General features: G+C 39.9%; 2 protein-coding genes across 14 annotated transcripts; both read left to right on the top strand.

Annotated features, from left to right (window-relative positions):
- The first annotated feature begins 4,206 nt into the window (after nt 1–4,206).
- PLEKHA5 (pleckstrin homology domain containing A5) lies at nt 4,207–170,277 on the top strand. Of its 12 annotated transcripts, XM_059848024.1 has the most exons (30): nt 4,249–4,408; nt 4,551–4,627; nt 7,436–7,493; nt 102,852–102,935; nt 103,888–104,008; nt 110,324–110,428; nt 113,412–113,484; nt 117,538–117,638; nt 118,956–119,071; nt 124,063–124,530; nt 130,567–131,029; nt 134,381–134,464; nt 137,074–137,193; nt 137,905–137,958; nt 141,973–142,053; nt 148,268–148,330; nt 148,900–148,980; nt 149,115–149,264; nt 150,676–150,777; nt 152,524–152,635; nt 152,872–152,918; nt 153,705–153,893; nt 154,413–154,530; nt 156,833–156,948; nt 159,158–159,367; nt 162,731–162,889; nt 164,202–164,323; nt 165,108–165,253; nt 166,352–166,436; nt 169,390–170,277. In XM_059848024.1, exons 1-30 carry the CDS (start codon nt 4,320–4,322, stop codon nt 169,406–169,408), a joined length of 3,813 nt encoding a protein of 1,270 aa, XP_059704007.1. In that variant the 5' UTR covers nt 4,249–4,319; the 3' UTR covers nt 169,409–170,277. The 12 variants fall into 12 exon arrangements, with proteins under 12 accessions (XP_059704006.1, XP_059704007.1, XP_059704008.1 ...); XM_059848025.1 differs by lacking the exon at nt 153,705–153,893; XM_059848015.1 differs by lacking the exons at nt 137,905–137,958; nt 141,973–142,053; nt 153,705–153,893.
- An 18,135-nt stretch (nt 170,278–188,412) lies between these two features.
- On the top strand, nt 188,413–231,086 carry AEBP2 (AE binding protein 2). 2 transcript variants are annotated; one of them, XM_059848012.1, is made up of 9 exons: nt 188,413–189,093; nt 206,181–206,388; nt 209,411–209,518; nt 216,927–217,113; nt 222,024–222,148; nt 224,921–224,988; nt 227,204–227,317; nt 227,576–227,642; nt 228,929–231,086. In XM_059848012.1, exons 1-8 carry the CDS (start codon nt 188,444–188,446, stop codon nt 227,628–227,630), a joined length of 1,515 nt encoding a protein of 504 aa, XP_059703995.1. In that variant the 5' UTR covers nt 188,413–188,443; the 3' UTR covers nt 227,631–227,642; nt 228,929–231,086. The 2 variants fall into 2 exon arrangements, with proteins under 2 accessions (XP_059703995.1, XP_059703996.1); XM_059848013.1 differs by lacking the exon at nt 227,576–227,642.
- The last annotated feature ends 12,707 nt before the right edge of the window (nt 231,087–243,793 follow it).

The following is a 243,793-nucleotide window of genomic DNA, read 5'->3' as shown; positions in this document are numbered from 1 at the left end:
ACTTAAGGCATCATTTCCCCCTTTAGAGGCTTGGAAAGGCCTTGTTGAGCCTCTATTCTAACCATCTACTAATAACAGGTATTCAATAACAGATAAGTATCTAAAAATAGCAAATAACTAACAATAGCAAACATCTAACAACAGATAAATATTGAACAGTAAATAAATACCTACCAATAGATAACTGGAGAGCAGTGCTGTGGAAAGGGACCTGGGGGTGCTGTGGAGGGCAAGTTGGACATGAGGCAGCAGTGCCCTGGCAGCCAGGAGAGACATCCCTGACCTGGGGGCACCAGGCACAGCCTCACCAGGCAAGGGAGGGGATTGTCCCCTCTGCTTGGGGCTGGGGCAGCCTCACCTTGAGTGCTGGGGGCAGTTCTGGGTGTCACAGTGTAAAGAAGACATTGAGCTGGTAGAGAGTGTCCAAAGGAGGGCACGAGGAGGGTGAAGGGCATCCAGGGGAACTGTCTGAGAAGCAGCTGAGGGCACTGGTTCTGTTCAGCCTGGAGGAGACTGAGGGGAGACCCCACTGCAGTCACAACATCTTCATGAGGAAGAGGAGGCTCAGGCACTGATCTCTTCACTCCATGACCAGTGGCAGGACCCAAGGGAATGGCCTGCAGTTGCACCAGGGGAAGGTTAGGCTGGGTATCAGGAAAAGGTGTTCCACCCACAGGGTGGCTGGGCACTGGAACAGGCTCCCCAGAGAAGTGGCCATGGCACCAAGCCTGACAGAGCTTAAGAAAGGTTTGGAAAAGTCCCTCAGGCTTTCTGTGCAAGGCCAGGAGTTGGGCTTTGATGATTCTTGTGGTGTCTTCCAGCTCAGGATGTTGTGTGATTCTCTGACTGCAGTCCACTCCCTGCTCCAGAGGCTTTGTCAGATGCTATGCTTAGAGTCCAGCCCTTTTTTACTGGCTCATCATGTTTGTTGTCACCTCATACCTGTTGGGAGAGGTGTGGATGGAATTCTCTGACTCCTATTCAATGCCTGCTCTCTCAACGCTGTTTTTAATTAATCTCATTTAAAGGGACTCATTGTTTTGTGGGCAGGGTTCCTTTGCCCCAGGAATTTTAAGTATTTTGACTATGAATACATTATTGAGCCAAAATTATTTTCTTAAAACATCAATAGTCTTACTTCTCCCTTGGTACTCCCTGGCCCTGAGGGAGTTGCTAGGAAAGGTTTTGTCATGTGGAGGTGAAAGAGGAAGGGAAGAAGCTTGGGTCAGTATGGAGAAACTGATTTTTCCCATGAAAAACCTCAGTGGAGCTGGGTTTTTACTTCATCCCAAGCTCCCAGTGCTGGGGGGCCAATGTCCTGATGGGAGGGCTCTGTCTCTCAGATTAACATCCTGCCCCACACCCTCTTCCCATCAGTGACAGGAGCAGCAGATAAATAAGGCCATACATGCAGAGAGCAGAGAGCAGCTCTGCCAATGGTGGCCACCACTCCAACAGTCTGCCTTCAACTCTTCTGGGGGGAAAAAAAAAAATTAAAAAATCATTGGCCAGATGGGAGCACTGTGATGGGTTTCTCTGAGCTTTATAAATCACACTGACCAGTTTCACATTTGGAATCATTAGTTCATTTTTATAGTAAAAAAAGAATGATGTGAAAGGTACAACATGCAGTGTTTTGAATTATGCAAGTGGTTTTTATGGTGATATAAACTCCTTTCAAAGAAGAGTTTTACTCCCCTTAGTGATAAACCTTTTTTTTCCCTAAATGTTGTTCCTGAGTCCCTCTTTTAAGAGCATTCATGCACTTATCTGACTGTAGAAAATATGTACCATTACTGAACCTTGCAAAACACTCCAGGTGTGATTTGATCAAACTTTTAGACCAACTCTGAAGCAAAAGTTTTAACCGTGGAACACAGAGCAGCCTGCAGAAAGAAAATCTGCCAGCACCATCCTGCACAAATGATGCAGATGTGGTTTCCCTTTATTCCAAAAAATGGTAAAACTTTGGGTCCCCAGAAATCACTGGGAGTTCAGGGTGCATAGCACCTGGCAGGGTGAGCATCTAAATATACATTTTATTTGATGGCAACTTAACATGAAGCACCTGAGTCCCTGAACTCAATGTCCCTGAGTGAAGTAGAACCAAGGTCTTCCATCACTCCCTGCCTGAGCTTCCTGTTCATGAGCCCAGCAAGTCATGCCACCACCCTGCAGCCCAAAAATTATATTTCCAAATTAATGTGAGGGGGAGGAGGAGCACCTTCAGCATCCTCATGGAATAGTCTCAGCTTCAGAACAGCTCATGGCTCGGAGCAAAAAGCATTTTCCTGGGAAGAGAGTGGCATGGTTTTGAACACCCTTCATCCTTGAGGCTGAACGTGTTCCCTGTAGTGCTTGTAGTGACTCTGCTGCCAGCCTGTTTGCTGGGAGTTATTCAGAAACAAAACCTGTAAGCCTTTCTTAGGTGTGGTCTGAACTATCCAGCCTCCGTGGCATTTGGGGCAATAATGCCTTGCCTGAGAATTCAGCCAGGTTTGGGCATATTTTAAGTACCATGATGCTGATTTTACCAAGATGACAGCAATTCTAAGCACAAGCAAAGCAGAAAAAGGCTGCAAAGCAAGGGACTGGCAGAACTTAGTTGCCTAAGGAAACCATTTGGCAAAGCACATGCTGGGATTGGGCAGGATTTATGCACCTAAGTTCTACCTAAACACCTAATTTATGGATCTAGGCCAATGTAAGTCTGCATGCACTTCTCTGCTAGGGAAAAAAAAAATGATTCTGCATGGTGGAAGGTATCCAGTGTTCTGGGGATTAAGAGCACTTGCTCTGTGCTTTACTTAGGCTGGGTGGGGAAATATTAGGACATGACCACTCCCACCTCAGGAGCCCAAAATGCACACGATTCCCCCCTTGCTGTTGCCAGGCAGCTTTCCACAGCCCCCCAGAGGAAGAGCCATTACTCACTTTACTCATCATCGAAGGGCTCTTGCTCTTAGGAGAGAAGGGAACTGTTTACAGAAAGGCTTGTGTGTTTTCCCCAGAGTGCTGTTCCTCTGGTAGTCCATAAATTCCAGGTGCTGTCAGTGCTGAGTGGAAATGAAAGGTATTGCTGGACAGGGAGGAATTCTTATCTTGCATCCAGTTACTTAAAGGGAACTCCAGATCTTCTCACATTCACTGCTCTTAGTGTCTGGAATATCTTGTGTGGGACAACAGGGACTTGAAGTTTTGACCACATGGCACCATGGGGACCAAGCTACAAAACATTTTGTCTGTCGAATTTTATTTTTCCTGAGGTGTTCAGAATGGGAGAGGGGACAAAGCTGCCTGTCAGCTGTGAATTACAAACGTTTTGTGGACACGGGAATGCTGCGAGACTTCCCAGCTCCGGTGCTTACTCAGAAAGTGGTTTTGCAAGGCAAGGCTCTCTTAGAAATATCATGGCCACGGCACAGCTTTAGTAATTGACATTTGTCATGTGTAACTTAAATCGAAGGGGTGGATGGCTGTGCATAAATGCACACGCAATCGGATTGCTCACGTGAATTAAACTATACACACTGGCACAGAGAGTCATTTCTGCAGCCGGCGATTCTACCTGGATTACTGCCACCCCCCTGAACACTGAAACACGCATCCATGCCACATCCCAGACCTCGGGAACAGGGGCACAAAGCACGGACAGCCCGCTTTGCACGAAGGGGAATAACACGTCATCCCTTTATACTTTGAGGACTAAGATAAGAAATCACAAAGAAATCACAAATTTCTTTTACACAACCAATTTCAAAAACGCCCGAAGCGGAGGGTGTGAGAAGAGCGCGTTCACCGGGGGAGGAAACAGGACAAAACTTTCAATTTCCTTTGTCCTTACGGGCGCGATCAGGGGCTGCCAGCGGCAGAACCGAGCATTTGGGAGCTCGCAGCGCTGCGGGGCGAACGATCGCGGGGCCGGGGCGAGCGAGCGGGGCCGGGGGAGCGATCGCTGGGCCGGGCCGAGCGATCTCGGAGCCGCGCTCCGACCGGGTACGGCCGCCGCGCTCGGTCCGTTCCTCCCTACCCGCAGCACGGTCGCTGCACATCGGATCCCGCCCCCGTCCCCGCGGGACGGCCCCGGCCGCCTCACGGCGCTCCCTCCATCCCCGCCCGCCGGAACCCGCCCCCGCCGGCCGGGCGCGCCCCCGCGGCCCGCGCGCCCCCGCGGCGGGGCGGGGCGGGCGCTGCGCCCTCCCCTCCCCAAGGTGTTGGCGGCGGCGGCGGGGACGCGCTCGCCGCTCGTGCCCGCGCCGCCCCCCCGCCCGCGCTCCCCTCGGCTCTGCCCGGCTCTCCCCGGCTGCGGCGGCTCGGCCATGGCGGAGCTGAGCGCCGAGCGGCTGCGGGCGCTGCCCGGCAGCTGGAGTTACGGGATCAGCCAGGGCGGCCGCGTCTTCTTCATCAAGTGAGCGCGGGGCCGGCCAGGAGGGGAGCGGGGCCGGCCGGGAGGGGCGTGCGGGGAAGGGAAGGAGAGGAGAGGAGGGGGGGGGAGCAGGGGGCGGCGGGGCTGCGCCTGCCTGACTCGGTCCGTCTGTCCGTCCCCGCAGCGAAGAGGCGAAGAGCACGACCTGGCTGCACCCGCTCACCGGCGAGGCCGTGATCACCGGGCACCGCCGCAGCGCAGGTAGGACCCTGCCCGGAGCCCTGTCCGGAGCCCCCGGCTCGGCCGCCCGCCCCTGCCCCTGCCCCGGGCGGGCTCAGCCCGGGGTCCCCGCGGAGCCCCGCAGCCCCCCGGGACAGGTCCCGGTCGCGCTTTGCCCGCACTTCGCGCAGTTGTTCCCCCCGGGGTGAGCAGCGCTGCGGTCGCCGTGCAGCCCTGCATGCCCAGCCTGCTGGCCGGCTTCTTCAGGCGCCTTCTCTCTCCCCCTGCCCCCGAGTTGTGCCTGTGTAATGTATCTGTCTCCGCTTTCTCTCCGTTGCCTTGTATCACCCCTGCGAGCCTGTGTAGTTACCATTAGAGACCGCCTCGTTCCTCTCGTGCTCCTCGCTGGCTACCCCGGTTATCCACCTGCATAGCATCCTTCCCCGGTTTAGCACGAAACCACTCATCGTATTTCTATTTCCAGCAGTGCCTAGATTTAACCACGATAGGTGTACTAGAAATGTAGGGGCTGATTTCGCTAGTCACCTAGAAACCCTTTTTTCTCCCTGCGCTTCCATCTAGGCTGAGAGTCTGTGTGGTTTCCAAGTGACTGAGAGAGGTGGAATAGGTAGGAGGAAAAGGGGCTTGAAACATTAGAAATAACTTGGAAGGGAGGAGGGTGGAATCAAGTCTTTGCTTCTGCTGTTTGTTCCACTCTGGAGAAGTATCAGCAGGAGGTGCTGGAGGAGGAGGATTTACAGCAGACACTCCGGAGACCCGGAGCCAAACTCCTGACTGCTGGAGCTGCACGCAGGCTGCATATGCCGCTGGGAGGTGGTGGAGTGTAGTAATACGTGCAGTTGTTTTTATGTGTATAAGCACTTGGATAATCACAGGGAAATAATCTGCAAGTGAATTGGTCTGTATCAGATTATTTGCTTTTTATGTTTGGTTAATACTTATGCATTAAGGAATCAGAGCCTTTTAGAAAACTGTGGGCAGCCTTTTTTTTCTTTTTTTTTTTTTTTGTTTTGTTTTCGAGTTGGGAATAGTTTAAAAACCACAGGTTGCTGGCTATTAGAACCCTGCAGTTTGATTTGCAGCGAAGGTTCTGTTGTTTGTAAGAAGTCATTTAATGCTGGGAAATGGAACTACTGATTGCTATCAGGCTCCTCTTGCTCCTGCTCTCAGTGCTCAGATTGAGAAAGTGGCCTTCATCTACAGCAGCATGCATGGGGGCAGATCTGTGTGAAGTGCTTCTCTTGTTCAACACCGGCATTAGCTGAGTATTAATTCTTTTTTTAAACTATTCCCACTGTCCCTGTTAACTGATGATGATTTCCCAGTAATTTTCCAAGTGTCTCATTTGTTTCTGCTGTTAAGTGCCTTCCAAAGGAAATGCAGTTTGCTTTTGAGTGTCTGGAGTGTTGTGTGTAACAGAGCAGAGTTATCATCAGGTAAATTAAACTTGCTTCTGAACACCAGGCTGTGGCATGACCTTGGATACACCGACCATAGTTCATCAATCAGATACCAGAGTGTCTGAAACCAAAATCTGTTCCTGGACTTTTCCTCATTCATGTGTATGTTAATAAATCTCTCCATACACAGATACAATCAAACAATTATTCTGGGGTTTATCTCTTCCTTTACTCTGACCATTGTTCTGGAACCTAGTCAAAATACATTCAGAATACATCTTCTCTTAAGAAACAGTTTTTGAGTGAATGGCACTTCTTTTGCAGATGTATATTATTGTAAAGCTCTCTGTTAAATAATTCTGTGAGGCATGTTCTAGACGATGAGGAGAGCTTTGCCCTCCATTATGGATTGAAGTGCTTTTTATTTTTTGAGCTATTCAGCACTGGAAGGGTATTTTTTGCAAAGTTCCTAGAGCAGCCATAAATCCTTCTGCTGGAGAGACTTCCTGTTTGCTGTACTTTGCCCTGTGCTGTTATCGAAAGACACCTTGATTTTTTTTGTTCTGTAGAAAGATGGGAGTGAAGGAAAAAAAGCAGCCAGAGCAAATAAGTAATGAGGAGGATAAAAACCACCACATAACTCAGCCTGATTTTTTTTTTTTTCCTTTAGGAAATGCGTTCTTGTTTTTATAATTCAATGAGAGAGTGCTACAGATCAATTATTAATTTTATCGATGGGGGCAAACTTTTAAGGTGCCAAACATCTCCAGAGCTTTCCATCACACCAGGAAACTGAAATTTTGACCATTAGTGGTATGGGGTTTTTTAAAATCTGGACTCCTGACTTTTAGGAGTGGCAATAGAAATGAAGAGATGCACCCACATCCTCCACTAGATTTACATGGAAAACGATTTTCATGTAAAATGCAATGGAGTTGTAAACACTGCAGGAGCACTTGTTAGTCACAACAGAGGTGGAATTATGCTGATACAATGCTGATGCTCTGGGGTGCAGTTGATATCGTGCCTCTTAAGGAGCTTGTGCTTGCATGTAGCTCAGTTAGATGGGTTTTTGTTCAGATCTCTGCCTGCCAGGTGAGCTGATGCTGCTGAAGTTCCAGGCAGGGAGATGTGGGGATGACCCTGAGTTCTGGGCAAAGGAAGGAGTGTTAAACCATCCTTGTTACTATTTAAGAACCAGAAACCCCAGTCAGGTTTTCAGGTGTGCAGCTTCTCTTGGCTTACAGAATTCACACTGAGGCAGTCTGGTGAGTCAGTTCTGAAATCCTTGTTTCTGGGACTGAAGGTTTCAACATGAGGAATCAGACACAGTGTTTTAACTGCCTTGGTGGTAGGGAGTAGACCAGGATGGCTAGAATCATTTCTCATTTCAGAAAGTAATTGGAATGTTTTGCTGCTTGTTTTCCAGACTTACCCACAGGTTGGGAGGAAGCCTATACTTTTGAAGGTGCAAGATATTATGTAAAGTAAGTTGAATGTTTGTCACAATACTAGAATTTTCAATGAGTTTGTCTAAACGTTGCTGTAATTCTGAACGCTTTCCATACTGAACTTCAGTGTTGTGCTATAAATCCAAAAGGAGCATTTAAATTTGTCATAGGGTATGTAGTCCTTTGTTTACTCAATTCTGCACAGCTAAAACAATTTCTTGAGTGTTTGTGCTAATTAAAGCTGTTTGAGGATGCAGTTTCTGCTGTGAATGTGACCATCTAGCAACAAATATCCTTGCAAGCCAAGAAAACCTTGAATTTGTCTGTTTGCTTGACATTTGTGTGTGTACCCTCTTGTGCCATTAATGCTTTCACAAAGGCAAGATCTTACTTCATCACTGGGAGAAGAGTCTTGATTTCAGCCCTGTTCTCTAATTACATGGTTTAAAGCCACACTGAAGGTTTAATTTGGCCATTTTCTTTGCAGACCTCCTGCTTCTAGTATTGATTTCCTTTTTTTGTTTTGTTTTGTTCTGGTTTTAGTATGTTTTGAGGAGCACGTTCACTGTGGCAGCCTTGCTGTGTGTATTGTCTTTTTGGATGAGAAACATGAAAATCAAGTTCTTGTATAGCAGTCCAGAGGGTTGGATCTGTACAAACTTCTTACAAGCTTTTCCTCTCCTGATAGACTGTCCTCACCTGGAAATTTTTTAAGTGGCACCTATGTATATTTGGTTAATTTGCATCTTTTTCCTCTGTTTAACAATTCACAGGCTTTTCTCAATTCATTCAGGAGTTTTTGCTCACTGCTCTGTGTGTTTGGTTGCTGGCTTTAAATTAAAAATGTCATTAGTGTGATAACTTTTATGAGTGAAGGTTAGAGACAGAGTTTATAGGCTGCAGGTAGGTTTTTTCTGTGTTGTGTTGAGCACAAGGTTGCTGCTCTGTGTAAGATGCATTGTAGACACTGTAAGGTGGATGTTATGTGTGTGCTTCACGGTTTATTTTATATGAATGTGTTTGATTTGGTCCTAAACAAAATTTAAAAACATATTGAAGCGTAATGCTCCCAAAAATCTGACCAGAGTAGGTGCTTGTGGTGTCTAGGAGGGCAGATTGTTTGTTGGTAAGCAACATGTTTGTTTTTCTGTTCTATTCTGCCTTCTTGCAGTGGACATTGCAGGAGTGCTGAGTAGAAATTGACAAGAAATACACCAGGCTGAGGACAGGGATCCATTGAGAATTCTACCTCTGGAGTTCTTGCAGATTGTTAAATGAAGACAAGTGAGAATTAAAGAAAGCTGTGTTTGTGTGTGTGTACAATGTGAAAAAAAATCTTCCAGACTTTGAGATGGAACCTTTTCTTGTAGAATAAGCTTATGAACAGTGTGTTGGCCAGCTGTAGTAACTGGAAAATAGCAACTTGAGTGGTCCTGGAATACACAAGTGTGTGAACAGCTGTTGTAGAGCTCTTCTGGACAGACTTACTGAGTGCTAGGTTGTTTGTGTACCCTTGTCCTTCCAAGATCTTGTGTTCAAGGTGTTACCATAACTGTGAGGATGCCCATGGAGCTGATTGTTTTGCTGATAGCCAGCACCAAATAGCTCAGTTTGTGTTTGGAAGTTGTGCTGTCTTTGAAAACACGTTGCACAAACACTTCTCTGGGATTTGACAGATGTAGGAGGATAGCAGGGCTGGTGCTGTCAGGCCTGCTGAAAGGTTCACGTGGTCTGACCAGTTTGGCATCCTTAGTTAAATACTGGTTTGTTGTGTAGAGTCTCAGGCTGAATTTGAATTCCTGCCCAGTGATAGCTTCTCCTTTTAAAGCTGTCTCACATTCAGCCTTGCTGGTGCTGGAGAGGATGTGAGAGCTAACGTAGACAACATTATAATCACTGTCTTATAATCCTAGGCACTGCAGCTCGGGGTGATGTGTTGATTACAATAATTCTGGTTGTCTGAGTTTTAACTACTGTGGGGCTTCTGCATGAGGGGCAAACAGCACGGGCTGTTGTGACCTCCTGCCATGCAAACACCCCCACGAGTGGATTTTTAACCATAACCTGCTCGTTTGTGTGCACTGATTTGCTGAATATTAGCATTTGTTATGTCAATTACAGGGTAATAAAACCATGGCAAAACTGTAAATATTGAAAGCTTGTTTGTGGTTAGGTCTGAAAGAAACATCCTGCTTTATGTTCCATATGAGGTACAAGGAAGTGAATGTTAATGTCATGCTTTTGGTGCTTCAGCCTCTGAAACCTGTCTGTTGGATTCCTGTGTCCAGTCAGAGTTAGACAAGAAGGGCAGTCAAGTTTCCTGATCACATAAATAATTTGACCTAACTTCTGAGGCACAGCTTCAAATATGTGGGTTGAATAGAAATGTTTAACAACCTTCCTTTATGGTAAGATCTTATGCTAGACTGTGTTTGAAAATAAAAACCTTTTGAAAATTATTCTTCTGGTTCTTTAATAATAGGTCTTCAGTGTTCCAAGTGGGTGTGTTGCTGAATCTATTACTGTGCTTTTTTTTGGCTTTGATGTAGTAAACACTGTATAATCAAATTGGGATAATGTCGAGGAGATAATCGTCAGCTAAATCTTAACATTCCTTGCACTGGCATTTCAAACAAATGACTCAGTATGCAGACTGCACTGAAATGTGATTCTTTTTAAAGGACACTGTATTTTTCTTGGGATGTGTGCACTCAGTTGCAGAATAAGTAAATACCAACAGTGCCTTTTTCCACATTTTTTTTCTCTCCCGTGGCATTGAATTTGTTCTAGTTTTAAAGTGGAAAGATACACTAAAACAGGGGCAGATAAGGAGTTGTTCCCATTGCATACTGTGGTTTTCTGCTGGTGTAGGGTTGTCAGAGTAAGTTGATGCTAGCTAGGACTTTGACCTTTTGGGCATGTTATTTTTCTGGGGGTTTTGAGCAGTAGAATATTTGCTAATTTCAGAATAATTTCCCCACATCCTCCTCACCTCTGATAAACCTGAATCACAAAAGGTGTCATTTGCTATTTGGAGTTAAAGAATGTGCAATGCCAGGATACCTTGTGTGTTCTCAGGAGAGTGGTTACATCGTTTGGGGCTTTTGTCTCTTTCAGGGTGAGAAATCTGGATTTATTTACTTTACATCCCTTCATTGGCACTTGGTGAGAATTCTAGCAGTAAACCTTGCTGAAATAATGCTTGGCTTGGTATTTATACAACTAAACTTGTACCCAGAATATAGGGCCCTTGACTGTAGGACTGATAACGTTCAATTACAACATTTGTTACTTTCAGTTAAGCATTGAATCTTCTGTATTATGAAGCAAAACTCCTGAGGCTTGAAAATAGCAGCAAACTTGATATTTTTATTTTGTCCTGCTTAGGGTCCTTCACTGGACTGGTTCCTTGTGCTGAGTGCATTGTGCACTCTGAAAAGTTAAGGGCTTTCTCCCCAAAACACATTTAAGCTGGGCACTAGTATGGGAAGCTTCAGTTATTTCTGTTATTTGGAAGTGCCTGAGGAAAAGGACCCCACAGGAAAATCCCATGATGACATTTCTCAGTAGAGAAAATACACCTGCTCACGGGCCTCAGACTCCTCATCTGCTAAGATCATTGAGAATTCCCAGCTTGATGTTTTTAGGACTTTGTGATGGCTTCATAATCTTTGGGCACCAAAGCTCTGGGTTTGAGGACCATAAAATCACATGAATGTGTGTGTGCATTTATGGATGTGTTTGAGAAACCCTTATCCTTTTTTAGAATGACCCAGTGATCTAAACTCAGGCATTTGCTTACTTCTCTTGCATTTTTGGTTCTCACTGCAGTAGTTCTAAATATATGTTCAATTTTTAAAATATTGTTTTTCTTTGCAAGTAAGGGGTATATTACTTAAATTACTAATTTATCAAATAAGGTTGATCTAAAAATCAATCCAAAGATGATATTTGTGCAATTTTGCATCGCTCTGCCTAGGCTGGTTTCTACAGAAGTCCTATTAGATAAGCTGTCTGCGTGGTAGAATTTGATTTTTCTTAACTTTGCTGTAAGACTGACACTTTTTGGGCAGTACAAAAGCTGAATGCAAAAGTTCTTAAAAACTCAAAGAATTAAGAGGGTTGAAGTTTCATTTTTGGGATTTTCTCTTGAAGTTTACCCTTTTCTGTGCTCATCAGAACAGTTTTTGCCTATTGCTGGCTGAATCAAGGCATTGGCAAAGCCTGGCCAAAGCCAAGGTGAGTTCACTGTTGCATCAAATAGAGGTTTTGTGTGATGATTTTATAGAGACTTTTTTGTCAGTGCAGGTTTGTTTATTTTAGACATGTAGCTTGAAAATTGGGAAGGCAAGAAAAATTTATTAAGTGATTAAAAGGGATAAGATCTCATTCGGCTCCGAGTTTGTATTGTTTACTAAAATAAACCTGTGCTCATTGAGAATTCAGCTTTCGTTTGAACCTTTGTCTTTTATGTGCATTCTAAAGATCCTTTCCCATTCAGCTGAGACTTTCTCCAGAAAAATCAAAGAACAGCCAGTGGTGTTTGCAGAAAAGCCCTTTCTTGAAAGGAAAAATGCAATTTGAGAAAAATACGAAGAGATCAAACTGTTTTTCTCCAAGACTAACAACTGCAGTATTCCTCCCAGATATTCAGGTTTTTTCTTATTACTTCTAACCTTTATTTTACTAAAATGAAGAATAAACTGAATTCTGTTTCTCACATGGTGAGACCTGTAGGTCAAATAATGGTGTATGGGTAAACTGGGACTTAGCTACCAGCTACCCTGTGCCTTTTGTAGTGAGCAAAGCTGTTCAGATAAGGAGAACCTTTTCTGGGGAATGCCTGCACATTTATTATCTGTTGGAACATTTGCTTCTTTCTTCCACTGAAATATTCCAAGAACCAAAAATACCTCAGAGCTGAAGCTGGGTGTGGAGGTGGAAGGATTCTAGGCACAGGAAGAAATGGGTGTGGGTCAGAGCAGAGGTGGGACTGCATCCAAAAAGCATCTTCTGATGGGTTGGATGGGGAAGGGCAGGGCTGTAGGTAGTGCTGGGCTGCAGGAGAAGGCTAAAAGGATGGGAGCAGTTGCAGGAGGAGTGGAGAGACAACCAGGCAGAGAGGAGCAGTCAGGAAAAGGAGTGGGAGCTGATTTCCTAGGAGCAAACTTAATGGGATTTCTCCCAGAGGGAAGGGTGGCAAAAGTTCACCCTGCACAAACAAGCTGTCTGACTCGTGTGCAGGTCTGGGAGGGCCCATTAGCCCTGGCTTAGGAGTCTGTTTTAGAGTGAGTCTGGGAGGTGGAATATCAAATGTGAGTGTTAGGAATTGCTGTGCTTCCAAAGGCTCTTTTTGCCTGTGACGTCTGTGGTTGATATTTTGAGCTGTCTCTTTCCTGAAGTGTGTTTCTAAATTGGGCAATACCTTAAATGCTTCAGTTTCACTGAGAAAGACTTAAAAGCGTGAGGGAGCTGACTGATTTTTTTTTCTTTTAATCATTACCAAGTTTTTCAAGACTTGTAAGAATTAATGAATAATTATTTACAACCACAAAAATACCTATACATAAGTAGTTACATGAAATATTGATGTCCATGAGAAAAATATTGAAGACACTCAAACTTTTTTGATATTTGTGACCAAATTAGTAAATGGGCCTCCAGCTTTAGAACCTTGTTTGTGAAGTGGAAAGATCTTTTCCCTAGCTTTGGTCTCTTTTGGTGATTAAGTACTAATAGCACATAAAGTGGATATGCTCTACATTTACTACAGTGAAGTAAATTCTTACATGCTCTTTCATTTTTGGTATTCACCACGTGTGAAGGATGGCAAAAAGCAAAGGAAATACTCATCAATCCAAACTTTCATGTAGGTGGTTGCTGCAATGTTTAATAAATACAGTGCTACATTTTTTTCCCCAAACCCTCTCCCCTTTGCAAAAAAAATAAAAATTGATGTGCCTTCTTAAGAATGGTTTTGGGGCTGTTTCATCTTCCTGTTGTTTCTGGGTGCTTCCCTGGTTCTTTTTCTTCTCCCCATCTTGGTACCCATGTCCTGCAGCACCTGGAGCTGAGGGACACTTCCAAAACCACCTCTATACAATACACCTGTATTTGTTAGAACTTTCACAGGTCCAAATTCCACCTGGTGCCTTTTATGTCCTGCTTTTGCTTTAAAGGAGTTGCACCCACCTTTTTTTTTTTTTAATCCCTGTGGTCTGACAGAGTTTTGGTGTGCTGATCAAACCTGGTGTGTGCTGTGGTGTTGCACCAAGCCTGTTTTTCCTGCACATGTTTATGTTACCCCAGCTCCTATTCTAATGAATTACCCTTGCATTAAAGCTGAGATACACTGGGGCTGGCAGTGCAGAGCACTCCTCACTTTGCTCCTGTGAGAGGGAGAGAAGGCTCCTGTGGAGCTCCAGGCAAAGAAATCCTTGCTGGAAGCAAAGCTCCACAGCCCTGACTGCTGGGATTTCTGCCAGCAGTGGTGCCTGCATGTGTTCTTTTCTGTGTTTCAGTAAGTAAATACCTAAATTTAAACTCTTTCCCCTCCTCTCCCTCCCTCCTCCCTTGCCTTCTTGCTTTGGGATGTGTGAGATAACCATGGCTTGCAGCTCTCTTGCATTTGGTTGAGGGGAAGGGGTTCTCTGACAGTGATGGTGAGGAGGGAAGAAGCTGCATGAGGAGCCACCATCAGGAGTGGAAATTGGGGATGGGAACTGGACAGCAGAGGCTCTCCAGTGAAACTCTGCTTTCCAGGACAGGAAGGTCTGGTTGCTTGTGAAGTTGCATCTTTCTGCTCCAGACCTACAAAACTCGAACTGAATACTTGTTTGAAATTGTGGGGTGGGGGAAAAAAGGCTTTTAAGACAGTATTTTGAATGCCTGTGTGGCCTGTGATTGTGTTGAAGCTTCATATAAACAATTTAAAAGATTTCTGCTTATTCAGGAGGCTCCACAAACTTAGTTCTTCATGGCTTTCTCCACTGTGATTTAGTAAGAACAATTATTTGTAAGGAAAGGTAAATTGCCAAGCAACCTAACCTTTGAAATTGGCTCCTGGCTTCTTCTTCTTCCAGAATCTATTAGAAATCATGTTTAATAGAAACAAGTGCTTTAAAAACAAATTTTGTGCTTTATTAACTGGAAATGTTTCAGTGGGCAAGAGAGGTCCTAGTAAGAAAAGGTGTTTGAAAGCAAAATGCTTGGTGAAAGTTCCAATTTCAAATGCCATCTTTCCATTCCAGTATTTCCTGGAAGCTTTTATCATGTTTACTACTCACTGAATAAGCAGGATGCTGTAATTGCACAAATCCTGCAAAAATACAGCTTTGGATTTTGTTCTGAGCTGTACTACTAGCAAAATTCTGTCATTCTGGATTTTTTTTATTCCATATTTTTTATTAAATCCTGCAGATTATGCAGCTGCTGACCAATGCCTGTAACATTTATAATTTCTGAGGATCTATTTTTGAGATGAGTAAAAACATGTGATGTATAATCTTTTAAATTTTTTCAATGAACTTGGCTTATAAAAAGGACAGGAATCTCTTTGCAGTAAAATTTTGTGAGCAACAAGAATAAACACATGGTGCTCTGAAATGCTTATGGTGAAGAAGAAAACCTTTTAATCTGACTTACTAAGTGCCTAAAAGGGGAACTTTGTTTCCTCATGGCTAAGACTGTGGTGGGGGAAAGTTTTGTTGTGGATTTTAGATGTTGTTCACACCATTTCTTGGGGTTACTTTTGTATTTTTTGATGAACAAGGAAAATCCTCTAGATGAATATAAAACTCTGAGGTTGAAATCTTTTGTAAGGTTTGATGCAAAGGTTGAAAAAGAAAGTTGCAAACAACAATGAATGTTTGAGCTATGAGTGTCGTAAGAGCAAGTGTTCATTTTAATGATGAATTTTAATCAGAAGAATGATGCAAGCTAAACCTCATTAGATATTCATATCATCTGTTCTGATCTGAAATCTCTCTTGTGGTACAAACTCAGATCTTCTCTGCTTGATGTGGGTATCAGTTGCTTACCTGGTCTGAAACATTGAAATATTTTCAGTTGTTAAAGCACACAAATGTTAACTTTTTTTTTTTCCAATTAATAACATTTCAGCTTCTGATTGATCCATCTCCTTTGTTCTATCAGCAGAGTGAAAATAAGTAGGCTTCTGAACCAATAAATTTTGAGCTAGTTTGATTGAAACCTTAAAATATCCCTGTTAGAGTGAATTTTGGAGGAGTGGGTCACTAAAGGTGCCCCAGGTCAGACAGGAGGTGCTGATGAACATTGTCCTACAATGGATGGCCAGCAGGAGCAGGGAGTCATTCTGTCCCTGGGGAGGGCACACCTGGAGTGCTGTGTCCAGCTCTGGCCCCTGAGTTTGGGAAGGATGTTGAGATCCTTGAGTCCATCCAGAGGAGGCAACGAGGCTGGAGAGGGGCTGGGAGCACAAACCCTGAGAGGAACCCCTGAGGGAGCTGGGGGTGCTCAGCCTGGAGAAAAGGAGACTCAGGGGTGACCTTATTACATGACTTACACCTTTCAACTCCCTCTGCAAGGTGCCTGTGCTCAGCTGGGGCTGGGCTCTTGTCTCCAGGCAGCACTGACAGAACAGAGGACAAGGTCTTGAGCTGCACCAAGGGAAATTCAGGGTGGATATCAGGAAAAAGTTTTTTACAGAAAGAGTGATAAAGTTCTGGAATGGCTGCCCAGGGAGGTGGTGGAGTCACCATCCCTGGGTGTGTTTAACAAAGCCTGGATGTGGCACTGGGGGCCAGGGTTTGGTTGAGGTGTTTGGGTTGGGTTGGACTCAATGATCTTGGAAGTCTCTTCCAACCTGGTCATTCTGTGAATTTCTGTGAATTTCTGTGAATTTCTGTGAATTTCTGTGAATTTCTGTGAACTGGAAGAGTTCGGGAACCTAAATATTTACATTCAGCAATGGGAGTCCTGGGCTATGTGTTTGGAGTTTATGGTCTGTAAAAAGCCCTGGCTTGGGGTTTCTTACCTGGCTCCACAGCCATCCCTGGGCGCTGCAGGGATGTCCTGATCCCTGCCAGGCAGCCTTGGCTCCTGCCTGTGCCCCTCCTTTTGCTCAGCTCCAGGTAGAAATGAGCTGACAGTCCTGCAATCTTGCAAGGTCTCTTCATCAACCTTGCCTTGGAGTGCTGTGGAAGGAAGCAGGGTGTGAACTGTGCCAACACTGCTGCCAAAGGTGTTTTATTTCCTCTGTTCTGAGCCTTGTATTTCTTTATCTGCAGCTCCTGTCTGTCTGACGATGCAATAACTAAATGAAAGGGTTTTTTTCCTGTAAACTGAATTTAAGAGTTTCCCAGATTCAGACTTTCTCTGTAGTGATTGCCACAAAGAGGAGGATTTAAGGAACGTTTTTTGTTCTTAAGAGCAGATAAACTGACAACAAAACCATTAAATTTGCCTACTTTTCTAGCTGAATATGTTGCATAGTACATAGTACAGAGCATAAAAGGTGACATTTTAGAATTACTTAGATGAGTGATGACTGGTAGTATGGTAAAGTGATATCTGTTTAAATGCAAATTTAATGAAAGGTTATTCTTTTGGTCTTCCTGTTACCACTAGTGTTTATTTCTTACATATATATATATACACTCACATACATATACAGAGCACATTGTTCTTCATGCCTCTTCTGCAGACCACCCACTCCCAAGTTTGCTACCTGGAATATTTGCATTTCACTTCACTTTCAGAATACAGTAAAAATCTGCCCCTTTTCCTGAAGTGCTCCTTATTCCTGCATTCTGAGCTAGACACTTTGCTCTGTGCTTCAGAGTTGAGCTTACCCTGTGGTTTTCATCCAGCTTCAGGTGAGAGTGCCAAACCTGTCTAACCAGAAATTCGGGATTTCTGGTGCCTCTGATTGCTCATTTTGCGGTTCAAAACAACAAAAAGTGCTATCAAATTCAGCAATTCAAATGCCAGTGTTTTATCCTGTTCATTAGAATCTTTTGTTTGGGTGCCTGCTGCCTCAAAACACTTTGGAGTTCAGATATGTAAGTTCCTTGAAAATCTTGCTATTTAGTTGCTGAAAAAGAAGTGAGACATAAGTAGAAAAGAGTCTGGTGATTAAAGTGCTGCTGTCCTATTAGGCTCTAAGTGGGTTTTGCTGTGTTGCACAGCCCTCGATGATTTAAGCAAAGATTGCATCAGGCTGAGGAGTTGGAATTATCAGGTCTTAAAGAAGAGGGGGAGGAAGTCTTTTGCTCGGTAATGGAGTTGTTTTTTCTTTCTGACTTTCAGTGATGCTGTTTTTAAGTCATTAGTGCAGACAGAGACTTCTCAAACTTTTAATGAGGATTGAAGGCACCATCGTTATTGTCAGGTATTGCAATCATTAGCTTAGACAAGAGTTCTTGCTTTTATTATTTTCCTTGAAAAATCGCCTTGCACAATTGTAAACAGGGTTTTCTTCTGGTAACTTAAGGCTTTTATTTATTTTTTCAAGGGGGTGAAGAAATGAGTCTGGCACTGTTTCAGAACCTGTGTGTCTCATACACTTTCACCAGGCCTGGAATACAGGAGATTATGTTGCTGGCAGAGTGAATCTGTAAAGAACAAACAAAATGTTTCACTCGTTTGAAGATGGGTCTAAGAAAAATTGGAGTAGAATTTGTGGAAAATTGGCTCTTGTATTCCTACCTAATTTCTTTGCAGCAGTGGGGACCTGAATTGTAATGAATGGAGGTGAATAGGATTTGGATTTGATTTAACAGCTGGATTCACCAAGTGTCTCTATTGGGAGTGTAGAGGGAATGGTCAAAGCAGAGTTTGTGGAGGATTTTATGGTTTGGGGTTTTTTCTGTCCAAATTTGACATAGATATGTCAACCACAACAAAAAATCAAATGCAATGCAGACAAAGCTGCAGTTGGCAGCTGTTAATTTGTTTTGATCAGAGGCAAATATTTCAAGTCTTCTGATCAGTTTCTTTTCCTTGAGCTGAAGTAATTTGGTTTTTTAGTAGTCTAAAAGCCTCTCTGCACCACTGGCTTGGAAAAAAAAAGAATAGGGATTTATTTATATCAGAAAAACAACTGTCTCCAACTCTTTGTCTCTTCAGTTCTTCTCTTCTGCTGCTGTTTGACCTTCTCTTTCTCTTCCTTTTTATTTTATTTCTGTATGCATGCCCTTATTGTTCACCCTACTATTTTCAGTGTTACTCTGCTTGCTTCTAGCACTGGTAGCTCAAGGAGTGTTAGACATGATCTTCCCCAGTTGGACTGCATGCCAGATTTTCCTAAGGGGAATGTAAATACTGCGAGGTCAGTGCAGTATCAAATGCCTGCAGCCTGAAATGAACCCAGCAGGATTTGCTGCTATTCAGTCAAAATTAAAACCTGCTCAGGATACACTGCTAAATGTTGAAAAGTCAAGACTTTGAATTATACATTAAGCTTTACAGATTTTGTAATTTTTTTTTTTTGCTTTAATTAAGCTTACTTTTTTCCCCCCTAACGTGAAAGAATGTGCACTAGGGACTACTCACTAGCATTGTGGTAATTATTTCTAAATAATGTTATTTCTAAATAATATTAGTAGAAATCATTTCTAAACAGATATCTTTAGAAACCTCTCTCTGTACAGTGATGGATTAGATTACTTGGTTTATTTCTGTAAATGAGGAAGAGGTGAATTTCTGTAGATTACTTGGTTTATTTCTGTAAATGAGGAAGAGGTGAATCTGTGTGCATGCTCACCTGCAACGTGTTTAATACAGTGACACTCAAACGTTCCACTAATGTGCTGTAAATAGCAAATAAAATCTTCAGCCCATCTCTTCCTCCATGTTTCCCCTCACCTCCTTCACTCGTCCCTTTCTTCCTGACAGAGGATGGGCTGGGGTAAACTCACATGGCACAGCAAAGACAAATTGCTCTTGATGACTTTCTCCTGTGCTTCAAACAACCTGCTGGCCGTGCTTTTGAGGGAGAATTGCTCCCTGTGATCCCTTCAGCTCAGTGATGCTCTTTAATTTACCATGTGATGGTTTGAATTGCTTGCATCTGTGTGCTGCTAGGGACCAGAAGTTCTCGTTTTACCGGGAGGGGAAGCAGAGATTAACAACTGGACTCCAGGGGGTTTTGCTGTGTAGGGCTGCTGTCAGTAAATTGAAATATTTTAGCTCTATATGTCTTTCAGACTGTTGTCTCTGAAAGGTTGGCTGCTGTTAGTTTGGGGAAGAATCCATCTAATTGATGAAATTAGAAGAAAATAACCTCTGAATGTTCATAGGCAAGCCAGGAGTTGAGCTGTTCTTTGGTATTTTCTGGTGGCCACGCCATGGCAAGACCAATTCTTTCTCTGGTTCTCTTAAGATGTCATGGTAATGTCACTGTGAAATGACAACAGAAAAATACAGCTTGTGGTCAGGGAATGTTTGCTTTCTTTAAAAATCAAAGCTGTTTTAGTTTTGTGAGGAGATAAATAGTGTTGTGGTCCTTAGATAAGTCGCTACTGCTTCACAATGTTTTTGTTATGTTCTTGGTGAAGTTTCATGGTTTTGTCTTGAGACTTCGTGGTGCTCAGATGAAGGAATATTTGGTTATTGAATGCTACACTTTGATTTTCTCAGTGGATTAAAGTGGGTATTGAAAATAACTATTAGAGGTATTGATGACAAACTCCAGTGCTGAACAGAGAATAAAACAGATTTTAAAATGAACAGCATTAGTAGCTGTCATGTAAGCAAAGTAATGTTAAGTTCAAATGAATACATTATGAAATAATCATTCTGAAGCAAAGATGAATGTGTTGTGGAGTGTAAAACTCTATTTCAAGAATAGCACTAAAATGCATTCCTTGAACAGCTTTATTAATACTTAGTTTTGTGCTATTGGACAGCATTTTTTACTAGCAATAATTCACTTGAGAGATGAACATTTCATACCTTTATGCTTTTCATTTTTATAGAGAAAACACCTGTGTGCTGGTAAGCCATTCCTTAAAATATTCAAGTAAAAAACTCGGGCTGTGAAGGAGTAGGAACAGCTCATCCATCAGTTCTATTCTTTTAAAATAAAATGCAATTTTTTTTACTTAATAACAGAATGTATGTGGGGGGTTTTTGTTGTTGTTTATGTCATGGTGTAATAGTAATTCCCAAAGTCCATTTGAAAATGGTGGGAATTTCATCAGCAGGATTGCAGTAAGTCTGGCATGTGACTAGCTGTGATTTGTGAGGTCTCACTGTTTTTTACAACACTTTGCAGCAATGCTGTTGAATTTCTAAAGTCAGGGATTAAGGGTGTTTTAAACACCACTAAGTGCCTCAGGTCAGCCTCTGGATTGGTCTGGTTTGGGTTCTGGAGCTGCCTGAGTGAAGGACACAATGTCCATTGACTCACCATGGCATCACTGATTTTCCTGCTCCAGTTCTGTAACCCCAGCGTTTATTTTGGGAAAGATCCAATATTTCTGGCTGAGATGTCTACAAGGGAGTGTAGGGTTTGTTTGGGTTTCTTTTTTTCAATCCAGTAGAACACTGGTCTTTTTTAGAAGCTTTTTTTGAGGTGTTTGATGATTCCTGCTCATGAGGTGTGATGATTAAACATAGCATCCCCGGGCATCAGTAAGACTTGGAAAAAAGTGCTGATATTTGGTTTTTATTTCAGTAGGAAAGGGTGGTTGCATCTGCTGTCTTTGGCACAGCTCTGTGCCCTGTAAGACACTTTCATCCCATTGCTGAGTGCAAATAAACCACTCTGAGAACAGCAGAGGTTTCCTCAGCGTGCCCCAAGTCACCAAGTCACCTGGGGGTGGTTTTGGAGTGTCACCTGTGAAAAATGCCAATCGCTTGTTTTTAAAATTCTAAAAGTTTAATAGTAATAAAATGGTTATAAAAATAGTAATATAATTAGAGTAGTAATAATTTGGACAATTTGAATTAGGACAATATGAGACAATAGAAACAAAGAGCTATGGACAGTCTGGGTACCTTTTCTGGGCAGCATAAGCCTGAAAAAGGACACACTTAACAGAGGATTAACCTTAAAAGCAACAGCCTGTTGCATATTCATGTATCTCATCCATGATGCATCAGTTCCATTCAAACACAGGATTCTGTCTGGGCAGTGTCAGCTTCTTCCTCTGAATCCTGCCTGAGCGAGGTGGGAAGAAGTTCCTTTCTCCTGATAGTGAAGCAATAAATTCTCTTTCTCTGAAAGATTCAGGTGTCCTGTGGCTGCTATCTGGTGCGAGTCCTTTCTTTACAAAAAAGTTTCCTACATAGCACAGTTTCTATTTTAACATTTTGTTATAACCTAAAACTATATTTAACACACTGCTTAAGAGAATTAATGCAGCATCACTTTCTAACACAACACATTTAATATTCATTTGAATATTTGCCAAAAGCCAATCATAAAATAGGCATTTTTCACATCACCCCTGCAGTGTTGCAGCTCTGACATCTGCATTTCAGCATTTCCCTGCACCCCTTTTCTGGGCATTAAGCTTTTCCTAGTCACTGAAGATGGATTCTGAGTTGTGGGAGTAAGTTCTCATCTGCAGGAAGGCAGCTGCAGCACCTCTGCTCCAGGTGCACTTACAGGTGGCATCTGTTAGATTTTGTCACCTTAAATAATTCAATCCAAAAGCAGAGGAATTTGTTAGCAGCCCTAAAATTATGTTTGGAGCTTATTGGCAGCTACTCTTTCTTCATACACAGTTTTTTAATAACTATAAATCTTTTTTTTTTTTTTGATGGGGGAGATTAAACTGAACAGAGATAATTGTTTCAAATCCTGATCACACTGTAGACAGTAAAATCTTATGTCTGAGCAACCACTGGAATATAATCATGTAAAAATTAAAGTTACAGGAAATTATGTTGCTGTGGAAAAAATAATTTGCTTTATTCCCACAGGCACTAATTATCAGGGCTCTAAACTGAAACTTGTACTTTTCTGTAAAGGATCCTTGTAAGGAAAACATAATCAAGAGCCACTAAAATCTCTGGTCTTATTTTTAGAGATAAATTGTGCTGTTTCACTGGTTGCTTTCCAAGTTATGTATTGAAATGGTAAGACCAAAAAAAAATTTGCTTGACTAAATTCCACATAATGGTACATTCTTAGCACTCCAATAAAAGAGGTGGGAATGGAGAAGAATGTAATTTCATAATACATTTCCATCATTTAGCAGCTTGGGTTGGCTGTGTTTTTAAATGATTTTTTTTTTTTTTTAATTTGTGTACAAAACCACTGCTCATGTTTGTTCACTTTTCAAAGCATCTCAGCTTTTCATGCTCTTTAGACCATGTTTTGCACAAAATACCATGGAAATGTTAGCTCTAGAGCTCTGTGGTGATACTCTTTGATCTATTTCTGATTGCTGTCTGGTGATTCTTTTGACCACCAAAAAATTATATAAGACCATTGCTAGTTCGTAAGCTATGCTTGGGTATTTAATAAATATATATTTACTTGCTCAAGGCATAGTAAAGAAGAATATATAAATATTGTGTGTGAAATGGTCTTTGAAGCTGAGATTTTGTTTTCAGTAATTTGCTGTACTCCCCTTCCAGTGTTCCTGCTTTGTGATTCACCTGGTGTGGTAATGGCCAGGGTAATAATTTGGGGAAAATGACTCATGAAAAGCTGAGGAGGTGCAGTCCCAAAAGAAGATAATGGTACAGAGGAAGGGCTGATGTGCATCAGCAGCTGTGGGGATGTAAATGTTCTGTGAGTTACAGCAGTAAGTGGGGAGCTCTGTGTCCATCCCTCTGAATGGACACACCTCTTCAAAATAAAACTTCTAATGGAGGAAAGAAAATATTTGCAAGAAGGATTGTTCCTCCAAATGCTGCAGGATTGATGTGCAGTCCTGGCAGCTGAGGAGAGAGTGATGAATGAGAACTTCAGTGAAATTAGGACAGGAATTTCCATACAGGAGCTGCTTCCTTTGAGCTGAGGACAGCAGCAGTGTTTTCAAGATATGACCTGTCTTGGCAGCAGATGAACTGAGGAGTGTGAATTCATCAAGAGTTGATGTATCTTTGGAACCTGTTTGGAGGCAGCTGAAGTGGTTCATGTTAAATATTTCACATGGCTCAGCTCTCCCTTTTAAAGGATTTTTTTATATCTAACCAAAATTAACCATCTGCTTGTCAGAGATCATTTTGGCACAAAAACAGATTAAAGGTTTTCTTTGTGGTGCAAGATGAATAGGTGGAAGTATATGAAGTTAGAGGTCAATTAAAATATTTTCTTGGTTACCCTGTATAGGTAGTCAGCATTAAAAAAAAAAATTATGAGATGTGTAATGGCATTCTATAGAGAATTTCTTTTGGTAAATGTTTTTTCCTCTTTATATACTTGCTCATTTTGAGTGCTTAATTCATTTTCTTTTTTTTTTTTTTTTTTTTTTTGCCTGGGGAGAGGGACTTTTCACAATGAAACTAATAACCAAAAAAAGCACATCTGTGTAGTGTTAATACTGGTTCAAGGTTTTCCTCTTTTCAGCTGACATGGAGTGTTCATTCTTTAGGTACCAACTGGAACATTAAAATCCCTTTGCTTGCAGATTTTACCGCTGGTTTCTTTAAATAATAAATTAAAAAAAACCAAAACAATCTGTTTCTTATTTAAGATAACCAGGAAGAAAACTGCCCTCTCACTTTAAGTGTGTCAAGGTGAATTCTGAATTCAGCAGTAACACCCAGTACAGAGGAGTACAAGCTCCACCTTCTTTCAGACTTTCAAAAGATTTTCAAATATCTCCCAACTCTTGTGAATTGTGGTACAGATTTTTGTGAAGTGGGCACTAAAATTAAATTTTAACTTGGAGTTAAATAGCAGCTTGCTTTTTGGGGTGTTTTTGGGGTTTTTTTGTTTGTTTATTTTTGAGTTTTTGGGGGGTATTTTTGGGTTGTTGTTGTTCCCTGATGAGATTTGAACCTCTACAAAGGCAATCTGCAGATAATAGATGCTATTTTATCACTTCAGCTTATGGAGCCACCAGCTCCTAAATTTTAGTGATGACTTTCCAAAGCTGAATAAGTTGTTTATTTGGTTTTTTTTTTTCCTCTTTATGTCTCCTTTTGAGCAGTATCTTAATTGAATCTTTTATTTCCACTTTGCTAAAATAAACTTGGAGCAAATGTTGCTTTTTGAATGGATATTCTTGTGGTTTGAGCAAGGAAACTCTGCATGCATTTAAAAAAAAACCCACTTTACATGCAGCTATATCAATTTATTGCCTTATTGGTATTTCTAGTGCTTAGAGAGTCCTAAGCTGTTTGGGAGAGGGGGGTTTTAATAATTTCATTTGGAAAGTATAAAGGAGATAATTCTTTTTGATTTTTAGGTGTGCTCTTTTTTGTCACAACACCACTGCTTTTCACTGACCTTTTCATGGATTTCTGCCTCTTTTTACCAAGATTTCCTTTTCCTTTTTGAAAGGCAGCACTTCTTGCTCAAATTCGATTGATATCTTCATGATGCTAAGCTTATGAATTGACAGAATTGCATGCCCTCAGGGGAGGAAAAAAATGTAATCTATTGATATTTGGATTATATTTTATCACTTTTATTTAGGAGAAAGAAGCAGAAGCTGTGGCCTTTGTCCACAGTGCGGAGAAAACAGACTTCTTAAAATCAAATTGCAGCTGGAAAAGTGGAATTTTTAAAGGCCTGACATCTGAAATAATATTGTTCCAGTTCAGCATGTCTAGAAATAGGAGCAGAGTTCTGTGCTGAAGGGGAACTGGTTTAACAGGAAAGTGATGGAGCTGGAGCCATGGAGGGGTTTGACAGGGGTGCTCAAAGATGGAAGAGCTTCATTTGGGGAATGCCTGGAATACCTCACTGGGGGCTGGGAGTGCAAGTCTCCAAAGTCAGGAATGGTAGAAAGACAAGTGAGGGACAGATTTATATTCCAATAAGAGAACTCCCAGGAGGAATCACAAATCAAGGAGAGCTGGCCCTTGTGGCTCTTGTTCCAAAGGTCTGAAAGAAATGCCTGTCACTCAGGAAGGTGGCTGAAAACACCTGGAAAGTGTGTCCACATGCAGCCATGGCAGCCTGTGCTCACTCCTTTCGTTTGGTAAGATTCCACTTGTGAATCTTGTAATGGCCAAAGCAAGGCTGTCACTGTCATAGTTTCTGGAAAAATCTCTTTGCCCAGGATTTTCTCCTGGGAAGCTGAGAAGCCTCAGAGAAAAATGAAAACAATAATCTGATTTGTTTCACCTGTGTTTTGCTGCTTTAGAATGCATTTGGAAATTGTTTATCCCACATGGGAATTGTTTTAACTTAATGACCAATCCCAGTCAAGCTGTGTTGGACTCTAGAAAACAGTCATGAGTTTTTCATTGTTATCTTTTAGCCCTCTGTCTGTATCATTGCTCTGTTCTTTAGTATAGTTTTAGTTTAGCTTTCTATAATATAATAATATATCAACCCTCTAAGAACATGGAGTCAAATTCATCATTTCCTCCTCTGTCCTAGAAACCCACACAAGGCATCCCTGTGCATCCCACCTGTGCCAGGTGTTTGCTGCTGATCCCAGCCCTGCTGTGTGGCTCCAGCAGCTCTGGAGAGCAGCATTCATCACCAGGGAATACATTTTAATTGGCCAGGAGTCAATGGGAGGAATGTTCTTTTAATTATTTGACTCTTGCAGAGTATCTCTGACTGTATCTTATCACTGAAGCTTTGATGGGTGCTGTGTGTGCACAAAGCATGGCTGCATGGCAAGACTTAACAGTTGGCTTATAGTGGTGTTTGGGCTTTGGTTTGTTTTGAAAATAAACTATATAAACATGAAAATCTTACTGATCTTCCTACTGAAGCTTTACTAGGCACAGAGATTTAATGAGAGAAACATAAAAGTTATGAAATCATTAGATGCTGTCTGCTGGCTGAGTATTGATTCAGACTGGTGTAATTGGCTTTTTGCACAAAGGGCTTTGGGTGAGTGAGTTGGAACCTGGCAAAGAGATTTGAAAGCTGAATTGTTTTTCAGATTATAAATGGATTTGAAGTATTAAACTTGTACCTGCTTTCAGAAATCCCATGAGATCATTTTAGAGATAGTAGGAGATTAATTTAGGTGATACAAGCTTAGGGAGGGTAGAGTAAGATGCTTACAACAGTCTAAATGATGAAATATTTACTTACTTGAAAAGAAAATCTCTTTCTTTCTCCCTTTTTCCCCAAAAGATCTGTTCTGTCAAAGCACATGGGCATATGAGGAATCATTTTTCTTCAGCTCTAGATCAGGACTTGGATTATTGGGCAGTAACTACCTTTTCTGTGTTATTCTCTCAAGAAATGAATTCTTTGGAAAATGTAACAAGTGGGATACAAATGTAGTAGAGGTTCAATCATAATTTAGACAACGTTTTTCTCTAAAGTGATGAGGATTTGGGGTTTTTTTCCCTTTTAACTAGTGAAGCTATGAATTTATTTGAGTAATGAATCCAGAAGCTTTTTTACATATGGATCTCAATGTTGATCAACTCTGATCATGAATTTCTGTTTTTCAAAGACAGTGTCAGGATATTCATAAAATCTGAAAGCCAAATACTTACCTGAGTATTGCTAATAGCAAATCCCTGTAGGTTGTATAAACACAACTCCAAAAGAGATTGGAGGACAAGAACTCTCTATTAGAAGGTTTTGTGAAAGGTTTGGTGTTTTGGGCTCAGTATTATCTCGTGCTATCAAACAAAACAGAAAACTGTGATGTTGTTCGTTTTTAGATGTTTGGAGGAGTGGAAATACAGATTATTGCTCTGACACAAATAATGGGTTTTGCTGTTAAACTGCATTTGTGGGGATGGAGTTGTACACTCAAAGGATGGGAATCAATTCCTAAATTTGCTGGATGTGCCACTGGAATATCTTTAAAATATGAAGAAAATGCTATAAAGAGAATTTAGCTGGTGAAAGCAGCTTAGTGTAGCAGCAGCTGGATTCCTGCTGTAGGATTTAAGTGCTTTTAATGATTTAGAAATGAGGAGGAAGATCAGAAATAAGTTATATAATAGCACTGGAAACCTGGGTTCTCATGTGATCTAGTAAACAAGGGGGAACTGAGTAACAACAGTATTGGAAGCTAACACTTTTTAAATCAAGTTTGTTCATTTCAGTTGTTCATCACCAGAAATTAGGTTGTGAAGCTTCTGGCACCAACAGTGCCAGAATTAAAATCCTACCAGGTATTCTGCAAAGCTTTTAAAGGCATTTGGTGGCTTTTTTTTTTGCATGGTTATCCATTTCTGAAGAGAGAACAAGGAAATAAAACTAAAGAATAAGCTGAGTGAGTTTCCAGATCCTGATAAAGATCTTGCCATGCTTTCCCAATTTTCAGGCTCTTTAATTTGGACTGGTTTGTGACTACTCCTTTATCCAAAAAGAAGTCAGTTTAAATCCTGAGAAACAATAGAAGAATTGTTTGGCAGAGAAGTCAGCAACCAGTGTCTTGGCACTGCCTTCTGCTTTTTAAGCCAGGTTGCTGACAGCAAGAGCACGAACAGAACTTTGAAAAAAAAAAAAAAAGAAAAATCTCCAGTCTTCCAGAAGCAAGTCTAAATGGAAAATGGAGCCCACTCTAGAGGGACTACAACAGCTTTCTATGCACTTACTTTAAAATTTTGCTGCCTACAATAATGACACTTGAAATTTATTTTTACCTAAAAATAGTTTTTGTTTTCTGTGCAAGCTTGTTAGCTCACATGATTGCTTGCACCTAATCTAATGCAGTGGCATGTCCACATCAACAATTATTGGGGTGCAGCTTTCTGATTTTCATTCTCTACAGAAAACTCTTGGGACCTAATTCTTGGAGAGCTCTTTGTAATAGCTGAAGAAATTGGAATCCAGGAAACAAGATGAGGAATTTGACATAACTTCAAAGTTATGTCCAAGGCTGCATTTATCAAAGCAGCATTTGCTCTCTGCCAGTGTTTGATGTGCAATTTTTGAGCAGGCTGGAAGCAGTGGTGGATGGAGGCTGCTTTAGGGGCTGACAGGAAAGATGACAATGGATCTTCTTCAGGCTCTGCTGTAAATTTTGTATTGTAGAATGGCTTGGCTTGGGGGGACCTTAAAGATCATCCATGGCAGGGACACCTTCCACTGTCCAGGCTGCTCAGGGCCCCATCTAACCTGGCCTTGGACATTCCCAGAGATGGGGCAGCCACAGGACAACCTGTGCCAGGGCCTCACCAACCTCACAATGAAGAATTTCTTCCTAATACCCAATCTAAACCTACCCTCTGTCAGTTTGAAGTCCCTCCAGTCCCTGCAGACCATTAGAAATAATCCCTCTCCATCATTCCTCCCTTCATGCCCTGGAAGGACACAGGTGACACCTGAGCCTGCTCTTCTCCAGGCTGAACAATCCCAGCTGCAGAGAGAATTACACAGAGTGGGTGTGGGTTTGCCAAGCTCAAACATCACATTAATAAAATAGGGGAAAAGACCTTTCATTTAGCTGACTTGGTTGTAAGCACTGGTTTTTCTCCATGGATTGTTTGATGTGTCTGCTGGGTTTGAAGGCAGAAAACATTTTCTGTATTTGATCCACCTGGTTTCACAGCATAGCAGTAAATAGATGGACTCTGTGCCTTGAAAGAGAGGGAGTATTTCTGACTGAACAGCCAGAGTTTTGTCAGTTTTGGGAAGATGGCTTCAGGAAATGGTTGTGCTTTGAAAACATGCTGTCAGAAGCTCCAAGTGCATGGCACACTCCAAGGAGAAGAGTGTTCAGGGGTTTTTATTTGCTCGTGTTTTCATGGTACCTTTGGAGCACTTTGCCAGGGTTGGATCATCTTAGATTGGCTTGGAACTGTAAAAATTATCAGTGCCACAGATCCCTTTTCCTGTGGTCATGAAGTCTTTCCTCTCTTACCATAATTTTTGCAGCCATGCAGCCACAGGGCAAGTCTCATCAAACTGAAGATGTGTCCATTGTAGGAGTAATGCTCAGTGAGATATGAGCTGATGTGAACCTGTGCCACTTTGCAGAAGAGCTGCTGCAAATAGCAGCTCCTCAGACAGCTTCAGCTATTCAGGGAAAAGACTTTTGTGCTGCCATGGGCTCCATCTGCCTTAAGAGGGTTTGTTAATGCTGAAATGTTTCTCACTAAATATCACATTGCCTGGTACTGCTATATGGGGGGGAAAAATCTGACATGTAGATTTGCTTTTAGTTTTTATACAGTGTTTTTATGTGCATACTTAAGTAATGCCAGCTCAGTATTTCCCTGCAGTTCACTTGTGTTTCTATTTATACCTAAAGCTTTCTTTGATTAACTAAAACAGTAAGTAGGTGCTATTTCTAGCATAAGAGGCATATTGAAATAAAGATTTCAATAAAAGATGTGAAGATATTCTTTGAAGTCTGCTTTTATGGCTGCCTCCAAAATCAGCAGAAACTTTAGAACCCAGCAAAACTGAATATTGTTGATGGAGTTGAACAACTTGCCTGTCTGTTCACAGAAGTTGGAAAAATAATGTTGGGTATAGCTGAAATGGGAGATGAGTCAGGTTAAAGAGTAACTGTACTCCCAGGAATTCATCAGAACTGTGGAATTACCTGCTCTGGTTTAGCAGTGATCTTAAATAACTAGAACTCTCTGAAATGAGTGTAGAACCTGTGGACTACACTTGTAGGTACAAGTCTAGACTTTTAGGAACCTTTTAAAGTGACTTTGGGACTGGGGGAAGGCTACTGCCAAACAGTTTGCTTTTGGCTGTCACATGTGTTTGTATGCATTTGAAACAAACCTCTGATAATTAGTGTGGTTTTTTTCTGCCAGTTTCAATATCAGAAATTCAGGTCCTCTCTTGGACTTCTAGATCATATCTAGAGACTAAACTATTGAAGTTAACATAAGAAAATGAGTGCCAAGCTGAGCAGGTAAAGGTTTGTTTTTCAGTCAAGGAGGGAAGCACCAAATAGAAAATAATGGCAAAAGGAATGTTTACCTTGGCTACAAGTTCCTGGGGGAATTTGAATCTTTAGGTTGTCTTTGGCTTGTTACTATAATTGATTAAAACTAAACAAAACAAAAAGCCCAAACAAAAGAAGTTGAGTTCAGGAGTGATTTAGCAAGTCATTCATCACATTAATAAAATGAGGGAAAAGTGATTAATTTAGTTGATTTGGTTGTAAGCACTGGTTTTTCTCCATGGATTGTTTGATGTGTGTGCTGGGTTTGAAGGCAGAAAACATTTTCTGTATTTGATCCACCTGGTATCACAGCATAGCAGTAAATAGATGGACCTCTGTGCCTTGAAAGAGAGGGAGTATTTCTGATTGAACAGCCAGAGTTTGTCAGTTTTGGCAAGATGACTTCAGGGAGTGGCTGTGCTTTGAAAAATAGTCAGAAACAGTTTTCAGTGCAGGAACTCTGTTATTGGGAATTGACAGCTGCTGCTGCTGTTGCTGCTAACTCTTCCAGGGCTGTTTGACACAGCAAATATCATTTTGTCAGCTATGGCAGGGGCTTTTGCTAGCTCTTGATGATAAAGAAATGTAATTATCCTTGAGAGGAGCATAATCTGTGACCTGCTTCGTCTCAGCTCTTGACCAGAAAGGCCGTGGGGTCTCTGTCTTTGAAGATTGTTGGAAGTTGACTGCACAAGGTTCTAATTAACCTGAGCTAGGTTTGAGGCTGTTCCTGCTTGGAGCACGGGGTCAGAATAAATCAGCTCCAGAGGTGTCTCCCAGCCTAAATCATGGGGTGATGTTTTGTCACTGAAGCAGTGTCTCTTGATAAGATGATAATATTACCTTTTTTTTTTTTTTTTTCCCCATGGATATTATGATATCAGTATGGGGCTGAGGTGTGGAAGGATGAGCACTAAGCAAAAATGTAGCTGCAAACACAGATCTCTGTGCTGAGAGGTCAGTGATATCAGGGGGAGAGGAAGTTGGGTTTTTTGGGTGCTTTTGTGCTTGCCAATACACTTGTAGGTTACAGAGGGTTGGAAATGTCTCTGAAATTGAAGTTTGCTCAGTAATGATGAGAACTGGGCACCTCTGTGGATGCCAGTACCACTGAAAGGTGATGTTCAGTTTAGTCCTCCTGAACTAAAAAAAAAATCAAGACCCACCTTGAATGTAAACTTAAAAATCTTGGCTGTGTGTCCCTGGGAGGGAACTGAAGCTCAGACTGAGGTGCTTGACTCAAAGTTAGTTCAGAGCTGACTCTGGATTGGGATGAATACTGGGAGCAAACCCAGGCTCCTCACAAAAGCTGCAGCTTGACTTTATTTGCAGTTCTGGAGTTTGCTGGGATGTTAAGAGAATGCTTCAAGACCCCATTTAAAAAAAAAAAAAAAAATATATATATATATATAGATCTATAGATATCTGAGTGGATATCATGAAAGATCAGTATTTGAAATGCAGAATACAAGTTCATAGAAGTGGGTTAAGGCACCAGCTTGTCCTGAATGTGGTGAACTGTGAAGGAGAAATTTACAATGCTTTTACTTTGTTTATTGTTTTTAGTGGGGTTTATTATGCTTACAGATTTTATTTAGATAAAATATGTTATTTATGTTTCATTTTTATTATTTATGTTACTTTATTTATGTTTATAGATTTTATTTATACTTTTTGTAGCAAGGATTATTTTTACCTCCTGTTAGTTTGTATATTTTGGTTGTGTGCTAAGTGCTACTATTACTATAAAGGGAAATCTTCTCTATAATACATTGAATTTGGAATGTAGCACTTTGCAATTTATTTTTAAAAAGGTGAAATAAGTCTTAGTAATCAAATTATCTCTTCTTTTAGGATGCAGATCTGTCTAGGACAGGCATTTTTCCTGAGCCTGTGCTTTACTGACATCTCAGGAATAAATAGAACAGCAGAGGGAGCTTGCTAGTGTCTTTAAATTGTCTAAAACCAGCAGCAGCCAACCAAAACAATCCAACACTTGTGCACCTTCCTGGGAGAGCTTTGTGGTGCACAAATACAAATACTCAGTGAGGCTGCAGAGCAGTGCTGTAAGCTGTCTCATTCCTGGTTTGGTCCACTGAAATTTTTACTCTGTAAGATAAAGGAAATTCAAATCTCTTTTGCTGTTTTTTTTTCAATCCCATGGATGATGATGAGATTGTGTTTCTCTTGGGTTCATGTTGTTTTTTTCCTTGTGGACAGCAAAAGAACTCAAAGTTTGTTCTTTTGTGTTTTGGGTTTTTTCAAACTTGTAATGTGTTTTTGTTCTTTTATATGTGCTTGTCCATGAGGTATTTGATATTAAATCATTTAAAATTAAATTGGAGGATAATTGGGTGTGGCAGCTTTTCTGGGTGTTACCACACAAATTAAGTTTGGTTTGATAAAGCATAAATCCAATAAGTTGTTTGATTTTTGTTGTTATTGTTGTTCTTGTTTGGTTGTTGTTTTTTGTTCTGTTTTGAACAGAACAGTGGCAGTTGAATATTTACTTACAATTGTTATAGGCACAGTGCTTGCCTAGATGTTTCTGGTTTGCTGTGTGTGTAAAATAAATTGAATTAAGCAATGATAATAAGAGTAGGGCTCCAAGCACTCTTAACAGTGCAGATCTAATCTACCATTATATAATTATTATTTGAATTGACTGTTTGTTGATGCAGTACCTTCAAACAAACTGTAGGTAATGAAATCTTAGGTGTGTATAGGTTTTTAGGTACTAAACCTCTCTCCATAACATGATTTTATTTTAATTTTTTTTTTATGTGATACATAGGTGCTTCTATTTTTCTTTTCTTTCTTCTCTTTTGAAAAGACCTAGAAGTCTAGAAACCAGTACAGTCTTATTTTTTGCATTTAGTTTTAATTGATGTAGTGTAGCTGTGACTGTTTCCTGTAAATATGGTAAAAAGAGGCAGAACTTCCTTAAATTTGGGGAGCCTGGTGTTGGTACTTGCACTACTGAGGGTGTTTTTGGTGGTTTGAGTCTGTTGCAGTGTGTGTTAGAAGTAATCCTAGTTGAATTTATGCTTCAAATCTAGTTCAAAAATTTAACAGTTCCCTCTGCTAAGTGGCAATCCAAAATGGGAAGAGGAGCATGTACTTCTGTAGAAAATGTGTGCTGATGGACTCATCTTTTTTTTCTGTTTGTACTAGAGCATCTTTTATGGAATCTTGATAACAAATGCACTTATTTGGGGAGTTTAGGTTTTTTCCATTTTTACTGTCTTTCTTTTCATGCTAGTAGATGAATTTCCTGATCTCATTCCATAAGTACAAGAAATAACTGTGGGGAGAAGCTTTGGGCTTGTGGCTGTGGTCACACACAGGCTTGTAACTCAGGTGAGGTCACTTTTTTGGATTGACTGGGTTCAATTAGTAGAACTTTCCTTGGGCAAATGCAGATCACCTCAGAGAAAACCAGCTTTTCCTCTTTATGTGGGAGAAAAGCAACAAATGTGGGTACAGCTACCCCGGGGCACCTTGGTTGTCTCATTGCCTCTGTTTCCCTTGTGCATCTTCCCTCTTGCCCCACTGTATTTAAAACCTCAGTTTCTCTTGTAGCTGTTGTCACCTGTGTCAGCTTGAGAGCACTGTGAGATTCCCACTGGAGGAATGTTGATTTAGGTGGTGCTGTCCTCAGCTTTGGTTTTCAGCCCCCAGGAAGCCCAGCTCACAGGCACAGGGCTCCAATGAAGGGATGAATTTGTTACATGTTTATAATGGCATTTATCTGCTCTAAGTCATTTCAAACGTGCCTGCTGTGGGTTAGAGCTCAAACATGATTAATCCCTACAAGGTTTTGTGTAAACAGATAGAAGCATTTATTCTGTGTGGGAAAAAATATTATGGAGAAGTTGAGAAGTTAATTTCTGTGTGATACGCTAGAGAATCCACTACTTAATCAAGAAATCTTTCCTGACTGAATTTTCTGGAGCATGAAAAGGTTTTCAGATTGTTTGTTTTTCATCTCTGGCATGCTTCTGTGCTAGCTCCAGAGCAAAGCAGCATTGCTGCATAGTTCTGTGTTGTGTGCAAGTATTTCCAGTTTGATGGCTGTCAGAGATTTCCACTGTGCTTTCACATCTTTAACGTGTCCTGAATTTCTGCCATTCCCTGGCAGAGCAGAGAGAAGGCTGCCTAACCAGATGCTTTCCAAAATGTGGAGTTTTCCAGCCTCCAGAAAATAGAGCAAGCATGAACTTTGGGCACCTCCTTGAGCGAGTCTGTGTTGGTGAGCTCATCGCTGCAGTTAATTTTAGTTCATGTGTCTGGAAAAAAATGTGGAAGCAGAAGAAGAAGTGGTACAATGAGGAATAGACTGGAGGAAGTTCTGATTTTTAGGGTGCATGGCCAACTTCAGCTGCCTGCCCCATCATGGCAGTAACTGCTGTGAATAATGTAGGGGGAAATAAGTCTAAAAAGACCCTGGGAAAATTCAATTGGACTGCCATGGTTTCATCTGGACAAGACAAAACTGTTTGCAGGAGTAACAATGACGCTGTAAGCAGCTCGTTTAGGGAGCAGGATATTGAGAACACCCTACATGCTGAGTCTGCAGCTTCTTCACTTAGTCAAACCTGTTTCTTTCAGAAACAGAAGGACTGTGAGTCATGGCTGCAGTTGTGTCACCTTCCAGGAGAAGCTTTGATCTTTTATCTAGCTCATGCTAATTTCTCTGACAGTGGTTTTGGAAGTAAAATCAGTGGACATTTGTTGTGGGGCTTAGGGGTGGCTGTTCCTTTTGGTGGGTTATTTTTGGGCATTCAAGTAGTGCTGTTCTGTTAGAAATGTTATTTAGGGAGAAAACTGCAGGAGTTGAGCACAGGACAAGGAACCACTGACACTGTAAATGATGCAGGGCTGTTGAGGCTTAATGGGCTGAGAGCCTTCCTTCTAGATACAGAGACTGTAAAATGAGATTGTTCCACCTGTTCCTGGTGGGAACGCTGTCCCTGCCCTAAAGGAGTGATCCAGTTCTGACTGCATTGGTTTGGGTTTGCTTAAGTAGAGAGTACTCCTAACTTTGCAGCTTGGCTGCTTAAGGAGGGTACTAATTGCCAGGACAGGAGTTCAGAACTCTGAGCAAGAGTAATTGGGGAATTTAGGACAGGGATGGTTTTTTTGACTCATAGAAGCAGAAGACAAACAGACCTCAAGCTTCTTGTTGAAGTGACCCAGATGTTAAACTGTAGCCCTCACCTTTTCTCTCATAAGGCAGACAGGTTGAAATGAAGTGGAATAAACACCTGTATTTTAGACTAATAATATGCTTCAAAGCATAAAGCAAGACTTTTCATCCATGGCAGAAGCAGTCCTGTTATTATGTCTGTTGTGGCAGCGTGTGAAAGTGCCTAATTTTTTTGAGCTTCAGAGATCTATCTTGTAATATTTTCCTCTCTCTGTTTTTTATGGCATCTGGATGTTTAATCAGATGTTTAAAAGATCCACCAAATATTTTTCTTAGACCCCTCTCAAAACTGAGCAATCCTGTGTCCAGAACTCCAGTACCTTTCTCATCTGACATCATGAAAAGACAAGTGCCTGTAAAACTTCTTCCCCAGGTGCTCAGCATCCCTTTTGGTGAGCATTTGCTAAACGTGAAAACCTCCTCTTTGGGAGCATGAAAAGCACTCAGTTGCTTTTTTTGTGGATCCTTTTTACCAGCACCACGTGGAACAGTGGAGGACATTGATCAGCAAAGTTCATTTATTGCTCTCAGGCTATCAGAGATGACCCAATGAAGCTGTGCTGAACGTGGGGTTGAGATTTGTATTAAATTTATTAAGTGTATTGCACAACGTGGTCCATGTGATTGGAGCTCTCCTGGCTGGTGGTGCAGGTGATGAACTTAGAGTTTACAACAATTTACAACCAGTTTAGGACCTTGTCTTTCAAGTGTAGTCAAACAGGTAACAGCAATAAAATGCTGGCTTAGCTGTTTGTGTTCTTTGATTTAAACACAATGTCTCCTAAGCTTTTCACTGTTTTGTTCCACTTCTTGCTTAAAACATGAGTAATGCTGGGGTGGAGGAGCCTTGGCAATTAATTATCTTACCTTGATTATAAGTGAGCAAGGTCTAGCACAGAAGGAAAAGGTAAACATCCTTTCTGTACACCACTGCTTAATTGGAGTGTGTTTTCCCTGCTAAACTCTGAACTTTATGGTTGGTGTGGTCAACAAGAAAAACTTGTTTTAGGCCCCAGGGTGACTGCTGTGAAGTTCTTAGGGATTTTCTTTTCTTTTTTTTTTTATATTTTTTTTCTCTCTTTTAAAATAATTTAGGATTACACAAACTTTAATGCTGGTGAGGAGTTTTTTGCTTTGTTGAGAAACTGTTATGCCATTGTGAAAGAAGGAGCAAGTGAGAACTGTAGGACTGCATAAACACAGCTTTGTGTAACTGAGATTTCTAATTTTCAGACCAAAATATTTAAATAAATTTGGCTTAGAGAGATTAAAGTTTAATCTTTTAGGAAGAAGATTCAACACTAAGGCAGAACAAAAAATCCCTCAAGGCAGGAAGTACTTTCATTAATGTGAGTGTGTGTTGATTTTTAACATGGAAAATGGTGTATCACATTGGTACCCACCAAAAAATAAGTTGAATTTATTGCATGACAACTCATAAATTAAAATAAAAGAGCAAAACTAAGAAAAGAAAAGAGCAAGAGCAGAAGGAATGACTCAATACAGTGCTAATAAGTTGTTCAGCACTAAGCATTTTGAGATTTTGGATTTGTTGCCTGGGCAGAGTCAAGCATCTTCCAAGAGTTTTGGTGCTTAGAATTCACCAGCAGCAATGATAAGAACATCAGAACTTCTGAAATAATGAAGTTGAGTAGCTGTCAAGAGTGGAAGGTAGTTCAGAGCTATTTTGACTCATTTTTCTGGGTGAGGAGATGCTTCAGGTGGCAGAGGTGCATCCTTGAACTTTTCTGAAGGGAGTCTGCAATCTGAATATGGCCAAAAATGGACTGCACTGTATGTGTTACATAAATCAGTGTAAAGAACCAATGCAGGGGAATAATGACTGGAAACTTGCAAGATATGGGAGCTGAGCTGGTCCCTTAATGAGTCTCCTTTCAGACAGACTGGAGCTTTTTACAGTGGTTTAAGAGGTTTCCTTGCTTAGAAGTTGAGAGGCTCCTTTACTTCTCCACTTCCAGCAAAGGTATTTTTGTGTCATTCTCTTAGGAAATAAAATGCAGCAAGAGATGCTCCTGTTCTTTATAGCACATCATAAAGAGAATCTGTAGCTTGCAGTTCACAAATTAGCAGATATTTTAATGTGCCTTAGTTCTTGTGTTGCCAGAGTGCATCCCTGAGCTGTCAGTTATCAATTTCTAGATATTCTGGGGGGAGGGGATGCACAGAAGTGTCTTTGGAAGTCTTCTCATAACCTCAAGTGACCTGATAAAACTAATATTTCCATTTTTTTTTCCCAAAGTAGACAGGCATGAATTGTGCATATAATATATGAGAGCATTTGGCTCATTTGTATTTTATCTGTAGTAGATATCAACTGGCATCTTAATCAATTAGTTACAGATCCTTATCAGCCCTTAATTCAAGTAGCTCTTACATGTGAAAATACTGAAGTGTCTCGCTTTTTTCTTCTGAGAAATGTTAGGAACATAATTTTGCCTTCTGCAAGAATTTCAAGGGCTAAAAATACAAAATCCTGGTAATTTTGAGGCTGGTAGCTGCAATATGCATGCATGCTATGGATATGATTAACAGCCACCTTCTTATCTTCCCATCTACTTTAAAGAGAATCTCTTGGAAGCCTTCTGTCAGTCAAAAAGTAATTTATAAATGAAGCCAGAACACCGAGGTCTGCATTTGAATTTTACTGCACCTTGGGGGCAAGAGGAAGAGCCCTTTTAATTTCAATCCACATCAAAGGCTTCTTTCACAAACTGTCCGGAGTCAGGATGGTCACAGCTTGACATTCACACTTGTGACAAGGAATAATTCGCTATCGTGCTTTCTTATGCAATTACAGAAAAGGAGAAGATTTAGCAGTGCTCTGGATTTTTAGCAGCTTTTAAACCCCGGGGTGGGGAGGGGGGGGGGGGAATCTTGTAAACTTTCTTTTCTGCTTTTTTTGTGTTTTTTTTTTCTTTTTTTTTTTTGGTGTTTTGGTTTTTTTTGTTTGTTTTTTGGGGGTTTTTTGTGGGTTTTTTTTTTTTTTTTTTTTTTTTTTTTTTGGTGTTTTTTTTGGTCTTGCAGTCATGGTTACACCTGAAGAATCCCTTTTAATAAAGCCTAGTTTTCAGATTATTGCAGTCATTGTCAGCTGATTTGCAGCTGCCCACTGGGCTATCAGGGTGCCTCCTCTGATGGTCTGTTCATGACCTGTAAGCAGCCTATTAAATGGAAAAGATTCCAGATTTTTTTTTTTTTAAGTAATCATATTCAGCTGAAATGCCTCAAATAAAACTAAACATCTTGCTACTTATTTGTCTTAAGATATTCTGGATTTTTTTGTTTTGCTTGTTTGTTTGTTGTTTGTTTGGTTGAGGTTTTTTTGTGGGTTTTTTTTAAGAAATAATGTGACATTTTCCCCATTTTTATATAGCCTGGCTGCTGACATGTTTAAATTCTGCTTCCTGCAGAGGTGAGAATAAGTTATTCCATGTGGTTGGTTTCCCTCTGAGTTTTATTTTGAGACTCTCAAGACTACCGTGCAAGTCTGGCCAGCTCCCTCTGTTGGAAACTGGGGAGATTTCTGTGCTGAGCATCTCTGAGCTTCCACAGACCATTCCTCCAGAAAATGTGGAACTACAGCTCAACTCTGTCAGCCAAGAGAGCCAGTGAAGCAGGAATAGTAGCTGAAATTTTCCTTTTCAGGGGATCACCTTTGGCAGTAATCTGTGGCTCCTCTTTGAAAACAGAACCAAACCTGAAATGTGTCACGTGCTTGGCACCAAAGGTTTTGCTTTTAAAGTTCTTTTCCCGTTTCTTCTACTTGGTTCTGTGGTCCATTACTGTAAAATGTGCTCGTTTTGATCTTTTAATTGCTCTCAGGGTTTTAAAAGAGGCTGTTGCTTATTTATCAGCAGGAAATAGACAATGGTCGAAATAATGGAATCAGTTTTTGATGTATTTCCCTGCTTGTTTCCCCAGCTGTTCAAAAGTTTTCATGGATTGTGACTGCTCAGGATTTTAAATGTTTTGTGAATCTTTTAATTGACACTTCTTTCCTTTACAACAATCTGATAGCCCTTGGATTTGTAGAATGCCTTCCATGATGTAATCCTTGTGCTGCTTTCTGCTCAGAAATCTCCTAGCTTGGAAATGCCAATTAGAGCAGCAGAGTAAAAATTCTTAATTTTCTGAGATATTCACCTTGCAGACCATTAGAAATTTTCATGAAGGTCTACTTTTCATCCCTTTCCTGTTGTAGTGGATCCTGGGGCCTTTTCAGCAAAGATGGTCACTCACACAGGGTGCACTGCAGTTACACAATTATTGCATTAAACACTTAATATCCATAATGTATAAATTTTACACAACCTCTTGCTGGATGTATTTGCTTTATTTGAATATTTCATATAGAAATGGAAAAGTAATCTACTATCTATCTTTTATTTAAGTGCATAAAGAGTGCCAACATTAGTTTTAACTGCAACTTCAATAGCAAAAGTTACTATTATAGCACAGTCAGCTGCAGAAATACAGAACAAAAATATGAAATATTTCTTATTTTTCTCATTTCAATTTGAAGCAGTTTGCTGAAATATATAATGCTGAAATAGGTAATTAATAGAGAATTATATAGAAAAATATATATATAAAATATGTTGTTCATGGTATAGTCCATAATATCTATGAACCGTTTCCACAAAGCAAAATATTTCATATAGAAATGGAAAAGTAATCCATTATCTTTTATTTAAGTGCATAAAGAGTGCCAGCATTAGTTTTAACTGCAACTTCAATAGCAAAAGTTACTATTATAGCACAGTCAGCTGTAAAAATACAGAACAAAAATATGAAATATTTAATATTTTTCTCATTTTATTATGAAGCAAATTGCTGAGATATATAATTCTGAAATAGATAATTAATATAGAATTATATAGAAATATATATATAAGAATATGTTGTTCATGGTATAGTCCATAATATCTATGAACCGTTTTCACAAAGCAAAATATTTCATATAGAAATGGAAAAGTAATCCACTATCTGTCTTTTATTTAAGTGCATAAAGAGTGCCAGCATTAGTTTTAACTGCAACTTCAATAGCAGAAGTTACTATTATAACACAGTCAGCTGCAAAAATACAGAACAAAAATATGAAATCTCAAATTTTTTCTCATTTCAATTTGAAGCAATTTGCTGAAATATATAATTAATACAGAATTACATATAAAAATAATATTATATATATATAATACTATATGAGGTTAATAGTATGGTCTGTAATATCTATGAACTGTTTTCACAGAGCAGACTATTTCATATAGAAATGGAAAAGTAATCCACTATCTGTCTTTTATTTAAGTGCATAAAGAGTGCCAGCATTAGTTTTAACTGCAACTTCAATAGCAAAAGTTACTATTATGGCACAGTCAGCTGCAAAAATACAGAACAAAAATAAGAAATATCTCATCTTTTTTCTCATTTTATTATGAAGCAAACTGCTGAAATATATAATGCTGAAATAGATTATTAATATAGAGTTATATAAAAATATATAGTATTATATATATAAAAATATATTATATTCATAGTATATATAGTCCATAATATCTATGGACTTCTGCTGTGCTTCACAGTAGAAAATATTTATTTAAGCCTTTCAATTTTGTAAATGAGAAAAAGGTTCTGTGTTGGAGTTTTAAATGTTGAGAAATTTAAACTTTTAATGCAAATTTTAGCTCTTTAAAGAGCATTATATTTAACTTGAAGCTATGGAATGGATTTCTAAAATTAGCTAATAACACTAAAATTACGAGTGTATAGTTAGAAGTGTATAACATTACAAAGTAAAAACTTTGAGTTTAAAGTTTTAGGATATAGTAATAATTATGAAACAAAATAGAAGTTTTAAGGTAGAAATAAGTTATTTTTATTTACTAACTTTTTCTCTTTTTTTTCCATAAGTTTAAGTAATATTTTGTAATTAAATAAAGTCTGCAGTGTGGTCTTTGAAAAATTAGTTGTTAAATTAAAAGTGAAAATAACTTAAGTATAATTTCTTAATTAAATAGTTTAGCTTTAAAAAAAAAAAACTTCTAACAAAAAATTAGTTCTGGTTTCGACCTTCTCAGTACAGGAGCTGGACTGAAATAAATCCAGAAGGAAACCTCTACATTTTAGCCCAAATACTGCATTTCCACCAAAGCTTTGCTTGTCCTGTGTGCTTGGCAATTCCTCTGTGTTTAAGTTTTCCCTGTAAACATTTGGATTCAGTGGCTCTTCTGATAGGAGCAGTATTTTGATCTCATCAGAAGCCCAAAACATAGGAAAGCTTAAAAATAACAATTCTTTTAGAAAAAAACAACCAAAAAACCTCTTTTGCTGAAGATGTAGTTTAGACACACAATCCTAAGAGCTGAATCTAAGCTGCATTGTTATTGGGGATATTTTTCTTTTTTTTGTTCTGCACAGGAATTAGAACAGGTCTGGAAGTGCTTAAATGTGAAGAGTTTGTTGAGAAAGGTGCTAACTCGTTGAGATCTCTTCTTGCCTGAAGCATGCAGGAAACTGATCACTGTGGATTCTGTGACTTTTAGAAATTTACTATTTTCCCCAAAAAATTGTTCCCTCTTAAAAAAAAAAAAAAGGCACCTTAGTTTGTGTTTCTGATGTTCATCTTGAGATGTATTGCATGTGCAGATTTGAACACTTCAGACTTGGAAGGTAGTTGGAAATGGAAATGTGAAGACATTCTGCAACCACATGGTGAATACTTTAATTTTTTTTTAAAGCTTGGATGCTCCTGCCAGGTGTTCATCTCTATTTTTTATCCTCAGTTGTCCTGCTATGGCTTCCCATCCTCATTCTAAGCATTTCTCACATTTCCTTACCTCATATGAGCCCATTCCCTCCCTGTGACCCCTTCCTCTCCACGTGAAGAGACTTGCAAGAATGTTATTAGTTGTTAAAGCAGTAAGCAATTTATGAGGGTCACCCCATCCCTCATTATTTCAGTATTTATTCTTGCCAGGAAAACACTTTTTATTCACTTTTTTCCCTGTTTTGTTTGTTGACTGCTGGAGAATCACACTTGAACATGTCCTTGTTTGGAGGGTTGGGCTGTCAGTGTTTGGGTGTTGAACAACTCTGGTTTGTTATAAATGGAAATTCAAAAAAGTGATAAACTTAAAATGCATAGCAACTTGGAGTTGCCATGGTGCTGCAACTTGAAGTCGTTTTCTTGGATATTAAAATGCTTTTGGGGTATTGCCTTTGCTTTTAAGTAATCACTATTTAAGAAGGAAATGGCTCTGGGGAGAAGCAATGAGGAATTATTTTGGAATATTCAATGTGACAACCAATGAAGAAGTGCCAAGAAAATTCCTCAGTGTTCTGGAATGTTTGGGGCCTGGCTGTTTTGGCCTCTTGGAGGTTTTTGTGACACAATTTCACGACACTAAAGACTGCCCCCAGTTAGGGGGGCCATGAGTCAAGGAAGAAATTCAGGGAAGAAATGTGAAGTTGGGTTTGTCAGGGATGGGGTCAGTCCCCACTTGTCCTGTCCCTTGGTGGGTGCTCATCCTCCTCCTCCCTTCCATCCTCTCTGTTTGCATGCCTTTAATTCTTACTCCTACCATGATCTAAAAGGTGATTTCTCTGGATGTGCCACTTTGGGAAGACTTTAAACACCTCCCAGAGCTGTGATGTCTCGGTGATTTTCGGTGCCAGAGCTGTTGAAGTGTTAGCCTTGGGTCCCCCGTGTGGACCTGAGCTGCACTACGGCTCCCTCCCTGCATTTACTTTTCCTTTTTCCTGCCTCTCTTCCTTTCAAATGAGCACCTTCCATATGTTCTTCTTGCATGAGACCCTTGATTTTCTAACAAGATAAAAATAATGAAGGATTCTGTGGGTTACTAATCATTTTATCTTGTTTTTGCAAGCAGCAAAGGCTTGCAGAAGCCTCCAAAGTGGTGCATGACTTTGATACATAAGTAGTAATAATCCCAAACTGGCAGTGTAGAAACTGGCTGTAAATGAATTTGTATTGAATTTCATTTAGAGAGTTCCAGTACTGAGCATTTCTCTCTGACTCTTTATCTTCGTTGCATATAAAAAAATCAGTAAAATGTGTCTCAGCAAATAACTGCAGGAAGTTGTTGGTTTTCATCTTTTTTTTTTTTTCCCATAAGAATACTTTCTATTTTAAAGGCATAACATTTTATTTTTAAAAAATAGAGTTGAAATCTGCTCCTTTGCTGTAGTCACACAAAGATTGCAGCTGGTGGAATCTTCCTGTACAGTGAACAAGCCAATTAATACAAATTGCATAATGTAAACTTCAGATTGCAGCACTGGCTTCTTTAAAGAGCTTGCATCATGTTTATTCAAATGATCACTGCTGTGTGAACCAAACATGTCAGTTAACTCAACATGGCCATGTTCAGAGTTAATTTGTGTTTTGACTGCTGCTGTATAGCTCAGAAATTCAAGGTATCTGCAGAAAAAACCACTGCAGCTTGTAGGTTAAAAGTCTTTATTTTGGGTTCATTCTGATTCTTAGGGAACCGTCAGCAGAGAAGTAAAATAACTTGTTTTTCTAGGAGTAAAAAAAGGTTGCCTTGGGTGGTTTTTGGATTATTTTGGGTTTTGGTTGGGGTTTTTTTGGCTTGTAAGCAACAAGCATCTTTCTTTTCTAATTAGTCACTGAAAACATAACAAACTAAATATAAACAGAAACAAACTAAATATAGCATATAGATGTTGTGAATGCCATTTCAGACTGAGGCATAACAGGACAGTGATCTTCTTAACACTAAAAGATGACCTCTTCAAAGCAGCATTCTGCAACTGTTCAAAGCTACCTGATGGGCAGGGCTGAAATTCAGCTGCAGCTCTGTCCCTGCTCCAGGACAGCAGGGCAGTGCATGGTTGTTTACTCTTGCTAGAAAGCTCTGGGCATTCCAGCAAGGTTTTGCACAATTTCCTCTCAAGAACAGGCCATAAAAGTTGGCATATTTTACATCCCCACGTTGGGGAGCAGGCAGAAAAGCACTAGTGGAAGCTGGCTTGTGAAGAATGCCTTTCTGAGCCTGTCACATCCCTACAGTGGGCTGTGATGAGAACCAGAGTGTTCACCTTCTGCTGCTCAGCTCAGGAACTCTGTCCTGGTTTTCAGAGTCAGGAATAAATCACATCACTTCAGACAGCAGGTCAGTTTTTGAAATGTGCCTTCAGATTAGTCTTTCTGTCTGTCAGCAGTCAGCACAGGTTAAGTTGCTTTTTGCTCAGTTAAGGTGATGTAAGCCAGCAGTGTGGTGGACATGACTGAGCAGTGGGATCAGCTTGAGGTGATTTGCCTGCCAGCAAATCCTGCTGGAACCTCCACATCAACAACACTCCAGTTGTTATTGGAAATGGGATAGTGTTTGGACTCAGAATTCCTAAGGGATTTAATCTTGTAGACATTATTTCAGAAGGGATGCCTGTGTTGATGCTTACACTGTGGTGTAGTGATTCCTGGGCTGACTTTTTAAAGGCTTTGCTTACACACCAAACGTGGTTAAATCTGAGAGAAAGATGGAACTTGACATGTTTTTGAAGCTTTCTTCCCACTGTCTCTGCTCTGCTTTCACCTCAAAATTCCCTCTGCAGTTCCTCACTGGTAATTCCTGCATTTTCATAGTTTAATGTGTGTTACCTCTATTGTGCCAGATTTTAGGCAAGGGAGTGCAAGGCTCTTCTGTGCTGCTGCTGTTCTGGTGAAGCTCAGAGTTATAAGAACTTTTATCAGCTCCTTCATTACAATCTGAAATTGTGTATTCTGTCCTGCTCAATTCTAAATGCTTCTGTAGCTTTTAGCAAGATTGCTTTGTGTCTTGCACAGTAAAACTGTAAATGAAATCATCTCTTTCATGTAGCTTCACTAGTCAAATACCAGGCTCTTCCAAAAGGTGCTGTTACTCAAAGAGCTTGCTTACAATGAGCATTTTTCAGTTTGTCTCTTGTTCCTCCTCACCAGCAGGTATCAGTGATGAAACATAACCTACAACTTGGAGATTTTGAGTTGCTACCAGACTGACACCACCTTAAAGCAGCAGATTTTGCCTAAAGAAATGCCAGCTAGGATGTTAAATCCCATGAGCTGGAGAGTGGCTCTCACTGTCCTAACAGCTGAGTGTGTAACACCCTCATGATTGGATATTCTTCCCCAAAACAATCTGCAGTGTTTAGTGCAGTTTGTGGTTGTGTTGCTGCTTTAAAATCATGCAGAATTTTCAGAGCAGGAGGTGAGGGATCTCTTCACATCAGAATCACCATCAGCTCCAGGTTTTCATCTGCTCTTTGGACCCCTGTGGCCCTCCTGTGTAACTTAGTGTAGAGAAGAGCCTGTTCCCACATTTCCTAACTCTGTTCAAACTGGCTTTTGAAATAAAAATGATGCCTGGAGGAAGCTGCTACCAAGATGTCACCTCAGATTCATTCCATGTGAAGTAAGACCTTGTACCTGGCTTAGGTTGATTTTTATTTGTTGGTTTTGAGGTCCCACCTTAGTGTCAGGAAGGGGGTGGGGGATGGTGTTTATGGAAGGAGTTCCATTTCTCAGGTCAGTAGTAATCATGATCTCTCATGAAGAGTGTGAGGAGTAATAGTCCTTGATCTGTGTGAAATGAGAGGCAGTTCTGGATGTACTCCAAGGAAGAGGCTTTAAAATGTAGTATTTAATTCTAACCTTTCTTTCCTTTGCAAGGAACCTGTAGAGGTTGTTTGGATTCTGAATTTTTTATATTCGAGTGGTATCAAGAGGACTGAACCTGCTCTAAAAGGAAGTGAAATAAGAAGAGGCAAATTAATGCAAGAGTTTGTCTGACACAAAAAAAAGGGATTCCTTAACTTGGGGAAGTTAAAATTAAGTTGTGGAGATCTGCAATGAAAAGTGAGAATTCAGAATATAAGAAGAAAAAGTGGAGAAAACCAGAATGGAAATGGGAATACATGTTATTTTGTTCAGGTGACTCTTACAGGAGATATATATATATTTATAAAACAAGTATTTAATATCTGATGGAGTATTGGTCGGGGAAACCTGGACAAGGAAGTCTCTAAATCTGGGAAAAGTCTTTGAAGGATGAAATAATTGGTTAGTTTGGCTAGGGTAGCCCCAAAGTGTTCTGACAGTCTAATGCAGTCTGAACTAATTGGGAGCTTGTGAGCTTGATCTTTGTTCCAGTTGAGAGGAAGGACTGGCATTGAGTGAATTGTCTTTGGTAGTGCTTTGAACTGCTTCTATGGCTTGCTGGAGCTCTTCCAAGTTTCCTCCAGCTTATTTCTTTTTAAATACTGGATCATTTTTTCATACTTGATCTCCTCCTCTGAGACTCTATGCATTCTTGTTATGAGATTTGGTGCCTCAGCTTGGAATTAGTGGCAAGGCCAGGTTTGCAACTCGTGCAGTCTGGCACAAAACCCATTCCTCTCCTTTTATACTCACTTTATTCTTCTCTTGCTCTCCCTGCCTGGCATGTCAGGCAGGAGAAGGGCACAAAAGCTTTCAGATTGTTTAAACTCCAGCAGGGCCATGCTGTTGTCCTTTTGGAAGGCTTCTCAGTCTGCTTCCTTGCTGAAGCTGCTCCTCTGCCATTCTTAGGAACATCCTGGAAATTGACTTCTCTGGTCAACCTTGGTTACTGTAGAAGCTGGTATCCAGTCAATTGATATTCCAGTCCCATTAAAACCAGTCCTGTCTGAAGAGCTTTTGGCAGCAAAGGCTCTCTGAGGGCTCCAGGGGTTGGTACTGAAGATTTCCATGTCTAATTTTGCCCTGTATTCTGGGATTATGAAGCACTCACATAAATATGCAAGTATACATAGATAAGCTGTAAAATATTGCAGTAAAGAGGAAGTAACTCATCATTTAAGGAAATTGCATTATTATGTTGTTAATAATTTATTCATTAATGTGTAAATTGATGCTATATTATTACTCTCTCCATGGGCAAACTGCTCTCTTCTTTTTTTGTTCCAAATTTTTTTTTTCCCCATACTGATGCATTAGTAAAATGTACAAGTTGGATCAGTACCCCTGTTGCTCTTTTCCAAAAATACAAATTAATATTGGAAAAGCTTGATTTATTTAGTGCTCATTACAGTTGCTTAGTCTGGGATTGACAGTAGTTATATGGGGGAAATTATTTGGTATTAAAATCTGTAATCAATTTAAGTTCCTATTAAAAAGATACAGAGGATGAGTAAAGAAATAAATATAATTAGATATTCAATCCAATTAATGTTTTTGATGCCACAGTTATGAAACAATACTTCTGTATGGAAGTTGGGAGCCCATTTGGGTGTGGATCATTCCCAGTCCATCCTGTGCACAATCATCATGGTGGCTCATTTGCAGTTCTGCTCCTGCTGCATGTTTCTTCTTTCTCAGAAATCAGCAAGGAGGGAACCTCAAAAAACACCCTGTTTGCCTCATCAGGGGAAGAATTGGAGCTGTGACTTAAGTGGTGCAGCTGAAGAGACTCTTTTGAATGTTCATATGCAATGATTGTTGCTTTGGAAGGAAACTGAGGCAGATTTTTGGGGCTTGTAGTAGAGTAAGCATTTCTGTACAAAAGGCAAGTGGATTCCCAAGGTGTAAATACTGTAGTGACATGTTTGCTTTGTGTGTTGGTGTTATCCTAAGATCAACTCTGTAAAACTCTGCCCAGTAAGATTTCCTTGCTGCAAGATCACTTTCAAGGCCACATGTAATTAACTGGCTTACAAAAGCATTTTGATTTCCCTGTCAGCAATGCAGTCGTTTTATTATAAGAATTTGCTAATTCTTCTGTCCTTGCTGGAGGACAATCTTGTTCTTGTATTCTCACACCAAGATTTGGTCATCCTGGATGGAACTGGTAACTGGATCTTGCTCTGCAATTGATTTGTTTTATTGTGAGAGTGCTGCACAGGGGCATCCTCAGCCATAGAGATGAACCAAAAATACCCCAAATCCTTCAATATTGAAGATATGAAGTGTGCCTGTTGAGGATGGGCAGTGCTGGTGGTTTCATCCATGCTAGGAATCTTGGGTTGGGAAATCCAGGTGACCCCAGCTGTTTTTGTTAGAGTGGAAACCTGGTTAGGGTGAATGAGGCCCCTGTTAAAGGCAGTAGAGGATTGCAGAATATACACATTTCCACCTTCTTCAACAGTCACATCAAATATTCTGTAGAAAATAGGGAAGGGGTTGTAAGTCTATGGGTGCCCTGTGTTTAGGCACTAATCTGGTGAAATCACACCCAGCAAGTGCAAACTGAAATAACCAAAACCAGGGAAACACAACCTGTAAGGAGAGATTATGTATCCTGCAGGGGAAGAGGCTGGAAGGGAATGGACCTCCAGAAATACACAACAGCTACAGCAAAGTGAGAGCAGTTGGTTTTCTCTGTCTGGTAGGTGGGACAAGTACTAAAGCTCTGAAGCTGGAGCTGGGAAATAAAAGGGTGTAAAGGGGAGAATGCTCCTGATAGCTTCAAAAGCCTTGGTGGGACAGATTACAATTGCAGTCTGTGTTTGTAGTCATGGTGTTAACACATATTCAGATGGTTGTTTTGTTTATTAAACATGTGATGAAAGCATTCAAATATCTAGCTGTAGCCTAGAATTATTGGCTAAGAATGTGCTGTGCATGAGGATTTTTGTTTTTATTCTGAAATTATGATGTCACTTTGGGCATGTGTTAAACTTTCACACTGATTTTTGAATTGGTGTTTGTTCAGCCTTGGGATGTTTTTTTTTTAATTTCATTTTTTTGGGGGTTTTTTTGATGCTGCATTCTGAAAGACTTTACAAATGCATATTATTTCAGGATGGATTTGTTAGCTTTGCAGTAGTAATTCATCAGGTACATCCTGTTGCATATTGTCTGCATTTTTGGCCTGCTTTTCCCCTCTACGAATGCAAATCTCTTTGAAGTAAGAGGTTTTATTTTATGCTTATATGGCTGGTAAGGTCCTAGTCCTTGACTGAGTTTTCCTGTATCATGTGTAGTGCACAAATCAAAACACCACTTGGTTTCTGGGCCCAGAAAGGGATTTTCTCAGTTAAAACTGAGGCAGCTGCTGGCCTGTGTGTGTGTGCAGTGGTGTCAGGGCAGCTGTGTTGTGTGGTGTCTATTCAGTGGTTATTAAAGGCTGGAACCAGTAGAATGTAATTTACTGTCACCTTTAGGAATCTGCCTCGCTTGGTGTGCTAAACCAAGGGTTTTCTTCGGGGAGCCAAATTTTTTTATTTTCATTTGTTCATCTGGTTACCAAGGTTTTACGAGTAAGTGCTCCTGCAGTGGAATTAATTTTGTCTTTTGGGAGTTAATGGTGTGTTTCTTAAAAATACAGGTGTAGCAATGGCTGAACAGGCTGCCTGGAAAACAAATAATGAGCCTTTTCTTGCTTTAGCACTCAAGAGTTTTTCTGTGATTGCTGGCAAAATTCTTGAAGGAAGGTGAAGTCAGTTCACCTGAGTTACAGTGTTAACCTTGCTGTGATGTAGGGATAAAAGGGTTAGGCTTGAAATTTGGTATGATGCCTGAAGTGCCATTAGTAATTAAATTTGTGATGGAGTGTGAAAATATTCTTGTTGGGAGTAATAGATTTTTTTATTTGTTAATAAACCAGTTAACTGGGAGTGCAGGTTCTGTGCTCTGACATTAATATTGATTAAAGATATTATTTTTTAATAAGTGGAGGGGAGAAAAGCCCCACAAGCATCAGTTTGTTCTCATAAAGGATTATATACTAGTTTCAAAACAATTCCAGTGCATTCCCTAAGTGCATATTCAGGGTAGGATTTTATTATAATCTTAAGTGTTTTATTTTATTATTACACTGATGCCAATGTTCCTATGGAAAAAAAAACAACATTAAGGCTGCCTTTGGGACATTTTGTCCAAATGGTTGAATTTTATAGCTCAATTTTAATTGTCTAGTAAATGGAGGGTTGCTTTTGTTTTTTGATTTAATCAGTGGTCATCTGGAGGATAACCTCAAAAGGGTTGTGCTAGGCAGACAGACCAAAGAGACCTGTGTGAGATCAATGTGGAGACCTTTAGGAAGGAATATATAAAACCAGGGTATCCATTGGGTCTGTGGGTGTAACTAAAAATAATGCACCAAAGCATGGGGTGGTATTTTAGTACTTTCATTCTGCATATGCATGTGTTTGGTTTTTTTTTTTTTTCTCTCCAGAATACTTTGTGATGGGAGAGAAAGAATTTGTTCCATTTATTTCTTTTGATGAACAGAACTTGCTTTTCAGTGAAGCCACTATTCCCACTCCCAGTCCTTCCCCTGGAGAAATGATGAGTGCTTCCTGTGCAGGAGGAGTTTCAGTATCACTTCCCAGTACTGCTCCACCTTGGCTCTCTGCTTTGGCTGCCCCATTTCCCATTCTCTGAGCTCCAGCCCAGCTGAACCACCCAGGCTCCTGGAGGCTCTCCTGGTTCCCTGCTGTCCCTGCAGGAGCTGGAGTAGGGGCACAAGGCTGGATCTCCATGGCCCTGGAGTTCCATGGGGAGGGCTGGCTGCTGTTCCACGTTTTTCTTGGTTTTTTTTTATTTTTTTTCTTCCTCTGGGCTGATGCTTTTTGAAATTTGAAGAGTTCCAGCCCTTTTCTGAGAGGCAGCACCTCATCCAAGCCTGATCTTTGGCTGCACTTCTGTTTCCTGTAAGAATCCTTTTCAATTAATGCACCCCCTTTCAGTTTCTATCTTGTATCTCAGGCACAGGCTATTGTGGCTTTTCTCAGCAGAAATCCCTCTTCAATCAAATTTCCCTGTCCTGAATAATTTTCTATCAAGTGCAAGTTATTCCTATGCCCTTCACTTGCTTTTCCAGAGAGCTTATGAATATCTTGAGTATAATGGGTCTCATATTCTGCATATTCCTACCCATACATACACAGGGCTCAGGTTTTGTTTCATTAATGAATAAAGAACTTTTTTAAAAAAATCACATTTTTACAGATAACCATGTGGCTCTGATTAATATGATTCCATTACAATCAATGTGCAAGGTGAGGCTTTCCCCTACAGAGGTGATACCAATTTTTTCACAGTATACTCTGTGCATTAAAATTTCTATTAATTATGTTCTTCTCTGAATACCTGATGATAATGATGTTATTCTTAACACCTGATAACCACCCAATGCAGAGGCTGAATTTGGAAAAGAGTGGAGAAGTGAAGAGCAGACAGGATCACCACATTCTTCTGATAAAAATGTCAGTTTATATGCAAAGTGCAGCCATTATGTCATAGTACTAATCTTTTTCCTTATTTCCTTAGAATAATTAAATAGATTCTTTAGAATAATTAAATAAATATTAACCAGGTGATTTTATTGCAGTTCACTTAGTACTTCTCTAAAATAAAACTTCTGGAGTGACATTGCTGTGGGACACTTTATAACTCTTGTGCCTTAAAGAAACTCTTCAGTGCTTCCAAGGGAAACTTGGTTTTTCCAGTGACAAACATGTGGCTGGGAATTTTACTGTGGTTTTGCCTGTCTTGAGTGCTCTTTCTGCCTTTTCAGATCAAACCTCTCCTTAAGATTCTAAGAGAATTTTTCTGTTTGGAGCAAGCCTGTGTTCAATTTTTGTGCCATGTGCCAGAGGCAGTTTTTCTTGGCCTGCTGAATTGTGGCTTTACATTTTTGCTTTCCATACTTGGACTGGGTTCCACTTTCTGAAAGGTCTTCTTCCTTGTGGGTTTTATTTAGTGGCTTTTATGTTTGAAAGATGATGACTGGTTAAGAGCTGGCTGCTGTGTTTACCCAGCAGCTCCCCTGCTTTCCTACTGCCAGCTGCAATAGAAAAATCCTGAATTTCTGGTAGATGGCAGCATTTACTGCCTGTTCTCCTGCCCATCCCAGGAGGAGCTGGATTCATTTGATTTGTGGTCAAGGGAGGGAGATTTCTGTCAGCTTTCTCCCAGACTTGGAGCAAACACTGCAGAACCTTTTGGGACGTGGTTTATGCAGGGCACCTTGGCTCAGGAGTGGATTTTCTTTTTCTTTTTCCTGATGATGTGGAGTTTCTCAGAGGAGATTGAGTAGCTCAGCCTCTTGAGTAAGAGGTGATGCTTCTCTGTTGTGCAAATCTAAATACTGGATGCAGTATGCACAGACTGTAAATACAGGGTACATCTGTAGCACACTGCATTAAAGACTAATTGTAGTGCATTAAAGATTAATTAAATTGAATGTGAACATAAAGACTAGGATTATTCTAGGAAAAAAATCTTGTCTTGCCTCAATAGCAGAGATGATTCAGGTGGTATTTTCAGGCTTTCTTTCAAGCTCTCAGTATTTCTTCCTCTTTGCAAACTTGCTACAAGTGCACAGCTGATGTCAGGTCTAACATTTTACTTTGACCTAAGCTTAGAAGTGGACTGAGAGGACAAAAAAGCAGTGTTGGGGTAGGATGTGGAATACCACAAAGTAGGTATGTTAAGAGTAAAGAAAATTGCAGTATTTGGTGTTTTCATCCTTCCTTTGGGGTGGGAAAAAAAGCGTGCTTGGCTTCATTGGGTAACTGTGCTTTCAACCAGTTAGTGTATATATATCTAAAGGGGAGGGAAGTGTCAAAATATTTTTAAGTGTTGCTTTTTATGTCCTTGAAATGATTGAATGTTGGGGAGGGAATGGAAATAGTTCATTGCATTATGGAAGTGTTGACTTTTGTGTCCAAACCAATTCAAGGAACATATTGAAAATGCAGTTAAAATCTGTTTGTTGTGTTCTTCCTGTTAACAAAAACATTTGCATATTTTTTTGCCAATCATATTAGACACTTAAAGATCATCAGAATATAGATGGAAAATCTCCTAAAGAATATCTAATTCACTGACTGGTAAAGACATTAGCCTTTATGGAGGAACTTCATCATAACTGTGCTGTGAATGTTAAATAATGTGGCACTTTTCTAGTGAAATCTCTCACTCACTGCATTTTTGGGCTGGAAATCTACTGGGACTGACCAAATCCTTGTGTGTCTTGAAGGCACTGGTGGGTTACAAGTATATCAGTGTGATTAAAACAATCATTGGTTCAGAGGAACAAAGTGTGACTTTTGTAATGATAAAAGATTTTAAAGGTAGATTTCAAAGTAATTCTGTTACTGCTGGGAGCAGAAATTTGTGATTCTTTAATCCATTCTTGCTCTCTTTCCCTCTCCCTCCTTTCTGTCCCAGTCCTGAGTAGATAGCCCAGAGGTAAAAAAGAAGTATTTTTCTCCAGGAAAATTATTCTTTATATTTTCCATGCTCTGAAGGTGAATTCTGCTCTTTGTATAAAAATTTATATCAAGGGTTTAGGGGGATAAACCACAGCAGTCCTTTCTCAGCAGCTTTGAAACTTGAGATGAAGTCTAAAACAAACAAACTAATGTGAGACTGTTTGGGACAAACAAACAAATGTAACACTGTTTGGGGTTTTTTTCAGAAGAAATTTACCTTTTACCTGAAGAAAATTACCTTTTACTACTTAAAAGGCTTTTGCCTAGGGTAAGACCCATTTCTGTGGAAACCTTCCTGCTCTTGCTGTTCAAGCCAAATTTTTTTTTTTTTTTGAAAGAATATTTGAGGCTCATTTTAATAAATGTAGACTCTCTTACATTATGAGCTTCATTTTTTTCGGGACAGGCTAAATATTTGGATGGGATTTAGTTTTTATTTGCTGGGGTATTGTTAATTTTTTTTTTAAAGTTGCATTTATATATTAGCTTACAGTGCAGATCAAGTTACTCCTTTCACATGCTTCTGTGAATAAGCTATGTGTGTTCCACATTAAAATATTAATGCAGGATATATTTGACTCCTTGGCACAAGAATAAGATTTTCCAGGTGAAGTGACTTGAGGTTGCAAAAACCATGCCAAGTACTGCAGTGCCAAAGAGGAGAGGTCTAGTTTATGTGTAATTATTCTCAGATGTACTTCATCCAATTAATAATTGCATTGTACTTACCATCATGAATAAAACCTGTTTTTCCAACTGTTTAGGTTATGCATGTCTGAATCACTTAAATATGGCTTGTTCTGGGATACTGGTATGAATTCTGGGGAAGGAAGTTGGCATCTAAGTAGAATTTCTTAATGTTTTCAAGAGTGAAAGGGAGTTGGGAAATGATTTTTAGGATGGACCTTGTTGCCTGTTGTGCTCATCCTAGAACAAGCATAAATATTCTGTATATAGCTCAAAAGCAGAAAGCTGCTTTTGTGAGAGGGTACCAGGGTGTAGTAGTGAGCTCATCTTTCTAAAGTTGCTTCCAAACTTTAAAACTTGGATAAAATATGAGGGTTAATGCTGTTTTTGAGTTGATAAAATCAGAAGCTTTGGAGGAAATGCATGTTACAGGCAGGCACAAATGCTGACACTTCATGTTTGAGGAGCTTTAAACAAGGCTTAAAAAAGCAGAAATTGCTCAATATTGTCTTTAAAATAAAAATAGAGGGTTTAAAATTCATATCCAGAAGGAATAAATGTGATAATCATCAAAGGTAAGTTCTGGCTTCACACTCAACAGGAAATTCAAATGCCTGTCAGTCAACTTGCACAAGTCATTTCTCAAGCACACAAAAATCTGAAGCAGTTTGCCTAAAGAGATTAAAAAGAAAAGGAAAAAAGTACCATGCCACAGTGTGACACTAAAGAATCCAAATACCCCTGTAAGAAAGAAAAACAAGGCAGTTAGAAGTCCTTTAGTGCATTCTTTTTAGTGCACTTGGGACATTCTTTATCACCTTTGAAATGGGAAGTGGTGGTGGAATTTTGATTGATCACACACTAATGGCACTGAAATACCTGGATGTGTGCAATTCAGGTACTGCTGTTTCTAACAAGCTTTTGGGAGCATTTTTTATCTGAATGTGCTCTTTGGATGATTCTTAGTTACATGGCTTGGCAGTGGAGTGCTCGATTATTGCTTGTGGAGATTGATCTTTATTTTTTTTGTTTTTACACCTCCCATTATAAACCTAAAGGAAATTACAATTCTAAAATCTGGGAGCAGTTAAGTAAAGGATTTCTCTGAATATTAACCAGCTATTAAAAAAAACCAAAAAAACCAGGAAACCAAGTAACAAAAACTTTCAAACAAACCCTGCGACTCCTGCATTTAACAGAAATTATTGAGTAATACACTGAATAATACTAGCCAGAACAAAAAGTTACTTTCAGAATATGGGAGTATTTTACCCTAAATACATTTAATAGGAACAGTTGTTTTAAAACTTAGAGCAGAAGTAAGTTTTTTAATACTGCTCTTAGATTATTTTGATGTTTTGGTGCAATAAGAACACTGTATGTATCTTATTTAGGCAGATTTAATCTTAAAAAAATAACACAAGTCTGGACAAACCTTTTATCAGAGGGATTAGGGTTTTGGCACATTAATTAGAAGTTTTTGGAAAAGCACTTTTGTCTTTCTATCAGACTTCAGTTCTGAACAAATGAATTTCAGCCCCTGAGTGGGAAGTGTTTGAGTGGGGAGTTCTGAACAGGGGTTGTGTTTTGTTTGTTTGCTTCACACACATTAATGAATTATTCCCAAGAGGGAAAGATGTCAGTGAATCTTCAAGCCCTGCTGTGCAACCCTGTAAATCCTGATGGGCTGTGGTGTGACTTCCTTGGAGCTGGAAGCTGCAGGTGTGTGCCTCAGGAGCTGCCCTGGTGTAGGTGGACAAATAAAAAACCCATTAATACTCAATTAATAATCCTCAGTTAATAGCTGGGGGTTGGTTCACACTGCTGTCTCATTAGCCCTTGCAAGTGCAGGATTTGGCAGGTGTCAACACCTGTAAGACACCCTTTGCTAAGGAAATAAAACAAATTCTTCTTTTTCTCCAGGGGCAGGATGCTGCCAGCCTGTTTCAGCTCTGTTGGCATGGCTCTAGCTGAGAGCACAATGATTCATTTTGCTAATATTGTAATATCAGCATTATAGTCTTAACAGCTAAGGATTTACCAGGAAAGAGTATTAATCCATAATTAATGCTCTTTCATAGTTATTCTGCAATACTCCATGTTTATATACAGAGTAAATGAGATTATTGTTTCAAGGCTTTTCAGATATCACTTGATATGTTTGAAGTGCAGCATAGGATATTGCATGGGGATCTGTAGCTCTACATAAATTGTTTAAAAGCACTTAAAACAACAGAGTTTTTGTTGTTTGTTTTTTTTTTTAGATGAATGAATTAATGTGATAAAAATGTTAAACTTTTATTTTTGTGGAGATGGTTGCCTGAGAATTTTGCAGCAGCACATGACAGAAAGATGGTCCAGGAGGGTTTGCTGTGTGCAAGGTTGAATTCTGCAGGTTAAACAAACAGGGGGACTTCTGTCTCTGAAATCAGTGACTAAAACTGCACATTGCAAACTTCTTTGTGTATTTGTGTGTTGCAGACTTCACTGCAGTAGACAGAGCTGCTGTTGGGCAGAGGAACTTGCAGACAAGTTGGAACAACCACATTTCCAGGTTGTGTCCATTTCTGCTGTTTGCACACTCGTGGTGTGCCTGAACTTGCACTGTACGAGCTTCTGTTTCTCAGACTGTTCCTGAAAGTAATTCAAAAACATATTTTCTTACTTTATTTGCATTTAGGCAATTGTTCAAGGTTTTTTTTGTGCGTTTCAAGCAGTTGGCTTTGAAATCTTGGGTCACAAATGGCTTAAAAGGTGCAGAATCAGCAGCAGTTTGGAAACACAAGCAAATTTTGATTTTTTTCTTCTCATCTCCTCAGCAGGGGATTAAAGTAATCATGTTCTCATATAATAATCAGTGTAGAATAAAGCATTTGATCCTTCTTTTATTTTTATGGTTTTCAAGTAGGATGTCCAAACTTTTTTTTTTTTAATTTTCACTTTCAGTGCTGCTTTGTGACTGTTTGTATTTCAGTTTGTGAGTGTATATTTCTAAGTAATACCTTAGCCTTAAGAAAAACCCATCAGAGGCTGCTTGAAAGAAGTGAAGCTGTGAATGAATTGCCTCTGACTTGCATTGAAGGAAAACATTTTGGCTATCTTGCTCATTAATTTTTTTCTTTTCTTTTTGGACTAACTGGGTTTGGTTCCAGCATGTTATATACCATGCACTTTACCTCTCAAATTTCCCTTGGTTTTTCTTTTTCAAGTTCTTGGGATGATAATGAATCTTTTACTTGCAGGAAGTCAAAGCTCCACTATTTATTTTTCTGTTCTTAAAGGTACTGTAAATATCCATGCCTGCATGCCAGTAGTAGTAATTTTAAAGATGAGAATTCTGAGAAAATATAATCACCTTGAAAAATGTTCTTAGTGTATACTACCTTAAAAATTTTCTACTGAAGGATTCAAAACTGAAGAGACTTTTGTTAGTCATGTAAATCCAATGGAATTGCAGCTTTTCATGTGGTTTTGTTTTTAGTTTATTTCCTGTGAATCATGTTAGAATGGTATCCTGAGAATAAATTGTGTACTTCTTGAACGACATAAAATATTGGAGTGCTAATGAAACTTTATCCCTGGGCTGTTATCCTGAAAACAAAAGTCAATTAAAAAAGCATTTCAAGTGTTGCTCCCTCCAGTTCTTATTGATGTATGAAGGCTTTTTCCTATTGAGAAGAGTGTAAAGCTCATTACATCAGTTAAATCTATTTTAACCAAAGGGAAAGCCAGAATATGATGATTTTCATCTGTGTTGGTTTTATTTGAGCTGTCACTGTGATTAGATTTGCTTTCAGCAGCTTTAGGAGGTTGCTGTCTGACGTGGACTTCTTGGGGAGGGCAGTGCTGAGCTGGTGGCAGCTTGGACAGAAGGAAAGCCTGAGCTCTTAGGGGCTAATCCACTCTGCTGGATCCAGCTGACAACAAAATTAAACAGCTACACCGTGGCTGGTGAATTTTGTTGTCCAAGTGTAATAAACAGTGTGCCTGTTTCAGGCACCTGCCTGTGAAAACCTCCTGACAAGGACTCATATCAATCATCTGATGGAAATTTATAATTACAGACCTGTGTTGTGTAGGGAAGTTCAACTGCAAATTAGCTGTGGATTGTTCAGAGTTTAATTATCCTGTTCACTGGTTTCATAATCTTTCAGTGTCTGTGGCTTGAGAATTACTCTGCTCTCCCTCCCACAATCCATGCTGCATCAAATTCCAGGGAAATAGGGAACAGTGGGGAAAGCTCTGGCCTGCTGGAGGGAGATGTTCTTATTTGGCAAGCTTGTGCAATTTGAAGTGAAAATCAACTCTGTGCCACAGGTGGGTGGATCAGGCCCTTCCTTGTTGAAAAGGTGAAGAAGCCAGGGGAATAGAAAAAATTGTTAGAAGTTACCTTTAAATTTGAAAAGACAAGACCCTAGTTTCTAATAAATTGATGCTGTACCATCATTCCTACTGGGCTTCACTTTAGCTGAGAAAAACACCAAAGGTGGGAGGAATGGTCTGCAGCAGTTGGACATGTGCTCTCTTGATGGTTTCTTGAGCTGTGCATTCCCTGGGGTTTGCTGCATTTGCCAGAGGTGGGGATTTGTTTCAGAGGTTTTTTTGAAGAACCTCCACAAGAATTCCTGGCCACCAGCTGTCTGTGGTGCAGTGACTTCTGGTGACTTGAGTGGCTTCCTATCTTTGTATTTAACTGCACCTGGTGGGTGGCTGTATTCACCCCTTGTGATGGTGCTCACAGGGGTCCCAGGATGAGGGAAGAGATGAGAAAGTTGACTCCATGTCTCAGAAGGCTGATTTATTATTTTATGATATATAGTATATTAAAACTGTACTAAAAGAGAGGATTTCATCAAAAGGCTGGCTAAGAATAGAAAAGGAATGAATAACAAAGGTTTGTCTGTGACTGAGACAGTCTGGACAGCTGGACTGGGATTGGCCATTGGTTAGAAACAACCAGGTGAGACCAATCCCAGATCCACCTGGTGCATTCCACAGCAGCAGATAATCATTGCTTACATTTGTTCCTGAGGCCTCTCAGCTTCTCAGGAGAAAAAATGCTAAGGAAAGGATTTTTCAGGAAATATCATGGCTACAACCCCTGACCCCACACCAACTCTCCACGAGCTGTTTCAAGAGCTAACCAAAGCTCTGTGGTGTTCCATGGGTGCACACAAAACGTGCTGTGAGTTCTCTGGGATGGCCAGGCTGTCAAACTGTATCTATTTTAATGCTAAGGTTGTGTTCCATGCTAGAAAATGTCATGTCAAAGCCCTGTGAGAATTGTGGAATCATGGAATGGTTTGGGTTGGAAGGGGCTTTAATGATCATCTTGACACTTTCCACACTGTCACTGTAGGACACAGAATAACACAACATGGACATGCAGCTCTTCTAAAAAAGAGCAAAAAGAGAATTTTTTATTTCTGACTCCAACATTTATAGATTTCTAAAAGTGACAGGGGATTGGAGGGTGACAGTGCCACCTCTCCAATGACACCGGACAAACCATCAGTCCATTAAATTTTTCTTCTTCTATAAAAGAATATAAAAATAAGTTAAGAACTCAATAAGTTATTTACGTGAAGTGTGTGAAAAAGTTCATTTCAAGAATGTAAACATCAAAAAGCTTAGAAAAACTTCAAAAATCAGGGTGACACCACACGACCAGGTTGTTCAAAGCCCTGTCCAACCTGCCCTTGAACACTTCCAGGGATGGAATGTCCAAAGCTTCTCTTGGCTAACTTGTCCCAGTGTCTCACCACCCTGTAGTGAAGAATTCTTTCCAATCTCTCATGTAACTCCACACTCTTCCAGCTGGCAGCCATTCCCATTCCCTCTTGTGCTGTCCCTGCCTGCTCTTGTGTCAAATACAGAAAATGCAGAGGTGGTTTTTTCACTTGTACCATGTGACACTGCCACTGTTAAGTGCCATTTGCTATTTTACTGCCTCTGTTTCTAATCCTGTGGAGCTCCTTCAACTTGGCTCTTCTTGTGAATGGCACCCTTGGGCCTGGGATTGTGATAAAGTTTAACTTGTGTGTTCACTCCCTCTTTGAGATCAGGGTGAAGTTTGTGAGCTCAGCTCCCTGCAGGTTTATTAATTGGTGTCCTTTCACTGCTGTGAGCCCACTGCCATCCCATAACCTCTGGCACCTTAGTTTCTTTCAGGAGCTTTAACAAGGGACCTTATAAGGTACTTTCAGGAAAACCAGATTTTCTTGAGCTGAGAGGTCTGTTAGATTCTTTTTTTTTTTTTTTTTTTTGGGACTTTTGCTCATTTGCTTGTTCACTTGTTTGGTTTATGGGGTTTTTTGTTGTTGTTTTACCTGATAGTTCTCTAAACTATAGCATTCATTTTCCAAAGCTGTCGTGAATGTTATTTATTTTTTAATTTTTTTTTTTCGTTGAAAAGTTTTCTGATTCTGAAGTTTGAAAGATGAGCTGTATTAGGTTTGAGATATGAGCCTGTCTCTCCTTTTTGCTCTCTACTCTTTTGCAAGTGACTCCTCACAGCCTGCAATATATTTATTTTTCCTATTCCTTTTTCCATTTGAGCACTTTGAGAATTTTTCTTTAAGTAAACTTCTCTTACTTTGCTATTTAGTGATGCTGATCTGTATTTTGCTTTAATTAATGTTGAGTGTTATTCACATTTCCCTTGCAGTACATTACATTTTCTCTAATGCAGAAGGGTTTTTCCTCCACTCTTTCACTGCAAGCATTTAATCAACTTAATTTTTGCATATTGAGAGACTTGGGAGATGAGGCAGAGATCTTGTGCTTGTTCAGATTGGTTCATGGTTGTAATTCTCTCTCTACACAGTCAGCAAGTTGTCAGAATAGCAAGTTCTTCTAAGGAGTTAATTTTAAATTCATTCTGTTTGTTTTTATAAACTGGTAACTCTACAAAAGGGTATTTTTACTACAGTTCCTGCCATTAATAGAAAGAAGCAGCTTAATGAGCACATATGTAGCTGCAATTCAGAATGAGTTTGAGGATGTTGCAAAGAGCTTTGGCTGACTGGAAAGTTACTCTGAGAGAACTGAGATATTTTCCAGATGGGATCTCAGCAGTTTTAACTCTGAATTTATCAGTTAATAAAAGGGATTTGTGCTTTGTGACAATTATTGAATAAGGATTTGAAAATGTGTGTAGGTCTTGCAGCACAAAAGAGCTGCTGAGCTTTAATGTTTCTTACACAGAAACTTGTATTTCATGGGTTGAAACTTGGATTTTTTTTGGATGAAACTTGATTTGAAGTGTTGTTTCACTTCTGTGTGGCATCAAACACTGGAAAATGTTTTATGCTGCTTTGGTTGATGTCAGCTAGAGCAGAAGGATGTGTTCTCAGCTGACCAGCTCAATGGTGATGGTGCCCTAAAACATTTTCTTTGACTTGTGCAACTCTTGCAGTAGCGACGTTTTGTAGAAAAATTAATTGCACTGGGCATGAGGAAGGATTCAGACTGGATTCCTGAGGTCATCAGTCTTGCAGCAAAAGTAAACTTATTCGTATATGGATTTTTTTACTAGATTTCTTTTTAGCAATTCTGGGAATCAACAAAAAGGAATGTCACTAACAGATTGAATTTTAGAAACAGCAACAATTTTACCTTAGCAAGTGCAGTTCCATTATCAGGGACTGTTGTTCTCTTCCCCACACTGAATGTGTTTCTTAATCTAATGACTATTTTTAGTCATTTTAGATTATTTTAAAAAAAACAAGCAAATGTATTAAGAGAATGGTGGGTGAAGGGGAATTGTCTCTGAGGATAGGCAGATGTTTGGCTGGGTAGTTGGAGCTTGTCTTTGGGATAGGCACAGCTGGAGCTTGGATTTATTGGAAGGTGCTCAGTTCAGACCTGGTCTTAGTCTCAGACACTCTATAATATAAATATATATATTTAAACTTAGGAACCAGCACTAACAGTGTGGGCAGCAGTGGCAGTTTTATATCTTCTGGCACATTGTCTGATAGAATTTTCCAGATGAATCATTATGGTCATTTATTCAAGACCAACAGGCAGCCTGCTTTTATAAGCTGTGAACAGCAAATATAAACCTTGTTTTTCCATTTTACTTCTTCAAGAGCATGAGCACAAAGTGTTGGATCTGGAGCACAAACCTATCTTTAGAAATGAAATGACAACAGAAATGGGAATGCTCAATTCAGTTGACAATTCAGTCTAATTGTGGGCATTTGGAGAGTGAAAGGCTGTAAAGAATCAGACTTATCAGGACATTGCAATAATTTAAGGAATAAAATCCAAGGCACTTATCAGCTGGTGTCCTAAATGTACATGTACTCTGTGAGTCCTTTGGATCTGTTTGCCCCATGAGAGAGTCAATATCTATTTCATTTTTCTCAGGATTGAAGACATCAGGCCATGGGTTAACAGGGAAAATATGAGGAAAGAAAGTTAAAGAAGGCAAAAATGACTTGGGATGGAAAGAAAAGCTGTAAACCACAAAAGTATTTTCAGTTAAGGTGCAAAAATAATTAGAAAATAACCAAAAAGGGGGGAATATACCTTACACAACAAACACTAAAAAAATGTAGCACAATCAAAACTATGAATAGAAACAAGAATGTAAATTATATTATAGAAATGGGGAAAAATTACTCATCTTTTGAACTCAGCACATGTAATTTTCCCCCTGTGGTTGTCTAGACACAGATATATCCCTTTACTTCATTTTGTTTGAAAAATGTTCTTTCCACTTGAACAGGTCAGCTGATAGATAAGATATAATAACATAATGGCAAACAGATTTCCAATTGCTACACATTTCTGGGGAATGTAGCTTTATATAGAAATGGAAGAGTTCTTAACAGATCTGTGATGTAGTGTTTGAGAGAGACACCTTGAGGTATTGCTGCTAGTGACCAAACTCAGGGAAGCTGCTTGTGACATCATGCCAAGGCTGAGAGGAGAGCTGAAAGAGCTCCTGTGTAAGAGACATCCTTGTGGAATTCTTTTTAGGATGCCAGAAAATCTCATGAAACTCAGCTGCATGTAATTTACTGAAGAATTTATCATGTTTAGTTAAAAAAGTCAATTCCAGAAGTCAAGGCTCTTAATAAAATCCATAGAAAGCCTGGTTATAACCCTAAAAGTGCATCATATTTCATTGTGAAAGAGTGGTGAGTTGGATACTGAGACTGAAAATTAACTTTAATATACTACTGAGCACCCATCTTATTAAAATGAGCTGCTCTGCTGTCAGAGCAGGGGATCAGGGCTGTTTGGGGGTGAACTTTTGTGAAGCTGTTGCTGAGAAAGATGTTTCAAGTATTTACCTCCTGATTTCTTGTTAAATACATTAAAAGAGAGGAAAATCCACCACCACATTTTTCAGTCATTAGGTGTTTTCCAGCTTACCTTGTTCCTGTCTGCAGAGCTGACTGAATGAATTGTGTTCCTGCAGCTCTCTGGGGCTCCCTGGCTCTGTAACACAGTGGTCTGGCATGATTTTAGTGTTCTCTGTGGTTTGCTTTGGATATCAGTGCAGAAACTCTAGAAAAATGTTTCAGCTTCCAGGGCTGTTTGATTTTAATCCCAGCTTTGTCACGTTCAGAAGAATTATTTTCTTAGTAGTCCTGTGTAAAGGCTGCATTTAACAACTTATGCATTAATTCAGTTATTTTTTTTCTTTCTAGACATGTTTATTAGATGGCAAATTGGCAAATTTACTCTCACTTACTATAAAACTTCTTATCAAGATCTTGAAACTCAAATTTATGTCCTTGTAAAGGAACCCTTTCAAGGTCAGCAAGAGTGCTTTGCAACTGTTCTGCATTAGTTGTGAAATCAAATTATTTTGGCTTTATATGCTACTCATAACCCCCTTGCATTTCATTCTTGTGGCTGCAATTTGTAGGCCATTAAAACAATAAAATAAAGATTCATCAACAGAAAAAAAAATCTCCTAAAATTTCCTTATGCTTCTGTAAAGTTGGGCACTTGTCCAGGAAGTGCAGAGGGTTTTGGTTTGGTTTTTTTCCCATGAAAATTTGTCTTTTGGGGAAGAATATACCCACAGAAATTTAACTTCAGAGCAGACCTTCTGAACTTGTAAACTGTTGTTTAGCTCAAAGAAAATTCTTGTAACTTGTGCTCAGCTTGATGGGATTTTGGGAAGAGAAGGGGAATGAACTTGAAACAAGGGAACAATGTTTATTTCAATTTTAATGGGATTTATTAGCAGCTTCTTTTTCCCCTTCCTCATCTTCTAGGTGTAGAAACTGCAGGCTACTGGTTAGGTAGCTGTGGATTTGTACAAGTAATATTTTCTTCAGTAGCATTTATTTATTTATTTTATTTTCTGGACTAAGCTAGAGCAAGCCTGGATGAAAACGTTTCTCATTCAGGAGGCAGCTCCTATGTCCATGGCACCTTGCATTTTAAAAATAAAATTTTAAAATAAAAATAAACATTTTTTTAAAAATAAAATTTTGATTTACCAGTCTGAATCTGCATGGAAGTTCAGAGAGCAATAACAAAGCAAATGATGAAAAAAAAGATGATGAAAGAATAAAAACTTCAGTAAAAATGTGAAATATGATTTAGTACTTGTTTCTTTAAAGTGCCCACTAGCTGGCAAATAAATAGTAAAATTCTAATCAAGCAAATGGCTTTTCATCATTTAATGGTAGAATGCAGAATTCATCTGAGTTTTGCAGTGTGGACAAGTATTGTAGCAAGGATTCTTTTTGTGTGTTTTGGTGTAAGAAAATTAACTGCCAAGGTATTATGTGATATGTGACTATAAATAAACTACTTTTTCTAGTGTTTCTGGAATATGGGCTGGGATGTTTGGGTGTGTTTCTGAAATCAGGCTCAGCTGTGCCACAGCTCTGTTGTGCACCTTGACTTCTGGGTTTATGGCTGGAAGGAATTGCTGAAGTGGAAATACTTCTCTCATTTTGTGTGAATTCAAAGGAAAGGGGCAAGGATTAATGTTCAAATAATTACCTTAGCAAAGAGGATTTTTAAGGCATTGGAGTGCAGAGTGAGTGTCTTGGACTTCTAAACTCTGTGTGGGAAGTTGCAGATCCTCACAGTAAATCTAAGCATTTTTGGATAGATGGGAAAATCCAATTTTTAAATTATTGTAGACATTAGTGAAGCTTAAGAGTAATGTCCTGCTTCTCTACCAACCATTGTATTCACCCACATCCACCATCCTGGAAGTGGAGGATTTGATGGTAGAGTTTATTCCAAATCTTTTTCTATGCTCAGGTACAGACCAGGAGCAGGGCTGTGCTGCTCTTTTGTACAGCATCCTTTAAAATGCAGCATTTATAAAGCAGCCTGCCTGGCTCTGCTTTCAGCTTGAATGATAAATAGGAAAGCATTTTAAAAAACCAGAAGTGCCTGGGGCACAGCTTTTTTCTTCTCACAAGAGGAGGAAAACTTGGTGTATTCATTTGAGAAAATGAATATACAATAAATATGGAAAGAGGATTGTGAGATAGAGGAAACCAAAACACGGAAGGCTTCTGTTCCACTTGTCTGTGGGTGTATTTAAAGGTGTTCATCTCCTGAGGGGAAAAGGTTTGAATATCTGCTTCACAGGATTTTTGCATGTGAATAACCTGTCTTCTGATATCCAAATAAATTGTTTCATTAAGAAGCTAAGTGGTTCCTTTATGTATAAAGAGACTTTAAGTGGAGGTAAATGCCTCTGGATCATAAATCATTTGCTAGACTGTTCTCAAGCAGCCACTTGTTAGACAGTTCCCAAGCCTTTTGTCTTGCCTCCCTCACCCTAAAAAAAAAAAAAAAAAATTAATAAATAACTTAAAAATCTGCCTAGAAATCAGCAGGTAGGCTAATTCCTAAATCAATATGGACACTATTCAGCAGAGCTGTTGTCTTTGGCTGATTTATGAATTGTGCTGCTGAGTGTTCAAACCTTATCCTGTCCTGAAAAAGGTTTCAGTCTATTGCAGTGGCATCATGTAATTACATGAAGCACATGATGACAGTGTTTAAGCCTCAGGATGCCCTTCAGGGAAGTAGTGCTAATAATTATCTGTGCATCAGCCCAGATTTAAAACAAAAAAGAGAAGGGGGGGTTGAAAAAAAATCAATGCTGCTTGGTGGCCGAGTTTTGCGTATTCCAATTAACGATTTCAGATTTGACTTAAAGTTCTGAAATTGTTTGGAAGTAGGCCATCTCCTGCTGAGATGAAGCATCAGGCCATTTTAAATTAGGCACTGAGCATGCTCTCTCAGGTCCCCACTGTTTGAGATTTTGCAGCGTGTGTCTGGGCTGCCTGTGAGAAGAGCTGTCACTCAAGGGGGGTGGAGGAGAGCGCAGCATGCCCTTTTGTCATCCTTCTATCAGTGCACATGTGATTCCTCTTGGAACTGGCAAGTGGAGATGTGAGACAAGCCTTGCTGCTTTTGGTGAGTTGATATTCATCTCTTTTCCTTTCTGATGCCTTTAGATAGCTCGGATAAAACTCAGCTTCACACTTGGCTCTCTGCTCTGATAATGGGATCTGTTTGAAATGGCTCTGCCGTGCTTCACTTCAGTGAAATAATATGGGTATTAATTTCTTTGCTGCAGAAGAATTGCTTTTTGAACAGGAATGCTGGGCTGGGCAGAAAAATGGGCATAATTCTTTTTTTCCTCTGACTTCAAATTAGCTAACTATTCTAAATATAGCAACAGTTCTTCAACCATCACTTCTCAGTCATTTTTCATTATGCTCTTTTAAACCAATTTTGGTTTAAAACCTGGATTATTTTGTACATCTCATATTTTAGAGGGAGCTTGAGTAGTCTTGCAAAAGAGGATTATTTAAGACAATGCTGAAAGATATTGACAGTACTTGATTTCAAGACAAATTCAACAGGGTAAGTTAGGTGTTGTCATGTTAGTTTTGCTGCATGTATTTCCTTCTTTAACCAACTAAGGAATAGGAAAAGGTATCTCCTGGTTTTTTTTTACAGCTGAGATTTGGCACCTTGGTGAGATATAGTAGCAATTTCTGAACAAATTTACAGTCTTTGTAGTAGTTAAGGTGAATGCTTGATAGGGCTTAGGATTTAATTAACTTCTAATTAACTGTGGGGAAGGCAGGATTTATGATTCAGAGTATTATCAGGGCTTACTTCTTGCACTTGATTTAAAATCTTGTTTTCCTCCAAGAACATCTGCAAATTATAACTTTTAAATTCTTTAATGCAAGGCATTTAACCTCCAGCAAAAAAAAAACAGTTGACAATATATTTTTAAAACCTCTAAATTGGGGTTGTAAGAAGCAGGGTGTGAATTGATAAACTGACACCACCCACTTCCATTGCCAAAAAAAAAAAAGTTGTTTCCTGATTTCACTTACCTGTGGGTGAATAAAGATGATTTAATATTCTGGCTGAACTTCATGTGAGTTTTAAGGTTTTGGTGTGACACAGCTGATCACTGGAATGAGATTGGAGCTCTTGATACTGACACACTGACAAATATTTAGTGGTTGGGAGGGGAGCTTGTTTTTCCAAGTGGATAGTCCTTATCAAACTGTTGTGATTGTGGATATACACTTCAGTCTTTTGGAGAAAAGATTTGAATTACAAAGGGAAGAGCTCTCATCAGTGAATTTGCTGAGTCTGACAAAGAGGCTCTTGCCAAACACAGCCCTGTTATGATTCCAGCTGACCTGATTTATAGGAGCAGAATCAATAAGCCCTTAAGCTTCATCACCACTCTGACACTCCTGGTTGGAAGAGGGAGGGGAGGGAGGGTGATCTGTGAATCTTCAGCACTTGAACATGAGTTTGCTTGACCCCCTAATGTGGGGTTTCCGGGGAAAATGATCTAAATGGGTGCAGGAGTTAAGATTTTTGTTAAAGCCTGAGGATAATGCATTTAATTGAGGCCTCATGGTGGCAGAGGGCTGTCATAACCCATCAGAAAAGCTGTGCCTGGGCTGCCAGGATGGGATTCTGGATTGCTGCTCTGACAGATGATGAGAGAGAGGCAGCCAGGGGGGAACTGCAGACCTGTGCTGAACAAAATCCTTCTCTGCTGCTGCTGCAGCCCTGGGTGCTGAGATTTTAGACCTTGAGACTCTGACCCCTAAGAGAGCACTGCACTTGACCTCAGGCCGTGGAGAAACCTTCCAAAATTAATTGATAACCCCAAGATAAAGAGGATCTGCTTTGATTAGAAGTGTGTAATGGAGAAACCTTCCAAAATTAATTGATAACCCTAAGATAAAGAGGATCTGCTTTGATTAGAACTGTGTAATAGAGAAACCTTCCAAAATTAATTGATAACCCCAAGATAAAGAGGATCTGCTTTGATTAGAAGTGTGTAATGTCACACAGTAAAAATCTTAGAGTTTGGGGTTTTAGAATGTAGTAATATATAAAAAACAAGATAAAAGTTTTGAAGCAGAAGCTAGTCCTTCTTCTTCACCTGCTTCTTCATGAGTTTAAGTAGTATTTTATAATTAAACAGAAAGTCCACATTGCCAACTTCAAGAGTTTAGTTAATAAGTTAGGAACAAAAATAATTTAAGTGTCATATCTTAATTAGATGGTTTAGCCCTGAAAGTCCTTATAAAAAAAGGTGGTTAACCATTTTGTAACTTGTTAGTAAAATACTACAAAACCCACTGCTTGTGAGACTGTAACATAGATTTAAAAATAAACATTTAAGTCTAAACACAAAATATCATCTCAAAACTTTCAATCCTGACCTCAAAAAAAAAAAGAACCAACATTCACTTATTACATTAACTCATTGCCTTCAAAGCATTATTAGATATTTCTAATATGAGTTATTCTTTCTAATTATTAGTTATTTCTAATATTAGTTGTTATTATTTCTAATTATTAGTTATTTCTGATATTAGTTATTATTTCTAATTATAAGTTATTTCTGATATGAGTTTTCACTCATAGCTGGAAGATGTTGTGTGATAGTGGTGGTGCCTTCAGGTGCCTCGAGCTGTGTCTCACAGAGATCTGCAGGATAACAGGAAACTACAGATTTACCACAGAGCAATTTCTGGACAGACAGCAACCCTAGAGAACTCCAAACCTCTCAGGAAGTTACATTTCACAGGTTTTGTAAGAGAAAGCTTTTGGTCTAAAGGAAAGCAGAAATTTGCAAGTGTTAAACATCACAAGCTATTTTTATTACCTTGATGGTGTCTATTTTACTCTTCAGGATAATATTTATTCTTTCCTTTGAAGTAAGTGCTGACTCTGGTTAGTTCTCCAAAAAGCTGAATTCTTCCATTGTTGTTGCAAAGGTTAGCTGAATTTTGTAGGTAAGATGCTGTCCTCTCTGCAGAGCTTCTCTTGTCTACACCCATTTTATTGAACATTCAAGTCCACTTTGGGTCATGGGCACCTTGTGGGGAAAAAAAAAATAAAAATAAAATCTGCCCTGTGTTTTTATCTTAATGGTGGTTGTGCATAAAGAGGTAACTCAGAAAAGCTGACAACAGTATATTGCTTTTGTTTTGCTGCAGTTTTACTCTGTGCTGGTTTTGTTGGTTTCTTTATATTTCTAGATGTGTGTGCATAAATATAGATATATTTAAAAAAAATATACACACAGAGAACATGCAGAGAGGGAGGTGAGTGTGTGTAAGGGCTGCTGGCTGAACAAGATAATTCAAAATGCATTTAAATTGCACAGAATTGAGGATTGAAATTGAATAAAATGATGCTTTTCCATGCTAAGGAATGTTATTATTCAGTCATTTACAACATGTCAGCCATCATTAGGATTCTCTTGTATTTTATTGTGGATCAGTATATTGTAACTGGCACTAAAATAGCAAGGTGAAAGGTTTAAGTCCCTAGGATTGTGCCATGTAGGTGTTCTGATTTTTAGAATCTGGAAGGAGCTTGAGGAACTCACTCATGTGACTGAAAACTTAAGGCAAGTAATTCAACCTGTTGAGTTATTTTTTGAAGAGGATGAAAAAATAATTTGTTTTTTACACATGAATAAAAAGTCACTGACTTCTGTGGCACACTTTCACCTGGAGAGCAGTGAGAATGTGGTGGTGGCTTTAGTCCTTTGGAGGGGGCCCCACTGCTGAAATAATGCTTAAATAAACTTTTTGCTTGAATGTTCATAAATAGAATTGTTTGCACAGGGGGAAAAAATCAGTTAAGGATGTGGGGTGAAGGGGAAACTTGTCTGTGGATCACTTCAGCTGCCTGCCAACTGTGTTTTGAATTATTAACATCTTTTGGGCAGTGAAGGCTCAGCCTTTTTCCATTCACACTGTGCTCCAAATAAGAGATTTTACTACTGCTGACAATTGCACACTCTCAGTTGGTGTGCCAGATGGAGAGGATGGAGAGCCTGTGACAATTTTAGGCTGAAGGTTGTGTCTGAAACCTTGTCAGCATTCTGCATCAGATCTTGACCTATTTTAGACAGTTTGCTGCAATCTGATATTGCCATTTTTTAGTTTTTGTGTTGGTTTTCTTCATGAAGTGGAGGAAGGAGTGGAGCTGTGTTTCACAAGCATGAGCTAAATTTACTTTTCCAAGTGAAAAAGAAAATTCTCATTTAAAATAATTGGCTCTAATGTCAGCCATGTATAATTGAGGCTGAGATTTTATGGAAAAGTAAAGAAGGCATTATTAGTTCTTTCTCTAAGTGTCTGGTATATTTGAGAAATGGGTCTGTTAACACAATCCCAAATATTTTCGTTTTTCACTTTATTTTAAAATAATTTTGGCCTTTTTTTTTTTGTACCTAGAGAGTGGAAATAATGAGCTGGCTAAGTCCTTGCTGAATGAGCTAAAAATTGTCTACTTTTTCAGTACACTGAGGTTTAAAATGGGTATTAAATGCAGTGCTGTGAATTTTGGCAGATTTTTGCCATGAATACACTAGATCATTGCAGTTCAGTGGTGAATAGGTATTTATAGGGAATATCTGTCAATGAAAATATAGAAAATAATTTTGTCCAGAGGGGTTGTTTGGAACTTAAAATTTCCTAAAAGATGACCAAGAGTCAGTAAAACATTTATTTTTGACCAGAATTGATCAAAATTGATCAGAATTTCTATTCCCCCTCCAAGAACACAGGGAAGAGAAAAAGGGAGAAACCAAAAGAAAATAAAACCCAGGAATGTTTCTCAAAATGAGACGTAAGCTTGAATTTTTCCAGTGTGTTTTCAGTACAACATCACTTTCCTTATGTTTATGCATGTTTCCATGTTTTACAATTTTTTCAGGATATTCAGTCTTATGCACATTTCAGGAGACAACAGTTCAGTGTTTAAACATGGCCATGGCTGTAAGAAAACTGGAATTTCTCTGTGCTTTCCTTAAGCTAATCTGAATTTAATGGAGGCATGTACCATACAGTGACTTCATTTTTTCCAAGCCAAACAAAACTTGATCCTGTTTCAAAGTGTGACCATTGAGGAGGAAAGGAAGGAAATGATAATTATGATGTACTTCAGGCCACTTGAAGGGACTTGTGTGCAATTCATATCTTGCCCAAAAAATCAAATTAATTTATATCTTGCCTCAAATATCAAAAGGTTTCCATGTTTTATACTTCCCTGTTTATGTGGAAATTATTAACTTAATCAGAATTTCAGTATTTTCAGTCTTTAAAGTTTATTCCCAAATTTGGCTGTCTTTTTATTTCAGATGGTCCCTTTTGCCATAATATATATAAAATAATGTGTACAGGGATTTTTTCCAGGCAATTATATGGGTATCATAACACAGCCATATTGGTGGAAAATCTGTCATTTACATGAACATTAGCATATGGGCAACTGAATAAAAACCTTTTAATCAGTGAAAATGTTGTGTTTGGAGACAACACTGAGTAACATCTTTGGTGGAACGACCTGCAATATTTTCATGGAACAGGATTTGCTATGTGGAGTCTGGAGGTCCCTTTAAGTGTGACCCATGATTAAGATAAAAACAAAACCAGCAAAATGGGTTCATTGCATTATTTTAAATGGACAGATCTTTTTGACAGGATGGGTTCAGCACATGATGGGGGTGTTGGAGGGGAAAAAATGCACAGTGAAACAAGAAGTACACAAAGGTTTTCAGAGCTATCATTAAAGACAGGATATCAATACAAGCCTTAACAATTTTTCTCAATAGAAATTTGTCTGATATGAGACATTGTATCTTGCCTGTGAAATCTGTGTTAGAAATTTTTTTTACTGTTCTGAGAAATAGGATGATTTTTAATTTTTTTGCCTCCTGGAGAAAATAGCCCAAGCCATCAAGGTTGTCATAGCAGAGAACGAAAGGCATGACTTAAACAACACCACTTTTGGTAATGCCATCTGCTTCAGCCCACTCTGCCCAGTGCATTTGTTCCCTCTGTGAGCAAAGACAAGACAGATATCCTTAGTAGCCCTCAAACTGAGGCTGTCAAAGTGAGTTCTTTAATGCTGCCTCTGAAAGTGCCTCCAAGTACAGGCTGGTTCTGGCTGTGGTGGTGCTTCCTGCAGGAGCAGCTGAATTCAATTTCCAGCTGCCTCAATGATCAGAAATAGGTTGGGAATGTTCCCCACAACCTTCCAGTGCAGAATTAGCATTTAGCTGTTGCATTTAGCTGTTGCATTTAGCTGTTGCATTTAGCTGTTGCAATGGTGGGGAGTATTTTATATCATGATAGTACAAATTTGGAATGGAAACAGAGGTTTAATTAACATTAAGCTGTTGTATTTAGCTGGTGCTTTAGTTGTATTTATCTGTTTTAATGGTGGGGAGTATTTTATATCATGATAGTACAAATTTGGAATGGAAACAGGTTTAATTAACATTAAGCTGTTGTATTTAGCAGTTGCTTTAGTTGTATGTGGCTGTGTAGTTGTATTTATCCTTTTTAATGGTGGGGAGTATTTTATATCATGATAGTACAAATTTGGAATGGAAACAGGTTTAATTAACATTAAGCTGTTGTATTTAGCTGGTGCTTTAGTTGTATTTATCTGCTTTAATGGTGGGGAGTATTTTATATCATGATAGTACAAATTGGGAATGGAAACAGGTTTAATTAACCTTAAGCTGTTGTATTTAGCTGGTGCTTTAGTTGTATGTGGCTGTGTAGTTGTATTTATCCTTTTTAATGGTGGGGAGTATTTTATATCATGATAGTACAAATTGGGAATGGAAACAGAGGTTTCCTTAACCAGGTCACAGAGGAAGCCTGGTGAAGCCATAGGGCACATCCCTGGTGCAGTTAGCTTGATGATGCCTGTCAGTCAAATACCTCAGGTGCATGTCAGTGCAAAGCTGCACCTGGCCCCAGAGGGAGAAAAGCCAAATAGCCCCAGAGGAACTTCCTGCTCATGAGGCTGGTTTCAATATCTTAGCTACCAGCTTGGCATTATTCCATTTAGAAATTCTGTTTGGTATCCTACCGTGGCACTGCCCTGGAACACAGGAGGTTTAAGGTCCCACATTCATCAGCTCAGGGCCCTGAGCACCAAGATGTTCTTGTCTCCTTGTGTCCTGTAATGAGTCACACTCACAGGACAGATTCAGATTGATAATTTCATCCACTTGATTGAATTTTTTATTTCATTACCTTGTCGGTGTTGAAACCAAGTAAGAACAGTTTCAATTTTGTTAAGACAGGACTATTAAATGTATTAATCAGTGTGGGAATTCAACAGAATTAGATTTATTTAATTTCTTCATTTTATGTTATAGTGGCATGTCTAGTAGAGTGGTAACATGTCATTTTCTGACAACTGTGTTGAAGTGATATTGGGAGTCTCTGACTGCATTCCCCTTCTCCATTTTCACACAAAAATTTATGAAAGTTTCTGCATCCATGTAAAGCTGGAACAAAGGCAGAGAACTGTGGAAAAGTAATAGCACAGCCAAGAGAAGAGAAGCTCAGAAATGTCAGGGTCATGTGAGTGCAGGGGTGTGTCCATACCTGTACATAAATTTAGCTCCTGCTTTACACTAACCACAACCATGTTGTAGTTCCTCTGACACTTCTAGACTTTTTGATCCAGAAAGCTCTTTAGCTTCCCAGACTCAATTTTTTTTGTCTCTTGTTACCTCCATAGTTTTATATAAAAGATTAAATGAAATTGGCACAGCTGTTTCCTTGGAAAATATTAGGAGAAAAATGCTTTCAATGGTTTTAAAATGTTTTCCAGCTGGTTCCCTGCCAGGTTCTGATGTCCCTGTGGCATTGAGGAAAAGTTTACAATTTGAACACTGAACCAGTGGACCTTTTTTCACTGAAAAGCATTTCACTGTCTGCAAATAGTCTGCACTTTCTTTAGTCTTAACTTGGGACACCTCATACACACACCAGTTCCATTCTTACTGATAAAAATGTAGACACTGTGACTGCTGAGTACACTTCCACTTCTCTGCAGGGAATGAAAATAGAAGAAACCTTTTTTAATGAAGAATTACAGTAATAAGGAACAATAATCAGTAAGACCCTGTTGCTCTTTATCTATAAAAGAAATTAGTTGAAGACAATAGATTCCTTTGCTGATTCTGTTGACATCACAGTCCTTGCTCTAGAGGCAGAAATTATAATTTACACGTTTAAAGTTACTGATAAATAACTTTGGCATGTCATCTCTGTTTGAAACAACTACCCCAATGTGTAGAATAGAGAAGCTTATAACTTCTGACCTGAAGTTTTTTCAGAGTGTATCGAGTCCTTTATGCCACTGGAGATGGTTATCAGTAATTCTGATCCTGTCCAAACATTGAATTCATGTTTTCTGACAGGCAGCATCCAATAGATGTGGATCATCAGAATTCATTCTGCAAAGAGCTGAACTGTTTGTAATGTGAGTCTTGTTGTAATTATTGGGGGAAATGTGTCTTCTCCAGCTCAAGTAGTGAACATTTGATATCCTGATTATTTTTGAAATATCAAAATGACTAACCTAACCTGACTGGAATGTTCTTAAAGAAACCATGCCAGTGAAGCTAAGCAACTGCTGTGCACTGGCATAAACATTTGCAGAATCATTAAAAGACAGTGGAGAAAAATCCTTAGAAAGCTGCTTGTCACATTGTCATCTTAATCTTCGGGGAAAGTCCACAAAATACATTTGAAAGACAAGCATGGAAATGAAATTTAAAAAGCTGTTAGGTCTTAAAACTCATGAACTCAGTGGTTTTAAAGCACTTAATTCTCTGGACCACTTCAGCCAATCCCACCAATTTAGCACCTTCCTTTTTAGGGAGAGAGGAAAAGGAGGAATAATATGGAATGAAATGAACGAGTCTTGCTCCCCTTTACTGGAGTGTAAAACCTCCTTGTCTTCTTGTTGGTGTGATGGACACACTTAATCTTCAGCTCAGCAAGGTTTCAGCTCTCCTGACTCAGAGCAGTGCTGCCTTTAAGTTTGAGCAATAGCTCTTTGCTGGTCACCCATGTCCAGCACTGTCCATCGATGTAATGAAAGATCCTCCTGCAAACCTTGCCTTGCTGGCTTCAGTGCAGCTTGTGGTGATGCTGAGATCAACATGACATGGTTTGAAAAGCCAGGGGTCTGCTAAGGAAGGCAGAAGGCTCCCTTGAAATGGAAAATGTAAAACACCTCCCTCTGAGTTATAATTTTGAAATTAAGGGGCCCTCAGGCAAAGATATGGGAGCAGGAATAGCAGTTCTTTATTAGGGAAATTAAAAATACAAATACAGTTGTACAAACAAAAAAACTCACTGCCAGATTCAGAACCCAACCTGTCCCCCTGTGTGTCAGGGAGGTGGCACAGTCCCATCCCAGGGTGGGGGTACAGTCCCATCCCAGGGTGGTGGCACAGTCCCATCCCAGGGGGGCTCAGGGTGGTGGCACAGTCCCATCCCAGGGGGGCTCAGGGTGGGGGCACAGTCCCATCCCAGGGGGGCTCAGGGTGGTGGCACAGTCCCATCCCAGGGGGGCTCAGGGTGGTGGCACAGTCCCATCCCAGGGGGGCTCAGGCTGGTGGCACAGTCCCATCCCAGGATGGCTCAGGGTGGTGGCACAGTCCCATCCCAGGGGGTCTCAGGGTGGTGGCACAGTCCCATCCCAGGGGGGCTCAGGGTGGTGGCACAGTCCCATCCCAGGGGGGCTCAGGGTGGTGGCACAGTCCCATCCCAGGGGGGCTCAGCCCTCCTGCAGTGCCAGCTGTGGTTCTGCTGGAGCAGGGATCCTGCACAAGGGGGGAGTTTTCCTCTGCAGCTCCAGGGCTGCTGGAGATGGGCCTGCTCTCCCTCTGGGAATGCAGGGCAGCAGAAAGCTGCTCCTCTGGGAATGCAGTGGGCAAAGGCTGCTGGGCTGTCCCAAACCTCAGATTGGATCCAGGGAGGAATGCTTGGCTCCTCCCCTGGGCAGAGCATCTCCCCATGGGATGGTGGAATTTGATCAGCCCTGCAGGGACACTCAGTGGCCATGGACAGAAGATAATTGATAATTAATATCCCATGAACAGCAGAGATCTCCTGGAGGGAGGGTTGGGTGTGGGAGAGATAAAGCAAACTGCCCAAGGGACAGCAGAGAACTGTCCCAGCTCTCACAGATGGGAACAGGATGCACTCCCCCAGCCCCATCTTTGGACCTAAGACACAACATTTGGCATCGTTGCTCCCTGTGGGTAGCACTTGTTTCACTGGCAGTGGGAGTTCCTTGTTTAGATCCTCAGGGTAAATCAGGGATGTGATGTCTGCCTGGAACCACTTTGTGACAGTCCAGGGGCTTTAACTTAATAGCTCTAAAGAAACTTGAATTATGCCAGAATAATGCAGGCTGTTATTTCTCTGTTTTAGAAGGAATTCTTGGAAGAAAGAGGAAAAAACTCCAGCGTAGAAGTTCTTTAGGTGCAGTTTGAGCCATGTTAACTGCAATATCATTTGGGACTTCCTAGACCTATTAGATAGCTTTGAGTTTGTTTAAATATTGCACATTCAAGTATATTTCAAAGCAGCACAGCCTGCAGGTGATCTTCCATATCTATGCTGGAAAGCTTTTGGGCTTTTGTAAATTTTAGAATGAAGTTTTAGGGTAACTTTATTAAGTTGTTATTTGTGCAATGGGTTCAGTTTGGACTTGAGATTCAATAACTGATTTTCTTACATTCAGTGTTTAAAGTCTTGTGTTAATGTTTTGGACCTTCAAATGTGGGTTCAGTGGCTCACCACCTCATGCAGTGCATGAAATAAAAAAAAAATTCTTGGGGTTCTTTTCTTACCACTCTTTACTGAAGGTAAGGAGTCACAGGTACCACTAAAATAAGCCAAAAGATATTTCAAATAACATCATTTTGCAGTCTCTGAATACAGAAAAGTGTTTACTGTATTTAAGATATATATGCTCAAATTACACTGTCAGAAATTTTTTTTAATCTCTTGGTTTATCTTTCATGAAATAGTATTCTTATTATGCTCACTTTTTAAAAACTTTTTGAAGCTTAAGAGAAAGAAAACATCAGAAGGCTGCTAAGAGTAGGCAAGTGATGCCTGCATGGCAGCAGCTTCCTGTGACTTTTTTTTAAACAGAAGATTACTACTAATGCTTGTATGAAAAATACTTTTATTTTTAAATTATTTTTTCCTTTATCATAACCCAAGAAAATTGCTGTCAGCTTTAGGATTATAGATTTATTTTAAATGTTTCCATTTTCAACTACTTTATATTTATCAATTCCGAAAACGTTTTTTTTGCACAAATCAAGATAAATGTTGATTTAGACTGTTGTTTAATTTTTTTGTAGAACAAAAATCCTTTGCATACTGGAAATGTTGGGTTTGAGGAACCTCTGAGAACAGTGCTGTGTGTGTGATGCTGCTTCAGTGGCCTCCTTGTGGGTTATATTTGGGTTTTTGCCACTGGGGGGAGCAGAAGACTGTCACAGGCTTCAGGGAATGGAATAAGTGTCTGTCTTCCATCTCAGAAGATTCAGGCCTTAATGATGAGTTGTGGGAGACTGTGGGTCCTTCATGTCTGGCACATGCTTGAAAATCTCTTTTCCAGTGAATAAAATCTCTGAATAATCAGGTTTTGTGATTGCTCTTTCCTGAAGAGTTGCATCCTGGGTTAAACATGGAGTGCATTTTAGAAAAGCAAGGGAAGGAGCCAAGGGGGCTTAGAAAAAGGAGGGAGAGGAACTTGCACAGGCAGCTAGTGACAGGGTGAGGGCAGTGGTTTTAAACTGAAAAAGGCAGCTTGAGTTGGGAATGAGGAAGAAATTCCTTACTGTGAGGCTGGTGAGGCACTGGCACAGGCTGCCCAGAGAAGCTGTAAATGCTTCATCCCTGAAATTTAATAGGTTGGGCAGGGCTTGGAGCACCCTGGGATGGTGGAAAGTGTCCCTGCTCATGGCAAGGGGGTGGAACCAGAGGATCTTTAAAGTCTTTTCCAACCCAAACTTTTCTGTGATTGAGTGAAGAGTAGGTCCTGACTGGTGTTGGCTTCAGCAGTGAGCTAAAATTCCGTGGAACTAAAATTTCCTGGAACTAAAATTCCCTGGAACATTTTTGTTTCAGCTGTTACCTAATGGCAACTCCTGCAGCAGGAGAGAGCAGTTTGCTTTAATAAAAGGAGCTGTAGAAATGTATGTATGTTTGTAAAATTAATGCATTCTTTAACCACACATTTCCTTTAATCTTGGTCTTTCAGCAATAAATCTAGAAATGCTGTTCCCTTCCTCTGAAAGCATTGGGAAGGAGGAAATACTCACCTTGCATCTTTTCATTTTCAATGCATAGAATCAAAGGCTGTGTATAAACTATAAACATGTTATTCTAGATTGACTGCAGCTCTAAATGCTGCCTGGTTATTCCCAAGCTCATTTAAGGTTCTCTGTCAGTGTCTTTGTGTGTCATCTAATTGGGAAAAAGTGCCCCATGGGATGGGCTGTTGAGGGCTTGCCTTGCCTGCTGAGGTTGCTGGACTGGTAATGTTCATGCTGCATGCAGTTTCCATTACCTGTCTTTAAATTCTTTGATGTTTGGGACAGAACAAGGCATTCCAGTTGCAAGCCAAGGTTGGGCTTTCCCTTTGGGAAAACTTGTTCTGTCTGTACTGTCAACAGCAAGCAGTCAAAATTCCTGCTTTCAAATTCATTATCATTTTTGCTCGTGGTGTGTAGAGCTTAAACTAAGAAGAGCAAGCTTAAAGAAATGTTTGGGTGACACTTCAGTGCTCTCAGTAGAGAGATTTACAGCAGGGTTGTGGATGCAGAGGAAAATACCAGGTGGCAGCTCCCAGCAGATCCTGGACCAGTGATGTGTTTCCTATGGGGTCATTTGTTGTTCCACCTCTTTTTTTTTGTTTTGACAGATATAAGCTGCCTTAAGGCCCTTACTCCTCCTAGGTTGCTTTTTGTTGTGTTTTGTTGTTGTTTTTTTTTTAATATGATATTCACTTTAAAATTATTTTTTGACTGATGCTTGAAACAGCCATGGATTCTTATTCTAGGAGGAGCATTAACAGCTCAGGGTGCTGAGTGAGCTGATAGATATCACCATGAGAGTGATTTTTGTCAACATGGGTAGACAAACATTGCTGTGTTCAAAAATAAAAATTAAAAACAAAATTTAAAAAAGCCAAGAAAGGGAATCCAGGGAACTAAACACTGGTCAGCTTCACCTCTTTCCCTGAGAATATTAAAGAGCAAGTTCTCCTTTAAACTGTTCCTAGGCATGTGAAAGAGTGGAAGGTAATTGGAAACAGCCAGCTTGGATATATCAAGGAAAAATCTTGTCTGACCAACCTGGCTGCCTCCTACAGTGGCTGCCTCTGCAACTGTGAGGGGGAAAGCAGTGGGAACCACATAAATTCAGCAAGGCTTTTGATGTATCTTCATGTGGTACCTTTGTGTCTGAGCATGGGGTGTGGATGGGATGAATGGTGAGGAGTTGGCTGCACCATAAGCAATCAATAGTTTGAAGTTTTATTTCAGTGGCTGCTAATTCAGTGGCTGTTTGCAGGGAGTCTTTCCTGGAGCTGCTGCTGGGGTGGAACTATTTTGTCACTGGTCAGCAAGTCAGCTCCTCACACAGGAGTGAGGCTCATGCAGAAATGTCAGATGAAGAAGACTCTTGGTGGCCATCAAGTTTAACCTCATGCTCAGGGGTAAATCCAATGCCAGATCAGACTGCAAAGGCCCTTGTCCAGCTGAGTTTCAAAAATCTTCAAGAAAGACTTGGAATCATTCTCTGCTCAAGAGGCTGAAGGAGATTAATGTGTTGAAGGAGTTTAATGTGTTTAGGCTGAAGAGATGACAAAAGCAGGGGCTTAACTGCAGCCTTCATTTACTACATGGACTTTCTAAGTGAGACAGACTCTCTCCAGAACTGTAACAAGAGCAATGGTCATAAACTGCACTAAAGCACATTCTAACAGATTAAAATAAAAATAGTAGTGAAAAACCCAAGCCTCTTGAGCAGAGAATGACTCCATGTCTTTCTTGAAGATTTTTGAAACTCCACTGGACAAGGCTCTTTGCAGTCTGATCTGGCATTGGATTTACCTCTGAGGTTGAACTTGATGGCCCCCAAGAGTCTTCTTCATCTGACATTTCTGCATGAGCCTCACTCAGGTGTGACATCTTTTGGACCTAAGGTTTTTGTACATTATAGCATTTATATGACTGTCCATAAGGCAGCCTCTTGAACTAACCAGAAGCATGTTCCCTAAATCAAATGTCTAAAAACCTTAATAAAATAACTTAGTAAAGGTCTTAGTAATTTTGACATAAACATAAACCTCTAAATTCTGTGGAAAATACAGGTAAGATTGCCATGTGGTTGTCTATACATAGTGCCTGGAGTAATTTTATTTTCTCCTGCTCCTTGGGCTCAATTATGTTGTTATTTCTTTCTATTGGTTTGGCTGAAAAAAAACCAAAATTTTTCTTCTTGAAAAAGCAAATTATGTGAAATGGAACAGTCCATAACTCTCTAGTTCAACAGTGACAAAGTCTGTCCTGTTGTACTACTCTGATTTAGACTCTTAGGATTAGTCTTAGCTCTCTTGTATTTTTAGGAAGTTAAGCTCTGTTGAAAATTATGGTGCTTCAGCACTGACTGCAATCTCAGTTTGAAGGCCTTCAGAAATAGCTAATTTTTAAATGAAATTCAAAGCTGGACAAAAACAGAGTTGGTGTAATTAAATATTAAGATTTTCTCTTTCAAAATCAGCCTTTCCATTCTGGCAAGCTTCTGTCTCTCAAAGCTGGTAGATCTTTGTCTTCCAATGTCATGTGCTAATGCTTCACCAAGTCTTAACACTGAACTCAGGGCTGGAGGCTATTAATGAAATTTAGGTTCTTCTGGAAATAGCACAGCTCTTGCAAAGAGAGGCTTTAATGCCACAGAACTAACAGGAGATTAATTACTTCAATAAAACTTATCATATGCTATCAAAAAGAGGAGGAGAAGATTGCTACCTTCATTTCAAGGATCAGTGTTGTGAATTAAATGTGCCAAGCAAGAAAAGGAGGCACAGTCTCTAATATTGAACACTTAACACAAGCCTGTATAATACCACAATTTTGAATCCCACAATTTTCGTCCACCCATGGTGATTTCTATTTATTTAAGTCTGAAAAATTTTATTTTAAAAAAATCAGATTAATAGGACTTGAATTTATTAATCCATCCAGTCACGTTTTAAAATACAGTGTATGGCTTTGCATCACTACAGACTGATGGTAAAAGTCTCACATTTTCCAACTCATTTCTGCATTGTTAATACTTGGCTCAAGTCTCACACTCCATACTTTCTCGGAAAACAGCATTTCACAGGTTTTGCACTCCAGATTTTTGCTATTCTGAGTGTGGCAGGTGAAATTGTTTCAAAATAGGTCACTTGCCTTTGGGCTTTAGCACTTGTGGGTTTTGGAGCCAGCCTTTTTGTGACATAGAAGGGTTTGATGATCTCACCCCTTAGCTCTGAGCAGGCTTCTGGCAGGAGTGTCCTGGGCACTGCTTGAGCACTTGGCTGCTTCTCTTTAACCAGTTCCTTCCATGGCAGCTCACACCCTGTGTTTCTTTCTGGTTCATTCTGCCCCCAGCTTCTGCTTTTGATGCTGCTCTCACTGGAAACTGAGGGATAACTCAGCTTTCAATCCCCATTTACAGCCTTTTCTGACTGCCTGCCACTTTTGGGGTGTTTTCCCATTGCTATCAGAGGAATGTTTTCTGTTGTTCCAACTTGAGTTGCCATTTCTTTGCTTTGAAGGCTTCTCTGTTCCCTCTAGTTTGTTACTTTCTGCATTCCTTAGCATTTCTCACCCTGCACGTGTGGGATCATTTTTCAAAAAAAAGCGATTTATCTTGTGAATTTGCTTTTTTTTTTTTTTTCCTGCAAGACTTGTCTCTTTATAGCTCACACATTTTCACTAATAAATGTACAAAAATCCATGCCTGCTCTGTGCAGAAAGGCTGGCACTGCCCTCAGTGCACTTGACTGAGGGTGGTGCTTGCCCACACAGTGCCCTGGTGGTTGCTAACCAGCTCTAATTTAGGATGGTGTTGGCTCAGGACTGCTTCAAATCTGTGGGCTGTCATATTTAAAGATGTGTGTGACACTAATTTGAAGATATTAATGAAGATAATATTTGATGTTTAGGGGTTTAATATGAAATCTCTGTGCTCTAGTCTAAAATTTGGGATTTTGTAGAAGACCCCAGACATCCCTTCAATGGCAACTCTGCTTTTTACTATTGCAAAAGTGAATTTTATGCACCAAATAATTTATTCATGTTCTTCATCTCCTTCTTGCTTTATATTTTTACAGTATTAGTCTCTGGTTTTTCTGTCCTGTACAGAAATTTCCTGCAGTGCCTGTTGTGATCATTTCTTTCCTTTCTGTGGTATTCTTCCCAGTGTTTATTACTAGTTTGGATACATCTATTTCAGTATAAAAACTTCCTGATTTTAGCACACAAGCATTATGGGGTGTGCTCATTATTATTTTTTTTTTCTTTCCATCCAAAAAAATGTTTCCCCATGGAGCTGGCCAAAATCCTGAGGATTGAGCTTCCATTGTGGGGCACACCTTGGGGCAGAAAGAAGTCAGAAAAGGGAGAAAGGTGACCTGGCTGGGGACCACTGGAGCTTTGTAGGCAGATGCCCAGGGCTTTGCTCTTCCCCTTCCTCTCATGGAGTATTTTCTGACTTTGCTGCCAGAAAGAAAATCCTTGCAGGTTAGAGATAATTAGAAGAGCACATTCAGATAACATCTGGGGCCTTTTTTGTGTTTTGTGGTTTGGTTTTGATTTTTTTTTTTCACTTTTTTCTGACTGTAATAGTTTGTCTAAGCTCGAGATGTGCTGTTAAAACCTCTGCTGTTATCTCCTGTTGAAACTCAATCCTGTAGTTAAAGGTTTTGTGTTCCATCATCTGGAGAATGAGATTTTATTGGTAGGAGAGAGTCAATAGTTTGGAGCTGCAGTAACATTTCAGGAATAAGTGACATCACTCTGGGATCAGCTTTCTCAGAGTCTGGCAATCCTGACAGCTAAGTTGCTTTTCCTCTGGGTCAGGGCTGTGCAGCTCTCACTGGGAAACAGCTTCCAAGAGAAAAGGGTCGTCCCTCACCTCCTTAGGGGTGTTCTCCTGTTTGTGTGTCAAGCTTGTGCTAAGGAATTCATGTCTCTGGAGACTGGTGAGTAATTCTTATACATTTTAATGATTGTTTTTCCTAAGGCATAAAGCATTTCCTCCCACTTTGGCAAAAAATTCTTTTTAAAATATTTTTTTAATCCAAAATTCAATAACTCTCAATATATGCAAAGCAAAACACAACTTTGTTAGAGTTCAAGTTAAGATTTTAAGTGGAAGCCTAATTGTGGGTAGAGGTTGTGTTTATTACTTAGCCTAACTGTGTCTCACTTCCAAGATTTTTATTTAGGCTTGCTTGTCTGCTAAACCATGTCCTAGGGATTGAATGTAGCAGGAATTGGAGCTTTTTTAAATTAGCTTGCAATGCTGGCTGGGAAGTGCTTTCCAAATAGACACTTGTAAGGTACCTGATTTTAACACATAGCTCAATGGCAGTGTTCCTGGGTGCCAGGTTTCAAATGTGATTTTGGGGGCTGTAGGTGCTTGTGGAGGGCACAAAACAGAAAGCCAGGTAGATTTCCAGTCAGTGTGTATATCTGTGTGTGTGTCACCTGCAGAGCTGGGTGTCTATTTCTGTAGGGATGTCGTCTAATGAGCTGCAGAATCTGTCAGCATAAAAATTCTTTCAGAAAAACACACCAGCCAACCCACAAAACAGTATCTGGTTGTAGCTTAGGATTTAAATAACTGAAAACCACTTCAGTTTCCACTTCATGGTAGCTGTTTTCTCTTCGTAGGAGAAATAGAAATTGCATGTCTTCTTTTCTCCTCCCTGGCAGTTAAAAGTCTAATTGTAAAAGTGCTGCAGTCCTGTGACACTTGGAAATCTTGTCAGATTCCAGTTTTGAGAAGGTTTTTATTTTTTATAGCTAGAAAATTACAGCACAGTTCTTTCCAGAGAGGCAGTTAGCAAGGGAAGCCCAGGGTTTTGCTGTGTCACTTTGGTTTTGCTTTCTTTTGGTGTTCCTTTAAGGATGACAAGCCTTGATGGATGAATACATGCAAAAAAAAAATGTCTTATTCATCTTTTTAAAGATTCTGGGGAATACTGCAGCTCATCTCAGTAAAAGTTAGGTATTGATTTTCATCAGGAAATAATTCCAGGCTGAATTTGGATGGTCTGAATCAGAGCTGTGGGTGGATGTCATACATCAGCTTCCAGGAACCTGTGCTTAGGGTAATTTCATTAATGCAGCTACTGGCAGTTCTTGTGGTACAGTGGTGTGCTGGTGATGTACTGCAGGTGCAGAATTGATGGCATATTTCTGATTTATGTGATTTGGAAGATGACTGTTGGCATTGAAGTTCCTTTGTAGCTCTGACTCCTCATGTAGGTGGTTTGGCTCCCAACCCAGAACTCAAAACAATGAGCTCTGGGAAAAGCTTTTTAAATTCTGTTGTCGTGAATAGAAAAACTATTTTCTGTGTCATTATAGTTCCCAAATAAATTCTAATGTTGAATTTAGATAAATTTTAATGTTTCATTTTAGTGAGATGCCTTTTTTATATTTCTCTTTAAGCTTGATAAGTTAAATTTTAATGCAAGTTTTATCACTGGTTTGTTTTGTTGGGGTTTTTTTTAGTGTGATTTGGGCTTAGCCATAATAGTTTTTTATAGGCAGTTATATCAAACTGTCTTCAAAGATGTTTAAAGTGTGCTGTGCTTTTTGGTATACTGAATGTACTATTAGATGGAAATAAATACAGAGGCTATGCACAAAAATGAAGTGCTGGTAGCATTTTGGGCTTGGAATTGTATAGCTTGAATGGCACAAATAGCTGTTGTGCTGTTCTGTTGACAGGAATTTAGGACTGTACATGAACTTCTAATTTGCTGCTTTTCTTTAGCAAAAAAAACCCCCATGCAGCTATACATTTGAGTTAATCAGTTAAGCACATAATAATGTGCTTAAATTCTTTCCAGAAAAGAAAAGGGAGTTAAATGAGGGGATCTTTCTTAAGTATAGGTCTAGAAATGTTTCCTGCATATGTTAGCTTGATCATGGCTGCTCATAGGAAACTTTCTGGGTTTCTTGGTTAGCTGAATGGAGCCATAGTTGGTGTGGTGGTAGCTGGAATTTTCCAGTTACTTTTTCCAACCCATAGGAGTTGGAAAATTCTAGCTCGTAAGTTTCCCATTTTCTTGCAGGATTCAGGTTGTTGGTTTGTTTTTGTTTTTTGTTTTCCAAACAAGAAACGGATACAGTTTAAATATGATCAAGTTTTTTAAACCTTAAAGGATATCTTTATTTAGATGTGTGGCTCCCTGACATAAGCTAGAAGAGGAATATATTGATATATTTAAATCTCTGTGTCACTGAACTACATGACTGAAAGAAACTTCTGGCTTTGCCTCTAAGCTGAGCCAGGGGTATCAGTCTGCCTATTTTAGTGGTGAAAGGGGGTTACCTGTGGTTCTTTTGGTATTGAAACTCCTGTTTTATCTGAATAATATGATCCCTCCTGGAACACCAGGTGTGAACACTCTGGGTCATCTGCAGATTCCCTGCCCTAGCCATAGGAACACATTTTCTGCAGTAAACAAGTAAAAGCTGTCATGCAGAGAAAAAAAATCAAAAGCCTCAAGTGTGGTGTTTATTTTGGGAGGTGGAGAGGGGAAGGGATAAATTTCTGATTTCACCTGAGCAGTGAAGTAGTTTGGAGCCATGATCATGGAACAAATTCTTTACCTCAAAATACCTTCTGCCTAATGAGGAAAAACATGAACAGCATTCATGGCAAGGCACTGTTGCTTGTTCATACTTGCTTTTGGGAAAGCTGATGAATTCATTGCTTGAACTTAACTTTTTTTTATTTTCCTCATACATTGATCTGTTTTCACTTTCTAGAATGTTGTTTTTTGCAAAACACTTGTTTTGTGAAGGCCATGTTTGCTTTTATAACATAACATACTATGAAATCAAGCTTTTAGCTTGGCATTAAATCATTTTAAACTTTAGTTCTGAGGCAGTGCCAGTCATTTCAGGGTTGGAACTCTCCAAGCAAAAGTGAAAATAAATTTTATCTGAAGTTGTTTGACCAATAAGTATTTTGGCTTGTGCATTTTCTGTTCCTTTAAAATGTACAGAGTAGGCTGGATTGTTTGGTTTGGGTGGTTTTGCCTTAATTATCTCCAGAAAAGGGCATGAGGAGGGAGGAGGCCGTGGCAGATGTTTTTTGCTGACTTGTCATTGGCAGAGCATCCTCAGAGCCCTGCCTGAGGCAGGCATGGATCAGGAGTGGGTTGGGTGTTAGCCACCCTATAAACAGCAGGCATGGGGAAAGCTCCCAGCCCAGGGCATCAGTATGGCCAAACTCCCAAATTCCTACTCCATGCAGGAGTTCTTCGAGGGAGGGACAGTTTGTTTTCAACATGCAAAACTTGCTCTAGTCCCTATTCTTCATGTGGAATGAGAAATTGCTGGTGAACTGATGTCAGTTTTTTTTCCCCTCCCAGCTTCTGCTGTTAAAATTCATTGCTTTATGAATTTCTGCAAATTGCACAGGAGTAGAATAATATTCAAAAATACCTTCAAAGGCTCTGGTTTCAAGGGATCTTTTACTGTGATGTCCACCATTAAAGAGTGACATTGTTGTCCATACAGCTCTCTGTTCTAGAGATTTCCTTGCCACCTTCATCAGAGCAGGATGCCCAAAACCAGGCTGATAAAGAGTTAAACACAGTCTGTGATTCCTGTTCCATGAGCTCTGTGGGGCCTGGAGCTCCAGTGGGCACTGAAAATCTGTGTTTAAAGCAAAGAAACAAATAAATACTGGTATTTTCAGCCAGGAACAACCAGGGGTGTTGGGTTTATTCCCTCTTTGTGCCAATTCTAAAGTATTGTGCTATTCTAAACCTGCTGGCCATAATTAAAAATAAAACTTGCCACACTTGGAGTTAGGAAGGGGAGTACACCCATAGAGGAGTGTAGATTTCTCTTCTAGAGACTTCATTGCCATCTTCATCAGATCATGAGCTCTCTGGTGCCTGGAGCTCCAGTGGCACCAGGGGAATCCAGGTTTAAAGCAAAGGAACAAATAAATACTGGTATTTTCAGCCAGGAACAACCAGGGGTGTTGGTTTTTTCCTCTTTGTGCCAATTCTAAGGTATTGTGCTACTCCAAACCTGCTGGCCATAATAAAAAAAAAAAACTTGCCACACTTGGAGTTAGGAAGGGGAGTACACCCATAGAGGAGTGTAGATTTCTCTTCTAGAGATTTCCTTGCCACCTTCATCAGAGCAGGATGCCCAAAACCAGGCTGATAAAGAGTTAAACACAGTCTGTGATTCCTGTTCCATGAGCTCTGTGGTGCTTGGAACTCCAGTGGGCACCAGGAATCCAGGTTTAAAGCAAAGAAACAAATCAATACTGGTATTTTCAGCCAGGAATGACCAGGGGTGTTGGGTTTTTTCCTCTTTGTGCCAATTCTAAAGTATTGTGCTACTCCAAACCTGCTGGCCATAAATAAAAAAACTTGCCACACTTTGGAGTTAGGAAGGGGACTACACCCATAGAGGAGTGTAGATTTCTCTTCTAGAGACTTCATTGCCATCTTCATCAGAGCAGGATGCCCAAAACCAGGCTGATAAAGAGTTAAACACAGTCTGTGATTCCTGTTCCATGAGCTCTGTGGTGCTTGGAACTCCCCTGAGCACCAAAAATCTGAGTTAAAAGCAAAGAAACAAATAAATACTGGTATTTTCAACCAGGAACAACCAGGGGTGTTGGGTTTTTTCCTCTTTGTGCCAATTCTAAGGTATTGTGCTACTCCAAACCTGCTGGCCATAATAAAAAAAAAAACTTGCCACACTTGGAGTTAGGAAGGGGACTACACCCATAGAGGAGTGTAGATTTCTCTTCTAGAGATTTCCTTGCCACCTTCATCAGAGCAGGATGCCCAAAACCAGGCTGGTAAGGAGTTAAACACAGTCTGTGATTCCTGTTTCATGAGCTCTGTGGTGCTTGGAACTCCAGTGGGCACCAGGAATCCAGGTTTAAAGCAAAGGAACAAATAAATACTGGTATTTTCAGCCAGGAACAACCAGGGGTGTTGGGTTTTTTCCTCTTTGTGCCAATTCTAAGGTATTGTGCTACTCCAAACCTGCTGGCCATAATAAAAAAAAAAACTTGCCACACTTGGAGTTAGGAAGGGGAGTACACCCATAGAGAGGCTGGATCCCCATAAAGAATGCAAGATTTGGCTTGCCAGAAGAAAACCATTCAGAAACTTGAAACAGAAAATTGAATGTCAGAAGGTACATAACAAGTAGAGCTGTACTGAGTAGCTGGAGAGCTGTAAAAATTCTGCATAGCATAGTTACTTTATAGATCTGGAACATCTCTAAAGTTGCTGATTCTGCAAAGAGGATGTAAGGTGAGAGATACTGTAAAAACATATTTCTTTACAAATCCCCTGGTTTATAGTCTTGAAATGTAGCCTAAAATCTGCTTTCCTGATACAATGTGTAATCCAGAAAGAAAAAAGGTGGGGGAAGGAGTTTTCACTTCTGGGTTTCATATGAATATTCCCTGCCTTGAAAATCTCTTCCTTATGTTCATGTTTTCTCCTGGTAAGAGGAGAATTGAGTAATGTTCCATATGGTAAACAGCAGTTAATTTGACTTCTTTGGATACAATTTTACTAGTCCTTTAAAAGTGTTTCCAAAGCCAGATTCAACAGAAGAAAAACTTAAACAAGTTCCTGAAGAAGTCTATAAAAATGATGTTCCCACCCAATACAGAGGGTGGTTTTCTTTTCCATTTTAAAATCCCATTAAATGACTGACATTGAGAGTGATCCCAGTGTTCTCTTCTGTCCCTGACCCCCTGCTCTGACACAAATGAAATAAACTGATTTTCACTTCCCATAAGGAGTTTCTCAGTGAACTGAGTCTTCACCAGGATGTTTTTCACTACCATATAGTTACACTCTTAAAAATGTCACATGCAGATGAACTGCTCTCACATTAAAAACACAGCAAAAAATCACTTTTGCCTGCTTGAGGCTGAGGATGTCCTTGCACAATAGTCAGCCTTTGTGAAAAAAGCCAGTTCCATGTCACTTTGCTGTTCCCTGAGCTTGAAAAAAAAACCACCTGAGAAAGAAAAGCAGCTCCCAGATCCTGGCTGTCGCCAAGGTATGGATTTAATGGAAGGTCATTGGAGGCATCATGTCTGTTCAAGGGGTGTTGTCCTCTAGTTTTCTCTGCTGCTGCAATTTAACCTTGCAAGGAACAACCTGCTGTGCCATTGGCTGAAGCAGAATGTGTGGCTGGGTCAGCAGAAGTCTTTAATAAATATTAATTGTTATTTTTGTTGTATTGTGAGATAAGGATACAGTTGTGAGATGTCAAACTAGGGGACTACTGAGGTATAATTTTTTTTGCTGGGTATTTTTCCTGCAGAGCTGTCAAATGTGCTGACAGTTCACTCTGTAAATAAAGTGTAGTTGTTCCTCTGCATTTATAAGTAAAAGGATAATGCAGATCAATCTGGGTAGGTGTTGAAATCGAGGATGTGAAAATACAAGGGGAGGCAGCCAAGAAATACTTTTTGTCAAATGGAAATTTCTGAACTTCTAGAGCCAACAGTTTGATTATATGAGCCCAGCAGGCATCAAAGTGATTGGCAGTCTGCATATAAGCAGTGGGTGGCAGACGTAAACTCTTGATCAGATGGGTTTCTAAAATCTCATCTGGTAAATTGAATGATGATATCTCCTGCTACCTAAGTGCTGCTTTTCTGGTACTTACTTTGGCCAAGTCGCCTTTCAAAACACCTGACATGAAGCACATTCTAAAAAGCAAATCTGCTGGGTTTTTTTGGTTTTTTTGGGGTTTTTTTTCTTTTTTTTTTATTGTAGTGTATTTATTATAGCACTTTAAATAATTAATTTGTGTTTACCCATTACACAGATTTTTGTCCTTAATTTTAAAAGGCCAAATTGCTTTAATTAGAGAGAAAGTGTTACTCTTCATCTGCTCTGCTGCCTTACCTGATTGTGAGTATTGGTGTTGCTGCCTCTTCAACCATCTGTCTAAATTGTGGTTTTCATTTATTTTATAAGAAATTTGGCATTGAGGTGGGAAGAATTAAAACATAGCTTAAGGAAATAGGATTTAATCTTTTAGTGTATTGAGGCTGACTTGCTTTTTTTTGCTATCTGTTAGGTAGACTGGTTCTAAAAATGAATTCATTTTCTCAAAATAACTTTTATTGTGGATATTTTGTATATGGGTGGGTCCATCTGGGCTGACATTCTCTGCCTGATAAGGACTTGTGTTGATGTTTTCAGTTGTGAGAGCACCACATCAAAGTATGATACTCTCTGGTGTTTTTCTGTGGACAGTGTAAGGATGCTTTTCCTGAAAAGTAGGATTTTTTTTCCTCAAAAGCAGTTGATGCCTGCCTACTTTTTATAAATACTTGAAGGTTAGCAAGAGGAACAATAGGCAATGATGAATTTAAAATTAAATAAAAGAGGAGATATGTGGCCTCTCTGCAGTTAGATCAGTTCTCAAAGTTTCTCCACAAGCCTGATTGGGTGTCCACACCTCTAAATTAAAATACATTCTGTCTGCACCAGGAGGGTCAGTCTGACTGAAGAGCAGATGAGCATTAGGTGTGGATGTTCCAGGAAAACAGTGCAGGGTCTATTTTAAAGGATGTGAGGGTTCCAAGAAAATCCTGGGATAATTTCTGATCTACTTGTGATGCCAAACAAATCCCAAACCCTTTTTATTTGTTGCTGACATTTTAATCTTTTGGAGACTGGTAGAACAACTTGCTGCTATTCTAAGGCACAAATATTGGTATTTTTCTGAGATGATCAGCTCCTGAAGCTGCACCTGAATGAAATGAAAGAAGGGAGAGCTCAGGGAGGCTCAGCTGGGACCTTGGGGATGACAAGTGACACGTTCAGTGTTCCAGCTCAGTGCCACCCTGTGTACCCCGTGTGTCTCTGGGCTTGAACTGCATGTCACAGGCAATGAATATTTTTAATGGAGTTTGTAGCCTTTTGTCTGAGATGAATGCAGGCCCACACATGCTGTAAGCTTCAATTAATTATCCTCTGGGGCCTGCTGCACATATTTGCATATGCTCTGTCAGTGGGCCACCAAGATTATTCAATTAAATCCTCACAATGGCTTTAAGAAGGCCAATGATTAAAGCCTTAGTGATGACTGTTCATTTATAAAATAATTATTTTTATAAATTTCAGTCTGGGTGCTTATTTCTTGCAAAGTGGGATCTCTTGGGAGGGACAGCTTGAAATATAGGATGTGTCTGAATAGGTACCACAGTCACAACTGAGAGACAACTGGGTGCACCAGCATTTCAGCTGCTTTCTTCTCTCACATTGCCAAAATAAAGATTTCTGATCATTTCCCAGATGGCAGTGACTTGGCAGAAGTTTGCCAGACCATTTTTCTCTCTCAGCAGACTTAGGCAGGGTCTAGTGGTGACCTGGTATATTCTGATGTAAGTGCTTGATAAACATGGTTTTCTCTCAGACCTTCTGCTGAGTTCCTAATAGAAATGTGGGTTTATTTCATAAAAATGGTAAAAATGGCTGTTTGCCCGAGGTGTGGTTGTGTGGTGACTTTGCCAGTTCCAGGTATCTGAAGTGATCAAGAAATGGAAGTTGTGTGGCTGTCTGGGGACACTGCACTGCTGTCACACTTCTGTATAACCTTGGCTAAGGTGATTAAAGGGTTGCTGTGATTTACACAATCTTAGAAAACACCAAGTGCAAAAAAAAAAAAAAAAAAAAAACAAACCCAAAGCAACCCACCATTCATACAAACAAACAAACCAAAAAGCAAACAAACCTGAGTAATATTAAAGACTACCAGATAAGAGAAAAATGTCACCAAAGGCAGAAAACTTAAGATAAATAAGGTATTTCACTACTGTTAATGAATGTTGGTTTTTTGATTCCAGTGTGCTTAGAGAGATTTGCAAAGCAACACTGTGGTTTTACAAATGTCTGATGATATTCTGCTGTTGAATTTGAGGTAGTAATTCACTGAAATTATACATATTTTCTGGTTTTATGGATCTATTGAATTTGTAACTCAATAAATTCAGGAGCTTTACTTTTTTACAGTTCTATAGGAGGAGTTTGTTGAACAAATGCACAATTGTTTCCACATCAATAGGTCTTACACTGCTTAAATTGTCTGCATTCACTTTTCTTAGAAGTATTTTTAGCTTTTTATTCCAAAATATAATTATTGAAAAACATGTTAAAATTGCTAAGAGGAATTGCTATTAAAGTTGCTTTCTCTTGTAAAATATCTCTAATTTTCCTACAGTGAAATGGAAGCAAAAGTCAGAACTGCCTTTTGAATTCCTGCTTCTCTTTCTAAAGCTTGCTCAAGAGCACATCTCACTTTGGCTTTTAATAAATGAAATAGGCCAAGGCTTGCACAAGTGAGCTCAGTGGTGTGTGGTGAAGATAATTTTCTGTCTAGTGAGCTTTGAAAACAGTAAAAGTTGCTATGTAGCTGTAAAAGCATTTGCTAAAAGTTTTTTTTACTGAATTTGATGCTTGTAGTTGTGGAGGGGTTGACTAAGAGAGCTCAATTATCTCAATTATCTCTAATTTACTTGGTGTGATGAATTTCTGCTGGTGGTGTTGTACAGTTGTGCTCATGCAATCTCTGTCATTTGTCCCTTGTAAATTCAAGTCAGGTTCATTTCTTGTTCAGAAAATCTCTAATATTGTATATGTAAGAAAACACCAGTTAGTGGTTTCTAATTAACCCCTATTAATGAAACATCTCAATTTATTAGTGTGCCAATCTGAGTGGTCAAACCCCAGCAGCAAACACAGCTTTTTCTTTGTTTTGGAACAGGGTTTTTTGGTTTTTTTTTTTTTTTTTTTTTTGGGGGGGGGCATGTTTGTTTGTTTGGTTTGTGGGGTTTTTTTGGTTGGTTGGTTTTGTTTTTGTGGGTTTTTTTTAATTGAATGTGGCCTTTTGTTGCCCTCTCTGCAAGTCAGCTTTTACTTGTTCTACCCTCTCTACCTCTTCAGGAGAGGCTGCAGTGTCCCTCCTGCACCAGGGAAGCAAGAATTTGGAAACCATCAGCTGATCAGACATCTGCTGTCAGGCTGGAAGGCACCACCGTGGGCATCTGGAGCTCACCCCAGAGCACAGGGCACAGCAGTGTGTGCAGAAGGTTCTGGAGCATCTCCAGAGAGGCAGATGACCTCTCTGGGCAGTTTTGGTCTGCACAGCTCACAGGGTGGAAGTTCTTCCTTGTATTCAGGTGGAACCTGGGCATCAGTTCCTGCCCAGGAATTCCCCTTGTCCCACCCTGTTGGGCTTCACAGTCCCTGCTCTGAGCCCTCCCTGAAGGCACACCTTGTGTCCAGATGGTTCTGGAAGTTCTCCAGAGAGGCAGATGACTTCCCTGGGCAGTTTTGGTCTGCACAGCTCACAGGGTGGAAGTTCTTCCTCGTGTTCAGGTGGAACCTGGGCATCAGTTCCTGCCCAGGAATTCCCCTTGTCCCACCCTGTTGGGCTTCACAGTCCCTGCTCTGAGCCCTCCCTGAAGGCAGGGACAGACAGGGATGGGGTTCCTTCTCAGGGCTGAGGCTCCCTCAGCTTTTCCTCCTGAGAGATGCTCCAGTCCCTCCCCATCCCCAGAGCCTCCCTGGATCCCCTCCAGGAGCTCCACATCTCTTTTGTCCTGAGGAGCCCAGAGCTGGACACAGCACTGCAGGTATGGCCTCAGCAGGGCCAGGGAGAGGAGGGTGAGATGATGATGATGATGATGATGATGAATGTCCTGTCATCAGCAGGAAGAGGCAGCAGCAGCCAGACTGGAGAATCCAGTGGTGCTTCTGCTCCTCAAACCTCCTCAAACCACCTTGCTGCTCCAGACCCCGGTTCTCTTCAGAAAACACATGGTGGGGTTTCACTTCAGAATTGTTACTCTTAGTCTTGGAATCTCTCCAGGGAGTTAACCATTGAGGGATCCTTGGAGTTCAGGTCTGCCTTCTAAAACCCCCTTCAGTATTCTCCCAAACTTAACCTCAGATAGCAGACAGGCTGTTAGTCATTGTTACTACAGAGTAATGCTTGCAGAATTGAACATTTGTTCATCTGCAGTGCTGCTGTCAGGGCACTGTGTTAGACCCTGTGCCCAGGGCTTAAAATGTAATGAAATGTTGCATAAATTGATGACACGTGGTGGGTGCATCTCACTAATTACCACAATGGCTTTGTGGCCCTTCCTGAGCCTCAGTATTTTACAAATTCCCAGATATGTGACCTACAGAATGAAAGATGCCTCCCACAAAGTTCTGGGAACCCTGCAAACAGTAACTTTTTCTGACAATGGAGTGTTTGATTAGAAAGAGGAGGTTTTTATCAAAACCTTCTCAGTCTGTAATAGAGTGCATGCTGATTTAGCAAGTATTTTGTCCTAGTATTCTGAAAGAGTTTTTGGGTTTTTTTAAAATGTTTGCTCTTGCTTACGTAAGCTTAGTTTTATGTTGGAGATATATCATGAGAGCATGTTAATCATATCTGCTCAAGTGAGAAAAGGCTGTTTTCATGTGAATATTTTCACTGGATGAGTGTGGGTTTGGAATAGTCCCATTGAAAGGCAGGCTTACAATTTTGGGACAGCAGTGCTTAATCTTTTGGAAAATAAAAATAAAAGCTGCAGTACAGTCAGTTGTATAGAAATGTCCAGATGCTTTTCACTACAGCAGCAGCAAAGATACCAAAGCTGCTATAACTATAGCTGAGGAGGACTTAAAAGGAAAGTTTACAGAACTGGCAGGTTGCCTGAAAAAATAAACTCAGAGCAGCCCAGAAAAATGGTGGCAGCAGGAACTGCAGTTTAGGTGTTGCATTGTCTGCCAAGAAAATGAGTAGAATTTTGTCTGCACCTTCCCAAAAGCGTGTGCACACACAAAGGGTCACAAACACTTTGTTCTCAGCAGAGTATGGGGTGTGTTACAGGTCTGTCAGCACTCTGGGACTGCCTGTCTCTTCACTCCCACTTTTCCTGGGGCTCCCTGATGTTTGGTTACCACACTCAGATGTTTCCCTGTGGAGCCATGCAGCCCCCTTTCCCAACTTGTTGTTGAAAAACCTTAATTGAAAAAAGGCTCCTGTAATTCTAGGGTATGATAGCACTGGCAGAAAAGTGCTTGCATTTGCTGTTTGCTGTAAAATGTGGCATTAGAGATTCAGTGAAATAGAAGTGGCAGCACAGCCACAGACCACATCCTTGCTTGCTGTTGTGTAGGGACTGCATTTACTTAATTTTTTTCCAAGTTCAGACAGCTCTTGGTTAGGTAAGTATAACTGCATTTATTGCTGTTAGAAATGAGACATTCTTGTGCTGCAAAGCAAGCACACAAGGTAGAAATGGCTGATTTGATTCAACTCCCCCAGCCCAGGTGAGGAATGAAGGGTTTCATTCACAGGAGGAAACAAATCTGCCCTAGACTTGTCTTATGTTTGTTTCCAGTTGAACCTTACCTTTGAATATCAGAAATTCAGCATGAATGCAGAGAGAATGGCTTTATTGCTCTGGTAATCTTGGTCTTCTTACCTTATTTGTCATCTTTTCAAGTATTTCATCATGAAAAATGCATAAAACTGCTTCTCACAAGAAATATCTCTCAGCATATTTGTGCTCTATAGGGATTGTGTGTATCCATAATAGAGATTAGATTGCCAGCCTGTGAATGTTAAGACCTAGAATAAATGTTAGGAATAAACTTTAGGAAGCAGATATTTGGTGTAGCATTCTTCTGAAATGTGTTCTCCAGTGCTCATTTCTCAAAAGGAACAGTGTTTCTAAATTAAAGATGTGGAGGCCTCTTAAAAATCGTGTCCTGGGTTGGGATTTTGTTTTTATTCAGCCTTTGCTTTGATGGCCACATTGACAAGAAGCAAATGAGAAGGCCTTAGCACTGGGGAACACATAAATAAAGGCTGCAAAGAAAGGGCATGAGAGAAGCTTTGAAGTGGCATCTAGCTTTAATTTGAGTGGGAGAAAACCAGATGTGTCTTTGGGAGTTCTGGCCCAGCTCTTTTTTTTTTTTTTTTTAAGAGGACAGGGAGCTCAACCAAATCATTCAATGGAGAGACCCCAAACCAACTGTTTCCACCCTGGTCCTTTGATCTTTGTTGCCACTTTGAGTGAACTGGTTTGTTCCAGAGGAAAAGAGGTCTAACCCTTCATTTTCAGTGTACAACTGGATTACATATCTCCTTTTCCATCCCAGCTGCAGTTATCTGAGTGAATTTCCTGTGCAATATACTGACAGAGATGATAGTGACTTCAAAATAGCACAACTGATCAGAGTTTTGATTTGGCTGACTTTTGTGAGGTGTGTTAGGACAAAACATTGGTGCACAGCATTTTGGGTCGGCAGTCCTGAAAACACAAGATAGAAAACAAAAAAAAACTGCTTGTGTAGGACTTGTGTTGGCAAGCTCTGCACTTGGAATGATGTGCTCAGTTGCTGCTTACAAACAGAATAATATCACTGAATGATATATTGGAGGGCTTTTTTTTTTTTCCCAGTAGTCCTTGGATCACATTAAACCAACAAAAAGATTGCTGTTGACTGTACATTTAGGGAGTAGATTAAAACTGCACAACAAAGTTTGTTTTCTTGAACATGTCTGGAAAATAAGTAAAATAATCCTGTCTTCTAAAGAGATTAAGAGTCTCAAAGGATGGGAAGGAGAGAGAGAGTAGATAAGAAGGCAAATAACCTGAGACAAATTCAAGGTTGCTGTCATTTCTGACCTGAACAGGACAAATCCTTTTGCTCTGGGGGCTTGTCCATGTGCCAGAACTAAGCTACCTTATAAATGATGCCAAAGCTTGCAGCTTTCAGAGAGAAGGATTGGAAAGGAGAAGTTTGAAAATTCTGGAGAAAAGGGGTCAAGTTAAGTTGATGCTGTTAGGTTGGTACCAGTTGTCTTGCACTGAGACATCTAAAAATGGAATTTGTACCCATGTGAGGCTATTTTGGTGTGGTCAGGGTTGTTTGCTTTCACATTTAAGGTTGGTTTGGTTTTGATTCTTTCATGGTAGGTATAAAACCACTGCTGGAATCAAGCACAGAATATTATCTTGATACATGCAAGACTTTTGCTTTATTTTGCATTGAATTGCTTCTCTCCCATCATCTTAGTGTAGATTTCTGGAGCCCAGCACATTCCAGTAGTAAATATTAATAAGGAATAGTTTGTGCCACATATCAATCTAAAAATGGACCTTCTGCCCATGTGAGGCTATTGTGGTGTGGTCAGGGTTGTTTGTTTTCACATTTAAGGTTGGTTTGCTTTAGTTTGGTTTTGATTCTTTCATGGCAGGTATAAAACCACTGCTGGAATCAAGCACAGAATATTATCTTGATACATGCAAGAATTTTGCTTTATTTTGCATTGAATTGCTTCTCTCCCATCATCTTAGTGTAGATTTCTGGAGCCCAGCACATTCCAGTAGCAAATATTAGTGAGGAATAGTTTGTGCCACATATCAATCTAAAAATGGACCTTCTGCCCATGTGAGGCTATTGTGGTGTGGTCAGCGTTGTTTGTTTTCACATTTAAGGTTGGTTTGCTTTAGTTTGGTTTTGATTCTTTCATGGCAGGTATAAAACCACTGCTGGAATCAAGCACAGAATATTATCTTGATACATGCAAGAATTTTGCTTTATTTTGCATTGAATTGCTTCTCTCCCATCATCTTAGTGTAGATTTCTGGAGCCCAGCACATTCCAGTAGCAAATATTAATAAGGAATAGTTTGTGCCACATACCAAGTCTGGAGAATGCTCATGAATATTAATGAAATACACAGGGAAGTTTTTCCTTTGTCCCTAGTGTTTAGCATGCCATTAATACAGATCCTAAAATAGTAAAGGTCAGTTAAGGCCTTCAGAAAAAGTGCAAAAGACTTTGTGTGTGGCTGTCCTGTGTTCTCAAAAGATGGGAACAGCTGGAAGGAGAAGGAAGAGGATGAACCTCTGTGTAAGTGAAAAGTAAGACACTGGCTTCTAGCTGGTTGTGTCAAAGTGAATGACTCTCTTTCCACATAATAAAGTACAGACTCATAAACATGCAGGGTTGAAACTCTGAATTACACATTGGACTTGGTATGAAGTTGAAATTAGAGCTCTCAGTAAAAAAAAAATTAGGTTTTTGCTTTATTTCCCCTGAGATTTATTGATGATGTATAGATTATTGTAGTATAATAAATGAAATTCTAAGTGTGTGTGTGTGTGTAGTCAGGAATTTATGGATAACTGAACAGCTGTCTAAATTGGATGTTGAAGATTGTGAATATCAAACTGTAGCTTGGTTTGAATAAAACTCTCTGTGCTCTGCAAGATAGAATTTAAAACAAATGCCTTAACCTACTGTTATGTGGGAGGGTTATGACAATAATTATCAAGCTTCACTACACCTTGCACAAGTATTTTGAGGAGCCTTGTCACAACACCAGGTAAATTACTGCCAAAAATGCATTAATTAGATGAGTAATGAGAGAGTTTTCAAATGGAAGTATTTAAAATCTGCTCATCCAGTTAGACATATTTACAGTCATCACTCTTAGCTGCACAAGCTGAATTTCCAGTGTTCACCCATGAGATTTCACTTGTGTCTAAGCAGAAGGGGAATAAAACCTGGTTTCCCTTTGCCTTGAAGGGAAAAAAAGACAATTTTCCCTTTGCTTTACCCTTCTAGAAGGAAGTGACTATTCAGGTGTAGAAGGATAATCCTCAGGAGCATGGTTCATGTCTGTGATATGTTTTCTGCCTTTTTTATGTAATCTCAGCTACCTCCCATACACCTCAAATCTGGGTGACCAGTGGGGAAAACTGTGTTTTGGTCAAGGATTTTTTGGTGCTTTTGGAATGCTAGCTTGATGTATGACTCAAACCTGAAGCAAAATGTTCTTGAGTATTGTTTCCTCTGCTCTCCTCTCACTTTTCTGCCCTCTCCCTTCTTTCCCCCCTGGTTTTGTGTGGATTCCCCCCTGCAGCCCTTGGGTGTGGCCTCTTCTGTATCATCATGTGCACTCACACAGAACATGGCATGTGCCTCACTTTGGGTGGACCTGAGCATTTCTGGTCCCTGAGCAGAAGTCCTGATCCACTTATTTCCACCTTTATGGATGCAGCTGGCAGTCACCTGTCAAGGTTTAATGAGAGCAAGAAGGCAATGCTTAGCCAAAGTGTTTTGGACAGCTCTTCTCCAGAGTTTGTTGGGTTTTTTTTTTTTCACTTAGGTGTGAGAATTTATGAAATGTCAGAGGGGGAAAAAGGGTTTTGGAGGGGGGAAAAAAAGAGTACTAACAAAAAAAAAAAAAACCCAAAAAACAACCAAACGCAACAACAACAACAACAAAAAAAAACACCACCACCAAAAACACACAAAAAAAACCCAACCAAAGAGACCTGGATGGTTTCTCAGGGATGTTTTGAACCCAAATTTTCTTTAATCTGGGCTGATTTCCTGGAGAGGCATAGTATGACCAGGGCAGTTGGGAATGCAAAGACTGTCCTCCAGTGTCTCTTTCCTGTCTCCTCGTTGTAATTGATCCATTTCTGCAACAACGGCTCCTTCAGGGCTAAACTTGGAAATCTGCTGAACTCAGACCAAAGATAAAGCACTGGCACCTGCCAGCTCATCATTAAGCTCTGTAACATGGTCTCTCCATTTAGGCAGTAGTTGGTTTGTAGAATCCCAGTAGAGGAAGTGCAGAGAATTGGGCTTTCTAATCTTGCACTTTAGGTTTATGAAGGCTTTTCCATTCATTCACCATAAAAGTAGTGTAGATTTTTTTTTTATTAGGTTTTTGTTTGGAGGCAACTTTTACTCAATAATGCTCTATAATTGCAAACTGTGATGGTCTGAAATGGATATTCTCCATTTAAAGCAGAGAATATTAAGATAGTCTTGTTAATTCAGGCTGTTTTTATGAAGGAGGAAGGGTGGAAACATTCATGAGATGAGCTGTGCTGCAAGGTGCTTGAAAGTTCAGCTGGTTAAATGTATAGGCAGTAAAAGAAGTAGGTGTTAAGGATTGAGTGACTTTGGAGATGTTCTAGTCCAACACCTCTGTTAAAGCAGGCTCACCTAGAGCAGGAGACACGGGTGGTGGCCAGGCAGGTTTGGAATCTCCCCAGAGCAGGTTCCCCAGCCTCTCTGGGCAGCCTGTTCAGTGCTCAGTGCTTGTTGCTCACGTTCAGGTGGAGCTGGCTGTGTTTGTTTGTGCCCCCTGCCCTGGCCCTGTGCTCTTGTCACTCACCCTTCAGACACGTGGGTGCCCTGATAGGATCCCTCTTCTGGATCAGCTGGCTTGTAAGCAAGGCTGAGTTAATAGAAGAAATAACAATTGATGATTTTTGAGTGTATTTATAGTAAGGAAGAAGACAAGGCCTTCAGCATGGAAACAGATTAGAAAAGATACATGAACATTTTCATAAGCTAAACTATGTACATAAATAAATGTGTAAATGTGCCTTATTAAATTGCTATAAAACTTTTGCCAATTATATTAACACTAATTGCTTTGCACCAATAAATATAATAAGTTATTGTAACATAATTAATGACTTAAAATCATGCTTTGTTAAAAGTATATAAGCTGGAGAACATGCAGAATAAAAAACTTTTTTCTTCTTAAACCCCGATCGCGTGTGTATTTCACGCCTGACCTAACAGTGACACCCTCTCCATCATCTTTTCTCCAGGCTAAACAGGCCCAGCTCTCCAGCCTTTCCCCCCAGGAGAGATGCTCCAGTCCCCTCATCATCCCCACAGCCCTGTGCTGAACCCTCCCCAGCAGTTCCTTGTCCTTCTTGCTCTGAGGAGCCCAGAACCAGCCCTGCCTTTCTCCTCTTCCCTTCAGAGGCCGGAGCACTCAAGCCCAGACATTTCTTCCCTGGGAGACAGCAGCTGATAGTTGTTGAATTTGGGCAATTTCTTCCAAGCTGTGGGAGCTGCTGTGATCTGTCAGGACCTGCAGTTCAGGGGAATGAGATAATGCAAAGGGAGCATTTTTGTGCTGCTGGGGGTGAAGCTCACCCTCCCAGCCCCTGGAAGACACTGCTGAGCAGCACCCTGAATTAAAAAGTCACCTGCAAAAGTGAACTGTGATTGCAGCTCCTCACTCTTACTCCAGTCACTGGGCATTTATCTGTAATATTGGAAATTTTAAACTATTTTAAACGAATAGGATATTTTAAACTATTTTAAATATCTAAACTAGATATTTTAAACTGAGGATGAAGACAGTTGCTTTTACAGAAGTGTTTTATCCTTGCAGAGCAGTTATATATGTCTCATGTTCAACTTGTCCCTGTCCAGCTGAAACCCTGTTAATGAATACATAAAGTCATAGCTGAAGTGAATTATCTGTGTTCATATATGAACTAAAAACCCCTCACTGTTATTATTCAAACCACTTTTATTGTTTTTAAAATTCAGGGTGGTTGCTAACCCAGTGCCCATGAAGATTCTTCAGTAATCATCTTCAGTTCTCATCCTTTTTCTTTGTGTAAATATATATATATATATATATATATATGGATTTGTGTGTGTACACTTTTGTTATATGCCATAATGAAATATTCTTACTTGTTTTCACTGAACTGATACATTTGATGTACTGGATTTACAAAATTGAGCTGGAAAATCAAAACTTATTGCCTAATAATTTTCTTTCTCTCTCTTTCACAGTCACAATGAACGAAAAGTGACCTGCAAACATCCAGTGACAGGACAGCCTTCACAGGACAACTGCATTTTTGTTGTGAATGAGCAGTAAGTGCCTTCTGCTTCACTCTATAAAACACAGGTCTTAAAGCCCATTAATAATGAAGTAAGATTCAGTGATTACTAGTGGCAATATTTATTTTTTTCCAAGTCAGATCAACATGTAGATAGTTTGACTTGTTTAAATCACTTGAAAGCAGTGATAAATATTTTATGCTAATTGTTAAGATAGAAAACATAGCTGAAATTAGTTGTGTGATAGAAATGCATCACATTTATGCACTGTATGAATTTCCTCTTGTCACTTTAATTATTCTGTAATTTTAGTAAACAGCCTAGATATTACATAACAATCAAATAAACCTCCAGAAAGGGATAAATTTTACAATCACTTAGGACAACCACAAGCTGTTAATCTATAATGTTTTGTTTGATAGTTTCTCCTCAATTGATTATTTCCTTGGCCAGCTGGGGCATTTTCTGAATCACTGGATAATAATTCAGATTTGCTGTCTGTGCATTAGTTTTGTAGAATGCACAACAATACAAGAAGGTCTGCATGGAGCTCCTGCCTGAGCTCAGGATTTTGTGGGGGTTCTGGGTGTCCTCCCCACCACCCGTGCTGTAACACATTCCATGGTGGCTCCAATGAAAGCCACCAGAACTGGCCACATTTCACCAATGTGAAAGGGGGGCAAAGCCAGAGGGGGCCTCTGGAGAGCATTTCTTCCCATGTCCATCTCACACTCATTCCTGTCTTTTTCCCTCCCACCAACACCTAGCTCTAAGAGAGAAATTCTGGTTTTAAGCAACAGCTTAAAATTCATCTGTTACAGGTTGGAGTTGAAAACACAGTGCAGGTAACTCTGCAGTGAAGTGTGAACTGCTTTCAAATTGGAAAAGTAGGACACAGGCTGTACAAGGCTACATCTAGGGGTGCTTTTTATTAGCAGTCTGCACACTCAGCATGTTCCAGTGCTATTACATATTCTATTTTCAGGACTGCTGCAGCAATGTCATCTGAAGAAAAGAAGGAGCGACCTGTAAGCATGATATGTGAAGCAACTAACTATAATCTGGCATCAGATTATGCTGCTCATCCAATGAGCCCTGTGGGCAGAGTAAGTCTTTATGTCCAAATGAATTAGAACTCAAGTAATTCAGTTATTCCACAAGCTGCTAGGCAGTGCTGTGTGTTAGTGTTCCACTGAAAAAGAGAAACAAAGCTTACATATTTTTTAGGGCACTTGACTCCTTCCAGGTTAAATTTGGAAATTGAGGTGTCTCACACAAATTGTTACTGTAGCTGTAATTTTTATCAGGTGTCTCAGATCTTGTGACTTAAACTGACCTTTCTGATCTGTGTGGGAACAGCAGTGAGTGTCTGAGTGACCCCCCGTGCTCCATCACAAACAATTCCCTGGATGTGTCCAGCTAAAACAGAGAAAGTTGGGATTGGAGCAAGAAGTAGTTGTGAGAGAGGTGGGAGGTGACCCTGTGCTCAACAGCAGGTGACACTGGGCCAGAAGCAGAAGTCCTTCCTAGAAAAATTCCTGCTAAATGTTTGGGAGAATCCCAGGATCACCTTAATTTATGTTTTACTTCTCCATTCCCCCAGTTTCTCAGGAGGTTAAGGAATGCCCAGATGTTCTTACCAACTTTCAGGTTTATTGGATAAAGCTGATGATATTGTGTGCATTTTAAATTTCTTTTTAATTTTCAGCTTTCCTGAGAGAGAAGTGCACTTGCTGCAAAATTAAGAAGTGCCTTAAGTTTTCTAGGAGACCATGAAAAAAGAGCTTTGATCAGTGATGACAGACAAAGGGCTGTCATTTCTTCTAGCCAGTAGTTAACAGTTAAACAAGGGGAAAACCCCTGTTCTTTAACTGGTCTTTGAAAATGTTAACCCTGAGAAGTGCTTTTTCAGCAAATTAATCCAGCCTGCAAGGAAAAACAAACTTTGGAGTGTGTTCTAGCTGAGCAGATTCCTTAATGGCAGAAACTTGGATTGAAATAATTGACTTTCCATGTGGTAAGAAACATTGCAAGGATCCTTCCAGTGCATTTTGGAAATTTTTTGTTGTTTTAAATGTCTCATGAGACAGGCAGAATCCTTGACCTACGTTAGAAAACTGTTATTTAATCAGAAAAGTGTCTTAATCTATTAATGTTGCTGGGGGGAAAAATAGAGAGTCACAGATGTATAATGAACAGTAACAAAATCCATCTCAGCTTTCATGTGATCATGTTTAAGTCCATGCAGGAAAACCAGTTTAAAATACAACAAACTAGAAAACCCCCAAACAACAAGAGTAAAAAACAAACTCAAAACCAGCTGAGCCCTAAAACAACCAAGCAAGCAAAAAAACCCAGGTGATTTCTTGTCAGAGTCATAGCAGTGATGTAGAATGCAATAATTACATAGCTAGTTCTCTCACAATTCATTTTCTAGGAAGCAATCCCAGCTCAAATATGTAAAATTAATTACAATTTAGGAGCATGTGTCTGACATTTTTTTCACTTCTCTTTCAGATGAGAAGTTGAAAATGCCCTTTTAGCCTAGTGTTTGTTTCATAGTCTTTGAGAAGGAAATTGAGATTTCTATGGCCCAGTTAATGTGATTTCTTCTACTTTCATTGATTAATGACACTTTAGTTTCCTGTGAAAATAACATTTTGAAAAAATAGATTGTTCTGCTTCTCATTCCTCCTGTTCTAGTTATTTAAATGCACTTAAAATATTAATAGAATTATTGTGGCTGCATGTGTAATTACTGTACATCACTTTTCAGATGTGCATTTGTCTGAATTAGTGCAACACCATTTAAAAAATGTTGGTTTTGGGGAGGTGAATTTTGGGGAAAATAGAACCACAGCTAGTATCAGTCTGCCTTTTCTGGCAGCTATTCAAGGATGAAGAGTTGAGCCCTTTCTAAAGATGACTATAGATATGGCCCATGGGTTGTACCTGGATATAAAACTGATTTTATTTTCTTTTTTCTACTCATGTCTTCAAACAGTAGAGCCTGAAATGCTTAACTTTTGACTATAATATGTAGTTTGTAGTATTTTGTGTGTGTGTGTGTGTGTGTGTGTGTATATATATATATTTGTATATAATGTAATATATATAATATATACTTATATATAAAAATATATAATGTAATAAATTATATATATAATTATATATATCCTATGTATTATACATACATATATATATATATATATATGCAGTATTAATATAATAGTAGTTTTGTGTATTGTAGCCCATTAAAACAGGAATAAAATGTGGGTGAGGGAAGTTTCAGAGAAATAATTAGAGAAGAGAAGGATGCTTTGTGTGGTTGCCAAACCAATTTTTTGAGGTGGTTTTTGTTTTCAGAGATAACTCATGACCACACCTGATATTAGACTATAATGAGGAATGGAAAAAAAAAAATTAGGGTACAACTGAAGTTTCAGACAGTTAAGGGGTACAGGAGAAAGTTTTCCTTTTATTAATGTGAATTGATTCCTGAGAGACATGGAACTTGGAGCTTCTGTTTTCTGTCAGAAAGACTCTCTGGAGTCTGTTGCTGTTGCTGACCAGACTAATATGAGGTGAGGCAAAAATCAGTTCCTGCCCAGTAAAAGTCCCAATTCTAATCTTCCTTTCACTGTATACACGAGGGGGGCCAAGTAACAAATTACAGCTCTGTTAAGTGCTGCTTATTTCCTGTAGCTTGGAGTGTATTTCCAGACATGAAGGCACTAGCACAGACCCCTGGCTGTGAAAACCCACAGGCTTCAGATTGCTGCAGAAGTATTTATTTTCATCTCTCTGTGGCATGAAGAAATTGTTTTTGTAGTTGTCTTTTTTTTTTAAATCTTATTTTTCTCCCTGCTGTTAAAATCACTACCTAGACAAACAGGATTATGTGTCATAAATTGCTTTTTAATGTGTAAAGTCAGTCACATTTCCAGACACCCTCCACAGTTCAGACCTGTGCTCTTCATTGCTGCCCTCATTATCAGCAGAATAAGGTGAACACATTTTTCTCACAGAAAGTGGTGTGCAATGTTAGCCCAGGACAGCTCCTCCAGTACAGCTGGGATGTTTCCCAGTGCTCACAAATATGAATCAGTTTTTCAATAGGTATTTCCAGCTTTGAATGGCTGGTGTAGGTGTAGCCATACAGGTCTGCTCAGGATCCAGGTTAGCTGGAAATTTCTGATTAACAGAAATGAAAATTATTGTTGTTTATTATTAAAATTCATTAGCAAACAGCCCAATGAACAGGAGGGCTGTGAAGGGCACTCCTGGTGCTCAGAGCTGTCTGCTCTGTGGTTTATGATTTATGTTCAGACCAGCCCAGTAGTGCTCCTTGTGCCTCTTATATTTTAGTCCTGCCTAAATGGAATCCAGTTTGCTTTATTATGGAAACCAAAGCACACTAGGAGTGAATGCTGGGGAGGTTTGCTTCAAGAGCAACCTCCTGGTCCAAGCTCAGATGCTGAGGCAGAAACCCACTCAGCTCATGGAAAACTGCAGCACTGGAAGGCACCAAAATTGCCTACAAAATCCAGAAAGCAACATCCTGTTGTTTTGTGGTTTGGAAGATAATGGGAGCCTTGAACACCAGAAACATATTTTTAAACAGAAGTTAAAAGTAACAAAGATACAGATTTGTACTCTGAGTTTACACGCAGAAAATTTCCTTATTAGCAAGGCCCTCAATCTGTGTTTTTTAAATTTACATGCAATAAATTTAATGTTAATTAGTGACTTTTGTGCTGGTTCTGAAACTGGGAAGGAAGCCTCACATAAACCCCATGTTTTCCTACCACCTAAGCAGAGAGAGAAGCCACTTGCAGGGAGAAAAGCCCCAGATGCTGACTGCTCTGTTGTCCAGAGTTTGAAATCCTGCTGGCTGTTTGTGTTTTCCACTTTTGGAAAGCAGTGAACATCACTGGCTGGACATCCTGGCTTCTTTCTCAGCACTGGGTTTGTGCAGGGCTCTTCCCACAGGATCTGATTTTGGAGACATCTGAGTTCTGTGCCTTGGAATGGATCAGGTGGTACCAGGGGGGCTCTCCTTGCTCTGTTCCCTTCTGCACCTTCCAGCAGGTGATGAGTGGTTGGATCATTCTTCACCATCCTCTCTTTCTCTTCTGCAAAAGCTGGAGCTGGGCAGTATGTCCTGTATTTTTGTTGTTGTTCAGTTCTTTTATTTTTATTTTTTTTCCTGTCACAGTTTGAGATAATTAGTTATGAAAGAGACCAGAGATGGCCAGAGATCCATCCCACAACAAAAGGAGGAGGTGATCCAAACTCTGAGAACCCATGATTAGTTCATATACTCACCTACAGTGTTTCAATGTCCCAAAATACTCATTGTCTAAAGGTTCAGAGTTTGTTGTGAAGTTATTCTCTTTATGTGGCAAGCTAATTACAAGTCATCTGAAGTGTTCTCTGGATTAACTAAAATTAGAAAGCACTTGTGATGCTGCATTTAATTGAAGGGAGTTTGTATTCACAGTTGGTAGGATGTAACCCATTAAAACTCTGCTGTTAGCTCAGGGAAATTGGAGTCAATATGGGTTTTTATCAGCCTACCTTCGAGGCAGCTGTCTAAATTATCTGAATTTGTGAGGCTTGACACAAGTGCTTGTGGTCTTCAGAAGCAGCCTCAATGCATTAGCTATTTTTACAAGTGTAGGAATTCTGGAGCACTCTTGAGGGGTTCTGAACCTTTAGTAGCTAATATTAGAGTAGGTGAGAGTGTTAGAAATTATTTCTGATCAAAGGGTTAGCACAGCTTTTGTGTGATGTGCCAATACAGCAGCCATACAGGTTAACAGAGAGCTGTAGTTCACTTTATCACTGCATTTTTAAATGTTCTTTGTTATGTATTCCTTTTTCACAGCTGGCTGTCATCATTCTCTTGGCTTCTTAGAACTCTTGGTCCATTTTTTACTGATAGAATTTTTCAGAAGAAAATGTGGAAGATTTTTACTTTTATTCCTAATTAGGTTTTCAGTTGCTTGCTTTTCAGAGCTGAGTCAGATTTCTGTATCTCCAAGGGAAATTAAAAGCACTCTGATTGTTTTTATATTCCCTCATGATTCTTGCCAAAAAGAAATATAACATGGGTTTTGTGTTGTAGGCTCTAGGCAGGCACACATAGCTTTTGTAATGTTTTTTGGTTTTTGTTTTTTTTTTTTTTTTTTGCCAGGCAGTGTTGTATTTTTCAGTTAATGGCATCATTGACAAAAGCTGCACATAATTTTAAATCAAGTTCTCAGTTTATGATTTTTCAGCTACTGTGGGATTCTCTCTGAAGCATGAGTAAAACCCAGCTTAGTCCTGTGATGAGTGTTGAGAGAATTTCCATAGAGAAACCCCACACCTCATTTGCAACAAAACCTGAGTGGCTGTCAAGCTTTCTTCCTTTAGGAATTTTGCATAACCTCATGATTAGTCCCAGCAGCAGAGAGAGGGAGGCTGAAACACAGGATTATCATATTGTCTCAGTCCAAATGGTGGATTTGAAATGCAGCTTTAAAAACTCACTTGAACTTGATTTCTTCAGCACAGGAGTGTATTTGCTGTGTCCCATGGTGTCTGAATTCTTACAGGATTTAAAACACAAGTAAATGTTCAGCTCCTTTAGTTGCAGAGCAAACTTTCTAAGTGTAGGCTGAGAAGAATGAAGTGTGAATTGGCAAAGCAGTGCAGGTTTCTTTGTGCCTTTTCCAGTTTCTTGTGGTTGTTCAAGTAGAAGGATGAAATCTAAAATGTTTTATTTTTCCTACTTCCCTTAATCGTAGGTGATCATTGCAGAATTGTAAAAAAGTGTAAGTAAGAGCTGATAGGAGCTCTGGAGTTCCATGGAAAGCTTTCTAAGTAGACTTTAGTGCAAGCAATTAAAATAATGAATATTCAAACCAATCAAGAGATCACAGAACAAAGAAGGAACACAAAAAAATTAATTTTTATTTTAGGAAAGGGGGAATTATATCTTGTTGGAATCTGAAAAAATTTTCCTGTGTTAGTTCAGTGTTGGAAGCAGGAAAGAGTGGGATTTCTCACCCAGGTGATGTAGTTTTTCATAATTAATAATAGTTCTGTGAGTTTACTTCTTCAGTAGGCATTCTACCCACCTTAGAAGAAGGTCAGATGTGTATTTGGTTGGGTTTTTCTTGTTTTAAAAAAACCCCAAAACATCTCTTAGTACTTGTCTTGGGATTTATCTTTATATTCTCTGCAGAAGAAAAGAAAGAAATGCTGAAGCCAGCAGAACCATTGTAGTAATTATTTATCTAAAAAAAGAATAGAGTTTGTGTTCTGCAGTCCCCAAGAGGGACAAAAAAAAGATCTTAGAGAAAAGAAAAGCATTTTGATTTTTGTACAGTGATTGATGTCATGGTTTCTATAACATGTTCAATTCAATTTAGACATCACGATCTTCAAAGAAGGTTCATAATTTTGGGAAGAGATCCAACTCCATAAAGAGAAATCCTAATGCACCAGTTGTCAGAAGAGGCTGGCTCTACAAACAGGTACTCAAACCCTCCTCACCCCCTGCTTTTTTTTCCTCTCCTATGTGGTACAAAAGACAAGAATTTCTATAAAATACAATGATAGCAATAGCAGAATGAAGCTCTAAACTGTGTTCTTCATTTCAATAACTCCTTACTGGGTATCAGTCTGATACAAATAAGGACATCAGACAAGTAAAGAATATTGATAGACTATATATATATATATATATATATATATATACATGATTCTCTCTAAAAGATCTGAGCAGATGTTGTTAATAAATAGCTGATTTAATTTCAGGTATGTAGATGATGGGACAAAAGGTGTATGACCCAGATGATTGGGGGGTTTTTAAGTTTCTTTTGTTAGACTATGTATCTTTTTCTTTTTTTTAAAAGTAATATTTTCAATTAAAAATGCTAACTGGAGCCATTTCTTCATATATTTCACATAGGTATGTCCATTTCCTTAATTCAAAGATAATTATGTTAAAACCAGAGATTATTTTAGGTTTTCCCATGCAGTGTGAATTAATCTGAAGTATGTGCTCTTTAATATTGGGACAATGTTCTAGCCTGCTGTAAATGTGCTGTTCTGGTTGATATTACAAATCTGTTTTTACAATGCACCAGGAGCCTTTGAGAACTCATAATTTAAACTCAGCTGAGACCAATGTGTGTATGTAATTTTGATTTACATTGTCATTCACTGTGCCTACTCAGATAGACTGGAATGACCTGCCTAGATTTCTGAGTGCTGGTGATGAGTCAGTTTTCAAAAACTGCTCAGATAATAAGATCTAGAAGTGTCTGTTTAGTGGGAGATTTTCCCAGGTTTAGACAATCCTGTGGCCTCTACTCTGATAGTGAAGAGAATTCTGAGATGTGAATGCTGAGAGTAAAAAATTCTCACAAAGGTGATTTTTGTTGTTGGTTTTTGGGGCACAGAATCACACAGTTGTCTTGGTTGGAAGGGACCTCATGACAATTTAACACAATTAGCCAGGCTCAGCTAGAGCACACAGAATCCTGGAATGTCATGGGCAGGGTCACAGAATCATGGAAAATTATGGGCAGGGTCACAGAATCATGGAAAATCATGGGCAGGGTCACAGAATCCTAGGATGTCATGGGCAGGGTCACAGAATCCTGGAAAATCATGGGCAGGGTCACAGAATAATGTTTCCTAGCTAATGGTTGGTTTATTCTTTCTTTCATCTCATTTCTCCCACCTCAAAAGGAGCAGAGCTTGAAATATGAGGCTAAAAATCATCCTGACTTTTGTTGGGCTGGATTTTTTTTTTTAAACCATTTTAGTTTAAATGGTTAAAACCTAAAACATTTTAGTTTAAAGGAGGCTGAGAGTGAAGAGGCTTGTGCAGCATGGCAAAACAGAGGAATGCAAACAGGAACACCTGCAGCCTTAAGCCAAAAACAAACCCACCCCACAGTTTTTCATTAGAGATTTCTTCTTCATTGTCACAGAACCTATTTACTACAAGGATATTTCTAATTCACACATGCTTTTCTTCTTGGAACAGATTAACATATTTATTAAATCTGATTCTGCCAGGATGTGTGTGCTGCTGTGCTCTGCCTTATTTACACTGCAGCAGTGGTGGCAGTCTCTCCTTCTGAGTTGTGTGGTGTAAATTGGTCGTAGGCATAAAAGAAAATTAAATTGCTGTAGGAATAAACTTTATTTGGAAAAGAAATTAGCTCTAGATATATGAGTGGTAATAGAAGACAAAGTTCAACAGAGAGTTCCTTCAGAAAACAAAGGAAGATGTACCTGAAGGGTTATCTTGCTCTTTAAGAGAAAAAAAGTGTAGGTTTTGGGTTTTTTGGGTTTTTTTTAATTAGTTAAACTGTAGATTGGAATCTCTAGCATGCCTGTAGAAAAGGAGGCTCAGAGAGGCCCTCCCTACTCTCTAAGCTGCCAAAGAGGAGGTTGTAGTGAGGTGGGGGCTGGTCTCTTCTCCCAGGTGACAAGTGACAAGACAAAAGGAAATGCCCTCAGGTTTTAGGTTGAATATTGGGAAAAAGTTCTTCACCAGAGGGGTTGTCAAGCACTGGAACTGGCTGCCCAGGGAAGTGGTCAGGCCACCAACCCTGAAGGTGTAATTAGATGTGTTAATGTGGCACTTGGGGACATGGTTTCGTGGGGGACCTGGCAGTGCTGGGTATCAGCTGGACTCGAGGAGCTAATTGGCCTTTTCCAACCCCAGCCATTCCATGGCTCCCTGTTCACCTCAGCATTCCTGGGTCACAGCCTTTGTTTGCAGTGACAGCTCAGGGTGAGAAGTCAGCTACTTAAAACAGCCAAGAAATGGAGCTGGCAGCACACACAGCACAGTTGTGTGTTCAGTTTTTATCTTCTTTTGCCAGGGTCGGGATTAAATTGTGAGACAGAATTTCTTGTTGGGACTCAGATGTTTATTAGCTCTTATCTATGTCCCAGTCTCACAAACCCTGAGTTCTGCAGCACTTCACTCTAACAAGCTGAAAATGGAGCCCCATCTCTCTCTACAAGGCCTTTTAGGGATAAACTGTTCAAGTAAGAAATGACACCTAAAACTATTTTCACTTTTAGCCCAATACCCAACCACCCATGCCCTCAGTGGGGACTTTTTTATCCAATTACACAAAACCACCCAAACTCAGGAGAAGGAGAAGAAGAAGGAGCAGCCTCCACCCTAAAACCTCCATCTTGCATTATATATATTACTACATTCTAAACCCTTAAACTCTGAGTTTCCCACCCTGTGATATCACACACTTCTATCCAAACTCCACACCCACAATCCCAGTTCTGCCATTCCATTCTGGAAGCTTCTCCAGGCCCTCAGGTCACTGCAGTGTTCTCTGGGGGGTCAGTGCCTGGCAGCACAGAAACTCTGAATTTCTCAGCATCCAGGGCTCCAGCAGCTGTGCTGGTTTGTGCTGGGAAGCAGAGCTGTCCCCAGCACGTTTTCTGACTTGGCCCCTGTGATTCCTGCAGGACAGCACGGGGATGAAGCTGTGGAAGAAACGCTGGTTTGTGCTCTCAGATCTGTGTCTCTTCTACTACAGAGGTAAGTTCAGCTCCTTTGCTAGTTTTGCTGGGAGCAGATAAATTTTGACACACCAGTCAGATGTTAGAAATAAGCTGCTGCTTAACTTAATGGATTAAAATAGTTGTACAGCTGTCAATATCCAGGCCTGCTACTCTTATTTTTTTCTTTCTTTCTTTCTTAATTACCAGTTTCACACAATTGCTTCCTGCCTGCCAGGCTGTGCTCAAAGGGCAAGCCCATTCACAGCCACCTCTGTTACTAAATTCTGGGTTGTAGTTTTTTTCACAGCTTCTGTTGCTAGAAACTAAATATGTCAGGTTAAATCTGATTTTTATGTGAGTTAAGTAGCTGAAATGGGGATAGGGAAGGGATATAGTGCAGGGGAGCTGAAACTCTGCCTTTAGAATGATAAAGAGGATATATTTGCCTTTGGGAACTCTAATCAGTGTTCATGAATACTTAGAAAATGGAACATTGTCCAATTCCATATGAATAGAAGTCTCTGCTGTATTTGGAACAAAAGAATCTGTTAGTAACCTCCTGTAGCTAGATCAGACTTAACTTTAGATGGGAAAAATTACCTGCTTCTCATTCTAGTCTGGAGTTAGGTGGGTTAGTGATCCCTTCAGCACTGCAGATTATGAACTGTAGAGCTCCTCCAGAAACAAGTGGGACTTGGGCACAGGGGAACGTGGACAATCCTGAAATATAGTGTACATCTTAGTTTAAGGTGTACATTTCAGTTGAAGATGTACATTTTAGTTGAAGGTGTACATTTTAGTTGAAGGTGTACATTTTAGTTGAAGGTCTACATTTTAGTTGAAGGTCTACATTTTAGTTTAAAGTGTGCATTTTAGTTTAAAGTGTGCATTTTAGTTTAAGGTCTACATTTCAGTTTAAAGGAGGCTGAGAGTGAGGAGGATTGTGGAGCATGGCAAAATAGAGGAATGTAAACAGGGTCACCTGCAGCCTTAACTGTGGGTGAAGAGCAACCAAGGGGTCCAGTTTGGGATGAAACTTTGAGACTGGTGCTGATGCTGGTGATGCTGAAAGCAGAGACTGATGAATTTCAAGTGGTGTTCTCTGGAAGTGCAGCACGAAGCCAAGCAAAGACAAATCAGGTCTGAAACAAAGGCTCTGTTTGCAACTGGTTTAGTTAAATTCTGAATTATTCAAATATCATTAGGCTTTGTTTCTCTACACCAAGTGGTGCACAGAGTTGGATAAACCCCTGCTGAGTCAAAAATCAGGCTGAAATTCCACTTGTGGAGGCATCAACTGACTGATAGAGATACACTGTGCTTACCTAAGTGGTCATTGCATACTCTGTGCTTTTTACAGGTTTATTTTAAACACCTCTTCAGGCTCCTTCTTCAAAAAGTTGTAAAGAAAGTGCTACATTATAGCTGCCTTGAGGACAGATTAAATTGAATTTAAGCACTGCACAGGAAGTTTGTCAAAATAAAACAAAAGAAAGCAATAAGCAAAACCAACAACAAATAAAATATAAACAGCTCTATAATCTTTTTATTTTCTACGTGGCCCAACATTCTGAAATACAAGCAGAATAATCTAAATTGTTTATGTGATAAATGTAGCTCTTACCTGTCACTCACTGGAAAGTAGTTAAAACTGTTAAACTGGAATTAAACGTGTGCAGTGATAGTCCAAAATGTATTAGAAGTGGCTGATAAAATATAAAAAGTTTTTAATGTAAACCCTTTTATGTTTCTGTTAGTTCTCAGGCAGTGACAAAATAGGAAAGGGAGGGTCATGCACTTGCTCCCAGATGGAACCACAGACCTGTTTGTGGTTGTGCAGTTGTGGTTGTGGGCTTTCTTTGGTTTTGTTAGTAAATCTTACTAAATTTCCAGAATTGTGTTACAGTGTCAGCAGCTGAAATCCAGTTTAAAGATGAAAACAAAAATCATGTCATAGTATTTTCTCACAGCTCAGAGAATACTCCCTTTGTTCCCCTGAGGCATGAAGGAACATCCACTTTCATACTGGAAGGTTGTTGTTGGCACAAATCAAAGTTCTTAGGGCTGGACAGAAGATCTGCTGCTTTTCTTGTGTACATGCACTGCACACAAGTAAAGAGAATATGGGGCAGTGGGATGTGTAGATAAAAGCAAACCTGATTGGGAACAGATTTTTAAAATCTGGAGCTGGAATGTGGCAGCATGTTTTTAACAAAGACCAAAGTGCTCCAGACATGCAGCTGTTCAGTGGAACCAAAATGTTATGTGGCACTCATGGGGGATTTACTCAGTCATGAGTCAAAATATGATCTAGGAAAAGAGAACTTTTCCCCCAAACAGAAGTCCAGATAAAGTAAACTCCAATCTTTGCCCAGTATGTGTTTGGGGACAGGGCACATTTTTGTGTGTGGCTGGCAAGGAGTCAGTGTTTGAAGGGAAGGTGGGATGGTTTCAGTCATATTTAAAAGTACTGCTGAGTTCCTGAAAGTCAATCCACTCCATTTCTTTTCTGCCTTATCATAGGAATGAATTTATGCTCAGCTCTGCAATTAAACAGCTGTCCCAAAAAGCAGTTTTTACATCTAATCTTTCATGGGATACTTAAGTGGCTGGGCACAACTTTCCCCATATAATTAACTTAAATGAAGGTTCTGGCTTTTCAAAATCTAGGAGTAAATGAGAACCTGGAAAAGATTTTAAAGTCCACACATAAGCAATAGTCCTGGCATGCTGCTTAAGTGTATTTTAATTGGAACTGATAATTTTTCATTGAAATTTTGCAATGCCTGTTTTCATCTTAATTTCATGGATTTTTTGTGGGCACTATCTTCAACTAAGAGAAGTGTTATGGGGGACAGTCTCTGAGATAGTGATTGTGAGTGGAAATTCTGTTCATGAAATACAATTAAGACAGACTATGAATTGCATCCACTTACTCCTTTATTAAAGTCTAATTGGATTTAAAAGCTGGTTGTGGCTTTCAATTAAAACGTCAATTATTTTATTATGATCTGTTGATCTAAAATTTTATGTAAAACAAGGCTCTGGGAAAATGGTATTTGTTTTGGGGGAGAGCTTTTTTTTTACAAATTATCTGAAACGTGTGGAATCTTTACAAATGGAATGTAATTGAGAGTAAACTCTTTGTGGGAATTATAATGATAATTCATAATTAAATATTACAATGGGGATTATGTAGCACAATATGCCTGAGATCAGAAGAAGAATGCACATTCTCTCTAAAATGCCAGCAGTCACGAGCAGTGTTTTAAGCACTTGTGCTGTCAGAGGTGTTTTCAGTGAGCAGGCAGTAGATGTGTGCTGCTCTGTCTCAGGATGTCCCCAAAGTGTCAGAAAGTCTCTTTTTCCCAGCCCAGCAATTGAAGAAGGAGTCAGGATTCCTCAGCTCTGCTTTTCAAGGCTGTTTATTTTCTCTTATCTATAACAGTCCTTCTCTGACCTGCTGAGGCACAGTCCTGCCCTTGGGGTGCTGTTGGCTTTTTATACTAAAAACTACCTGTACTTTATTCACAATAATTTCCCAATCCCTATCACCTCTGTTAGACAGTCTGTGTCTACTCTAAACCAATCCAAAAGTGCCACCATCACCCAGAAGATGGAGGACAAGAAGAAGAAAGAGTAAGAACAAGGCACACCCAAATCCCTCCATCTTGGCTTCTGAACCCCCACTCTAAAAACCCCAAAATTCTGCTTGTGACTGTCATTCTACTTAAACTCTCGTGGCTTGTAAATCTTCACACAAAGTTGGTAATTTTTTCCATGGGCTAAAATCAAAGGCACGGGTGTCTTTGGCTTTGTGCCAAGGTCTCTGAGCTCCTTGCCAGGAGCTTGAGCCCTCCAGGGCAGCCAGAGGGATGTCCTGGGTTCTGACCATTCTGGTTCTTTGTCACTCAATCAGGGGCTTGACTTCCACCTGCTCCTCACAGTTAGTGTGGATTTCTGGTTCACAATGCATTCTCTGACCCAGACTCCCTGCTGGTGCTCGGGTGTGGCTGAAGGAGTTTGAAGTGTCAGAGTGCAGGTGTTGTGTGCCCAAGGGCCATTTCCTAATGCCAGTGTGCATCCCCAGATGAGAAGGAGGAAGGAATCCTGGGGAGCATACTCCTGCCTAGTTTCCAGATATCTGTGCTGTCTGCTGAGGACCACATCAACCGCAAATTCGCCTTCAAGGTGAGGAGAGCAGCTTTGCCATCTCATTTTGTGTCTGAAGGCACAAGAGCCTGGTCTCAAAAGCTCATTTTACAGAGCTGTTCATAGCAAATCAGTAAATAATACGTAGTAAATAATACATTTGTACCCTGGTTAGTTTCTTTTCTTCTAGATCTATATTATATAATTGCATTCTTTGTTCTCTGTAAGAAATGCCTGGGTGACTTCTCAGAACAGTTGTATGAAAGTTTCTTTTATTAGAATTCAATGGTTATTAATAAACTAAAGTATATTAATAATAAATAAAAATGGCCATAAACCCTTTTTGGGTGTCAGAAATTTCACTATCCTAGCAGGGAGAAGGTGTCATCACTCATAAAAATTCTTTTTCCTCCTAAAGTCTCCTCTTGAAATTGCCCTCTCTTCTGCATTTGAGGACTTCTCAGAACAGATATGTGGAAGTTTCTTTTATTAGCATTTGAATTGATTGACAAACAGCTTCTGGGGCTGGTTTTTGCATAATAGAGCAAAAGTTTCAAGTGCTTAGCCTGATGTAAATATAGACAGAATTACTAGAATGAGGAAATGGATGGATATCACTTACTAGCAGGATTTTTTTTTTTTTTGTAGTTCATGGGTCTTAAATCCTGTGTGGTGAATTATAATTTAGAATTATAAACCATCATCTGCAGCTGAATTTATCTCACTAATGAAAGTGCATTTGTTATTTAATACAAAGTATCTTTGCACATAAATGAAAATTAGAATTTATTATCCTTAAATCACAATATTACATTAATCGCTCTTAGAAGTGTTTCATGACAATCTTAAATCATGATATAAATTACTTTACTAAGCATTTTGTCCTGACTTTTTTTTTATTGTTGTTTTATGAGCTCCTTTTGGTGCTTTGTTTGGTCTCCTAACCAAGACATCATTTATTTACTGTGGTAAGTACCCATTAAAACTTATTGTATCATTCAGACTGCCAAAATCTATGCTAAAATCTTATTTATAAGAATTATATTAATCTACATCATTAAATTAATGAATGCTCAATATCATGTTTAGTAGATTGAAGAAATTTAAGGGCTTTTTGTTTAATGTATTAATGAAGAAGCAGCTATGATTGAAAATTACAGGCAGTTATTTTGAAAACATGAATGCAGTGACTAAGAAACACTGTAGTGTTCCTTTTGATTTTTTTTTTCTGAGCATATTATCTGAAGAAATCTTCTCAGAGAAAGCATCAGAGTGAATATGCAGTAACCATATCTGCCTCTCTTCTTTTACAGAATCTTACATTTTTATTGCAATGACCATGTCATTTCCAATCAGGCAGCTCATCCAAACATGAGGACCTATTATTTCTGCACAGATACAGGGAAGGAAATGGAGTTGTGGATGAAAGCCATGATAGATGCAGCACTTGTGCAAACAGAGCCTGTGAAAAGGTAGTGTGGATTGACAAAACAGTGGGACAGTGTATTGCTTTCTCTTGTTTAGTTTGATTTGTTTTGTGAAAGACTAAAATAGGATGTAAATTGGCTGAAGTGATTTCTCCTTATATTGAAGACCCCCTTACCAACTGGACAGTGTTGGATAAAATTTTGAAGTAGCAAAAATAATCCAAGTTCTGTTCTGAATATTGATTGTCAGGAGCTAGGAAAAAAAAAATTGAACTATCCCTTCAGCCAGTGGCATCAAGAGAAGTGCAATGACAAATTCTGTGTGCAGGCATGTTTGACTTCCCTGCCCTCCTGACTGAATAGCAACAGCTCAACTGGTGGCAGCCTTCAGCTTAAAGCTGTCACAGTCCTCAAATTCACAGCTGGAGTTTCTGGCTAAATTAACCACTTGTACCTGTGGGCAACCTGTGGGGAGCCATTCTTGTTCATCATTAAGCTGTCACCAAATTTATGCTTACCTGATCTGGAGGCTCACCTTGCTGTGCCCCTGTGTTGACAGTGAAAAGCAAATTATCACCAGAAGCTTTGTGCTCTCAGAGACTGAGCCCTGTCTGCTGCTGTCTCTCCAGTGAGAGTCATTTGCTCTCAGAATGTGGTCCCTAGGGTCAGCTCCCTGCCATCTGTAATGGAAACCTCATCAATTGAAAGTTTAAAAGCTCCTTGTTATTGACAGCACAGAAGTTATTGCTGATGGCTGCTGTCACTTGATCTGTTCTCCACTCCCTTAGTTCCTGCTACCCTGGAGCTAAATAAAGTCAGCAGTGCTGAGGAACTCTGAGTTTAAAAAAGTAATAGAAAAATCTCATGGACACAGGTTCCAGAGAAGTTTAGTAGTAATAAACTTTGTCTGAAAAATCAGGTTTGTATCGCAGAGACAATGGTAATTTACATATGGAGGAATTATTAAACCAAATCAAACCCACTTCACTTCAACCAAAAATCACATATCAATTGTATAAACACTTGGTAGAGGAAAAAAACTGAAGGGGGTCATTCTCAATCTTTTCCTGAACTGCTGAAATGACCTTCATTTGATGTTTGCAATACTGTGAATATCTACTTGGATATCACAGGCAGAACAGACTTGCCAGCAGCCAAACAGTTGTCAGAAAAGCAACTTACATAACACCATCTTGTTGTTTTGATTCAGGCAAGAAACCTCAGAATGAAACAGAAGTAGATGTGACCTCTTTGAGAACTTTGTTGGTAGCCTTGAAATAATTACTTCAGAGAAAATAGATTTCAAGACCAAGTCCCAAAGAATTTCAAATCTGTTTGCTATAATAAGGAAGAAAACCCTTAAGACATCTGTTTTCTAAAGAATCCATCTTTTGGCTGTTTTTTAAGTTCTTAAAATGAAACCTAGCAGGATATGATCCTATGTAGAAGAAATACTGTTCCTTCCCTGAAAAAAATCTGTTAAGTATTAAGTGTCTTATTACCTCATCTCCAAGTAACCTGAAGTTTGGCATAGCTGGAGCTTAAGCATAAATGGTTTTGGTTCAGTCAAATTTGGCAGTGCTTTTGTTACTGAGTTCTGGTTTTTTAGAGGTTCTGACATTGCACTGAGTACAGTTTCTAACTGACTGGATACTTGCAATACAATAAATGAGTAATTAAGAGCTTGCTTCCTTGAATTATCCATGTAAGCTAATGCTGGGCCACATTTAATTGCCTGTTCACATAAAATGCCAATGATAAATCAAGAGCTTTTTACAGTGTAATTCTTGAAACCTAGAAGATACTTCACTGCTCAGGGTACTCTGGAAATCAAATCCAACAGTCTGTTAAACCAAATCTTTTAAATAATTTTAGCACATTTTTTGTGTCTGTTTTTCTGCAGATGTGAGTTCCTTGGAGAGGATAAAGATAAAAGGAATATTTAAAACATTAAGTTGGTGGGAGGGAAGGGATGTTGCCAGGTTTTTTATAAACTACTCCTGTTTTCCACACATAGTTAGCCACGTAAACCACAAATGAGATACTGAAGTGAGAAAGTAAAAATGTACCCTTTTCTCTTAGAACTGGGCTTTATTTGCTGCAGAAATGTTCCCTTCTGATGTTTAGCTGCAGGGAAGGACAAAGAGTATTTGGCCCTGTTGACTGAACTGTAATTACTCCTTTCTAAAGAGTTTTATTTCACCTAGCTAGTACATTCAAGTTTAATAAAGTACTGAGAGGCCTGTTAAAATAATGAAACCAAGCACTTCAGTCAGTGAGGAGCTGTTGAAGCTTATGACTCAAAATATGATCTCAAGCCCCCTCTCTGGGTGCTTGCCTGTGTTTGCAGATGGCAGTGTCCACCAACACAGTGATTCACCATTTTACCCTAAATGCTGATCTCTGCTCTCCCAGCTTTGAGTGCCATTTTCTGTCCTTTCACTGTCAGCCTCTGTGCTGCAGCCTTTTTCTCCTCAGTGATGCAGCATGTACTAAGAAAAGATGGCTTTTTTCCCTCCTGGGGTAGTTACTTTCCCTGAACAGCATAAGCCAGGCTGCCAAAAAAGCACTTGTTAGCACAGAGGCATCCACAGTGGGGGCTGGCTGACGTCAGTGTGCTTGGAAAAGATGGCTTTTCCTTTTCAAATGCCTCTGCCTTGCTTTGTTAAATCACAGCCCTCCTGTCCCTCTGATCATTAATCACATGCTCCCCCCCCCTCCAACCCTTTCAGAATTATTTCCTTATATAAACCAGCAAAAAATAGTGCTTCTCCTGTACTGCATATTGTACATATGATTCCTTTTGGGTGGCAGAAATACATAAATTGCATTCAGCATATGCTGAAAGACCCATGTTCAATGCTCATTCTCTTTCTCTATCCCTATCCCATCCTCAAACAGCCTGCCAGCTTTGTTGAATATATCTTTGAGAGCTAGCTATAACTATGGAGCCAAATATACAGATGGATTTATGTTCCTTGCATTTGTTTCTGATAATTTTTTCCCATATGGATCCTTCAGTGTGGAAAGAGAATCCCCTGCTCACTCAGACTTGGCTGGTTTGGTTTCACCAAAATGTTGAGAGAGCCCAGCAGGCTGTTTGAATGTCAGTCCTGCAGCCTCTACACCATCCCAAGGAGTGTAAAATGTAAATGTTTGGCTCTGTAGAACCATAGTAATGAGGGATGCAGCATGAGGCTGCATGGAAAAACAATTCTGTGATTTTGGGAGTTGCTGGTTTTCAATTAAAACACAGTGGAAAGTATGAGAGTGTGAACTGAACACAGTGCCAGAGCTTGAGTTTGCCACTTAGATGATGAGTGAGATGCCACTCTCCCTCTCCACATGGATTTTCCACCTTTTCCTCTGCTCTAAAGTCACCTGAGAAAGAGTTATAATAATTTTTTAACATTTTTTAAGTTTTATATAATGGGGTAGATGGTGCTATTGAGACATACTGCAAATATTACTGCCCACGTTCAGGATTATTTGCAAGGCAGTCTTTATATCCATTTGTCAACTCCAGAGTGCTGGCTGAAAACTGAAATCTTAACACCCTTTTGTACTTAATCATTGTGGGAAATGGAGTTTTTAATTCACATTTCTGTTGGGAAATTCCTTTAGTTGCTGGTAGAACACTGGGTGGTGCAGTTTTGATGTGGGAGTGAGGAGGTGATCCTTTTCTTTTCCATCACCTTGAGAAGGAACCTAGGCACAAATGTTTGGTCTTGGGAACCATTTAAGATCTTGGGGGGAAAAATAAACAGCTTTTTTTCACAATGGGGTAAGCAGCAATACTTAGAGCTGTGTGTGTAGTCAGTCATCTTGTGCTCCTGGTAAGTTGTGGGTGTGATGGGCTTTTCACAGACACTTGAACTGGGTGCAGGTATAAAGAAGAATAATGCATTTTTAAAAAAAAAAGATGCAGAACAAAACAAAAAGTTAATTCGACATCCTCTTAAAATAAAGTGTTGTTCTTACTTTGGTTTTATACAGAGATGTAATCTTAAGAAATTATATCTCTTCCTCTGCTTTCCTCCCATACCAAAAAATGCAGAGCAAAACATTTTAAAGTGGTGGGGTTATTTTTCTAGTGAGCTAAACCCAAAAGTCACTTTTTGAGCTGGAATTGAAATTCGGGTCCTCCCAGTATGGCAAAAGATAGATAGAGCCTCTTGACATTTTAAAGTTTTAAAAAGAAGATCACTAATAGAACTGCACACACTGAGTACTTGTGTAAATACTGTAAAGCAGTAGCAATTCCAAAAATACCATTATTTCTGTGGTACAGTTCCTTAAGTCAGCAGCTATTTTCCCCCTTAAAATTAGAAAAAGCCACAGTCATTTTCTGCACACTGTGTGCCAGCCAAAGTGATAACACAGCAGAGAAACCCAATTGGCACCAGTGACCATGAAAAGTCATTTGCTTTCTTGAAAGGAGCTCATTATATGCTAAATTCAGCAGTATTGTGAATCACAAGCTGACTTTGAAAACCATCTGAATTTCAGGCTGTTGACATTTGGAGGCTGTAGCTCTTGGAGAGCCACTGAATATTTTCATCCTTGAATTTTCAGCCCTCCAGGAGCTGAACATCCACTTTTCATTCTCTGGCTTTATTTTCTGTTGTGCACATGTTTTCCAGGGGGTTAATTGACTGTTGAATTTTTAATAAATTACCTCATGTTATAATTGTTTTTAAAACAGCAAATGAAAGAGAAAAGTGTAGAAAACAACAATACTCACACTTGCCAACCAGAAAAACCCCAAATCAACCAACCAAAAACCAAACCAATCAAGCACTACCACCAATCCCCAAACAAAATTCAAAACAAAAGAAAAAGAACACCAAAACAACAGACACAAACCCCTCAGCCTCTCCTTGATTATTGTGAAAATGTCCTGATCTTTCTCTCAAAGTCAAGATATTGTTGTAAAATATATGGTCAGGGGTTCACTGAAATAATTTCCAGTTTTTTATTGCTATTTGTAAGGAATGGTTTTTTGGTATCATAACATGTCATATGTTCCCTTCCAGAATAGAGAAGTTCACTGTTGAAAATACATCACCTCGAGAGGTAAATAACATTTCAAACCATCGGGTGCTAATTAAGCCAGAGGCACAAAACAACCAGAAGAACAGAGAAGTGAACAAAAACGAGGAGAAGAAAGCTTTGGAAGCTGAAAAATACGGATTCCAGAAAGTCGGGCAGGACAGACCATTAACAAAGATTAACAGTGTGAAGCTGAACCCTCTGGGATCCGAGTACAGGACTTTGCCCATAAGCACCATTCCAGGTGGGCACTTCAGGCCTGTCCATCTGAATGGATCTGAGAGTAAATCCCTGGGAGTTGTGCTGGCGGATGCTGGGGATGGAGCCCATCACAACGCGCTCCCGGCGCACGCCGACTCCGAGCGCGTCATGCAGAGAACCAATTCCATGCTGCAGCTGGAGCAGTGGATTAAAATCCAGAGGGGGAAAGGACAGGAGGAGGAAACAAGAGGGTGAGTACTGGGTGATTTTATTTTTAGACTTTCTAGGAAATAGTTCATTTGTAACCTGGTTAGTTTCTTTTGTTCTGGATCCATGTTATATAATCGCATTCTTCATTCTCTGAGAAATGCCTGGGTGACTTCTCAGGACAGATGTATGAAATTTTCTTATATTAGAATTGAATGGTTATTAATAAACTGAAGTATATTAATAATAAATCAGCCCTTATAAACCCTTAAACCTGGCCATAAACCCTTTTTGGGTGTTAGGCATTTCCCTGTCCTAGCAGGGAGAAGGTGTAATCTAAACACTCACAAAAATTCTTTTTCCTCTTAAAATCTGTTCTTGAAATTGCCCTCTCTTCTGCATTTGAGGACTTATCAGAACAGATGTATGGAAGTTTCTTTTATTAGCATTTGAATGGTTATTAACAAACTAAAGTATATTAATAATAAATAAAAATGGCCATAAACCCTTTTTGGGTGTCAGGCATTTCCCTGCCCTAGCAAGGAGGAGATGTCATCACTCACAAAAATTCTTTATCTTAAAATCTGTTCTTGAAATTGCCCTCTCTTCTGCACTTGAGGACTTATCAGAACAGATGTATGGAAGTTTCTTTTATGAGTGTTTGAATAATAATATTATTAATAAAGCATATTAATAAATAAATAAAAATGGCCAGAAACCCTTCTTGGGTATTAGAAATTTCCCTGTCCAAGCAGGGAAAATACATCATCAGTCATCAAAATATTTTCTTGAAATTGCCCTCTCTTCTGCATTTTTTGCTCCCAAATTCTTGTAATAACATTTTATTTGAAATTCTTTAAATAAAAATATTCCTGGGAGCTTTTAAACTTCAAACCAGCTTTAACTGAAGAGAGGGAGAGAAGATTTATCTAAAAATAAAACAGAGAATCTGACTCGATGCTCAAAGCTTCTCTTCTCATGAAATTAGCTATCAGCCAGTTACAATATTGAGCTCTAGTGCTTTTTCATGAAGCTTTAAAACGATGTGTGAATGATTGGCAATACTGAATGTCATGCCAATAGCAATTTCTCTGTCTGACAGCAGAGTAAGGACTTTGCTTCCAGGCTGCCTTAGACAAGCAGCTCCAGCAGGAAAATGCAAAAGGTTTTTAATATTACATTTGATAGGAAGTATGGAGATGCTATCACAGGAGATACTTTGAAGGGCTGGAAATTAAGGATTTTGTGTATAGATGGATGGCAGAGCAGAGCTTAAGATAAGCCAAGTTCAGAAAATATGTTTCCCTCACAAATTTTGAGATATGTACCTGGGGGCTTCTCGGTTTTTGCAAAATCTTGAAACATTTCCATGAACTTGGCTTCCACTTGCCAAGGTTGAACGTTTCCTCACTCCTTTTAGCCTTTCATTACATGTAATTAGGAGCTGTTAATGTGGTGGTTCATGAAATACTAATCATAAGTAGTTTGATCAAGTTTGAACTTGTAATACAGACAGGGACTTGCACACCCTGACATTTATCTTATTATTCAAACTTGCATAATGAGAACTCAGAAGGCTCTTTGATGCAGTTAATTTTTTTAATTGGACTTTAAAACTTGCAGCCAAACAGAAGAAACTAGAATAGCTGTGCTGTTTTTCAGTTCTGAACAAGTATAAAAACCCTAAACCTGATTTCATAGTGGGAATCAAGTAGAGGGAAGTGCTATTAACAATATGTTGCTAATTAACAATATTTTATTCTTGAGTATAGGGAACACTTGTTTGCCTAGATAAGGGTGATAATATAAATGCTTTCAAATGGAGTTCTACATTAAAGTAGCAAAATGAAGGAGAATTTGCCTTGAGCGATCTTTTTTGCTTTGCATGGAAACAGCCTTGAATAATGATCCACATTTCTAATGTATATAGTGATGTCTTTTAAATGGGGCTTCATTTAAATTTAAAATTTTATTTTTGTTCAGGTTGCCAGTTTCTGGCTGGAGACAGAAATTTAAGTAGAATCAAAGCTGGTGAATGAGAGTAGGAAAAAAGCTCTGGTTTATGCTAAAGCTCAAGGTTGGGGTGAGAGGATCCTAAGGCTGTTTAAGACCTGTAAAACTCATAACTAGAATTTTTGAAAAAACTAGTCTTTACTTAATGGGAGAAAGTTGACTCTCCACCAAGCTGCTTTCCAGTGCATCTGTATTATTGTGTCTGCAATACAGAAATCATAGAGGACCCAACTGAGTATCTCTGGTGTGTCAGACTGCAAAAAAAATTGGGACTAATGCTAAAATGTTACCAAAGATGTTTAATTAAATGACTACATAGAAAAGAAAAGAGGAGCTCTTAGCTGTCCTCAATATTGAATGAGAAAGGTTCACTATACAGCTACTAATTTTTTTAGAGGAACAGGCTGACCCCTCAGTAGTTTGATTGCCCAGAAAAGTAAGGAGAATGACAGCGGTGTAGATTTGAATTCTTGAAGCTGCTATCTGTTGTTTCCATGGATCTAGACACTGAGTTTGGCAAAAGCCACATGAATAAACTGCTGCCTTAAGGAAGGCAAACCTTTTTAAAACCAAAAATAAATGTGGTTTGAATAAAAATTATACACATTCCACTTCAGTATCATTTTATTTAATTTTGCACTAGTCAGTTATGAAAAAAAATGTTTTTCATAAAAGTGGTTCACTTGAGTGCTCTTTCTCAAATGTGAAAAAATACATAAAGGTGGTTTGGTGCTAAGGGATGTTTCTTGCTGCTGCTACCCCAGGATGTGAGCCTGTCTCTCTGCCTTGCCTATCTGAGATTGATCCAAAATAATAAACACCAGGCTTCCATCTTCACTCTGCCACCCTTTCTTGATTCTTAGGTGGAAGTTCTGTATTTGGGGCCAGCTGGTATTTGTGTTCATTAGGATGAGGAGCTGTTTTAGGGTTTCAGTCTGAGGATATTCACAACATTGCAGCACTGAGCCCCTAAAGGGGCCCAGCAGCAAAGCTGCTTTCCCAGTGTGTTGGTTTGAAAAGCCAGGTGTGTGCTGAGGGAGGCAGGAGCCTCCCTTGAAATGAAAAATGTAAACCCCCTCCCTCTGAATTATAATAATTTTGAAATTAGGAGGCTCTCAGGGAAAGATGTGGGAATAGGAATAACAGTTCTTCACTAGGAAAATGAAAATACAAATGCAATAGTACAAAGAAAAACCCCAAAAACTATTGACAGATTATTCAGAACCCAACCTGTCCCCCTGTGTGTCAGGGTGGTGGCACAGTCCCATCCCAGGGGGGCTCAGGCTGGTGGCACAGTCCCATCCCAGGGGGGCTCAGGGTGGTGGCACAGTCCCATCCCAGGGGGGCTCAGGGTGGTGGCACAGTCCCATCCCAGGGGGGCTCAGGGTGGTGGCACAGTCCCATCCCAGGGGGGCTCAGGCTGGTGGCACAGTCCCATCCCAGGGGGCTCAGCCCTCCTGCAGTGCCAGCTGTGGTTCTGCTGGAGCAGGGATCCTGCACAAGGGGGGAGTTTTCCTCTGCAGCTCCAGGGCTGCTGGAGATGGGCCTGCTCTCCCTCTGGGAATGCAGGGCAGGAGAAAGCTGCTCCTCTGGGAATGCAGTGGGCAAAGGCTGCTGGGGTGTTCCAAACCTCAGATTGGATCCAGGTAGGAATGCTTGGCTCCTCCCCTGGGCGGAGCATCTCCCCATGGGATGGTGGAATTTGATCAGCCCTGCAGGGACATTCACTGGCCCATTGACTGAAGATAATTGATAATTAATGGTCCATGAACAGAAGATATTTCCCAGATTGAGGTTTGGCTGTGGGAGAGATAAAGCAAACTGCCCAAGGGACAGCAGAGAACTGCCCCACCTCTGACAGATGGCAACAGAACACACACCCCCAGCCTCATCTTGCATTTCCAACCTAAGACACACAAATAGTCCAGCTCAGACACCAGAACACTCTTGCTACCCCAGAGACAACCTCTCAAGGTGTCTCTAAACACATGTGGAAGACTCCTTCTCTTATGGGAGCAATTATATGGAGCTGTTTATGATGGCAGCTGCAGAAATATTTTGCAACCTCAGGCCCAGCTTGCAGCAGCCTCCCCTTGTGTGCAGGGCAGCTGGAAGCTGCAGTTCTGTCTGGAGTTGGGTTTTGGGTTTAACTGGGATGACATTTTTGCAAGTACCAACAGGACATGGGTGAATCTGTTTTGATTTTATGAAATTATGTACAACAAGGCTGAATATTGAGGTGGTTGAGCTTTTCACAGTTTTCATGGTTTACCTATTGAAGATGGATTATGTTATCTTTCTAAATGTTCCAGACTATAAGTAATTGCATGCAAATTTTAAATTGATGTCTTTGCACAGTAAGATCTTCAGGCAGCTTTTTTGCAAGTTCAGGATATTTCAAGGTGCCAACAGGATTACACTGCCCATTTAATTAATAAAATGTGTGAGGAACTTCAGCGAGTGAGGTGTGTCTTGCTACTGAATATATTCATGAAAATGTCAGGCCTTACTGTAGCTGTTATGGGTTATAGCTACAATTCTATTTTGAAAGTTAGAAATGGAGTTCAAAAGCATCCTGTTTGTTTGGTTTTAAATATGGAGGTGACCAAAGCCTTATCATTAATGGTATGTCACTAAAGAAATTTGGAGGTATTTAAGCAGATTTGGCAACAGAAAATTAGGACTTGGAATCCCTTTTCCCTTTTTGTAATTTTTTTGCAAGGATGGGAAGCTGTCCAATACAAAGTGGGAATAATTCTTCAGTAATTCTTGAAAAGCTTCAGAAACTGTAGCAGGTTTTGTACATAAAGCTCTTTATAGCAGTTTTCATCTTCAGAATGTTGCAGGTGATCGTAAATACTCAGCTTAACTATTTTCAGAAAAGTGGGTTTCTCCATCATCAATTTTCCTGATAGTTATTCCATAAGGATCTCACATGCATCATGCTGGTTTATCTTGCCATTTGATCTACATAATTTATTTAATGGGGTTTTTTTGTGGCACTGAAGTAATTCAAAACCATCTCCAGGTTCTGGTGCTTCATGGTGCAGGGATTTTAGTTCAGATTAGTGTGGGGTGTAGCTGGAAGCTGCTGCCCTCTCATGGCTGAATCAGGTCCAATTTGAGGCTGGTTTTGTTGTCTATAAGCAAGCATCAATCATATGCATGCTCTGTAGCAAAAGGCTTTAAGAGGAGCTCATTTGCATTTTAGATAAGGGAGGAATAAATCAATGTTTATGACCTAGATTTTGTCCTCTGAAATAAATTAACAAGAAGTGCTTTGTCATACTTAGGCATGCATCAATCCTTGGTATAGAAAATTGTTTAGTATTTCAGCTAATGCTAAAAGTGGCTAAATGACTGTAGAACTCCAAACTTTTAATGGGGCAAAAAATTAAGTAAATAAGGAATTCATATCTGAGTTGAAAAGCAATAAAATATTATTATCAAACAAAGACGTGTATTGCTCTTTGTTTCAAGTGAATGGCTGATATGGAATGGCTTGTCCTTGACAATTACAAAATATAATTTCTTCAGACAATTACTGCAGTTTTCCCATGGACTGCTGTTAAAGGGTTTTTTTATGCTGCTGGGGTTTTTTTATGTCCGTAGTAATTGCTTAAGATTTTCTTAAGGAAACAACAGGATTTTTTAACTTTTGAAAAAGCAAACATTTCAAATGGAAATATTGAAAGCATGTGGAAACAGTGTAGAACTTCAAAGGTTTAAAAACTTTACCTATCTAACATATAGACAAGTTCCAAGATTTGATCAAAACTTGAAATCAAGTTTGCCAGTCCAGCAGGGTGCTAGGTGGCAAACTGGTAAAACGATGAAATATGGATTATATCAGCAAGAGCTAACCAGAGAGAAAGCATCCACTTTTGGCTGCTACAGTGCATTCAGTCAGAATCATTGATTCTGGAACTGTTGCTTTGAATTTCTTGAGCTTTTTTTAAATGGCATTCAAAGTATTATAAAAGGTGAGAGCTGGATAAACCCAACCCACAGCGAAAAGCTTCGATTGCCGTAATATTAACGCTAACAAAAGGAAACTTGTGTTCCAGCATCATCTCCTACCAGACGCTGCCGAGGAACATGCCAAGCCATCGAGCTCAGGTGCTGCCCCGCTACCCAGAGGGGTACAGGACACTGCCAAGGAACAGCAAGACACGTCCAGAAAGCCTCTGCAGCGTGGCTCCCTACGACAGAGCCGTGGGACCCGCCAGCGCCGAGGACAAGCGGCGCTCCATGCGCGACGACACCATGTGGCAGCTCTACGAGTGGCAGCAGCGCCAGTTCTACAACAAGCAGAGCACTCTGAGCAGGCACAGCACCCTGAGCAGCCCAAAGACCATGATCAACATCTCTGATCAGACCATGCACTCCATCCCCACGTCCCCCTCGCACGGCTCCATCGCGGCTTTCCAGGGGTACTCCCCGCAGCGGACGTACCGCTCGGAGGTGTCGTCGCCAGTGCAGAGGGGAGATGTCACCATCGACCGCAGGCACAGGACACATCACACCAAGGTAAAAAAAGCTTCATTTGATATTTAAAACTCTCATCTGCAGGGCCCTTCAGTAGAGTGTATCTGATCACTGGAGAACTCGTGTTGTACTGGAGTATATTTACTATAACGGAGATTGTTACATCGCTGGTTTTGCGGAGAAAGGTTTGGTTTTAAAAAGGAGGGAAAAATCTCGGGGTAGTAAAAATGTATTTTTTTAACACACTAGAAGATGAAAACATGTCCTGATATTACTGCCCATGATAATATGTTTCCTCTAAAAAAAATAAGGAGTCAATAGGCAAATTATTCAGAACACCTCATGCATGTACAGAAATCTACCTCCCTTTTAGCACCAAGAGGACTCAGAATCCCAGGTTTCTTTAGAGATGCTGCTTTCTGTCCTTCAGCAACACGTTTGGCTGCCTTGGGCTCCAGCAGCAAATGGAGTGTATTGTTCCTTTTTATGTGTTTGAGCTCTTAGGGAGATCACTGAAGATCAGTCTCAGTGCACACAGCCTTAGTGCTTGACCACTGAGAGGGAGACATGAAGAATTGTGAACTTGGGTGCCAGACGTGCTGCTCTGTCCAGCATGCTTGGCTTACCATGGGTTTTAACAGATTGGAAATAATTAAATAAAAATTACTCCTTCAGTTGGATGTAAAATGCTCCTGAGCATTTTTCTAAAAACTTTATCCTTGGATGTTTTTTTTTTTTTTGATTCAGGGGAAGAAAAAAATCTATACAACTTAAAGCAATCTAAACAACTTAGAGTTGATTATCAGGTGTTGGATTTTAAGTTTTTAGACCTCTGTCACCAAAGGAGTAATTTTGTTTTGGCATCCTTTATGTCTCAACTGCTCTGGAAATTTGGTAATCAATGTTTCTCACATATCTGAGAAACATCAATGGGTCAGTGCTGCAGAGTGTGTATTACTTGTCCTGTCAGCCATGTTTTGCTTCCTGGTGTTTTTATTCCTTGTTGAGCACTTTTTGCTAGTCTTTTATTTAGTATTGAGTATCTTTTATACAAACCTCCTGTTTCCCTTGAGTTTTTCCTGCTGTTTGGTTTGTATTTAATTAGTTACACAACCAGCTTTTGCCATTAACTTTAAAAACACCCCTGTCTTTAAGAGACGGGTAACTAGAAGATTGATTATTTGAAATCAGTAGGGTAAATTTAACATCTAAACCCCATCTACATAGACATCTTAGGTTTTTCAGTGGCTTTCAATGGTTGAATTTCTGTTTTTAGGTTCTCAAAATCCTCCTGAAACCCCTCTTTGACAGTGATTTGAAAATGCCATGCTGTGTCTCTCCAGAGCTCAGTCCCATCCATGTCCATTAAGCACTATCCCAAGTTGAGAGGTGGGATGGATGTTCCTCTCCAGAGCTGTATAGCCAATATTTGTCATGTACACTTCTGCATAGATAGACATCCAAACAGAAAGGTCTAGAATTTATCAATATTCTGTAATTCTTCTATCATGAGAAGTTAAAGCAGTGTTCCTCATAATATGTCAGTTGTTATAGGCTAGAGCATTTACCCACATGAAGATCAATTTTTGTCACCAATATATTTTTCTCCATGTGCTACAAGACTGTGATCTTATCATCCCAGGCTGGACTCTCACATTTACACAATTCCTGCTAGCATTTGTTGCCTTTTAAGACATTACCTTTTTAAAACTTGTTCAGAGGTGATGAGTTAAGAAAGAATATCTGGAGAAGGACATCAAACAACTCAAATACTCTTTATTGTGTACAAGACAAGAAGGAAACTAATGTCCACTTAGCTAAACTCAGAGTTTAGAGAACAAGGCTGAACTTGCAGGAGCTGCCTCGCGTGTTGGAGCTGGAAAGATGAAGGAAGTCTTTTTTAGCCATCCAGCAATTCTATAGGAAAGTGGACACTCACTTTGAAGAAAAGGCTACTAAAGAAAGTTCAAGCCCCCCAGGAGGAGAGAGGGATGTTTCTGTGAGTGGTACTGGAGGTCTCTTCCAGCAGAGCCCAGGAGCCAAGCCATGTGTGCATTTATCAAGCATCCTCCTCAAGCTGGGGCTGTGTGCCTCAGGACAAGCTGCATTGTCTGCCTCAGTCAGGTCACTCTGGCAGGCAGAGCATGCCCAGGCTGCTTCCCAAGGGAAAAGGATCCAGAAAGAAGAGCTGGGGTTTTGTTGAGGCTTTTGGTTTTGTTCTGCTGATCCTTTCTCACCTCAAAGGATGAGGCAAGGGTGGTATTGCAGCACCTGGCAAACAAAGCAGTTGTGTTCACATCCACATGCCCATTTGCAGGAACCCCCTTGTGTGTGACTGTTTGGGTTTGAGAAGTCTATGAAGACATGGTTTGAGAATTCAGGAATGAGAACATCATGGGCAGATGCCAAAACTTTCTATTTTTTACAGCACGTGGTTTTGAGTTGCCTGCTTGTATGTGTTTAAATGGCATTGCCTGTTCCAAGGTAGTCACTCTGCAACTTAAAAATTTTCTTTCTTACTTCTTTTCACATCAACAATTTTTCTGTCCTGCTGTGTCTTTCCTTACTATTCCAAGACCTTCCCTATTATTCTTGAAATAGAAATGACATCTGCAGCCCAGAGAATGCTGTACTACACCCACAGAATTTACTTTATCTAGCAATCTGCCCCTAATATTTTGAGAATACAGCAAGACAGAAAAAGACTGCCTCCCCAAATTGCTGTTGTTCAGCTGTCCTTAAATGAACTGTGTCCTGTAAGTTCCCTTTGCAACACTGGTAAAGGAAATAACTCCTCCATTTAATTTTTTTTTAATCACAAATCATTGTAGATGTACTTTCTTAAGGTATCTTGCCATGGCTGTGGACCTTTTTATGCTAAAACTGTCTGTTGTTTTCCAGGATTCCTTCAGAATTGCTACAAAACATTTCATATTTGTGAATATTTAATATTTTTCAATGTTTTTAGCTAATGTCTACATTTATTTAACATGCATTTAAGTGATAATAATGTACATTTAAGTGATAAACACCCACGTTGGGGAATATTACTGGTTGTATTGCTTGTGCTTTGGAAATAGAACTGTAGTGGGAGTCTCTCTCAGAAATAAATGTGATTTGTGGGTGGACCTTGCTTGTGGTCAGCACTCTGTCAGTACAGCAACAGTAATGATGGAGAACTGTTAATTAAATATAAAATTTGGGGTATTTCTAAAATTTAGGGACTTGAGTAACCTAGGTAGTAGATCAGCAGGGAACATGACTGGCACAAATGATAGCAAATTTTCATGAGGGGGAAGTTGGCTTGACTTTTTGTGTTAGCATGTAAAGTTTTTGTGTCTTTAGAAATAACTGTGGGTCACACTGTGCTATTTTTTTATTTTTTTTGTGCAGCATGTCTTTGTGCCTGACAGAAGGTCGATGCCAGCAGGTCTGGGTTTACAGCCTGTTACTCCTCAGAGCCTCCAAGGCAAAACAGTGAGTTGGATTTTTATTTGGTACATCAGGGGTTTTTTTAAGAATAATCCTTTAAGTATGAAGAGGCAACATTGAAATTTTATTCTAGTTCAAGCTTGCTTGAAATGTAACTTTTATTTAAATTATCAGGGGAAGAAGTACTCTGTGATTCCACAGAATCCTAAGAATATCGTGTAGCTGCTGAGTCAAGGTTTTCCTTGGGAATTACAGATTTATTATTTTTTAATCATTGTTGGTACATTGCTGGAATTCCTGGGAGAGGGTAGACTACATCACAGGACACTCATGTCTCCATTAATTATTTAGAAAATCCTAGAAGTAAAGTTTGGCTTTTTTGGAAATGTAAAAGAATGTTTTATGAAAGGATGTCCTTTCTGACACTGAACTGTGGTAGAGCTGAAATTCTCATTGAAGATATTTCATCAAAGTGATGCTGGTGAATACTCCCCACTTTCCTCATTGAAGCATGACTCTCAGCCAAAAAATTGCCCTAAATTTATGTCACTTCTTCACCAGTTTTTGTCTCCTTTTTTTGTCATCTCTCTGTCCATCCGAAAATACCGATTGAGAGAGTTATGAACTAAGGAAACAGATTTTTTTTTTTTTTTTTTTTTTGGGTCATACTGTGGGCAGCCAGTCCTTCCACTGCCTGGAGCCCTGTTTCCTGCACTTCCCAGCACAGGTTTCTGGCACCTTCAGTGACTTTTGGGGTTGGCCTTTGGCAGCTGGAGCCTTCCAGACACTTCTTGGGGTTTGTGGCCCCTCAGCTCTGCTGGGCTGATCTCCAGAGGGACAAGCAGGTCCAGGAAACCAAGCAGAAATCCACAGCAGAGCAGTGCAGGGCCAGAGGAGGAAACCTGGAGGTAGCCCTGAGAAAAGTTTGTGTCAGGGCTGTTGCAAGAGTCTCAAGACCTTCATCAAATGCACAGCACCTGCAGCAACTTTATGAATGTCTAGAGAGGAGTAGGAGCTCTGTTCTAAGAGCTCCTCTGTGGAGAAAAAGTTTGGGTTGGAGTGCCATGAAGTAAGTTATTCCTAATGCACTAAAATTGGGCTTATTCAGAACGCACCAAAAGGAGTTTTGATCCTGAAAAAGTGGATCTTTGCTCCTTTTGCTTGAAGATGCCACTCTTTATTCTCATATTCCTAAAAATGAGACTTCCTGTGCTTTGAGTGGATCTTACTTTCCAGACTGAAAGCACTGTTGCCTGGTTTTGGAGAGAACTCCAAAACCCCTTGTATAGCAGTCTGGATTCTTACACTTGCCCTCTGGAATTCAGTATTTCAAATCCAGGTATTGAAGGACAGCTGTAAGAAGGAAAACTGCCATTAGACAGTTTGGGTTTGGTGTTGGTTTCCCCTCAAAAACAAATGGTTTTTCCAGCTGAAGCTACGTGGAAATCCCTTGCTCCTTCTTGTGGGCTCCTGTGTTCTGAACTCCCAGAAGTGCTGGTGCCATGCTGCTTCCCAGGGATTTTCCCTCTTTATTCTGAGAAACTGGTATTCACTTTCAGCATCTTGAATGTGGGGTTCTCTGGAGCTCTTTACTTCTTTGCTTTGGGGAATTCTGTGGCTGTGGGAGAGAGCAAGCAGGGGTTTAGGAGCTTTTTGTGTTTGCCTTTGTTTAACTCACAGGGCTTGTGAGAAAATAAAAGTGCTGGATGAATATTTAACCTCTTGTAAGGCTGACTTCTGGAGAAGTGTAAGAAACAGAAGCAAACAGGAATGCAACAAAAATACTTGTGATTCTCAGTGGTTTGTTTTCTTTGGAAAACTTGCCAATAGAAATGGTTCCCAGGGATGGTTCAGGTAGAATTTCCCAAACTGACCTAAGCTGATCTGTGTGGAATTACCAGAAAAATACCCATTTGAGGTGGACTTTATTTCCATGATACATGTAATCTATAATTAGTCTTAAATGCTATTCTTCATCCCTTCCTAAGGCTGTATAGTACAGCCTAGTCATAAAAGTTAAGCAATAAAATAACTGGAGGCCTCAGAAAGGTGGGATGGAAAATTATTTTTGTCATGCTTGTGCAGATATATTTTGTGGAAGGTGATTATTTCTGAGGTAGTTCAGTAAACATGGGATTGTCATCATTTTTTCCTTTCAATTTTGACACGTACATTTGAAGAATTATTTTAAATAATTTTCTGAAGAATTATTTTTTAAACTACATTTCCTTGAGGGCATGTTTTGATTCTTCCACCAAGCTCAAATGGCTGCCCACATCCAGGTAACAACATCCTGAGGGCTGGAATTGTCTCCCCTGACTTAAGTCAATATCACCAATTTGATATGCACGTCAGGAAAACCGAGGACTGCACAGACTTTGCCCTGCAAAATCCTCAATTATTTTTCTCCTTAGTACAGAATGTTTGACTTTTATGGCATTTGCTGGTTTGAGCAGTCAAAGGCTTAACCCTTCATTTTACATTTGGAAGAGTTCAGTTGGGGGAAAATGTTTTCTCTTGTGCTGTACCACTGCCAGAGTTCCTGCAAGGCACTCAAACCTTTTATGAGGCGTGCCTTATTTTACTGAGGTGTTGTTTGGGGTACCAATTAACCTTTTCTCTGCTCTTTGGCTTCTCACACTGCACTCCCTCAGCCGGAGGAGCTGACCCTGCTGCTCATAAAGCTGAGACGGCAGCAGGCGGAGCTGAGTAGTATCCGGGAGCACACACTAGCACAGCTCATGCAGCTAAAGCTTGAGGCCAGCAGCCCAAAGGTCAGCCATCCAGCAATGTGTGTCCTGCTCCATCCTCACTAACCCACAGCCATTCATTAACCCAAGTCTGCTTGGTGCAAAAGTTGCCTGGCTCCTGTGAGAGTGGAATTAATCCTGTGTGTGCGTGGCGCTCCGCTATCAACCCTTTGAGGTTTGAGTGTTTGAAAGAAGCCGAGTCAAAATCACCTGGGAATGTTTTAAAGTGCCTTGTGGCTCGCTGCAGTTCTGGGCTAAACAGGCAAAAGCATCATCAGGTCATCCCAGGACATTCAGGTTTAAAATGAAGTGGTTTTCATCCATTATTTTGTATTCCAAACAATTGAGTTTGAGCTGCTGTTTATGCAGCCTCCAGTCAGATTCCATCTTGTTTGTGATGTCTGTACAAAAAGCAGGACCTGTTTAAAACGTGGATTTATCAAAGGGTTCATAGCTGCCTGTGTAGTGGACATTGCCCTAAGCTTTCTGTGTTTGATGTGTAAACCAGAATGAAATGTGGTGGTTCCTGGTCTGATTCGTAGCAAACTTTCATCATTTCTGTTTCGGGCTCAAAACTTGTTAACAATTCACTAAAAAAGGCAGTTAAAAACAGCATTGTGTATCTCCATAAAACAGAACTGTCTATCACTGTCTAGTTTGCATCCTTTCAAGCTCTTTTCATGCATTCTGCCCCTTCTGTCCCTTTCCTTTTCCCCTCTGACTGCTGCCTGCTAGAATGAGATTCTTTCACATCACCTTCAAAGGAATGCCATATATTTGGATCACCAGGTGGGATTTGCAATTTACTTGTGTGTTTATATTTCTTAATGCTTTTTGCCTGCTCCTATCAAAGCTGGAAATATTTGGGGAGAAGGATTTTCAGTGCTTTTTGTGAAGTTGGATGATGCCCACAGCATAGAATATCTCAAATGATCACAAATTTGAGCTCTTATGGGGAAAAAAGAATCCCTCAGTTTAAAATTTATCAGAAAACAGTAGCAATCACCAATTCATTTTTCTGTTCTAATTTCCTTTTCTTAAATAACACTAACTGTAGCATTTTACCTTCTTTAACCAGTCCTATTATGTTTCCAAGCTCATATGACACACATGCAATTTATAAAAAATGGGTACTTCTGAGAATTTTGGTTTTTCAAATTAAAAAGAGATGTTTCTACAGGACATTAATTGAAGAGGAGGTCAAACATGAAGAAATATTTTAAACAAATCATAACATGACTCCTTTTCTAATTTTTCTCAGTTCATTCTGAAGGATTTATATAAAAATAAGATTTTTATTCTTTCTATTTTCTGGTATGTTATGGAGTGAGGGTTCAGTTCTTCACAAGGGTACAGGCCTTCATGAACATAATTGACTGCCAAGTGAAGAATTGCAGTTCCTCTCTGTATGGCCTTGTTGCATGACCAGATGGGATTTCTGTGCAAGTTGTGTTTGAGAAGTTTTGAAGTGGATTATTTTTTTGCTAGCAGTTAAAAAAGACAGTCACAAGTGCTTAGAACTAAAATAAGCAATGGTATGACCATTGGTTAAAAAGATAAAAATGGCTTTTTGTAAGAATCTTTTATATTTATTTTGTCTTTTATTGAAACTTTTGAGCCTTACACTTAAAACCAGCTGTTAGAAGTTTGATATGTTCCTCTGCAGGGGTTTCAGTGAGTTATTCAGCTGTGCACAGACACACACAATACACACTCTCACATGGGCTTGGTTGACTTTATTTTCCTATTACCTCCTGAAAACAGGGTGGGAATTGTGACCATTTCAGTTTGATGGCAATGCCTTTCCAAACATCTCTCTATTGTTTTGTTTAAGGGGCTGCAGCAGGTCCAAAACAGTAGGGACACACTGCTTGCTAAATTAGACCCAAATAATTTATCCCAACTCAAATATTTCCAGTCTATAATGTTTTGGAATAAGGGAGTGATTCTGTCTTCAACAGTGTAGTTCATTGTCAAGAAAGGATAACTGTCAATGTGAAATGTAAAATTGTTGTTATTGCTTGGTTAGCCAGGCTTGTGAGTGTGATGGGGGGAATTGTCTGTGAACAAGATGCAGAATAGTAAAAATTATTTTCCTTTCACTTGCACCAGATAAAATTTAGAAATGTGATGTGGTAAGCATTAATTTAGGAAAGTGTGTAAGTCTTACAGTTGTGCCATACCAGAGATGCAAGGAATCAGGACAACTTAGAAATCAAGTCTAAAATCTTAATCACAAAATCATGCAAGAGCAGGTTGGAATACTCATTTCTCTTGTTTTATAATAGTGTCATCTACCTGTAGGAAATAAATCCCCCTGAAGTCTTTCTGCTTTGAGTACCACTGCTTTTAGGGGTGGTATCACATTTATAGCTTTTCATTACTTTGCCAAATACCAATTTCCCTTTATGCTAAAAGCATAAAAAAATCAAAATTTCTTTCAGTGTAATTCCTTGTAACCAGCATGCATAATCTCTTACCCTCTCTGGATTTTAAATGTCCTGTGTATTTAAATTAGGTATTTCCACTTGTATTTAATCTCTGTAAATAGTGTCAGAACTTACTCTGCTTATGGCACATGGTGGGACTCCAGTCCCTGTATCCTCAACTCTCACCTTCTTGGTCACAAAGGGCTCAGTACTGTACACCACAATAATCAATAAATTTGTTACAAAGCCACACAGGTGACTTTTCAGGCAGAGTAAAATTCAGGTGTAGGGGAGGTAACTTAGATTCTGCTGCAATAAGCTGGCTGCTGATTAGGTGGTTTTCTTGTCAAGAATCAAGAATATTCAGTCACCTTTTGAAATCATGCTTTGTTTTTGTACTGCTGTTTCCTTTGGCCATGCTCAGAAATTCTCACCTTACACTTTCTGGTGGTTTTGTATTATGCTTTCAGAGTTTTTGTTGTTGTTGTTGGAGTTCAGAGGGAGGGAAAAAAAGCCTGAAAAGACTTGGCCCACAGATAGATACCCAGCAATATGATTTCTTCCATGTCTTAGGGCCAAATAAATGGTTGTCCAGAACCCTTTTCTCTTTAAACCACTCTGCTGGCTCAAGGTTTGCAGAGCTGGGGGAGAGATTCTGTAGTAGTAAAAGTGTTGGAAGAACCCCTGTAAATCAAATTTGTAACTTCTAGAAGACCAAACATTACTTCAAAATGTCTTTGAGCAAATACACGTTGCTTGTTTTCTAATCTGGATTTAAACAAACTTGGAAGAGTTCAACAGAAATTAATTCTGGCACTGTCTGTTGCTGGTCAGAAAAGAAAAATTTGAAATATTGTAGAAAGGTGTTAGGTCGAGGATATGAAGTGGTTGAAATCCTGATAATAAAAATGCATACAAACCTGTATATTCCTAATAAATTTCTCTGAGGCTCAGATATTTTTTTCTTTTATTAATTTATCAGTTGACTGTATTTGATTGCTTGGCTTTGGGCCTTATTGTTGCTCTCCTTATTGAGATCTCTTTTAGTATCACCATTCTCTGGAATGCACCCACTCTCTGGGCAAAATTTTAATGTAGAGGGAGAACAACTTCTTGTGTCAGTTCTGGTTTTGGAGATGGTGGAGTAAATGCTGGGGGCTGCTTGTTTAGGATTTTTCCCTGCCTTGAACAAACAGAGCATCCTAAGTTTCCTAAGGTACCTGTTATTGGCTGATTAACTTTCCAGCTGATCAGACTTTGCAATGGATAAAAAACAACAACAACAACAAAAAGGTCCTCAATCTAAAACAAGAAAAAATAAGATGAAAAAAAATACTCCCCCAAATGTAAAATTTAGTTTTTTCCTAAATAATTTTGGGTAAGAAATACTCGAAGACATCAGACACTCATTCTGTTGCATTTCCATCTATGAAAGAAAACCTTGCTATGTAAATTCATGGGGAGTGCATATAAATACAAAGTGAAAGATATGAATGCTCCTTCTCACACTTTGTGTAGCCATGCCTGAAGCAGGTATTGCTAAAGTTTCCAACAGGTCCTAAAGTTTCCAACAAAAACAGGAGGAGAATTGTGCATCAAATGACTTTCCAGTTTTCTTTTGGAGAAGAAAACCACCTGTTTTCATCATTCTCCCCTTATTGTTAGGAAAATCTCCTTTTTAAGACCCAAATCCCATACTTTTTTCCTGTGTTGCACACTTTTCTGAAATCCTAAATGTATGCAATGTGCAGTAAAATACCTGATTTTAATATTTGCATGCTTAGCAATAAATACTAATCATTATAGAAAATATCTGGCCAGTTCCAAAATAGTTTCACTCCGGTATATGGGGGTGGATAAATGCAGCAGGCAATGATTCAAAGCTCCAAAGGATATAAATCAGTGCAGTATATAAAGGCATTTTGTGATTCGTGGGCATGGGTCTGTTCACAGGCTGGGAATGCTTATATCTTTTTAATGTACACTGAGTTATCAAATCTATAATTTAAAAGGTTTTCTGATAAAGGTTTGAGTGCTCCTGCTGCAAAATCCAATAATCCTTTTCATTTCAATACCATGCAAAGCCAAACTTGTTTTAAGCTTTTTTATTTTTAAAAAGGGAGAGTGTTGGTGAATAAATATTGCATTGGTGTTGAGCATTTACGTTACTTTTGATAAATTTGTTTGATATCATTAAACTTTTCAGATGTTGGTATTACTGAATGATGGAATATATAAAAAGCATGGGTTAAAATGTAATCTACTGCATTATTAGAAAGAATTAAAGTAGAGGCTGTATTTTACAGTGTCGTCTTTCAAATCTAGCCATGCTGTAAACTGATGTTTGCTGTATGCTCCTCCTGATTTGAAATAGATGAAAGAGAATGAACCTTTAATCACCATGGTTCACACTATGATTGAGAACTCGGCGCTAAGACCGCAACTGTACCATCAAGTAAGGTCTTGGAGAGTGAATGAAATTGCTTTATCATCTGCCAGAATTTTCCTTAGTGACAGTTTTGGTTGTCCCTCAGATTTATCCATGACATTGGTGTTTCTCTCCTTTGCTTTGGAAACCCACGAGCCATCCATGCTTCCGAAGCGCTGCAGTATCGTTGGCATGGCTTCCGCTGCCTTTTCGTTGTTTCCTATTCAGTGTACACTTCTGAGTAACTCCTCTCTGTCTGGACTATTCAATTAGCTGGTGCTTTCTGCAGGTGTCCAGTAAAACTCATGAAACTTCCAGTGAGCTTCCAACATTTGTCTTAGCATGATTCTCTGCAATTAGTGTTCTGAGGTGCTTCTTTCTTTTGAGCACTACAAAAGCATGTGAGCGGTGTTTACCTGGTCATTTCTGGCAATTCTGTTTCGTTCTAGGAAGTGGATTTACAAGTTTTTTGTTTGCACCTACCGAGCCTTTAGCCACTGAAGAAAGAAAGGATCAAAAATTACTTTGATCTGGGGCCTGTAAATCCAAAAGGCAGTGTCTGTTCATAAAGTCACAGCAGACTTTACTGTGCACACTTACAGAGTATCTGGTGCTGGTTGGCAATGGTAAGATGGAAGAAGAATCAGAAATGTGAATGGAAATATTGTCTGGGAGTTGAGACCTGCACTAACTTATGAGCATGGCCAATCCCTCTCCGTTGGTGCTGGGGCTGAACTGAACAGCCCCTGTCATGGCAGGGGGTGTTGGAGAAGTTTCTTGCCTCAGCCACAATGAAGGTGTTGTTCTCACAAGGGAATATCTGGCCAGTTCCCCTGCATTTACGTTTTTGCCCTTGTGAGCCAAAATTATGCATAAATGTTGCACAGTTTGAACTTTAGGAGATGTTCTGCCATGTAAAACAGATGTTTATTACTGCCATGTTTCTAAAAAATGCTGCAGCTTAATCGAATATTTCATTTTTTTTTTTAAAGTCAACTCGTAAGTTTGCTTCCGATCCAGAAATGCTGCCAAAAAAAATCTCAGCTTTCCAAAGGAAGCTGGGATGTGAGTGACTGATTTCATGACCATACAATTTGTGCTCCTACATGCAAAAGAGGAGCTTTAACTTGGAACCTGGAGGGGAATTGGAATATTTGGAGGGGAATGAGAGAAGTAAGGTGCCCTGGAGCCCTAAATGAAATTTTAGGGGTTTGTTGTAATTTTTTTAAGGAGCCTGACTGTTAGAATTTTTTTAAAGCAAGTCAATTTTGTGTGATAGAGTATGTAAGGCAAATAAATCAATGGGTGTATAATGAGCAGAGATGTTTTAGATGTGTCAAGGGAAACTAGCCCAAGCTTCCAATATTAAATAGACATATTTGGGATAGCTGTGCCTGGGCTAATCTGCTCCTGCCTTTGGGATACCAATAAATTCCCAAGTGCTGCTGTGGCCAGGCTCTGCTGCCAGCTGCAGTGTGTGCCCTCACCTTGCAGGCACATCTGACACTGAATAAATATCTTTTTTGGCATTCTTGGCAGAGAAGCAGTGACTCTTAACAGCTCCTGAGGACTGGATAACCTGTTGCCACTGGAGATGTGGTCTCTTCAGGTCAGAGGGTTTGTGACTTGCTGAAGGCTTCTGCAGAAGCTGCCTCAGCTGAGGAGACACAGCATGGATAAAGTCACACAATGGATGAAGTTTCCTGTGTGAGGTGCTGTATTAACTGACTTTCTGGAGAGGCTAAAAATGCACTCAAAATTTCACTGTCTAAATAGTATTCTAAACTTTTGTAATGCTAACCCAAACCCTTTAAAATTCTGGCAACTTTATTTAAAGTCTAAACAACGTATTATTTCTTATTCAGATGAAATAAATTGGTTTAACAGTCATCTTTCTGCTGCAGTTTTAAAGACATGTAAATAATTGGGAGAAGCCTCTGTGCAAGTGACTGAAACTTGTTTTGTTGTCAGGATGCTAAAATAGTTTGTGATGACTGCAACCATTCCTGTGGATAAAGAAAAAGATCTTTCTCAGCTTCATTTTATTCAGTTCAGTTTTAGGTCTCAGCTCATTTAGAGTTAAGCAAAGGAAAGCAAGAAAAGTTTGTATTTAATTTGTCTTGCTTCCTTTTTGTAATGATTAATGGTTCTTTAGTAAAACAGCAAGAACCTCTGCTATTTCAAATGTGTTATTTATAAGGCACTTTTGCTTGTGATTTGTTACATCTTCAGAGTTATTTAAATCACTTGACTTGCATCAGTCTGCTCTGCAGACTGTGCTATAAATTCACAAGTACAGGCCATGGAAATTATTCCATATGTACAGACAAGGAAAAAAGGATTTTTATAGACTAGACCCATTTCTACCTTGGTTTGGGGTTTTTTGCTTCTTTCTAATACTAGATGAAGAATGTTAATCTTGTTCTCCAGTCTTTTTCTCTAAAGCAGTACAGACTGACTTTAAAAAGCAAAGTTTTCCTCAATTCCTCTTACATGTGTGAGTTCCCTTAAGGAGGAAAAATTAAAATCTGAGTGCAACAAGCTAACATCCAGGTCTTGCCATGGAGAATTCTTCTTATTACGTTAAAAACACAGAAAAATGGCCCCTAAGTTTTTTGTTCCTGTGAGGATAGGGAGGTTTTGCTTATGGCTTGTTATTATTGTTATAGGAGCTGCATACACTTAAATTGTTACACATGTTAAATTTTGAGGTGTTTCAGGTTGTGTCATGAGCACAAGGTGATGGTGTTTGAGCTAAAAATCTTGTATTTTCAATTTGTATTTGAAGTGTTTTAGGTCACAGAATTCAAAATTAGAGGAGAACCTTGCTTAATGGGGCTAAATGCCTGTTTGCCCTGGTTCCTGGCAGCAAGAAGGATTTTAAAAAGCAAGAAGTGAACAAAAGAGCCTCTGGGAAGTCTTGATTTTAATCTTGTGCTCAACAACAAAATGTCCTAGCTTGTCCTGGTTTAATTTCCCAAGTGCAGCATCCTGCAGAGGTGCATAGCATGCTTTTGGGGTGTGAAACATCCTCCAAGATATTCACTGAATTAAAACAGTTGGTGGAATATGAGAATGGCTTACAAAGTCATAATGCTGTCGCTTTAATGTTTTTAATATCAAGAGTTTAAATAGTTCAGCCACTTGTGTCCCAGGGTGTCCAGCAGAGGGGATCTCTCCCTCTCTGGAAATCTGCTGCTGGTGTGTGACAGAGGTGGCGACTGTACAGATGATGACAAACAATTCCTAAGCCAAGAGGGAGGTTCAGTTAAAGCAATTTTGCTTTTTCACAGACAAGATAACACATCTGGCCAAAGTCTGCATGTGCAGCTTGCCTTTGAAAAATGCTGAGTTCTATTCCTAGCTCTGAGGGTGCTGCTCCCTCAAGACTGGGAGGTTTTTGGTGTTTAGAGGAGTGGCTCTGGTGAGTTTGAGCAGGCAGATGTGCAGGCAGAGGGAGGCCAGCAGCAGCTCCTGTCCCGGGTTCAGTAGATGGCACTCTTGCTCCAGAGTTCCTGCCCTGGCACAGCCTCTGCAGGAGCGATCTGGCAAAAAAGGTGGAACGTGGCTCGAAGGACATCTTGATAACTTGGGCACTGCAGCTCCAATAATGCGTTCTCCAGGGCTGGGAGGCTGTTCTTTCCCAGAGCTCTGAGGCTGTTCTTTCCCAGGGTTCTGAGCCTGTTGTTTCCCAGGTTCTGAGCCTGTTGTTTCCCAGGTTCTGAGGCTGTTGTTTCCCAGGGTTGGGAGCCTGTTGTTTCCCAGGTTCTGAGGCTGTTGTTTCCCAGGGTTGGGAGCCTGTTGTTTCCCAGGTTCTGAGCCTGTTCTTTCCCAGGGTTCTGAGGCTGTTGTTTCCCAGGGTTGGGAGCCTGTTCTTTCCCAGGGTTCTGAGCCTGTTGTTTCCCAGGGCTCTGAGCCTGTTCTTTCCCAGGGTTCTGAGCCTGTTGTTTCCCAGGGTTCTGAGCCTGTTCTTTCCCAGGGTTCTGAGGCTGTTGTTTCCCAGGGTTCTGAGCCTGTTCTTTCCCAGGGTTCTGAGCCTGTTGTTTCCCAGGGTTCTGAGGCTGTTCTTTCCCAGGGTTCTGAGCCTGTTCTTTCCCAGGGTTCTGAGCCTGTTGTTTCCCAGGTTCTGAGCCTGTTGTTTCCCAGGGCTCTGAGGCTGTTGTTTCCCAGGGTTCTGAGGCTGTTGTTTCCCAGGTTCTGAGGCTGTTGTTTCCCAGGGTTGGGAGTCTGTTGACCTTTCCTGAGGTGTGCCATTGGGTTTCTCCTGCCACATCTCCCTCATCCCTCCCTCCAGCAGGATGAGATTGCATCCCGTGCCTCTGGCCCCCAGCACATTCACTGATGGGCTGGGAGAGTTGGAGCTGCTTTTGTCAGGGATGGATTCAGTTATTCACAATATTTGGGACGTTTTTGTGCTAAGCCTGGGCAAAATGTTGCAGTGGAAGTGTTAGGGTGAGGTGGCTCTCCAGCAGTGCCTGTTGTGTGGAGCTGGTGCTGCTGACTGAAGCAAGAAGTGGGTAGCAGCTTGAAAAGTGTGACAGGATTTTAATAAGGAGAATTAGCTCAGCTATAGTGTTCTTGAAAAACTGTTTTCTCTGTCTGAATACTTAAAATGTATTCCTTTCAGGAGGTACTGAGGGGTAGGGATGCTGAATTGGCAAACTGTTTTAAACTCTGCTATAATCGAGGTTGAAATGACAAAAAAATAAATGTCTTTCTTTTTAAAAAAGTATAAAAAATACTGGCTTGAAAAGGCAATATATTTTTCCAGCCAAGCCACATAAAATGCTGAGCAGTGACTTGGAAAGGTGTATTTATCTAATAGGGGATAATCTTCCTTCTGTAAAATCTTCCTGTTATGAAATATAACTAGGTTTCCTCTGTAAGTTAAAGACATTTGGCCATGTTTATGAGTTTTATTTAAATATTTCCATTCCTCATTTTTCTCTCATTGTGATAAAATCAACAGTAAAACAACACAACTCTGCAATAGTGGGAGTTTAAATAGCTATCTTAATTTGTGTGACATTCATGAGGTGCAAAAGTGCTGTGGCTTTTTTCATATTCCAACATTCATTTTCATGAATTGTCCATTTCAAAGAAAGTTATTCTGTGTTTTTAATACACCATTCATACTTCTAAATTGTCACCAGGTACATTTGCATGAGGTATGTGGACATAATATTGTGAACTGAAACACTTTAGTGCATTGAAGGTTTATTTTGTGTTTGGAATGCTTGTCTCATGAACCCTTCCTTAGTCCTTTTATTTATAAGTGTCCCTTAACATGGACTTGTGTCTCAGTAGTCTTCCTTGTACTATTAAGTGACAATTACCTAATTGGGACTCCATACACACAATGCTTTTTAATTAATTAGAATATGAAGGTTGATAGTGTTATGTCCTTCCTTGCTGTATAGGATATTAAGGAGTTGCTGTGTGTGACAGTTCACTCTAAAGTGGGGAGCTGCCTTTTCTCTTGTAAAATATTTTAAAATCTTGTTCCTGGTCAGTAACAGGTTGAAAAAGTTAAGAAGTTGATGTGAGGGGCTGTATGGAAATAGTTTGAGGTACTTTGCATCCTGACTAACACAAGGAGACAAGTTTGCCTAGGTCCAAAGATAAAACAGAAGAGCTTCCATTTGTGGTGTTTCTGGTGATGCTCTATTGGAGGGAGGGAAATCCTAGGAAAAGTAGGAAATCCATTTGAAAAATCAGTATGAAAAGTGGTGGCACTTACTGGACATATCTCTAACAAAATATTTACATAAATGTTGTAAGCTTGGGTTGTTCTGCTCTGGTTTTGGCTTCACCTCAGATCACCCTGCTGGTGAAACACCTGACCTCAGTGAGCCTAGAATGGTGAATTCAGAGTAGAATGAGTCCCTCTGTTTAGAATTCATATGGAAAAACTTAGGCACAATGATGCATCATTATTTAGATGTGCTCTGGCAATTTCATCTTCCTCCATAATCCATGTTTGGTTGAGTTGTACATCTTTGAAACTGCAGTTTGCATTAGAAACAGCCTGTTAATTTACTGCAGCTCTGCTGGCAGTCTGCTTGACATTCATTTAGTTCCCCTCATTAATGTATATTGGCTAAATATGTATTGTTCAATGTGGCAGGTTTACCTTTCAAGCAAAAGCTGATTTCTGTGTTAAAACTCTTAAGCTGAACAGTAGTTTTCATTTTCACAGTCCAACTAAGTTGTTTTATGGCAATATTATTCTTCCTTATAGTTAACACAAGAAGAATGTAGGGGTACTCTATACAAATATAGAACTGAAGAGCTGGACATTGATGTAAGTCATTTGTATTCCTTCTTCCCTGTAAATGTTGGTATTTGTCTCTTTCTTTTGATAATAATTTTCCTCTTGGCTTTTGGGTTTGAAACCCCACGTGATTGCCAACAGAAATTGCATCATGATGTAGAGGGACATGTCTCTGTAATAAGCTTCTACCTTGCAGGAAATACTACATTTTAGGCTGAAATTTTAACTGTTTGGTACAATCAGCTGAGAAACCACGGGACAGGCTGTGAATGTATCAGATCTTTGTAATTTTGTAATACTAAGCAATATGTAAATGAAAATAGAATCTAATACCTATTATTAAGTTATAAAGATTTAGCTGTAGAATCATAAATTATATGTTTTGACCCACGCTGCTTCAAGCTGTAATAGCACTTCATAGTTTCTTAGGAGGGTTTCTTAAGTCAGTTGAAAATGCAAGACTGATGCCTACATAATTTTAGAATTCTTATTTTAATATTTTCTATAGCTTCATGTAATGATTTGATGAAGTTAGATTTTGATGACTGAAGATGCAACTCCCCAAATGCTAATTGTGGTAATTTTGTGTTCTACCCTAGGCTAAGCTTAGCCGTTTATGTGAACAGGATAAAGTCGTGCAGGCACTGGAGGAGAAGCTTCAACAGCTACACAAGGAGAAAGTAGGACAATTGTATTTATTACCTAAAGTGGATGTTATTTTACATGCCTATTATCAGAACATTGATAGCTGAAATAAAAGGAAAATCAGCCCAACGATGCAGCGCATTAAAAATAATTCTTTTTATTACAATAGTACACGCTTGAGCAAGCTTTGCTCTCAGCAAGTCAGGAGATAGAGATGAATGCAGATAACCCAGCAGCCATACAGAATGTGGTCCTGCAGAGGGATGACTTGCAGAATGGGCTGCTCAGCACTTGTCGGGAGGTGTCCCGAGCCACTGCAGTAAGTACCACGTCCTTTCCACCAAAACCTCATCAAGTGGGAAATTATGATGTTCCTATTCCTAATTGCGTTGGTTTTGCTTGATTTTTTTTAGCTGCATTCCAGCAGAAACTCAGCTGTTTTTACTTGCTTGTGTTTTTGTCAAAGGTGGATGGAAAGTGATCTTCTCACTGCATTCATCGAGTGAAATAATCCATGATTATTTCATTGCAGTGAAAGATGATTCATCATGATCTTTCTCTAATTTTATTGGTTTTTCTGACCAGGAATGTGTGTATACTGTCTTAATTGGTGTGGTAATTATCATCTTTGAAATATGAGAAATTGATAACAATTTCTGTGTTACCAAGAAATTGATAACAAATAATTCAAATAAGCTGTTTCACTTGATGGCAAAATAGTGTCAAGCAGAAACTGTATTCCACTTATTTTAAGCAAAAGCAGCTGCAGGACTGCCAGAGTCTCTCTCTAATATTGGGCTATTACATTTAAAAGATCTTTCAAATTATTCACTTCCAAAAGTCTTTTTTTAAAAAATAAAAAGGATAGGGAGGAAATTGCTGTTTACTGTCCTTTTCTGCTTTGTGATGACAGTGAATCATTTTTGCCTACTTACAGATATTTCCAAAAAGGTGTCAGAGTCCAGGGGGTGGCTGTGGTAAAACCTGGCAGGATGTCAGCCCTGAAATCCTGGTTGTAGTCTGAGGGTTGGACTGCCTTGTAGCAGGAATTGGTTGGACACAGCAAAGGGAACCAGGGGAAAGGAAATCCTCCAGACACACTTTTCCTCATTAACTTTCCAATTTATTCTAAATGAGTCAATTGCATGATGTAGGCTGCCAAAGTGAGACAGTGGGGCTGACCTCAAAGAAGAATGATTTTCATTTTTTTGGTCGCCTTTTCCTTGTGGTGTTTGCAGCTGCAGGTGTGTAGAGCAGTGGTGTGTTGGCAGCCTTGCAGCAGGGCTGGATGAGTTGCATTTTCCCTGCATCATGCACTGCCTGTGCACACACATGCTGTGCACTCCCACACGTGTGTTCTGGGTGATAAAAAAGACAAATTTGCATCCATTTTTGTGGCTTTTCTGCCTCGCTGGAAGGACTGCTTAAGATCCACATGCCTGCTGACTATAAAGGCATTTTCTGAAGAATTTGCCCTTGCCTGTCTTTTTTGTTAGTGCTGTTTGTTTGAATTTTCAAAATGCTGTTTGTTTGAATTTCACTCAGTATCATTAGAAAATCAAAAAGCTGTTGAAGCATTGCATTCTCTCAATTATGTCTCTATTTATTTGTTGCTGGTGTCTATTTATGTGTTACTTCCTGAAGTCTCATGCTGCTGGAAAAAGGAAAAAAATACTTTTTTTTTTTAATTGGACTGCATCCATAATTCTTTACATTTGTTATATACTTAGGAACTGGAAAGAGCTTGGAGGGAATATGATAAATTGGAGTATGATGTAACTGTAACAAGGAACCACATGCAGGAGCAGCTCGATCGGCTTGGAGAAATTCAGGTGTGCCAAAGATCCTAAAGTCCACTCATTTCTCTTGGGCTTTCTGTGACTTTAAAACTGTACAAATGAAAAAAAGGGGCACAAATGGTGAACCAACTTACAAACTTTTAATTTCTTTTTCTATCTTGTAAGTTCTGAAGAAGTCTTCAGGTTTTCCTCTTTTTTTTCACATTATAACACTGATATTCCTTTGTCTGGAAGCTTCTTTCATTTGTTTCAGTGAGCAGGTTTGAAACAGGGGGGCTTTCTCAGGCCTTAGTTGCTCTGACAGTCATAATGCATCTTCACACAAATCCTTCCATTCCACTGAATATTTTAAAATTAAATCATTTTATCAGAAGGAGTTTTTACAGGAAATGCTGTAGGTGTTGCTTCAGGCCTTACAAACCAAGGGTTCTGCTGTGGATTTTAGTGCTCAGGTGCTGAATTCCTGAGGAGAGCTCTCTGTGGCACTCTCACAGAGAGATGGACGTGCAGGTGTGCACAGATACCTGGGCTGGGCACGTGGGTGTGCTCTGCACTGCAGGATCTTTGCTCCAGGGCTTGATTTTCTGTGCAGCTACAAAAGAGATTGCAAAGAAGCCCAAAATCTGGAAAACCTGCATTGACTGGTGCACAGTGTGCATGTAAATACATTTATATGCAAGCACTGGGTTCATCTCCACCTGTTTTGGTTCCTTTTCCTTGGCTGCAGGTGGGTCTCCTGTGCAAAGCCTGCCTGGATTTTCTTTGGGGACCACAGATGAAAGTGAAGTTTGAATTAGCAGATTGCTCTCAAATTGACTGAGGCATTATGAAATGAGTCAGTCTTCTATTTTTTGTTCCAGACAATATTTGAATGCTTTATGGAAGAGGGTCTCTCATTACTGCATTTTATTTTCCTTCACTGTGAAAGAATTTGCAGTGTAGTCTAAAGAGAGAGAAAGGTTTCCCTTTTTTTTTTTCCACATGCAATGTATTGAGCATTGGACTTGTTCATTTTTAAGTTTGGTGGTTAGTCCAAAAGTTGAAGTTATTTTCATTATCTTCACAAAATAAAAAAAAGAAATAAATAAAAATCACTGTTATAGAAGCATTATATCCTAGATTCAATTATACATTTTTAAGTTTGGTGGTTAGTCCAAAAGTTGAAGTTATTTTCATTATCTTTACAAAATAAAAGAAAGAAATAAATAAAAATCACTGTTATAGAAGCATTATATCCTAGATTCAATTATACATTTTTAAGTTTGGTGGTTAGTCCAAAAGTTGAAGTTATTTTCATTATCTTTACAAAATAAAAAAAATAAATAAATAAAAGCCACTGTTATAGAAGCATTATATCCTAGATTCAATTATACATTTTTAAGTTTGGTGGTTAGTCCAAAAGTTGAAGTTATTTTCATTATCTTTACAAAATAAAAAAAAAGAAAGAAATAAAAACCATTGTTATAGGAGCATTATATACTAGATTCAAGTATACATTTTTAAGTTTGGGGGTTACTCCAAAAGTTGAAGTTATTTTCATTATCTTTACAAAATAAAAAAAAAGAAAGAAATAAAAGCCACTGTTATAGGAGCATTATATACTAGATTCAATTTTACATTTTTAAGGTTGGTAGTTAGTCCAAAAGTTGAAGTTATTTTCATTATCTTTACCCAAAAAAAATGAAAGAAAGAAATAAAAATCACTGTTACAGAAGCATTATATCCTAGATTCAATTATACATTTTTCAGTTTGGTGATGTGCTGTTTATTTGCTGGCAGACTGAATCAGCAGGGATACAACGTGCTCAGATTCAGAAGGAACTCTGGAGAATTCAGGATGTCATGGAGGGTTTACTTAAACATAAACAGCAAAGAAGCTCTTCTGAGGCAGGTGAGCAATAGGGAATGAAATTGGATCTTATAAATGTTTTAAATAAAAGCTCCATCATTGCTTTTGTGTGTTTGAAAAAATGGCACAATGGCTAAGGAAAAAAACAAAGCAAATACTTCTTTAAGTTGATGCTTGGTGTATTTGGATGATAGCAACAGGTTAGAGTTCATATTTTAAAGCTGTTTATTGAAAACCATTTTTCTCTTTTTTTTTTCCCCACACCTTCCCCCAAACAGGCATCATGGTATCAAGGACATTTTCTTCTATTAAATATAAAAATGAGGTATGGTTTTAGCATATTTACTCTTTTAGCATTGTGGAAGCTGTAATGTGGCTATGAGAAAAACAAGTGTTGCTGTGACTATTTTAAGGATGTCTGAAGGATGTATTCAGTATTTTTCTGTAAAAACACCATATTATGACCTAGTTTTAAAGCCTGATAGCTCCACTAGTGATTCTAACTCTCATTTGTACTGTCTCTGTATTCTCACTGGTGTGTTTCTCTTTTCCATTTCTTACCTTTTCCTCTCCCTAGGCTCTTAACATAGAAATACAAACCCTGATTTGTGGATATGTTTTTTACCCACCACACTTTTCATGGGAAGAAATACATTGCTTTATATGTTTATTCAGATATTGAGCCTGGTTCTCAGATGGCCAGAGCACCCACAAGAAAAGCTGAGACTGTGGGAGCTCCCAAATGTTCAGTTCCTCTGAAAATCTGGCTGGAAGTTACAGTTTTAAAGGGACATTGTCATGGCTATCTAAAGTGTGTGCCATATAAATCCATCTGGCTTACAGAACTTTCTAAAAGTCTCATTTATGTAAAAATCTTTCAAAAGAAAACGGATTTAATTTTTTAAAGCACTATTTAGAGAGTTTGTGCCTGTCCAACAGAACGTGCAGGTGTTACATTTATTTTTTTCCCTTTTTGTTCAATGTGACATTGTCCCTTTAACTGCAAAATCTATAGCTGCTGTAGCCATGGTAATATATTTTTCTTTTTAAGTGATAAATAACTGTACCAGGTGCTCATGTCTAAATAAGGTGACTATTCTACAATCTTTAGGAAGAGGAAGTAGTCCCACCTCGTCCTCCACTCCCTCGGTCCTATGACTTTACAGAGCATCCTCCCATAATCCCCCCTCTGCCCAGTGATAGCAGCTCCTTGCTCTGTTATAGCAGGGGCCCAGTACATCTGACAGAAGAAAAGAAGATGTACCAAGTTCAAGGATATCAGAGAAATGGATCTTACTGTGTAAGTGGCTTAAACTGCCACGTTGTTCTTGAAGCATCCTCCCTCCTTTGCACAGCCACCGTTTTTGTTCACTCATCTGGCTACTTCTGTCTTATGGTTTCACTTTTCTTTGGTTTTGTTTAGAGCTGCATCATTTGCTCTTCACATTCCCCTGTCATCTGTTCTGTGCATATATAAAATGTCTTAAGACTTAAATTTCATCAATTTAGATTCTTCTTCTCACTAGTTCTTTAGAAAACTCTGGGCTCAGCTTTTGAAGCTTATACCAGTTTGTTTCCAGAAGATCATTAAAAAAAAAACCCACAACTCTGCCTTTTTATGGCAATTTTTTCTGATTGTCTGCAAATGTTGTTACTCAAATTAGCTGCCAGAAAACACTTGTGCCATACCACTTGAAGGATTGGAACACTGTCTTCAAGTGAGAGCAGAGTTACCACAAAAGAACTGGTTTGAGTCTTAAGACATAAATTATTGTGGCAAAGTGCCTGTTTATTTACCTGATCCCTTGCTGTTCCTCAGGGTCCTGATTATAGGCTTTATAAGAGTGAACCCGAGTTAACTACAGTAGCAGAAGTGGATGAGTCTAATGGTGAAGAAAAAACAGAGCCAGTTTCAGAATCAGAATCTTCTGCTAAAGGTTTGTCCCCAGGCACGGTGTTTGCCACCTTTCAGCTTTCTCACAAGGAATGCAGAGCTCAGCTGGGCTGTGGAAGCTGCCTGATGGTTTGTGCCTTTGCAGCCTGTCCATTTCTCAGTTTGATGGAACAGCTTCCACAATAAAATAATGATTTAATTATATGACGAGAGAAATTTCAGTCAATTACACCGCAGAAAAATCAAACATTACACTCACCAACAAGCCTGAAATCCTTATTGACACCATGTCTAATCACATCACTCACATTCCCCACACACCATTCCCTTGAACAATTACCCATTTTATGTTCTTGCCCTTGAACAATTACTCAGTTTTTGAATCAAGCTCCCGATGTTGTGTCCCTGGAACGTCCAAAAAAGCAGCACCACAGAATTTTCAGGCTCTCATAAGGCAGGGAAACAATGTCTTTTTCTTTTTTTTAATCTTGTAATTGTTGAATTGCCTTCTGTCCCCTGATATAATAGGAATAATGATGGTGACCTTGGAGTGTACAGACAATAAAGGTCTTTGCAGTTGCTAAATGCTTTGGATTCTTCTCTTCATCTAGCTCCCATAAAAGCCACTAATTGCTTGGTAGAGTCTTTTACCAGGAAGTGCTTCTCAATTCTGTTTGTTAAAACACACAGAATAGTTGGTTAAAGGTGACTTCAGGAAAAAGCTCAGCTTTAGCATCTCCCAAAAACCATATTGAGAGCTTTGAAAAAAATAGCTAAACTTAGCTATTTTTTTTTTTTACCCCAAGGATTGATGTTGCCCGTGGCAGCAGGATCACTGCCTTCTCTTGTGGTGCTTTGAGCATTTACAGAGCAGGCTGATGCAATGCTAACAGAACTTTACCAAGATTTATGATTATACAAAGATATTGTTTTCATCAGAATGGTCACAGAGGTTTTTAAAACTAAGGTTAGCATACAATTTGGGTATAAACTATGTGAATGGCCCTGTGATATAATTAAGCTTGCACTTACCACACAGTTTGTCAATTCAGACTCTCTGGGGTATTTGCTGAGTTACAATGTTAAGGCACATAATTAAATTGCTGTTAACTTGGTGGCAGAAAATGGAATATTTATCCTGAGATTTGCTAATCATCAATGACCTAAATGGGGAAACTTGTCTTTCTGACAGCATGCCTAGGTTTCATTGACCTGTGATGTTTCTATTTATTCACAGTAATTTATGTCAAGAGGTGAAGTAATGATAAAGACAAAATGAGAAAATCTACCCTATGTTAAGAAACCCAACACTTTTTAAGCACCTTAATCTGCTTTCTGTCTCAAAGACAGAAATTATTTTATTCTGTCCATTTGTAGAAAAACAGTCCTCAGTCAGGGAAAGCAATAGTGCAAATTCCTCCAAGATAAATAATGTTTAGAGGTGTGGAACAGAAGAGCTGCAGTGGTAGCAAGCAGTGAGAGGCTCTGTATATTCTAAACTCCCTCCAGTGTGTGGTTTGCCATAGCTGTGTTTTATCATGTGAGCAGATGAATTTTCTACCAGAAAATTTTCTATTTCTTGTTCTGGGCATTCACTCACCATAACAATCCCAGTGCAGTAGGGAAATGTGACCATTTCTGATTGTTTCAGTTCTGTTAGAGTCTGTAAGCCACAACAGGAAACATTTTTCTGCCATTCTGTCTTAAGTTTTTAAGCTGATGAGGAAAAAAAACTGAAAGGCAGCTGATCTCTGAGTTTTTCCTACCTTGCTGTTTAAAGTTATACCTCAGTGATGGTAGTTTCTTATTGAGGGTGGTTCTAAAAATAAATATTTTCAGAGGAAACTTAGAAGGGTTTTTCTACTGGTTGTGCACTGTGGTTACAGTAGTGAACACTTCCCATGCCAGCCATTTCCCTCTCTTTTCAGACATCAGCAATCAAAGGGAAATGGGAAGGTGTCAAATATGAGAGCAGAGGAGTATTAGTGACCCACGTGGTACATGAGAAAATGGAATTCTGCTGTGTTTTATCCTTTTTTATGTCCAATGCAGACCCAAACTGCTGCTCTATAGCAGGACATCCTCAGCTCCTGTTTTCTCTCACAGCTGAGCAGGCTCAGGGTGGTTTCCTTCACACACAGCCATCAGCATGGTGTGCACACACAGAGCCCATCCAGGAGCTGCCTGCCCTTTCCACACCTGCACCCACCAGCCCTCTGCACCCCTTTTGAATCTGCCCTCTGGAGAAGGGCTCCCAAGGCTGACAGGTGCCTTTTCTGGAGACACATCACCAGTTTGGGCAGGGTTTGGCACAGCCCTCAGCATGTTGCTTTGCTGTTTTGCAGGCTCACACTTCCCTGTGGGAGTTGTACCACCCAGAACCAAATCCCCAACGCCAGAGTCCTCAACAATAGCATCCTATGTCACCCTGAGGAAGAACAAGAAGATGGATCTAAGAACGGTATTTGAAAATGATCTTTGAGTGCTGGATGTGTTCATTTTTAAGCTTGGTAGTTGCTCCAAAAGGTTGAAGTTATTTTCATTATCTTTACCAAATAATAATGAAAGAAAGAAATAAAAATCACTGTTATAGGAGCATTATATACTAGATTAAATTATACATGTTTAAGTTTGGGGGTTACTCCAAAAGTTGAAGTTACTTTCATTATCTTTACCAAATAATAATGAAAGAGAAATAAAAATCACTGTTATAGGAGCATTATATACTAGATTAAATTATACATGTTTAAGTTTGGGGGTTACTCCAAAAGGTTGAAGTTATTTTCATTATCTTTACCAAAAGAAAATAATGAAAGAAAGAAATAAAAATCACTGTTATAGGAGCATTATATACTAGATTAAATTTTACATTTTTAAGCTTGGTAGTTGCTCCAAAAGGTTGAAGTTATTTTCATTATGTTTACCAAATAATAATGAAAGAGAAATAAAAATCACTGTTATAGGAGCATTATATACTAGATTAAATTATGCATGTTTAAGTTTGGTGGTTGCTCCAAAAGGTTGAAGTTATTTTCATTATCTTTACCAAATAATAATGAAGGAAGAAATAAAAATCACTGTTATAGGAGCATTATATACAGATTAAATTTTACATTTTTAAGCTTGGTAGTTGCTCCAAAAGGTTGAAGTTATTTTCATTATCTTTACCAAATAATAATGAAAGAAAGAAATAAAAATCTCTGTTATAGGAGCATTATATACTAGATTAAATTATACATGTTTAAGTTTGGTAGTTGCTCCAAAAGGTTGAAGTTATTTTCATTATCTTTACCAAATAATAATGAAAGAAAGAAATAAAAATCACTGTTATAGGAGCATTATATACTAGATTAAATTATGCATGTTTAAGTTTGGTAGTTGCTCCAAAAGGTTGAAGTTATTTTCATTATCTTTACCAAAAGAAATTAATGAAAGAAAGAAATAAAAATCACTGTTATAGGAGCATTATATACTAGATTAAATTATGCATGTTTAAGTTTGGTAGTTGCTCCAAAAGGTTGAAGTTATTTTCATTATCTTTACCAAAAGAAATTAATGAAAGAAAGAAATAAAAATCACTGTTATAGGAGCATTATATACTAGATTAAATTATACATTTTTAAGTTTGGTAGTTGCTCCAAAAGGTTGAAGTTATTTTCATTATCTTTACCAAATAATAATGAAAGAAAGAAATAAAAATCACTGTTATAGGAGCATTATATACTAGATTAAATTATACATTTTTAAGCTTGGTAGTTGCTCCAAAAGGTTGAAGTTATTTTCATTATCTTTACCAAAAGAAAATAATGAAAGAAAGAAATAAAAATCTCTGTTATAGGAGCATTATATACTAGATTAAATTATACATGTTTAAGTTTGGTAGTTGCTCCAAAAGGTTGAAGTTATTTTCATTATCTTTACCAAAAGAAAATAATGAAAGAAATAAAAATCTGTTATAGGAGCATTATATACTGGATTAAATGATACATTTTTAAGTTTGGTAGTTATGCCAAAAGGTTGAAGTTATTTTCATTATCTTTACCAAAAGAAAAATGAAAGAAAGAACTAAAAATCACAATTATAAAAAGTTCAAATCTGCCTGAAAACCAGTGAATTTCAAGAAAAGATGAGGTAAATGGGTGTTATTTTGGGAAAAATACAATGCTTAGAATTAAAGATTTTTAAGTGGTAGTAAATTCACTTTGTTGCAGCCTACACTCTCAGTTAAATGATACCCAGCTGTAGTTTTTCTTGAAATAAAAAGGCAGAAATTACTATTAAATCAACTGGTATAAATGTCCTGGATCATTAAATTTCAGTTATGTTTCTAAGTCAAATATCTCGTGTTTGCCAGTTTTATAATGTCTGGTGAATTGTTTCAGCTGGAGAGGGTGGCTTAGAGAGCATCTACCCATTCTCCTGATGTTTGTTGTTGGTGATGGTAATGTTACTGTTCAGAAGAGCCAATTATTCCTTCCTTTCATTTTGCATTTCAGTGTTCATTTATTGATAATTGGGTTTTGTACTGGTTTTTTTCCCCATACATTATTTGTCCACTATTTTCCTCCTCTTTAGTAAATCATTAGGTGATCTCTTCTGGCAAGTTACCACTGTGAAATCTTAGTTTTTGGTGAAAAATATATAATTTTTTTTTTTTTCTTGCATTTAAGGAAAGACCAAGGAGTGCAGTGGAGCAGCTGTGCCTTGCAGAAGGCTCAAGGCCTCGAATGACTGTGGAGGAGCAGATGGAAAGAATAAAGAGGCACCAACAAGCTTGTCTGAGAGAGAAGAGGAAAGGACTCAACATTATTGGTGTTTCAGAGCAGTCTCCCTCCCAGGGCTTGTCCTATGTCAGGGATAATCCACTCAAACTGGCCCAGGTGGGTCTGAGGTGATCTAAAGCCAGCTGTTTCCTGATTTAAAATACATTATAAGTGATTCTTGGTCTATCAGCTTTAGCCACACCATGCTGTAAATGCCTTAAAGCCCATCATATAAAATTCCCCCTCGTGGGTACAACCACAATCCATCTTTCACAGTTCTGTTTCTCCAAAGTATCCAGTCTTGTTTGCAAGGCCATCCTTTGAAACTTGTTTCTATTTCCATTTCTCTGTGTCCTATTCCATGGCATTTCTCAGTCAGCATTTCTTGTCTCATTTCCTGAGTCTCTCATTGTGGAGTCACAGAGTCAAAGGACAACCTTCATGCTCACACCTAATGCTGGAAGCCACTTCTTTGCCTTTTTGGGAAGCAAACAGCAACACTTTACAGGAGTGACCTCAGGGCTATCCCACAGGTCAGACAGTCCAGCCAAGTTATCTGTTCCTGACACGGGAGCACCAATTTGTCAGAAAATACCTTTTTCTGACCCAGAGATGGGGCAACTGAGAGACCTTTTAAACACTTTTATTCCATTTTCAGTCTCATCAGAAGGGTGAGACAATACAGATGTTGTAATTAACTCCATCACAATCAGAAGCCATCTATTTCCTAATTCCAGTACATTATAAGTGATTCTTGGTCTATCAGCTTTAGCCACACCATGCTGTAAATGCCTTAAAGCCAATTATCTGCAGTTCCCCTCGTGGGTCCCACCACAATCCATCTTTCACAGTTCTGTTTCTCCAAAGTATCCAGTCTTGTTTACAAAATCATCCTTTGAAACTTGTTTCTATTTCCATTTCTGTGTCCTATTCCATGGCATTTCTCAGTCAGCATTTCTTGTCTCATTTCTTGAGACTCATTGTGGAGTCACAGACTCAAAGAACAACCTTCATGCTCACACCTAATGCTGGAAGCCACTTCTTTGCCTTTTTGGGAAGCCAAGAGCTCAAATCCACATCCATTTGATGGTGCACTGTGATGTTTGGGACCAGGGTGGGGTGTTCTGGTGAAATTCAGCAAACAAGGTGAAATTGCAAGGTTTGGGACTGCAAACAAGATCAGGGAGAATTGTGACTCTGTTGGTGTTGAGATGGAGTCAATGCTGATTTTTCTGCCTGTGATGCATTCAGACATCTGCACCATTTTTAGGTAGGAATGTATATTTATGATCAGAGCTCCTAAGTGGTGCTCTTCTGCTCTGGTGCTTGAGCCCATAAATGCATTAAAATAGAACCCACACTTTTGTTTTCACCATTTTTAAACTTGTTTATTTGCCTAAAAAGTTTCATGGGTAAAAGATGGGGAGAAAAGAGGAAGAAACAACCACTTGTCATTAACCAGGAAATATTATTCTGAATCTATATCTAGAAAACCCCCTAAAAATCAAACCAAACCCAAAAAGCCAAACCTAACCCTATATAGGATAGCAGATATTAGGCAGCTTACTACTTTCTAGATATTTTAAATTAGTTTGCTTTTCCAGTAGCTTAATGGAAGTGATTTTTGGTTGGTTTTTGGTTTCTTTGGGTTTTTAGTCTTCTAGAATACTTTTTTCTTCAGACCACACTGTTTATTGACCTTTTTTTTTTAATTACTATTATTTGCTTTTCTACTGGCATGGAAATGCCTTCTCTTTTTTTTTTTTTTTTTTTTGTTTTGTTTTGTAGGCATTTAAACATCTGATTTTCCAAAGGCAGATTAAATATATTGGAGTGTCAGGAGATCAGGTATTTCCAAAGATGTTTCAGCTTTGCATTTTGGGTTGGTTTTTTCCCTCTCAGCATGATAAGCTGCTACAGAGCTATACAAAAGTTACTTTTTCTTCAAGAATTTGGCACCCCCAGAAGACTCTGAATTCAGTTTAGCCTTTGCAGTAGAGCATCTGCATTTGGGCTGACATCAGGAATGCTACAAGTGAAGGGAGTTCCTGCAAATATTTCTGGGATTAACACTGCCTTTCTCTGGAAGAGGTTGTGCCAAGCAAAGCTTTGCAGATGTTTCTTTCAGTAGTTTCTACTGAAAAGGGAAGTTTAAGCTTTGCCTCTTCCCTGTGGTGTCGTTCCATACCTCAGGGGGAGGGAGCTGCAGTCCTGTGTGTCACACCTGGGCAGCAGAGAGGGGCCAGAATTCAGAGGAATTCTGTTCATTGCCCCATGATCCTCAGTCTCCTCTGCGAAATCAGGCCTCTGTGGGTGAGAAGAAATTTATAGAATAAGTGAGAAGATCTCTGAATTGAATATTTAGCTAACAGTCCACGTTACAAAGTCACTTTTTCTACCATAACTTGAATTCTTCCAGAATGCTGTTTGGCTAAAAGCCCCAGGATGAGGTATTATGCTGAGTAACAGCTCTCATTTCTAACAGCATCGTTTTTATGTCTATTGATTTTTAGAAAAATGATGCAATGGCATTAACTGCTGGAAGTCTTTTCCACTGGGGTTTGGTTATTTAAGAATTGGAGGGGGAAGAGGATTTTATAAATGGCCTGCTGTGTAGTTTTGAAGTGATTACCATAATCCAAAAGGAAGTTGCTTCACAAGTGTTGCTGGGACGAGCAGATGATAAGGGGTGCACACTTTAATTCAGGAGAGCAGACACTGATTTATGACCTGACTGAGGTGGAATTTCCTCCTCATAGGGTGCATGTGTTAGATCACAGGAGTTCAGCTTGGAGATTTACTGCTTCCATGGCTCCTCTCAGATGAGCCTCCCTCCAGCTCTGCCAGCATCATGTTCACAGCTCACAATCCTGAGTCACCTCTACCATCCCTCCTCAGAATTTTTATATCAGCTTATTCTCTGCACAGTGGATTAATTTTTTTATAAAAAAATAATTAATATCCTCTGCCATTATCAGATTCTGTGCTGTGCTCTGTTGAATCAGTTCACAGCACAGGCTTGGAGGATACCCAGGATAATTGGAGGAAGAGCATGCAGGTGCACTGAGAATTTTGTGCTGAAAGCAGATTTTGATGGATTTTTGTTCTTAAACCAGAAAAAGCTATTTTATAAAAAGAGCAGTGCTTCTGAATGCAAGTGAGAATGCTGCTGAGCTGATTTGTGACTGAGCTAAATATGAATGAAATTTCAGAAGATAAGGGTGACATTGAAATGCTGGAGAGGAAGGTGGGGCAGAAAGCACAATAATCCTGCAGACAAAGAAATGTTAGGCTGAACTGTTTTGAAAGGTACAAAAATGAGAAAATTTCGAGTTCTTAATGATTTCCATTTCCCTTATTGCCATCTGTGCCTAAAGTTTTTCCAAGTATTTCTTTTTTAATCAGTCAGAGGGCAGCAGGAGGCTCAGAACTGTGATAACTTTTGTAACAATATGTCCATGTACCAATTCTCTTCCTCAGAATCGCAAAAAGGATGATACAGTATCTGCTAGCATGAAGGAGTTCGAGGGCTCCAGTAGAGAAAATAACTTGAAACAAAATAATGGAAGTCCTGGAGAAGAAATAGCACAACTCAAAAATGATGGAGATCCAGAACATAATTCAAGTTTTGCTAAAGAGGTACAGAACTATTCCTTATTAAACTGCTCAAGAAAATAATTCAAGTTTTGCTAAAGAGGTACAGAACTATTCCTTATTAAACTGCTCAAGAAAATAATTCAAGTTTTGCTAAAGAGGTACAGAACTATTCCTTATTAAACTGCTCATCAGCTTGGCTTGCAGTAACAAGCTATTTTGAGGATGGGAAAGTGAGCCAGTTCCTTTTGCTTGGAAGATAAAGACTTCATGTTGAAAATACAATACTCTATAGAGAATCAAAATTCAGTGGGATCTGTCTGTAGCTGAGACATTGAATTTTCTTGTATGTGGTCTTTAAATAATAATCATTGACATATTCATTGCTTAGGCTGCCCCAGTGGGATTTTTGACAGCCAATAATGTCCCTGAATTTTTGTTTGGTTGGCTGTATTGCATCACATGGTTTATGGAAAGCAGAATAAAGCTGACACAACAAATGGCACATGGAGCTAGGCAGTACCTGTACTTGTAGGTGTTTTTCACTGCTGGGATTTCTGCCTTGCAATAGTTTGAGACACACTTGGCAGGGAATTACTTTGGTGTTTCTGGTACTCAAGTGCCCTTAACACTCAGCAGAACCAGACTGACTGTGAAAAATGGATTATAGAGTTGCTGCTACATAATCATATCCTCTTTATAGTTTAATTTTTTTTTTAAGTATTGTGTAGAGGTTTTTTTTCCTTCTTCTATATCCATATTCCTCAGTTAATCATTCTTTTGTTTAATAATCCTTTTGTTTTCCTATTTTATTTTATATATATATATGTGTGTGTGTGTATATATATATATATATCTGATGGAGAATGGTAAAAAATCAAATAACTAATTTCTCTTGTTATCCATTGGAAACACTTCCTTATTGAGAGAATGTTGCTTTGTTAAATATGCAAATATTTCAAAAGGAAAATGATGTAATACACTCAAATTGTAATCAGACCTTAAGAGCAGCATTCAGCCTTATCAGCACAATATTGCAGCATCTGGAATTTTTGTTTGCATCATGAAGAGAGGGATAGCATGAAGAAACAGGCAGGCTGCAATCCAAAGAGTTCAGAGAAGTTCTGGAAGTTATTAAGGCAAGCCCTGCCCCTGGCCTCTGGTAGAAGTTTTAGGATAACTCTATTAACCTGCATGGTATTGATAAAAATTTCTTAAGTTATGTAATTTTGAGTTACTAAGTATACATGATGGCAAAATTTGTCTGTTAATAAAACTGTTTCCTGGTGCTGTATTTCTTATCTGCCACTTAGTGTGTGTTACAGCTTTTTGTTTCATGATTTCAATTTTTTTATAGCTGTCCAAAACTGATGATCTTTTATCAGATGCACATGTTGTATCTGACTCCAAAGAAGGGAGTAATGAAGAGAAGGCAGAAAAGAAAAATAAATTGGAAGAAACACATGATGGTGATATAAGGTAAAAATCAAACAAGATGTTCAGAGGCTATTTTAAGCTTGCATGCTGTATTTATTAGCTGAATGGACCAAGCAATTGCCATAAATACTGAAAAGGTTTATTTATATGGCTATGAGAGGTTTATATATAGGGAAATCTAGTGAGAGGCTTGATGCTGCAGGGGTTCAGTCAGAGTTGATGACTTGGAGGGTGAAGCAATGTTTATTTTCCCAGTTTTAGCCAGAATGCATTCATAATCCTTGTCTTGGCCTCCAAGATGTGTTTAATTATGTCACCTCAAGCTCTGTATCAATTTATTATGAGCACTCCAGCCAGTGCTCCCATAGCATGCTCTCTATTGCTGATTAATTCAGGAGCAAACTCAAGATCTTATTCTCCATCTCCTGCTTCATTTTTTACCTCACTGCTTTGCAGGGTTGCAGAATTAGAGGGATAAGATATCTTGGGTGTTTCTCTCTCACAATTCCTGGCTTTGGTGTAAGTTGCCCTGCAGGTCCTAAGGGAGTTCTCACTTGAGGTCATAACTTGTCACAGGACCCTGCAGCAGGAGGAAACTGCAGGAGTGCAGAAAGGAAAGGAATTAAATCCCAGGTGCTTTTTAAAAAGTGTGACTACACAAAGTAGAAGGATTTCAAAATGCCTGCTTAATTTATGCTACCCAGACTTGCAAGTTGCAACTTTTTTCTGTTAACAGGAGAAAATTAAATTACAGCTCCTCTACTTAGTGGTTAACACCTGAAATTAAGTTAGAGCAGGTTCTAAATGCTGTGCTCTTTTAAAGCAGTTTGCAGAGCGTGACCACAGTTGCAAACCACAAACCCAAAAGCAGCTCAGAAGAAAGTGAAATACTCAGTGTTCAAGAACAAGAAGGGATTGTGTCTTCATTTGAATTAGCAGCACAGTCTTCAAAAGGAAATCAGGCAGCAGCAGGTATGGAAAAGAGTTTGACTGAAGCCCAACTTACCCAGTACACATGTAAAACTTTATTCCATTTTCATTGTGTCTTTTGATGCTCTGGAACCCTTGTGAGTTGAAAATGCTGAGCTAGTGAAATGTACAGTTTTATAATGCACAGAAAAATAGTTTCCCAGTGGACAGCTACAGAAACTCCATTTTTTTGAGGTTTTAATATAACTTTTATATTTGCTAATTCAGGGATTTAAATAACTGTTGCCAGAAATTGAGTCATGATGTAGTTGGAGCAAATCCTTCCTTTTTCATCTCAGTCCTGGATGTGTGTAGACTTTTACCATTGCTCCCTGCTGCTGAGTGACCTTAGATATGCCCAAAATTGTGGAATTATTGACAATTTCCAATATTTTAAACTAACAAGTAAAAGACCCCAGTTTGGCTATGTTTTGAGGAGTAAGAAAGATGAAGAAAACAGAAAACAGCACCTGCCTGGTACAGTGAGTGGTGGTGGCCTCTTCTGCAAGAAGAGAAGAGTGAAATAAAGCAAAACTGGGTGCAAAGAAGGAGAAGAAAAAGGGAGCAAGTGGGGAAGGAGGAAGGGAGAAGATAGAATTCAAGACATTATTTGCTGATGGGAATGGTTAAGTGAGCCAAATGGTTCAACTTATGGATATAAAAGGTGATCTGGACCTTTGTAGTGCAGTCAGCAATCCTTGCTGTGACTTGGTAATCAAAACCAGAACTTGTCTGTGCATTTTGCACTGCTCAGCAGAATGAGAAAGCTTCGTTCATCTGAGCTGGGAGATGAAGGTGGCTCTGGGCCTACCCCAACTACTTCAATTTTACTTTTTTCCCCCCCCTTTCTCTTTCTTGGCAACATAAAACATTAGCATTGCTGTGTTTGCTGTTCTGCTAGTTATCTCTAAGCCCGATTAAGGATCAGCTGTGCTCTCCCTTGAAGCTGTGCTTTTTGTGCTGATCAGATTTTAAACCTTGTGTAGCTGTCATTTGTTTCTGCCCATATTTGCTAGGGCCTGAAATGGTGCTTTTTCAAGCTGACCTTTATTATTTCTTCTGTAACTTGTACTCTTCTTTCTTTTGCTGTATGACTGGCAGTGAAAAGTTTGCCTTCCTCACCAGAATCGTCCTTGTCACCAGCTCCATCCACCCAGCCCCAGCTGACAGAGGGATCCCATTTCATGTGTGTATAGTTACAGACAAGTAGGTGCTTGCTTTCCCACCTCTCCTGTTCCTAATGTTCCTCCAGGTTATTTCTGTGCTGGTATTTTTGGGAGAAACATCTGCAAGACAGGGTTACCTGCAGTGTTGAGCCAGAAAACAAATAAATTTGTGTCTTGATTTGCTTGCAAGGAGTGCATTCTCTGTCCAGCTACAAAGAGAAAGGGTTAATTGGTTTGTCAAGGGCTGATTGGTTTGTCAGGCATGTTCTCCACAGCTGGCAGGGTAACAGCCTTGGAAATAACAGCCTGAGCTGCTCCCATCCAGGGAGTTAAGGCACAAGCATCACTGCCCAGCTGCAGATGAGTCTTGATGCTCCAGCCATGGGCAGCCAGAGCTCAGAGCTGGGGATGCCCAGGAGGGAATGGGCTGATGGCCTGAAGAATTCATGGTTTGAGACATAAAACCATGAAAACGTTTTGTCATTGTTGTTTCTTTCTTTCTTTCTATAGAGAAAGCTCTACACAGCTGCTCTTTCCTGCCATAGTGGGTGATTGCTTCTAGAAAACAAGTTAGAAAGCATGAGTTAGGCTAGATTTACATCTCCTACCTGTGGTGTCACCCAGTGAATGAATGGCAATGGAAATACAAAGTGTGTGTTTGTTTGGGCAAGTGTTTAACAAATTTAGTAGGGTGTCAGTGTGAATGCTTCAGCACTTTACCAGCATTTAAATCAATCCACATTTCTTTGTTGTCAGGAAGTGTCTGTTTAAATAAGCTTTCTGCTAAAAGAATGAGCTTTGCTTCAATGGCAATGCTAAATGTAACTTAAGAAAGCTTAAAATCAAGAACAATTTAAAATTGAGACATTTTCAGTCATTTATCATGAGGAGATCTGAAAGTGCATTTTTTAAAATTTCCTGTCTCAGTCTCCATTGCCAAGGTTTCATTTTAGCAAATTTAGACTTATTAGTCATCACAGAGACCTTTCTAATATGAACTAAGGGCAAGAAACTATTTATACTCCTTAAAAAAAAAGGAAAATCATTAAAATATTATTAAAATATTTTCTCCTTTGGAGAAAGTGAAAAATGCCATCTTCACATTCAGTCCTGACACTCCTCCTGCCTTCCTGATAGGTGTGGTCTGCCACGATTATATTTAGCTTGAATTTTTGTACTTTTATTCAAAATGTTTATTACAGAACTATTTAAAAAAAAATGAGTGGGACTTTTTCTGGAAATACTGATTTGTGTTAATTCTTTTCATGTTCACTGTATAAATATATTTATAAATATATATATTTATACGTAATTTTTATATATATATATACTGTATAAATATACACACATTTATCACACATCTCCATTTTAAGTAGGACAAACATTGCCCCCATCAGCTGAGGTTTGTGTCAGCAATGAAAGTGAGACTGCCCTGCTGGATTCTGTCTGTAGGCACAGGGCACCTGCCAGGAAGGGGGGAGCAACCAGAAATCTGCCACCAATTGCATTAAGCTGCTCTCAGCTCAGATGATCAGATCAGCAAATTCATTTCCTTCAGGATTTCTGCTAAATAAAATAGGAATTAGTAGGAAAAGGCTTGGCCCCCCTTGGTGAGGTGTATCCCCACAGCCAGCTCTGCAGGTGAAGCATTCCTGTGTTCAGGACACCTCTAGCCTCAAAAGCCCCTGAGGAGGCTTTAATTGCTTTAATTGCTTTAATTTTCTGACAGAATGGTCCATCTGCAATGGCACTTGTCAGTCCCTGTCCCTGATGGAGAGAGGATCCCAGAACTTGAGGCACATCCCTCGTGGCTGTGCAGTGTGTGGATTGAGCTGGGGAGAGCTCTCAGCTGGGTGCACCTGCACTCCTCAGGGCTGCACCTGATGCCTCTGTTGGTTTTTTCATTGGAGTTCCAAAATAAATTTGTGCCATGGGCTGGGCTCAGCATGCTGAGGAGATGGATGGAGCACAGTGCTCACTGCCCTCTACCTCCTGGGGCTGTGGTTCCAGGATTCCAGTGCTTTGCTGAAGGATTCTGGCACATCTTTTAACACTCAGCAATTCAGGATCCCTCATTTTCAGGAAGTCTTAGGTGGCCAAGGGAACTTCCAGGCTGTAGGATCAACCAAATTTTTCAGGCGACATCTGGAAAATGTCTAGTGGATTTCAGGGAATGAAGAGGTAATACCTGTATTTGGCTTTTACAGTCAATTGGAAAAATGATACTCTTGGCACAATGCCAGGGGAATTTTCCATAGGAAATTGGTGGCACAGGATATTGTAGGACTAAGGAGAAACCCCTGAACACAAGGTCCCTTTTTTGTCACAGCCCTTATTCTGCAGAGACAAATCTCTGTGTGTACCACAAATCCTGTTGGATTTTAAGCATTGCATTTGCCCTGAGTAATGGGGGGATAATGAAATTTTATACAGCACCTGGGTTCAAAGCTCAGGAACATTTTTACCAATGAACAGTTCAAATTTATTTATAGAAGTCCTTGCAGCAATTACCAAAGTACAGCAAGCTCTGGGTAGAGCATCTGAACCACACTGCCAGTGCAGTGTAGCAACTCAGTAATTCTCCATCCCTCTTCAAAATGTGCCTTGCATTTCTAAGACTAGTTGGGATCTTTGCTGTTATTGCTGGTTTTAGGGGAAGAGCATTTGGAGGTGACTGTTACTGTATGTAACAGGATTAAACTCTCAGAGTAAACAGACTTTCATTCAAAGTGGTGTAAATTTGGAAAAAAAAAATCTTGGCTTTGCTTCTTTCTGCTGAAATATCTTGACAGCAGTATTATTCATCAGGAAAACAGATTTTGGAAACAACTGATTTCTAGGATGTTTTATTATGTTCTGCACCTACATTGCTATGTTGAGGTCAGGAGTTCTTTGCTGTGTTTAATCCCCTGAGTTCTTTGGATGATATTCTGTTGCTAAAGTAGAGTAACTTAATCTGTGTCTGTCTTCCAGCACTAACGGCTTCTGTTGAAACAATTCATGCCTGAGATGTATGGACCTGACCTATGAAAATATGAGAAGATATTGTACAGTATATTTTAAATCTATGAAATTCATAGTTCTGATGCTTTTGGCCACAGAGCATCGTTTTATCACTTCCTGGAAAATGTTTATTCCAAGAGAGCTTTAAATGGCCCACGTGTACACTCAACAACCTTCAGATTGTTCTCCTGATACCAGCTTGCTGCTACGATTTCTGTGCACATAAAACAAAGGCTCTTTTTTCATGTGCAGCCTACAGTCAAAACTTTATTTGCTCTTCTTCAGAATTTAATGTTCTTTTAATGATGGATCATATAAGTTTACTTTTTTTTGCTTCTTTTAGATGCATAACTCGGTTAATTTTACATATCACCACTAAACCTTGTTTTACACTTTTTCAACATTACAATTTATTGTTTTAACAGTTTATTTGTAAAATTTTTATATATATATATACATATAGAGATATTTAAAATGTGCCATTTTTATTATTGCTTAGTAAGAGATGTCCTGTTTCTGCTGTAATGATTTCTTGGTCAGGTTGCAATGTCAGCAGTTACTGCCACACTTCTGTCAACATAGACATTAATGTTAGTGGTTCCTTTCTCTTGACTAAAATGGAGTGTAGGTATTTTGAGGTACTGGGCTTTTCCTTGATGGGGTTGGGGTGTGTACAGCAATAAGCAGGTTTTCAATCCAGTACTTAGTTTGTGTACAAATGTAATTATGTTCATTGTGTATATATTATACAATGAGCACATATGATGTAAGTATAAGAAGCCACTTATTATTGTTCAAATACGAATGTTCATATCCCATTTCTTTTATATCATATTAAATAAATGTTGATGTTCTTAAGGACTTGTATGGTTAGTATTTCTTCCAGCAAACAGATGTCACACTGTGTTCCACCTTTTGATGTGGGGAATGCAACAATTCCTACCCCACTGGCAACATCACCTGTCAACCAGAGTAGCAGTGACAGACTCTTAAGAGATCCCAGTCTTCCTCTTCAGGAAAGAATTAAGGCTGCAACACAGAACAAAACAGACAACCTGAGACTGAGATGCAAGAAATACAGGTTCAGCTCCTGGCTCTCCCAGACTTGTGTTGTGATACTGGAATAATCACTTAGTCATTCTGCTCCTCCATTCCCTGCCTGTTTACACGGGAGGTAATAGCCTGTCTTAGTGGGGTGTGGTGAGCAGGAATTCAATATTTGCAAACGCTGATTGCCAAGTTCACTGGGGTTAAGGAGAGAAGTGTGATGATTCCTGGAGGCTTTGGTATCTGCATAGCATCTTCCAGAAACTGAAAGAAAACCTGAAATAATCTGTCAAGTGTTGTCACACTGCAGATGTTCCCAGCTCTGCTGTTCCGTCTCGCACAGCTGCCTGAATTGCCTGAGACAAAAGAGGGTTAGAAAAGAACTAAGAGAAACAAAAATATTTCAGGGAAAGCTTTTGAGTCTTAGGATGTAAAGCTAAGGAATCTTTTGCAGGTTCAGGCAAGTGCTGTGTGCTTCAGTGCATGTGTGTGCCATAAGTGGTAAGGCAAGTTTCACAGGAAGGCAGCTGCCAGCTCCTGTTGTGCTTTTTTTTAATCATACAAATCATATCCTGATCCAGTTAATATTGCTGTTCTAGAAGCTATAGAATTCATTGTGCTTTTCCATAGAGGAGTGCCTGATTTCTGTCTCACGGTTTGAAATGACTTCTCCCCAAGAAGGAGTTTGTGTTTGTTGGATTGTTCTGGCACTCCCAGCTTTGCTGCCAGTTCTTCCTGGTGCTCTTTGCCACAGAGATACAGAGTGTGTTGTCTGGCTGCCTGTTGTTCTGCCATTTTCTCTGAAAAGTAAAAAAAAAAACAGGGATCAGAATTCAGCAGCAGAGCCTGGAGGGGTCACAGTGGAAGAGGTGGCTGAAGGAAAGATGAAGGATGATGCAGGCAGGCAGCATCGAGCTGAAAAGTTACATCACCCTCTATGTTTTGGAACAGCAGCCCCAAATTAGTGCATCCTTCCATCCCAAAGACAGAGCAAAGAAGAGGAATGTGATTTTATTGCACAACCAAGCCAGGCTTCAGTGTTCAGTGGAACACCTGAGGCAGAGCAGATGGGACACACCCTGTTCTCTCCCTAACCCTCCTCGAGAGAGCTGTTTGCTGTCAGGTTTTGCAATCTCTTTCTGCTGCCAAGAAAAGAAATGCAACCAATAAAGGAAAGAATGACTAAGTGATTTTTGGACATTTATAGATGCTGCCTGTGTCTAAAGCAGTTGTTGGTTTGGTATATCTGCAAGGAACATGCAGTTTATAACGGAGCTGGGCAAGTTTTGCTGATAGAACTGTTGGCAAAGACAGCAAAGGTGAATGATGCAGGAATGTAGTAATGATCATAAAGTATAATTTCACTTCCTGTGGGCACTTGCTGCAAAGACTTGGAGTTTCATTGGGTGCTCTATTTTTTTGTCTTATGGAAAAAAAAGAATAATAAATGTATGGCTTTGTGTTATCACAGAGCATCTACTGTTTCTTACCTCATCAGAATAACTCATCCCAGTGATCGTACTCCTGAGATATAGAAATATCAGAATACTGATATGGTCAGCCTTCAAACATTATTTTAAGTTTGTATCTAGGATATTTTTATATTTCTGACTGATTGCTTTATTGGCTATTGCACTGACACTTGTATATATGGAAGGTGCTTTTTTTTCAAAAGCAGGAGTCCTTAGGAATAATGCAACACATTCTCTACAGATGTTCATGCTTTTCAGAACCAATTACATCTATTTTTGTCTTTTGTTCACCATTTGCATTGTTCCAAGGCTACTAGAGAATGTGAATCTTTAAAGTCCCTTAATAAAGTGACATTACTCAAAAAGTGATAGTTGGTGTCTGGGCAGTTTTTGTATGTTGTGAACTGGCTCAAAGGGAAAGACCTCACCAGGCAGCTGAAACCCAAACCTTGGTTATGTATCACTGAGGTGGAAAAGTTCTTCACATTTCCTCAGAAATATGCATCATAAAATTAATCCAATAAGGTTCTATTTTCAGGAAATAAATTTTTAAAAAAATATCGTGCACCTTTCATTCTAAATCACATTAATTGGACAGTCTGTGACAGAATTCTTATCCACCCCATTAGATCCACTGGATGTAGCAGGAGTGCATACATGAAAAACAATAATGAATTACACTGTCAGGAACAGATTTATTAAATTCTCTAGGACTTAGACTTGTGAATTAAGTTGTACCCTGGGTGAGCAAAGCAGCAGAATAGAAGACCTTTAATCGATGGTGCTGTTGGATAAGTCTTACCTCATCAGACTTTGCATTATATTTTAAAGATAAGGTGGAGGGGTTTTATTTTTCCTTTTCTAGTAAACCATAAGTAGTACTCATTCAGATCTCAGAAATGGCTCATCATGTCTTTTCTACACAGTACTATTTTGTCCCTGTGATCCTGGATTGTGCTATAATTATTTTCTGAAGTTATTCTAGGGTAGTTTAATCTTATATCAGTTTGAATCCTAAGTTAAAATGTTATTTTCTGTCCTTTAGAAAGCTGACATTTAAACGGCCAATAAACAAATTGCCTGTACCTGGCACTGATAATATATCTGAAACAACTTCATCTGACTTTTTTAAGGATGCACATGGAGATAACAAAGCAACATCTGGCCTTCATTTCTTCTAAAGAACATTAGAAATGCTTGCTGGTATATCCTAGGAGCTGTTTGGCTGGTCCATGTGGGAACACTGAGAAGCTGCTACAAAATAAAACAGAATATACTGGTGGCTGCAAGCAAATGCCTGACCCAAAATGAAGGCTGGAAGCAGCTGCTTTCTGAACTTGACATGCACAGCTTGTTACCCAGCTGTTCCAGATGTGTCAGCATTCAAACATTACTTGTGGAATGAAGATTTTGGTGCTTTTTTTGTGGTGTTTCTTCATTCTGTGGTATGCCAAAGAAAATGTTTTTAAGGTCTGTCTAAATATTATCTGGCTGCTGTGGTGAAACTGCAAGCAGCTCTTAATTGCAGCTCTGGGTAAGTGACATCAGCACAGAGGTTGCTCATTGCCTCGTGTGGCAGTCTGGCTAGGGATGTGCTGAAGAACACTTCTTTAGGCTGGATTAGGTTCTGCTTGGGATAAAAGTAAAGCTGGAAGCAAACAGTGCTGTTTTCAGTGGGCTGCTGTAGAGTATATCTGGACAAAACCAGATGTGGGATCATTAACTTCTTTATTACTGAAACCAAAATGAAAATAAGGAATTAATTTTTTTCTTTTTGTCAAATACTATCCAGATCCCTGTTCTATGGAATGGGAATACTTCAAAGTATTTCAGACTAAAAATAGAAACACCCTCTTGCTCTTTTGAAGGTGAAATGAGTACTGTTTTTAAAAAGAAAAAAAAAAAAAAAGCAGACTTGGCATGTTTAACTTTATATGTAGAACAAGGAAGATTTACTTACAGCCTCGAGTTTTGAAAACTTTCAGGAAAATGCCTCATCCTCATCTGTTGTTATCTGCTCTGTGTCACAGTGAAGTGACTGGACTCCCCTCTGCATCTTTAAATCCATTACAGCCCAATTTGTAAAATGTTCTGCATTCCTTATCTGGAGAAAAACTGCCTTATCCACACCCCAGCTCTCTGTCCCCGCATGAGCCGCTGAATCCAGGCAATCAGTTTCTTGTTTGGAGTGGTGGAAATCTGCAGGTGCTTATCATCCTGAAAGATTGACTCAAAGCACATAATGAGAGACACCCAAGATTCCCAAGAAACTTGCATGTAAATCTCCTTTATTTTCCTCCTTTAAATCTCCTTTATTTTATTATTAAACATTTTTCTAAGTAATAGTCACCTTACTATAAATAAAATAATTAGTAGCTATATAAACAAATACCTAAGAATTTATTTGAGAAAATTGTCATTAATTGACAGTACATTTCAAAGCAATTGAGGGGGGGAAAAGACTGCAAAAATTCAGCAACTCAACTCATAAATCACCGCTTTACAATGTGAATTTCTGGTGAGTCTTGACACTTGATTACACATGTAAGTTGAGTGCTTCATACTGTGCAACTTTCTTTTGGTAAATTCCCAAGTCAGCAAGAACATGGAGGCTGTTTCAGATGTTTTAACTTTAAACACGAATGGCTTTTTATTTTTTTTCTTTTTTTGGTATGCTCATCCACCAGTCTAGGAAACAGCTGTTAATGGCTGTTGGGTTTACTCTTTTTATACACTGAAATGCTCATATCTAGAGAGAGGGGGAAAAAAAGACAGCTGAACTTTCTGATGAATGTTTCCTGATGTTATTTTGTGTTTGGTTTTTGGCTACCTGGAGAACGTCTCAGAGAGTTTGCACATGCTGGTACTACAAGGAAGCCAGCTTGTAGGAGTCAGGTCTAGCTAGAGGTGTCATTTTGTGAGCAGGGAAATTGCCTGTAAACCAAAATCACCTTTAAATAACATTCCTGGCTGTTTTCTTAGCCTGTGCCAACAGACCCGTAATTTTTTGTAACTACTGCTTCTAGTATATTGTGCCTACAAATAATAAATATTGTTAATAAAGACAAAGTGCCTGGATAATGTGTGAAATCCTGACCACTATTTACAAGGTAGCAGCTACAAATTAACCAACCAGCCTCAGCCGTTTAGGAGATTGCCTTAGTGAAGAGGAATTGGTTAATATTCGTGGACTACAACCCTGGGAAAACCACACTTGCTTATATAAGCTGATTTGGGGGTATAACTACTCTGACCTCACAGTTTTTTATTTTAAAACTTTTATTTCATGATCTTAAAGCTATTCTATTCTGTGTGATCAGCTAAATATAACCTAGCTAAGCTCCACTTCATTTCCATCATCCAGATTTTAGGACAAGGGAGAACAGAGGTCGTGACATTTTGATCATTTTTGCCTCATTAAAATCTTGCGGACCCCAAGGAGCACAGCTGGGTCATGTTTGTAAGAAGTGGGGCTCTAAATCCTTGCTTTGAGCCGTGCCTGTTTCACGGGAGTGCTTCCCATCCATCCTCCCCTGGCTGGCTGTTCCCAGGCTGGAGCACCGCAGTTATTTCACCTGCAGACGGAATCCCTGACTTTCACAACATTTTCAGGCAATTAAGCAGAGGCGGTGTGTGAATTCTAAGATCTCTACAGCTGGTGGCTCCGAACTCTTAAGGGGATGCCAGTGTTCGGAGTGAATCCTCGTTAAAGCTTCAGCGCTGCGGATTCTCCAGCGATTCCCAAACCCTTGGGTGCTGTGCCTGCATCTCTGAGCGCAGCAAGCCGATTGCTGTGCGCTTCAGTGGATGGCTGCCTCCAACAACTGCAGGAGCTGCAGATTTTCTCCTTTTTGTGGCTTGTGGATCCAGGCTGCCCAGCAGGCTGGATGGGTGTTTTGTAAACACCAATCCTACTGATTGGTATCTCTGCAGGAGGAGCCTTTCCCTCCCTTTCTCCTGCAGCTGGCCGAGGGCACGGCTGCAAAAACACCCTCGTTACCTGTTGGCCTGGATGCCCGAGCTGCCAAGCTTCCTTCCAGCGCCTGCCCTGGGCACAGAAGCTGTGCTAGGAGGGGAAGCAGGAGGCGAAGGGCACGGATGCTATCAGCCCAAGTTCAAGAGCTCACCCAGCAGACCCCGGCAGAGCAAAGTTAGCCCGGCTGCAGCTGCTGCTGCTGCTTCTTTCCCTCCCTTTCCCCCTCTGCCCGGCCCTTTGTGCTCTCGGCGTGGTTGCCATTGTGTGGCAGTTTTGGGGGATGAAAGCGAGCGATCGCTGATGGGTGACATGATAGTGCTTTAAATGGGAATGCAGATTGCTCCGGTACCACGCGATGGAGCGAGGCGGACAAAGCCAGCGGCGGCAGCACAATAGGCTCAGGGTGATGGCCATGGCCAGAAGTGACTGACAAAAGGAACAAATACCAAGATGAGTTAAAAAAAAAATAATCTCCAGGAGTGTCTGGAGATTTCTCAGCCCCCGTGCTCTGAGAAACTCCGTAACTGCAAGCTGCGCAGATGTGGCAGGCTGCAGCTGACCTGCCATCTCAGGAATATTTAGCATCCCTCTCCCTTCCTTCTGGGAATCTGGGTGCCGAGCACGCGCAGGAAATCGGGGATTACAAACTTGTCTGAACTTTTCACTGCCAGACATTAACATGCGGATGCAGCAGCCTGTATGTAAATGATGTTATCTGAGCTGTTTTATGCATGTGTTTCCAGGATAAGAAAGGAGATTATTTCATTGTGTGAACTAATTACCTGTGAAGAAAAAATTTAGAGCCTTTTTAATGTTAATGCCAGGCTGTATTTTTATTAACCTTGCTACTCAATGATGCAGTGTTGTGTGTTTATTGTGCATTTTCAAATGTTAAGGACTTGATCCTTTAACCTAAATGAAAGTTCTCCACAGGACTTTGCATAAACAGGTTTCTTTGCAAGGTTGCAGCCACAGCTCAGAGCCTTCCTTTGCCCATAAAATGGGGGTGCTTCACCAAATGGAGAGACCAAGTGACTTTTAAATATCGTGATGCTGCTTAATGGTGCACAGCAACAATTAAAGATGAAAAGGGGACGATGGAATTACACTGAAATTGCAAGACAAATTACTGCAAAACAGAGAAAATGTGTTCTTGGCCTAACCAGGGCAACAGAATTAGTGTCGATGCAGCAGATCTGGGCCCAGATGGGAACAGCCCTTTTGGTTTCAGGTGCACACGTTGCATGATTTAAACACACTCACACTGCAGCCATTATGATACAGGAGAGAATTTGAGTGAGAATCTGATCTCTTGTGGTTCCTACATCTCAGATGAAATTCTGCATGTTGCTTATTAATAGTATAATTAGATCAGGGAGGAGGGGAGTAGCTTTCAAATGCTTCGTGTTTCAATATTTATCTGGCTTTTAAACCAGCATTTATTTTGTCATACTTTGTTAAGCGTGATATCAACTGAGTTGTTGAGGTTTTGCTGTAGAACATGAGCTGATGAGAATATGCTGCATGTCATGGAAATGAATGTGCATGCACTGTGCCAGAAGGAGTTACCATAGTGCAGTGCAGGTGGTGGACTGAGATCACTTACTGCAGTATAAGAGAGTCCCAAAATCTGACTGTATTAATAGCCAAAAGACCTCCAAAATATGTAACAAAAAATCTGAAACACAAGTGGTTCATGGACATTGGTCCAGCACTTAATTTATGTTTTACTGAGGATGGTGAGGAGAATGTGTGGGGTTTTTTTCCTGTAAAGTCCCATTGTAAATTGACTGCTTTGCTTCCTCTCTACATGAAACTTGGGCTTGAGAAACTGGGATGTGAACGTGTCTGAGGCACTTTTGTGTAAGATCAGGTCCTCAAGATAGCAGGGAGAACAGAAACCATGGCCTGAAGTGGTGCCAAAGGATTTTCCTTGGAAGAAACAAGGCAGAAGTAGGTCATGGCTCTCTGCAGAGCTGATACCTTAATGCTTTCAGTGCCTGAGTTACACTTTATAGTACATCCCTCTTTGTTGTACCTCTTATGCACTAGCTCAACCTAAATCAAATAGCTTCCTCAATTTAAGAGACCCAGTTTTATGTAGGCATGGACTGTAAGATTCACCACATTTAAAATCAGCTCTTTTTCACCTTGCTCTGAAAAGTCTCCTTATTTTCCAGGTTTTAAATAGCCGAATCCACTTTCCACCAAGATGAAACAAATGCTTAGCATTGCCAAACCCAGACAGAAATCCAACTGCAAAGATGATGGTTCTGATTATCCAGTTCAATGCAATATAAAGCCAAGCTGCTGCTGACAGTATGCCCCTATAGCAACAGCTTGCCAAGAATATATAGGGCCCCTTTTCCAACTGTAACTTCAGAATTATATGAGGTTGTTTTGGGGCACTGATCTGCCTAGAAATTAAGATAGTGTTTTTTAGGGTAGTATTTGTTTCTTGAATTTGGTTGCATGTGTCACTAGGAAAAAATCATGAAGCACATGATGTTCACCTTGACTGAAAAAAAAAAACAGTTTTAAAAGACTGACTGGACTCAAAAGCATTACATCATTAAAAGTCAGGCCTGTCCCTGCTGAGAAAACCCATGTGTGGGTTGAACAGCAGCTTTCACTGGAGGGGTTCAAGGACAAACAACTGCACCTCAGAGCAGTCTTGGGAAAGAGACTCTCTTAAGCATATCCTAACCAAGATGCATACATTTCTGCAGAACAACATGCTAAAATGCTTTTCCCACCCCTATGCAGTCAGTTCCAAACAGCTGACTGCATAGGGGTGGGAAAAGCATTTTAGTTTGGAAAATCTGGGAGCAGCTGAGCTGGGAATAGAGTTCTGGAGAGGGGAATCACTGTTTTGCCTATTACAGGATGTGCAGTGCATCCACAGGGCATTGAGCTCATTTAGGATCTACATCTCCCAATTCTGCCACATATTCCAGGCTTCCTGAGAGAGTGGACCTCTGAACTATTGAAATGCTGACTGATGGAGGGTGAAATTCTGAACACAGTGCAACTTGGGCTCTCCTGTGCAGTAGGGACCAAGTCCCCACTTCCTGACAGCCGTCAATGATATCAGGATATCAGGATTTGCTGTGAGTTCCTCCAAACTCCCTGGTTGCCCAGCGCTCAGGCTGAGTTTGATAGTCTGGCCCCACTGAGGTCAATGTGAATTTTGCAATCAATACCAGAGATGCCAAAGTTTCAGACAAAGCCTGTAGAATTCCCCTGAGAGCACATATCTGTGAGCATTTTGTTTGCAATAAAGGTGGCTGTTGCAGGATTGGTTGTAAAGCACTCAATCTCAGTTTTCATTCCATCAGTGATAACCAGTGGGGCCAAAACACAAGTTTCCAAATATTCTCATTTCCCACTGCTTCAAATAAAGAACACCAGAACCCAATCAATATATGCACAGCCAAAAAGACCTTACTTTCTCTTTCCTTGTCTGAATTATGAGGATCTCACCTATGCAGCAACCATTTTTAGTCATTTCTGTAAAATAAAACTCCACTGGGAATAGAACAGTCTGGCAGGTGTCCCCAGACTGGTGCTGGTGGTGATTACAGTGAGCACAGAAACAGGCTGCCTAACTCAGTGTGAAAGGCAATGCATTGACTTGGAGTGGCCAGAGCTGAGCAGGTAACACTCCACCCCTGCCAAGGGTATGACCCCAAGGAGCAGATCCTACCACAGAAATCCTCAGCCTCTTGCCCCAGAGCTGCCAGGTGAGCAGCAGAGCACACAGACACGCTGCCCCCTCGCACTGAGGATGCAGGAGTGGCAGGCATTACATCGATGGAGCTGGACTCAGGAATGAGTTGGTGTTTGACTGGGGTTTTTTAAAGGCTCCTGCTGCCCTCAGCGTGGCATTTTTGTGGAGAAAGGGACTGGAGGAAGGCTGGGTGCTGTCCTTGTTAAACCAGAGAGGGAAACAGAAAGCATGGGGAATATTGACCGGGAAGGAGGGGGACAGGAGAGATCCATTTTTGCCAGATTGCAACTGTCTTGCAGCTTCAGAGGCCAGGAGTGGGGAAGTTTGCAGAGTAAAACCACGGAGGTTTGACAAGCAGGCATTCCCCTGGCTCTGTTGTCAGCCTGCAGACAGGCAGCACAGTTCCTTTGGCACAGCATTGCTGCAGTGAGCTGATGAAGATCTTTTCAGTCCCTGGGCTTCCCGGTGCTGTCATGACAACAGCTACTTTCTCGGTCCTGCTGAAACCCCCTTTCACATTCAGTGAATGCCACGCACAGAAAAGTAGGTTGTTCTCATCAGTCTCCCTCTCTCTCTCTCAGATTTGATTGATTGAGAATAGGGAGGGGTGCTGTTCTTCTACAAGCTTGGCTTATTTTCTATGAACATGATGGATCCTTCATCTTACAGGAAAGGTTTGAGGAGTTATGAATAGCAAACGGGGTTTTAATAGCTCAGAAGACAAATACACTATCTGTAATAAACATTTGTCATTAGTGGCAAACGACAATGAAGTCATCCTGCTGGTTTTGTAATTGTTAAATTAGTTTTGATTAATTTGAGTATGACTTCTCTGTTCAGTGAATGCCCTAATAATGGCAATTCACATCTTTGGATGCAATTTGGAACTTTTCTGAAATTCATGTGTTTGCTTGTGCTCAAGCCTACCAAATAATAAATTCTATTTACATAAATTAATTCTGTACATATCTAGCTGTGCTGTTTGATAAACTTGCCATTACATTAATTTTTCTTATAACATAAGCAGAGCAGTGGGGAGAGAAGATGAATTGTCCAGCTGTTAAGGTTTTGGGAAACCTGGGCTTTGACACCTTCTCCAAGACAGTATCTTGCCCAAGGCTGGCCAGAGTGTGTGATAAATGCCCCCCCTTAAGGATAACCTCTCTCCCTTAAGTCTCTAGCCTGCCAAGATCTGGCAATCATGGAAAACATGTAATCTCACTTGCTTGTCATTTCTAATCTCAGGGGATGTAGCAGGACCCTAAATTTGGCCAGCCTGGGAATTCTGAATGGAGCCATCCAGGCTGCATCCAGACCTGCCTGCAGGGTCTCAGGGCTTGGTCCCAGTCACACAGCCCAGCTCAGCTGTCGTGGCTCCACCAGGACTCCCTTCCCATCTTTACAAAGCATGCTGCAAGGCAGGAGTGGTGTCAATTATGATTTTCATCCCCACGTCAGGCTGGGGCAAAGCCAGGGTATATGGTGATATTTGGGAACCCAGAAAAATACTAGCCTGTGTCTCTGTGTAACTTGGGAATAATATCTCAAGAAATGGAAGGCACCTCAGGACATCACAGAGTCCAATCCCCCACTCCAAGCAGCAACAGCTGGAACAGGCTGCTCAGGACCATGTCCAGATGTGGTTTGAATAACTTCACAAACAGCAATGCCACAACCTCTCTGGGCAATCTTTCCCACTGCTTGAAAGTGAAAAAGTTTCTTCTTACATTTAAATAGGATTAATGTTCTGCATCTCAGTTTGTGACCATTGACTCTTGCCCTTACCAGACACCACTAAGTCTGGCTCCATTTCTTTACTTCCCCTCTCAGATATTTATACCTTGATAAGATCCCCCTGAGCCTTCACTTTTTGGGGCTGAACAGTCCCAGCTCTCTCAGCTGCTCCTCATCTGACATGCTCCACTCCCTTAATTATCTTCAGGGCCCCTTGCTGGGCCCACCACAGCATGTTCTGGGAAGCTGAGAACTTTCTTTGGAAGGACATGGGTTCACAAGGGTTTGATCTTGGAAGGATAGGAGATTCTTTCAAGAAAAAGAAAAAAAAAAAAAAAGCACATGAACTTTATAACTAGATTTCTTCAAGGGGATTTTTGTTTAAATTTTATGGAACATAATTTAAAGAAACCTAAAACCTTTCTATGGAAGGGTTACAACTACAAATTGAAGAAGGGGAGTTACCACAAGCTGAAGAAGGGGAGTTTTAAAGTAATCCTAGAACAAGGAAAAGCTGTTGTAAACTTGTACTCCTTCCAAGCTGTGATTTGTATTTAATTAGCATTCAATTAATGATGCATTTCTGTTTGGTTGTAATGGTTACACACCGGTTTTGCAACATGCAAGATCTTGATTACTTTTTATGGTTTTTGAAAAGAATTTTCATGTGTGCAAAAAAGACTCTGCTCCTGACTTCCCATCCATATTTTTAGGGGAAAAATGGGATTTACTGCCTAATGTGCTTGAATTGCCCCCTTAGTTGGGATGGCCTCCCCTGGTTTTACTGTGAGTATCTGCAGCAAGTGACCTGCAGAAAATAAATGAACATCCTTCTACATGTGCTCAGGCACACACCTTCATTTAAAGCTGGAATCCAGCTCTGTTTTGCATAAGAATGTTGAGAAAACCAATTCCCCAAATTAACAGCATGTAAAGACTCTGTAATCTGAAAGCAAATATTTTAATTATCTCTGGCTAAAATGAATCTAAATTACAGCATTTAAGGATGTTGATTCTTCTGAGACTTAAGAATTTTGGCTGCCTTTACTGAAAAAGAGCAAACTGTGCCAAAAAGAAAATGTACACAAGGAGATTTAGCATACTTTGGGAGGAAAAGAAAGTATTTCTGATAATTTATGTAGATTTTTTAGTCATAAATAAAAATATTGACAATACTGATGACAGAGAAAAGATGCTCTATTTGCTTGTACAGTCCCACATATATTACTGTTTTACTTGTTCATATGATACATTGCCTCAGTAATTTAAATTTTCCACTTGAAAAACTTTCCCAATAGTTTCAAAGAAAAGCACAATGCACCTTTAGCATGTACTTATGCAAGTCCCTGGAAGTCACAAAAACTGAGACATGGAGTGACAGGATTAATATTCAGCTATACCAGTGCAAATGTTCTGAGAGCAGCTTTTGTTTCTGAAGCAAATTCCGAGTTCATTCTCAGTGGTATCTATAATAACTAACAGGATATCACAGCTGAACAGTACCTACTTTAAATTCTGTGCTTATATTTCAGGTGTTGCAGCAACCTGTAGAGCACATCATGAACCATATCACAAGGCCTCCTAATGCCTTGAACTCACAGCTTTTTTTACCTTTCACTTCCAAGAAATTTTCAGGCTTTATTATTTTGCATTTCCTTCAGTATAACTTGACAACAAATTGAGCATCAATTAGTGTGCATTTTAGAGGTTTTATCTACTTGTAAAGTATCTGATTCCTTTCAAATACATCAGGATATCTATGGAACATGGCCTTCCTCTCACTGTTGGTGTTTATAGATGGCTTAAAGCAGAGATGCCCTCATCTCCACTGGGCTGGCTGGAGTTCACCACAAATGCAAATATAATGAATGTTAGGATGAGCTTTTGGATGAGCTCCAGAATGACAGAATGGGGTTTTCCATTCCTGAAGTAACCCCTGGTTCTTCATGTCACCTTAGCAAGTTTTTAACTTTTTTGTTCCGCTTTTCCTCATCCCCAGAGAGTTACATTTGACTGAGCTGTCTGGAGTTTTCTGAAACTTCATGACCTAACAGGAACAGAATGCCATTTTATTTTTTTTTTTTTCCTCTTAGTTACCACTAAAAGCAGTTCCCTGGTCTAGATCATGGCAGGAATTTCAGGGACAGCTGTGCTGGCACCAGAGAAGAGGCAGCAGATCAACAAGACACAAAGCAAGGGCAGGGCAGAGCAGGAAGAAGGTCCGAAGCAGTATCAAGAATTCATTTTGCTGCAAAATGTTTTTCAAAGTCAATGACAATACCAGAGAGGGCTCAACACTCCTGGGAGGGAAGAGGAACCCTTTCCCAACATGCATTCCCTGCAGCCTTCTTCTGGTTGGCCCAGCCTAAGCCTGGCTTGTAGTTTCTCAGTCATGGTTTCTAAGCAGACAGCACAGACAAAGATTAAAGGCAGCTTTAAAAAAGAAAAGAGCATGGAAGCTGAGTTTAAAGGGAGAATTAACTGGGTGCTGCAGGAGAGGGTGGGGTCAGAATTGCATCACGAGGCAATTTCAGCCCGGTCTGAAGGGAAGGGTGAGAACCCAGCGCTGCTCACTTGAAGCAATGACAGATGGCAGCCTCTTCCTCCAGCCCTCGAATTGGGATGGGGAAGGGTGGGGCAGAAAGGAGGGAAGGTGCAGTTTCCAGAGGCTGCTGAGTAGGCAGAATGCTGAGCAAGGTGAGTCATGAGGTGCAGGCAGCAGGAATTTCCTGCACTGCTTAAGACGTGCATGGGGAGGCAGGGGTGTCAGAAGGGAGCTCAGGGAGCAGATGCTGGGCTTTACAGAATCTCTCCTGCTATCCCAGCAAGGGGAAGACTGGATGTCACCTTTCCTGTACCTCAGGCCTACTTAATTTTTCTTGTCTCTTTATGGGCCTTTCTTGCTGTATTGAAGTGTTGTGCTTGTATACTGTATAAAATAGTACTATAATGCTGATCGAAGTTAGGGAAAAACCTCAAGAAACCTGCCTTACATATATCTTCTAGTGATCTCATCCAAGTGTCCTTCAAGAAAACCCCACAAAACAGCAAAATTGCTGTGAATCAAGAAAAGAAGAAATACTTCTCTGGAGTGTGCTTGTTACTGATCCTGCTGTCAGCGTGAATGCCCTGCACCCTGGTATTCCTGAGGTAAGAGAATAAAATCTTCATTTCTTCTCCCTGCTCTGCTGTGTCTACAAGTTGTTTGATCTTGAACTAATGGTCCTGCTTGGAATCTTTTGCCTGTGAACAGGCTTCTCCTGGTTTATCTACCAGCTTTTTAAAATGTATTTTATTATTTTGTACTTTGTTGGTTCCTCAACACTAATGTCTGAGCTTTAAATCGTCGTTGTAAGGTGATCATACCAAGCCCATCAGAAACCCTTAGTGTGAACGATTTGTTTTTTCTCCAAAGGATTTCCTAACAAGAAAGGATTTCCTAACTCCTCCTTTGAGCTTTTATCACAGCATTCACATGTAAATGATTTAGATGCTTTTACAAGTTGTGGAATCACCTGTTCTCTGACAGATCTCTTTCAAGAGGTTTGAAAAGTCAAAAAACCTTGGGAAAAAAGGAAATCCAGCTTCGGTAAGCTGTGTGGGTTTGTACGGAGAAAGCTCAGTGAGCAATAATCACTGCTGCTTGCACTTGATTAGGACTTTATTACAGCACTCAAGAGCCGAGCCTGGACGCGCAATTTTGTGTGTTTGAAAACCTGAGAGCAGGACACGGAGAGATTACCACGGAGCTTTCCTTTGATGCCTGCCTGCTGCAGCAGTGACCCCGTTGGTACTGAGCGCTTGCTTAAATGCCAAGCGATTTCCATCAGGCAATAGAAAAGTCCCGAGGTTTCCTTCCCTGACCCTCTCTGAATACACAGATTACCTAACGAGCTGGCGTCTCTACCGCCCTGCTTAGGAGAGCGGAAAGTGGGAGGTCGAATCACTCTGCTCGCTTTCAGTGCCAAACACAAGGAGCCTTTGCGTGCGCACAGCACCTCGAGAAACCCAGAGAGACCTGGGGGAAAAAAAGACATTTGAGCACACAGCGGAGCCGATCAGGACAACTGACATCGGGGTACATAGAGTTCTTTGTGATGACTTTTCTCCTCTTTATCTTATATTCATCGTTTGTGAAAGGTGTTTTTTACCGAAGCCCTTCATGTATTTTTGGTTTCTCATGACTCGATACCTCCCTGATTCTGTCCTTTGCTGCAGCACAGAACTGCAGGAGGGCATCAGTGGGTCGTAGAGACCGGGAATAAAAGGAATTTTTTTCAGCTCCCGTCGTTTCTGGGCTGAGTCAAAGGCTGGGGTGTTTTTGAAACGTCACACTTGGTGTTTGATTAGACCAGTGACTGCAACACGCACCCGGAGCCCCACGCCTTCCTCCGCGGGGAGCAAAGCGCAGCACACTGTTACCAGCAGGAAAGGCAGAACACGGTACAGAAAATCAGGGTTTGGTGACTGTTTTGGTGGAGTTAGGAGCCCTGCAATGCACATCTTGCACAGATGAGAAGCAGCATTGCAGCTGTTCTTGTCTTTTCTTCCCCTCTGGATTTTTTTTTTTTTTAAAGCATTCTTAGTATTTCTACTTTCTAGCTGAGGCTGGCTTCTAGAAATCTGAGGAATTATCATCACTTTTTCATTGCTGTTGGTTTCCAAAATTTGCTTATGCTCCTCTGCGGGCTAAATATGTTATTGGTTTGTTTTCAAAGACTAATCCAGTGTTGAGTCCCCAACCCCCTGTTGCTGTTTCAGCGCTGTGGCTCTCTATTTTGGCTGCTACACCACAGCTTGTTCTTATTGCTGCTCACAGCTACATCTGTTGATGGGCTGGGAGCCATCACCAGCTATGCAAATGCAGGTCCTCGGAGCACCTTCTCCAGATTTTAATCCTACGCAGTTAGCTTCTCCTGGAATCCAGGATCTCTGTGGACATGCCAGATACGCCTGCTGTAACTTGAGCTGGTGATGTTCTTCCTCATGTGCAGAAGGCACAAGGCTTTTCTGGACTGAGCTGTGGTTCTGTGTTTGTTTTTAAAATTCACTACTATGGCTTCATGATTTTTATGTTAAATGTAGCAAGCCCTGTAAGCATTGGCTAAAGACTGACAGATAGAGGATATTTAAAATTCACAAAGAACAGCATTTTATTACCTTTGGTTTATTTACCTGTGATTCAATAGCTTTCAACTACCCTTCTCATCTCTCCAATAACTTGTCAAACTACCTGATTATATCTCTCTATTCAGATTCTACCTTTCTGTTCTACTGCCAATTCCCATCCTATGTACTTTATGGTAAACTTTATCCCATTTTACGTGCTCATTAAATGACCTTAATTTTCAAACTCTGCTCTGAAAGCTTCTATGTGATTGACAGTCATCCTGCTGAGATTTCACCTTTCCCCTTTTATACATCCATAGGTTTAGATTGGGTATTAGGGAGAAATCCTTCCCTGTGAGGGTGGTGATGCCCTGGCACAGGGTGCCCACAGAAGCTGTGGCTGCCCCTGGACCCCTGGAAGTGTCCAAGGCCAGGTTGGATGGAGCTCTGAGCTACCTGGTCTGGTGGAAGGTGTCCCTGCCCAAGGCAGGGGTTTGGAATGAGATTATCTTTAAGGTTCCTTCCAATCCAAACCATCCTGTGATATTTCACCGTCCCCTTTGGTCGCAGAGCTTTTCCCCAGGAGCCGGGAATCCTCTTCCCTGTCAAGAGAGGCTTCAGGCCAGTTTGCTCTGGTTCATTCTCTCTCCTCCCTCCAGAGCGCGGTGTTTTTCACTCCTTTTCCAGAGGCGCTGGAACCCTTTCCGCCTCTCCTTCCTGCCTCGGCCGAGCCGTGCTGTGCCACTCCTGCCCGGCTGGCTCCTCAGCCCCCGCAGCTCTCCCCGAGGAGCCTCGCTTCTCCCGTTCCGTGTCCTCTCCTCCCTGTCCCCGCTCCCACCACCGTGCCCGTGAGGGGACGATTCGCCGTGCCCTTGAGGGGATGCTCCCATGCCCGTGAGGGGACCCGCCGTGCCCCTGAGGGGATGCCCCCATGCCCCTGAGGGGACCCGCCGTGCCCCTGAGGGGACCCGCAATGCCCCTGAGGGGACCCGCCGTGCCCCTGAGGGGATGCCCCCATGGCCCTGAGGGGACCCGCAATGCCCCTGAGGGAACCCGCCCTGAGGGAACCCGCAATGCCCCTGAGGGGATGCCCCCATGGCCCTGAGGGAACCCGCCGTGCCCCTGAGGGGATGCCCCCATGGCCCTGAGGGGACCCGCAATGCCCCTGAGGGGATGCCCCCATGGCCCTGAGGGGACCCGCAATGCCCCTGAGGGGATGCCCCCATGGCCCTGAGGGGACCCGCAATGCCCCTGAGGGGATGCCTCCATGCCCGAGGGGACCCGCCGTGCCCGCTGCCACTGGAGCCCTGCCTGCCCCGCTCTCCGCCGGGGCCACCCTACTCCGGCTCTGCTCCTTCTCCAGTGCCAGCCGGGAATGTCCCTGCTCTGCTGTGGGACACTGATGCAGCCGGGATTTGTCCTGGAGCGAGGCGGGGGAACCGGGAGCGCTTCGTTCCCGGCTACCGGCGCGTCCCGCGGCATTCCCCCCTATCCATGGAGCCAGGGGCTGGGATCACGCCATTCCAGCGGGGCGCCGGGATGCCCGGGGGATTCGAACCGGGATTCCCGGGAGATTCCAGCCGGGATCCCTGAGGGATTCACGGTGGGATGCCCGGCAGACTCCAGCCGGGATCCCGTCCCTCGCCCGCCACCGCCCCTTCGCGCCGGGGGCGGCGGCCGCCGCCGCCGCTCCGCCCTCCCCGCGTTGTTTGTCCCCCGGCGCGCTCCGTAGCGCGTGCGGCGACGGCGGCACGAGCCGGGCCCGGCACCGCCCCGCCCCTCCCCGGCGGTGCGGGTGCGCGAGGAGGGTGAAGGAAGGAGGGGGGGGGGCGCGCGGGCGGCGGCGGCGGGAGCGCGCACCGGCCGCGCGGGCGCGCACGGGGCCGCGCGCGCACGCCCCCGCCGTGCGCACGCCCGCGGCCGGCCCCGCGCGCGCGGCAGCGACTCGCAGGCGCCATGGCGGCCGTTCGCTGCAGCGACATGGCGGAGCCCCAGCGGCGCCTTCCCGGGCAGGCGGCGCCCGCCGAGGAGGAGGAGGAGGCGGAGGTGGCGGCGGAGGTGGCGGCCGCCGGTGGGGCTGGATCCTCCTCGTCGTCGCCGCCGCCGCCGCCTTCGTCCTCGGCCGCGGCGGAGCCGGAGCCGCTGCTGCTGCTGAACGGCGAGGCGGAGAGCATGTCGGAGCCGAGCCCGGAGAGCGCCAGCCAGGCCGGGGACGGGGAGGACGAGGACGAGGAGGAGGAAGAGGAGGAGGAGGAGGGCGGCGAGGAGGAGGAGAGCAGCTTGGTGGGCAGCAGCAGCAGCAGCACGAGCAGCGGCTGCTGCAGCGACGAGACCCGCTCGCCGAGCCCCGGCGGCGGCAGCGAGGCCGACGCCAAGGAGGAGCCCAAGGGCCCCCGGGGCAGCCAGGAGGACGGGCCGGGCCGCGGCGGCGGCGGGGGCGGCAGCAGTTCCAGCAGCGTGTCCAGCGGCGGCGACGAGGGATACGGCACCGGCCCCGGCACGGGCGGCGGCAGCAGCTGCGGCAGCGCCACGTCGGGGGGCCGGCGGGGCAGCCTGGAGATGTCCTCGGACGGGGAGCCCCTGAGCCGCATGGACTCGGAGGACAGGTCAGTGTCCGGCGCGTCCCGGGGGCCCTGCCCGGCCGCGTCCCCGCCTCGGCAGCCCCCGCTGCCCGGGCGCCGCCCCGCTCCCGGCCGCGGGGCTGTCACGGCAGCCACAGGTTTCTCCGGCCAACTTGGGCCGGGCCCCCGCCCCTGCTCCTCGGGCCCCCGGCTGCCCGGCCCTGGCCGCGGAGGAGGGGGCGCTCCCCGGCCGTCGCCGCCGATCCGTGAGAGCCCCGAGCGGCCCCGCCGGGCGCTGCCGCCTCCTCCTCCGGGGCCTCTTTCCTCGGAAGCTGCGGATTTTTCTCAGATGGTGCTTTCGGGGTTCTTCAGGGCTGTGTCTTGCGGCGAAGCGCAGGTGGGGTGTACTGAAGCTTCGGGATGGGAAATGCGTCTCTGGATGCGGTTTTACCTGCGCCCGCAACAGGGTCTGTGCTCTAGACGGAGAAAACCGAGTGAAAGCCTCTTAAAACATGAGGGGGGGGGGGGAAACCCCGAGTTTGTTGAAATAAAAAGGAGACCAGCCTTTCCTGCATTACGTGTGCCCAAGTAATAATCATGCACGGTGTGAAGTGAGGCTCAGAGTCATCTTTGAATGAGTTCTGTAATTGTGAATTTCAGAATCTGTTAGGATGAGTTCTTGAGCTTTTGTATGTTAAAGGTATACATTTCATTTTACCAAGATTCTAGCTCGGTTCTGGTGAAAAGGCACAGCTGAATTCTCACCAGTGGTTGAATTCGACCATTCAGGTCTGTTTCAGCCTACTGAGTCAAGCATTTCAAAGAACATGGCTTATGTAGTAGCTCTCCTGGATGTTGTGTGCAACAGTTTACTTGAAAAACTGAAAATAGGATGGAAAAAGGACGTAAAAACAGTGTGAAAGTGCTGTATGCCCCTTGTTAATTAATCCTTTCAAATAGTTTAAGAAACTCGGACAATTTTTCTATATGTTCAGCAGAAAAAGTATCAGACTTCCCTGCTAGAGTTACAGTTAAATAACAATTAGAATTTTATTTGTATTTTCTTAAAATAGTTTCACTGTTAAGTGTGAAGAATTATGTGGTTTGGTCCAGAAATGTACTTTGAATATATGTTAGATCAAAATCTTCGTAACTGTACAAGTACCCATATTTCAGAATGAAAATGGGGCATGACTAGACCTAACCTCAAAGATTAAAACCAGCCCAGCAAACCCCTCGTGAGTCAGTTCCCCAAAACCATGTAATTGGCCTAAAAGTCTTAAGAAGACAGAAAAAATTCAGGTCTTTGGTTTCCATCAGACTTTTGAGACTCCTAGAAATCTTGTTTTCTTTCTTCTAAACTTATACGAGTGGAAAGGGGGTGTGGATGTTTGGGTTTGTTTGTAGGTTTTGTTTGTTTTCTGTTTTTTTCAAAGGCTGAGATTTTACATGCAATTGACTAAGTATGGGAGTAGACTTCTGGAAAAGCACCAGGTTCATACGGGGGCTTTAAGATAACAGTTTCTTGTTTCTCAAAGAGTGAAAGTCTGAATCTAATCCTGATCTTTTCCAAGTGTGTGTCGGGGTTGAGGAAATAACAGAAATAACTTGCAGGGGTTTTCTGGAAGTAGCGTCATTGTGCCTTGCCCTGTGCCCTCCAGAGCTGGTTGCTACTTTCTTTCTCTGTCATTGTTCTCGTGGTCCTCTTGCTGTAAGTGGTTAAATCCACGTGTGTGTGTCCTTGCTCCTTCCCTTTACCCCCAGGAGTGGGACTGTTTGTGTTTAGTGGTTTAAATAAGGACTGTGCCTTGTTTTTAATCTTTGCAAAGTTTTCTTTTGACCTGCCAGGATGAAAACTTGGGGTGTTGAGAGTGCATTTTGTGCTGTAATTCCAAGGCCTGTTTGTTGAGTTGGTGGGAGAAGAGCAATGCTACCAAGAGTGCCATTTGTTATTCCTGGAGTTGGAAAATTTCGTTTGGTGTGCACTCTTTGCTGCAGCGTGTTAGAATGCTTTATTATTTTTGTCACATGTAGTCCAGCACGTTGCTGGCTTGACATTGTGATCCAAATGATTGCTGCTGCTTGGAAGGCAGCCACAGCATAATCCTGTACCTTTCAGATGATCACACAGGCAAGCAGAGTGTTGCAAAAGGTAGGGATGTGCTGAAGAGTTAGTGTGTGTAAATTGGAATAGTGAAATATCAAGGAAGAGCTGGAAACAGTTTAGACTTAATATATTGAAATCCTGAAAGAATAAATAATTCGTTGATTTGATCACCTCTGAATTAAAAAGTTAAGTTCTGTGACTATTAGAGAACGGTATTTTGTCTGTGAAGTGTTGTTTTATATGGGGTAGTTTATTGTACAGTACTTTGTGACCTTTGCTGAGTCCCTGTGTCTCCCAAGTCCTGAGGAACTCGGTGTCTGACTCTCAGTGTGGTGTAAAGTAAGATTCCCTGGGGAGGGAGTGGGGAGAAAAGGGAAGAGATGGAACTAACAGGCTTGACTTTTCAGACCCTGGGTTTAGCCCAGGAAGCTGGTAGGAGAGTGTACTGGGTAAAGGCTCTCCTGCTGTCAGCAGGTTTGGTAACATTCAGATCATGCCCCTGGGCTTGGGATTTTTTTTCTTGCTTCCTCTTTAGAAAATTTGAATGAATTAAAGGGTGTGGTAAGAGGGCCTGAATTCCGTGAGTGATCAAATTCCCATTTCCTTGTGCATGTTCTTTATCGTTCTCCACGTTGTGTTATCTCTGATTTTTCCTTTAGTGATGTCAAATACAAATGAAGCAGATGAAGAGGAAAATCTTGCATATGGTCAAAATAGAGCTACTGTTCAACAGCTTCTGTTTTTAACATTTTATTGTATTTTAAGAGTATCTGCTGACAGAAAAAAATACCTTGTAGGAAATTGGTCAGTGTTTATAATAACATGAGAAATAAATATAGAGGTGACTACTGATGCTCTGAAATTTAGGGTGAATTTTAACCCTCCATTTCCATGCACACAGATAGACTTTGTACTTTGCTACAGCATGCTTATCTTCCCTCCCAGAAAACCCAGAAAGGACAAAGCAAAGCCCAGACTGACACCTAGGATGAATAACCAAGGTGGCATTTTCAGCTCAGCAGGAGAGTTCAGTGCAGTAACTCTAGGACTTGCAGGTATCTCGTTGATCTGTTGTAGTTTCATTTTTTTCCTTGGGAATTGTGCTAAGTTCCCACTGCTGTGCAGGAGTTTGTCTGTGACTTTTGTGAGCAAGCTCAGATCAGCTGGCTGAGTAATAATAGTCTGCATTCAAGCCTAGTGATCCTCTGGATTTACAGTTGGAACAAAGACTATTATCAGCACGTGAATGCTGCTCATTTTCTTGTGCTTTCCCCAACTTGAGACCTGTGCTGAAAGGATGGATGTGTTCCTCCAGAGTCCTCTGGCACTGCTAGTCTTGCTGCAGTGCTGAGAAACATTTGACAGGACTCAAAAAGAAAAAATAATGGTTCAGTTAACTCCAAACATTGAGGCTGGACCTAAGCAAATGCATGGATTGGGTATAAACCAGCTGAGCTGTGTGGTGGAGATGCATCTGCAGCTCCCTGCTGTTGTTACTGCTGAATTATGATATTTTCTTACAAACAGTTTACTGAAATAATTTAAATATTGTTTACTGGAACACTTATTATGGAAATATATTTAAATCTGAAATAGTTTCATCATCAGATTTTGTTTGATTTTGAAAGCAGTGGTAGGTCTTGCAGTTTGAAGTTGTTGAGCAGAAATTCAAATAGTAAATCTGTATGAAGAGCTTTTTTGTTCACCCTTGTGGATTTGTCTTGTGTCCTAGAAGTTACCCCTGGTTTACTATTCTTACATTATCTTTACCCCTCTTAGCAGTTTATCCTTTGCTCCCTCCTCCTCCTGGCTGGGCAGGGAGCATGCAAAAGGTGCATTGAAGCTGCAGGATCAGCTGTTCTGCTGCTGAGCTGGGAGTGCTGATTGATGTGCTCCTAGGCCAAGTGTAACAGGTTGTCTTTGCACCTATGTAGTAATCTTTCCCTCAGGCTTAGCCCTAAGTAATGTCCATCTCAAAGGCAATTTACATGAAACTTTTAAGGCTTTATTTTCTTCTTCTTTTTTTTTCTTTTTCGGGTTTTTTTTTTTTTGGGAGGGGGATAATCTTTTCATGTTTTTTGTTATTCACCATCGAGTCATTTATTGAGATGCCCTGACTCAAGGAGTACTCAATAATACTCAATGACAATTTATGTTCTTAACCACATAAGGCTTGCAAAATACTTCCAGGAATGTTATTATTCTGTTCCCATTTAATAGATGAACAGTTTGGAAAACACGTTTCAGATAAGTTTTTCGGTAGTAAAGTTTTCTGTGCTTCAGATAGTGATGTTTTTTCATTTTACTGAGTGAAATGACAGTGTGGAAATAATGGGTTGAAAGAAAAGAGGTTTAGACATGAAAATTCCAGGCTCTAGTCTGAGTTTTTTTAAATCTCATGTAAAATGAAGGCTTTGTCAACCTTTAAGATGTATGCTGATTTAAAAATATTGGATTTGATTCTAGTCTTTATTTTGTCTATCTTTTAAAATCTTAAAAGTGAAGAACTTTCAAGATTGATTTGGCAGTGGCATGCCAGTTGTATGAGTGACATTTCTGAAGGCAGAACAGTAAATTTGAAATACAATCCTGAGGACATGTGGTACTAATAGGTGTGTTTCATGGATCCATGTGACCAGATTAAAAAGTGCTCCAGGCCTCTCTTTGCTGCATAGTCTCACTTGTTCCTATGCAGGAAGTGAAGAATCATTCATTAGCACTTATGGCAAGGTGGTTAAGTCGTTAAATTTTTGTTTTTGTGTGTGTAATATTGCCATGTCCCAGTGAGCTATACAGAAGTTTACCCGAGTTTCAGAAATTCTGCTGAAAATGGTATTTGCAGTATTTCTAACTGCATTTATTGTTGCTGTAGTTATTTGCTTTCAAATTGCAAAATAAACCCCTTGTTTCTGTAATGGTTATGTTCAGGCCTTTCTGGCACGGGAGAAAATAGCTTTTGATGGGTAGACAAAACAGCCCAGATATTTTGTATGGTGAGTATCTTTATTACTGAAGCTGTTGGTTGGTATAATTGAGTGGTTAACATGAGGTCTTTTTGTGAACTAGATGAAAGAGCTTGGTATAATGAGCTGTTATAGTTATTGTAGTAAGATGTAAATATACTTCATAGAATTTGAGAAAAACATTTTCCTATTCAGTGTAAGACAGAATTAGTTTTGCTTTTATGTAGGATTTGAACGTCCACACCGGTCTGTGTGCATTTTGTGTTAACTTTGGGACATCATCAAGTCTGGTAACTTCTAAATACAAGGTTTAATAGATGGGTTTTTTCAGGGAATTTCCTAGGCAGTAATGGAAAAAACTGTCTTGGTTTTTCCTTTTTCTCCCCCTTTTTTTTTTTTTTGCTTTCCACATTTCATTTCCAGTGAAGTTAAACAGGGTGTCACAGGCAGCCTGAGCAGCCGTTTGGCAGAGATGTGACATCACATTGCTGGAGCTGGTCACAGATAAAACCAACTCTTGGATGATGCAGTGGAAATGTTCTACCATACCACTTGTGCTCAGATCCTTCCACAGCTTTCTAGTGCCTTTCATATATTTACATACTTTTTTAAAACCCCTGCCCAGCTGGAGAGGAACTGTGGGGGAATGAGCAGCACTGGGAGCTGGTGTGGAAGTCAGCAGTGTGGAAATCCACCTAGAACCCCTTGCCTTGGGTGGTTGTAGAGCAGTCTGGTGTTGGCTGGGAAAGTGGTGCACGGCAGAGCAGGGAGATGAAAAGCAGATGGAGCTTTGGAGACGGGAATGGAGGTTTTCTGGCAAGGGGAGAATGTGAGATGCACACAGGAAACTTCTGGGATGAGAGGGAATGAGATATGTCTAATAGCCTGAGGGGAAGAAAGAGAACTTAACCCAAAGAAAGTGAAAAATTGGTCTCTGCTGTAAAGTAGCCAAGTAATTGCAGGGAGTCATTGAGACAGGTGGGAATGTAATCTCCAGTGAAGTTGTGCAGGAGACAGAGCAGAAGAGGGTGAGGAACTTCTTTTTATGAACAGTGAGTTTTATCCACTCTCCCCATTGCTGTTACAAAATTACAATGTCATGACTTGCAGAAATACAAAGTGGAAATTTTGTAAGATTCCTCGAGGTAGAGATTTCTTTGGCTGTCTATCCATGTAACTGATTCTTTTTTGTAACTACATGCTTTCTGTCTGGGATTGTTCAAAAAATATTTGTTTTAGAAAATGAAATACAAATATTCCATGTTGTGCTGGCTGCTTATCATTGGTTTTGTGATACTCAGAGATAGTGATTACAATTGTGGTTTTGCAGCATTCAAAACCAACAAAGAACCAGGGAAAAATTTTGAAGCCTTTTGAGATGCTGAAGTACTTTTTTCCCCCCTTAAGAATGGTAAAATGTAAAGCAAGAAAGACCTGGGATTTCTTTTCCCATATCTAATTTTCTTCTCTGTACTAGAATTTACATTCTTAAATAAATTTTGCTGAACGTCTGTTGCTAATGTTTAATGAATACTTTCTTTATTTGATAGAGGTTACTTTAGTTATATGCCAAGATATTTGATAGAGAAAAGCAAAAGATTTATGATTTTGAAAGTCCTGTTGTCATCCTGGTGCACCATATAGGAATGCTGTAATTCAAACAGCTTGTATAATGTCAGAGGGAGAAAACTGCACCTTGGTGGTTTGAGTTGAGACTTGTAAAAAACTTACTGTTGGCTCATACAGTGGTATTATGATTTATTAAATATGCCTAAATAAGAACCTAGCATAAAGAATTTCCACTTACTATTAATGTCATTCCATGTAGCCTTTTGTATAAACTACTAGCTCCCCTGTAAAATTGCAGTACAGTCCTTATTTTGAGCATTTTAGTTTATTGTGCTGTAGTAGTGACTTAGGTTTCAAATGAAAAAAAATCTTAAAAATGCAAAGAAAATATTTTCGATATGTGCAAATAAAGAAATATAAATATTTCTTTTTCCTTTGAAATAAAACTCCTTTTGGCATGCCTGTAAGTAGACTTCCTTAGGTTGTCTTGAATGCTAAGTTACAGCTTAGACAGCTGGTACAAGTGGAAGTTAATTCAGTGTCCCACAGAACAGGAGTCAAACCTTCATTTATGACCTTTTTGTTATGAATTAAGTCAGTTAGTGGAGTTGTACTTTGCTGGTTTCTTTGCTTTTGATGCGTGGTTAACACTTGAAGGAACAAGTATTCACTGAGGTAGAAATAGACAAGGCTGCTACTTTCTACAAGGCTATCCTAGCTGTGTATTTTTTTCTGGTTTAAGTTGAATTTAACATGATGATAACTGGAACTTTTTAGATCTGCTCTGTGAGTTTGCATCTTTCTTTGGTCATTTTATGTTCCATTTGTTTTCTGTGTTCTGGGATGAGGGGGTATCCTGAGGTTGAGAGAATGGGAGGGTAATACCTACAGCAGATGAAATTTCCTTGACACCACACCTGAAGGCTGTTATCTCCCAGTGCTGATTAGACAACTTCATAGTGATTATGGCTCTCCAAGTGGGAAGCACTGGTAAAAGAATAAATTATTTCTGGTGCTTCTTTAGTGAGTGTTTTTCTCTTTTTCTCTGCTTTTCCTAAGCTGTGCTACTAAACACACTCCTTTATCAGTAAAGACTGAAAATTGTGAACCACTTGTTGCTGTTCTCTAACTTTTCAGGGAGATTATCGAGTTGGAGATAACATGGTTCCCAGAAATGAAAGGCAGTTTTATTTGTATCTTTAAGGCAGAATTGAGTACAGTTTCTTGATTTGTGTAATCCTTTTGAAGAATGTCATCTTTGTGCTGTCATATCACAAGGCACGTATGTTTAACCTGCTCTATTTTTGCACTGCTCCTCGGATATTTTGGCATTCCAAATTTCCTCCTTGTATTTCCAGTTTCTCTGTGTGCTTCAAATCCTGTGATGCCCTGGGTTTGTGTTATGCAAGTATTATGAGCTCAAATATTCTAGGAATAACAATCTAAATAATCAAATTAAGTGATCCAGGAGAGTTGAAACAGCTCTAGAGGTGGTGAATCATAACACACTTTCTCAGTCTTGTTTTGTTTCCTGTGCATGTTTGTTATTTTAAGTTTCTTCAATTTCTCTGTCTCAAAGAGCTTTCCTATCTTCCCTGGTTTTATATTATCAGGCTGAAGTGTTTGCAGTGTTCCCTTTTCTAGGTGTTTATACCTTATCTAGACGTAGCTTTACTCTAAAATAAGCTGCTGCTTCAAAAAGAATTTAAAAACAAGTTTTGAATGTTACCACTTGCCATGCTGTATAGAATTCTCTCCCTTGACTATTTTATTTTCTGCTGTGTTGCTTGCTCAGTAGTCATATAACAATAGATATATTTAATGAAGAATTTTGCAGTCTTGTTTTGAAGATGGATTTATGAGCACTTTTTGAGTCTGTTCATTTTGAGAAGCTTTTGTTAGAATAACATAATCAATGTAAAACACAGATTTGATAGGTTTGATTTCCAGAAAAATGCTTATGTGATTCAGAAGCACAAGTGCTTCCAGGTGAGTGGGTGCTTTCTTCAGTCATGCAGCTCTGGAAGTGAAGGTCTTTTTTTCTTTATGTTGTCTAATGTTGCTTTTACTTATTTTTGCCCATCCTGCCTTGAGAAGAGCTGTGGAGTCAGTTCTGTCTGTCTGTCTGTCTGCCTGTCTGCCAGGGGCCTTTGTAGGTGTCATGTGCCAAGAGAAGGTTCTGCCTTCGAAACACAGTGGTGGACTTTCACTTCATGCAGTCCTGGTTTATTTTTTTGATCCAGGTATTCTGATTTCTTGCTGCCACGTGAGTAGTCTTTATCTTTGGCAGCCATTTAGTGTTCTGCATTCTCTCTTTGCTCTGTTGGTCTGTTTCTTTTTTTTCCATGGTGGTTTATCCACGTACACCATTTTTTCTGTTATTGGTGGTAGGTTTTCCTGAACTCAGCAAATGATCATTATCAGTCATGAAATTATTTTGTATACTTTGTATATAAAGGTTTAAATTTAAATGGTTTTCTCAGCAAAATCAGCCAGAAAACCCCCTTAGATATGCAGGTAGCTGGAGTTGCTTTCTGTCTCCTTTGAAGATTCTCTCTGGGCTGGTTGCTGTTCACTGAAAAGGAACTGTAAGAGCTCTAAAGCATAATGGTGTTTTCATGCCACAGTCAAACTACATCCATTAAAGTAAGACAAACAGTTTTGCTTGTGAAACATAAATGTTTGGTTTAGGGAATTAAATTGATAAATTACTGAAATTTAGTAGGAGGAGTTTATCTGTTACCAATCTAGATGCACCATAAAATACCAAATTGGCCAAAGATGGGCAGAGGAACAAAAAAAGGACAAGGCAAATCTCAAACTTTCCTGCTCTGTTGCTGGCTCATGGTGATTGCTCATGTTTTGAGAGCTCTGTTTTAATCTTACTTTTAAATTGGCATGATTATTTGGAGAACATACAGCCAGAAGATGAACTGAAATCTCCTTGGCCACCTGTGTCTAATTGCCATGAACATTTTATTGTGTACTGGTACCCCCATGCAGATGTTCTGACAGTAGCCTCACAAAGACATTGGCATTATTTGCTTAATACTCATTGAATGTCAGCAAAAATTAAATCTTACTACAAAAACATAGGAATTTATTCTTCCTCTGCTTTTGTTTAGGAGTCAAAAATCTAATGTTACTAATTTAATCTGTTGTACCTGTGGCTACTCTGTTTGGAATTGATGGAGATATTTTAAAATAGGACAGGTGAAAGATCCTCCTCTGAATGATGGGAGCTAAGGATTAATAATTTGATAAATTTGAAGTTTTGTGAGAATTTATTTTCTCTGGATCTTTGATTGCATTAGGAAGTAGTGAGCACAAATTGCTTTGAATTTGGTGGTGTTGAAAAGCTGCTGTTTTTGTGGAACTTGTCCTTTGGCCAGAGCTGTACACCACAATGTTCCACCTCTTATCTTGGAAAATAATAGGAGTAGTCGGTAAAATCGTGAAGTTTTTGTTTTCACTCTTGAGTTTTCTTAGTGAAATGAAAATAATGAGGTGCTGGGGGATGTCACTAAGCATGTCATTATTATTTTCTTTCAATGTTTCTGTTTTGACTTGGTGTTTGTAATTGAATGATTGCAGTTGGTGCTGTTTGTTTTCTTTTGGGATTAGTACCTAGTTGTGATTTAGTCTTGCAGGTGGTAAAAGCTTTTCTGTTGATTTCTAGGTTTTAACCCTTGAAGTTTCTGTGAGATGGGACTGACTGTCATTCACAGTTCCCATTATTCAGAGGGTGTTTTATCTGACTGTAACAGTTCAGTTTTCTTTCTTGAGCTTCCCTCGTGGATTGAACCAATGTATCTGCAGCTGTAAGAGGAAATGACAGAGTATTTCACTGACTAGTAAAAGAGAAAGAAACTAGCAGGGTATTTATTTTTGTTTGTGTTTTTAATCCATAACCTGTTTACTTATTTCCAGTGAGGTTTGTAGCATTTGGTTTCGGAGGCAATCTGCTGGTGTGATGTTTCATGGCTGGGTTATCAGTGTATTTCAGAAGAAACTGTTCTCAAAACTTGCAGTAGTGGAGTGTGCAGCTGGATGGCTGCTCAGCAGTGTTGCTGTCAGCCACCCTGCAGCGTGTGCTCGCTGCATTTGCCGTTCATTTTTAATTTGATGCTTTCCAAGACGAGGTTTTCCCGTATAGAATCTGTCAGGATCGTTTGGTGTCAGCTGAATTCAGCTGGGTCCTTTGGTCACCTCGTGCAGGGAACATGTGGACTCTGGGAGCGGCTCTGGTGGAGGTGCTGTGCCCCAGAGGAGCTCCTGTTGATCGGCCTGAAGGGCTGCTGGTTGACCCTCGGGGCTGCGGTGTAAGGCCCATCTGTTAGGGCTGCATTTCGCCTCAGGGAAGGTTACTTCAGTTAAGGTCTACAGGGAGTATGTTTAGCAGACATTAAAAGTATAATAGCAAATTGATTGGGCTTTTGTGCATGTGTTCAGTGCCTGGCTCTGCTCTCGCTTCAAGTGGATGGTTGCTAATGGGACTTGGTGGAAATTAAAAACGAAATTATTTTGCCATTCTTTCAGGTTTTTTGGTGATATTCCTTCTCGACTCTTACTCTCTGTTGTTCTGAAAGATTAGTAAAATCAAGGAAAGAATAAATTTTGGGCATTTAATTCATTAAATTCAATAGAATGTTTTTCTCACTACTGCAAGTAATTCAATCTCCTTGGAGAGCCATGTGTGTATCAGCAGTGATGTGCAGTATACCATTTTATTTAATGCATTAAATCATAGTCTCATTATATTTTTATTCACATTTAAATGTACACAAAAATTAGGACCCATGTGTATAATATGTAGTTTAAAACTTGTACATTTTAGATTGTGAATAATTTGGATTTCGTTTTTTTCTTTATAGAAAATATCCACTTTTACAAAACTCCAACAGTGGCTTAATTTTGCTCAGATCCTTAAAGGAACAGAATAATCCAGAATTTAAAGTGCTTGAAAAATGCTTTTGTTTTCTGTGAAGTGAAAATTACTAGCAGCTTCTTACAAGTTTTTAGGTGCTATTTTTTGTTTCAGGATTGTTTTAAATAGAGTTTGAACTGAAGTAACCAGCTAGACACATTTGTGTAAGCACTAACCTTTTAACATGAAAGTGCTGCTAAAAATACCTTCATGATAATGAAGATGGTATTATTTCTAGCCACAGGTAAAATAAGTACAGGTAAAAATAAGACCTGAAACAATGCCTTTGAGGTAATGATTCCTCTATTTAAACTGGCATGGTTTTGCTTAATGAACACATTTTAAATGTCAGTATTGTTTCAAAGCTGTTGATCTCTTGGTAGAGGGAAAATTTGTAGGAGGAGAGAAAAATGTCTGACCCCTCTGAGAAGATTCTGTGTTTTCAGTTCTACCTTGCTGCGTTTGGCAGGCACTGCCAGCGTTTGCAGACTTGGTGAAATGAGGTGTGGGTTTAGTAAGGCATTTCAGAAAGGCATTCAGTTCCTGCCTCTAGACCTGTGATTTTTACATCAAGTTGATTCAGGTGCTCGATTAGGTTGAAAATAGGGACAACATAAGCTCGAAGATCATGTTGTGCTTGCTGTAACAGTTCTAAATTTTAGTAATTAGTCAGCCTTTTGAATGGAGCTTCTTAAAAACTGCTATTGTGTATGCAGGCTCTCTCCAGCAGTGACTGTTTTTGATGCTCTATTGTTTGGGATGACCCCTGAGCTGAACTCTCTGAAACTCAAATGTCTAATGTTCTTCATCAGGCCATGGTCTATAGATCCATTACAATGGAGCTGGAGCCTGCCTACAGCTTGGGAGCAAACCCAGACCTGTCTGTCACTGGCAGGAGGGGAATGCCACAAGCGCCTCAGTTCTGCCTCAGTTCTGCTCGTGTCATTCTGCTTTGATAGTGGCAGGCAGGCTTCAAACAGATCCCCTGCCTGCGAGAAAGGGACTTAGCAAAAGGCAGAGAAACTTTAACTTAGCTAAAAATCTATTTCAGTGTCTCTGTTCTATTACCAAGATGTCTGTCTTTTTCTTACTTTGTTTTCTCCTCTTATGCACATTATTATCTTCCCACTTGTAGGCTTTATGGATTTGGGGTGAGAAAGCAGAAGGGTGTCATTTCCATTACTACCTTCCCTTTGTAAAGGGACCTCTCCCTCTGTGAGATCATCCCAAGCAGACAGAAAGTTGTATTGGCTTGAAAAGCCCCAATCATAGACTGAAAGGTGCACACACTTTTTCTGTAGTCCAAGCCCATCTTGGGCTGCGTGTTTGTGCACACATCGTATTTGTTCTGTGTCCTGTCCTCACGCCCTTTGTGAAATTCTGAGAAACAAAAAAGTGGGTGAATTGGCGTGCTCTAACAGACACAGTGTTGCAGTTGTCTTCAGAGACTTAGTAGCAGCCACAGCTCTGACTGTAAAACTTATCTTTCTGCTTCATCTCGAAATGGGCAGGTCAAGAGACCGCCCAAGTCAGTGTCTTTGATGTTACATACACTGCAGACTATTCTCTGAAAAGCTTCCTGATATTTTCTCAGTGTAAGAAAGACCAGAGAAAACTACACACACTTGAGCTGTGCTGGGCACTGGTCTTTCACAGATTCTCTTTGCAGCCTTTACCTCTTCAGTGAGGGATGGAACTTGCTAAGTGAGGCAGAAACTTATTCTAGATTTCTTGGTACTGGCAGGCACCTGATCACCTGAAATACACTGGTTCTAGAGGCACAGAGGAGGAACCAAAAAAGTATGTTACATTTTTATTTCACAGATTGTTACTAGAGAAAGAATGTGCCAGGGCGGTGAGTTTCTAGAAGGAAGAAGGGCATTTTGTCTTAAATATTAAGCTGTTATTGCTCAACTGGATTAGAGTTAGATATTTTCCCATTTTTAGACAGGATTTTGAATAGCTTATAGAATCATAGTTCAGTGTAGCACTTATTTCTCAGTTTCCAAATTCTATATTCTACTACTTGGTTTAAGTGCTGTGGGCAGCCTTTTTTTATTCCAGTTCCTCTGATACAAAATGTTGATACCGAGTTAATCTGTTAGCCCTTAGCAAACACTTAGGCTATTAAGCCTGAACCCAGCAAACATTTAAACAGTAATGGCTAAATTAGCTTGTTACTGGTTTCTTATGTCATTAATAACCCCACTTTATGATAGCTTTTGCTGAGATCAGTTGACTTTTACATGTTTTTCTCCAGAAAAAGGTAGATAGCTAATAAAAAACCACAAAGCCTAAGCTTTGCATTCCTTAGGCTGTAAAATTGGAGACCCGTGATTTTGTGTCAAGGTATGTTGCACTGCACTGGCCATGTGAACTAAACTGTCTGCTTTTGGCTGATAATTTTCAGGGGGTTTTTTATCTATTCTTAGAGGAATTAAGTGGATTTCATGCCTGTGGAATGGAGAAACCACACACACACACAGGCCTGTGTGAGGGTTCACTTCTCCCCTGCCCCAAAATGCTTTCAGAGAACTTGTTCAGGGTAATGTTTTCTCATTGCTTTCCCACTTGAGACCAGACTGTAAACCCAGGGAGCTGTTGAATAGCCCTCATACTCTGCCTGTGGTCAGCAGCACCACACATCCTCTCAGTCAGAATTCTGCTTGTAGTGTTTGTGGGGTGTGTGAGAGCAGCCCTGATGCTGGCTGTGGGTGTAGAAACCCGTACAGACTGGAAATAGCTTTGAAGCTTGAACTCCTCCTTGAAAGTGTTTGGGAAGCAGTTTCCTTTGGTACCTTTCAGCTGTGGGAAAGGCAGGGTTATTTATGGAGCTGAGCTGGTGTGAGGCAGCTGTTGCACGGGTGCTGTGTGTGCAGTGCTTTGCCATCCTTGGCTGAGCAGCTTCCTGTTGGGAGCACTGATCCGTGTAACAGCGCTGTCTGTGGCAGAAGTGGTTGGGCTCTGTGCCACTCTCTGTGTCCAAACCTACTTCCAAGTGTGGCTTTGAGAAAGCTGCATTTGGATAGCTTAAACTGAGGGGCAGGTGAGGTGGTGGCACAATTAACTGTAATTAATTATTCAATTTTTCTGTCATTATGGGTAAGTTTTGGTTTCAGAGTGCAGTTTTACAGGCTTTGTTTTTGGGATCATTTTTTGGCCTAGATGTCAGTTGAGGAAGGAGAAGATGTCAGTCCCATAATTGCATCTATTGTGAGCCTGGCACGGTGGAAAAATGAGGATTACTTGCAACAGGTTTTGGAGATAAAGCTTCTGACAATTTTGTACAGTGATCCTGAAGTGCTGTTCCAGTGCCTGTAGTTAGTGGCTCTTAATGCTCTTGGGGCTGGGAGCTTCAGCTCAGGGCCAGTGGAATACTTTTTACTTGCTAGTGACAGGTTGGGAGGTTGTATGCCATAAAAAGAATCAAGATTACTGGAGGGGGAAGGAAAGGGGGACGTGGGGAGGGATCATGGAAAGCTCTGTGTATTCAGGGTGTAGAAAAGGGAAGAAAGTAAAAATAATGGACACATGGAAATTTTCTGTGTAGCAGCAAATAGCCTGTATGACTTCCACGGACAGGAGCTATGCCTTCTAAATAGTTAGACCTTGTTTGAAATTGGGAGGGGTGGAAGAAAGGCATGTGGTGTTGGTGTAGCATTTAGGAGCTATGTATTTGATATACCTTCATTAAAGCAAAAAGTGTTGAAAAGATATCTGAAACTTTCTTTTTAACTTGAAAGACAAAGGCCGAAATAGTTGGTCAGATTTAATAACAGACGGAGCTGTAAGATGATTTTTAAGGGTTCTGTGGTTGGGATTTGTTATGTTGCTGGTATCTCTTGAGATAAGTGTTCATGAAACCAAATTACTCAGGGTAGTTAAAACTAAAATTTATAACTGGGAGCATTGCTAAAGGGAATCTCTTATTTAGACTAAGGCAAGTCACTTTTTATTGATAAAAGCAGTGGAATCTACATGGTGGTGAGAATGGGAAATCTAAACAAAGCAAATATCTGTGATAATTTAAAAATCTGTCACAGAAAAAACCTGCTAGCATTGTAGTGACTCAGAAAGATACAGATAATGTGAGAAATCACTGGTAGAGACTCCTACAGCAGAGGAGCAAAATGGTATCTCCAGATTTTGACTATTGGTGTTTTTTCTTTCATTCATCTCAGTGTGTAATAGAACAATACTGGGCATGTAAACAGTGATGGTAAAAATGAGGAACAGCACCTGTGCCTTAAAAGCAGAATGGTTTAACATGTCCCACTTGTACTGGGAGGATCTGGTGGAGGCTCTCCAAGGTGGTTGGGGTGCTGAAGCAAATCCAGAGCACGGAGAGGCTGAGTGCATGTGTTCCTTCAGTTTTGGGAGGAGGAGGGCAGGGTTTTTCTGTGTTCTGATAGGGAGGTTTAACAATGGGGGAGGCAGAGTCATCTCAACCCTGCAGCTGCCAAGGATGAGAGACAAGAGACAGAAGTTGCAGCACTGGAAATTCTGATGAGATGTTGGGAAACTTCCCTCCTCCCCCAGAAAAAGGTTAGTCAGCCATTGAGAAAATTGTTCAGAGGTAGCAGAAACGCCAGCTTTTGAACAGACCCATTAACAACTCCACTGGACAGGACCACAGGCAGGCTGATCACACTCGTTCCCATTTAAGCAAATTTGACCACCTGGTCTGAGGTTCTGTCAAAAATGAGCTGTTATGTGCTGCTGTGGCTTTGTGGAAGAGAAAAACTTGAAGGCCCTCATGGTAACTGAGCAGACAACCAAGATAAAAAAAGGTGTTATCAGTAGGTACTTAGTGAGGAAGAACATCCATCTCCACTTTTTGCTTATATAGAGAAAGAGCATGACCTCTGCAAGTTTATTCTGGTCTGTTTGATGCCTGTCTCTGTATCTGCCGAGGTACAGAGCAGAAAGGCTGATGGAAGTGACCCCTGCTGGCCGCAGATTTCCTCTGCTGATTCTGGCTTCTCTGGAAACGTTTTGCAAAACCAAAACAAACAGTTCAGACCATGCACATGAGGGACTCTGTTCTGGGCCATGTGGGAGTGCCTTAAACCCTGGGTACAACTGAAGTGCTGTATTCTTTATAAGGCTCTAGTGTTGGCAGGGGATGCTGGACTCAGTATATTCAGGCTTTTCCACTCCTCCCTTTTGTTCCCAGTATCCAGAAGAAGTTACACTGTTGATAATAGTAGCTGTTTCCTAACTGTACATTTATTAATAAAGCAGTGAACCACAATAAATAATAAATTTGTGCAAGGTTTTCTTTCCAACATGTCTAAATATATCTGAAAAAAAAGACTACAGTTTGGATTTGCTCTGTTAACATGCAACAAGTAAAAACTTTGATTTAGTTTTGGGATTTTAGTTTTTTGTCTTGCAACATGAGCAGCACTATCATGGACGTAGACAGCACAGTTTTGTTTTGCAGCATAAACTGCACTATCATGGATGTAGGCAGCACAAAAGAGCTACAGTTTGGATTTGCTCTGTTAACATGCAACAAATACAAACTTTGATTTAGTTTTGGGATTGTTTTTTTGTCTTGCAGCATAAGCAGCACTATCATGGACGTAGACAGCACAATTTCCAGTGGGCGTTCCACGCCAGTGATGATGAATGGCCAGGGAGTTGCTGCCTCCTCTGCCAAGAGCATTGCCTATAACTGCTGCTGGGATCACTGCCACGCCTGCTTCAGCTCCAGCCCGGACCTGGCCGACCACATTCGCTCCATACACGTGGATGGGCAGCGAGGAGGGGTTGGTGTTACCTTTGGCTTTCCTTCTTTCTCATTTGCCAGTTTTTTGCTCTTGAATGACAGCACCAAATTTTGTGTTTCAGAATTCCTTTTTTCTAGGTAGTGGCAGCAAAGTTAGTGGCCTCATTTTAAGAATGTAGTCAGTTCTTTTCAGTAAATTATTTGATACTACCAGGGTTTTGATAGTGTGTTGTTTTCTCAACATCCTGAAGCTGCTGGTGTGTCTTGAAGTGCTTACACTTGAATTCATTTTCTTAGAACTCAGTGTACGTGTTCCTGCATGTGAGCTCAGGTGAAGTCACATCTTAATTACTGTAAGCAAAAGAGTCTCACTACAGGTAAAATCCATCCAAAATGTACAGTAGGGAAGATGTAAGACTGACTCAAGAGTACAAAGTCTTAACAAAACAGCTCTGTGTGTAATAATGATGGCAAGTTTGCCTTTTATATAATTGCATCTAATTTTTTTTTTTTAAATTGAGTTGCATATATAAACATGTAAATTCCAGTCTAATCCCTGGTCAAATGATAATTGGTCTCAATTTTCATGTTTAAAAACATCTTCTAGTAGACTAATTTCAACTTTGTACTTAACTACCTCCCATCTTCAAGCTCCCAAATTACCTCTGATGTCTGGAATATATCATGTAAACTGCCTTTACATCCAGCACAAGCAATCTGCCTGCTTTAGGCACTGTGTGTTGCAGCTCTTCAGTTTCTGGGAGAGATAATATCAGTTCTCAAAGTAGAATAGTTGTTATCTTTTGACTTTTTGCCCTGCCAGTTCTTCAGAAGGAAAATGTTAGGCTGTTGCACTTTATCTTCAGTGAATAAGAAACTTAAATAAAATGCTAGTTTGCATTACTTTAAATAATTTATTATGTAAATGTGTCACCGAGACAGCTGTGACTCTGGCTGTATTTAGATAATATTTTTTGGCATGATTGAACTTTTCAGCTTCATATCTGATGGCTTTTTTCAGTCCAGTATCTGAGCAGAATCATCCATCCAGTGGAGTGGCTTTTTAGCCACCCATGAGATGATTTCTGAGTTCTGTCCAGAGGTGTGTAAAGGTGTTACATGAAACCTGCATGAAACAATGAAATAAATGAATAAGGTGTGTTTGGATCTTTGTTATCCCATCCATTACATTTCTTAAAAAGGGGCTGGAAGATTTTGTAGATTTTGGTTTTTTTTTTCCCCCTGTATTTTCTTTCTTGTCACTTACATTTCATGTGACATGATTCGTGGATATTTTTATTTATAAAATACTGGACTGTATTTGTATATTAGAAAGAGGAGGTTGTTGGAAGCACAAGGTGTCTAATAAGTGTTGCATTGAGCTCACATTTGAATGCCCCTAGTGGAGTTAATGTTTTGGGAAGTTCCAAGGCAGGGCTGTGGAAGGGGGATGTGTCCTGGTGGGTTTGTTTCAGGGATTTGTCTGCCACCTGCCGGTGAGGTGTTCAAGTGTGCTGGAAATTGTCTCCTGCTTTTGATGGGATTTCAGACCTTACTTAACTGCAGTGGCTCTAAATGTGAAGAAAAATGGGGGTTAAGTAATTGCTTATTGAGAATGGAAAGGAATAGGATAACCATCTTTTCATGGTAAAATGTACTTTTTCCAGCTAACACCTAGGTCATGGCCCCAGTCCAAACCAGATACATCCATGAAGAGCCTGGGAAGCTTTTTGACAAAACAGTTTTGCTTTTGAAAAATGTTATTTCAGAAATATTTTGGGTTCAGCTTTTTGACAGAGGTTCCCAAGAAGCCTTGTGTAGACTTCTGGCATGTGGTTGCAAACCCAGGTCCTTGTATTTCCCCCACCTGTAGGTTCCAGTGACACCTTTGCCAAGTGCCCTGCAGTCTGCAGGTGCTGCTGGAAATGCCAGCACGCTCATGAGCTGCTGCAGAGCCAGAAATCTCAGCAATTCCAGTTCTGTGGCTTTGAGGGGATCTCAAAACTGAGGAGTGGCAGACCCCAAAGGTTCAGGGGCTTGGGCCTTGTGTCAGTGGGTCTGGATCAGTCCCAGCCACTGAGGGGTTTCCAGCTTTGTCTCAGTAAAGCTGGGTTATGGATCTATTGTACAGCAAGAACGTAGAACTCCTGTGGCTGCTTTTTCATTTGGAAAATAAAATCTTTTGAAGGTTTGAGGGGGTTTTATTCTCCAAAAGAGAACAAGAAACTGAAATCCAATTAGTTTCCTGCATTTCTGAAAACCTGTGTTATGAACAGTGCTGTTCCTGGGAACTTTCTTTTGCTGTGACAAATTAGGGCTTTACCTCCCTTCACCCACAGACCTGTTGAGGAAATTCTAATGAAAGGCAAGTTCATTGAGCTTTTTTATTCCCTCAGTTACAGATAAACACAATGAGAGGAGAGAGAAAAGCAGCATGAGTGAGTTCTGCTCCCCTTAATGCACTATTGTGCACGTGATTGTTCTGTACACTGAAATCACAAAACAGCCCATAGATTTTGAATCCTGTGAGAATTGGTAGCGTCCTTCATCAGGAATTGAATGTAAGGCCCTAACTAGAAGTATCTGGTATTCCAGAATACAAAACTCCAATATATAGACTGCATTGCAATTAAAAGTTTTTACTTTTTCATGCTCAAGGAATAAAATTAATTGCTTATGAGAGTAAATTATTTTATTTATATAACTACTACCCAGAAAATGCAAATTTTTCATTTAAAAATGTTCTGACTCCATATCTGGTGGATACAGATGCTGAGTGCAAACACCAATGCAGCAGACCCTGTTGCTCTTGATTGTGTTTATCTGCAGGAGCATCTGTCTGTTGGTATTTTCTTCCAGTGACCTCTTCTTCTTGAATACTTGGGATTGTAATTATGTTTTCCTTGGTGAGATATGAGAAGTGTGTTTCAAAATAAATGGTCATTGTTCAGAATTCTTTGAAGTGTTGAGAGATGTTGTAAAAACAGCCTTCTTTGCTAATGTGCTTTTTATTTACTATTCTCTCTGACTTGTGTAAACTTACCACATTTTTACTCTATTAGGTGTTTGTTTGCTTGTGGAAAGGTTGCAAAGTATATAATACACCTTCAACAAGTCAAAGTTGGTTGCAGAGGCATATGCTGACACACAGTGGGGACAAACCTTTCAAGGTAAGGCTCGTTGTAACATACATTATCTCTCATTTTTAGAAAAATTCTCTTTATTTTTCTTAATACAATATGTCAGTTGAAAAATACCATCACTGGATTGAGCTGAAGAAAAGTGAGCTGAGCTTTCTTCTTTGCAGAAATAGTGCCCAAAGGTCCTGTTCTTTTACAAAAGCAGATGAAGAAACTCTTATTGCTTCTCTGTCCCTGTTTCTTTTAATCTATGAATGGCAGGGAGTGTAAAAGTCAATAGTGCTGAAGTTCAGGGGCTTTGTGCATTTTGAGGTCGAGCTGCTTACACTGTACCAGTGAGGTATTTTCTCTCACACTTTACACTTCCACATTGAGTTTTGGATCATGGCTGATGGTGCACATTCCTGCTTGAGTGAGAGAGAGCTGCTTTTGTTAAACTCAGTAGAAGCACTGGCAGTGACTGTTTATGGTTCATTCTCTGAACAGAGTAAGGAGGTCAGGAATGCAGGACCATTGACCTGACTGTATTTCCTGCACAGTATTTTCTAACTTTCTCTTTCTTTCTCCCCTTAATCTGTACCTGCAATTCTAGGTATAGTAGTGTTTCTCATTCCCATATCCACCAATCCGTTATTAATGAGTTGCTTCATCCTCTTATGGATACAGTTGGGGCAGTTCATAGCTGTCAGTCCTGGATCACTTGATGGTAAGTCCCACCCACACTACTTCAGACTGAAGTTCTTCCATGTAGGATATGAAAATGAAATAGGATTTGGGGGTCTTTTTTGAGTTTAGGTAGCAATTTATGCCTCCTTGTCTCCCACCCCTAACCTCACCAAGTTTTAGTCCCTGTTTTTCCTCTCTTCTCTTTCTCCTCAGGTAATATCTTCCACTTTGTAAAAAAAAATTATTTTAGGGCAGCTTTATTACTAAAAATACTTTTCTGTTACAGGGGTTTCTTTCTGTAGTTACATTTTCTATATAGGTTTTAATAACAGTTATGACAGAAAACAAAACTAAATTGAACTCAAAACCAAGAGAGTAAAAATAGTGCATTGCATGTGAAAAAGATTTTTTTACCAAACAGATTTTTTTCCATACTGAACTGTGTAGTTTAGACTGAAAATTTCTGACTCAAAGTAACCACAGGAGAATGAGTTTTAATGTTATCATACCCTGTATTTGAAGGGATGAGTTTCTTGGAAGGATAGCATAAGAATCATAGATCCCTGCAAGTTTGCAGATATTGTTGTTCCAGGAATTAATCTAATCTTAAATCCTAATCTCTGATTATTATTAATAATAATAATAATAGTGGTAGTAGTAGCAATAGTAGTAGTAAAGAAAGCAACCACCAGTTCCAGAGGAAACTTGTACCTTAGGTTTTCTCTATTTTGGAATGAAATATTTTGTCTTCCTCAAAGTATAATGGCAAGCTTTATTCTTGGATGAAAATCTTTTAACAGCTTAATCTGTGTTCTGGTTTGGTCTGGATCAAAGAAACTCAGTTGTAGAGACATTGGGTTGAAGAGGTGGGCACAGCTCAGGAACACCAGTAGAACTTCTGAGTGTCAGCCTTACCTAGCAAAGGCAGGTGACACCCTAGATTTTTTGGCTGGTTACACCTAGAGCCCTAAAATTGCCCACAATTGTTTTTGATAATAATCATCTTGTGTTCAATATCTGTTGTTTCACCAGCTGATTTTCTGTCCTTTCTGGTCCTGCTGAGGGAGAGAACAAAACACTGGAGGGTTGCAGTAGTTAATCATCCTGGCTCAATGTGTGTCACTGCAGCATTTTTTCGTACTGTTGTCTGGAGTCCCTCTGTTTGTTTTTTATCCCTGTATTTCTCAATCTGTTCCTGGGAGCTTTGAATGGAGGATAATTGTGGTCTGAGTAGAATTTTGTAACATCTTTTGTTCCCCTGTCATTTATGCTGAAATAAGCTTCAGGGCTCACATGAGGTAGCCAAGTATGTGAGTGTCTGTGATGGCAATCTATTAATTAACTGGCTCCCTTCCTTCATTTGCTGCTGCTTTTTTTTTTTTATGCTAACTTTTGAAATCTACTCTCTGAGACAAAAAACACTTGAAGTGTTGGATATTAGTCTTGACCAGTCCAAGAACAGCCTTTTATTAATTGTTTTGTGGCAGCCAGTCAAAAGTGGAGCCAATGTGTCCATTTTGTGCATTTAGCTTGTCTCATAAATCTTAATTGCTCACCTTTCAGGGAAAGCCAGATTTTTTGAAGTCAGAGTTGGTTTAGAGACCTGTTCTTGATAATTGCTGCGGACAAAATATCTCCCAAAACCTAAATTGCAAATGAAACTTCAGTTGCCTCATGAGGGTATACTTGAATCCCAGCATAAAAGGAAGGAATCTGTCATTTTAGAAAACTTGCAGAAAGAAGCCATTCAGTGTTTTAGTTAAAAAATAATGTTGGCATTTTTGAGGAAAGCTGTAAGAAGCAGTAGTGGAAATAGTACAGCTCTATGCCATTGTCAGAAGAAATGCTATTTAGAATGTTTAAAAGAAAAACAAATAATCTTAGCTAGGAAAATGACAACTAGAAAATTGGAATTCTTATTTTTGGAAAGGTAGATCAAGCAGTGTCCAGAAGAGAGTAATAAGTATATCACAGATTGATATATTCTTACATTTCTAGTGAAAAGAAGAGAGAAATGTAGTGAAAAGCATTGGGGACTGTCTCAAACTAAACTCTTTTTTGCATAGAAGGATTTATCCCTGTCCAGCTCCCCTTTTGCTTGCAAATGGGCTCATTGTATGTAGTTGCACATTTTGGGTTTAATTATCTCTTTTTGTGATACCATGGAGTTGTCCTTTGACTAAAAGCTCCATTCAGCTCTAAATGAGCTGTTCTGCTTTCCTGTTGGAAGGTCTTTGTGGGTTTTACCTGCCCTTTCCATTCATTCCTGTCAGCCATGTGACTGTGCAGTTCATTTGTCACAGAAATGGACCCACTTGTAAATTGCAAAAGCAAAATGGTTCACATTTTCATGAGTTTATCCTTTTTTTTCCTGGTTGTGTGGCTTAGTCTGTCCCTCTCATCATGAATATTGCAGTACCTGTGTCACAGAAAAGGTAAATTTCCTTATGGATACCTATTTTTGAGACTGTTGTTTTTCTGTGGGGCAGTATCTTGGTAGTGTACATCCAGCTCCTCTCTGAGTCACTCCCTTCACAGTCTGATTTTAGCCAGTCCTTTCCATATTTTTTTTGCCATTGTAGATATTCATTGAATATAGGTATTCTCTCCAAAGACATTTGGTGTGCTCATCTTTGTGTATGATTTTACAGACAGAGTTGAGAGAGAAAACCTTCAGCATTACTCTTTTTTAGATCTCTTACTGCCCAATTCTGCAGCTTCTTAGAAACCAGTGGAATATTGTGGATTATCACCAGCATGCAGGGCTGGTCCTGTTGAGGGTTCAGCAGCTTGGCTCTCAGACCTCATAGTCAGGATGTAAAAGAATAATCTGCTGAGTCAGAAAACATCCTGCTTTCAACAAAGTGCCCTTGGCACCTTGAAAAGAAGTGAATAATAAGATATTCCATCTTCCTTGTCCTAAACTTGGCTGTTGCAAGTATTGGAATAGTTAAAGGAGTTGTGACAACCTGCATTTTCCAGCATGGTTTCTGGTGTGCAGGGGCAAAATTAAATTCATCAAGTATTACTTGGCACTGAAGGTTACTTGAAGACACATCAAATGAGCTCTTAGATGTTGAGCACAATGAAGGGACAAATGGTAGATGAGCACGAAATAGTGGGAGTTTTTTTGTAAAATAATTGCATAAAATAAAAATAAAGTAAAAATAATAAAGTAATAGTAATTGCATGTAGCATTAGGAGTGGGGTTGATGATCTCAAAGGTCTCTTCCAACCTAAATGGATCTAAGGATGCATGTGGGAGTGCTAGCAGCTGCTTCCACCCATGGGTTCCAGTGGATGTGCTCTTCATGTTCAGGAGCAGGCATGCAAGGTTTGCTCATGTGGGGTAAATGTTTCTAGTAGCAACAAATGGTAGTGCACAGGTTCAATGCAGGCTTCCCCTTAGAATGGGGGAGGAAAGTAGCATTAAAAATGAAGTTTGGAGCTTCCTGTAACTTCCAGAATTCATGAAGGGGTGACTGCATACTCTCAGTAGAGTAATGCTTGGTGAAATGTAGAAAACACAGGTGAGCAGCTCCAGCCTTCATTGGCAATCCACGTCTGTTCCTCTCTTGACAGAATATGTTCTGTCCATTAGAGCATTGCAGATGTAAAATGTAAAGGCACTCTGCCCAAACACTCAGATGTTGAGACAACAAGAAAGTTTATCTAGATGTCTAAAATATTTCTGTTAGATTTACTAGAAAAAACTTACACATTCAGTAACCCAAATAGGAGATTTGGTTCTTTTGAATTTAGAACAAAAGCCTGCATTGCTAGATACTTTTATATCCTGTTTGTTAAAGTCATTGGTCATTACTGCCCATTAATAATGGTGGGTATGGGTACACTGGAGAAATTAAACTTCTTACATGTTTACTTCCTTTCTCTTGAAGTAACATATCCACCAATCCGGACCCAATCTGTTGTACTTCAAATTCAGTGCAAAATTTTGAGATTTAGGTTTTGGGGGAAAAATGAAAAGATTGGTTCAAAGTTGTGCATAATAGTTGAGTTTGATTTATTAGAAGGCCTCTAGAGCTATATAATTATCTGGTGGGAAGCTGATTTGGTGTGACTTACCGTCCAGAGATCCTGAAGTGACAGCCTGAACTGCTCCTTTATCTTTGGAGAGAAGAGACTTTACCCATTAGTAACGGATTGCTGGATATATTATTTTAGAGAAAAAAAAGAACAAACAGGTAAGATTTTTTCATTCTCCTCTTCTACTATTTCCTGTCTACTGCAAAGGCATTTTCTGTCATCTTTGTTCTATCAGCTGTTGATTATTTGAAGACATGATCAGGTAGTCTCAAAGTACACAAGATAATTTCTACCAATATTTTGTACTGGGGCTGTAGACTATTAATACACTTTCTGGAAAAAGACAATTTCTAGTTGCAAGTAGCAGATATTGAGAATCTAAGGATGTTGGTTTGGGGATTTTGAAAGTAAAACTTGAGTAGAGCAAGAAAAGTTAGCAATAGCTTCTGTAGATAATCCATATAGAATATTTGGGATTGTTTGCTCTGTACATGGCAAGAAAAAAGTTATGACATTGTGAGTCAACCTCAGTTTGTCATAAAACAATGTTTCCCATCTGACAAGAAGTACAATTATGGTTTGAAAAGTTTTAGAGAAGTGCCTGACACATAGTTTGTGCTTTTTTCACAAAGGCATTGCCTTTTTTGATACCATATTTAACTTGGAATATGGTAATACATGCACTGTACCAAGGCTTTAGGTTATTTTTGACCTCTAGGAGGCTTTAGTAAAAGTAAAATTTCAATTTCTTTGTGTGACTGAATTTCAAGATATGGGCTGGTTTTGAGCTTTTTTTTTTTTTTTTCCCCTGACAGTGTTTGTATGATCAGAAGGAGCTGGAATCTGAAGTCAGGAGCACATTAGTGAAAGTTAATCCTAAATTTAGATTTTATGGCTTAGTTTTGTAAAGCTGCTTTTATGGGCAAGACAGATATTTCAAGGACAAAAAAAAAAAAGAGAGCAGAAAATGTTTAAACTGATGCACACATGCATTGTACAGGTATCTGTTGATTGTGAGTTAAATAATCTTTCATAAAAACAGGTGGTTTGGGTTCAAGGTCCACTTGAGGGGTTAAGCAGTCTAATCTAGTGGATGCTGGCCTTACCCACAGCAGGGTCTTGGAACTGGATGACTTTTAAAGGACCCTTCCAATCCAAACCACCCTGTGATTCTGCAAGTGTAAATTTTAATGTTCAGTTTGAATTTAAAGTAAGGAAAATTGTATTGGAGTTACTGCAGTGTAATGAGATCAGCATCCAGAGTGTGTTGGGACTCCCAGGTGTGCTGGGATTGCTTCCATTGGAAGCCACTCTAAGTAGACAATATTGCTGTTGTTTGAATATGGGAAATCTTAGGGCAAGGTTAAAAGGCATAGGGGGGGATGTTGGTAGAAATCTTCACAATTCTTAAGATGCTTATTAGTGGGGGAGACAGGGAAGAAAAAAACAGTTTGAAGGTTCCTCAAGCTTTTTGTCAGGGAATTTTACATTTGAGTTAGTTCAGTACTTAGAGAAATTCCTCTAGCTCCCCCTAAGAATTCTTCCCCTTAAAAAAAACACAACAAATGCACCAAAAAAAAAAAAAAAAAGTTAAGAACTTTCATTTTTTGCCTGTTACTGTCTTGAAATCTGTGTACATATTTTTAGTCCTATAGCAAGTATTAAGCAGTTTGTCCCTTTGTGGGCACTGTATTTTACTACTGATCATGGAAAACCACTTGCTAAGTCTGAGGCAGAAATAGACTTCTCAGTTCTGTTAGAAAACAACACAGTTGGGATTTAGGGGCAAAAAGTGGGGCATGTGGAGTTCTAAAGCTGTTTTCTTGTCTTCCAATCAAGAAGAAAAATCAATCATATGGATTCACAACTAATTGCAGTCAGTGATGAAATGCATATTCTAAAATTACTTTTCTATTACCCATGTAAGCTCAGAGCACAATAGAAAAGGGTTGTGCTTCCCTCTCCAGTGGTATAATTAAATAGTTCTTTTGCAAGTGAAATAATTGTAAATATGAATCAGACACTTATAAAAATACCAATAATTGTAGCCAGTACAAGCTTAGTTGCCTCTGTCATTGTTTGTATGTTTCAGCTTGATTATTGTTGGATCTTATTTTTCTGTTGAGAGAGGACATTTTCTTTAAATGAGAACTACCTTAAATGCTCCTGAAGTAATAGCAGCATCCCAAAATGAATGTATCAATAATTGTTACTACTGCTTTACTGAAGTAAGTTTTAGACAGAACTGTAAGGCAGCTGTTCATTGACTTTTTACAGCTTTTACACAGAGCCTTAAGCCGTTTCAAATTTCCTGTGGGTAAGGATGGTTACTTCTGCCTTGTCCCAAGAAAGGAGGATGTTACTGTTAGAGATGGAGAGCATTGGAGAGCTGTTGAAACAGTAACAGTGTTTGGAAAGGCGAGGGAATGTTGGTCCATGAAGAGGGCAGTTTGCCAGTGCATTGTTTGAGATTATTTTAATGCTATACAATATAAAATACAGTATGGCATAAAAGTATTGTACCACAAAATAATTATTGAGAGTTAAAAACTTCAAACAAGTCATATTTCAGAATATGTTTGGTTTTTCTTTTTAAGAATTGCATGGTCATTAAGAATTTGGTTTTGCTTTAGTGTGTTGGAAGTTGAGGCAGAAAAGTCACACCAAGGTGTCTGAAGCTCCTGTGCCACAGAACTGATGCAGCTGTTCTCCTTTTTCTCACTAGTGTGTAGTTGGTGGGTGCAATGCCAGCTTTGCATCTCAGGGAGGACTTGCCCGTCATGTGCCCACACACTTCAGCCAGCAGAACTCTTCTAAAGTTGCCAGCCAGCCAAAGGCCAAAGAGGAATCTCCATCTAAAGCTGGAATGAATAAAAGAAGAAAATTGAAGAACAAGAGACGGCGATCACTACGTAAGTGTTTCACAGCAGTTCTTGAAAGGTTTGTCTTGGAGTGAAAGTTCCTCCTCACTCTGGTGGTTTCTCTGCAGATTTGAATCTGGTGGAGTTGGGTTTCTTCCCATCACATTCCTTGTGATAGGAAGAAAACAATTCCAGATTCTGTTTGTGTTCCTTTTCAGGGTAAATCTCTGTGTGTCAAGGAAAAAAGATCAGTTTCCTGTAAGCAACAATTGGAGTTGCCAATTGAAAGAAGCTTTTCATTTCAGAGTTGCTTTTTGTTTACTGACTCTGTTACTGTTGGAAAGGGTTCTGTTTAATGCTAATGAGATCTGAAGTTCAGACAGAGATTGCAGATTCATATAAATTAGAGATAAATGCATGTTATATAAGCTCTTTTTTGAGCACAACATTTCATTATGTTAATGACAGTTTTATGAGCATAACCAAGATCTAATTTTGGGCAGAATTGACTTGCTATGTTTTTTTAATCTATCTCCACATAGTTGATGTTCATTAATTTTATATGAACCAATGTGCTGAGAGGTGTGATTTGTCATTTAAAGTGAGAACTGTTTCCTCTAGCAAGAAATCACCACTTACCCAGCACCTCTTCTAGTCCATTTGGATCTGGTAGTTTGATTCCTGAGTTGTCCTAGCCTTAGACTAATAAAACATCAAATTTCTATAGAGATTCTAATCTACAGGAATAGTTAGGAAAGATTAGGCAACTGTTGAAATATTTTACTTTGGGTTATAATTGCTTTGGATGCAACTCTCCAGTACCAAACTGATCATTTGCTAATATTAAAGTGTTACTCTGCCCCCTGCATTTTGGAAGAGACATTAAAAAACCCCATTACATTTTTTTCTGCTGGTATGTCAACAGCTGAAGAAAAAAACTACATGTATTTTTACTGATGGTGCAAAATCCATCTTACAGTATTGGAAAGTAGCACAAGGTACCTTTTTTTAGGTTTTATTCCTCAGTTTTATCTCTCCAAAGCTCTTCTGTAGCAGAACATGTAACTGTATCCATCTTTCTCTCCCTGTGAAGAAATACAGTTTCCAGTTATTCAAATGGTACTGCAGCAGTGGATTCACATACTGGTGGTCTTAGGTGATTACTCTTTATCCCATGATTGTGATTTATTCTTAATACCTCACCTGTGTTTTAAGGAACTTTATGAAGCAGTGGTCATGTTTCTGCCTTGCATGCAGACAAGCGTGTCCTGGGAAGTTACATTATCCTCTGGAATTCTGAAAAGTTTCCTTAAAAATTCTTATTATTCTTAAAATATATATGAGCAAATTGTATTGTGAAACACATCTTAAATGTAGAGATTTTAAGAATTCCTCTGGTTTTGGTTCAAGATTTAAAGAAATTAAAAAATTGTTTCTGCCCTTTTCAGAATGGGATTTTCAAAGAGCTTTCCCATTCACTGTGGAAATCTGGGTAAATGAGAAGGTTGCAGAAGGGAAGGCTGATCAGTGAAGGGTTATGGGCTCACCTTGCAGTGTCTTTTTGTATCTTAGATGTAATGAGAGAGACATCTTGAGATAATTGCACATTCCTAAAGGATCATCAAGATTTGCTGACTGTCACACAAAATATAAAGGTCTGAGACTGGTCACTTGAAAATTCTCATTTTCAGGAGTTCCTGAGTTGCATGTTAGCTTGATTCTCCATATAGACTTTGTTAGGTGGCTGATTTAATGCATCTTAATAAATTTTCACCCCACTATATGCAGAAGTAGTTTTTCAGATAGGCATTTTATTAGTAATGGATAAACATCATATTATTTCACTTACAAATTTCAAATCAGAGCTTCATAATTAAAGCTTCAAATCACCTGTTAATATGCTTTAGTTGTAATAAGAACTTGCTGCAGAAGTTATGAATGAATTTATGGCAAAAAATGGAAATAATAAATATTGTGGGAATGTTAAAGACCAGACTGCAGTATTTGAATGGTCTGCTGTCTTGATCAAGTGTTGCACAGGAAGAAAAATGACAGCTGCTTGAGCAATTTCTTATCTTCTTGCCTCTTGAGACAAATGCAATGCTGGCTGTAGACTTTTGCCTTGGGGTAGAAATCATCTCTAACTGAATTGGGAACTGACTACTGTAATGTATTTCTCCAGAGGGTATGTGACCCAGAAATGGATCCAAAGTTGATGGCATTTTCTGAAAATGCTGAGTATTGGCAGCTTTCTTTCAAACTTGGTGTGGATTGCTGTTGGTGAACTGAAGGTGACAAAGGGCTGATACAATCTTCCTTGTCTTTGTTTCTTAGCTTGGTTTTAGTTAAAGAATGAAATGTGCAAGTTTGTGTGTTTTGTCTTTACAAGAAGAATGGGGGGAGGCAAAACCCTTATTCAAGAAGCCAAATAACACAATTAACATCATAAAGTATTTTCAGTTTAGAGTATATAAAGCTAAATACCTCAGGGTTTATATTTAGATATTTCTGAGTGCCCAAAAGGAGAGATGGAACCAGGTTCCCTGCAAGTTCTCTTCTCTTACAAGGACTTAATGAGATGGAAGTAAAACAAAATGCCATTTAATAGTGGACAGTTGTTTAAATCACTTGCAGATAATAATTTGACAAAAGCTGGCAGTTTTTCAGCACAAAACAATTTGTCTCTGAAAAAAAAAATGTTGTCAGTATGTTATTTCTACCTCATGGTTTTATGAGACCCTGGCTTTTTTTAAAGATGTAAGTGGATTACTAAATATTTGTTGACAATTAATGGCTGATACATGCTGTTACTGAAACACCCCCTTGTATAAATTCTTAATAGTTTAAGTGCAGCAAATTTATACATTTGCTTCCTCTCTTAATAGATAAAGGTAACACCTTTTTGTGAGAGAATGTATCATGAAAAAGGAGACTTTACTGTTTCTATATGTGATGAGACTACAATCTTCTAACTGATGCTTTTTAAAGAGAATTTCTACTTTTACTTAATTGGTTTTTTTAAGATCTTGCCATTTTAAAGTGTTTTACTTTTCTTTTGTCCTGTGTTTTTATTCTTCTAAGTTTGAAAATCAGCCTTTTATTATAAAAGCTTGTTTTACTGGTGGCACCCTTTTAACTCGTCACATTCATGGTGCTGTAGAGATCTTATTTGTCTTAGAAATTTTGATGTAGAATAATTCAGGATTAGAGTCCATGGGTTGCCTTCTCTTCTGGGTGGCCTTTTTTCATGTTCTCTCACTCATGCAGAGGGGCTTTTAGAACCAAATATATTGCAAGTGTGCACTCTAAAATAGGTCACAGTATTGCTGTGCCTTGACTACAATATTGTCACCTGCTTTTTCATTGCAAAGATGACACTGCAGTTATTAACAAGCATGGTAATCAAGTTCACAGCAGAGATAAGAGATAAAGAAGCTTTCTGGTCATGAAATTTGCTGTAAGACTCTGTTACTTCTGTAGGGCTTGGTTTTCATTTGGTGGTTACTGGCGTGGTGATGTAATTTATTTGACTTAAGGAACTGATGTGTGCTTGGAACTTGCATTATTAAGCATGAAGGAAGATGCTTAAATCCATTTCCTCCAAATCATTTTGGGGTAAAGATGCATAGAAAATACTAGAACTTAAGAATAATTTAAATAATTCACACACTTTTGAAAAATTCTGTCTGTTCTTCTCAGTCTGCTGAATGTTTTCCACTGTAAATCCTGGAGCAGTTTGTTGCATAAACCTGAAAGCAAAAATTTGTTGGGGTTTTTTTTTCCTTCTTTCCAACCTCCCTCCTTTCTCCCCTCAGATTTATTTATGAAATATTTATATGCTTGCATCACTGAGCACCTGCAGCACGAGCTGGGGTCCTGCATTGCCACTTAGAGTGAGAACTGATTGCAGTGAGATGATTGCCTAATTGGCAGTGTCCAGCTGGGATGGAGCAGGCACAGAACAGAATGTGCAGATGAATGCTTACCAACAGTCAGCCCCAGGAGTGCAGCAAGTGCTAGCTCCAATTTGTACTTCATTTTGAAATAATGGATACAGGAATATAGGAGCTGTTTTAAAGGAAGACAGCAGAAGTTTGAATCACTGTTTGTGCAGATTTCAGGGTAATACATAGTTGATAATGTAATACCAGTTTCTATTCTTAGTTTCAATTTCAGTGTGTTATTTAGTAAATTGCTGCTCTCAAGTAAAGCTTAAAAATGTGAATATTTTCATTCCGACTTTTCTGCTAATGTAACATAGTTACAGTTTTATATGGTATATCTTAAAACTTTTCTGTGAAATATTTCTAATACCATGCAACTATGTTCTAAATAGCAATTATTTTTTAGTTTAAGTACTTTTAGTACTTTTAGTGTAGAATTGATGGACTTGCTTTTACGCCCTAAATCAAAATTCAATAATCTATTGTTCAAGAAACACTTAACTATAAAAATCCTTTTCTAAAAGGAAAAGGTCTTTGTAATGCCTGCTGCTTTTCTACTGGTTGTAAAATCTCAGATGGGTGTTAGTTGTGCTTTCCTCATTATAAATTGAAGGCAATATGTGATGCATGCAGCTTGTGCTTCTTGGGTAGAAAATGTTTGCAAATAGTCCAAGAACATGGAATGACAACTTGTGCATAGAAAGAAATGTGTAATAGTGTGGAGTTTTTCACCTGACTGTTCAGCATTATTGCAATTGATGAGTGGATGTGGTTGCATTTTTGGAAATGGCTGTTTCATTCACAGGGAGTGTGTTTAGAGCAAACTTGAATTGTGCTTCTCTAGGAATAAATTCTCCCTCTCAGTAAAAATGACGTTTGCTGTTCTCTGACAAGGTAGTGCTGCTGACAGAAGGATAAATGATTTACTAATGACACTTCAGACCTGTTTACGTGCTTGAATGTGTCTGAATGCTTTCAGTGTGTTGAACACTAAGGATCTCTTTTTCTTTTTTCCAGCAAGACCTCATGACTTCTTTGATGCACAAACACTGGATGCTATAAGACATCGAGCCATCTGCTTTAACCTCTCAGCACATATAGAAAGTTTAGGAAAAGGCCACAGTGTTGTATTTCATAGTACTGTAAGTATTTATATGAGGAATTCTGTTTGTTTACCTGTGTGTCTAAAAAATCCAATCTTTAAGAAATATTTCTGTTTTCCTCTTTTTGCTTTAGACATTTAATCAGAAATAAGCAATAGTGGCTCTTTGGTATTGTGGAGCTGTCCACTGCTGTTAGTAAATGAACTTTTAAGAGGTGTTGGTGGTAGTTGTTCTGGCTCACAGATTGAGTGGATTGCAACATTTCCTGTCTGATCCATTTGGGGAATGTCTAACAGCCATTTTGTGTTGCAGAAGAAAATTGGTTCTGTCTTCTAAATAAGAACACAGTTCAGATGGCATTTCCATGGTCATGAGTGACAGTGGTCATTTATCACAAGAAGTATTTTTGGTGTATAATTGAATATGTAAAGATGCTCATCTGAAATATGTGTTTATTCCCTTTTCCCCTCCAATTTAAAAGATAATCCTGAATTAATTTTTTCCCATCCCCATTTTTTCTTTCAATAAACTTACCACCAAAATGTTGGGGAATTGCTGGAAGGAGGCAGGAACCAAGTGAAGAACTTGTATTTGGGTAGGAAAGACATCAGTATTAATTTAGAGGAGTTTAAACCAGGGATAAAATACTGAATTGGGGTAGAAGGATCAGAAGTTAAAAAAGGTTGAATAACCTCAGGTTTTCTTAAGCATCTTGGGAAATGAGGGCATGTGAAAGTGGAGACTTGGCTGAAGAAAAGAAGTAAGAGATGGGACAAAATGGGGAGGGATGGTTTTAAATTGGTAGAATAGTCCAAGCAAGCAGTGCTGGCTGACATGTCTTCAGCTACAGCTTAATCTTGGTATGGGATTCAGACTCTTGAACTACCAGTCTCTTTCCATAAATAAAAGATGATTTTATATACATGAAGCTTATTTCACCTTGTTCTGCAAGGGTGATGATTGTTCTAAATAGCTGTGGCCTGTATTGGAAATCTTTTCCAAATTATTTCTGCTGAACTTTATGTACATTGTGCACCAGCTGCAAGTGGAGATTACAGGTGGCTTAGCTGTTACTATGTTTAAATCTCATTCTAGTTTCCCTGGCCAACGTGGATTTTACAATGCTGTGAGAAAAGCAGATTCTTCTCCAATTCACAGCTTGCTTTAATCTGAAAGGTGATGCAGGCAGTCTACTCAGTTGGGGAAGAACAGCTCTGGCTGTTGGAATAATTCCTAAGGAGGTGGAATTAGAGGGAGGAATCTGCTCTAGAACTGCTTCCCATGAACTTGAAGGAAGTGGTGAAAATCCTTGTAGCTCATCTGTGCATGTGTCCCTTGAGATGGTGGGAGGTTGATTAGATCTGGAATTGCTTAGACCTCAGTTGTGGGAGAGCATGTACCTGTGGGAGAGCTGCTCTGGGCTTCCAGCCCCGTGCTGCACCTGGCTGCTGTATTTTGGGGTGCTGGCTTGTGCTGGACATCAGCTTTGTTGGTGAGACTTAGCCTAAAATCAGCTTTAAAAAGAGAAGGAAGGCAAGGAGCTGTTTTGTCAGTGTTACACTGAGCTAACCTCAGATACAAACACTCATTTTGCATCTCTTAGAGGCATTAGGACCTGAGATCTGAATGGTGACTGGCTAAATGCCATAATAAGTTTGTGTGGTCCACCCTCAGATGAAGAAAAAACGTGCAATTAACAGACACATGAATTTGAAAAATAGGAAGATGAAATTGCCATGCTGTCTGAGAACAGACATGAATGATGTGGCTTTATTGTTTTACTCAGCAGAAGAATAATGTCAGCACAATGCAGTATATTTCAGGGCAGATATTCTAGTATGAAGAATTTCTGAGCAGTCACTGTAGATCCCTTTCATGTTCTCTCAAAAGGCACATCCTTTCAGTTATGTATACTTTTTTAACACAACCTTTTCTTTGTAGATATGGAGAGATTTGGAATGCAGTTATTAATAAAACCTTTCTGAAGAAATGTGCTTGCTGTGCAGAATATACCTTTGACCTGATTATGTTGGGATGTTGGGTTTTTTTCTGTTTCCTTTTTTTTTTTAATTGAGTCAAATTATTTGTATTTTAATTCTCTGAATTAATTAATTAATTAAATGTCTACTTAATCTAATTAACTAGACATGCCAAGCATGTCTACTTAAACTAAGGAACTAATATTACACTGATTGAAAAATGTAACTTACATGTTACCCTGTCATGCCACCTCCAACTTTTGAAGTGGCTTCAATTAATTCTCTAAAACATTTAAACACTGAACTGTTCTCTGGTTTCAGCTTTTTCAGGTATTTCAGGTCAGTGGCCACATGTATTTTAACTAGTTCCATTCCAATATATTGAAACCTTGTAAGGCAGGAAATGAATCCAGTGAGATGCCTGCAATGCACACAATTTACAGTGTGAAATTGTTTTCTTTTTCCAGAAGAGGTCAGCAGAACTCTGTGTCTGATTTGAGACCACTTTGATGCACATTTGCTTGGAATTTCCATTTTGTTTCTGGGACAGTGCAGGAAATGTAGAGAGTGTATTAAAAATATTTCCAAATAAAGCTGGATTAAGTGGACACCTTCTGGCTGAATTGTGGTTTTCACTTAAAAACCTAAATGGACTTAAGTTCTTGGCAAAACAGTTTTAAGTCTTCAGAGCATATTTATTGCAGACACACAACTTTCAAGGAGTATAACATCTTGCTTTCTATGAATGTCTAGTAGGACATGAAGAACAACAACTTTTGAGGAAAAAAAGCCCTGTAAATTGGTTTTAATTATGGTTTTGCAATTATTTTAGGTAATAGCTAAAAGAAAAGAAGATTCTGGCAAAATAAAACTCTTGCTTCATTGGACACCAGAGGACATGTGAGTATTTTGCTAGTGATGCATTTTAAATGGGGAAGGATTTGCAGTGGGATCAATGAACTGTTACCAAATTATTTTGTGCCTTAGAGTATTTGTGTTAAAGTTAATATTTTAAAAATGCTTTCAAAATAATTTAGAAATTTATAAACAATGAGTTTATTGATTTTTGCTTTCACTTTCAAGTATTTGGGCTCTAATACCAGTTCAGTTAAACTTCCATCTGTATTTTTAATGCATTTTGTCACAAGTTTCAATTCATCATGAGAGACAGAAACTAAAATATTCTTATAAAATAGGCAGGTTTTTTGATTCCTTTTAGGGCAGATGGTAGTATTAGATCTAACAGCATTCTGAAATTTCTCTTTTTAAAATGAATGCAGATTATATTATTTTACAGATAAAGACAGGTAATTTTATTTTAAGATAAGCTTTAAGAAGTATGCAACGCTGGGAACATGAAAAATAAATAAAAGAGAAATTATTTTTAAAATTCAGAGTCGAATGAATTTTTTGCTCATGCAGGTGAATTCAGTATTAGAATTTCTGCATTGGAGAGAGGTTGTTCAGTCATGTTAAGACATTCCCAATGGAATTTAGATTTGGTTTGTCAGGTCAGAGGAAAAATATGTTGTATATTGCTGTTTGCTGCATCTTGATTGGGTTTGATGGGTTAGCTAGAGTGGGTGTTTCAGGCACTGAATGATGTGGTTTTAAATGACTCACTATTCAGTTCATCTTGATTATTGCATGGAAGCAGAGGAGATGCCCAGGTGTCCTGGCACACACCATCAGTCTGTGTTACCCTGTCAGGGCACTCACACTTCAGACAGTGAAATGCACTCAGAGTGTTCCTTTTCACTCCCCTGAGCTGCTCATCAGCCTTCCCCATGGAGCTGGCAGTGGTGATTGAACTTGTGCACTGAGTCCTCCTGAGAAACTGCCCAGGTTCTCCAGGATGCCCATTTGGTTAGGGTTTTGTCAGGAAAAGTAAATAGAAGTCTTGAAGTCATTTCCTCTCCAAGAGGGAAATAACTTCTAGTGGGCTGGGAGGGTTGGGGTTGTTCTGTTGGTTTTGGTTTTTATTAAGAGCAGGAATTTATCTAAAACAAAAAATCAGCTTACTGACTTCTTGTCTTTCTGTATATTTCAAATCTCTGCATGTGAAAAGTTTTCTTTTTTGCTCTTTGTATCTTGAGCATGTTGCTCACTGAAAATGTGTTCCCAATGTTGGTTGTCCAAAAACTGATTTTTGGCTTTATTTAAAAAACTTCCATGATGTTTTCCCACCTTTCAAGATCCATGAGACTTAGTGAATAAATGGATTGCCTGCTGAGTTGTTCTCCCTCCCCCTCTGCCCTGTTGTTTTTAATTTTTTTCTTTCTCCTTCATCTGAAAGGTTTAATTGGAGAAACTCCTTTGCCTGCTGTGTTAGAGGTTCTGGGTTTCATTTTATGTTTTGAATTACCCAAAAAATTGAATTTGAGTTGCAGCTAACTTTCATGCAAAGTGAAATCTTTGCAAAATGCAGATTCAGTGAAATAATTTGCAAAAGTCTGCGAAATTTGGCTTTGCAGAGAAAGAGCCACTAAAATTAGTTTTAAGTATTGGGCTTCTCAATTTGAAACCCATTTCAAAGACTTAGACACCTTAATTACAAACTCCTCCCCCAACCTGAAGTTAACCTCTACCTTCTAGGACGTGTAGAAAATTTTTAAAACCCCACCAAAAACTCAAAGAGGATAATCAAACAATTAACTACAGCAAAGTTGGAGCATTTTGTCTTTGAAACCTTTGAGCTTGGAGCAAGGAAATTAGTGTAACTCAAAGCTCAGTGCCTGCAGTGTATCCTGTCCTTTAATTGAGCAGAATCAAGGAATTGCTGCCAGTGAAATAAATTATTTTCAAAGGTCTGGTTGTGTTTTCTGTTACCCATTTTCACATGAAATTGTTACAGTGGAGAATGCAGTGCCATTATCTTTGTACACTTGGAATATACTTCTGGAATAATCTAAATTCTCTTCAGTGTCTTTTCAAACTGAAAAACTTCAGAGTATAATGTGTAAAGATTGGCTGCCTTTCCTCACTCTGGTGAAGATGCTTTTTAACCAGGGAAATGTGAAATTTGCTTCATGTGTGCTAGTTTACCACATAATGTTATGGTGAGAAAAACAGTTGATCTTTTTTGAATATTTTTATTTTATTTATTTATTCATAGTCTGCCTGATGTGTGGGTAAATGAAAGTGAGCGACATCAGTTAAAAACTAAAGTAGTTCATTTATCAAAACTACCAAAAGATACTGCCTTGCTTCTGGACCCAAACATTTACAGGTAACATCTTCATTTTGCAACTTTCTTTACTTGAGTGTAATCTTAAGCCTCACTTAACTTTTTGACGTTGGAAAATCAGGATTGCTAATGTATTATACACCAGATCAGGGAGCCTTGGGTACTGTACACGTCCAGGAGTTAAGTTCTGAGGTCTTAAGTTATTTCAGAATTACTTCTTGAACTAAACTCTAGTGACTGAGAAACGGGGAATGTGTGTATTTACCAAGTGTATTTTACTTTTTTGTGCTTGGTGTACAGAAATTCTAGTAAAGGAGGTACATACAGTGGAATCCTGAAAGATCACTTCTGTTAAGATCACATACTGGTTTGTATACCAATTTTTTTAAAGTCCAAATTTATCTTTCCATATTATATTCAGCTGTAATACATGCAGTATTACCTTGAAACTTGTACTTGTGTTCAAGTACTGTTATTTTTTATTACAAGATTCTTTATAGGGGGACAAAAGGGAACAATTCATCTTACTTGTCTTTAAGCTACTTTCACATTTCTGTTTTTAGGCCCTCAGATTGGCTTCTAATCCATCTGGTTTCTAATAATTTCCTGATTCTCCCCCCCACCCCTTTATTACTGCTCTCCCATGATTGTCAGTACCCACAGTTCTGTGTGTACAGTTTTTAAAGGTAATCTGAAATGCTTAATTCATTCTGAAATGTTGAGTATCCATAGATCCATATGTGATTATATTAAAAATCCATGAAAAATTGCTTTTGGTATGAAAGTTTGTCATAACAGAAGTTCAGTGTTTCAATGTTTTTCCTTAACATCCAGTGACCAAGAGTCTCAAGGAGTAAATCAAACACTAATCTGAGGTCTCTCAATGCAATAAGCCTTTCAGTTCACCTTTAATACTCAGTGTATTTCACTAATCAAATTAATGAAAACTTGCTTTATGATATGAAAACCAATCCTACTGTATTTGCTATCTTTGTAAGTGTGTTTTAAGTACTTACCTTAGCCTATGAATCATTGCTATTAATGGTAAACTCATAAAAATTGTTATGGTGAGATTGGATTGTGTGTTTTCAAACTGCTCAACACAATGACTTTTAGAATCTAATTGAGGTGTTAAAATTTTATATTGATTACCTTTGCTGAGTTTGATAGATTAGTTTGCTTTGAAAAAAAAAAAATAGCCTTTTAAAATAAAAATGTAATGATCTCTGGATTAAGCCCTTGGAGAAAAATTAGCAGACCTTTCTGTCTCTCCCACATAAAATTAAGGTCCCCACATGTAATGTTGTGCTCTATTTTTAGCAGTATGGATCAGTCTGTGATTGAAATGAGCTTTTGGGACCAGCTGAGGGAGCTTAATGATGAAAATTTAAAAACCAAACTTTAAAAACTAAAACTTCTTTTCAAGAGGAAAGAGTAGTTAAAGAAATTCAGTGTCATGCTAAAATGCCTGCTTTAATAGGAAGTTTGAAATAATTATCTGAGATTTACACTTTAGTGAGATCATCTGAAATGGCTCTTGGTTTTAACCAAATGAAAGTAGACTTTGTATAGTCATGATTTCATAGTGCATTCAGCTGACCAGTGTATACATCACAGGGTCTTAATGTAAAGCTGTACCATCTTCTTTTACAGAACAATGCCCCAGAAGAGGTTGAAGAGGTAAAAACCAAGCAAGTGGGGACACCTGCAGTCTTAGTCACTGACAATGGATTTAGAAATAAAGTTGCACATTAGTCAAATCCCATCTTTTTTTTTTTTTTTTCTTTTTTTTTATTTTGTTTTTTCTTTTGGTTTCTTTTTTTTTTCCTTTTTTTTTTTTTTAGAGAAATATTTATGCTTAGTGTAAACATTCTGTGAATGAAGTTGATGCTTCCGTGGAATATATTAATATATGACTGTATATCCACATTTTCATGGAATGGTACAGTGGGAGACTGAGCAAACACTCTTCTGGCAACTTAGTGGAACAACTAAAAGGCTTTGCATGCTTGCTTCTTTAAGCTGCTTTTTTCTTTAGTGAATACAGTAGTCTATATTTGATGAAAAGAAAAAGTAACCATCACCATTTCCTCCCGATTCCCAGGAGAACTGTTAACAAGCTATTGGGCTTCCTGTCAGTGTTAAGTGAACCTAACACATGCCAGACAATAGAACAGCTACCAAGGGATGATCCTGTTGCCCTTTGAGTATGGTGGATAGTAATCATTCGTCATTTGTGATCTTGTGTCCTTTTGCAGCTCCCTAAAATATGTTGGATTATGGTGTTGAAACAAATGTTGATGGAATGCTTGTCTTTTCCAGTCAACTCTGAATACATATAGTAAGGTGGCAGGATGTTCAGAGTGTTGCAGTCTGTCTGACCCCTTTGCAGGAGTAGTGTAGTGTGTTCATCAGGTCTGCTTTGGTGTGATCTGTAGCAGTGGAGGGGTTTGGGAAACCTCGGTGTAAGCAGTCAGTGTTACTGGTGATTTATTTTGCTTTTTTGACCCTCTAGGATCCCCATTCACTTGTAAAGTATACTTTATTTGGCCTAATGTTTTCTAGATGTAAAGAAAATGGTATTTTTTAAAAAAAAATTAATCTAGAAATTCAATCCTTTATGCACCAAAGTTGGCTTTGAAAAGGAAAGTAAAATCATTTTCTTGCTTAATAAGCAAGGAGCCGTGGATTTTTTTTAACTGACAAATAGAGATGCGTCTAACCTGTTAGTCTTTGTATGGAGACAAAAATGTTGCATATAGATAATAGGACATTGCTTGTAAATATTTCAGCAGATTTGTAATATATTTTTATATTATGAAATGTACTGTAGATGTTTTTCTAGAGGCATGAAAGTTAAAATGTATATATTACGGTAGAAATAATATTGAAGGATATTGTAATTCACTAGTGCTGCCAGAAGAATTGTTTAAAAAAAGCACCTTCCTTAACAGTAAAAAAACCTTCTTTTACATACCTAAGGGACTATATACTACTGTTAGTATCTGTTGTAAGAACAAAAATACATTGAACATCCTTCCCAGAAATCTTAGAGGGATGAATAGTACCCATAATTAATTCATGGCACTCCTTTCTAATAGTGAACACAAAATTAGTTTTTTCCTTACTGTCGGAAGGAACTAATATGTAAAATTTGTATGGATATATGCAGTCAAACTGCAGAGTTAGTCCTCCTTATTGGGGAGGAATTTACTACAGTGAAACTAATAACCAGCAGTTTTTACACTAAATTTTTATTAAATAGATTAAGACTTAAAGTAACCCTTTGGTTGCAGAAGTGAGCACATCCTAATGTAATACAAATGCGTTCTGCATTGGTACTGACACGAGTCTTGCTTAGCTCCAGTGGGTTAAAAATGTTACTTATATACACAAAAAAATAATCTTATCAAGGATATGAAGTGCAGATTAAAAGCACCACTAATATAAGATGTTCTGGAATGGTTGTTTAATAAGGGTATTATTCATAAAATCTGTAGTGACGTGACTTTATTTTTGGAAGAAATGCAGTGTTTTGTTTTGTGTTTTTTTTTTTTTTTTTTTTTTTTTGCTTGAGCACTTCACCTACTGCTTTTTCTGTACCTATAAAGTAATCCATAATCTTTGTTTCTTTTTTTTTTTGAATTTGTTATAAAATTGCCAAATAGAAGTGTTTCAGATATAGTTTGTATTTGTATTTTTTTAATTTTATTGCTTCATGAGTTTCTTGTAAGTCATTTATAATTGACAGATGATTGTAGACCTTGCCTGAGTATTTTTTCTAATAAAACAAAGCAAACAAACCTCATAAGTGTCAAAATTGTACGATTTCAATGGAGTTTTCAAAAACAAATATAAAAATGATGCTGTTTCCTCTGTAAGTTGTAACACACACCTTTACAGAAGGGGGAATTCATGGATTCAAGTAATGTGGTGTTCATGTAAAATGTGACTTCCCCTGGGTTTGAGAAAACTATTACCTGGTGTTCTTATGGCAGTTTCTGCTTTGGGAGGAAAAATCAGTTTAAATGACAAACATCTGTGGAGAAATGGATACTCTAGAGTTAATTACACTTTCCATAATAGTCAGAAGGTGAGTGGACATTTGGCTGGTGTTGGCCTTGTAGTTATGGAAGTGGATTGCTAAAACTATTTATGCTTGAAAGTCATTTGCACTCTACAGATTTTGGAATTACTTGGTGCTGTTTTGTTCCAAATGCCAGTGTGTTCTCTGAAGCTCTGCTGCAGGTTTTTGTGTTCCCTTGGGTAGATGTCACTTGTGTTGGAATACCAGGTAGGTGGAACTGCCACTGTGTGCTGGGGGGGCACTGATCATGCTTTTGTTCTGGAAATAATCTTATTCTTACTCTTGAAAAGTGTTTCTGAAATAATTGGCCTCTCCCCTTTTAAGTAATTCCATGTGCTTTGTTTTGGGATGTAACATTTAAAGGTTTCTCCCTGTCTTTCTCAAGAACATTTTCCAGACATTTACAGATTGCATTCTCTCCCAGCTTGAGTGTTTATTTTCTTTGTAGAGAAATGTCAGCTCCTTGAAAGTCACATTCTCAGGAGTTGTAGTGCACACAAATATCTGTGTTCAAACTCCCTTCTTTTGGAATGTGTTGGCTTGACTTGAACAGTTTTCTAAAATGGAATAAGAGGATTTTTGAGTGAGGGATTGGGTTTGGGCTTGAAGACCAGCTCTGCCTGTTAAGTGGATGGAAATTCTTGTCTGGGAAAACTGGCTGGAATTTGGGCATAGCACACAGCTGATTGTTTGATACTAGATCTTACTCTGTTTGCTAATGCACCTTAATAATCAGTTTATTAAACACACAGCAGAAACAAATTGGTATTTTTTTCTTACACTTCCTTTGAATAGAATTTTCTCAAATTACTGTGGGTCTTTCAGATTTTGGCCAAAGTGTGCAGTAGGTTGCACTATATTTTTCCTCTGTAGTCCGTGAAGTAATTATATAAAATTGAATTTCAAATTGAATTGCACATTAATTCTGGACTAGCTTCATTTGGAACAAACAGGTGAATTGTGTTCAAACATGCATTGTGTTTAATAATCGAAATTCAAGTGGTTGATTTCTGTGCCCTTCAGCTTTTCAGTACTGTGTATGAGTTAATTAGTGCAGAAGACTGGTCTTGTTTAATACTTCAGTCTGAAACTGATGGTTTACTCTCACTTAATGCTTTTCTGCCTTGACATTTTAAGTTTGTGAGTGAACCTATCCTAAGTATTCTTCTATCCTAAGTATTTCTTGTTGTATTAATGTATGACAGGTACAACAGAAAAAAATCCTATAATAGGAAAGTTGGCATTTTAAAAAAGCAGCTGAATGAATGGCTTCTTTCAGCCATTGGTGTTTATTTATTCCAAGCAAAGAATATTCTGGAAAACTTTGTTGAATCAACTTTTATTAAAAATTCTGTGTTGTGTTTTGGGGGAGGGGGAGATGAGCACCACCTGCACTACTGCTGTGAGCAACACAAAACCTCAAAGTAATTTAATTTGTAATTTCTGAAATGACATAAAAATAGGTACCAGTTCTGCAATATAGCAGCTTGCTGTCCTCTCAGGGGTGATGGCAGGACTGGGAATTAGTTGTCATTCACAGGGCTGCTGGTGCTGAGCTGTCCTCATGGAGTGACCCAGCCCAGGAGCCAGTGTTATCCTGGCTGCAGACCTGGGTAAAGAAGGGAAGAAGGAGATGCTGCTGTGAGAATTCATGCTACTGTGCTCAGCTCTAGACTGGAATGAGCTGTAGGCTAGAGATTTAAGGCTCATTTCCCCTTCTCTCCCACATACATCAATGCACTTACCTCTAACTCTTACCTAGAGAAGAGTTGAAATCAGGATGTGTCTGATGTCATAATTTAACTTAGAGTGGAGTAAGGAAGTGTAGTTCTAAGAGTATGAATGAAACTGTGTTGATTACAAACAAAAAGTGGGCTGTTGGTTGTCAGCCAGTTGTGGATAAATTCAAGTCCTGCAGTTGTTTGTGAAGATTAATGTGCTGTGATTGGTGGTACATTATTTGTTTTTCCTAATTCTGAAACTGGCCCTTTGAACTTTAGTAAATCCTCCTTGGTAGTAAAGCAACAAATACTAAGTAATATGATAAATCTGTTTATTTCTTCCCAAATGAGAGATAATTGCTGATAATATCCCCTTGGCTTGGCTTGTGTACAGGAGATTTGAGTCCTGTCTGGATGCTGTTCAAAAGAATTGTCAGATTTTAATATCCTTGGTGTTTTGCCTGTGTGTGTAGCCTCAGTGGAGGATGAGAGATCCCCACAATGATTTACTGTGAAGAACTGCCTCTGGTTTGAGGCAGTCAGTAGCCCTTCTGACTAATCAAGGGTGCCTCAGAGGGTGAGACTGGGAGGAGAAGATAAACTTGGGGACCTTGTGAAATGATAAAGAAATACCCCTGTGGTCTGTTGGGTCAGCTGCCCTGGTTCTGTCGTGGGCACCCCACAGCATGAGCTGACCTGTCCCTGACTGAGTGTAAGCTCTGCTCAGCAAAAAGTAAAAAATCAGTGTGGTACCAGCACATTTGGCATCCCAAATCCAAAACAGCACTAGGAAGAAAATGAACTCCATCCCAGCCAAAACCAGGATCTAGGGCTAGAAATTGAATGCCCCATGCAGACTCTGAGATCTCCTTTTTGTCCCTGTCATTGCCCAGTTGTTTTTTTTGGCTTGTTTCATCCATGAAACGTCATGTCTGTGCTCCTGTGGCTCGGTGGGATTTGCACAGACACATGGAGTCTGGCAATGCCTTGTTGATTTTAGGAGGACATTGTTATGGATATTTGACTTGTCTACCTCTGTTCAAATCTCTTGTCTGAAACCCAGATTGTGAAATCAGGGGGAATGGAACACGATGTTGCTCGTGATTCCTTTAAGCCAAAATGCTCAACATGAGCCACTTAAACGTGTCTAGGCACTGAAGTATATGTTTGGATTTACATAATTCCAAGGCCAAAAAATTAGTAAATGTATTGTTTTGGGAGCAAAGCCTTGGAATGTGAGATTCAAGACTGCCCCTAAGCAATAAAAGCATTTTAAACAGTTCCAATTTTAAACACTTTGCAGTTTTTACTTCCTAGTGAAAATGAGGCAGGGGCTTGGACCCTGCTTGCTTGTTCTTTCTTCTTGCCATAAATATTCTCTCCTAGAGCATGGAAATAAGTCAATTACACTTAAAACTGTTTATTGCAGAGCAGATGTGTGCATACAGCAACTGTAGCTAAAAGCCCAAGTATTTAATTAGCAGTTGCCTGCAGCTGGATTCTTTCTTTTTATACAAGTGAGGAGGTAGGAAAGCAGAAGACGATGTCAGGAGACATTCTGCTGACAGTGAGCAAGTTCATGTGTAATTACTTATTAAAAATTTTCCTCTGCCTCCATCCTCAGAGCCATCATGTGGTGTTGCTGCCTTTCATTGTGCTGTGCAGCCGTGCATGAATTCTGTGTCCTTGCTGCCCAGACACCTGTGCTGCCTCAGCCAAGTAACATTTGGTGGGGTTCTGTGGCCTTAGGAGAGATCTGAAGATAGACCTGAAGGTTTTCTAATAATCCTGTGCTCATCTGGTAGTTTTGTTCTAGCTGTTCCCTCTGCAGTTGTTGAGAGTTTGCCATTGATGTGGAGACTGAAGATTGGTGTTGTGGTCAGAGCTCAGAGTGGGGACAGACTTTCCTCGTGGGCAGAGCTGTGAGGATTTGCTGCTGGAGGTGTCACATAGGCTCTGCAGGTGAAATCCATGCTGGTGGGAGTTCTTTGTGTGGTTTACATCTCATTGACTAGTTACAAATAGCTTTTAAAATGGGCAGATGCAGATAAATGTGTGTATGTTGTAAAAATTTCAGGGAGCTGGTTTGAGGATAAAATGTGGCCTCTGTCTTGAAATAAGCTGCATTTTTTTAAAATTTTTTTTATTTTTTTTTTTGTTCAGAAGTGAATTGCTGTGGAGGAAAGGTGCAAACAAAACCTTACCTTGGCTGATGCCTCATCTGGGTAATTACTATAAGCTGTACAAACTGCTCACAGTAGTTACTGATGTATTTCTCTCCTTGTACCCTTTTTTTTTTTCTTGGCTTTTATATTTGTTAATTTTAATCTTAGAAGGTATTTCATCATTTAATAACTATTATATGCATTCCAGTGGGAGCTGATTTCAGCAGTAGAGGATTCAAAGATATTTTAAGCTGGAAGACAGTAAATATCAAGTAAATACCAAGACATGCAGCCACACACTGTGCAGTTTACAGCAAGTACCAATGATGTTCCTGCCCCACCCCACTGCTCTCCCAGGTGCTCAGATCCCACATGTCACAGTTCATTTCCACTGTGTCTGTGTTTCAGGATCAAATCTAATTTCACAGTGGTCTGTAACCAAGAGGTGGCAGCAGCCTACCACACTAAACTGTGCAGAAATTAATAAATCCCTTGGTGCTGAGGCTGCTGAAGGTGTTTTGCTTTTCTAAACCAGCCTCCTTGGGTGCAGTTTGGTTTCTTGATGCAGGATGCAGTTGTGTGTTAATTAACTACAGCTCTCCTCACTGCTTTTCTGGTTGGTCTGTGTCTTTCAGATGTTGCAGAGGAGAAGAGAAACTGCCTTCTCTTTTAATAAAACTGACTCCCAAGACTGAAAATTCTTGAAAGAAATTCTGTTATTACCCAAGTACTGAAAAGATTGAACATTATCACATTTTGTAAAACGTATCTGGGTAATTATGGTACTTTCTTCTCTGATTGCTTTTTCTTTGCCAGTGATGCCCAAGATTGCACATTTGACTGCCTGATTATTTTCCTTAAAGGAGCATGGCAGGAATTCTGTATTTTTTGTTCAAGTAGGTTGCATATCAAATGCAATTGTTTAGGTAATCAGATTATTGGTGGTTGGGTTTTTTTCCCTCCTGAAATAAAACATTGAGCAATTTCAGCATGAGCTAAAAACAAACAGACCCAAACCAAACAACTTTTATGTTCCTGTAAATTGCAGAGCTTTTCAGATCACTGTCCACTTTGTGAAAAATGCTGCTGGAATCAGAACCATGATTTCTTCTGTGTCTGAGTAATCCTTTCATAGGAAAATAAATTTTTTGCCTGTAAGATGGGTAACCATGTACAAGGCAGGATTAAAGCAAACTTCCAAAACTCACAGCTGCAGTTGCCTTTAGAATTGTCTAGTAGTATTTGTAGAACTCTTAAAAAAAAACCCTTTTCCCAAAAAGTGGTGTTACTTGGTTTGCTTTCTGCTGTGTTTCTTGATTGGTCTGAGGTCTCTAATGGCATCTGCTGTTTTGTAGCAGTGACCTACATAACCTTTATCCTTTAGTGAGTGAGAGCTGCTGGGATGTGGTTGTGTTCCCAGGGAGGAAGGGAGTTGGTTGCATTGCTGCATGAGTGGTGCAGGCTGATGCAGTGAGCACAGAGCTGTTGGCATGCCCGGGGAAGTGGGTGAGTCACCATCCCTGGAAGTGTTCAAAAACCATGGATGTATTACTGGGGGCATGGTTTAGTGATGAACAAGGCATCTCTCTGTTGGCACTTGGATCTTAGAGGTTTTTTCCAACCCTATTCCCTGTTTCTGTGATGTGCAGTGTCTCTCTTGCTTATGCTTAAAGCCTGAAATTCAAGCTGACCTCAAAAACTGTCTTGTGTGGCTGCCAGAGGAAGGACACAGCAGTGGATAAGCTGTGCCCACATCTCACCCAGGAACTGCATCCCTGAGCCTTCTCTCATCCCAGACCCTCTGGGTGGTGCTCTCATTGAGCAGTTGCCTGGAGAGTGGCCAGGTTCTCACCACTCTGTGTGGATTTCCAGGGATTCCTGAAATGTCATTGCCAAGTTTCTGCTGCACTCCTGGTTAGTCTTGGGCTCTTTGCACTTTCAGGTAGAGCTCAGTACACTGTGTGCAGTGGGGTGATACTTTCCAGTTTCTGGACAACAATGAAGGCTAAAAATACATGAGATCAATGGCAGATGAGTGTGAAACACAGGCAACCCCTCAATCTAGACATAAATCTCACTATTGCTATGGCAAGGACTTGCAAGGGGAAGGTGGGAAGAGGAAGGGTTTTTGCACAGCCTCTTTTCTCTGCCTGCAGCTCCAGTTCTTGATTTGATGGGGAGTGGACATTTGTTTGTTGGGGTCTTGGTGGGGAGGGCTGGCAAACTTCTCATCTAAATAAGAATTTGTTGAGCGAAATTCCCTGTTGTTGTTCAACTCAGAAGCTATCCAAAATGGGTGCAAAGCACTGCCAAAGCAGAAGTGTAGATTTGCTTGTTCTGCCATCATGTGAAAGGCAAGGGATGATTATAAATCTAGAAATCATGGGATAGGGGTAAATGAATCACAGTTGAAAACTGGACTGAGATGTTCTGGGGGATTTTTTGCTGTGATAGAATTTTTTTTTTTTTGGCAGTGATAGAATTTTTTTTTTGCATTTGTACAAATTAGGTTGTTCTCTAATGATCCATGGGGTTTTGAGGGTTTTTTTGATACTGGCAAGGTGCTCAACAGAAGCTGCAGAAGAAATCAGATTGTCTTGTTTGTAATCTATGGTGCAAGTTCTTTTTTCTTTATCTAAAGCTTTCTAATCAGCATCTTTGTCTAAGTGGAAGGTGCATTTACTTTCCATGTGGATTTCCTCCCTGCCCCCAGCAGCAGTGGCATCACCTCATAATCTTTAGGGTTTGAGTTGTATAACTTGGGTCCTATTTCAGGTTCATCCCTGAAGTGCCTCCTGAATGTGATTTCACAAATGCTGAGTAACAAAGTCACAGATTGCCTGTGTACCACAAAGCCAAAGGTCAGCTCATGTAAGGAGTGATGTGAGTCACAACAATGTGTGTTCCATGGTCCTTTGTGTGTTTCTGTCAACTTTATAGTGAGATCTGTTGTTTTGTGGTTTGCACAGCTAAAAGGAGCATGTCTTTCCTATTATTTCTTTTCACAAACAAATCCACTGGTTGTCATGCTGTACACATGACAGTAATCTGGCAGGTGGTGGTGAGTATGTCACCAGGTTCTGGCTGTATACTTAGGGAAGGTTCAGGCTTTCATGGAGCTTAGGAAACTCTTGAAATTACAAGTCAGTTATTGCTGTATCTTTTTTGTGCATGGTCACCATTTGTTTTCAATTATGGATAACTTTTTCCAAAGCTGATTCCATTCCAAGCAGTGCCTAAGCATGAGGTCAGTGAGGAGAAATGATTTCTTGGGCAGGTTTTATCTTTCCAGTGGTTAATTTATCACTTCTGTAAATAAAAGATAATCTGAACTCTGCATTCTTTTGTATTTCATTGTTATACTCGAGCCGTGCCAAAGAGTAGCGACAGGCAAGATATTTTGCAGTCCTATAAAGAAAAAAAAATTGCCAAGTGATAATCCCATTTTTTATTCCAAATGGATGAGGTGAACCATTTCATATCCACCATAATTACAGTTTATGAAGCAGCCAGCTCAATACACAAGCTGCCATCTGCACTTCATCAGTTTCTTTTATAACAAGGGGCAAAGTTTTAGCTGTCAGTGAGACAGATGATGTGCATTTTGAGTGATTGTGTATTTTAAAAGTATAAATCCAAAAGTCAACATCTCCTTCTGTTCTTGTGTGCACTTTCTTCCTCTTTCCTCTTTTGAAAATCAGTTGGCTTCAGTTTGGGAGCTCTTTTGTGGTCATACCACAAAAGAAGCTGAGCCGATTTGGGTTTGGTTTGGGGCCTTTTTGGTTGGTTGGTTTGGGGTTTTTTTTGACAGGAAAGGAACAAATGGTTCCCCGGGAAAAAGCAAGAAAGGTGCTCTGGCATTGCCAGTTTGCTTCTATTCTGACCTTTGTTAGATTTCCAGTGCTTAAACATCCTCCTTATCTGGAGGCTTTTCAGGACAAATCCGGGGTGGGGATATGTAGGGGGATACAATATAAGAAACTAAAAGTAGTATAGAAAGCAATCTTACCCCTAAGGAGTTGCAGCTGAGCCAATTATTAGAGATTAGGAACAGGCCTGACTTTACCAGGCCACAGCTGTAGCCAATAATAAGAAGAGTGTTAGAAAAGAGAGGATTGGTTGGTTGAGAGGGAGCTGGAGTCAGTTGGCTACTGGGGGAAGATGGAAGAGTCAGTGCTTGGAGGAGCTGCCTGTGAGAAACATCAAGGAGGTACCAAACTCCAGCAATATGGAACCTTTGCATTGTAATAACAACAAATGGCTTATATTGTATCCCCCTACAGGGGTAGAACAGAAAAATCATTTCACATGCACCCTCTGTTAGTGTCCAGCAGTTTTTTCTGTGTGGGTTGTCATGATTCAACATCTACTCTACAGTTTTCCATTTTTGCCCTGCAGCTGCAGTTCTCTGTGCTTCCTCTGACTCCCTCCCTCTGGGGCCAGCTGTGCTGGAACTTCCCAGGACACCAGTGAGCACCAGGGCTTTGGAGGCAAAGCCCTGTGTTCTGTTACTGCAGGGTTTAATGAACTCCCTGGCACTGATGCCTTGTGCAGGCTGCCCTAGAACAGGGAATAGACAGAGTTACAGAATAAAGCAGGGATTTATTCAAAGTTTCTCCTCCATGGATGCACCTTGGGCAGCACCAGAGCCCAGCCAGGGCTGCCCCCAAGATGCCCCAAAATGCACGGCCGGGCACGGGGTCTCTCCCTGGGATCAGCTCTGCTCCATTTGCACCTTGCAGTTCATTGTCCCAGCCCAGCTTTAGCCCAGGCACTCCCACCCTGCTTGTTTTTCTCTCTCCAGCCCACGGGGTTTGTGCTCCTGGGCTGAGATTTGGCTCATTTGTCCTTGGTGCCCAGCTGGAGCAGGAATTGTTTTGTCTCCCTGCTCTGGGCACAGAGCTCACCATGCCCTGATGTGAACCCAGACCCACACACTAAAGCAGCACAGAATCTGAAAAATAGAAAAGCTCAAACGTGAGGCATCAGCAGTAGGTTTGTACCTTTTCCTGGTGTTGGCAAACACAGGGACACCTCACCTAAGCATATGTTTGCCAAAGTTAATGGAATTTGGTCCTGAATTTAACATCACCAACTGAGAATGGGCAGAAAGGAGGAGTGAAGGAATATGTTTCTTGCAACCTCCTTCATAATTGCTTGAAACTTTAATTCTGCTGATCAACACTGGATATCAAAATGTGTTTTCCAGCTTCTGTTCCATGCCAGCACAAGTGGTACACTATAACAATCAGACTCCCTGCTGCTTTTGAAAAATGTTACAAAAAAGTAGCCACACACACCTAACAGGTGTTGAAATGCTACAGAAGTGTGGTGTGGGGGTTTGAGTTGATGCACAATTGAGAAGTCTGTGTAAAAAGTAATTGAGACCCTCACTTGGATATTGTTCTGATGGTCTACATTTGACATTTTTTATTTCTATTGATTAATATACACAGCTTTTCCGCCCTTCTATTTTCTAAAATATTTTGATTAAAGAAAATCCATTTTATCTCAAGTCTTCTACAAAGGAAAGGGTATATTTGCTTACTGTTCAAATGAGCTTTATCAAGAAGTGACTAGAGAAACTTAGGGTTTTTTCCAAGTCTATCTGCTGTGTACATGAGACCAACTCTCTTTACTGTTCAGGTTAACCTAATCCTACCTGAGGGAATTAATGTGTAATCACCTGGGTGCTCTGGGGTGAATCTGTTGGACAGGTAGTCTCTGAAGATGGACTTTTGTCAGTGTGTCTGGGTCTAAAAGAGTGAATTTTCCCAAGGTCTTACACTGATGCAAGGTGTGAATTCCTGTGTATTCCTGTAATTCGATGTGCAGTCAATCTTCTGCAGTGGCACCAGGGCTTTTCCTCAGCTGGGAGGAAAAGGACATCTGAGAAAGGACATGATGCCTGGCTGGGATAAAGATACAGATCCCTTTGTGCTGGTTATGCAGCCAGGCTCTGTTTTTCTCAGTGTAAAGTCAGCCTGTAGTTCTAATGTATGACACCAAACTATATTGGATGTCTTGTTTGGATGTGTAGATTTTTTTAAAAAAGAACACTTTTAGAGTTAAAGGAGGAAACAGTAAAGGTTTAAAGGCTAAGGAAATCTCTTAGAGAAATTCCTCCTCACCCTCACTGAGGGGGAAACATGCCCACAAACCACATTAGAAAGGCAACTTGTCCTGTTGTTAATGCCTCGTTGTGCCCCTCGTTTGTCCTGCTAGTCAGGGCACTCTTAGTTACCTCTGCATGAACTTCTGGGTTCTGGCATGATTGCTGCTTTTGCTGCATTCCTGGTCTGTTTAATGCTGCTAGATAAACGACCCCAAATGACTCCAGCCTTCTGGACCTGTTCACTATTATTAGCAAGGTTCCATGAGAAACCCAGGGGCTGATGCATTAAGCAAGTCCTTCAGTAAACACAAGTTATCAGGAAGTCCTGTTTTAGCAGCAGAGAGTACAGCATGTCTAGGGCTGATGCTGGAGTTAGCTGTGCTAGAATTTCTAAATGAACAAAGTATTCACTGTGCTACGCCTGTTTTATCAGGCAGCTGCCTTTGAGATGATGACGTGAAAGGAAAAAATTCTGTAAGGTTTTTTTTTTTTTTTTTTTCAGCTCAAGCTTTGTTTTGCAGCCCTGAGATAGTGATAGATTAACTAGGCTTAGCCTGGAGTGTGTGTGGAAATGAGAGACAGCAGGCTCTCATGCATGAGTAAGAGTACATGTAGTAATGGCCAGCAGGCTGCTCCTGCTTGTAAGGCAGCAATAAAACATGAGGCACTGGAAATTGCATCTGCCTGTAGTACACCAAACCACAAGGTCAAATAAGGTTTGAAGCCAGGCTGCAAAAGAGAAGCTGCACTCCAGCATGCTGCTGTGTGAGAAATGTCTGTCCCTCCCTCCTGGTGATTCCTGCCCTATTGATTGCTCTGAAAGCACAACACACAGCTTTTCTTTGTGGCTAGGCTCTCAGAAGGAGGCACAGGGTGAGTGGGTTTGTGTGGGAACCCAGGGCACTGGGAATATTCCTCTGTCTGCTCTGGGGTGCCCTGACCCCCAGGGCAGCACTGACTCTGACCCTCACTCATGGAGAAAGTTTCCTAAACTCTAGAATAGACTGGAACCCACAAAAGTGTGAAATGGATTATAGAGAGCAGTGTGGGTGTGTCACTGGGTGAGAAATTGAGGGTCTGGGATTTTTAGAGGGTGGAGGGCACAGGGTGCTGTCCTGGGTTTCTTCTTCATGCTTCTTCTTCCTTCTTCTCCGTGGGTTTGGGTGGCATTTTGTAATTGGGCAGAAAAGTCCCCATTGCAGCTCTGTGGGATCAGTTATGGGGTTAAAAAGGAAATAATCCAGGTGTCAGCTCTTAATTGGATAATTTAGCTGTAAAAGCCCTTGGAACAAGAGATTGTTGGGCATTTTTGTGGTGCTTTTCCAGGGTGCTGAGCCTGGTGTGGACAGCTATATAAGATAATAATAAACAAGAAGCTGAAGACCAAAAAGATCCAGTGTGTCTCTCTTTCCTGACTCAGAACCCCTCCAGGAGGGTCTCCCCAGACAGAGGAGCCCCCTGGGAGGGCCCAGCCTGAGTCCCTGACGTTGGGGAATCAGCAGGTACCTGACAGGTTTGGGTGCAGGCACTTTAACCCTGCTGCAGAGCATTCAGGCATCCAGCTGGGGTTTTGTCACCTCACCTTGTGGCAAGCACCAAGCTCCAACTGCTCCTTTTACTGTGGGCAAAACATGAGGAGCTGGTGCAGAACAAGTGAGAAAAGTGTGAGACTGGAGGTAGCTGGGTGTCACCTCAGCATTTTGGAAATCAAGAGCTAAACTGAGGAGAGTGTTTTCAGGTAGCTGGGTTTCATCATCCCCCCAGTGAGGTGATATTGTGTTATTTTATTGAATATCAGATGTGCTGTACTGGGATTTCCAAAACAGCCATAAATCCTTAAACTGCTAGCAGTTAAAGGTATGGGTCCCTTTAGCCTCACAGGGTAATAGAATGTGGTTGATAGAATAGAGAACAGGCTGTTCTGTATTTATTTACACACAATATTAAACATATATCTCTTATCAATACAGAATATATGTGCTGTGCTTATCAGTGTCTTTTCAGCACTTTGATGTAGGGACAAATTCAGAAAATCAATGAGAAATTAAAAAAAAAGGTTGAAAATGACACTCTGCAGGAGAGTCAGCTGTGCTACACAGCAAAACCAAATTTTCTAAGTTTGACTTTTCATATTTCTTATTTATTCATAATTCTTATTTACTAATTCTTCTTATTAAGAAGCTGTGGGTTTGTTTGGGTTTTTAAATATTTTGTTGGTTTTTTGGTGTTTTTAAATTTTTCGTTGGGTTTTTTGGGTTTTTTAATTTATTTTTTGGTTTGGGTTTTTTTTTAAAACTGTAGTTTAGTGTAGACATCTTACATGTTGAAAATGACACACTGCAGGAGAGTCAGCTGTGCTACAAAGGAAAACCAAATTTTCTAAGTTTGACTTTTCATATTTCTTATTTATTCATAATTCTTATTTACTAA

This window comes from Haemorhous mexicanus, chromosome 5 (assembly GCF_027477595.1).
Source record: "Haemorhous mexicanus isolate bHaeMex1 chromosome 5, bHaeMex1.pri, whole genome shotgun sequence".
NCBI lineage: Eukaryota > Metazoa > Chordata > Aves > Passeriformes > Fringillidae > Haemorhous > Haemorhous mexicanus.
The sequence above is the reverse complement of the archived record's forward strand: the minus strand, read 5'-3'. Positions and strand labels throughout refer to the sequence as shown.

Bases quoted from the DNA above. Each gene is read 5' to 3' on its own strand.
- PLEKHA5 (XM_059848024.1), top strand. From the start codon at position 4,320: ATGGCGGAGCTGAGCGCCGAGCGGCTGCGGGCGCTGCCCGGCAGCTGG. The intron at 113,485-117,537 runs GTAAGTTCAGCT...GTGCATCCCCAG, and splicing joins GTGTCTCTTCTACTACAGAG to ATGAGAAGGAGGAAGGAATC. The intron at 131,030-134,380 runs GTAAAAAAAGCT...TTTTTTGTGCAG, and splicing joins ACAGGACACATCACACCAAG to CATGTCTTTGTGCCTGACAG.
- AEBP2 (XM_059848012.1), top strand. From the start codon at position 188,444: ATGGCGGCCGTTCGCTGCAGCGACATGGCGGAGCCCCAGCGGCGCCTT. The intron at 206,389-209,410 runs GTTGGTGTTACC...TTACTCTATTAG, and splicing joins TGGATGGGCAGCGAGGAGGG to GTGTTTGTTTGCTTGTGGAA. The intron at 222,149-224,920 runs GTAAGTATTTAT...CAATTATTTTAG, and splicing joins GTGTTGTATTTCATAGTACT to GTAATAGCTAAAAGAAAAGA.